Below are 287,779 nucleotides of genomic sequence, written 5' to 3'. Positions count from 1 at the left end.
TGGCAAGCAAAGGATGGGGAAAACAAAGGCATTCAGGGGTTCTGATGGCAAAATTGATCACCAGGCCACTAAATGGCTAAACTGTCTAACTCCTTACAGTGATTCAGGAAGCTCAGGAGGTTTGGGCTTTGCTTTGTAGGAAGCAGAAGTCAGGAGAGTATGAACAGATTTGACTCAAGGGGAAGAAGTTGAGTTTCTGTCCAACACGTTTTTGTTTGTGTTCCTGACAATAGTTTGGGGGTTTGCTTTATTGATAACTAATACCAAAATGATCTGCTCAAAAATCTGCAAATAAAAAGTATACCAGCATTAGAGGAGGAGTGGCAGTAGAGCCATGTGTGCCTGTTATGTCAGGGGTTTTATTTGAGTGTAAAATTTCATTGCAGTGGTTTTGCCCCTTGCACCACTACAGAAGGGGGTAAGGGATAGCAGGAAGCTGAGCAAGATTTAGAAGGATACAAACAGTCTGAGGAAAAAAATTCAAAACATTTAGTCTCTTAAACCTTGACTATAGCTTACTCTATGTGACAGCTTATCAGAGTATGGATCCTGGTTTTCCAGAGTGCACAGTGAAGACCTGCACCTCGATTAAATATATGTATATGTATCTACCAGGATAGCCACAAAACAATAAAGCATTTCTGCACAAAGATGATTCCCCCCCCCCCCATCCTTTTTGAATATTAAACTTGGTAGGTCAGATGAGCTTTGTAACTAAATTATTTGCTCCTGTTCTTTTCACACACTGGCTTTACTTACAGAGGCACTATTACAGAGCTCCAGACTCCTAAAGGCACGGATGGGATTGTAGTCACACACTGATGTTTGCTTTCTGGTGAAATGTAATTGTTCTGTTTTACTCTACTCCATTCCATGAGAAGGATTTTTCCTTTTCAGAAACTGGTGAGGGTTTCAAGGTTTCCATTCTTATTCGTCAGCAGGAACTTGTGTGGGAATCAAATCCTTTGGACTAGAAATACTAAAGTGCTGCGCTAATGTTGGCTGATAATTGTTGTGGCCTTCGCTTTAAACCAATTTCTAAGTTGTTGAATCATTCTAACTTCACTTTTTTTGCACTAACTGTTGCACTGACATGTTGAAGTAATATAATTGTAGTGTTGGGAAACACTGGTCTCAGTTTCTGACTAACTGCTTTTGGTTTGGTCTAGGTCTTCTGAGGCCTTGTCCACAAAAGGGTGTTTGTCAGAACTGCTATTCAAGTGTAATATGTGGCAATACAAAACAAATAGTGTCATGCTCTGGTGTTCACTCTTGCATTAGTGGGGACCTCTTTTTTTTAATTTGGCTTAGTTCACTTACTTGATATCATTTGCCCTAAAGCAAGACTATTTGGACATGCATTTGCAGGAATTCTATTAACCTTGTTCAAAACACATCTTAAGTGATGGGGAGGACTGGGAGCATAGACAAGCCTGCTTTCATCTTTGTCACCAGGAACAGAAACAGGATATCCACTCACTTCAGCAGGAGCTGGATTGTGTTTTACGGGATCATGAACTGGGAGTACATGGACATCCCATTTTGGTTATGTTTCTGTCACGTAAATCTAACATTGGAGTATGTGGATTGAAAAAACCATCACAGCTAATTGTCTCAAGCTCTGATTTTTCTGAATGCTGTTATTAATTTTCTGTGAATTTACTGTGTCTGCATTGTAATGTAGCAGTGGAGAATGTACACCGACAGAAGGTGTGTGTATGTGGGGACACGCTGTCACCTCCATCTGTAAGAACGAGAGCTGGTGTCTGTGTTATATGGTCTGTTTTCCTGTGCTTTCCGTAAATATCCATTATACTTACAGCTTTAAACTGCCATGAAGACTTGGCTTTGTGTCCATCCTTAGGAGACACACTTGCCTCTTGAGTCCCTCTCGTTAGTGGGAACCTGTTGGAATTAGATGGAGACTGTGAAAATGACAGAAGTGCTTACACCATGTAATGTAGCCGAATAATTTGATGACAGCCCATTTAATTATGAGTTTCATTATGGGTCAAATGATAGTCATCAGGGGTAAGCTACCGAGAGCCAGGGAAGGGAAGTGGGTGAGGAGGACTGTCAGCATTCTTTAAAGTCTTCAGCTAAGTCAACAGGCAAACTGGAAAAGAAAATGTCTAACTTTTGTTATGTTGGCCTGAATGCAGTGTATATGTGTATTCCTTTGGCAGTGTATATGTGTATTCCTTTGATTTATGCTTCTCTTTGTATCTCATGCAATATTTCATGCTTTTATAATTCAGGACTAGTAAACCAAAGGAATTAGTTGTTTGGATAAGAGGGGAAATAGCACGGAGTAGATGTGTCTGTTGGGAGAACAGGGCAGGCTGGGAGCAGGTGATGTGGCTGCAGGGTTTCCTTTTAGAAGTCACTACTTTTTCTATCTTGTTTTTACTAGGTTGGGTGAGTGTCAAAATAACTATTTATTTAAGACTTTTAGTGAATGGATTGTGTACATCCTGTTTCTTCTGCACAAGCATTTGGATTGCAAAAATCCTGACAAAAATCGGTGTGACAGCCCATTTGCTGGCAGCCTCAAAGCAGCTGGGCAGATGCAACTGTGGTATTAAGCTGAGAGTTCTGTGCTTCCAGGTGGGTTGAAAGATGGTTCCTACAGGTCAGGTTTAGTAGATGTAAAGCAAAATACATGAATAGACTGGGAGATCTAGTGTTACTCAGATTTTAAATGGTATAAGACTAGAACTGAGGCTCCCTGGCACAATTTTAGTTTATGCATTCTCTTTCCTAAAGAAAGCTGTGGGCTCTAAAGCAATCTGGATTGTCTGTAGGAACTCAGTGGAGCTCTTGTGCTCGCTGTTGTGTCCAGTTCAGATCTGAAGGGCAGCCTGGTTTCCCTCACCCAGCTGCACCTGTTGGCACAGCCCTGAGTCTGCTTCTCAGTGAATTCTAAAGCAGGGAAGGTGGGGTTAGGAAGGGGCTGTTCCTCCCATGACTGGTAGCTCATGCTGGGCTAATTGCTGTGTAATTTACTAATTGCAAATCTTAAATTTAAAAAAAACCCCAACACTGTTAAAAGTATTTTCATATAGTCCTACTTATCTTTTTAGTGATTAAAGAAAGGGTTTAGTAGTTCAGAAAACTCTGCATCTTTGATCCATGCCTGGCAAGTGTCCCAGCAGGGCTAGTGCCATCAGCAAGCAGTGGTACCACCTCTCTCTAATGAGGAGTCTGCAGCAGATGTGCTATCTGACCAAACCATGGGCCTTGGCTGTTCCCTGCCTCCTTTATTTTCAAAGTATTACAAAGTGTATAGGGCAGAAAACAAACATTGCTTATTTTCATTCTGAGGGAGAGTTGCTTTGCTAAGTGTGGTGGGTTTTCTGTTGTGTCTGTAAGCACCCTACATGGTCAGCTGAGGACCGGGATTAGTCACTGAACCTGACTTTGCTTTTGTGCTGCATTCATACAGCCTGGGTCAGGCTGACTCCCGTGGCATGTTTTTTGCTTTGGACCTTTGGGGAAAAGAAGTTTGCAGGATTGTTAATTAAATCTGTATTCCCAGGGCATCTGTTGTGCTGGTGGTGTTTGTCTCTTCAAATTTAGAAATCTGATTGTTGCAGAAGGGCTTGTAAGGTTCCCTATGTGTTTGCCTTAGTTTTCATGTAGTCTAGGTCACTTTATGCAGCTGGTGTGGCTGTATGAGCATGTCTCATGTACACTAACTTCTGAATGTGAGCATTTGTTAGTTCAGACCCTGTATAAAAGGTTTCATGTTATCTTAGCTGGATACTTGGTGGTTTTCAATAGTGCAGATGCTTGAGTGAAACAAGTCTGTAACAGGGAGTCCTGCTAAATAATTCTTGAGTTAATGTAAAACTGCCTGTTCGTGTTTTGCAAACCAATCAAAGCAGACATAGACTCCATCACATTATGTGTTTGAGATCTGCTGTGTATCCAGGAGGATGTGCACAGGCTGAACACCTTTGGGGCTGCTTTCACACAGAGGCTCTAGGGGATTTCTGCAGGTTTCAATTGCTGGTTGACGCTGGCAGTGCCTGCAGTGGAGTGCTGCAGAGTGGAGACATACCTGGGGGCTGTAGGAAGATGAGATCACTTATGGGTGTGTTGAGTGCTAATATTATGTGTGTGCTAGTGACTACACCTTCCATGGGGCAGAATCACTCACACAGTTACAGGGAAAAATTTCTGGAAACAACCTCTAAAATTGCAAAAATCATTTGTCCGGGGACAGGTTCATTCTTGTTGGACAGATTTTTTTTTTTTTCCCAGTGCTTGGCTTGAAGAGCAAGAGAACCTGAGAGGTTCAGCATTTAGAGAAACAAAAGTTTATTTCTTTCCAGATAAATGTTAATGGTCATGTGGAGATGCAAATAGCCATGAGTTTGTTAGAGCTGCAAGCAGGAATGCCAGTGAGACAATATCTTATATACGAATATAGGAACAGGATCATTGGTAGGAAAAAAAAAGGCATAGTTTTGATTTCCGTTTTGCATGGATATAATAATAAAACACAGGCAAAAAATTCAAGGTAGTTTTAAGAATTAACACTTTGGTTAAAGATGCCCTTTAACCTATTTATTCAGTGGCTTTTACCCAAGACTAAATGTACTTGGGGCCAGAAGATTGTACAGAGAGGACTGAAACCTGGGTTGAGAGATGGAAAGAATCCCTTCTGCTGCTCTTGTGCAAAGGGACTGTGGGGCAGCTGAGACACGGGGCCATGATTTCCCAAAGAGCAGCATTATCAAATACAAACCTGCATTTTAGCTCGGAAGGCATAAACTTAAACCTGGAAACACATGGAAAAGCCTAGAAAAGAAGCCAAATGACTGAGATTCATTATGTGCAGGAAGGAGATATCAAATTTGGGACTGAAATGGCAGTTTGGTGGCAGCACTGGAGGAGAAGAATGTTGATGCAGGTGAACTTGGCACACGTGCCACACTTGCCACGAGCATTCTGGTGATACAGGGCAGGCAGTGAGTGATGGACTGGACCAGCAATGTGGAACTGAAGGAAGGCTGCAGGGAAGGCATGGAAAGCTACGGCTGGAGAACAGTAATGTAGGGAGAACAGAAATGGGGGCAACAGATGTGATTGCTGAGGTGTAAAGAAGGAAGAATGAAGCCAAGGAGGTTGTTCACTGTTATCAGAAGAGAGATTTTGATGCAGAAGTACAGGCAGAAAAATCTTTCTGGATGTTTAAGTGAAAAATCTCTCAGATACTAAACTAGTAACTTTTAAATTATAGGAACAACTTTTTTATTGGCTTTACTTGAAATCAAACTGTCATAGCAGTTACAGAAACCAGTGTAGGAGATTTTTCAATACAGTTCCTCAAATCACCTTCACCTTTCAGCTGAAGTGCAGAGACTCTGCCTCTTTGGCTCCAATTAGTTTAGGTTTTAAAGCAATTTCTGAGGCATAAGCAGTAAAGGTTTCTCCTAAATGAATAGATTCCTTCTTTTTACCAGTCCTTTAATATATTTAGAGAGTTATAGGCAGTACTTTTCTGGCCTTAAATACAATTTATTGACTAGCTTGAAGAAAAAGTACAACTTGTCCCATGAAATGTGTTATTTGCTAATTGCTCTGTCATTAAATGGTCTGTCTTGTTTCATGTTAGCTCTCAGCTGCTGAGCTTTTGAAAGGTAACATGAAACATAACAGGAAGCGAGAGTTTGCCTTTTTTGTTTCTTCCCCTCAAAAGTGGAGTCTGTACTTCTGTTGCTCTAGTAAAGCAGTGTCTGTATGGGGATATTTATAATTTAACCTGTACAAGTGTCTATCCAGCTCCTTGTCCACATGCCTCATCATCCATGTGACTTAGTGACGTATATATTTCCTCAGTGACGTACCATATTTAAGGACAACAGAAAAATGAGTTGTGATTTCATAATGCCTCATCAAGTGAGCTATGTTTTTCAAAAACAAAATGTCTTTCCTTTATTCCATGATTCTCTGACTCTGTTTAGTGCAGGAAATGAAAAGGTATTCATATGGTTCAGTTGTCAAAGGTTTAGGGCTCCTCGTGTGCATTCTGCACTCATGTCTACTGGTGACAGTGAGGCTGTTGTGTCAATGCTGAACTCCAGGAGTGTGGTGAACACTGCAGGAGGAATTGGCTGCCTCCAGCATTCTGCCTGAACTCTGGGACAAGAGCTGAGATGTTCTCCTCAGCCTCAGCTGTGTGGATTCAGGGGAGAATGAAAAATCCAGACATAACTAAAGGAGCAGAAAAGAAGGTGCTTTGGGGACTGTTGATACTAAGATGTAAGCATAGTTTTTTGAAATTCTGCTCCTAGACTTGAGCCTCTAAATAATACCACAGAGGAACTTAACATCCTGAGTGTTCTTTGTGGAATTGACCCAAGTTATTCATAGAGATGTGAGGAAAACATCATACTGAAGGTATGATAATGAAGGGTGAAAGAAAAATTGGTTCAGTTCTATTCTCATGTTCCTATAGGCATATATGATTCTGTAATACTTTGAGGAAATTAGAATGAATTTCTCAGCCAGAAAATTGCTTCCAATATGGGATAGCATTTAAAATACTGTAACTGAGGTGGAGTTCCTTAGTATATACTCTGATTGACAAGGTTTGAACAAATACATCAAAGCAGAATAAAACTACTCACCTCTGAAAAGACAAAGGTCAAGCTTTGTCACTCCTGACTGTTTTTTGAAAGAGTCCCTCGTGTTACTGAGGAGGTGGCAGTGAAGAGGAACAGAGTGCACGGTTGTGGTTATTTTCACCTGAGCACACACTTTGCTGGGATACCTTGTCCCTCCTCTTAGAGAACTGCCTTCTGGCAAAATAGAACACCCTGCCTTTTGGAAATACATGAATGGTTTGATACACACTGCCAGAACCTGCTTGGGAAGAGTTTCTGCAAAGTACACTTGGCTCCCCTGTTCCCCTAGGACACATCTGTGGTTAGTGTTGGGAGCTGGAATGCAACGGCTGCAGAGGAAAGGCTCATATTTAGGTGCTTGTTTGTGCAACATACGTGCTGTGTGGGAAAGCAGCACAGAAATTTTAAGTTAAATTAAGAACAACAGGGTTTCAAACTTTTCTTCCCTTTCAAAGGCTGCAGTTGTAAATGCATGTATTAATTAGGCTGGTCTGCAGTTTGATTCAGGCTCTGTGTCACATTTGCGCTGAGAGCAGGCAAATGTGGGTTCTACTTACACACTTTTTCTTCCAAACTGAAAATTGTACAGTTCCAGTTTTCAAAGATATCCAGTTAGTTGTTTCTGGTAGCCATTGCCAGGTGAGAGACACTAAGTGAAGCCACTGTTTGAGCTGTCCCAAAAAGCGAAGGTTTTTTAGTAACTGGTTTGTACCCATTGGAACCTAGTGGCCAGAAGCTGTCAGGCAGTTCGGGATGAAGTTGCAGTATTATGTGGTATCCCCATGAGCAAAAACGAATTCATGCTCTCAGTCCTGTTCACTTACAGTTTAGAGGCAGGATATGTCATAGTTGAAAACTCACCAGGTGAAATTGTGAAGCTGAATCTGCGGAGGGGTAAAGCTTTTGCAGTTTGATTTAGTTTCCTACAAGAAAAATGTGCTTGCCCGGAGTCCTGGGCTGAGGTTTGGAAAGGAATTGCAACACGTACCTTTTGCAAGAAGCTGTTCAGAAGAAGGACAGGACAAGTGTGCTCCTTCCTTTTTAGTGCTCCCTTCGGGAAGCAAAACAGAAAGAAAATCCTATGGCAACCTTTGCAGTAGACCAGCTGATTGTAAAGCACGGATTTAGCTCAAAATTTCAATTTGGATCAGATTTATCTATATTTTATATTTTTTTAAGCATTTGTGATGATTTATTCTGTGCTGCAATTTGCATCTGCTTTCAGATGGCAAAGGAAAAACTTAGTACAGCATCTGGAGGTCCATTTGAAAAAGGAATGTCCTTACCAGTGTAATTACTGGTGCAGCATTTGGGACTAATTCATCTTCCCCCATTGTTAGTCCCAGCAGTCCTAACAGCGCCTTTGTCACTGAACAGCTGATGAGTCCAGAGCTGCTCTGGCAGTGCAGGGCTGTGTGTCACTCCATCTTATTTTACATTAATTTCCACCCTTTTCTCGTAAGAGTTCCAGGATGGAACTTCTGTGCACAGGGACACAGGAGCTCTGGTAACTGATCTTTTCCAGGGTTAGTTGGCTCTCTGCTTATGTGGAGTCTGACCTTATGTAATGGTACTTTCTTGGCACTGCTTGGTTTTAAGGCTTCCAATTAGAAAATTTTGTCTTTTTGCCTGAAAAAGTGAAGTTCATTTTGAGGTTAATTGAAGCCCATATTGCTAAGACAGATACTTCACCTATTGTTACATTAAACTGTTGCAGCTCTTGTTTGATCTGAGTACTGTGCACAACGTCCCTCTGGTGTTAATTGAGCTGTGTTACACTCTAATCAGATACAGCTTTAATACAAAGAAATTAACACAATGAAGGTTATTAAATATGGTAAAAACTCCAGTATGTCTTCTAATGTTATAGAAGAAATACTGTATTTTGGAGGAGTCTGACCTTATGTAATGGTACTTTCTTGAAAAAATACTTTATAATAAACTTCCTTTTCTCTGTTTGAAATGGCCACCTTTTGTCAGTACCAGGGTTAATACAGTTAAGGTCCATTTTTATAATGTCTGACTTTATTGCTGAAAACATTAAAGATTAGATCACAGTCTTGCAGAAGGGGAAAGGGTTTTGTTTGCTCTAGTAGTAAAATACTTTGGGAAATAAGAACAGTGTGGGCCAAAGAATTTTTGCAAACGTGGATATAAAATGTTGTTTCCTTTTTTTTCCAATTTGAAAAATAAAATTACTAAGTTTGTTTTTCTTGTCCCAGAGTAAACTTACTACTTTATGTCAGGCATGTAACTTTCTCCAAGTCTTTGATTTTAGGTCTGAGAGTTTTTTAAAACCTTTCAAGGTTTTAAGAGGTATTTTGCTTTCCAAAAAGCCATCATTTTCATCTTTAAACATTGAGAGCTCTACCTGCCCTGTCCTCGTCACCCACCTGATACACTGTCTGATACTCCAGTCTGTGGTAAATTTGTGGGAGAGGAAATGAGAGGCCTGTTCTGTGGAGCTGGAGATGCTGAGGAGTCTGTGGACACTGGATGTGCGATTGTCCCCCAGAGTCACATCCAAGTTTGTACCGAGGAGAGAACAGAATGTGGGAGAAGTTATTCTGAGTGTGTGTGCATGTGATTCCAGTTTCCAAGGAGACCACCTTCTTTGTCTGAACATGTCCAAAATGATTGCCTAATTGATCTCATCATGTGGGACACTCTCTGTCTTTCTGTCTGCTTCTCTCACACTTTCTTTCCTCCACATTGTTAACCAGAAAGTAAAAAATGCAGTTAGGTTCTGGAGGAGTCAAACAAAGCCCTTAGCCTGCCCAATGGGTGAGCTGGGGCTGTCCTTTAGTCAAACCGATGGCAGGTGTGTCACCATTGGATGTGAGGGTTGTTGCTGGTCCCTCTCCTGCTCTGCTCCAGCTCGCGCTTGGATGCTGCCGAGCGCGCCTTTCAAAGAGACAGCTGTTAATGCTCCTACTGAATTTCCACTAATTGTAAAATGAAAAGGACCGGCTCTCTTTTCCTTCCTGAACCTCAGTAGTCTAGTTTCACTGATTAAAGAACCAACAACAAAAAATCCCCCCCAACACAAAAAGCTCGGGGAAGGAGGAGATGTCAGTCAGCGCCAGTGCTGAAAAGCATGCTGATGTGCTTTTTTTGTTGCTTGTGGTTTTGTTGGTACTGATGATTTACTAATGAAAGCCAAAGCTCTTTCAAATATAGTCCCTTGACACTGGAACTGGAAATGAAGAGTTCAAGTTTAAAAACATTTCTGGTAAAGGGAGAAGATTGCAGAGGGCAGTGAGAATGAGGTGCTGCGGCAGAACTGCAGGTCACTGCACACTGCAGTTCCTATCACTCAGGAGCAGGGGGACTTTGGCCAGTCCCCACTAAGCAAAGCCTCCAATTAACCTCAATAGAAATGTAACCTGAACTATGGAAACACAATATTGTTGAGACAGAAACTGAAATTACATTGCAGCTCAATATGTAAAAAAGTGTAATGAAAACATAGTATTGAATCAATATAGTGCCTACTAAAATAGTTTTTCTTTAAACCCCTCTCTTTTTGTAGGATTCTTTTAATTTTTTAAATTTTTATTGATTTCCTTTTCCCTGTGAAGGCAATGCTTAAAAAAGGAATATCAGTTGCATAGCATGACTTTGTTTGTTTATTTGCAATAAGTATGTGAAAGTGGGGAGAGGGCTTAGTCTGTGTCAGTTTATCCACAATATGTCACACAGGGCGTAAATACCAGCTGGCACATGAAAAAGGTCTAGGCACATATAAGCCAATAGAATTAAGCATGGACAGCTTGAGAAGCAGAGTCTGAGAAAATACGTGGAGTTTGCAGCAGCCACAGCTCTCAACTTCCTGGTGGCTTTTGTTGGAGAGAGTATGATTAATCTCCTGTTTAAGAAAAAGTCCCCATGAGCATTAGAAGCCAGTCCCTCTCTACCTTTCCTACAAACTGGAAAGAAGGGAATAGTTTCACTGTCTTTGATCTCGCCAGCTACTCGTGCTTCCCTCCCTCTTCCCTCCCTCCCTCCTTCCCTCCCTCCAGCTGTGGAGCTGCTGGGTGCAATCCAACATCAGAAGCATCTCTGCAAATGGGGTACAATAAGCAGTTCGAGGACAACTTCAGTGACTGAAAAGTCCAGGACAGAGCATACATAATGTTAGAGACTGAGAGCACAAGGTGGGACAGAGCAGGATGTGATACAACAGTTGCTGTTGGCACCTGGGACTTCACTTAGTGGCCTGTTCAGGGAACTTTGTGCTAGTAGAAATGTACAGTACTGTGACTGGGAGTCCTAAATGTCCGTCACAAGCTCTGTGGTCCCCCCTCTGCAGCTAGGGGAAATTCTTGAGCTGTATTTGATTAAGCATGATAAATGCTGCATTTGAACAAATAAGTCTCTTTCCCCCTTTCTGTTGCTGCTTGAAAGTTCTGGGGCCTGAGGCCACTTCTCTCTTCAGTTCTGGAAGAGTGATATGAAGAGGAGCTAGCAGGATTCTTGACCTTTTAATTTGAATGTTTTATGTTTCAGCTAAGAGGAAAATCAAATTTGAAGATGCATTGGATGTTTTTTTAAAAATTCTGGTTTGAATCTACTCACATTCCATGCAATACTAGTGAATGGAGTTCATCTTCAAAAGGCTGGGCTGTGAGGCAGCACTTAAGAAAGTCTTCCAGAGGGGCCTGTTCACATTTGGAGCACTCCACAAACAGAATTGCTGCTCATTGACATGAGGGTAACAAAATAAACATTGAAAATAGACTTTTCTGACTCGCTTGACAAAATACCTCTTTCTGAGCAAAAGGTTGAGACCTGACAATTGGCTTTAGTGTATTATTTGAAAAAAATCCCTATGTAATCTGTGTGAGATTGAACTGGTTTTGAAACATAATATCGGGTGTTAGGCCACAAAATATCTGTGTGTGCACAACTGCCCTGTGCACAGAAACACTGAGCTCTCCAGACATACCTGCTGCCCTTGGGTAGCAGCTGCCAGAAAATACAGGCCTAAACTCCCCTTCTCCTCTGTTCCCTTGCCTCAGAAGCACTGTCTTCCTTTTTCTTACCCTCTCCTGCAGCAAACTACCCAAAGGTGTTGGACAAAGTCATGCTCTCAAAGGGTGCTCCTGACTCGCAGAAACTGTATTTACTCAGCCAGAGTCCCAAATGCTAAGTCTTTATTTGATCTGCCTCCTAGTGTTTCTACACTTCCCATCATTTAGAATCTTCACTACAATATTCCTTGCCAAATTTACGTGGATCCAGTCTGGCAAAGCCTTTCTTGTGGGAGTGGTTATTAAACTGAAGTTAATTAACAGTAAGCATGTAAGAGCTTTCACCACAGGCAAATTATTTTTTGTTATTTCTAAAGTATATTCTATAGTACTTTGACAAAATACGTTTTAGTAACTTTTTTAAACTAAACAGGTTAGAAGAGCTCCTTTTTTTTCACCTCTACATATAGCTACTGTACATGTTTTGTCTTTAGCACATACCCTTTCCAGAACATGACTTCCATTGAGATCATAATCAAAAAGAGTCAACGTACTTTTTCGGCATTAGGAAGTAACTTTGAATTGGATTAGGACAGGAGAACAGTGTTCCAGAGCATTGGGCAGGTCAGGAAATGCAAGCCCTCTCTTTGCCCATGGCCTGGCGGCCCCAGGAGCACAGCGAGCTGTGTGCAGGCCTCTGACACACCCAGGGGGAAGGCACAGGCGGCACAGTCCTTCTGCCTCGTATGCTGGGACAGAGGTTATGAGGAGGGAAACTTGAATAAGGTAGGTTTAATGTATTTTAACATTTTATTTCCCCTTTCTGAGTGTGTAATTCCTTCTGTGAAGGCATAGGGCCTTTCTGCTTTTTCCGTAACAGAAGTTGTTCTGTTTCCCCATGGGGTGCTGAGGGCCTGTGGAGTAGAGAGAACCCAGCAAATGTGTTCCTGGTTTTACTATATTGGAGTATTTCAGCAGCTCTTTCTCTCTCGCCCACCACCCTGAGTAGAACATGGCTGTTTGCTTACCTTTCAGTGTCAAAGGACTGCATTTGGGGACTGGCACAATATCACAGGTGTGCATCCAGGCCTTCTTGGCCCCTCTGAAAGCTGTTTCCCACTGTCCTGAAAGCCAAAGGACATGGGCAGGCCATGGCATGGACAGGAGTCAGTACGTTAGGGCAGGTTTTTCTCATTCAGTTCTAGTGTGTAAATGTTTCCACCCTGAGTGGAGTCACAGGGTATAACTGAGGCAAAACCAGAGCAATACAAGGTTTCATTTGGCCCCTCGAGTATAGGGGGCCGGAGATGTGTTGTCAGAGACTCACTTGCAGTGAGGATTGGCACTGTAAGATCTGCTCATCTAATAGAAAGCTACCATCCCTGGCAGTATTGATGATAATATAATTGTCACCTGTGGCATCACTTGTTAGATTGCCTTTGAAAAGCAGGTGTGAGAACAATAGTTCTTTGCGGTCAGTTAGAAAGTTAAAATTAAAAATTAATTCTTAATATTATTCCTTCTTTTTCTCATGTTTTTCTAATTTAAAAATTTCAAAAGAAAAGTAGGAAACAAAAGCATCCATAATGTTCTGTGTATTCTGGTTTTGCTACTCCCATGAAAATGCTGCTCATGTTCAGAAGCAGAACTTTCCTGCTTGGTCCGGGAGGGATTTCAGTGCTTATTCTATGGAGTGTTACTGTGCTTGCTGTGTCCCCAAGGCAAGGTGTCACTGGCAGGAGAAAGGAACACTTATTTCTTGAGCCACAGTAAGGGCACCATCCATTTTTCTCAGTAGTCCTGGAATTGCAGTTTATTCTCATGTGGACATGTAGTGTCCTCATTCCATATGCACACATCTTTGGGCAGTATCCATAAATAAGCCAGTGTTGGTCAAGGACCTCTGACTGGGTAGCTGGTTCATCAGTACATAATCTCTGAAAGAGCTCTCATAATCTCTTCTAGTAGCTTAAAGCACTCTTAACGAAACACACACATATATATGTCTGTGCCAGGGAGCTATTTAATTTTCTTCCCCTCTTGCATATATGGAATTTCTCCCCCAAATTATTTTGGCCTGGTGCCCAGGAGTCCACAACAGTCAATTGCTCAGTGGCATGTTGTAAGTTCTGCATGAAACAAGTCTTTATGCTGCTGGAAAGGAGAAACTCCCAGTTTTGGGACACATGGCACTTGTTGCAAGTTACTCTTTAGAGAAACAGTCATAGAATCCTGAGTTTTGCACATTAAGAAAAGCTATACTGGGTTATAGTTAGTGATTATTTTTTTTTTAATATATTGTTTCTGTTTTCCTTTCACTACTGAGGGTTTTAAGGTGTGAGAGCAGAGAGGAAAAATAACAAAGCTCATTATATTTTCCCTTTCCATGTAGAAGGTATGTGATGCCATGTGTGGTGTTACAGTTTTCTTGGCATTCAGTTCTGATGATCTTTATTGCTCTTGACTTCACAGTTTTGAGGTCTTGTGGATGACAGGGTAGAGATAAAATGTTATAGCACAGCATCTGCTTTCTGGGTAACCTCTGCAGGATACTCAGTGTGCAGATAGAACTTGGAGTATAAATTACATCTCTTCTATCCTTGAGCACAAAGACCAATGAAAAAGATTTACAAATAAACTGGATTAGAAGTGTGCACAACAGTTTTCATGAAGGCAGCTTTTTTTACCCACTTAATTTAAAGTCAAGGGATAAAAATGGATAATTGAAAAATGGATGACAGTCCAGTTCAGAGGGTGATTTTCCTAAATGACTTAGCTAAGAATTCACTTGTATGTGGAGTTTTATACTAAGGCAGCAGGAATGAGAAAGCTTTTCTTCTGTCTGTTGTGTAGCAACTTTTCTTCATGCTGCACAGCAGAGGATTTTGGCCTGTGCAACTCTTTAGAAATGCATCGAGAGGTATACCAAAGTGTTAACGGACAGTAAAACAGTCTGGAGTCTCTACCTTGACATTCTAATCATATGGCACAGGGGCAGCACACTGATCTGGGTGAACAGAACTGCCCCTGGAGAAGTAACAGTCTTGTCGTTCTATTTAGCAAACTTTAATCAAGGTAACTTTTCATTAAAGATAATGAAAACAGAGCTTTTCTCCCTCCTCAGATTCCTGCATTTTAAAACTGGGGGGGAAACCTAGAAGTGTAAGTGAAGCAAAGGGACACTCGGGATGCTTAGGAAGTGGCTGCTCAAGTCAAGTCAGAACACAAGTACTGGGATATAAATGTTAGTGTACATATACTGTGCCAGATTAATATTAATACTTTTTTGATTGTTTCTGAATTATGTGATAAGAGGCAATATCATAGGAATAAATATGAAAAATTGGTCTTCTCTCATAAGAGTATATCGTTGATTTTCCAAGACCCTGCAAGCACTTGTACTATCTACATTTTCTTATGTATTCTTATTGACCTCAACAGAAATTGCATATAAGTACTGAATAATTCACCATGCATCAAATGGTTTTGATGTTTGATGGTGTCTTTGACAAAGCATTTTAAATGTTATGAGTATTTCAGCAGTGAGATTTCTTTTCCGAGTCAAATTTCAGTAAGGTCCAAGGACAGTCTGGTAAATCTCTTGATGCATGTTACTTAAGGATAAGTGCAGGTGATTGCTGTGGTTGCTTTTGAAAACTGGAACTGAAGCCACAGACTAATACAGATCCTTGAAATCAGGTTTATGACTTAGGGAAAAAGTGATAAAGTTCCATAGTATGAGAGTAATAAATACAAAGAAACATGTGGCTAAGGCAGCTGCTGTTCTAGTTAAAACAGTTTTTCTCTCTGCATCGGGCAAGGCAGAAGTTGTCTTTGGGGGTTTTACAAACTCGTAAATGATTTGTACCACAACAAGCACAGTTTTGGTCTGTGTCTTTCACTGTGATATATCTGCACTGTGTAAATGAATCAGGGATGTGTAAGTTACTATATGATAGTAACAACTATGCTCTTGACACTTCAGCTCACCAAGGGCTTACTTCCTCAGGTTTTTCCACTGGTGTGTTTTGTCCCACATGATTTCCTCTCATCTACGTCACAGATTTCTGAAATTTGACAGCATTTTTGTGCTAAAGCCAAAAAGCCCAGAGCTCGATATCTGGACCTGGAACAAGAGCTGGAAAACAGATCAACACTCAGAAGCTCAGTGCTTTGGGACTTTGGTCACGGTGTGTGTGTGAGAGCAGGGTGCTTCTTCAAAGCAGGCCCTAAGATGATCTCCTTCAAAAAATGTGACTTTACCTAAAGGGCTTGGCAGAATCTATTCCACTTTGAGTGTAGAGCTCCAAATTCTTGAGTTGTCTGTTCTTGTGTTGGGAACCAGCCCCACCTACCCAAGGGAGTGTGGCCTGACAAAAAGAGCATTGAGATGATGAAAATAAAGTGCATTCTGTGATCCAAAAAAGGGCAGATAGAAATATTTCTAGCATAAATTAATGCTGGGTTTTGCTGGAAGAAATTGTGTTTTAGAAGGATGTTAGAAGTTTACATTGTTTGTGTTATTTTCATCTGGTTCGAACCAAAGAATGAAGCTCACAAGTAGCATATTTATATATATATGGAATATAGGGCTATTATAATGCCTTCGGATTGAGCCTGTAATTCATTAATAGCACACAATGAAGTCGTATTTGCCCTATGACACATATACTGCCATATTCTTACATTAGGTAAAGTTATCCATGTTTCTTTCCCTTAGAATGCTCCCTTGAGCATTCCAACACAAGCTCCTGCTATGCATGAAGGAAGGTAGAGTATTGCAGCAGTTTATCATGAACACTCTTGCCCAGTGAACAGAGTGGTTTGTTCTGTAGGCTTCCACCATGGACCTGTTTTCTGGGTGTCTGATATGCAGGCTGAATCAATGAGGGGCACAAGTCCTGGAAGTCTCTTCCCAGCATGCATGGACCAGATATCCACAGAGATATCAGTCAGTTCAGACAGAGACTAACTCAGTCTGGTTCAGAGCCCATTACAATGTTCCTGAAGCACAGCTTTGAATTCTCATATATCCACATGCTTTATAGGTTTGTGCTAGAAATGAAAATACAAGTAAACAGAAATATAGTAGCATGAAATCACCCCACAAAAAGCAGAACAGATAACTGAACTAACATAATCAAGGAGGGAGATGGCAAGGCTCTGTTGCTATTGTGTCACACAAAAGGTAAGCAAAGAAAGGATGAATAAACTTTCTATAACAGAAAGCTGTTGAAGAATGATTCCTGAGAGTACTGGATTATTTTATGTAGAAGCTCTCTGATCAGCCCTGTAGTTCTCAGATTAGGCAATGTCTTTTTTTAAAGGGTCTTAGTGCAGTTACAGAAATATTAATTTTGAAGGCAGAAGAAGTCAGCAGTTAAAGCTGTTCACAAGATTGTCTTCAGCAAGAGCACACCAGTATTTGTTTCCCAAAGAAAGGAAATATGTAGGTAGATTAATTTTGGGACTGAATAAGGGTATGAATGTCAGCAAGTCTGACATCAAGAAGGTTGTCTGGTTGTGCTTTTCCCAGAGTAGGCAGTTGCTAAATAAATTGATTCTTGGAATACAGGTGTAGCTCCATGTATTTTTGCTGGGATTCAATTTGAGACAATGTGTGAATTCTCTTACTTTTCTCTTAATTCTGTTGCTTCTAGTGTGGTCTGCCACACTCTCAGGAAAAAGTACCTTAACTTCACTCTCCATTGTGATCTGTGAGTGAAGAGCTAAAGGTGGAATCGTTCCTCCCCTGTGTGAGGCTGACGGACAGGGTTTTGCCAGTGGCAGCTCCACCAGGGCCGTCAGGCGCAGGGAGGGCCTGTTCCTGCCCCCTCCGCAGGACCAGCCCAGAACGGTGACAGCCTGTCAGCCCGTGGGGATGTGGGACTGCAGAGGTGATTTACTGCAGCCCAGAGCAGGCGTGGGAATCGCCTCCCACTTCCCAGCCCCAGTGGGAACAATCGGGGGGATTGTGTCGCTCGGAGACTTCCTAATGATCCATCCCAAATGGCTTGGCCAGGCAACCCTTTTGTGCACCTCAGCATCTCCCCTTGTGTGGCTTCCCCCTTAGTGCTGTTGCAGTGTGTGGTTGCACTGGGGCTCACGGGCTCCTAAAAATAGGAGGGAGCAGTCCTTTACCTCAATCACGAACTCACCTGTGGGAACAGTGGAAGGAGCATCGGAATGCAAGGAACAGCTTAAATTAACTGAGTGAATAATCAGAAAGACTCGTCCCCCCAGTCACATACACAGGTCTCATGCTAATTGTGCAAATCTCTTAACATTTACCCACAAGTTCCTAAAACTCTGATGTACAATTCATGGCAACAACCTGATTTACGGCAAAGACCAGAAATTAGGAGCACGGATCTTACTTTCATCCAAGGCAAGAGCAAAACTTGAACCAAGGGCCCTGTACAGGGACAACACGCTGCTCCTCAAGGTCCATTAGCTTTCTCAGCATAAACCATTTTTGTCTCTGCTCTCCCAACACCATGTGATTAAAGCAGGACCTGCAGCAGTGCTGGCACCAGTGTAATGTGAATAGCTAAATATGTTTGGGGGCATTACTATACTGGGTCTGGGGCTTGCAGGAACCCTAACTCCAGCCAGGATGCACAGTACCCAGAACTGACCTTTGGGTTCACTAATGAAGAATGCTTATGTTATATTTGGAACAGAAGAAAGTGCAGGCAGGAGGCTTTAGATCTTCTGTGACCAGGATTTCTGTGCTGCTGCCCGTGCTGTTGGGTTGAAGATAAGAGTGGGCTGTACAATTGTCCTGGGGAGATGCAGCAACTCATTTTTCCAAAGAATTATATTGTCCCCTTTGCCTTACAAAATAAGGACAAACGACCCAATGGAAATGCTGTGTATATTACTATGACGAATAAATAAGTTCTTAGAAAAATATTAGCAAATGTAACTGGGAAAAGTCTTTCCTGGAAATTAGTACATTAAACTAAACTAAAAATTGACCAATTTATTTTTTCTTCAAAGAAAACACTGTCTGTGACACAGCAAAAGCCACAGATGTTGCATCAAATGCAAAACAAAGAGAAGTCCAAAGCAAACTTTTTACTAAAATGTGTTAGAACTATCAAAGTTTAAATTTTGATGATCTGATAGGATAGTGAAAATCAATTCCCCCCGCCCCCCAGTTTTGCTGTTTAAATTAATGGGAAATTATTGCTTTTAAGTTGGCTGCAGTTGATAAGCATCTATATTTGAAATCTAGATCCATGTTTTTATGTCTGTAACCAGATGTGACTTGATCTGACAGAACTTCACTAAGACTCCTTGCTCCAAAACCCCTGCACATTCCAAATCCTGTAGCAAAAGCCTTCCATCGCACTCTTCCTGGAAGAATACCTTCTGTCCCCATCCTTTTAAAATGAACTAGTCAGTTATAGTTTTGTCAGTGCTTGGCTATAATACCCTAAGAAACGCAGTGTCCATGTGGGTTGTACCTTTTATGCAAGAGATTTACAAGGACGCTTTTGTATGGGAGGTGGCCCCACTCTCCAGGATGGGCGACTACAAATAATCCACAGTTTTTAGACTGGGGAGTGAAACCAAACCACCTCAGTAATAACAACCCAACCAAAAGCACTCTCTCCAAATTCTGGGCAATTTCTGGGGCCGAGTTTGGATGAAATCCTCTCTACAGTCCTTGCTTGTTTATTTTACTTGTTCTTTGTACCTTATGTTACCAAACCTTTCTTCACAGACTTAGATGGAGAATTCAAATCTTGAATTATTTATAATTTCAACTTCTTATCTTGGAACAAAATACTGTGTTGAGGACAAGAATTATTCTTTCTGTCCCAGTGTGGAGTATTTCTGTAGTGTATCTAATCTTTGCTGTTGATGATTTCCCCATCTGGTGTGAAGAAACTTATTCAAGGAACCTTTGTGCTGAAAGGGCCATTTAGTGTGAATTCAAAGTTAAATTGACTGAAACACCTACTCAGGTGTTATTCTTGCAGAAGGGCAAAAGGGATCACTGAAAAAATCTGCTGTTTCCAGAAGTGCTCTGAAACCCTCTCCCCCCTCTTCAGCCCCATGTAAGACACAACACATGTGAAGTGTCATGTGGGTTATTCTCTTCCTGCTGGGAGGGCACACAAGTCTGTCCAGTCGGGACAGTTCTAAATGGCTGTGTCCTGTCTGTCTTGGGCATTAGAAAGAATCTTCAGTGCTTTTTAAAAAGAACAAGGACATGAAAAATGTGGTGTTTGCAACACTTTATTAGCAGCTTTCCTTGAAATCAGCTGGCTCATGGAGCTTCTGAACGGAGCAGAACTTTGGGAAAATGTGTTTTACCCTACAGCTCATAGTAACCCATCATAAAAGGACTCAGTGGAGGAGATGATGTGAACTGGGAACTGGTGTGAGGGAGTGCCCTGACCCAAGGAAGGCTGAGACAGGCTTTTCTGTGTCATATTTGGTTGGTTTGGGTAGTCAGAGCTTGTGCATTCCCAGTAGGCCTCAAACAAATGTATGGGATGCCCTGCAGCCCTGGGTACCAGGACAGTGTCGCAGCTGGAGGCAGAGCTGGGAGCTCACCTCTCAGCTGTGCTCTGCTTGCGTTCGTGTTCTCAAAGTGGGCAAGGACAAGATGGAAGATTTGGAGAAGTTAAATGCTTTTAAAACCCATCTGACTCTTCATATTCTTGAGCTGTAGCAGATAAAGATTTAAGAAAAAAAAGTAGCAGTTGTTTTTCACATTGAACTAAGTCCATAAAATGTATGTCTGTGCGTTTTAATGCACACTTCAAAGGTAAATTCCTTTTAATCCACAGAATAATTTTTCTGCATTACATTAAATGTGAAAGAGAGTTTTAACATACGTTTGTTTTTGCAGAACTATCTGCTAGTTGTTTCTAAGCTAGAATAATGGTAATTTGGCTTCATTCTTCATCCTTGATTTCATCACCTGGCAGAATATTGTTGACCATCTGCAACATTAGCACCTTTAGCAAACATTGATAGAGAAAAGCCAAATGAAGACAGTGTCTTTCCTATTTGCCTTTCTACAGGCTGTAGCCCCCCAATGCGTGTAAATCCTGCAAATCCAGACAAACTGGAATCAGTACTAATGCTACTGAAAAAGTATTTAAAAGGAAAACAAAATTAGGGGATAAAAAATCTGTGCAAAAGTGCAATGAAGAGATGAATGTCAGTGAGTTTTAATGAAATACCTGCTTCTGTTTAACCATTTGCAATTTCAGCACAGTGGAATTTAATTTTTGGGGGGGAATGTGTTGTTACTTTATAACAAGACTTTGGATGGAAAGATTCAGCCTCTACATGTTACATATCTTGTCTTTTGGGGTCATCGGGGAACCTCTTGTGATAGCTCTGGAGGTGGAAAATGCCTTCTGTCTAAATTCAGTCATCTCGTACAAGGGTTCTGCTTTACCTTCTTCTCCCAGGTGACAGAAGTGTGAGCTCCTCTCTTTGTGCTGTCTTTCAAGCTCTCCTGGGGGCCATCTGCCTGCATGCTGTTGTGGGGGAATGTTTGTGAAATGGTTGTATGTCATACGTGCTTTAATGGAAACCTGAGACAAAGGTCCTCAGCTTCCCTTTTAACACTGTGTTCCTAAAGGCCAGATGTTGCAGAGGTTTCAGAAATGTCTGCCGTGCTCAGAATCCAAGCAGTTGCACACAATCCTTTCATCCATGCAAGGAGTTTGCTGGATGTAAGGAGACTAATGGCAGCTGCTTTAGGACTGGTGCTCTGGCCCAGATTCTTTCTGCATTAGGAAGATTAGATTTGGGGAATAAACCAAGGTACCAGAGCAGGAGTTTGCTCAGCCCAGGCTTCCAGCACAGTCAGACAATGGTCTGAGGGCTCAGCAGGAGGTGCCCCTTTTTCTTCATTCCTTATATCCGCCGCTTCAGGGATTTAGTTGACTGGATACCTGAATTGAGTGGAGTAAATGAGACCCCCAAATTTATCTGGGAGTGCTGAGATGAAGGTGCTCTGGCTCACCCAGTGAGTGTTCCAGCAATGCAGGGCCTATCCAGACTCCATCCCTGATGGCTCTGCCTGGCACAAAGCAGGAGCACTGAGGTAGCACCACGTTCCCTCTACATGCCTGTGCTCTGTTCTTCCCCTTCTTTCTGCATGGGAAGTGAGGCTGCTTTAAGTGGCCTTTCCTAGAGGCAGACCAGGAGATGGCTGCTTGGCCCCATTCAGTCAGGCACAGGGATACTGAGGGCACACGGATACTTGGACAGACCCGCTTCCCTAGTTTAGCTCCCTCATGGAAATGAATTGTTTGTTTCACTGAGTAAATGCCCTACACTGGTGCCTTGTTGCCTTTCTCTGATCAGAAAATATTTTGATGAATTACTATATGAGTTGGATCTTCCTTGCCTGTAGCTGTTTTTGGGACTGGATGGAAGCTGGAGCTGTCAATACCTTTGGTTATCTCCCTTCCCCTGAGTAAAAACACAAGAATAGTGATCACTTAGAGAAATCCAGAGGTTTGTGAAGTCAAGCAGACCTTTTACTCTGGATACACCTTTCCGAAAGTGTAATGTAGTTCAGTGTAGTATGTAATTGGTTAGCACACAATCATTTTTTAGGTTTTGTTATTTACTCTAAGTTTGCTTTTAGGGCATGAAATTTGATGGCTGAAGCTGAGATGGGACTTTAGACAATGTAGTCCCTGATTTTCTCAGCTGCCAATTCCCAGCCTGTTTTTAAAATTGTATACTCTTCTTTGAATAGTGAAATAATTTTACTCCATATTACTTTTTTATTGTGGCATTTTAGGTGAAGAAGTATGAAAAAAGATGGCTTTTTTTCTGGTGTAGTCTGCACTTTATGTCTCAGTCAAGTGCTTTTCTAAAGCTGTTTTTCCCAGACTGTGTGTTTTGCATGGGTGGGACAGTGGGTTATTGTTAGCCTGTTAGACACAACTCGGCTTGAATACCCTTCAGTAGTTTGGGAGGCAAGTCAGCTCTATTTGCATTTGTTCCAGTCACAAAGGTTTATAGGTCAGCAAAGGCTGGCTGGAAAAATTCAACATGCCAATGCACTATTCTTCTATGGTTGTCAGGAATTCAAACGTGCTGGTTTTTATATTTCTCCTTGGTCATGAATATATGATCGCACAGTCTGAAGTCGCTTTGTTTCTCCGGAGCTTGGTACCAGCTGGGACTAAGATGGAGGACGTGATTTGATGCCAGCTTCGCGCCCCCCCGCCCACACTAATCAAATGTCCGTGCGTCTGGAGGCAGTGAGAGGGCACTGCTCACCACTGAACTGTGCTGCCGCTGCTGCCTTTTTCTCTTCCCTGCAGAAGGGTCCAGCTGAATCAAAGATGACATTCGTCCTTTCACAGCAAACATTGCAGTAGCTTCACCTCCCTTCTGGTTTGGGTTTTCTTCTTTTGCTGTTTCTGTTTAGGTATGTTTGGGTTACATCCAAAAGTGTTTCTTGCTTGTCTATGTGGAGATCTTCATTTATGCATAGACTGACAATAGGCATCTCTTAGAACTCAGGACCTGGGAAGCTGTTCTTACAGCTTTAATGGTCCCTCATAAAGATACCTCCTAGAAACCTTGGGATAGCACTAATAACCTGATCTTTGACAACTTGCATGTGAAGCTTAAAATATGTACTAAAAAGAATGTCTTCCCCAAAGAAATAATTTCCTTAGCTTTGTTTTTCATCCTCCAGTTTTAGAAGAGGTTTGACCTTTTGCAGTTGTTAAGATGCAACATAGATTTATCCACTGTAATTTGATTCCTTCCAGGCTGCATTTTGAATTTTAAGTGGTGTGTCTGAATGCATTGTGTGGGATACTATTGCAGGTTTGGTAGGAGCTGACATCTCATTTCCAGCCTGGCTCACTGTGCCTCATTCCCCCAAAACCAGTAAGCCTCACTTGATTTGGACTGATTTAAACCCAGTTATGAAAACCACTTGTCTTCATAGTTGTAGCTTGAGACCTGAGATTTTTCTTATGAAGGAATAAAATATGCTAGATCTCTTTTTAATATGCTCATTGAAATGCAAACTGTGACCTTTCTTGGTGTGTTGTAAAGAGACTTTCTGCGGAGTGGGAGCTGTTTTGGGGTGTAGGGCCCGAGGGGCTGCATCTGCAGTTCCCCCTCCTCCGCTGGAGCAGCCAGGGAGCCCCCTCCTTTTGAATGCAGTCTTCGCTGCCAAGTTGGCACCATGGCCCATGTTTATAGATTGAAATTCAGCACATGGCTTTAACTCTTCAGCTGCACTGGCTGCAAACAATCCCCCCACCCCAAGCAAGTAGGTATAATCAGTTCATTGTCTTCCCTTTGCCAAGGCGAATCTAACCCCTGGAAAACCGGTGGGGAACATTATTTGAAATGCCGGCTTGGGTAAGACATGCAAAGAGCAAAAGCATGACTTACATGGAAATGTTTACAAATATCAGACCTTACTGTGAAAGAGTAGCTCCTGAAATAAGCATGGAAAAAAAAATCACGTAAAGTATTGATGGGAAGACAGTCTTTAACAGATGAATCATTGAAAAAGACTCCACAGTTAGAATACTAATAAGCACCCAAAAAAAAGAGTTGTTTATGCACCTCAGCCTCCACAACTACTAATGTGGTGGAAACAGCATAAAAATTGTCAGTAGCTGGAAATTCATTTGGGAAGGAAGAACATTTCATAATTTGGATGGAGGGATTTTTTGACCCTTAAAAAATCAGTTTTCTTGCAAGATTGTTTTAATAAATAAATACTTCAGTCAGTTTTGACTATTTTTTTAAGCAAAATATTTTGCCACACGTTTAAATTAACTTTAAAAACACAACTACGATGGATTTATTAAGAATATTTCCCGCAATTAAAGACGTATTGGTCTATGGCTTTAGTGTTTAGTAAAGCAGCAGTGATAAGCTGTCTGCAAATGTAGTCATGCTCTGAAATCTAACGTGAATCTTAGCTTCAGAATGGACAAATAAAATGAACACATTTAACACAGTAATTGGGTGAGAACCATCAACCCAGGGAGAGCACAGGCTGAACCCCACCAGCTCCAGACATTGCAAAGGTTTGGGCATGGACAAAGCAAGGAAATGCAATTGCCAAGTTTTTATCTGCAGTCTTTTATCTGAATCAAACATGATTTTCTAACTTGCTCATATGCTTCATACTTACAAGCATCTCAGGACTCTTTTGGATACACAGATATTATGGGTTTAGCAGCTGTATTTAATCATAATTACAACAGCATTTGGGTTTGTTTGGGGTTTTTTTACTTATTTTTTCCCAACAATTTTTAAGGCATAAAGCACTTTGCATGTGACAAAACAGCTCTTTCATTCACTAATTATTTCCTTTAGCATTAATTTCTGGATGCAGGCAAGTAGTGACCTATCTGTAAAGCATTCAGTGTAATCAAAGGGTAATTTGATAAGTCCAAAAGCAAGTCTGCACAGACATCCATTCTTTCTGTGATTTCAGATATTTTCATAATCATGGATGTAGTGGGGCTCATGGAAAGCTTCTTATAGGTAACTCTGAAAACAAAGAGCAACAAAGTATCTCAACTTCACTGTAAATATGTAAACATGTAAATATATTCTGATTTTAGATCACTCAAAATTTCTCGTGTATTTTTCTCTCAAACCTTCTTGAGTGTGCTGGTACAGGATGAACTCTGAGTAGCTTTCTTTTTGGAAGTTTATTCTCAAAGCTGAGTGATTCTTTCATAGTGCATCAGACTTAACAAATTAATAATTTGTTGGCATTATTCTATCAATTCCCACGTGTGTGTGTCTGTACATAAGTATGTGCTCTTTTGTTGTCTCTGGGGTTTTAAGGAGGTGAGAAGGCCACAAACTGAAGAGTTTTGTATTCTCTAGCTCTTCATTTGCTGTAGAACACAGATTTAATTTTATAAAAATACACACTACTGCCTGACCTAGTGTGAAAGATGCTTTATTTGTACAGATGCTAATGTTGGAAATGCAGCTCTTATATTAATTCATGCAAAGTGTGGGTTCTGTTAGTTCCTAAAGCTCTTGGATCACTCATGAGTGAAAGTCAATGTTGCACAATGCCCTTGGGTGTCCTGGTGTAGTGGATTTTTTGGGGGTTGTAGCCATGACTGGTAGATGGATTTTGTTAGTTGTTGGTGATATTTTGCTTTTCTTTTTTCTTTGTGGGTTTTTGTTTGTTTTGTTTTGGGTTTTTCATGTGTGTTTGGGAGGTATTGTTTTATGTTTTCATGGAATTGGTTTAGAATAGTGGAAGCAAAATACAGGAATTGCATATTTAGATTTCAATGCCCCAGAAAAGGAGCAGACCACTGATATATCAGATTAATTTTGGATGATGACAAATCCTTTAATTAGGTACATGCATTGTGAGGACTTTGCAGAGATCCCATGGATAAGGTCACTAAGAGCTTGCAGTTTTCTAGAGAGAAAAAATAAAATAATAAATCAACCTTAGAATGTTGCCTTATTTTAAAGTGGGAAAATAAGATAGGATTTTCTTATCTGTTTTTCATCTCCTTGATGTCTCTTTTTTTCTTTTTCTTTTTTTTAATATGATGTAATATGTCTCTTTTAAAATACGATTCCATCCTTGTGAGTGTCTCAGCTCATGTTCGTCAGCTCTGCCTCAGGACCTCAGGCTGGGTTCAGAGGCTGGGTTCAGACCCCAGCAATGCACACCCCATGCTCTGCAGAGGTAGATTGCATTGGATATTTCACTGTTGGAACAAATGACAAAGGGCATTTTTGAATTCTCTGGCTATGCCAGAGGTAATGGAGACGAGCACAGGAGCCCCAGGCCTGTCCCATGTAAGAAATGTCTCTTGCTAACAATTCTGTATGTATGTCACGTGAATTCCCCCTGCAGGAAGGGGGCTGTTGTGTTCTTAACAACAAAAAACTTCAGCACAATGACCTTGTGACCAAGGTGCTCCTGTCCCGGTGCACTCCTTAGTGGCACTCAGGGCTGAGTGGGGGCAAGACTTGGGGCAAGAGCTGGAACCCACTGGGATGGAAGGGATGACATCCTGGGGGCTTAAGTCAGTGGGAAGGCCTGGAGGAGAACCCAGGGTAGGAGCCTGGTGAGAAAAACCCAGGAGAAGAACTGGTGCTTTCCTTGTATCAAATCTCGATCAGGCTTGACCCCACCTTGTCCTTCCTGCTGTCCTCACAGGAACACCAGCTTTGACACTTCTAACCGAGCTGAGATGATGTAACCACACACTGAGGAAATGAAAGTGTGGCACAGAAATAGGCAAGAAAGTCAGTGAGGGGATTGCCAGCCATATAAATGTCATGGGTTTCTGAGGAAAACTTGTCATTTGCCAGACATGAAATGGAATTAGGTATTGTATGTAGTCCCTCTGGGATTTTGTGTGCCATATCCAAAGGATTTCACTTTGCAGGGAATATTGACCTGGAATGTGGCCAGTTCTGACTGCTCTGTGTAAATGTTGGATGTCTGTGAAACGGAAGGGGCCAGGCTTGGTTGTGGTCCTTCTGGCATGTCAGGTGGACAGTGCTACTCTCCATTGATGGGGTCGCAGCACTGCTGCTGCTGCGTGGAAAGCTGTACCCCGGCACTTGTTATAATGTGGAGGCGTTGTTTAAAGAATAATCGCCATTAAATATTAATACTGCATTTTAATTACTTTGAAGGATGGGGAGTCTAGTTCTGCAGCTATTTTCTTTCTGTGTGTGCATGCAACGCTAGAAAATTTTAAGTTTGTGCAAGAGATACAGGTGAACAGTTGGCTCTCAAAGCCATTTTATAAAGATTCACCTAAAAAGGGTATTTCTAACAAAGCAAAAATGAACTAAAACCCCAAACCCAAACGTAGTTGGCTCTTTTCTGCCAAACATGCTTTTTTAATACAAGTGTCCAGGTGTGGATACTGATGCTGTGTGCATGCCATGGATTTATTGTTGCCATCCTGTCTAGCAGTATGGCAACACCAGCCAGAGAAACTGCTTTTCATGCGTTTTTAGCATTAATCCAGCTCTTTCGTGACGTCCTCTAACATGCAAAAGTGTCTGTTTCCTCAGAAAGGCAGGAATCTAACAGAAAAACAATTATCTACCCAAATATGTTTTTTTTCTAAATAAAGAATCATAGTAGCTGCAGTACTCAGTCTCGGATCAGCAGCACAATTGTAGGATCTGGTAATTTGGTGGAATAGCAACAGTTTTATTCCTCCAGTGGCACTCGAGTGCGAGTTACAACTTCAAGCCTATGAAAGTCTCGAGATAGCAGACTTTGCAAAATTGCAGCATTCCATTGCAGAAAAAACATGTAAAATATTTTTAGGGAGTTTAACACTTACTAGCACTCTGATCTCTGCACAGCAAAGGCTTTGGTAACCAAAGTAACTGGTATCAGCATTTCTGTCAGCATTGCAAGACTCGAGGAGACGCGTAAATCTGGTTATGCCACCAGTTGTTGCAGTTAAATGTGCCCTGGGTTTAAGTGCCTGGAAGATCCTCTCACAGGTGTGAGTCCCCCTGATGGGGAGTGAGGGGCAGCTGCACACCTGATGTTCTGAGAATGGCAGGGGAAGGCTGTGAGGCTCTGTGATCCTGGTCCTGCAGGGCAGTTCTCCGCCTACCTCCACAGCACAGCCTTCCCACCCACCGTGGTTCCTGCCTGCAGGGAGATGCTGTGTGACTGTACAGCAGGGACTGGTGACAGATGCTCTCATACTTCACTTGAGCATGTCAGGTGTCCAAACATTTGTCTGAGTAATAGTGTTAAAGATTCTGTTGTTGTCGTAGTTTGTGTTCTGGAAAGGATTTTAAAACAGACAAAGGAATTCACTCGCTCACTGTGCTCACACCTCTGAGCACTTCTGATGGCTGCTGGCTACTTTGTTTGCATAAAGTCATATACCAGAGTTCAGGCAAAAGCACCCTAACTTTAGGAAATCTTTATGGGTTTATAAAGATGATATGTATAGAAGTGGGCTAGACTCTGCTGACAGTGGGAACCAGCCTTATCCTACTTGAGTTACTGATGTTTATGCCAGCCCAGCCAGGGATCTCCTCTGAACTCTGGAAAAAGAAGTGTGGGGAAGCTTCTTCTGTAGTTTGCTTCATACAGGTCATTTGCTTCATACTCTGTCATTTTAGTAGCTTTTCCTTTTGCAGTTGAACACAGGTTTCATTGTGTGAAATCCTGTTGTGGTTTAAGCTCAGGTGCCAACTCAGCCCCACGCAGCTGCTCGCTCACCCCTGTGGGACAGGGAAGAGAACTGGAAAAGGAAAAAGGGGGAAAACTCGTGGGATGACAGGCAGTTTAACAGGGAAAGCAAAGGCTGTGCACAAGGAAAGCCAGACAGGAAATTTATTCTCTACTTCCCATGGCAGGCAGGTGCTCAGCCATCCCAGGAAAGCCGGGCTCCATCACAGTCACAGGGACTTGGGAAGACGAACGCCATCACTTCCAACATCTCCCCTTCCGCCTTCTCCCCCAGCTCTATGTGCTGAGCATGACCTCACATGGTCTGGGATGTCCCTGTGGCCAGCTGGGATCAGCTGTCCTGGCTGTGTCCCCTCCCAACTCCTTGTGCCCCCCAGCCCCTCGCTGGTGGGGTGGGGGGGGGGAGCAGAAAAGGCCTTGGTTCTGTGCAGGCCCTGCTCAGCAATAACTAAAACATCCCTGTGCTGGCAGCACTGCTCCAGCACAAATCCAAAGTACAGCCCTTACCAGCTACTGGGAAGAAATGTAACTCTACCCCAGCACAGCCCAACACAAATCCTGAGTCCTTGTCAAGCCTGAGGAATAAGGCCTCTGACTGGGGAGGAGGTGGCACCTGTGGCCCTGTGACATTCACGTCCGGCTTTTCCCTGTATCCTGCTGGCAGCCCCGAGTATCCTGCTGAGCCTCAGCAGACAGGTGGGCAGTGCTGTGTCCCGGGAGTGGAAAATGTTTTACAGACTTAGTAGTTTTGCATTTATTTGTGCCTGGTTTTCCCCTCATACAACTTTGGAGTTTTTGTACTGAAGTGCCCATGAGGTGCAGGTCAGATGAAGTGATTCCAGCCTGCTGTAATGCTGAAAATATGCTGATTCAGCTAAACATGCTTTGAAGTACTGGCAGAGCAGCAGCCTGCAAAGTTGGGCTGCAAGCAGTTTACACGCCTTCTGAGGCTATTTCCTCTACTGTTCAATGCATCAGCAACTCAGAGTGCAACTGCTGTTCTTCTGCCGCTGAAATACACCTCAAGAACAGAAGCTGTTGTTTTAAGGAACATGGAATTGCTTATCTCCTACCCCAATATAACTGAATAACTCACCAATAACTGGAGTATTTTTTACACACAAACCTCACACTCAAATTTTTATAATCTGTATTTACAAAATGCTCAACTCAATATGGTGAGCATGACAGTACAAAATTATAGTCACCAAAGTAAAGTATTTTCTTCTTTTTTTTTATTTTTCTGCAGTTACCAATGTAAGAATACATTTTTTAAGAATTTTATCTTTGAAATGTTTTTATTGCAGACTGAGACTTGTCCATTAAAAATTATGATGTGCTAATCCAGAATTTGGGGCAAAATTTTAGATTCAACTATGATATATATATATTTTAAAAAGCAAATATTTAATTTAGTCAATAAGGTGATGAAGTGCTTCTTTTAATTAATACTTTTTAACTAGTCTGAACTGTGGAGGAGAATACCCTTAAAGTGCTATTTCTTCAACTAAAATTTGAGATTGTCTATTACAAATATGGCAGTTTTACTTATTTTGTAAAAAGGGCTGTTGTCCTAAAGGCATTAGAGTCAAAGTTCTTGTCTTTGCTGAGCACTGAACATGGTCAGGCCTAAAGTCAGAGTCCACTGCTGCCACCTGGAAGTTCAGTCATTCAGATAAGGTGGGTAAGGCATTTTTGGGTAATGCTGTGCTGTGGCTGGTGTGTTCCCTCAGACTGCGCTGTGAAAGAGCCGTAATTCTCGTTAATTTTCACTCAATGAGATTTAATCATAGAAAATTCTAAGTAGGTTTAGGTAGGTTGGCAGTTTTTGGATTAAAGATAATACAACTTAAAATAGGGAGGCGGAAGTATAAAAGCAAATCTAGAAAGGCCAATAAGGCATGAATCATTCAATAAAATGAGATCTAATGGTAGGAGTGAATTATGGTAGAGTTAGAGTAACCTTTGATGTATATTATTTCATCACCTGTTAGGTTTTGTGTATAAATTCAGTAAGTTACAGCTCCTGGAAACAGTTTTTGATTTGCTAGATTTCTATCTATCTGTGTGCAAGTGCTTTAGTCACAAGTGTGTTTGGGTTGGGAGCAGACCAATACAGATTTATTTTACAACACACACAATGCTGGGAGTCCCATACAAGCTCGTGCATGAATTCCTGACAGATGTATCTGTATCAAAACAACCAGGCAGCATGTGCTTGGCCACTTTTTCAAATGTCAGGATCCCCTTAGAAATGCAATTGAATTACCACTGATTTCATTACTCCACCTCATTTTTCAGTCTTTATTTTAAAATAATTCAAAATTTAATCTATTGAGACTAAAAGCCCTCTGGAAGGTATCTTTGAGTGCCAGCCTGCATGGTTATGGGGAAGAAACTAATGACGCACAACAAAATGCACCAACACTGCTTGTCACACAGTCCCGAGGTACAATAAGTTCATCAACCAAAAGTCACATTTCAATGGCAGGGGATATGACAGAAAGAAACTAAGGCTAGGCAGCCAGTAAGTGCACTGTCACCTTCCCCCACCACTGCCCTGACCGTGGGTTCTCCTGTCCCAGGCACTGCAGAAGGAAGGAGCATTCCCTGCAGCCTCTCAGCCATCCTTTCATGCCCAAGGATATGGAAGGCCAATGGTGCCGTGGCCTGGCGAGGAGTTTCGATGGTCACTTGGCAGGACGTACCCTCTGTTGAGAACAGCCGGGTCAGCCCATGTTGGACCCTGAGCTGTCAGGAGTTACAGCAGCTGTGAGTCACAGCCAGTGCATTCTGCATCTGCTGGGATACAAACTGGGAATGCTCAGCAGCCCATTACACCCCCAAGGCAGTACTGGAATTGGCAACTGTACAAAACAGATGAGTCAAACCTCACCTGATCTTAATATTTACCTTAAACGAAGATGTTAAAGAATAGAAAGTAGTTTTGAAATTAATTTTATATAGTGTTCCAACTCCATAACGCAGAGAAAACAAGTTTTATTAACTTGGGATAATAGGAAACGTTCCCTAACCCCTAATGCCTGGTAGTACTTGCTTTGAAACTGTCAAAGAATGAGGGGGGTGTGTTTGGCAGAAATCCATTAGGTCAGGTATTTTAGTTTTTAACACACTCAAATTTTAAGTCAATTAATTTTGGCTCCTTATATTCTCCTTGGTTGTGAATTCTGGCAAGGGTTTGCCACTACCAGTGAAATCCAGGGAAAGGTGCTTTCAGCACACAGTGCCAATGTCTGTGGCGCTTTACAGAGCTTCGGGCACCCGGAATGGAGGGGATGCTTGTGCCAAAATCCTGTCCTTAAAACGTGGGTAGTATCTCTCCTTCAGCTCACAGGATTTCTGTGAAGAGAAATTAGAGGATCTCTGAGAAGCATCTGTGGACCTCAGTGGTGAACAGTGCCACAGGAAAACCTTGTAATTCAGGCTCCAGTGGGCAGTTTGAGAAGCATCCAGTAAATAAGACATGGAGCTGCACCTTGTTAGTGAGGAGAATACAAAATAGGGTAGCTGCCAATATTGGCATTGTTTGTTCCATCCAGTTCTTAAGCTGGGCCCCCACAGAAAAGACAGAATACAGGCAGTGAGTAAGAATTGTACTGTACATACAAGGGCTGTACACAAGAAATGCTGGTTGCTGCACAGCAGATTTTATCCCGGTTTTTCTCTGCTTGATTCTCTACTCTTTAATCTCATTTGAACAAGATTAACCCTTGTTTTAATACAGTTCTGACACATGTGTGCATGTGTCTGTGTGTGAATGCACATGCTTGTGCACGTTGGTTTTTGCAAGTTGGGGGGTTAAAAGCAAGTTGCATCAACAGAGGTTTTATCCTGTAGCATGCTACTAAGATCCAGATGAGTCATCAGGAGGAGTGGAATCCTCTAAGCCATCCCATGGTGCTACGTGAGTCAACTGATAGCAATGAGAAGATAATTCTCTATTTCAAGCATGTCCATGGAGAAACAACACAGAGTTGATGGTGATTCCCTCTTTTCCCTTCACAACGTCCTGGCTTCCCAGCCCTGTCCCTTTTCCACCTGCTCCCATTTGCTTTCCTGGCCAAGAAACCCAGTTTCTTTCTGCATTTAATTTCAGCTTCCCTGATCAGACAGAGTTAATTCCCATGTTCTGCACCCAACCATCACTGTACTGATGTCCTTGCCTTTCTGGTATTCTGGTTTGATAGCTTTAGTTCTCCATGCTGAAGTCAAACACCAGGCTGTCAGGATGCCAGCCAGACAGACTGGCACCTCAGCCGGAGCTGAGGATCCCATGTTTGGTGCCCAGGTTTCAGGTGGAATGACAGAGCTCTGGTGTGGGGCAGTGGAGGTTTGTCTCCCCCTCCCCAGCCGGGACAGCTGTGTGGCTTGTGAGAGGGAGGGCTTTGGGATTTTGTCCTGTTAAACCTCAGCGAGTCCCTGGCCAGTGTACATGAACTGAGGCTTTCACACGGTGGCAGCCCGGCCAGAATTGAGTGGCAACCTCCAGTTCTTTACCAGGCCTCCCCTCCCAACCTCTGCTTCAAACATGGGGAAGCAGGAGCTTCTCAGAGAAGAGGTGCCTGTCATTTGGCAGCGAGGCCAAACAGTGGAGCCTTCCACAGGCTCCTTCTCAGAGGGGCTGGAGCTGTTTGGCTGGAGATTTTCAAATGAGTTATCCCCGAGGCACACACCTGGGCAGCCAAAGAGTTTGTTTGGCAAACTTTTTAAGCAACTGAAAATGCAGTCTTGTAACAGGAGATACCTGGCAGTCATAGCACCTGGCAGTTGTGCTAGCCCCACCTGCCATATTTTTGGATCACTTAAAGAAAGCAGTGAAGACTTTTAAGGGAGTGTCTTATCCATTAGAATTTAGTAAGATACAACTATGCAGCTTCCTTATTCTCCTTTGAGCTACAAACCACAGAGACATCATTTTAAACCAAAATGCAGAATTTGGAATCACTAGCCAATTCCCATAAGCTTCATAAGAGTGAAAAGTTTGTAACTGAACATGTAGGTAAGAAATGAGAAAAAAAAAGAACCTAAAATTATTACTGACTTCTCCAATGTTATGTGTACATTTAATTCTTTTAAAAGCATATCTTTACATGTTTGGAAAATTATTTTAGAAATGAGAAACTAGTCTTACTGCTGTGTTTCATCCTTAGTTTGACTATTTGGTGTATTAGCTCTGACAATGCCATGCTGCTTTAAACCAGAGAAAAGCAGATGAACATTTTGGTATATGCAACTTTCATTTGGACAAATTATTTGGTATTTGCTTTCGTGACAACACTGAGCAAACATCATAGGAAAGAACCAGCAAGGGTTTTTTTCATTTTGACCTGAGTATTTATTAACATTTTTATAGCTAGTAGATTATATCCTCCAAAGAATTCAGTAGCCTCTAAACACAAACAAGTATCTGAAGAGTTTGGGCCTGCCTGCCTCCCTAAGTCTTTATGTGCTGAAATTTGCTCCCTCTGCACTTTGCTTGTTTGTTGGATGCCAACTCAAGTGCAACACCTTTTGGTGTAACAAGTTGCTCTTCATATTTCACAGCAGAATATATTTTGATCTGTGAAGGGATGGAAACATTCCTAACAGTGGTAGTCACAGCATGGCTTTGATGGGTTGCCCAGTGTGGCTTTACCTATTACAAGGATAAACAAACAGTAAAAACTCTTATAGAATGTCAATAGCAGGAAGGGAAGCACAAAACTTGGTCATCCCTTATCGCCCCAGAGGTGTTTCAGCTCTCCCGTGGAGCTGTAGAGGAAATGGGGACATTCTGTGTCTGTTAATGTGTAGATGGGGAAAATTGCTGATGGGAAGCATCTAGTGGGTAGCATTAGGGTCCTAAAAGTGGTGCCCTATACGTGACTTAGTGTCAGTTTGGAGCCTGTCCTGTCTGTCCTTGCACAGAACATCAGTGGATGTGCTGAACTATTCCAATAGGATTAGAGCTGCCTGGATGAAGCTGGTACCAGGCTGCAAACTGACCACACCTCGCCTGAGCCCTGTCTGTATAAACTCCACTTGCTGGAGCTCCTGGCCGGTCACAGCCAGAATTCATACCCTGCAAAAAGGGAGTTTAATAAGTCAATTGGATGTGTGCTTAGTTTTAGTTTAGTGCACAGTCCATATAAAGGGCCTGTCTGCAGGAAAAGCTGTAAATGATGCTAACTAATAACCAAAGGAATTGAAGATTAAATGGGAATAAATGACCAAAGGGTCAGAGATGAAATTCTGGAATAGCTGGGTGTTAAAACAAGGAGAGGATCGCAAAAGGGTTGGGGCGGGGTGGGGATGGGTGAGGGATTGCAGAGAGCGCGCATGTGCTCATGTCTGTGCCCACCGGGCGCTGTAATGGGAGCAGCCCCGGAGTTCCTGGCACATGGGGTTGGAGGCTTTGGTGGCTGCTGCTCTTTGCTCCATTGCTGCCCGAGAGCCGCGACCCCGCGTGCCGGTTAATTCCAGCGCTGCAGTGGGAATGTTTGCATGGTCTGGAGCACTCAGACGGCTTTAGATTACACGTTTTACAGGATTTTAATTGCAACCATCTCTTTATATAAATAACTTTATATAATAATTATTGTTATATAAATATATGTATAACTTTATATAAATATTGTTTTACCTCGCTGCATGAAAATACATTAATGTACAGTCAAGCTAAGATTTATAAGGGGCTTTTTTTTTCCCCCAAATGATGAGCGGATTGCAGCAAATTCTGTTCAGTAGTCCGTGGTTCCCCCGAGCTTTTTCCAGAGGCCTCACGTGGTCGCCGAACGACACACAAGCAGCAGCATTAATTAATATTCCCGGCGAGTTCCTGGGCGCGAAGGGGTTAACGCGGCCGGGCCTTCGCGTTCGCCACTTGCTTTTTCTGCTCCTTAATTAATCATGCGCTGCCCCGCGATTTCAATATGGAGATGGCGAGCAATTATTGATGAGCCCGCGGGCCGTCCCGCGTGGCGGTGCGGGGCGCGCACAAAGGCTCCTCCTCGGCGCGCACACGCCCCGACCATCAATAAATAACGAGGGAGCGCTTTTGTTGCGGTGACCCCGCGGTCGGGCTGGGCCCTGGCCAGGGCTCCTCGCTAGTCCCGCCGGGCAGGAGGGGGGGTTTGCCGGGTCACTCTCGCAAATCCCCGCGGCTGCAGCGCCGTGCCCCGCGCTGACCCCGCGCACAACATGGCCGTGCTGGCGGGCCTACGCTCGCCCCTCCCGCAGCGCTCCTGCCGCACCACCCCGCGCTCCCCATGGATGTATTTCTTAGTTATTCTTCCTTCCCGCCCTCCTTCCCTACTTTTTTTTCCTTTAAATTATTATTTTTTAAATGTCCTTTCCTTCTCCCGCCGCTGTGCCCGCTATCTTCTCAGTGCAGCACACGAATGGGTAAAAAGCCACCTACGGGCAGCCAGTCTAATGAGTCGGGGTTTTGCAGAGCCTTTATAAGCGAGGAGCAGCCCAAGATGGGAGGAGGCAGCGCGGAGCGGGAATGGGGATGAGCGGTAGGGATAACAAAGAGTCAGGTGCAGGGCTGTGTCCGCCTATGGAAGGGTTTGGTTTTTAAGCATTCCTGGTACAATTAAATAAGCAAATGGGGAAGACGCGGAGGCAAAAGCCGCATTTGCTGCGGCAGCTGCAGCGCTGGGAGAGGCGAGTGCATTGTGTGGGGAGCGGGGAAGAGCCCGCGCGGTGGTGATGGAAGGACGTCCCGCCCCATCCCACGGGACATCCACAAGGAAAGGTGCGCCTGGCTCCGCTCTCCGTCCAGGACAGCCCGCAGCCCCGGCCAGGGACATCCCTCGGACGCCTCTGCAGGTTTGCCGCGGAGCGCAGGAGCGGGCTCGGAGCTCCGCATGGAGCTGCGGAGAGACACACAATCCGGGGCAGAGCCGGGGATTTCAGCTATGATGAGGGGGATAATAAAAAAAAGGGAGCAGGATGTTATAAACAGCACTAAAAAAATGGCAGGAGGATAATGTTTACTTTTGAATCCCTGGCCCGCTGCCAGACTGGCGCTGGTTTTTAGGTTAGCAGAGGTTGGAGGAAGGACCAGACTGAGGCGGGGCTTGCTGCTGTCAAGGAAAAAAAAAGGGCTGCAAATTGCTGTTCTCAGCTTTTTTTCTCTCCTCTCCTCCACTCCCGCCCTCCCCCGAAAAAAGGCAGTGCTTTTCTGAGGCTCTCAAAAATGATGCAGAATTTTAACCATCTGCTGTACCCGGAGCTCTTCGCTGGGGCTGCAAAGCTGAATTTTTGCAAAGGGAAAAAATTGCAAAGCTTTCCAAAACAGAAAGCTGTTTTTTAGGCATGTAAATATTTCAGGAAATCCTGTCTTTACAGAAAGAGTCTATTTACTTGCGGATTGAGGAGTGGGCATTAGCAGAAGTGAGCCGTTTTTAGTCTATTGTGATGAGGGTTTTGCTCAAACAGACGCAGGTGTGGTGCTACCGCGCAGCTCAGCTTTGAAACATAGCGTGAGCAACGAGAGGCTCGGAAATGCACAGCAAGGGAAGCTCATCGGGTTTGTAGCTCAGTGGGGTTTTATTTCAAGACTTGCTGTGGAAGTGCCCTAGATGTAGCTGAATGCAGCAAAGTCATTTCTTGACCAGCTGCGTGTGTACATATGGGAGTAAAATTATTTAATGAGCAACATGGGGACTGGCAAGAGAATCATGTCACTGCCACGGCCTTCTGAGCTACAGCAGCATGTCCAGTGCACAAAGGGAGACTATTTCTAAATGATAATAGACGAGGAAAATGCTTTTGAAGTGGTGCAGGTCAAAGGAGAAAATAGAAGCAGTCTTTAATGTGGGATCCTTACTTCTCATAAATTAGATAAACTGTTTAAGTGGCATGAACAGCCAATTAAATATTTCAGATATCTATAAATCAGCATTTAATGTTTGGAGTAAGAGGTAAGAAAACTGGAGGTTATTGCCTCATAATTCATCTATGTATTTAAGATCAATTAGCAAGTTATTGGAAAAGGAGATTGTGGTGAAATATTTGAGGCATTCAGTTCCTTTGAAAATGCATTTTGGGTTTTCTCTTTTAAGATCTGTCGAGACCAGATTGTTACCTCAAGGCCCTGGTTAGTATTTGTAACTGTGAGGGCTGTATTTTCTTTAAATGAAAACCTCTACAAATGAGTATTAAGAAAAGCATTTACTTTCTGATGCCAATGTAGAGGCCCAGTTAAACCTCTTCATTCAATTTTAATTTATTAAAAAAGACTGTGTTACAGTGTAGATTTCCTCTAGACTCTATGCATTTTTTTATTTTTAAAGTTGAAGGCTGGGGCTGTATTTTATCACCTGTTGCCTACACAGAAAGAAAAGGGGGGTGAAAGAAAATGCCCTGATGGTGCAAGCTTTTGCAGGGAACGTGCCGTTCATCATTTCATTACTGATTGGTGAAAAATAGCTGCTTTTTTCCCCTCTGCTTTTAGGTGCCCCAGAAAATTGTACAATATGTGTGCTTTCAGACAGTGCCAGAGGAGCATAATGAGGTGTTTAGTCACAGTTTGGATGTGGTATTGGTAGAAAACAGTGCAGGAACTGTGGGCTGGATTTTCAGGGGAATAGTCCTTGTAATCCAAGGCTGCCTAAATCCCAAGCTGGTATCCAGGCAATAGCGGCACTAAATTCTGTTTGCTTTTTGTTGGGCTGTTGTCTGCTGAATGTTTTTCTCTTCTTGCAAGGTCTGCAGCATGGCTGGGCATTTCGGTGCTGGGGTTTGTTGTTTTGGTTTTTTCCTTTGGTTAACCCTTGGATTCCTCTTTACTCCTTTATTGCAGAGCAGCTCCGTAAATAGGAATGCAGTCTGGTGTAAGTGTGCTGTTACAATATGGAATACAGGGCTGGGAGGGCTCGGAGCGGGGAATCTTAGTAGGGAGTAAAATCTGAACGTGCTGGCATTTCCCTTGCCGTGTATTTGGATTTAAAAGTCAGTGGTGTTCTGGAGCATTCCAGTCTGATGGGAGATACACGTCACACCTAATATCTGCATTTTAGGAAACAAAGATTTCTGTGAGAATAAACGTGTCTGCAAATACTTAAGGATTGGTACACACTGCAAGTTAATTCTATTTTACTGTGTGTGTGCAAATACAGCACTAGGCAGGCTTTAAGATTTCAGAATGGCTGATTGGAAACCTGTTAGGATGCAGGACTGAATGGAACTGGGAACAACACCTTGACGATTGGATCACTTGCTTATAACAGTCTTTTTTGAAGGGTATGGAATTGTACATGAATAAATATGTAGAAGGGGCTGGGCTTACAAAATTATTTTGGATTTGGCATGATTTAGTGTACTATCTGTAATATATGTTGTCATCCCCTGACAGACATCTCAGCATAGCCTCAGTGTTCCTATTTTAAGATTAATTTGGTTTTTCAGCAAGGATAATATCATAAAACTGTGGATTCAGGTTGCTTATTTAGTTCTGAATTTAAATAAGCAAACAGCTTATTTTAATATTAATTTCACAAACCTAATGATAGCAGAACAAAAATATATATGTGCAGTTATTTGCAAAAGAAAATTGAGCTTAAGTTACTGAACCCTAAATGTTGTGTTTTGAACACTAAATATTTGTATTTTGTTGAATGCTGGAGCGGGTTATTTGCAAATAAGTGGGTGGTTTTCAAGATATGGGAGGAAGTTGGTTTTATCACTTTGTTTTAGTGTGAATATTTTCTAGTTAAATAGAATAGGAAATGTATAATTACAGTGTTGTTTAGCTAATGAATTAAAGCCAGCAGATGACACAATATGCAAAACATTTTATAGCAACAATCAGTTTCCAGATAGTTCTCTGTACGGCAAAATTATCAATCAAATAAATGGTGTGAAATATTAGTAATAAAAGTAAGGACGTGTTGTGTGATACTTGCTCTCCTGTATCATTATTAACTGTGCTGCAGATACTGTGATCTGAATGATTTGATGATCTGGGAGAGTTTGAGTGGACCAGGACTTTTTTTTTTTCCTAAAAAAGTTGGAGTTAGATCTGCCCGAGTGTCGAATCCATAGAACCCCATGGGCTGAAGAGACCACCTCCAGGATGTCTCTCTCAGCTTGTCTTGCGTTGGCATCTGTTACTGCTACAAAATATATAGGCTTGTATGAAGGTGCTCTGAAAAGCCCTGACTTGTGAATTTTTCCAGTACCAATGGACAACATGTTACATAAAACTCTAAGAAGAGCCATCTGGAGGGCTTGATTCTGCCCTCAGCATACAACACCTTTTCAGTGTTCCTCACCTTTGGTTTGAATAGAGAGACAAATCAAGCCTACCGAATTTCTTTGAAATGAAACAGAAAATAAAAATATGTGTGTGAAAATACATTTATTTGTTTCTAATCTGCCTAATTAAATCAGCAATGTGATATTTGGTGTCTATTAAAAATGTGGTATTTGTTTTGGTTTTTTCAGGGCCTGGCTCCGAAAATATTTTATGATCAGTGGAAAAAAATGAGGAAGAGAAGGGTGTGGCTGCTGCTGGGAGGCTCTGGCCCTGTAGAGGATCACTGCCTTGTGGAGATGTAGCTCTTCATCAGGACAAAATGAAGCCTTCTTTTAGGTAAAACTGAATTTATTTGTTTAAATTGGAAAACAAGTGAGCATGTAATCCTGTTATTGCTTGTGCTGGTTTCTGAGGGTCGGTCAGTGGTCCTCACTTTAGTTTGGTAGCTGTATTCACACCTGGTTTTGCTCCAGACCTCTCAACTCTCTCACTAATAAGTCATGGTAAGAACAACAAAAACTAGTTTCAGCTCTACAGAATAATAAGAAAAGTGGTTTGACTTTTTGTTTATGCTGAATGACCATCGAGGGACTGATCCTGTATCTTCCAGAGTAGATCTGTACCCACTTCTGGATTTTCATTTCCATGCTGTTAGTCCTCCAGCTGGCACATGACACACAGATATTTCTGTCCATAGTTCTTTATATTATGACCACTTGTGAGAGCATTTTCAGGTCACAATTCTTGTGGGATGAGATTTTGATGGTATTTTTAGTAAAACTGGTTTTTTTTTAAGACATTGCCCTTGTAACAAGTGTTGACAGTTTGTTAATAATGCTGATTTACAATCTTAATTCCATACAATTGATAAAACTATTTTTCTGCAGTGGCATGATTGTAGCAGTCATTTTTTTTTCCCTCTGCTGCTGCAAATGTATTTTAAAAATGTGCAAGTTCTACATGAGAGAAGACAGAGGTGAAGAAACTTCTTTAGTAGTAAAACCACTCACCGGTGTGGTTACAGAATCTGCTCCCACATCTCCTGTCTTACATTTCAGCTCATCATCTCTTAATTATGTACCCTTGTCTTCCTTTGAGGAGCAGCAGCATGTGGGTTGTGGTGAGCTGTTCTCACAGCTCGGGTGAATTGTGAGCCACAAGACCAAAGGCTGAGTGTAGCAAACCAGTATGTGAGTGGCAATATCCCAGGATCTGACACACATCTTGGAATCTCTCATAATTGTTAAGTGGTTTTTGCAAATAACAATGTGCAGATGGGGAAAAAAGATAGTAAGATAAAAAAGGAAATGTATTTACTTGGTAAAACAGTGTCTTACAATTTAGGCTCTTGCTAATTATTTGTGAGGGGGGAGAGTAGGTAGCAAAGTAGCCATGCACGGTTTGAGGTGCTGTGGTGAAATGGGAGTGAGGCACTGGCATGGCTGTGTCAGCCCCTGGCTGAGGAGGGGGTGAATGGCTTCACATCAGTCCAAGGGAACTTGTCTGGTGCTTTGCCCTCTCCTTTGGCCATACAAAGTGTAAGAGTAAGTTACTGCCTTGGGTAGCTCCACAGGCTAATTAATGCCAGGTTTACCCTGACATTTTTTACAAAAGGTTGGGTGGTAAGAGAGTGGAGGATGAAGATAACTAACATGGGTTCCTTCTGGAATACCCTGTCCTTGCCAGAAAGTGGGCCAGGTGGATCCCTTGGCCAGTGGTTTCATCGTAGCTTTGTGCAAATGTCTTTATAGTCGTTCCACCCAGCAATCCCATTTAACACTGTATTTTTGTAGGCTATGTGTAGAACTCTGTTCTTTCAGATTCCTACTGATGTCCCTTAATGATGGACTGATTTTCACATGCTCAGACTGCATGTGGTAAAATAATATATTCCTATAGTATAAATTTACTAGTTTTTTTTGTTTTTGTTTTTGTTTTTATTTAACTGAGTAATTTCCCATTCAGGATTGGAAGTAGGTGAGAGTCAGGCTATAGTTCCTGACTTTCGAACTCTCTTTGCCTTCCCTGTTGCTCATGTGCTCACCACCATAAATAGTTTGACTACTTTGTCTTCATATGTGGCAGTCTCTTGGAAGTCATACTGTTTCAGTCACCTGCCCTTGCAGTCCTGTGATTGCTGTAGCTGTAGAGAGGGAAGGCAACAAGAACTGCAGACAGCATTCTCCAGGAAGGTATCTCCCTGGCAGGTGGATAGTAGAAGGGTAAGGTTTTGAATACAGGAGCCTGTTTTCCTGCTTGGCTTATCTGACATTGCTGCCTATCCTTGAAAGCTTTGGTCAACTTGTCATGATGGCACCCAGGTCTCTTCCCTTTGACAATGTTGCAATATGATCTCCTTAGCAATTATAAAAAAAACATTTACTATGTTTCATATTCACTCAACTTTGTTAAACCCCTCAGTAATCCAATACCCTCCCCTTGCCTGTCAGTTTTGCCACTCTTATTTTACAGCTGATCTTTCTAGACCACTAACTAAAGGTAAAAGTTGATTCCAGCATGACCTCTGCATGCAGCAACTAGTAACTTTTCTTGTGTCAAAGTGTCTTTTCATTCCAGCAGTTTACTTTTGGCTGCTTAGCTGGTTTTTAATCACGATTCCAACTTTGTCATGATGACTGCATTTTCTTTATGGCCTTCATGAGTCACATTGTCAAAACCCTTTTGAAAGGCCAACTAAATAATAATTTCTTCTGTGGGTGCCTCCCAGTGAAAAAAGACATATTTTCATTATGTTAGCAATGCTGTTTTTCTCTCCATTACGTAATCCCTGCTCAGGCATTAAAATTATAATCTTTTAAAGTAGCCTTCCAGACGGTTTACTAAGTCACAGAATTCATTGGCATGTAATCTGGATCATCATTTGTGGCTATTTTTGAGGACTGCTACCCTTTCATTCCTGATAGGAGAGTGCAGATTTTTGTTGGAAACCCTGCCTCCAACCTTGAGCAGCTTCCGAAAGCCTGCGTATGTCCTTGGAGTGGCTTGCCTTTTAATTTATCCAGTTATTTCAGCACTTTCTGCTTTGCTGTCTGCTGCTCTTTCACCCTTTACTTGCAAAAGAATTGATTAATGGGATTTGCTGTTTGAAGGGACCAGAGGGGGGACAATTTGATGACTTGAATATCATAGAGTTTTCCATCTGTATTAAGCCTGATAACTTCTTTTTAACCTAAAAGATACCTTTGGGTCTGTCTGGATTTCTGGACATCAGGAGATAAAGGGGTGTATCTCAGAATATGTGGTAGGGTCAAGATTGCTCCACCCCCCAAAAAAAATTGATTGTACAAGAATTCTGTGTCACAAAGTCATGTTTTCTCTGCTTTCCTGTTCAAGAGAAAGGACATCTCATTCTGTAACTCCGTAGTGGTGTTGTTGCTTCCTATCTTAGAGGGAAAGTGCTGTTGGCTGGTGAGAAGGTGAACAAGAACTGGAAAAGACTAGGAGTTTCCACTGGAAGAAGTAATTGGTATATTGTATTTTTTAATGAATACCCCAGATCAGGAACCCAGCTAACAAGAAATGTCAATATGGTCATACAGGGTGGGAAAGGGTGAGGTTCCTCTTTTGTAGGACTAAACAGCTCAAGGTCATAATCAGCCGTTACCTTTTCTGCAATGTTTTTTGTCCTCTCTCTTCACTCCCTTTGTTTCCCAGTACTATTTCAGACTTGCCAGACAACTGTTGTGCAGTCTTCCTGCTTCTAATGTATGTCAGTAAATTGTCCTTGTGTCACTGGTTTAGTACTTATGCTCCCACTCTCCACTGTCAAATATTAATTTCTAAGTATATTCTTTGTTCTAGTTGTTTCAGTCCAGTGCTTTTGCTTTCTGGACAAGGTACCTCTTTGCCTCAGCCTGTTACAAAGCTTTGCTCAATGCTTATGTTGTCCTTGCCCACCCACTCACCTCTCAGCCCTGCCCTTGCAGTCACTGCTGTACCCTGGTGCTCCAGGACCTTGTTCTTTGGCTCTGGCACTGTTGGTGCGATGATGGTGATCTCGTGCTGATTTCAGCTGCGTTTACCCCAGGTGGGCTTTGTCTCTGCTGCTGAGCTCCCTGGGCCAGAGACTTGGATCAAGAGCTTGCCCTGCCTGCCTGGCTTTATTCCTATTATTTTCTTCTGGAACCTCTAAGATAATGTTCAGCTTCATCAGAGGTGCTACTGCCTGAGGGTGGAGAAGGGAAAATATCTGTCTAGACCACTCCCTTACAAATGCTCTCTTCCTCCCAGCCTGGCCGAGTAACTGATGCTAAAATCTGCATCCCAGTGAGCCACATCCCCAGAGATGAGGAAACCAAGGTGCAAAGCAAAAGCTGGGATCATCCAGCAGGCAAGTGGATTAGAGGTGAGAATGGGAAGGAGGCACTCCTCTCTAACTGGCTGTGTTGCCTCTCATATTTTAACAAGGCAGCATTAATTTAGATGTTTCAAGAGATACTTCTGTTAATATTCATATTAATAATGATGTTCAAAGATATTATAAAAAGTTGATAAGAGGAAGCTTAATAGCCAAAAGAAGTGCTTCTGTAGCCCAATAAAGCTCAGGTATCAGCATATGTGAATTTTCTTAGGTAGCGTACTTTCAGTTTGTTTTTCTTGTTCTCCTCTTTGCTCGTGAACCATCAGGGACTTAGCAATTGTCTACAGCAACAAGCACCTTCTCTGCCCATCCACAGACTACTTTAAACCACAGGATATTTTAAGAATCTCATTTATAATAGCTACAAAAAATTGCACTTTTTAATAACCACTTTAAGACCCCAAACAATTTAATAAATCAACTCAGAAACTTTCAGCAGGAAATATAAAAGGAAAAATTGTATTGAGGTGATAGTTTTCACTTAAAATATTTTGATAACTTTAAAAATTACTTCAAAACAGCTGGCTAGCTGTGCAGAAAATAACCTGGGTTTGAAACAGGAATTTGTACAGACTTTGGCTCTGGAAATACTGTGACATTAAGCTGTGGCAGCTTAAGGTGTCTCTATTTTGAAGGAGGGGTAGTGGGAAGTCAAATGATTTAGTGACTGAAGAGAGTTGCCACTTGCATGAGCTCCATCCCTGGGGATATGACCTTTTTAATCCTCTTTAGTTAATGTATTGGTGATCTTTACTTAGGCAGAGTAAACAGTGCTGTTCTGAACAAAGGGGAGGTCATGCTTCCTGCATTACACTCTGACCTTGGGGTCGCGGCCTTTGTTCCCTTCTCAATGGGAATTGCTCTCAGAGGGCCACCACCAAATGGAGAACTAATTTTGGCACGTGCTGGCAGAGAATGGCAGAGTATCAGGTTTGCCTGTGCCGACCCTGAGCATGGAGTGTGCCGCGGTCTCAGCCAGAGGAAAAGTCAAACTATTTCAAAGAAGACGTATTAGCTCTTTAATTACCAATGGCTGTGCCAGTTAATGCCTCCTTCAACTAAATCTATTGCTTGGGTCTTCCCCCTGTAATTCAATTGCTCTATTTTCAGCCTTTAAACATTTTTTGTTTTACCCCCACTGGATTTTTTCCAAAGGAAGAAGCACATACTAGTGAAAATTAGTGATTTTTTCCTCTTAAAAGTAAGTGAGAAACCGCAATTGCAGCATCAGACTTGGGCCTCTGAGGTCCTTGTTTCTCAGCCATAAGGAAACATGATTCTGTGTCCCAGCAGATAGCATCCAGCACCTTTTCCATAACTTCTTGTGTTGCTTCAATACACATGCAGGGCCCTTTGAGGCTGAGCACAGGGTACTGAGCCAAAGAGAGCTAGGACTTCCTCATCTCTATCACTAATTTTATGCAAAAATGCCTGGGCTTTTTTCATTTTTCTTTTTTTTTTTTTTTGGCTTGTAGCTGGTGGCAGAATGTGATGCACCTCATTTTTATTTGCTGTGACTAGGGAACATATATAAACATGGAAGCTGAGATAAATTATCTGGAAGACTCACTTATAGAAAATCATCACCTTTCACCAAAGGATATTGGTTATTTTTCATCTATATATTCTTCTTTGCTCAGCAGTAAAATCTGTGAAATACAGTTTAATTATTTTATGATCAATAACTGTAAACACATATCTTTAGTCAACATACTGCTTTTTCACATTTCTTCGTTCTATCAAAAAAAAAACTCCAAACCCAAGATAGCCCTAATTGCTGGTGACAGCCAAGTTGTGTAAAACTCAGCAGGGTTGGAAATGAGCACAAGAGATGTGAGTGTACTGGGGGAGCTTATGTTGCCATCACAAAAAGAAGTAATTCTTACAATAGTGAGCTTCAAGGCTTCTGTGGCGTCAACATGAATAGGATAGAGGTAAAAATATGTCTTTGTATTCCAGTCAGTTCAAGTAAAACATTACGTCTTCAGTTTTCTTGCAGTTGTCTTATTTAAATAAACACTTGTATTAAACTACTCTTAGATTAAGAAATGAGTTCTGTAATACAGCAGAATGAGCTCTTCCAACAAGAGAAGTGGCTGAGCAACTGAGACGTGGTGCCCTCTGAATGAAAAGTGGCATTCAGAGCTGAGCCCACCGTGAGCAGCAAGTGATGCTGAGTGCAGCAGTGCTGACACAGCCCTGCTGTGGCCACGATCCCTTACTGGAAATTCCCAGACTCCACTAGCTCTAGATTTTAAGGGCAACCAGGTAGGAAAGGTACATGTACTCCACCCGTTTTCCAAGAGAAATAATATTGGCAGTTTAGATATGTCTCATCCTCATAGGTGTTACTTAGTTATAATAATGTGTTTACAAATGAAAATACGAAGTCCGCTCCCTTTCACTGTCTTCTTGAGTACTAATACTGCTTTTCTGTTATCTGCAGGATTTCAGAGACTAGAGAGAGTGTCAAGGCAGTGTCAGCTGCATTAATTTGTAATTTTTTTTCCTTAAAAAAGGATATGGTTGTGCTTTCTTTGGAGGTAATGAGCTGTAGGAGAATTTTAAAATGTGAATAGCAGCTTGGAGTTTAAAAGAAAGAAGTTAAGACAATACTCGGCCAATATTCAAATTTTAAAATACATATTTTTCCTCAGTAAGATATTGGAACCTTACAATAACTATAGCAAGTGCCTGATGGAAGGGAAAACTAATTTTTCTCAGTGTGTGGAATATTTCAGCATTCAATATGATACTCTAGGATGCCATTGTAGAAGTGCCTCTTCTGAGGCACTTCCTTAGTGAGGGAAGCCTTTTGGATTTTTTTTTTTGCTTTGAATGTTCCTGACTCAAACCTTTCGGGACTTTTTTCTTTTGCTGTTTTACTGTTAAAAAAAAAAAAAAGCTTAATCTCTGGCAAGATTGAGATTAACAGAATAGGCAGAGAATAGTGTATATATTTTACTGTGTGAATATGATTTCTCAGCATTACTATTTCCAGCACTGATTTCTCCAGCCAGTGTACCTGGTAAAGCTTCATGGTAGGTAAGACTCCTCTCATTTTCTAGACAAAGATGTTACTGAAATTAGAAATATGAGCTGCTAAATTCAGTATGAAAATTAATGGCTTTTTCTCTTAAACAACTAGTGTACACCTGACTATTCTGCTTTTAAGATTAAACGGTTTCTATTACCCTGCTGATTTCCTTGGTCCTTTGCACAATGATTGCAATATAACAGTTTAAGGAGAGAAAACATGAAAAATTAAAAAAAAATGGTGCTGTATTACATGGGTTTGGTCAGGCTTTAGGTGTGCTATGGAAATTATGGACTCTATTTTTTATATTCTGAAGATAAACATTTTTCTAAATGTTGGGCTGCTGGATAGATTCAGGCCCAGTGTAACTCACCAAAATTCACTCGAAGTGAGTGCTTATTTGTCTGATTTGTCTTATGTAAAAATCTCTTCTTCTGCATCTTTCCATGGAATACTTGAGTAAAAAGAAGTATGTGAGAGTTTAAAAAAAGCTGCATGGGTAGAGATATCTGCATGTCATACATCCATGTGTGTGTGGTTTTTAAATTAATATTCTGGTGAGCAGAAAATACAAGACAGACATCAGTTGCACCTGTAAAAATAAAAAGGCTGCTTCTCTGGGAAACTGCATTGCTCTGTTTTTCTGTGGTAAGAGGATACCATCCTTATGCTTTCCATGGCCTTAACCCCTTTGGAAAGCAAAATGCAGGAGAAGCTCAAAATGGCGTTCTCTGTTAGGGAAAGGCAAAGGCAGGGGCTGGTGTTGCGCAGTGGTTCACTCACGAAAGGGCCTTTTCCAAGAGATTGCCAATGAGTTTCTTAGCTTGCTTAAGATTTTGGCCGTTCACTGACCAGCAAAGCCTCCACAATAGCATAGTAGACCTGGTATTCCTATAAAAATGTTCCCCTGCATGTGTGGGATACACGACTCTTTGTGTAGCAATGGGTAAAGTGCCGTTTTAAAGCAAAACTGGGATTTTTCTGTTGTAATTCAAACGTAACCCTTTGTTAGTAATCTTTAGGCTATATTATAAAAATATTGTGATTTGCACTGAGCAGTATTATGTAAACTGAACTCTGAGAGTGTTCCCACTTCCTGGGCTGTGGCAGCATGAGACTGTGGCTGCACACACACACACACACACACACACGTACCTGTGTGCAGGTGTGCCAGCCTGCCCCTGCGTGCAGGAGGGACAGAGGAGCTGATTTGGTTGGAATGGTTATTGGGGGAAGTTGGAATCGGGTAATTTTATTTCAGATAAATGCTGGAAGTAATACGGGCTTTAGACATCAATTTTGATTTTGATACTTGGCTTCAAAATGGTTTGAAAAGCAGCTGTGTTTCTGACTGAGTCAGTGAGACTCTCCACGTTGAATCCAGTCTCAATGTCCTGTTGCCGAGAGGTAAAAAGTCTGGGCTTTTTTCCTGCACAGTTTTCTTACTAAGTTCCTTCTTAGGAACTTAGCATTAGAAAAAACACTGTACAGTTCTCTTGAAATTTTTGGTGGACAAAGAAAAATTCATTGTATTATATTTCTGTTGATAACTTTTTCTGGGAATATAAATTTAAGAGTTGATCTTTTAATATTTCAGTGCTTTGGTCAGCCATATTACATCTCCAATAAAATGTTTTTTTGGGCCCAAAGGAAAAAATGGTTAAATTTGCAACTTGAAACTTCCACAGATAAGTCACTGATATCCCCTGGAAATTTTTAGTATTCTGAAAAGGAAGTGTTTCTAAACAAATGAAAAATATAGTTCACTGAATAAGTCTGGAAGCAGCTTTTCCCAATTCCCCCCAATTCTTTTTTTTGTTTGTTTGTTTTTGTTTGTTTGTTTGTGATGCCAGTGTCAGCATTTATACTGCACTTTATTAGTGGTGACAATGTAGCCAAAACTTCACTGGATGTTTCTAAGACCATTTGTGTTGGTTTTGTGAGGTTGTAATAAACTGAACTGAAATCACCTTTACTAAATTACGGCATGCATTTAATCTGTGTAGATGCTGGTTCATCTTTTAAAAAGCAAAATGGAAAATTAGGAAAAAAATATTTTCTGCATTAAGCTTCAGGTTTGCTGGTAATACCAAAATTACCCACCCTTTTAAAACACATTTTTCACGCTATTTGATGCAAAGATGGTATAAATCAGGGTGTCTCCCTCTGGTCTTTCTGTCGGATGGGAGAGTGTGTAGAGAGGATGGAGTGCCTCAGTTTACCTCCAGGCATGCATCTGTCTGGCACAGGAAATACGCAGCCACATCTGTGGGGTATACCTGGCTTACTGAAACTCAAACTTTGCACAGTCCTGTTCAATTTGTAGGCATCCCTTCCAAATGCAGAAATGCATGAAACTTAATAGTGCACGTGGGGCAACTCCAGTAAGTGTAACAAGACAGACAGGAAGGAAAAAAAGCTCAGATGGTTCCCAGGAAGACAGTTAATAGAACAAAAATTCTACAAAGTATTGACCTTTTTTCCCCACCTATAAATTATACCTGCAGCTGATAGAATGTAGAAGCCTGTATTTGTCTGCCAGATAAATAAGTGAATACTTTCAGTAGATTCATTATCCTCTTGACACTATATTTTATTATAACAATAATGTATCATTAATGTTCATGTGAGAAAATTCTTTTTTCAAGGAGAGGGATTTAAATTTACCTGTGTTACCATGTAAGATTCCAGTGACACTTGGATAGCCAGGCTGGACTGATCAGTGCACCGTATGGACCATATATTGTAGCTTTAACGCACTAAAGAGAAGCGGGAACTTGAACTGCACAGCTGGAGCTGGCCACATAAAATAGACCTGATACTGATGCTCAGCTCATAGACAGATCATGCCCTGTGAATTCTGTATCCACAACCATTTTGGAGTGCGTCTGTGTGTGCTAAGGAATTGCAGCTGTGCTGTCCATGTGAGACCGTAATGGACGTCCCTTTTGATTTTCTTACAGTTTATGCAAATTTTTCAGCTTTGATAACATTTCACTACCAAAAAAACACAGAGGAATTTGTGGTTTGTCATTTTTGTTCACACTGCAGTTCACTTCGTTAGGGATTGTTGCACTATTTTGTTATTAAAAAAAAGATACTTAATATCAGAGAACTTGGGTCACTGGACAGCTCTTGAGTAGTATAAAAACCTGTAACACATTTACAATATAAAGGTATTTTAAGCCTCTTGTAGACCTGAGAAATTGTAAGTTTTCATTTTGTATACTTGTTTACTTTTTGCAGCTTATTATTATGTAAAAATCAACTTTTTTTTTTTTTTCCCACAATGTGTTCCCTTTTTCTTCCCCCTTTTTAATATTACATATATTATTTTTTTTGTAATCTCCGGCAGCTCTTTCTGTGAGGCACTGAGCAGAGGATTCTCAGCAGGAATGCCTGTAGGTGAGGGGAAGGCTGAGTTTGCAGCCCCACGGCTCGTTTTAGGGCCGTGCTCGCGGGGAGAGCAGGAGTGCCGGGACAGCATTCCCAGCGGGACAGGCAGGCACGGCAGCGGGGCCGGGAAGGGGTCGCCGCTTACCTGCGGCGGGGCCGGGAAGGAAGGAGCGGGGCCGGTGATCCGGGCTAGGGAACCCTCCAGCCCGGCATAACCACGGACGGGGACAGGGCGCTCCACCCGATCCTGCCCCGGGCTGGGACTTGCTGCTGCTGCCCTGCCTTGTCAGCAGTGGGCACAGGCAGAAAAAATAGCACTGCCCTCTCTTACAAGCTCTGTACAGCAAAAAAAAAAAGGGGGAAAATGTTGGAAGATAAACAGAATTGCGTCGGTAGCACCCTTAAAATCCTGCTGATGCAACGCCCCACTGAATGCCTCCTTTCTTAAAGAAAAAAACCTAAAAAAACACCCACTTGTCGTCCGGCCAGAGTTTCACTTATGTTGGTACCAGTTTAATGCCAAGTTTTCCATAAAACATTATTGTTAAAATACAGTGTACGGGGGGAAGTGTTTTTGCAAAATGCTTCATGATGATTTGAAGGGAAGGGTGTGGAAATATATTCAGCTTGCCTTTACAGTTCATATCTTTTCAGAATTGTCTGTTTGGGATTTCATGTTTTCCCCCCATAATTTAATACACCACTGATCCACTGGAATTAATGCAAGTTATGCAACAGTAGATAGAACTTTCCCAAGTAACCTGCCTGCTGTGTAAGTGCTGTCCTTTCTCTGATGTGCACCAGCTGTAATCCTACAGAGTGCCTGTGTTTCCTTCGGGAGCGATGGGCAAGACTGCTTTGCCTTCATAGATAGATTTTGATAATTATTATTTTTAATTCCTGGAGAGTGCCTTTAAAAAGAAGAGCTCTCTAAATGTTAAGTAAAGCTATTTTTGGCGATGAACTGGAATTATTTTAATGGTACAAAAAACCAAAAAGAATTTATACTTTTCTGGATAACTTAATCCTAAAAAATAAGTTTGATTGTATTATTTTTTTAAAAAATGTACATGATAACGTTTTATTAATTATTTATTATTTATATTTTTTATTATTTTATTAATGACTTTTTAGTTATATTTCCTGGTGGCTGCTAGATTAAAAACCACCCCATACTGAAAATTAGCTATACTGTCTGGAAAGCAAAAAAGTCTGTTCAGAGGTGACCTCATTGTGGATGTCTGTATCACATTGAACTGAGACCAAAGAACAAGAGATGCTACTCCGAGTTAAAATAGAAGCAAATGAATTAGTGTTCAGCAGGAGTATTTATAATGAGTTTCCAATAGGCAGAACTTGTGATAAAGGGAAAGAGAGAGGTTATAGAATTATGTAATAATATAAACTGTGGTGTGAAAGTACTGGCTTACTACTGTTTACATAATTTGAATTTATTCAGGCATACTGAATCTTAAAATAATTTCTCCACTTCCCTCTTTAGAATTCCATTTCTATTAAGTGAAACTTAGCAGTTGGACTTTGTGTAATTGTTTTCCTCTTTCCTGAATCCTTATTTTTTAGTACTGTGGTAACCCAAAGTTAGACAACTTTCAATCCAGTTTCCCCACTGTGGTGACATATAGAATGTGGTAAGATATCTCCTGGAGCAAGGGCAGCTTTGAATGGGAGAATAGGACTGTACTTGTGTAAAGGCGAGGCACTTTTAACTCTCCAAAAGCACCAGAATTGTCCCTGTTAGGAGTGGGCAGAAGCAGGGAGGAACCGCAGCGGTTTCCACATTTATACAAAAGTGAGAAATCAAGGGTAGTATAGAGAGTAAAGAAAAAGGAGATTGTATTTTATATAGAAAGCATACAAATAAATAAGGAGCTAAAGGTAGTGTCTGATAAAAGGGTGTAAAGTCATTCAGAAAGCTGATTAAATACAAGTGAAACACTGTGAATTAAGCTCCTTGCGTAGTTAAGTCCGATCCTTCCCTAAAAAATAGGTCTACCTGTCATTTTACATTGGCATTAAAAGTTGTTGCCTGCACTCTAGCATGTAATCTCTCTTCTTCTGTGCAGGGTTAACGTTCTCATTTGTGCATGTTCTGTTAAAATAAATACTACCGGAATGTCATGCCATTATTTTTAAACAAAAATGATAAGAGTTTTAGCTGGACATTATGGCTGTCTGCTGCTAAGGCTCTTATGCAGAAATTTTGCTTGCTTTTACTTTTTAACCACCCAGAATTTAGGCACACATATCCTCCGCATCCAGAGTCTGTATGCAACAGAGACCAAAGTTATTAGAGGGGGTCAGAATTAGTAGGTGTCATTTTACCAAAATTAAAATTTGTGGGGAAGTTACTGTTTAAATATCTTGTCAACTATATCCTGATAATCTTTACTATGCTTTTACTATAATTCCCTAAAATAAATATTAAAAACATTTAGTGGTTTCACACCATTAAAAAAAAAAAAAAGTTGGTAAGGGTAAACCATAAAACATATATTTGGCTTACAAAAGAAATGTTTCTTCTCCTCAGAATGCCAGTGGTTGAACATTTTCTGGAGACCTGAGGCTGGATGGGAATGTGTAACAAAGATTCCCTAAATGTGGCACTGCAGGAGTTATTGGAGCTGTGGCATGGCCAGCCATCTCCAGGAAAGCCACACGTGCCACCCTGTGCCTCTGGATGTGGCTGATGCTGTTCACTTTGGGAGCAGAGGGGGTAGGAGTCAGGCCTGGCAGCAGGGAGCAGGGCTTGGTGGCTGTGCTGCTCCCAGCCCAGGCAGGGCTCGCCACGCCAGAAGCTGTGCCTGCAGCTCCAACGGCTGCTTCACGACCTGGGACACCTTGGGCATGGGATGGAGCCTGTGTCACCATCCTGGCCACAGCTGGTCAGTGAAATGCTGCACTTTGAACAACCGTATGAGACTGGGGGAGAAGGAAGGGCATCTTGGAAAGAATCTGACTCTGGAGCTCTTTGCTCCATTCCTCAGGATTCGGTGTTGGAGAGCAGCCTCTTTGGGTGGGATAGAAACTCACGCTTTGAGTTCCATTGCAGTTTTTCCTATCACCTCATGACCAATATTTAGAGGAATAAAATATCAATTAATATATTCTTTTTCCTGAAGAATATTTTATAAACTCTTAGAAACACATCATATTGACTTTTCCAATCAGTTGAAGCTGCCTAGATACTATAAAAGTACATCAGGAAAGCAATGACAGCATAAGCAAAATCAATGGGAAGTAAGAGGGACAACTATGACTTTCCTTAAGTTACTGTGTAATCCCTTTTTTCTTACGGTAACATATTTTCCACAAAGAAGACTCTTCAAGGTTGAATCCAGTACAGTCTCCTCCCTCACCCTTCCTCCCCCCCACCCCGTGTAGGGCAAATCAAATGCTTGACAACATTTTTTGTTAGGAGAGCACATGAAAAAAAATTTTGAATATACCAATAACAGCAAAAGTCTCTATATTTTTATTGCAAGAAGGAGATTTCATTGGCTGGGTGAAATGGCGAGATGTGACGCAAAAGGACACTTGGACGGTGGAAATGCTGATGTATGCCAAAGCAGGCACACCAAGAAATGCTGTTGCTATGAGAGAAACAGAGGGAGAGGGAGGGAGGGAGGGACAGACCGTGAGAGAGCAACTTGTGGAGGCCTTAGTTTTCCTTTTTGGCTTAGAGCAGAGAGGCTGCAGTGCCTCCTGTTCCTAGCAGAGAGAGTTTAGGAGCTTCCAGTGGGTATTTTCATCAGGCTGAGCATTTAGAGGAAGGGAGGGAGAGGAGAGATGCAGGTCACCTTAGAGTACAAAAGCAATTGAAAAGTAGGAGGCTGTATGTACTGAGCCAATGATCTGTGCTATGATAGATATACAAATTAGTACGGCAGATGAAGCAGCTTAGCTCATTATCCACCTGATGGTACTGAGACTTACAATTCAAAATGACAAAATTAAAATGCAGACACACACAGACATATATTTATAATGACCCCACCTTTTCATCTTAGGAATTATCCAGCTGGGATACCGACGTCTCCTGTGTAACATTCTTGAAGAGCTGCAATAAATTCACCTTGTGAGTCCATTAGCCAGAAAAGGGGGAAAATAATTTGCAGGAATTTTTTTTTTGTCTCTCTTCTTCAGCGAAGGGGAAAAAAGTTTGTGCTATGAACTTAGCTGAGCAGCTTCTGGAACGTGAGCCAAAAGGGGCAGGAAGTTGTTTTACAATAGCGTTACAGTGATCTGCCACAAATGGAAAAAGCCAAATGTTGGACTCGGCAAAGAGCAAAAACATCCTTCTCCCCCTCGCTTGCCTCCTCTTGCCCCGTAAGAGAGAAAGAAGGAAAGGAACACTGAGCTAGAGGTTCTTTTTCCTTTTTTAATTACTGCTTGTAAGTAATGGAAAGATTATCTTACTTGCATATTCCATGGCAAGCACGAGGGAAAGAAGTATCAAAGGGACGTTTAAAAAAATGCACTTGGTAACTAGCAACGGGACTTTTGGCACAATTCCTTGAGTTTGCTTTAGGTTATGGAGGGGGGGATGGGAAGAAGAAAAGCAAGTCGATGCAGTATGTTTTCTTTAAAAGAGGGGGGGGGAAGAATGGAGGAGAAAATAGATAAAACTTTTTTTTTTTTTTTTTTAAGGAAATGTGTATTGATCCTCTGAAGCCGAATCCTCAGGCATTTGTGGCCCGTCCTTGCAGCCCGGTATGTTTTTTGTGAGTGTGTGCGAGTGCTCTCAATCAAACAGCAATCATGGCAGCTGTTTTTCTTCCAGCACAGCAGTTGAGCTGTCTCGCCCAAATGCTTATCAGCTTTTGACTCGGTGCCAATAGAGTTATAAGGGCCAAGCAGCCTGAGCTTGGCTGTGCAGCTGGTTTGGAAGTAAGGGCATGAGAAAACAAAATCACAAAGTTTTTTTGTCACATACAGTATTTACTTTCTTAAATAGCCATTTTCAGCTGAGTGGGTTGGGGCTGGTTTTGTGCGTGTGTGTGCTGCAGTCCGTGGTCCTTGCGGACTGCTGTGCGACACAGAGCCGTGGAGGTACGTGTGAGTGTAATGGGGAGCCTCTTCTCTCCGTATGAATCCCGGCAATACGTCCGTAGAAACCACCCCAGCTTCCCCTCCCCCCAGTTAAAAGCTTCATTAGCCGCACTGCCCTGTCAAGCATATTGCCATAGCGTGGGTACATTTACGTTCCAGCGCAGCGCCTTTGCTCCCACCGCTCCCTCCCTCCGGGTCCCCATCGCGGCCCGCGGGGGTCGCGGCGGGGCCGGGCTCGGTGCCGTCCGTCTGCCCATGGCTGCGGGGGATGGAAGGAGCCTGCCCGCGCAGGGCCGTGCCGCTTTCATCATCAGCTCCAGCCCGCTGCGTTTCGCTGGCTCATGTCCTCCTCCTCCTCCGCCAGACTGCTCCAGTCGCTCACAAGGGGGAGGCCGGACTCTGGAAAGGCGGCTGGTGCTCGCATTCCTGCTGCAAGGGCCTCCCCTTCAGACGGCCTTTGCCAGAGCAGAACTTTTAAAAATGCTGCAAAGAGGATCTTCTTTTTCCTCTGCTTGCTTGAGCCCTCCTCTCCTCTCCCAGCGTTCCCGACTGGGGCTGGTTCTCGCTTCTCCTGCGTTGTACATCCTAATGCGGCGGGCAAAGCGCCCAGGGCTCGCCCTCTGCTCGTCCCTTTCCCCTCTCTCCCTTTTCCCTCTGCTCAGGAAATGGATCCCTTTGGCTGAGCAATGACTCTTTGCTCTGGCTTTGCTGGTTCGTGTGCTCTGAGGATGAAGCCTTTTACTTGTGATTTTCCTCCCCTGACTCCCAGTGCGCAGTGCTGCTCAGGGAACGAGCCTCTCTCTCTCTGCCTTTCTCTTTTATAGAAATATATTTTTAATAGCTGTAAGTATCTGCGCCATGTGAAATAGGACGGGTGATATCCCTCCAAACCCCTTGTAACTGGACCGTGGCTGGAATGGAAATATTGGGGGGGGATAGGGGGTGCACAGGCTGTTTCGTCCTTGCAGATCTCCCCCCGCCCCCTCCTCTGCCGAGGAAGGAGAAGGGGATGTGCAGTAAAATGCCGTCTCTGGGACAGGTGCCAGCTCCTAGACAAAAGAAGTAGAATAGGCGGTAAAGAGGTGTGTGTGTGTGGGGGGGGGGTGTTGGAGATTAATAGGCAACAAAAGTAGGAATCGAAAATCTCTGAGTGCAGCGCTGGCGAAAGGGCTGGTGCCCGATCGGCCTTTTTGCTGAGTATTTTCTGTGCAATAGGTGGGAAGGAGAAAGTTGCGGCACACTTTTTATTCCCGTCTCCTCTGCAGACATTTGGGAGCGTGAAGGGAGGGTGGAGGGCGCCTTTTTTTTTTTTCCCCTCTCTTCTTCTTTTCCCTCCTTTCTGCTGAATTATTCATAGTGTCAGTGGTGAAGCCAGGACTATTAGCATGCATCAGACATGCTGTTTGTCTGTTTGCTAACATTCTTCATTCAAGACTTGTTAACTACCAGACAAGCTTAACACGCTTCTCTTTTTCCCCTCCCCTCCTCTCTCCCTCTGTCTCTCCCCCCTCCCTCTCGCCTTCCCTCCCTCCCTCCCTCCCTCCCTCCTCTCGCCTCTCCCTTCCATTCTGCCTGCCCTACTGCCTTGCCTTCTTCCCTTCTCCGCCGTCCGTGCCACCCTCGCAGCCGCCCATTGTTGCCGCGGGGCCGGTGCGGATTGCTGGGCGAGGCCCTGCCCGGCCGCGCCGCCCGGAGCCACCCGCGGGGACTGCGGAGCCACATCCAGCCCTGCCGGGTAAGCTGCTCCCGCCGGGGCGCGGGGGATGCCAGCCGGGAGAACCAAGTTTGGGAACTACGTGGGGATCGGCACATTGGCTCGCGTCTGCCTGCTCATTTATGATTAACCAGGAGTGCGGATCAGCCCGGAGAGCTCCGCGCTCGTGCGGGAGGATTGCTTTGCTGGCGATTAGGGATGTGTTAGACTTAGATTTGCTATTGTTGCTGTTTTTTAGGTTCTCTTCTCCTTCTCTATCGAGTCTACCCCTCCCTTCGCTAGGCTGTTTAAAACCAGCAAGCTTCATTTTCTTAGCAGACAAAGGTCGATCACAGCTTTTATTTCTGAATGCAAATGTTCTAGGACTTGTGCCAGTCCTGCCTTCATTGAGCACAATATATAGCTGCTTTCCTGAATGGCGCTTCCCCCTTCCCTTCGAGAAAAATAAAAATAGAAGGGAGCTTCAGAGAAGAAACAAAGTTATCCGGTGCACGTTTTTTACATTTATTTAATATTTCAGCCTGTGTGGAGCATTATTAAGCATCCCTGTGCAGAACAGCTCCAAGGCAGCCACCAGCCAGTGCGTGGGGTGTGTTTGTAGGGGCACACACGAGAGAGGGGACGCGGCCGCATTGCTCAGCTCCTGGCTCTGCAGGTAACTATGTGATGATCTTCAGGCATTGTATCTCATCACAGTTGTGCTTCCTGATTTTCCTAGCAACGTGAATTTGAACATAAGTGTTTCAGGGTTCATATTTAAATTTTGTAATACCTGGAATTGTTCGGGATCAGTTTATAATTGCTATCTTTACAATATATTGTTTAAAACTATTTTTTGAGGCCTTTAAAAGTCCGTAAGTGCCATAAGTGTATTTTCTTTTTCTCTTCTACTTGCATGCACAGGCACATGCTCACGCATACTCCCACTCTCTTCTGGTGTTAATGAAGGAATTTATTTTAAGTAGAACACTTAAATATTAGAATAATGCCATTTATAGACCAAAGAAGCATGTGGACATAGATGTTCTGAGTTAGGCACAATTTGACAGTTAAACGCTTTGGATTTATTACTACTATGAAATTGCCAGACTTAATGATAATACTTACTTTGAATTCTTTATGTAGACGAGTCCATGTGCAAATTAAAGGATCTGGAAATGAATATATTTTAAAGATACTTTACAAGGAATCTATTCTTTTTGTATATATTTCTAAAATAAAAAGCATTTTGTACACTGGAAAAAAATGGGACACTTCTGTAAAATATTTTAATCTAATTTTATTTACATTGAGGATTCAAAGTAAATAACTAAAGAAATGCAAATAAGTTTGGGGGGTTTTGTCCACAAAACAAACAAAAAACTCCCACAAAATAATTGGAAAATACCTAGTGCTTATACACAAATAGTTTTAAATTCAGGCCATTGACAGCATTGTATCAAAATCATCTCTGTATTGGCTTTGCATTAGAAGTGTTTTATGGCAACATAAACTGAAATACAACTCATAACTGTAAGTAGTAAAAGAGTATTTATTGGCCGATCACTCTAAAAGTAGCTGGAGAATGTTTTAGTGAGCTGTGTAGATTAAGAAAGGAATTTAGGAGCATATGGCTTGGTGATAGCTAAAATTAATTTCTTCGAAGGAGTTTTTAGAGGCCCGTAGTAGCTACACAGCACAATGCAGATAAAATATTAGTTGAGGGTTTTAACTTGCAGTCGTTATAAAATCATAAACTGCTGAAAACTCCTCAGTGAGAAATTTCAGAGTACTCGGTGGTATTGCTCCTAATGATACTGTTTATCTAAAGAGGATTTTTTTTTAATCCTTAAGTTGTAATACTTGGGGGGCTGTTTTGTTGCTGAGGACTAGCAGTTAAAGGAATAGAAAATTGCTTCTGGTGTATTAGTTCATTATTTTGTGGTGGCTTGCTAGAAATGATGTCTCTAAACATAAAATAAGCAGAATTGCCTGGTTCATTTTGCAGGGAGGATTTCTGTAAGCATACTGAAAATGAACATAGCAGTGCAGAAAGACCACGTGCATGTTAATTGAAGAGGGATTAAAATCTGTTCATTAGATTGGTGATTTCCAGGTTTCAAAATTAAAATTATTTTTAGTCTGTAACTTGAAATACAACTGCAGATAGAACTATTCAGCCCCTCAGATGAATGCCTTCAGGAATTATGCACGTGAACTGGAGCATTTACATTTTGAAAGTGTTTTGTGTTGGACTGCCAAAATTCTCGTACAAATTGTTTGGTGCATGGAATGAAAAATTAGAAGCATAGATAATACTTTGCTTAATTAAAATACTATTTTTTTTAATAGCTGGCTAGGATGAAGTTTTGCATATTTTCAGATAATAATTGAGGGAAACAGTGAAAATAATCTACGATGCACTGTTTTTGCTCCCAGCTCCGTCCTTCTCACTCATCCTCCAAATGGATATTTGTCCTCCAAAAGGATATTTTAGGTGTTGCTGATATGGTCCATTCTTAAGCTCCCACCTATCTTAACCAAAAATCTGTCTTTTACTGAGTGATAGTGAGGCAGGGAACACCAGGGCAAGGTCCATGTTTTTCAGGCCTGGCAGGAGTGCCGTGCTCCATGCGTGGCACGGTGGCGATGCGGGGGGAGCGGGCTGATCCCCGGGGAGCGGGTGCACAGCCCAGGCAGGAGGGCTGCCATGGCATCCTCACTATCAGAGATGACAAGTGGGGTGTCTGCCGAAACTTTTTAAAATTAACTGCGGTTCTGTCAGATGCACACTGCCAGGTCTGGCCAGGGTGAGAGAGATTTTATTATAGATGAAGGAGAGGGAAAAGGGAGGAGGTGGAGAAGAAAAAGGAAAAGGGAATGGAGCTGGAGTTAGCACTTTCAGATACACTGTGGGTGCCATCCCAGGTTCTCATCTTCTTGGAATATAGTGGATCAATAGAACTGTAAGGCTGGGTTGTATTTTGTGGGGTGTGTGGGTACAGCACTATCTTCTCCAAATATGTACCAAGTATCCATAAACATTTTGTAGGAGCTAAAGAGAGATAAAAGGTGGAGTGGAAGGAATGCTTTATTATTATCCAGTTTTGTTTTGAAAAAGAAAAAAAATATTTTTTTAGGGTGGGCTAATTCCCATCCACTCAGTGCTTCAGCAGCTCCCCTGCGAGCAGGAGGGGTTCTGTGCTGTGCTGGCCTTCGCCCAGGTGCCACATGTTCTTGTGGCCCTATGGGCCTTGGCAGGGCCTTGCATCACCGGGTCTGCCGTGCACACGGGCACATGGGGCAGGGCAGGCCTGTGACCCGACCCCTTCCCTCAGGAACATGGAAACGTGCTCTAATGAGGCATTTTCCTCCCAACTGCGTCAGTCACCCACAGCTTGAAGCAGGTGCTGTAATCAGCCCTCTCTCCTCCCCCTGTGATGGTGGTGCTCGGGCAGGTCCAGGATGCATAACAAAGCCCCACTGCCAGACAGTTCCCATTTGGATTTACGGTGCCTGTACCTGGCGGGGGGAGAGGGGATAATTTAGAGATACGATTGTATGTCTTTGTTTCCCAAATAAGACAGAGGGTAGAGCGTGTCGCTTCGTAGCTCCATGGGTGTTGGCGCAGCCTGGGTGCCCGAAAGGGCATCTGATCTTCGCAGAGATAAGTGCTCGTGTGTTCGAGGTCGTACAGCTAGCTAGACTCAGTGGTACAGCCAGGAGACAGAAAGTTGAAATCCCTGTAGCCAGCACAGTAGACATTCCTCAGCAGCGTGAGCCCAGTACGTGGAAAATGGATGGGTAGATGTTTTTCAAGTGCACACGTGCATTTTGCAAGTCCTAAGCTTATCCCACTCTAAATGTACTGGCTGTGCAAATCTGTACTTGTTCGCGTGTTGGACCCCGTACCTGATCCACAACAGGCTGAATTCTGTTGGGTTTGAGGGGCTTTGGAGCAATCCTCCTCTACCAGATACTCACTAACACAGTCCGTGTGCGCATTGTGAAATTGCTGAGAGATCTGGCCTGTAACTTCTCACTAGCGAGCAAACCAGCTTGTGATTTCCTTAGAAATGATGCAGAGATCTGTCCTCTGCACTCACACAAGATATTTTATATCTTCCGTACCAGTAGGATTTACCTATATTTGACTTATGATCTCCAAAATAATACATAATTCAGTTCAGGATGCCTTCATTTGTAGATGGATATGTAGGAATAGAATGCCCAGGATTGGGCCCTTTGCAGCCTCTTTCTAAAAAATATATACCATCAAATATAAGCTCTACTCATTTTGAGTTGCCCCTTGTAAAACCTGTCTTTTTTCACAGATTAGTGTGACCATTTATTCAGTAGTTGCATACTGTTTGTTCTTGCATACATTTAAAATTTGTTATTCCGTACCTCTGGAAACAAAGGATCTGATCCAAAGGCCTCTGAAGGTGACGGGGGTTTTTCTACTGCCTTCAAATGGGATTTGGATTCAGCCTATGTACATAATAGTTTGCAATGATGATCTGACTGCTATAGTGATTTTCAGGGTCTTTGACAAAACTTTTCCAAACTCATAAAAATTTTCTGGGCCAGATGCTCTGAAATACACATGTAAGCATGGGTCAGGTTTTGTTGTTTTGCTTTAGGAAAAAAACTGGGGAGGGGAGGAGGCTGCAAAAAGCTTCATCTCAGTGGTGCTCCCAATGTGATTTCTATGAATAAAAAAGAGGAATGTTGGGTCAATATTTGGTGTGTAGCTGATGCATTACCTTATGCATTCTTTATTTAAATTAGGGGAGCCTTTTTGGAAGAAGTCTATAGATTTGAGATGGCAATGTACCGCCTATTTATTTTTACGCACGTAAGTTTAACTTAATCTCAACCATCGTATCCTGTTATCTGCCAAGGAAAACATTTAGCTCCTGTCCAATCTCTCTGGAGTTTCAAAGTGATTTGCTCTTTTCAAACTTGTTAAAGCACAAATAGAAAAGTAAATTGCTTTGTATACCCATAGAATATTTTGCAAAGGGAGAGGAAGAGGAGTGAAGGAAAAATGAATTTATTAGTATAATAACCAATATACCTTTATCAAATATTAATTAGGTCATCATTTTCTACAGCCTTTGATTGATTGCATTTGAATTGCTGACTGATATTTTGCCACACTTTAAGTCTGAGGGACACTTAGCATTTTGCCCATGTACTGAGCTACCTGCATACAGAAGTGTTTGCTGTGGCATTCATTCAGCTCCTGAAGCTCTTTTGTCAATGTAAGCAGACATTTCCAGAAGGAGAAGGTAGCTTCAATTTTAATAATAAAAGAGTTCACATGGTTTTATAATTACAGACGCAAATATTTTTAGAGTGCCAAAACAGAAAAAAAATAGCACTATTTGAAACTAGTCTTGTTTTCTTTCTTTTTCTCTATTTTTTACCTTGTTTTAGGTAATTTCAAAAATAGGAAAATACACTGCGAACAGTTGATCTCAGGAGCTATGAAACAAGAAGCAGCACCTTCAAGTCTACGTATTTTAATGCTGGGGGGCAGGGGGAGGCACTGAGTAGCTTAGAGAAACACGTGAGTGTTCTTGTGCTTCCCAGCCCTGGTAGGCCGAGGTGATTCCTCTGACAGGAGGGGGTTTGAGGGGTCTGTAAAGGTTGTGGTGTTCCTGCTGAGCCCCTGCTCAGTGACTGCTCTGAGGGACTGTGAGGGGGAAAGGGGAGCAAGGAGGGGTTGCTCTGGGCGAGGGTTCACTCACATTGTCATCTGCAAGACGTAGGAATCATGAAGCAGCTACAAATATTGCCAGTGTTTGAGATGGACAGTTGTTCCAGTTCAGGCTGTTCTTAGTTGGTGAACACAAAGCTTTGACGTGGACTTTTAAATGCATTGTCAGTCTTTTCAGAGCTGCTCTTGCTTTTCACTGGAATGCAGTGTGCAGAAGGGTAGGAATGCTGTTTTGTTGCATCCAAGAGATTTTGATCGCTGTATTTGTTTTGCCACCCATTCACAAAGAGCTCTGGTGTATTTACTTCTACATTTATATATACAGCAAGTACTATTTTCAAAATACTTTCTTCTTTGATAAATAATTTTTTCTTAATATTTGTTTTCTCTCTGGTTGAAGATTTGTTTTTTCAAGAAAGGATAGTTCTCATGATATTTCTGTTACCTTTGGCAGATGAGATGTATTGTCTTATTTATCTATAGGAAACAAAATAGTATATCCAGTCCTGAGTTGGTGGAAAGTCTCCCACAGATAGCAGAGAGTTTTGGATTGTACTCTAAAACCAAAGTAACAGTAATTTAAAAACCTGATACAGGCAGCCTGAACTCGAATGGCTCTTAAAGTGCATTTAGAGAACACTACACCTTTGGGCTTGGGCAGTGAGCTTTGGTACCTTCTTGCTTTGTTCAGGCTAACCCCATGAGTGTCAGAGTTTTGCTTTCTGGTTTTAAGGGACACAGCATCAGAATTCTTCCTGCATCTTCCAGCATGCACTTAGGAATTGCACGGTGCACAGAAGGAATTGATCGCATTATGGCAAAATGGATGGAAACTGTTAACAGGCCCAAAGGCCTTGCACATACAAATTTTGCTGCGGGAGTTTATCGTGGGGTTTAGTTTTGGTTTTAATGCAGTGTGAAATCTAGGATTCTTTTGATTGCTTAGTTATTATGTGAATAAATAATTAACATTTAAAAATCTATTTTTATTAGTAACCATTTTCTAAAAACAGTTTTCCTACTCAGTCTGTTGTGAAGATAGTTACTAGTTTTTAATTGAAGGTTATACATTTCTCATTCTATAATTATTATAGAAGGAGGAATTAACATGATCACATGGAAATTTTGTTTCTTAAATGGAGATTTACATTGATGGATTGAAGGTTTAAGGTACAGATTTACATTTAAATTACATATTACGTGACATTTACATTTTAAATTATACTAAAACAATTATTTCTACTGTCTTGGTGCCTTCTGAATGACTCTATAAAATTATTTAATTTGAAGTATAACCCACTGTACTATATATATACATATGTTTCACATATGAGATCTGAGTATTTTTTGTATGGGTACACTCCTATTTGGTGTAAATAAAAATGTAGTTGAATATATAATATTCACATGTAGACATTTAAGATGTTATTTAGCACTTTACTTAGAGTAGCAATTATTTGCTTCTCTATAACACAAATTGCTTTTGGAGGTGGTATTTAACAGGATAAAATTGGTATCTATCAGATGCTTGTATTTTTTTCCCCCAAAATGCTTTCAGGAATCAAAACTTAACTATGTTGCTTAAGGGAAGCAGCCAAGGAATAGCACCTGGGAACAAGGTGACCTGAGTGCTGAGACGGAGAGGGCTGATGTGGGAGAGAGACAAGTGGAGGGTATTTGTACCTGCTGTGACGCGCAGGCCAGGGTGGCAGCGAGCACAGCAGAGCTGGGGCTCGGTGAGGCCGGAGCTACAGCCGTGCCTGTGGAAGGTCCTGCACATCCCTGTGCACGTGTGGCCCTGCTGGGGATGTTCCTACAGCACCGAGGGCCACATCCTGCAATCAGTTTTACCAAGTTCCAAGGAACTTGAAGTATGGGTATAATTCTCTTCCCAAAATAGATTTCTTTACACTGTCAGTTGGATATGGCTGGTTTACACCCATATAAGGTTCTGGGCTGGATACAGAAGCCCTAAAATTCCATTATTGTGGAAATAATTGCTGCAATCCTTTTAACTTCTGATGCCTGCCGAGTGGAATGGGTAGAAGGGCCCACACACGCCTGCTGGGGGGTTGGACTTCTCCTGGAGAAGGGGGGTGAGGGCACCTGAATCCAGTCCCTCAGTTTTGTAACTTTTCTTGTCACCGACCTGTTCCTCCCGAGATGCAATATAACCTAAAATGCTGCACTGAAGAGTAATTAGGGTTCAGCAGGAAGTGTTATAAAGCTCTCCTGAAGATTAATCTGTGAAAAACCAGGCCTACACCTTAGCTGTGTATATTAGTTCTAAGGTTGCAAACAGTGGAAGAACAAATAGAAAAGTCTCACAATTCAATTAATATTAAGAGGTCAAGCTTGAAAGTGAAAAATCACTTTGCCAGTGCACTTGCAGACTGTACTCCAGCTCTGTATGAGCATTTCTGCAAAGCACTCAGGATGAAAAGGCTCCTCCAGGTGACCAGTGGCTGTCTGGTGGGTGTTGCTTCTAACGGCAATTAATGAAAGTACAGCCATTCTTCACGGAGTGCAGATGACCAGTGCAAGGCCTACATGGAGTTTGTCACACTCAAACCACTTCAGACAGCCTTCAGCTTTTTTCGGTCCCTCATGTACCACGAGCCACTGGGAGAAATAATGGGCACAAAGAGTAATTTCTGTTGTGCCATCAGAATCAATGGGGTGGACACTTTTGGGATTGCAGATTATTTTGATTGGAGAGTTTTTCTAGTCATTCTTCTGTCCTTTAATATAATATCCTTTAAGTTGTAAAATATGTATCTATACATACTATTGTCCAGAAATTAGGCCTTGATGAAGCATTTGTACATAGGAGTTGTGGTGCCCTTGTCTGGAAAAGTGAATGAGAAGTCGGGAGATTCTTTTACACTCAGCTTTGGGTGTAATAGTAAGAACCTCTTCAGGTTTCCTCCTCCTTCGGTGCCTCAGCACCTCCTCTTGTAAGCTGGAGGTAACTCTGGTTATTAATCTCTCCCCCTGAGATTTCTGCTGTGAGAAATGGCTGTATGAATAATGCACAGTGGAGAATACCGAGCTGGGAGGGGAGAGGTGTGGGCTGCTCTGACATACAGTGCTTGCAGAACTGGAGGGATTCAACACTGCTTTGCACAAGGGGCATCTCATAGTCTGGGTCTGGGCTGCAGCTGCTGTTCCAGTCCTTGCCTGCCTTTGAACACAGACCTTCACTCGTAGCTGTAGGAGGTGACTCCTTGCCTCCCAGAATTTGGTAGCATTCATTCCCTGAGTGGAAAGGTTATGTGCTCTTTCTCTTACCTGCCGTGAGGTTTCTTTCATCACCACCATCTTGTAAATTTTATGCATTCAGAAGTAGTAGGAGAGATTGCAACACACGCAGCATCTACATGGATATACCCCAAATCAGAGTCCAAGTCTGATCAGAACAGCTGAAGAGAAAGATACTGTGAAATTGCCTGGTCTGTTGTCCTTCCAGTTTAGGATAGTGCTGTGCAAGTAATTAAAATCCAGTATGTTGATAGCATTTTAAGATTATGTGGGTAAATTAGCTGACTTAAAAAAACCCAAAACTGTCGTGTCCCTTTTACTGAATACTAAACAATAACCATGAAAACTAAAACTTACAAATCATAACGTTTTATGTGCTCCCTGCAGAATAGAAAGCTGTGCAGGAGCTTTAAAAATAAAGACAGAAGCATATTTTAAATATTTTGTTTGCTCGTTCCTTTTTTTTCTCTCTGACAATTCCATTCTTTTTACCTTACTGCTTGCCTTAATGTAGTTGAGTTTAGGATTTGTTTCTTTTGTCCTAGGAGCCAGGCAGGCCTGTGCCCACTGACCTTGCAGCGTGTTGCAGTGGGCTCAGGGGAGCAGGTATTCTCAGTCACACTGTGTCCAGTGTTCCTTCTCCCGGGTGCCCCAGATGCACATGTGGTGAGCAGCCTTGGGCTGAGCACATGGAACCACACTGGTTCCACCACGTGGACACTTCAGCAGGCCAGTGTGCTTAAGGAATACTGGAAAAGCTGTTTGGCTTTAGTTTTCCTTACCTTTTCAATAAGTGTGCCTGTAACAATCAAATCCTGCAGATGCTTATGCGCAGAACTGGCTTTTGCACCCACTTTGTAATCACAAACTGTGTTGCTTCCATATCCTCTCCCCCTCCTACCACTGCATCCCCTCTCCCCACAACCTCAATTGCTCAGGACTGTGTGAGAAACCAGCGCTTTGGGCCAAAAGTGGAAATACAGGACTTCTGCAGACAGTTTACTGAAATGTTTCCTGGTAATCCTCTGTCCAATTTGGCAGCTTTTTAGCCTGATTGTTAATGGTTCTGACAATCTTTGGGTGAGTGCTGCCGAACCTGAGTCAGTTCTGGTGCCTGCATTTCTTTCAGCATCTCCTGCTGGCTCAGGAGTGCTTTTGGTGGTCAGGGGTCCTGGAATCCCGGGCCCAGCTGCATGTGGATGTCCCGAGCACCAACAGGGATGTAAGCTGGCTGGGGCAGGCAGTTTCTCTCCCTGTATGCAGTACAGGCTGAGGTCAAATGGGAGAAGTGAATGTGATAAACCTGAGCAGAAAAAGAGAAGGTTCAGGTGCTCCACCTCAGACTGTGGAGCTCGGCAGGTATCTGCATGAAGTGAGTGCACCAGTTTCTTTCATGTTGTTTGCACAGGACTTCCAAACTTCTGTGTCTCATTTTTGGGTTTTCCCCAATTTTTCTTTCCTTACACTGTAGGTCAGTTCACATCCAGTTTTTCCAAAATTCCTGGTAGGCAGACCTGTGGTTGCAGGCATTGTTTTGCTGTGTGGTCAGAGGCTGCTTTTGGCTGATGAGCAGGTTGGAGGAAGCTGGACTGAGTTCCTCTGTCCTCTCGGGGAAAGGGGTGCTCAAAAGGGTGAGCAGGTTCCTGGAGCTCCTTGTACCACAGCCGGACTGACACGGTCTAAGTGTGCTTTTTGAGAAACAAAGGTGTTGATTGCTCCAGGAGTTTGTTATCACAGAGAGCAAGAGTTGTAAGTACACGAGAAATCTTCCTTAGGAGGAAAACGAATAGTAAAACAACGTTTCAATCTATAGTCTCAGTAAGTCATTTAATTTTTAAATATTTAAATTTAATTTTTAAATCTAGTTCTTCTCAGAGGTGAAAGCTTTTCCATTTGTGTTTTATTGAATCACGGTATTTGAGTAGTAAGTCAGTGTTGGGAAGGTTTTTGTTTTCTTTTTGTAGGATGCCCTTCCAGTAACTCCCCAAACTCCTCACAGCTGTTTCCTTTTTTAAAAAACGGCTTATTTTTAAAAAATGGAAATTTTTACAAGGTACATTTTAATTTTAATTTGCAATCAGTAACAGGTTCCTCTTTAACATGGAATATATAAATTTCAGACTGTGTTTTAACTGGAAGCCATTTTTTATTTTGAGCATGTCTTTTGTGAACAAGTTACTATTATCACTTGTTCTTACTGTAGATGTACTGCTGCAAATAATGCAGTGACTTGTACCTCTGTAGGATTTTTACAAAAACTGACACCATGAGGCATTAAACCTCTCCCTAAAGATATGGAAAAAATGTAATGATATAAAAAATCTTCTCTGAGAAACAGAGAGGAAAAAAAATAAAGACAGCTGGGTGAAACATGTTTCTGTTGATTTGGGAGTTCATATTTTATTTTGTCTAGCAACCAAGATGCATTCTTTCTTTTTAGAAAATAAAAATACATCATTTTGACTTCCAGTTTGAAAAAACAGAAGCCCTACATTTACATATTCCACACAGTTTCATTTTGCACTCCTCTATTTTTGCGTTTGTATGTTGTGTTTTAAATTGAAATTTTGATTTTGCTTTTGTAATTTTCTGTTAAAAGGAGAAGAACAGTGATTTCAGTTCAGACAGGTGAAGCACCAGCTGTGACTGCGTGGCTGCTCCTGGAGAAGGAGGTGGCCTCTGGAGTGGCAGTGTGGGACCCCAGCAGCTGTGTCTGCAGGAGCCCTGCAGTGGTGCTGGGCAGCTCGTGGGCTGTGCACGCTACCTACTTGGCAGGATTGGAGCTGTGCTGGGATCCCAGGCATTGCCCTGAGTTCCTGCGGCAGGCAGGGCGCTCAGGCTTTCCCTCCTCTCACTGTACCTTCAGCTAATGTATCTCGTCTGTGGCACAGCCTCTTCTAAAGAACCTGAGCTTTAGATGAAAATGGAGGCAGAAAGGAACTGCAATAAAAGTAGTTGTACTACTAGTTCGTCCTATGATTAATAGCAAGACTTGCTTAGAAGTTAGTCTTTGATTTCCTCTGTTTAATTGTAGCCCTAAGTGAAATGGGTTTTTGATTTATAGAAAATGCAAAATTGGGCACAGAAAGTTTTAAATTACAGTAACAGTAAAAAATTTCCCACAATAATCATCCCATATTGTTTCAATTCAAGAGAGCTAAGGCTTGATTTGTGTGGGAAAGAATCCATAGCAGCCAAGTTCCATTTGAAACTGGGGAGAGGGGAGGATCAGTTACCTTCTTTTGAGGATATAAAAATATGCCTGAACTTCACTATGTAATACTTTTATCATATATTCCCTCTCTGGAAGGTTGCATGATGATTAATTAATTTAGAATAGCTGTTTTCTTACATGGGTACCATGAAAAAGAAAGCTAGAAAGTTTGTGTTAGAACATACAAGAACATTGGTTTTAGAAGCAGAAGCTTTAGGAAAAGCGATGGCTCGTAATCATGATGGAAAACAAATCTGGTTTTTTTGTAATTACTTGCATTGTGCAGAACAGTTCAGTATACCGTGAAAATTTTAAAAGCCATAGTTCAATAACTGCACTAACTTTAATAATGGCAGTTTAATTCCTAAACTCCTTTTGGAAGTCCCACACGGCTGATCTCACTTTTGCTGCACCGTATTTATGTTAACTTTGTCTTTCATTAGACCACAATGCCTATGTATGTTTACAGCAGTAATCCTAGATGTTGAAATTCTGGATAGTTAAAATATATTCAGTATCATTGAAGCTATTCTGGGGGAAATGACTTGGCTTTAACAGGGTGAGACCAAATTCTGCTTTGTTTACAGGGGTAAGTGCTGAAAAACACTAATCTGACCAATGAGGGTTTGCATGTGTGTTCCTGAGAATAGAGTTTGGGTCTTTCATATTTGTTTTTTTTGTGTACCAAAACACAGTTAAAAATAATTTTGAAAATAATATTAAAAATCATATTGCAGTTGTTATTCTGTTGGCCAACTTGATGTTTTTTAAAATTCCGCTTCACAGTCCCTCCTCACATCCAGTTTTTATTTGGAACACACTGAATTTACAGTTTTAATATAAAATGCTGCTTCTATTCTATTTAATTTGGCACGACCAAGTGTAAAATCTAACCATAATGCACAGTATTGATCCATTTATAAGCATTTTTAAATTGTACTGCACTTCTTGGATAATTTATTGTAGTAGGATTTTAAAGTCAGGTAAGCGCTGCATTTGTGCTATAGCCTGACAGTTTAATCAAGATACAAATTTAGAAGCAAATCAGCACTGTCTTTTATATAGTGCCTCTAAATCCATGGTAATTGGTACCAGACCTTGGTAACAGGGAAGGATCGCAGTTTCATGCTACCAGTACCAGTGGGTGTTGCTCCACAGCTGCATCATATAAGAAGAGAAGATGCAAGAGAAATTAAAGGATCCCCACATGCATTTTTCTGTGACATACCTTTTGCAGAGTCTGAGGCTGATGGAAAATTCCCCTGAATCCAGTGTGTTAGAGGGCTGTAAATAGTACCATATGTTCTGCACACTTTAACTTCTACCTTTGGAGAGCACGGGGCACTTTTTGAGTCAGCTTTCTTTACTCTGTAGTTCTGAAACATTTAAAAGAACCCAAAATCTCAGGGAGGGGAGAATGCAAGTGCTGCCGGTGTGTTCCCTGGCTACCCTGGGCTCCCTGCACAGGTCTGTTCCGGGAGGCTCTGCCGTGCCAGGATGTCCCGCGCAGCACAGGCTCAGCGCAGGTTGGTCCTGCACACCCGGGAGCGGATCCGAGCTATAGGCTGAGCTTGTGTGCTCTGGCAGCACAGATGGAGTGTGCTGTCATTAGGACTGTTTGTTGCCTGTTGGAACACACAGCATATTTCTACCGTGGCATCAACAGTTTCTAAGAGCTGAGGTCAAAATAAACAGGTTGCAGTTGGATAGAGGAACAGTCTGGGAAACAAAGTTCCCTACTTAGGCATAACTGTGTTCCTAGATCCGTGGATAAAAAGGCATTCTTTCACCAAGGGCTGGTCTAGATTTCTGCTGGTGAGGTCAGATCCTCACGGAGTTGCAGGGGTACACTCAGTAAGTTTTCTAGAGATATTGGTGCGTGTATGCAGAAATGACCTTATTTTAAATAAAGAAGCAATTTTAAGCACAATAATTTCACACTGTTTCCCTCAGTCTTCGTAGTACTTGATCAAAGTGGAAGTGATGTCCCAGTGCCCATTTGAAATGGGCATGTTTCAGTTAGAACTCAGGCTCCACTGCAGGTGTGGGTGGCACTGAAGGCGACAGGGCTCTGCGCAGGACAGACAGCCTCTGGCAAACCTTCTGGAAGTGGCTGGAGTTGCTACTGCCCCAGCCTCCCCACTCCACCTTGTTCCTGGGCATTGGTGCTTCCTCAGCAGAGCCTGTGAGGGAAGTGTGTGCCCACACCTGAGCTGCTTCATGTTCACCCACAGGTCCAGCCGGAGCCCTTGGAAGCATGTCGCTCCCTGCCGAGCTGCTGTGGTATTCCCGAGGCCTGTGCCTGCAGATCCAGCATGGAGAGCCCCATCTCCAGCAGCCAGGTGGAGCAGACACCCAGGGAAAAGGGACTTCAGTGTATGACAGAGCTCAAATGTCAGTGCTCCTTCCACCTCGGTAAGTATTTACAGGATCGGCCCATACATAGACTCAGATTCCAGGTGATTCCTGGCCCCAGGGAGATGAGCAGAGGGATTTTAGCCAGGGATATCTGTGAAAGCAGGGTTTAATTTGTAGTGTTTAAAAAAACAGCAGACTTTAACAGGACAAATACTTGGGATGATTTTGGCTTGAGAGAGCTGTAAGTAGATTTGTTTCCTGACAGAATCAGCAACAGTCACTTGGAAAGGTTTACTCATATTTATCTGGTCACAGTTTGTTTACAGCCAATGGAACTATCTCCTGCTTGTTGGGCTGCAAACACACAAAGGCATAGCAAGCTGCTAGATGTTAGAAAATGTTCTCATGGGGTTTTCTTGGGTTTTTTTGGTGGGAGGGTTAAATGTAACTCTAGTTTCAGTGGTTAAAATTAGAAAACAAGATTATTTTTTCCTTTCCAGAAATGAAACATTATTGAGCTGTATGGCATGCTTAACAGTAAATAGTTAATACAGATATGAGTAGTGAAGTAGGGAAAAGAGGTGTCAAGAGAATTAAGAAAATTTAGAGGACTAATATGGAACGATGTGTTTAATTCTTTTACGAGTGAAAAAGAAAACCTTCCTGTATTCTTTGTTGCTTCCAGTTTGCTGATGTTACCATTCTTACTTGCCATGTCATGAAGAGTCCAGTGGTCTGTATTAAAACCAGAGTAGTAATATTATCATCCCTTCCTTTCCATATGCTGCTTCCACCACAGTGACAGGGAACAGCACTCCTAGAAAACTCCTTTTCTGAGCTGATCTTACTGTCTCCACCAGGTTTTCTTGGCTCTTGCTATGCCTCTACACACAGTCTGTGTGTAACCACGTGCCTTTCCATCGTTTGCCATGGCAGGGCTGGTGCAGCCTCATTGCCCCTGCCCCAGCACCTCTCCCCTGCGCACAGGCAGCTGCTGAGTCTGCAGCTCCTCGTGCCTATGCCTGAGTTGGGAACACTCTCCTCCCCCCCACTTTTGAGTTGGCTCTCAACGCCTGCCGCAGATGGTCTGTACCTCATACATAATAAGAATTTTTTTTTCTTCTGAGGAGTGTTTCTGTGGATGTGAGAGGCAGACAGTCTGGCAAGCTTAGACCTGTGTTTTTATATTTTTTTGTAAGTGAGCCTTGAGGGATTTGTTTGCCATAGTTTGGAACCCCTTAATAGCTAGTGGAACTCAGTAGTATTTTGGTGCCAGAAGTAGGAATCTGATTTGTCCACTTGATGCTTTCTTAGGGGAAATTATATACATAGGCAAAATGAAGTTAGGGCCCAGCTGGACAAGACAAAGAAATTAAGCAGAGGCGTTCCAGGAATTAAAGTGGTTGCTTTAGGAAGGTGGTCTTCTAATAAAAGTATGATAGGTTTGTGTGAGCTGTGTTTGGGACTTGCTCTGGGGTAGGCTGTTAGAGGTGTATATTTATTACTAGTCCTGGTAAATGTTTTCCAGTGAGTTTACTCTGCACTGCTTTGAGACTTGAGTAATAAATTCTGGGTACCAAAATGTCCCCAGGACCTCATGTAAGAGCCAGATGAGCATTTTCAAGTGTCAGATGGTTTGGGTTCTAGGTAGCTCAACACTTCCTAGTTCCTTTGTGTGGTGCTGTGTTGGTGGGGTCACACTCAGCACTCCCGGAGCCATAAAAACAGGCAGATGTGGAGAGTTCTGCTTCATGGGCCAGGCTTTGATTTTCTGTTCTGTGTGGAAGCTGCCTGCCTGCACAGGGCTGTTCTTGATCTCTGCAGTACGCTTTGGGAGCTGAAAATGTACAACATACACAGGAGGAAAATAGTGGAAATACACTTATACCAGCAGTTTTAGCAGCTGATTTGACCCCCACAAGAAAGGATATATCAAGGTCAGATATGGGGTTGTGTGTTTTAAAAGATAAGAGAAAAATGTCCTGAACAAAGTTGGATTTTGTTCATGATGAGGAAGAGTTTTTACAGGTATTTCACTCCTCTGTTTTTCATGTTAGCACAGTCCAAACCAGACTTGTGGACTGTGCAGTATTTGCTAAAGTACGTTGGGGTTTAAGTGTCTGAAACTGCCGACTCCTCTAAGAAAAAAACCTCACTGGTGTCAGATAAGACACTTTCCCAGGGCCTGAAGTGTGTCAGAGTAAGGGGCTCTAAGGAGTGAGCAGAGCAAATAAAATATTTTGAGAGGAGATGAGCTTCAGAGAAGATGATACTTAGGCAACAGTGATCGGCAACACACGATGGTCACAGACTCATCCTCCAGGCTGGAAAGGACCTCAGGAGGCATCTAGTGCAACCTCCTGCTCAAAGTGGGGTCAGCCCCAGGATCAGACCAGGCTGCTCAAGGCTTCATCCAGTTAGATCATGAAAGCCTGGGAGCGTGGAGACTGCACATCCGCTCTGTGCAGCCCCTTCCATTGCTTAGACTGACTTTTTGAGCTGCTAGGATGCATGTTTTAAGCGTAGAACATGAGGGTTAGAGATCTACTTAGTCTTAAAAATTAAATGTTGTGTAATTGCATAACTGCGAAACTGAGGCTTTAAGAACAATACTGATTATCATGAAATTTGTGCTTTGATTTTAAAATTAAGCAATATCTATAAGATCAAGAGTCTCCTGCTTTTGTAAAGCAAATGTTCATCTAAGAAGGGTTTTTTCAAATAGTGAACCATATCTGTAAAGTTCTGAAATTATAGCTCCTATTATGTGTTCCTTTGCTTGGCACAGTAATTAAAGTATACATTAATGCACTGAGACGTGTTTGGAAGTATGGATTGAAATTAATCACCCTGCCACTATAAAAATTACTTGCTGAGTCCAACAGCATATGTGTTGCTATAGAAAGTTGTTCATGTATTCTGCATGGGTACAGTTAAATCTAATATTTAACATGTTTTATTAAATATTTAAATATAAAAATACCTTTAATTATATTAAAGATATGTGGGGGTTATTTACATATTGAACTGGTCTGGGACAGATATTTTTAAAGGTAGATCTTGCACTGTAACAACCACTAAGGATTAAATTGTCATACTGCTCAGGGGATCATTGAGGTGTCTGCAAGCAACTGTGTGAGCAGGACAGCAGGAATTCCTGCCTCTGCAGGGTGTGGCTCACCCCAGCCAGGTTTGCACATCCACTCTGCCCGAGGGTGAGTCCCTTGGGAGCGCCGGGCATGGCCCTCAGCGCTGCAGGGTGGGTTTGTACCAGGCTGAGCTCTCCGGGGAGACCCGTGGCTGCTGAGGTAGTTCTGCAGCCACTGACGATTTCAGTCTTAGATTTAAGTTTGCAGTGTGGACTCTGTCTCCAGCTTCCTGAGCAGCCACAGTGTTCTCAGGAAGGCTCCGGTGTGCGTTTACGGGCTGTGTAGTTACCAGGTGGAGCCCCTGGTGGTCTAGTGGTAAAGGCGCGGCGCTATCACCGCCGAGACCCGGGTTCGATTCCCGGGCAGGGCCACTCCCGGGCAGGTGGGGCTCGTTAGCCCTTAAAGGCAACCCACCTACGTCCTAAGGACCTCGCTGCCACTGTCCAAGCTTGCTTGGCCCCGGCAGATGAACCTTAGGATTAAAGGGTGGGCTCAGTTCCGCGCACACTGTGTCTCACCTAAAAAATCCAATGCGCAGGCTGGAAGGTGGAAAGACCTTCCCCGGATCTTCACTCGTGAAGACTGGCCATTAGTTACCAGGTGAGGTACCACCACTGCTTGCGCCACCGCTACTCTGCCTACCAAAAAACCTTTGTAATAAACATTCCACAAGATGCTCTGTGGCTGTGCGGGCTCCGCACCCTGTCAGCACAGGGACAGGCGCGTGTTCTTCCCCAGCGCTGACACCGCCCAGAGCATCCGTTGTCCCAGCGCCCATGTCCCTGGGCAGGGAGCCCCGGGAAGCTGTGTGCATGCTGCTCCGTGTGCTGCTGTTCCTGGAGGGACAGTGCAGGCTCCGGACAAAGGGTGTCGCTCCTCTCAGCGCAATCTCGAGGCTCAAGGACTGGGAGAGGGGAGCATCGAGCAGCGGGATGAGGAAGAGGACACAAAAAGAACAGAGCCTCTGTCTGGGGAACAGTTTGAGAGTTGCTGCCCTTGCCAAGTTAAACTGTGTGCACAAAAAATGTCTTGTTCTTCCCTGCCTATCCTCCAACATAGGACCCAGTTAAAAAAATGGATGTTTTTGTGAAAGAAAGTCCAACTTCTAGATGCTCACTGATGTACACACCTCTTAGCATGTTCAAGATCTAAATGCAGTGTTGAGGCAGCCTTTCTTTTACAGCTAATATTGATATCCTGTCCCAGAGTTAGAAAAACAGAGAAAAGAAAACCCTGACAGATATTTTGTGCTTCAGTTGATACATATTTGCATATTTCTGCATGATGAAAGTTGGTTCTTTTAATTATTTTTGCAGCCTGTCAGGCTGGATGTAGTCACCCTGCCAGAAGGATGAAATTTACAGCAGAAGAACTAATTTAACACCGAAAAAGTTCTTCCTCATCTGAACTGTCATTCAAAATGCATAATAAAAGTCACCAAGGAGAAGTTTTCTGTCCCAGTGTTTGCAGGACTCCTGGAAGAATCTTCTGAAACTTGAGGTAAGTTTTAGAAAAAAAGAACAGTTTAGCTGTAAAGTAGAAGCTGATGTGAAAGTGTAATTCTAGGGCAGAAAAGATCCTGTGTGTGCACTGATCTCTCTGCTGAGATGTCTATAGGAGCAATGGCATGTGAGAATATTTCAATGCAATATTTGTTTAAGTAATCAAAGCAGAAAGAATAAGCCTAAGTTTACTACCAGGATTGAATAATATGTATATATTTGAAGGAATTGCTTAGAATTTAAAAATGAAAGCTTGTATTATATTTTCGGTATTCTTTTGAAAATATATGTCAGAGTACAGAAAAGTTTAACTACGAAAAATAAGTGATAGTGTAAGTAGGACAGGTAGGAACCACTGAGTAGGACAGTATATTTTGGCTTGCTTAGCTCCTGAGAAATAGCTGCAGTATTTGCACTGTGTTCAGTTAATGCCATTGTCTTGTCCTTAGTGGTTTTGTTTTGCATTCAGCAGTGCTATCCATTCTCTTACATTTGGTGAATTAAATTCTTCCAGTGTATTTCCTAATTGCTCTGTCAACATAGTACAGGTGTTTAGGGTGTCATCAGGATCCCTTCTCCATCACTGTGGTCATAGGATTTTGTGTGGAGCATTTTCCAGAGCCTATCACCGTGTTCTATTATACAGGACTCCTTTTCTCCTGCTTCTGTTTCAGGTCCTAGATATAACTAAACTTCATGCCAGAAACCTTGCTTTCTAAATGCTGGGCATAGTTACTAGTGGTGCAGGTGTTCACATTCAGGGCAGTATCAAGTGCTGCTTATGATAAATAATGGAAAGCTCACTTTACAGCTTTAGGAGTTTGGCCAGGGCATACAAACAATTATTTTTCATTTGTTTATAGTCAGACAAGTTTATAAGTAAAATGGTAATGGGCATAAGTGTTCTTGCAGCCTTTGCAGCTCCTCTTTCTTGTTAGAATCAAAGAATATTTGTGGTACAATGCATAGGAGTGAGTAATAAGTGTGGGGGAATCAACAGCATGTATATTTATTTATTTATTAAATGTGATTATCCCCTATCCCATGATCTGTGCCTTTGCAGTACAGGCAAAGCATGTGTGTTTTCATTTTTGCTCCCGCTCCAAATGCTGTAGGATAAGAGTGGTCACTGGACACTGGTACCACACTGTGCACCCCAGAGCACCAGAGTATTAATGAACACAGGCAGAACCTTATGTAAGCATGACATCAGTATGTTATTTCTGGAAATGACTAGTGTAAATGACCACTGGGCTGATGGATCCATTGTGCTGAGCTGTAGCCTGCATGGCCTGCCTGTGCATTGCATCAAGAACATGAAAAAGCTTTCCAGGAATCCTCACACAAGGTGATATTATTTTGGTTTGCATAGGAAACGTATGTGGGTGAATATATGTGTTGCATACATGTGTATAAATATGTAAAGTGTCTTAGATTGTCTGTGTCTGGGGGCAAAGCCTCATGTTTGACAGACCTTTTAACTTCAGGGGTTGTGCATCTTTTGTGTCAGCTCTGAGACAGTAGAGAACAGCTGAAATGTCAGTCCTAGGGGGTCACTGGTGGGTAAGAGAGAGTTGCCATGATCACAGTTTCTCTGAGAGCCCTTGGAGTCTATGATTTGATTCCTCTCACAACTTGGTCCAAGCCAGCACGTGTTTGTTGGCTATCAAGTCCATTTGTCTCTGCAACACCTGGGGATACCAGTCTGGGGCTGCCCATATCTGCTGAAAAGGTACTTGAGGGTTGGGAGTTTCAAGGCCTTAAATAACTATATAGAAAGATGACTTCTATTGAGGAAATGTTACCACTTTGCTCATTTCTGTCTTTTTTTTTATGACTTTCATTGTGTGCCAGTGGTGCTGAAAACCTGAGATTTGGGTGTCCGTATATTTTATACTGAATTTAAAACATAAATAGCTTACCATAAGAATCTTCTTTATAAAAAGTGAAGAGAGAGAGAAATCCATTAAGAGGTGATTGTTCTTATTAAGAAAACAGTGAGTTATTATTGCTACCTCTGACATACATAAGTCTAGTAATACATGTATCTCTTTAGGACTTGACCTCAGAATAAATTTCAAGATCAGAAACTAAATCAAAATTATCTAAAACTTGATCCTCATGTATTTTTAAGGAAGTGGTCTATTCCAAGAACTTTAATGTATGAAGTCTTGTTAAGGTTAAAGTCTCTACAGGCTGGAGTTCATTTTTTGAGGAAGAAACACAGTTAACAGTAAAATCAGGTAACACCCTATGATATTGTCACAACTTGTTAATTAAAATAAATTTGTAGTGAGAACATCTTCAATGTATACAAAAATACTAGCTTCTCTTTTTATTGTTGTTTTTATTTCTCAGTAATAATTATCTTTTTATTTCTCAGTAATAATATACTTTATTTTGGAAAAAAACTAACCTTTGTGTCTTCATTAGCAAACATTCAATACTCTTCTGACTGTTTTTTCATTCTGTTGGTTCTCATGTATTCATGTGAGAATTTTTTGGATCATACTTGAAAAGTATTTTAGTACTCAGTAAACCTTCCTTCAAATACACTTGCTCTGGATACTCTCAGAGGGAGGAAGAACTGCTCTCCCGTGCTTCTCATGTCCTGGATATGTGCAGTGACTCTGACAGCTGATGCTGCATTACTCCAGACAGAAATAGAAATCAGTAAATCTGACCTCGTATTACCTGTTGCAAAGTGAGAAATGAGGCATTTTAAAGTCAGATGCAAACACAGAATCCAATGTAGTTTTCCTATTTCTGATTTCTCAGTTCTGGCCCAAGGAGCATGGTGTTCTCAAACCCAGCTGAGGGGAAAGGCTGGCCCTGTGCCTGTTAATTTTCTGGAAAGTTATTTGGATGTGTTGAGGTAAAGAAAGAGGTTTTGGTTGTGTGCAGTTTTGTTTCTCGCTGAGCTGCAGGAAGCAGATTCCCTTGCACACAGGCAACCTTAAGTGGGTTGGTGAGCCATGAGTACAGGAAACGGACAGTGAGAGCACTCAGCTCTCTTTGGAAGAGCTTGACAAATCCCAGGCAAGGCTGGGCCTCCTGAGATGGTTGGCATTATCAGGCCATACATCTACAGAACTGGGTTCAAGCACTTATTTGGCCTCTCTGCTCTTTTTTTGTTTAGAATTTCAGTTCTCTGGAGTATTATTAGACAAGGAAATGATGTGTCCACAAAGTTCAGATTTAGCAAACTGATAACAATAACAATGAACAATTAATTACTAAAAAAGAGCATGAAAGAATAAATATTATTAAGTGTATTTTAGATTTAAATGTAGCAGCTGTGCAATTATTATTCTCAGACTCTGGAGTGAGGTGCTGGGACTGACATAACTTGCCCTGAGTATTCCCTGGATTAAAAATTCTTGCTGTTTGGATTCTGTCATGAAATGGTTGGCATCCCAACAGTCATGACAAGTGTATAAGTTGGCAAGGAATTAAAAACGGTGGTACCTCTGAAGTTTAGCAGGAGGTTTCCTGCCTGGGGATGGCAGAAATTGTAGCTGTTGCTAATGCCATTCTCTTGTTTGTGTAGCAGCTCATTTCTGAAACAAAGCAAGCTTGTGCGCATGTTCCACTTTGTAATAGGAACTGCTACATTTGGTTTTCTTTTGAGTGTTTTCAGACACTGGAGTTTTCATGTGCCCACTTCTCTTTTTTTTCCTGTTGTTTTGTTAATAAATTAAATCTGACTACAAGATCTCGCTGCCTCTGAACTGCAGTAAGGGCTGCTTGAAAAAGCATGAGCCTCCTAAAATTTTTAGTCTCAAGAGGAAATAACTAATTTTTTGTTTGTCTTTGATCCAGTCGCATCAATGCAATTTTCCTTCTTCAAACAATTGAACCTGCAGTTCATTATAGTGCAAGACCGGAACCCTTCTATTACCTAATTTTTAACAACAATTACATTAAACCTTAAAATTGCATTTGAAAAAGAAAGGCCTGCACCAGCCCCAAATCTTTGTTCCTAAAACTTGCTCTTGCTGAGGCCTCCAAGAGAGGCAGTGGCAGATTGAAGCCCAGCACCTTTGCTCTGCTGGGAGAGGACCAGCTGGCCAGGAGTGTCCTTTGCTGGTGGGACTTGATGGCTTCCCTTTGGCCAGGGGGAGGAGTGGTGCCCTCGCAGAGCGAGGCCCCTCCTGATGTCTTTGTTTGCAGGATTTTCATTTGCTCTCCTCAAGGCTTTCAAGGAGTTTGTAGTCCTCTGAAGTGACCTGAGGGTGCTTTGTGTGCTGGGCTGTCAACCCCTGGGGCTGTGTGGGACCCACTTGGAAGTGCTGTCTGTGCTGTGGGTCTCAGCGCCCTCCTGCCTCCCGCATCAGGGAGCACTGTGATGCCAGGCCAGGGCATCCGTGGAGGGGAACCTGGGGAGCTCCTCAGCCTGGAGCTCCTCAGGAGCTCTGCAGGGCTCTGCTCCCGCAGGCTTTAGCATCTTCCCAGAGCACAGCCTCAGACTCTTTCACAGCTTATGTACTCGATTAAAATGTCATTTCCCTTCAGCTTATGGAGCTTAGAAGCTCTTAGAGGCATGAATAAATGGAGAGACAGGTTCTATCTGCTATGGAGTTGAGGAGCTGTGATTCAGAGGAGAAAAATCATTCTGCCAGGTGATTTGTTAGGTTCAAGCATTGCTTCCAGAATTTTTCAAACAAGAGTGTTTATCTGCAGTTGGGACTGACTGACACCATCACTTCTTAGGAAATATGCCATTGGAGAATGTTGTTTTCTTAAACACAGCCTTTAGAAGTCTAGGAAGAGAAATGCACTGCTGAGGCAGGAGGGAGGTAAGGGAGAATACTGCATGAGATTTGGAGGTGTCTGCCAAACTGGAGAGAACAACCTCCTGTCACAGCGGCTGTGGCAACCTAGCTGGAACTTGGAAACAGGAGCGTAGTTTGAAACATTGGATATTTTACTCTCATTGTACCTGATCGAAATATCTACATATTACATGTAGTAAAGCTCTCTAAGTACCCATAATAAAGTTCACTGCAAAAATAGGGAGCCTTCATGTTACTTTCCTAACATACTGTGCACAGAAACCTGGTTAGCATCCAGCAGGCTGAGAGACCCACAGACAGAAAAAAATCTGATTAACAGCACTAAGAAATGGGCAGAGTAACCCCTGCGTTTCCCTGCAAGGAACCAGACTCCTTGGAATGCAAAACTGCCAGGCCAGGAAGATTTGAGGCGCATGTGGAAGAACTGTGTCTGTATGTGAACCTGACAAAGGGAATAAAAATAAAGGTACAGCTTAATGTTTCCACAGGACAAAATGGAAAAGTGAAATAAAATTGCCAGGAATGAATATACAAATGCTGAAAGAGCTGGAGAGAATGTGCTGGAGGCAGCAGAGGGATACTTTTCTCTAAATCCCAAAAGCAAGAAGCAGAGAAGAGGATAGATGCTTGCATCGTATTGCAGAAAGTTCTGGCATGCACGTGTACGTTAGAGACATAAAAGATCTCCTAATTAGAGACAGGATCATTTGTGGGACATGTGATTCCAGTTTATAGGAGGAATTGCTGAGAAAAAGACATCCAATCCTAGAGGAATGAATCAAAGAACAAGAGCAGCTGAACTGTCCAGGGAAAGTAGCAAAACGACAGGCAATCTTACAGGACACAGGCTGTGTTTAAAATGAGTCCAGGAGACAGGGAAGAGATGGGCTTGGGTGGGATGAGTCTGAGAGCTGGGCACAAGAGGGGAGTGACATTTGAGGCTGCTGGGAACAGGGCACAGGGGTTCATTCAGCACTGTGGTGTCTGGCTGACATCTTGCGGGCTCTCCTGTCTTGGCAGGAAGAGAGGAGGCAGAAGGAAAAACCCCCAGCCAGGTGTGGTGGGGCAGCAGCAAGATGGAAACCTGCTCTGTCTCAGCAGAACAGGAAGCAACAGGCTGTTCTGGAGCTCAACATATCTGAAGGAATATGAAATCAAGCTGCCAGCCTTTAGATGTCTCTGGGTTAGCACCTCTGCTCAGTCACGAAATGTTGCATGAAAAGCAGAACTGTCAAAAGGAAAGGTGGGGTGACCTGTCTGTGCTTCCGAGAGAGGAGAAGCAGGAAGATAATGTTTGAAAGAGGCACCAGGAAGTTAATCTGTCTGAGCATGACCTGACCATTACCCCATTTTTTTTTTTAGTTTCTCTATGCCATTCTCTAAAGAAAAGCCAATTATATTTCAGAAGAATAGGGGCCTCTCATGTTGTTATTCATCATGTGGCACATAAAACACCAACACTAACTCCAAAACTGAGAGTTAACCTTGTCCTTTCATCACATATGGTCATCTCATCACTAGGCTGGAGACGGCTCAAAGTTGCCTGAAAGTGGCTGGGCCTCAGACAACTGAACTTTTATACATCAGTACAAAAGCAGCAGAGAAGATGGGAAGGAAAACTTGATTGTCCCAAGGGACGCAGCGTAGTGGTTTGAGTAGTCCTGCCTAGAAAGTCACTTGTGGCTTTTATAATGAAGAACTTAAGGTTTGAATTTTTAGACTTATTAGCTGTACATTTGTTTGTTTTTTATTAACTTAATATACCATGTGCTGCATTTTCCTTGGGGTATTGAGTCAAGTGATGGATTCATCCAGTTTAGCTCTAAATGCATGGGCTCTCTTTTTCATAAAACTTTGAAGAGATTTGGGTCTCAAATTTCCAGAATGATTTTATTTTATGCCTCTATATTTTGGTACAGCAGCTAATGTTTTCAGTCCTGTTTCCTTTCTGAGAATATGTGCTTCTGGCTAATGTAGAGAGGGAATGTAGATTTTGTTTGTTCTCTTTCTTGACCCATGAGAATTAGAGTTGTCTTCTTATATGAGCAGACACAGTTAAACCACTTTAGTCTACAAAAGAGTCACTGGAAGTTTCCAATCCCCTATCTCTCTGCTTCAATGGAAAGAAAACCAGGTTTTAAAACGTCTGAGAAAGATATGGCTATTAAGCTAATCCAGTATACTTCATCTAGCTGCTAAAAATCTTGACTGTTAAAAGTGATTAAATGTAATTGCATCAGTAAAAGTGGTGTAAAAAAACCCCTGAGTTTCATTAGAAACTGTCGTTAGGAAACCTTGATTCCTTGACTTAAAAAGTTACATATAACGTTGCTGTTTTATTTTGGTAGTGCTTTGAAGGTCTCTTAAACCCAGGGTTATATAGAAAGAATAGATAAAACCCAACAGGACAAATACAGAATTCTGAAGTATTCTTCTAGGTTTCATTATATATTCACAGTGCATGTGGTTTATTCAAAAAGAAAATTTGGCTTAAAACTGAAAAGTTAATGGATAAATATTCAACTATCTTAAAGAACTGACCAAATAATAAAGATATTTGGAAGAAAAAAACAAATGAACAAACCAGCACCTATGTGGTGGATAAAATTGTCACAAGATGGAATGGAAGGACTCCCAGTAATTTCAGTTAAAGCTATTGAATTAATTTTTTTTACATTCTTCAGTTTGAAAATGAATTTTTTCATTATTTTAAGAGCTGAAAAACAAACTTTTTCTCATTTTCATATCTTTAAAGGTGTGTCATGTCCTAAACACTGCACAATATTTATAGAGAATTTAAAATTTCTCCATGTTATGCTGTCTAAAAAGCTCTTCTAGACAGTAAGATATTAACAAATTCATCAGTTATGGTCTAATGCAGAACAACACATGTAGTTTTATATCCTTGGAGCTGAACTGGATATTTGCACTTTTGGATTTGTTTTGTTAGATTATGAAAAATTATGGAAACAAAACCTCTGACAGTGAAATACTGAGAATTACAAAATAATCCAATTCTTACATAGCTTTGGCACTGCCAATGTTAAATGTTACTGCAAGTATTTATTGCAAGAGCCTCAGTTACTGCAAAGACAAAAGTACAACAATGAGCCTTGTTTGCTTAGAGAAACCACATACTCCCAGTGTGTTCCAGAGAATAATCACACATTTTTGTGGGTATTCGGGAGAAGTGATAATTCTGAAGCAGAGAATGCTATTGATAATGTTTCCACTGGGAAACACAGTAAAAACGCATTTAGCTGTTCCCCTACATGAAATTTAAGCAAAATTTAAGTCTAGATCATGAGTGGCCTGTGGTGAGATGTTGAACTAAACACTGATGTGTCTTCTCCACATAGAGGTACTTCCTGCTTAAAAGTTGCTGGAGATATTAAAACCATGAAAATTCATTGATATTTAGGGCATTTAATGAAATATTGAAAACATATAAGTGCATAGACACGAGGTAGACATGCACTGTGCAACAAAAAGATAGTGTGGATGATGAAAAATTAGTCCCTTCTGAATTAATTTCCATTCTTTGTAACTATCTGCCTCTTATTTTGAGAATCCCAATGTGCAAAAATATTTTTATAATCTCTTTGGCATTTTTGGCCCTCATGCAATTTTGATTCATGAGTTGAAATCCTGTTTCCATGGAAATCAACTGAATTTTTGATCGGCTTTGAATTCCTCCCACAAGCGAAGGCAACTGAGGGGCATCATCTAGGCTAATTCTCTCCATAATGTTGGTCATAGTATTCTCCCTTTTATTCCATATGAATGGGAGTGTTTCAGGGATGGCGGAAGTCAAGATTTCCAAATGTTACTGCATTGAGTTCTCTTGTATCAAGGGCAGTGAGGGTATTTGACAGATATGTTTGAGCTGAAAGGAACTGTACGTCACCCACAGAAATCCCACTGGACACAGACTTCCTCGTTCCCTTACAGACAATGAGCAGGAGGAAAAGCCAGGTGGCCTGGATTTGTCCAAGAGAATACCAGGGGTTTTCCCCCAGATTTCTAGAAGAGAAGAGGCAAGTCAGCAACTCTGAAATGTGTAGAGAGCAGGACAGTGTTTTCTGATGCCCAACGTTAAAGCTCGCAGGTGTGCTGCCGTCACTGCCAGGTGCGCATCTCAGGCTCTTGGGAGGGTACCAGGGCAGTGACAAGGAACTGTGCTGTCTCCTTGCCTGGCCTGTGGTGATCTGTTCACGGGTGCAATCCTGGCACTGTTCTCTGGGATTCTACCCACACGTGTGGGGTTGGTCGCTGGGCAGCTCTTGGCCAGTTGTCATCATCAACTGTCCACAACTTCCTCTGTCCTGTAGCAGCACCACTAGCAAGGGGTGTAGTTTTTCTCTGATGACTTTCAGAACTGCTGAAATAAAAATAAACACTGTTTTTTAGGAAGTAGAAAAAAAATTACAAAGTTTATAATATAAGCTTGATATATGGCTTGGGAGGAGAGGTTTAGATTAAACTTATTTTATTAGAATTATGAGAGGAAGTGAAACACAGAGTGCCAGTTCTGTGTTTCCTTGTCTCTACCCCGTAACTGGGAGAGAGGGATGTGGTGGGAATTGGCAGGGTGGAACGAGAATTGATGGTTTGCTGCTCTCAGAGCATCCGTTCACCAGGCCCTCGGGTAGGAGGGTGGCAGTGAAAGCAGACCCTTCCCTGTGCTGGAAATACCAGGTGTTGGACCTCAGCAATCCTCACATTCTGAGGGTATTTCTGGCTTTCCTAAGCTTTGATCCTGCCATTGAATCTGCGGGGGTGCAAAAATCCACCCACACAGATCCGATGTCAAAATCCTGACCTTAATTGTTTATGGTTTGGTTTGGACAAATTACTGTTCTCTCTACAATAACCACAGTTATTACCAGAAATACAGAACAATCTAAACCATACATATATACGTTATGTAGGTATGACGTTTGGTGTTTTTTTTTTAAGGCTGTAATTTTATTAATGAGTTTTGAGGCTTATCTGAAATTCTCATTTCTCAGTCTTGCCCTGTGCTGCTTTTTACCTGACCAGACTGGTCTGGATCTATAGCAATTAATTCTCAGAATAAAACAGCTCATAATGTTTATAACCTGAAATCCAACTTAGAACTAAAAGAACATCCAGCTTAATACACCTGGCACCAAGATCCTAGTGGTTTGTTAAACTGCAAATGGACTTTACTAGTTTCCTGCACAAAGGAGACCCCCTTTTTTAAATGTCTCTGGACTCTGTTCACGAGACTAATCCATCTCAAGTTAAATCATTTTCATCTGCATGTAAATAAAGAATGAATCTCTTATGAAAAAAACCCAAACCTTTTGATGAAGAACAGTAAATTTCATGAAACAAAAATAAAATTAGAGTTTTAAAGCAAAATCAAACATACCTCTGCCACTGGAGAGCTTGGTAATGCCAGCCAGCACCATTCTTTAATTAGAGTAAGTCAAACTTTGTGGCTTATGTGTTTCCCTAAGTCTTTTTCTTTCCTTCTTTTCACCTTACATTTTCCTACATTTTTAATCATAAATTAATGCTGATATGTTTGCTGTCCTAATGGTTACAGATAGTCTCACAGCAGTTGAATGTTGCTTTAAATTTGGATTTTTTGTCTTCATTTTTTCCCCTTAATAGAACCATGTGAAAAAATCTACTCTCTTCAGCAGTTCATAGGCAAGCTTGTATGTGCTCAGTTGGAAGTCAGCTGAAAATCAGCAGAAGCTTCCAGGTAATTCCTGTGCCTGCTTAGAATTATGTCAAACTGAGTTTTGTTTGAAGTTAAAAATGTGCACCTCAGCTTTCAATGAGGTGCCAACCTGGTACTCTAAAACATGTTCCTTATTATTTGGTTTTGATCTGATGGGAGAGTAGCACTAGTTCTGGTTTTCAAGTTGTTGTATGTTTCTGGCTCTGAGATTTCAGTCCAGTGTGTTATGGATATGTATTGCAATCCCAGTCTCAGTGTCTAAAACACTCCCTACAGTCACGGGAAGTACATGTTTTGCACTTATTATTATTGAGGAAAACCAAATGGCAGTAAAAGTACTCCAGAATGGAAAAAAGCATTCTAGTAAAAGTCAACTTGATGTGAGTGACCTGTCTGAAAATCACAGAACCTCACAAAGCACGGCAGATCAGTCTTGTCAGAAACAGTTCGCTTGCTTTTCAACAGAGAGTATTTGCAGTTTTAAAAAAATACAATACAGCATTAGTATTTGTCCAGGTTATTAAACAATGCAAAAGACTTTTCCTAGTTTAGTATGATTACTTTTTATATTCAAGTCATGGTTGTGTTTGGTACTTCCTTAAAGAATGTTCTTAAGCTTTCAGAATTGCATGTTCCAGAGCTTTGGTTCTCTGTAGGTTGTGTTGGAACTGATTGTTTTCTAAGCCTGAACTAAACCTCTTGAAGGGTTCCTCAGTCTTCTCCTGATGGAAAGCAATGATAACTTTAGTCAGAGGATCCACTTAAGGCTTTTAAACATGAGAAGCCAGTTACACAATGGGGAAGAATTTTACCCTTAATATATGTGTATTTTTTTTCCCTGAAGAATTACCAGATTCTATCATGAACTGTAAGGATATTATGACTTTTTTTTTTTTTTAAGATTGTGAGCCAAGGTTTTAAAATTGCTAGTAATTCTGGAAATGAGAGCGTCAGAGAACCAAACTTGAAGCCTTGCTCATACCCCTTTCAAAAGTTTCGTTGTTCAGCTCTGTGCAGGAGATGCGCTCATAAGGTGTGTCATGTTGGAATATAAAAGTCCAAATTTGTCACCTTTCAGCCTTTGAACTAATTCAGTTTTTATGAGAAATTACTATAAATATATACTTGCCAAGTAATACAAAGTGATAGTTTTCCACAGTAAAAAATGGTCTGGATGTGCACATCTCTATGGGAAACTTAGGGAATGCGATAGAAACAAGAAGTGTATTTCACCTTTCAAACTACAGCTAGATTGTGACTTTTCAAATTCTGCAGATTTTCTCTGTAGATCAATTTTCTAGTGTCTTTTGTTGGTGTCCTTCAGGTTCTGTCAACTTCCAGCTAGAAAGCTAATGATAAAGCATCAGAATTGCACCCTTTTAAAAGAAGAAAAGCAGGGTAGGCATCTGTAATAGTAGTGTAATGACACCAAATATGCATGTATGGTTTAGAATTATTTGCCTGAATCCTCATTCGTTGGCATGTGGACAGTTTCTCCCATGCTTTATCTCCATATGATGTTCTGCAGCACCAGTCTGGCATCAATAGGCATCCTCCCACCAGCATTTGAAAGATTTTTCCACACCGCCATAAAATTGCACCTTCCCCCTTGACCCTGAAACCCAGCACCTGTAATAACAGAGCAGTGGTATAGTGTGCATCCCTCCTGCATGTCTGACGGCAGAGCACTGGGGCTGGGGGCTCAGCGAGTGTGAGGTCGTGTCCTGAGATTGTACCTTCCTGTTTGAAAAGAGTGACTTGTAAATGTTTATCTCAGCTGGATGTGAGAATGTGGTCTACGTCTATGCTCCCCAGTTCCCCCTTGAGGAGCTGTGCAGTGGAACAGCTGCATATCCCTTCACATCCTCCTCTTGCTGTTAAACATTTACGTCTCTCCCTTCAGTTCTTTGCCAGGTTTCCCCCTGCTCTCATTTGGGTTTCTGGTTGAAGGCTGCAGGACTGGATTTAGGGTTTCTGCTGAAAAGAGCGAGAAAGGGATCAGTCCAGCACAGGACGACTGGCAGTCCATGTTCAGTGTCATGCATCATGGAGTTTCTTTGTGTTCTACCAAAATGTATTTCAGAGTAAAATGGTTGAGGCTACTTCTGTAGAGAACAGACCAAAGTATACAGAGGCTGGTTGGGGCTACTTCTGTAGAGAGCAGACCAAAGTATACAGTATATTGGCTTCCCTTTTGCTGGTTTTGGACAGCTAGGGCTGCTTTCCGTTTCCTACAGTGTTCCAATAGAACTAAGTCACATGTGCTTGGTAATGGAGGCTTCTGAGACCTGGGGCTTCTGTAAAATGGAAAAGAGCAAAGTATTATTTATACAGTATAATATTTTGATTTACTAAAGAGCTGTGAGGTGGATGTTATCATGAACTACTGTGCAGCAAGAAAAGTTCCTAAAACATGCACCAACTGACTCCATCTCCAAATCATTGCAGATAACGCAGTGTTTAGTTTCTAATTAGACCTATGTTGTGCTAATTCTCCTGAGCAGTGTAGGTGATTGCTGGAGCTCGGTGCATCCAGCATCCAGCCTCTCGGAGAGACTGATTGGCAGGATGAGCACACACTGATTGGTGTGGCCTTGCTCCAAGGGGGAAGGAAGAAATAAAGGCAGGTAATAATCTTCAATTAGACTAATGATATTCTAGTCCTAAAAGGATCAGAAGAGAAACATTTAACTGAAAATAAAACCCCAGTGTATAAAGTTCACAAATTATTTATTTACTTTGGATAGTCTTTTGCACTGTTTCGTAGGAGAGGATGGACATTATTCTTTTTTGCATGCCTCAGTCCCCTATATTAAAAATATAGATGGTTCATCCCAAGTGCTGGTTTCTTGTGAGTAATAAGTGTAACCTTCAAGGCAAAATCTTGTCAACTGTTTCTTGATGAAACATGCCAGAGCAGCATAGGCATTTTACGTTGCTAAAATTATTTCTGGATCATTTTTGCTAGCACATTTGCTTTGTGGCCAGCTCAAGTCAGTATGTTCAGTAGTGCAGTTCCACTGTGGAAATAAAAATAGCAACATGGATTTGATATAGACAGTCTCTTTGAACTAGAGTGGATTAGTGTAAGGAGCTTCTCCTAACTTTAACCTTTCAGTCAGATTCTAAACATTGTTTGGCTTTTTCAAATCATCACCACTGCACTCAGCACTAACAAAGGCTGTACCAGTGACTCTTGGAAGTCATTCATGTAAGCATTTGATTTTTTTCACAGCCTGTAAAAACCTTTTTTCTTTCAACCGTCTGAAGTCCCATGTGAGGCTGAGCTGTTCCTTTGCATTAGGGGCTGGAGCCCCTTGTAGATGTGTTAAAGGAAAGGGGCTGGCTAAGGAGTGGCATTTTCTCAGGATGATCAAGCTGTGGCTCGCTGCAAGTCCCATCTGCCCTCTCCACATGCAGTGTTTGAAGCCCTTCCTGGAACAAGCTCCTCGGGGATTTACCTGCGTGAGGTTGCTGGTACAGGGTCACTGGAAAGGCAGATGGGACACAGGATGGCAGACTTGGACCAGTTGCATTTGGCAGAGAACAGATCTATGGAGTAGCATAGTCACTGTATGGAGCAGAATTTCTATTTAACTGGTATTCCTTGATCCCCAGTCTGGTACAAATAACAGTGGTACCATGCATCTGTTGGATTTTCAGAATTGCCAGGTGGGCTCACAGGCTGCAAAGGGGGTATTTGTGCAGATCATGATACACATAAATGTATTTGCTTCTGTCTGTGTGCTTCAGCCTGCCAGTAATACTTTTTTGCAGGCTATGTGAATCAAGGTTGGATTTTGCTTTGTCAGTTGATGTCGAGGTGAATAAAGTCAGCCTTGAAAGCCTCAACCATATCCCAGGTAATAAAACTTAATCATGAAGTAAGAACCATAAATTTGTCTTCTACTTGAGAAAGGAGGAGGTAAGGTAACCCAAACTTCCATTTACTTCCCCTCTGATCCTTTTTCTATTTTGTCTATCAGAAACTGCAAAAGGAAAGTTTTGGACCTTGTGAGAGCATTAGAAAACTTGATAAAAAATCACGTGGTATAACCACTCGATCCAACTATGGGCAACGTGTTTTAACTCTATGGAACTGCCAAGTGCTCACACTTTGTAACCCTGAGAAAAAGTGTGCCTGCTGCAGATCCATGGTGCAGATTAGGTCATTTGCTCATATTTCAGTTACTGTGTTTTTCCAGTTTCTCTTTCACTACTGCTCTATTAAAGAAGTGCAGCTACCTGGAAGGCTGCAGGCATTGAAAGGGCTGCAGCATTAAAAAGAGAAGTTTGGGGTCCGTTTTCTTAGTCAAACAGGTTTTTTTGTATGCCAAGTGCAGTATTTTATGCTGTGCAAGGAAAAGGATATTGTTTGCCTCACTTTAAAATAACACAAAAGCCGTTCCAGCTTTCCTTGAAGCCAGTGACAAGATTCCACTTGCTTTCAGTGGGAATTTGCAAAAGACCTGTGATGCAGTTTCTGTCAGAGCAGAAGAAAACTGTGACTTCATGGTACCAAGCAAATGTAAAATGAATGAATTTCATGCCATATCATTTGCACAATTCAGAGAGGAACTGCTTTGAATTTGGAGGAAGTGTCCTGTAAAGCTGTTACTCAGGCTCTCATACTTTGTACAGAGAAAGAAGTGTGTGACTGCACTCAGACCTGCTACTGTTCTGTTGGAGTGTGTATTAGAGCACAGGGAAGGAGGGAGCACCTTGTCTGGGGTGTTTCCTTCAGTTTGGAAGGTGAAGTGTCCAGCTACTGTTTGAATGTGTAATAATCACCAGGAAATTTCAAAGTCCAAATATTTGTGTCAGTGAACTAAAGCATCCTTAGTATGTCTTGTGCAAAGCAGAGGTTGAAATGGAAGAACCCCAAGGAAAACATCTGTCTCTTTAAAGTGAGTTTTCCCTAGGGTGTCCCTGCCACAAGGTAGCTGGAGTTTGGCTGCCCCTGTTCTCTGTGTACTTGCTGCTCCTTGTGCCTGTGCAGCCCTGTAAAAAGGAACCCAAGAGTGAACCTGTGGCATCACTGGGACTTGTGTGAAGGGAAGTGTGTGGAGAAAATACCTTCCAGACATCCACATCAGCAGCATGGCAGGAAAAAGAAATGTCTCGTGTTCTTTCCATGTGAGATCAGACTTAAAATTCTCCAGAATAATGAAGCTTCTCTGTAGCTGTGAAGAGCCCTGGGGCCTTGTCAGGCATTCTTGCACTTCTCAGCTTATTCGTGTTGCACCTTGATAGAGATAAGAGTAATTATTAGATCCTCAGCTTTAGACTCCCTACAGTTACTCAGTGCACAGAGTTTCCTTTATCTATCATTTTCTACTCTACAGTTTACTTTACAGTTTACTTTAGGGAGATTGTATTCTTGCTGCTTCTGGAAGAATTTAGCTACCAGCAAAGGACATGGTTTTGAACTCCATGGGATGTTACTGATGTTTAAATCATCCTGTATCTTCCAAATAGTGGCCACTGCATCACTTTTCACAATATACCTTGCCTTAAGATTGAAAAACAATTAGTGATTTTGAATCATCAGCTTCAGCAATCTTCAGAGGGACCCAAAATCTTCAGAAATTGCTGTTATGGAAGATTGCATCTTCTAAAATCACATTTCCCTGAGTTTTGAAAATGTAAGGCTTGCATCAATATTCATAAGAGACCCAAGCTCAGCACTACTTAATTAAAGAATACCTTTATGGAAAGTACTTCACATGCACAGTAGATGCATTTTATAACCTGTTTGAAATGAATGTGTAGAGCCTGATGTTAGCAAAAAGGTTAAAGTTACCAAACAGAAGCATTTGAAATTGGGGATGAGTATGTTGGTCTCCTGTTCCTGGCACTGGATTTCCTTGTTCATGGTGTGAAGGATCAATACTGAAGAACTGAAGTACATTTTGGACATTCTGTAATGTTTATGTTCTCTCCAGATCTATGTGAAGTTGGAATATTTGTGCGCTTATGTTGATTTACCTCCATGTTAATGTCCATGAACTGACTCTTCCACAAAGGTAGAACACACATTTTCTTGCTGACCTGGAGAGAAAATGATTCTCTGGTGTTTATTCTGATGAATTTAAAGATATTTCACACATATTTCCCCAAATTCTCTGCTTGTATGTGCTGGCACAGCATCACTCTACTCAAAACAAGCATATACCAGTTTATGAGGCAGGTGCTTTGGTGAACTACAAATGGTTTGTTCTCAGTTCCTGAGTAATCAAGAGAGGGAAAGTTTTCATAAGGTTTGGAGTGTAGCAGTCCTATAAGGGGTACACTCTGGGTGAGGTGTGTGTATATCCTAAAGGAGATGTACTGGAGCTAATGTGCTCTTCTGGTTCAGCTGAAGAAGGGGAGGAGGAAAGGGGTTGGCAAAGAAGGAAAGCTGTGAGCACTGCCAATAGTCTTGAGGGCGGTTCAGGTCAGAAAGTTCAAAACCACTGCTTAAAGGAACAATGCAAATATTTTCCATCCTTTCCTGTGAAATGACATGGTTTGTTTGCTGTTGCTTGTTCATCTGCTCTGCATGGTATGTCACATTTATCAGTAAAACAGACTGTAGGGGGTAACAGTACTATGTTTATTTTATGATGTTTTGACTTTTGCTATGTTTATTCTGTGTTTTCTGACTAAAATCACACTCAGATAGCTTTTTCTTCTGCTGTTACAGCACATCTGTCTCAGGTTGCTCTTAAAAAGATGAAGCAGTAATCTGGCAAAACGAACTCAAAACACACAAGGAGTCGTCATAGGAGACTAATCTGCAAGGTATTCAGGTATTTACACTTTCATATCCTACACCAGCAATTGGTGCACATGTGATGTGCCCTGCGGTTCCTGCACTGAAAGGAAAATGGTCTTGTTAAGAAGTCACACAAAGTGATGAGAAAATTCTGAAAATAAATGAGAAATCAGGTGAAGGTTGAAAGTTGTTTAGTCAGAATGCCCCCTGCAACTTAAAGAGTGAGCCAGGTTTGAAAGTATTGTGGCAGAGTTGTAGCTCCAGATTCAACACAAGTTGATGCTGCTGAATGTTCCATCCCATGTGCTACTTCCCAGAGCACCAATGGCCATCTGAGGAGTGGTGGACATGCACTGGAGCAAAGGGAACAGTTTCTCTTCTGCTGATGAGCTAAGGCACTGCAAAACTTCCAGTGACCTCAAGAATTAGGTCCTCTGTTAGGCTTACAGTGAGGGCATTTTAGTTCCCAGGGATACCAGGACATCCCTTGTACTATTTGCCAGGCCTCAAGGATTTTAAAGAGCTTTAAGTTGTGTGTATGTCCTGCATACAGCTGAGGAAAGACCAGGCGTTTACAATTCCTCTCAGTGCCAAAGACTTTCTAGTTGGACAGCAAGAACAATCTAGATTATAGGGAAATAGATTTTTGGTTTAGGGGTACATACAGGAAAACGTAGGAAGGCCTGCTAAGCCTGTGTTCCGTGTCTCTGGAGGAAGGAGAACACTTGTGGGATGATTCCCTTTTCGCACTCCTCGTGAGCGGATGGTGACAGACATGCTGTGGATGTGCAAAGTGACAACTTAGCAGCAACAAGTGGTTCCGTACATGTCTGTATGACGATATAGAAGTGGAGGTTGGCTGTACACAGCTTGGTCCCCTTGCAACTGATCAACTGGAAAAGCAAACGGGCTGCTGAGGAACATAAAGGTGAGAGCTGTGCTTGCAGAGTACCTCAGTCAGTAGCAGGGGCAGAGAAAAACTTTTACTGGGACAGTCATTGCAATCTTATGTTATCTCATTGCAGTGATTAAGCTGTTGCAATTAACATTGCAAACTATTGTTCGTAAGTTAAGTATTTTAAACAAAGCCACAAAAGGTATTTCCTAAGGGTTTGTATTTCACAGCTATGTCACTGACATGTGAAAAATCACTCTCCTTAAATGTTACACCATATGTGACTGGCTGAAAAGCAAATATGAGTAAACAGCAAAGTCACTCTGAATATTATTTTAATTCACGAACTGCACAGTGTATCAGCTTCCAGATATTTATTCAAGTTGATACTTTATTATGTGTGCATTCCTGTGGTTTTGGCAGTGTGCTCATAGACAGTGTTGATGTACTCTTTCAAATTCTGCTACTGAAGTGCTTCTGTGACTTCATGCAGTTTGCTTCATCTGAGTGAACCTCAGATAAGCCATATACAAAATTGGTATTAAATCCCAGAGCACCAGGTTTTGCTGCACATAATGCAGATGTAACACGTGGGACCAGCGAATGATGGCGTAGCATTATTAGTACTTTTCCTTTCAGTGTTTTGTCTTCACTGGCGTTTGGTTTTTTTTTTCCCAGCATTGGACCTCCAGTGCAAGTCGCTCACGGTAACATTCTAAAAGTAAAGTCAGTGGTGAAAATTCTGGTTTTCGTTCTAAGTGTTTTTGAATCTTGGGTCAGATTGTTGGCCTTAAGAGACATCCTCAGTCTCACTTTGGAGCTACAGTATTCTTTGGAAGAACAGGAAATTGCTGTCAGAACCTCCTAATGTAAATTTAGGAAAGGTTTCTGTTCAACTTTGAGTGATACTGTTTTCCCGTAAGAAGATTAATTGTATCTAAAGAATTTACACTTCCAAACCTTTTGAAAATAAGTACACTCCAGATTAAGAAGTGGTTTTCTACTCGCGTAGTTCCTTCAGAAGAGTTAACACTCAAGTAGAGGAGAAATGAACCTTGCGTGAATTTTATTGACAACAGATAGGAAGAATAGTCCCTGAGAACATTCTGTAAGCTGAAATTATGGACTAATTCTATACCCAAAGATGGTGGTCAAACAAACATCCCGTATTTTAGATACGAGTTACTGACCTTACTTAATGTTCTAAAAACTCATTGTTATGGGGAAGATAGACTTTGCTTTGAATTTCAGGTTGGGATCGGTCCTCAAAATAAGAAAACTCTAAAAGTCAAATTTTCCTCTTAGAAATTTCAGACTATATGTGGTTTGAGTAACTGTGAGTAACAAGCTATTTTAGAAAGGAAGGGTTTTTTCCTTGCAAACCTTTCATGTTTCTAACTCTACCCTGTTACACTATTTTCTAAATAAATTACAGTTGTAATTTACAAAGCTGCTTACAAGTATTGCTGTATTTGAGATGCAGATTTTAATTTGGCTTGGTTTTCATAGAAAGAGTAATTCCATTTCACAAATTTTGTTTAACTTTGGGACTTGAAAAACTTGAAATCAGTGTATTATCACAGTTGGTATTTCTAGAAGATGATGGCATTTTAAAAGGAACTTTTCCTAATTAAAAAAAATTTGCAAAACTCTGAGAGTCATGGTCCTTCTCATTCCAAAACAGTCTGCATTGAGCATAGGAAGAGTTAGTATCAAAAACCTAATAGAGAATGTTATGTTTGCTGGGTCTGGTAACCAAGGCAATGGCTCCAGAAAGTGCAGGAGTGTTGGTTCCTTGATTTGAACATTGATTCTGCCCTGAGTGGTGACTGGGATGTCTGGTTAAGTTGATGGTGAAGTCTGGATGCCTTTGTTTCAAAACCACAGCTTTGCACCTATTACACAGCCCAGGTGTGAGCAGTTCCTGATGCAAAATGAACAGTGGTGGTTATTTGAGTGTCAGTTGTAAAATCTAAGTGTAATGAAGACACTGAAAAGGAATTAAAAAAATTAATGACAACCTTCATTTTAGAAGTTCCTGAACTTGTATTCTGTAAGTTTGGTTTCCTTGATAATGTTCAAAGATATGAACTGGGGTTTATTTTCCCTTGTTTTTTTCCTTCTTTTTTTTTTTTTTCAGGAGACAGGGCAGGACATTCATGGGACCTAAGTTGCATATATTGAACAGTAATGTGGAGAGGGAAGAGGGTTTCAGATGTGAATTAAGTCTGAGTTATAGTGACTCATAACTGACAACAAAACACCCAAGGAGAGACATGAGGCGCGATGAGATGAAATGAGACAAGCCATGAAAGAAGGGACAGATTTATGAGTTATTGGCCTACAGATGGAATGAGAAGATACACGAGTGGAGAATGAGATCATCACTCAGAGCTGTGCTAGGAGAAAGGAGGAGGCTCACAGGACGCGTCCTAGTAGCCTCTTGGGGATAGTAGGAAGGTTGATTTAAGCCACAGGAAAATCAGTATTAGTATGATACGAAAATTGGTTAAATCCTAAACCTCAGAGGGTCCTGATTTTTCTCCCCCTGCACTTCATAACACAAAGAAACAACAGTTAGGACAACCCTGAAACTCCAACAGTATGTGGAGACTTCACTCCATGATGGTAATCCCACCTAGCTAAAATCACATCAGCGTGCTTTCAGTTTCGGTAATGCAAGGCAGTTTTCAGCAGTTTAAAGAATTTGCTACATTGCTTAAAATAAAGACAAGAGGCAGAATTTTCACCTTAAATCTAAACAATACAGCAGTTTTCTGAAAATGTTAAAATTTGGCTCTCATCCCTGAAGCTGAAAGAACGTTTTCAGGTAACTGCATCCTCTGTGCTATGCTGCAGCCAAGGCATCACTTATGGATTATAAGTGGTGGAATTGATTGCCAAGTCTGTTTTGGTGAAATTTCAGTTGGCAAAATTATAATCCTTCTCAAGATTCAGTATCTTAAAATTTCTACCTAAATGATGAAAATAAGCCCTTCGCTGCTCACAAAGCACATACAGATCTGTGAAGTTTGTGTTACTGTAGTTGCAGCCCCTACCACTTCTCTGATTTTGTTCTCGTATCCTGTACAGAGAGATTAGGAGGATCTGCTTGGAGAAATGCATAGAAGTCTGTTGGTTAGCCGAGTCTGCAGAATCAATTGGCAACCTCATGAGAAAAACTTTTCTGGTGGAGTTTCTTCTTATATCTGCTTCTGAGAGGAATAGATAGGAATCGGGAAGAAGCATGGGAGTGTTTCTCACAGATTCAATCATTTTTGCTCTGTGACTTAACTTAGGGGGTCATCTGTGTGAGTGGTCAGATTGAATTAAAAGTCATTAAACTTGGTAACTGACTATTAGAACTGGAGGTAATCAATAGAGCAGTTTTGATTTGGTCAAGCCTCCATGTGTAATATTCTACATTTGGTTTAGCTCTTGCTGCCCTCGCTCAGCAGCAGCAGCGAGCGAGGAGTCGCAGTTTGCTTTGGGAAGGGCTGGGACCCGTGAGTGTGAGGACAACATGTGACTGAGCCCCGCAGTGGGTGGGTTTGCGGCGGCTCCCACTGGCCCTGTTCATTCCCACACGCCTGGGGAGGTGTGTGAGAACAGGGAATGGGGTACCTTGTGCTGGCTCCGTGAGCTCTCGGTGTCCCCCCGAGGCACACACAGCCAGGCTCGGTGTCCCCCCCGCTGGGAGCTGAGGGGTCTCTGTCCCTGGGCCCGACAGGCCCCAAGCGGCCCCTCACCCTGTCAGAGCAGTCCCAGCAGAGCACACACTCCTGAGGAGCCACACTGCCCTTTTGTTTGCTTTGAAACAGCCTCATGCTGCTTGGAGATGGAAGGGTGCTTTATGGAATCTGACAACTAAGCTGGAAAAGGATTATTGAGGTTGTACTTCTGAAATATAATTCATTTTTTGATGTTAGATTAGTGTGTTAGGTAGAGCATGATTAAGTAATGCAGGACCAGGCTGCGCCATGTAAATGAAATAACTACCAATCTAAAAGCTCTATGCTTCTAGAGAAATTGAGTCTTAGCAGCCATATCAGTTATAAGTGTGGGCATATTTGGTAACAGCAGAAAAACTCCTGATGGATTCCAGTTCCTGAAGCATTTAAGCATGTATTTAACTCCATTCAGACTCAGTATGTGCTGGGATTCTGAGTCTGGAGTTACTCTAGAAGTAACTCTGTTTCTAAAATGTAATGCTACTGGAACACTTACGGTGGAGGTTTTTCATTTGCTTGAAAAACACCATATGCTTTTGACTTTGCTGTTCTGTGTTGGATATTGTTCATATTAGGTAGAGCACCAATTCTAATTGGGAACTTACTGTGTCCAGTATTTTTCAGCTTTCCAGTGATAAGAGGGATGAATCGTAGACAAAAGTGGGAAGAGAGAGTAGGTGCATGAAAAACCCTGACATCTAAAGAAGATAGAAAGTCCATAAATAGTGAGACACCATATTGAGCTCCTTATGATGGGCTAATAAAAAGTGCTACTTGAATAGACAAAGGAGATTGCAAAGACTTTAAGAATTAAATTGTCAAATTTTCCACCTTCCAAGACTTTGATGGTGCCTTTTCTTTCCTGGTAAAACTAGTATTCTATAAACATCATCATCATGGCTAGGCTTCGCGAACGAAGATTTGAGAAGGGCTCTACCCACGCTTGCTACAAGCACACTGATGACTAAAAAGGCCAATGCGAGATAGACAAGTCCGGTTGCAGAAGGCAGAGCAGAAAGACTCCCCAGGTGATACAGACGAGACGCGATTCTTTCTGCGTTGTCTTTTCTCCTCGAGAGTGATCCTGCGTGTGGTCTCAAAAGCAGCAGCAGCGTTATAGATGGTGTGTCTCCAGGCCTCCCGATTGGAGGCCAGGGTAGACCAATGGTGATGATCAATATGGCCAAGGCTCTGAGGGATTGTTTCAGGTATTCTATAAACACACTTGTGGTTAAGGAGTTGGGACATTGCCGGATCACAATGTGTGTTTAAGGTGAGGCCGTTCTTAAACTCTTTCGGGCATAACAGTAGGACAGGAATCGTGTTCTAGAGATCCCAGGTTGCCTCTGCCTGTCCCAGGACCCGCAGGTCCTGGGATGGAAGGAGCGAGCAGATTTCTCTGTCCCACAGAAGGGGAACAGCCCAGAGCTGGAAATTAGTAACTTACAGTGGTCTGAACTGCTCTTTGTTCTCAGACACGGTTTCCCCTTTGTAGCATCTTCTATGAAATAAAAACACACTGAGAGCTTCAAATGGAAAACAGGAAAGAGAAAAGTATTAAAATAACTATTTACTCACCAGTTTTGTAGACTGATAAGACTATTCCTGCAAAACCAAATGACCAGTCAAACAAACATGTAAGATCATGATACTGAGGGACTGATTTTAACTCAATCACTGTAGAGTCTTGCTGCTTGTGGAAGTTTTCCCTTACTAGATTTCATTTTGAGAAGGTTTCTTAATGCAAACAGACTTTGCACATTTTAGTCCCCTGAAACTGAATTATCTTAAATGACAAATCTTATTTTTGGCAAAATATTATAGTAAATATGATGTATAACATTGCATTGCATAACAGTGGTATTCCTAAATGAGTACAGTATTTGATCCACGTATATCCTAAATTCCTTAAGGAAAGATAAAGCTTGGGAGAAGACAAATACACCTTTTTTTTCTAATATGACATAATGGGAAACTGAAAGATTAGGGTCACTGTGTCAAAAATGGTGAAGTCCTATTTAAACTGCAGGACAGAAGGCTGGACTTTGAAAAATGCTCAACTCTATTGGCCCTGAGCTGTTCCAAGTATCTGAGGCTGAGGACTGGAGCAGGAAGTAGTTGATACTGTGCTCGCTTGAAAATATGACACAGTAGTGTCACTAGCACTGGAACACAGAAAAGCTATTTGGAAAATCTGTGTCAGTGCTGGAAACAGACCTGGATGCTTGCATTTAACCCAGTGTCAAACAACACAAGTTTCTGAGCTTTCACGAGTTTTCTTAATAGGCAGACAGTAAAGGAGAAGTGTCGAGTGTATACCCAGGGTTTGGACTGATACAGGAGAAGTGTCTTAGTACAGAATACTGAAGTAATTCTGTCTGCTCCTTTTCGTTGTTGAAACTGTTTGCTGCATTTCAGACAGGTTAAAATGGAGTGGTTTTCTGACTCTTGGGACTGACATTCAACTTGCCTATTATGTCTTATTAAAGGCTCTGTCAGGTTTGAAAATCAGAAATGTTCAAATAAATAGTGTCTGGAGAGGGAGGCACAATATGGTTTCGTTTTCCAGCCTGTTAATAAATGAAGAGTGGGAGGGGAGGGACAGTTTACTACAGGACCCAGGGCTACTTTAGTCCCTTTAACTGAAAAGGGGGAAAAGTGTTTATTTGTTAGGGAACAGCCTGTATTTGTATGTACACAAAATACTGATTGATTTGCTGATGTTACTGATAGACAGGTGTGCATTTCAGGCCCTTGGATGAGAATTTGCAGTGATTCTGTTTCCCTTTGTGGAGGTAATTAAGCCACACAGCAGCTGTCTGGCAAATATTAGCTCTCCACTACCTGGTCCCAGGAGAGCAGAGGCAAGGCAGGAGTGATGTGACCAAGAGACCGGAAGGACTAGGGTGAGAATCAAATCTGAACCAAGCCCTTCATGGTAAAGTGAGGTACGTTGTGGGTGAGAAGGATGGGCTCTATGGGATTATACTTGCAATACCTCATACAGCTGCTACACAAATCATGGAATCCTTTAAGTTGGAAAGGGCCTCTAGGATCATCAAGTCCAGTGTCAAATGCAGAAGACAAAGTAGTTTTATGTGTCAAGACAAAAGATAGGGATGTGCTAAATGCTCCACAAACACATAATAAGAGGAATTCTCTTTGTGCTCCTGCTCAGTCTGTCTAAAAAAGAAGAAAGTCTTCTCTACATTTCTTTAAAACCATAAAGCAAGGTAAGCTCTGCTCCAGCTGAACAAGATTTAGGCATGTGTCTTGATTTCCTTCTTGAATCAAGGCCATATATTAGTTAAAGAGGACACCTTTCAATTAATGTCATTTCTCAAGATGTGGTGTACATTGCATTGTTTCACAGAATCATTTTGGTTAGAAGCACAAGCTCCTAAAACTACATGGTTTGTACAGTATCCTTCTGATCTGTAAATAAGCAGTCTATGACCTTTGTTCACTGGAGGCCTGGTAAAGACCCTGGCAGCACATCACACAATATCTTAATATAACTTACCAGCTATTTGTGGGAGTCTGCCTCTGTGTCACTGAGAAGTGGAGCTGGAGGTGACAGTTCAGGTTCTGCTGCCTCCATCCGGAAGCCATTTCGATGCTGCAGCCCGTTATGTATCTTACTGGGCATTTGTAGCCTAGGGAATCATTTCCAGTTGAAAATAGTCCTGGGCACAGTGCAGATGGACATAGAGTGCAGGCAAAGGTACAGCTCTGTTACTGCATTAAGGTACTGAGATTAAATGTATGTTTACCACGTTTCTGTTTCAGTGAAAATGATAATAATGAATGTGATTAGGTACAGTTCAGTAAAGATGCAGTTTAGAATGTTAAAATATTTATGTGAGCTCTAAAATGCCACCCTAAGTAGCTGTTATATTAAAATTTCGTATTAAAACAAAATACAAATTTCCCTTTCCTTCTTAATGTCAGTTACTTCATTTTGATTACTAAAAATATTTTGCACTTGTTTTTCAGTTTTCTCATTTTTCTCTCCTTAGATAAATAAACTTACAATTTTAATGAATTTATTCTTAGAACCTTCAATACTTAAACTTCTGTATGCTTTGGTAATTAAAATGAAAAGCAAAATAAAATTAAAAAGTGTAAAATTCAGGCATAGTGTTTCCACAGAGCCAGAATGTTTTCAGTTTTCTTACATGTCACACTATTCTGGAGCAGGGTATTAATATTGGAAACAAGTATACATTTAACTATAGAAAGGCTTTTTTAAGTCTTTTCCTTGGGTGTCAGGGCTCCAGTAAGCTGTTTAATCCAGGAGTATGACTCCTCTAGGGACACTTGCTGAAATAATATTTGTTAGAGTGTATGTGGTAAAGCAGCACTTGATTCAAGAAGTCTAGAAAATGCAGTGATACTTCAGGTAAAAGTGGTATATTCCACTAACAAAGATTGTGATCTTTTTGTAAAAAGAAATTCTATTAATTTTAGACAGAACTTGTGATTTTTAGGGTTATACCTACATTTATGGTATGTATTAGTACGTCATTTAGTTTACATATTTCATTTACATCCTTGTAGCTCTGCAGATCTCTCAGTGTCTTGTAAGTGTCTACTCATAGGATATTTTATCAATGATTACACAAAGGAAATTGAAACTAAAGACTTCCTCTTAGACTTTGTGGTTCATCCGCTGTTCTGCTCTTGAAATAATGAATGCTCAGTGCAAAACTGCAAATGGAAAACAAGCTGCCGTTGAAAGGGAAATTCAGGTATGTTTTATGGATCGTTTGCTTTTCTTGCTTCCTTTTGATTGCACAAGCACTGTGTTTTGGGGAGAGTGAGAGAAAGTTCTAAGGGCAACTGTCAGAACCAGGAGAGAGATTTGGTTTAGTCACTGGTCTCCATGCAAATGGGTTTCTCTTGTCTTTCCTCCTTTCCTGCTGCTCAAGGTAAAAATGGTTTTTGGAGTTCCCAGAGTTTGTGGTCCCAGTTACGTGGGTATATGTTGAGAGAATTAGTAGTGCCAGTGGAACTCAGGGTTGATAAATGCTACTATTATTTTACAATTAGATATTAAACGTTACCTGTATCACCCTCTCAGGACAACACACTGCACTTCCAGGGAAGAAACACATAATGTGACATGAAGGAAATGAGAACTTGTTTAAATAGAATGTCTCCATGATAGTCAAGGGAGAGATTAACTGGAATTCAGCTGAAGTCTTTTGTAGGTACACACACTAGTGAAGAACTAACAAAATGGGAGAGCCAAAGGGATGTGCTTAGCTTGCCACTTTCCTCCCCAGTCAAGTCTGGTGCATCGTTTCTAGTGTCATTGAAATATTGAGCCCTCTTTTGGTTTGCTTTTAGTTTATGGAAAAAAATAATCCAAGGCTTCATTTGTTTTTTTCTGCTGTTGTTGGACAAGTTTTCTTTCAGCAATGTCAAACCAGTTGACTTAGGAGAGGAAACAGTGATAAATAAACAAAACCAGATAGGCTTTTTCTGTTTTTGTTCCCCACTAACTTTTTAGTGTTCTGATATGCTCAGTGATTATTTATAACTGTATGAAAACTGTGTCTGTCTGCATGAGTATGAGGAGACACACCTGGTTTAGTTGCGCATATAAAGAAAGGGAACGGCGTAAAATATTTTTCATTCCTGTGTTAATTCTTGGTTGAAATCCATTGAACACTGTTATTCTTTTGCTGGTAATGCATAGACAAAAGAGCAGACTGTTACCAAAGGCAATTCCTTAATTGATATTTCAGAGGATAAAAATGTGGAACATGTTATTTATTTTATGGGTATGTATGTGCATAGTTAAATGTGTATCAGTTATAATGGGCCAAGGAAAGCGGAAAGGAATCCTTAGTGCACAGATAGCATGGGAAGGAGAGAACCAGGGCAGAGCTGACTTTGAGATTTGAGGAAAAGGAAGGGATTGTATGAGCAAAGGATCAGGCTTCTATTGGGTCTCAGTACTGGTGGCATAAAACTTTAATTTCCTAATAGAAGCAGAGCAGTTTTAAGTGATAGGTTTGATGGTGGGGGCTGAGTATTGATTTTATTTTTAATGTATTATTTATAATTTAAGAAGTTGTTATTTATTGTATTTTATTGTATTTTACCTTGTCTTTTAAAGCTAGTATTTACTATTTAAAATAATGGAGTGAGGTTTGGAATACAGATCTACACAAATAGGTATATAACCATTGTAGAAAAAAATGTATCAAGAGAAGAAAATAGATTAGATTAGTTCAATTTGACATTGTGTGTGTAAGAAGACTTGGGAGCCTAATCTGTACTGATGGCAAGAAAAATAATTTTGGGGAGGGAAATGTTATGACCCGCCCCTGAAGGTGAGGATAACTGAGATCCCATGGGGCAGGTGAGAGTGAAAAGACACTGAATGACCAGTGTTTTCACATATATATGTGTATATATATATACATGTATACATATATATGGCAGGTTTATTTTAGAACAATTTGGTTGCAGTAGAAGTGAGGTGTGTAACTGTTTTGGTTATTATCTGTAGAAATGCAGGAATATAAAAGGATAAAGATACTGCTTCAGGAAAAGTATAAGGAAAAGGCAGAAGGTGGAAGAAAGGATAAGCTGACTGAGGCACACACACATCTTGTGTGATTCTTTCATTCATCTGTGCGTTCTCAATGCAGTGCTTTGAGGAATACCAACTGTTGTGCCTGCTCAGTACCTGAAAGCTACATCATGAATTATACCTGAGAACTCATCTTCTTGGTTTGCTCCCTTTGACTTGAAGGATAGAACCGACCGAATTTTGAATGGTTTTAATATATTTTAAGCTATATCAGAACATGTTTTTTCTGGTGTTATGGTGTTGGCGGGGAGGCTCCGAGGCATACATACACGACCTATGAGATCTAAAATATGTTTGATTTATTAGGATAGCTTAGGGTTTTTATAGCATCTGTATACAAGGTCTCGTGACAAGAAGGACATAATTGGTTACAGGTCACTGTCCAGATGTAAACATGCATTACAAATACATTTATAATTGGTTATTAACAGGTAACAAGGCAATTATTTACTTTGTTGAACTCCACCTTCTTCTTGGCACTGATTTCCTTTTGTTCTAGCAAAGAGACCAGCAGCCATCTTGGCACTTATAACTTACAGAACTTATAAAACTATATAAAAGTTTATAAAAGTCTATAAAACTACAACACAATATAAATTACTCACACATACATCATGTTCCTCCCACATTATGGTGAGTAATTGGACCAGCTACTATTTAAAAGTATCTTACTAATACTACTTTAAGTCATTAGGAATACTGGAGTATAAGGGAAGTTACGTTTTTTTGCTCTGTTGTTAAGGAATTTTAGAATTCTTTAGGTTGGAAAAGACCTCTAAGATCATTAAGTGGAACTGTTAACCAAACACTCCCGATGCCACCACTAAAACACGCCCCCAAGTACCACATCTGCAGATCTTTTAAATCCTTCCAGAGATGGTGACTCCACCACTGCCCTGGGCAGCCTGTTCCAACGCTTGACAATCCTTTTAGTGAAGCAATTGTTCCTTACATCCAACCTGAACCTCCCCTGGCACAGCTCGAGGCCATTTGCTCTTGTCCTGTCACTTCTTGCTTGGGAGAAGAGACCAACCCCCACCATCTGACTACTAAAACCCCATCAAAACTCCTTTAGAAGGAGCTCTGCCTTGGGCAGGGTGAGAGAATATTGGAAGAGCACAGCAGCTGCTGTTGGCTGGAATGTGTTAAGAAGCTGGTACTTTCTTACTGACATGGCAGGCCCATCTCTACTCTGAGTCATGAAGCTTTAAAAGCAATAACGGACAATTCACATTCCATCATGGGTGTGCTTTCCTTCTGAATTAGAAGATATTTTGCCAGTGACAATTTACAACCTTTTTCAGGTATTGGATACTTGTGATATCAGACTTGAGGATGACAGAAAAGACCACAGTTATAATGTGTCCTGCTTAATAAGAGCAGCTCTAGTTTCTTGAAGCTAAAACTACCTTCTGAACAACTTTCTAACAGAGGAAGATGGTGTATTTTTGCTTTTGTTGCTGGGATGCTTGAAGTAATTACAGATACATTATTACATCCACAGTGACACTTTGCAGATTTTTGTTATCTCAAATGCACTGCATAACTCTGCTACAGCTTTGAACAGTCCTGAGGGGTAATTTGGGATTATTGCCAGATAACAAATCATGGTGTAATAAACCTGAAGTTTGATAGTCCTTGTGTTCATTGATGTATGGAGAATAAAAGTAATTCTGAACAAAATTTTGGTTTTTATTTCAGACTCACTAATAACATGGAAACCAGAGTCTGTTAACCACTGGCTGTTCCAGATAAGATGTCAAAGCCAACAAGGAGTCTTGAAGTAGTGTAACTCAAAAAAAGAAGTGTTTTGGTAAGTCACCTAATATGCATTAAAAAGTTGAGAGAGTGATTTTTTTTTTTTTTTACTTTGTAGCTCAAATGTGCTTTTAAGAAACATTACTAAAAACACAGTAGGCTGTTCACATTTTGGGACGTGTTTATTCCTTCGGAAGGCTAGAAGACCAAAACCACTACCTCCCTTCAGGTATGCTCATTTAGAACACCCTACCACAGCCCAAACTCATGGCAACCTCCACAGTCCCTCAACGTGGCATTCTGGCTTTGGTCAAGTGTAACACAATGCTCTTCCTATCTATGCAACTTCCACTTTCTTTCAGAGTTAATTATTCACATCTTTCTTGGTAAGCCTCAACATCAAGCTGAGCATCACCTCAGCATGTCAGGAGGAATATTCTCATGTTCAGACTCCACTGAAGAACATCATCAGTTTGAGGAGTCTGGCATTGGTTTCCATATGTATTGATTGCAGCAGAATTTAAATAGAACAAGTCCCAAAACACAAATATAAGTATTGTGTATTCACTATCTAAATACACATTACAGATTTTAATCTCCATCCTGAACCCTTAAAAGCTTGTTTTTTTAATGTGGTAACCACATGGCTGCATACTCTTATTTCTGAATTGTACTGGTGCTGTCATTCTACATGTGTGGCTCTTACATACCTTGAGGACTCTTCAGTTGGAAAGTATAGCTCACAGTGTTGCTTGACTTTGTTAGAGCCTACTAATGTGTTTACGTGGGATAGTGAGGTTACACATTTTCCACTGACACCAGTCCTAGTTCTGATCTCTTTTTGCTTTCTTACCTTAAGGTAAGATAAGAATGTTTGTGCAGGTGATTAAAATAAAAAGCTTTATAACTCTTCAGTGTCACTGGAAAGTAGGATACAGGTGTGTACCTACTGAGGTGAGGCTGCATACGAACAGGTAGATATCCCCTAAAGGTAAATTGCACATGCATCTAAAAGAAAATTTCTGGAAGAGAAAATTATAATTGCCGTGGTCTCCTGTCCCATTTTTAGAAACATATTTGAGGAACAAATCTGAGAAACGTAACTGAAACAGAAGCATATCCTCACTGCAATACCTGGGCATGAGACAGAGTGTGCCCTTTTTGAGCAAACTAACAGTCTTGGAGTAACCTGAATAAATTTTTCCATATTTTTCCACTCCTAGAACTCTTGTTTATACATCCCCATCCCCTTTTTTCTCCCCAGAGCTTCTTATAATCTGCTATTCAAGAACTGCTGCACTTCCCTTGTGTTCTTTATTCCACTTTGGCCCAAGTAATAAGTGGAGACTAGGGATGTTGCCTTAATCGTTATGTCTGTGTGCTGACATCTTCATAAGGAACAGATGGTATCCAGTGCTGTACCATGTTAAGGCATGGAGGTGTCTTCCTTCATTTTCTATCAACCTTCTTGATATTGTTCCAGTCAAACTGTTCCAATTCTCATTGACGTTACATGTCCTCTGGACTGGTGTGCACATGCCGTTCCCTGCCTGTATGTGCTTGATCTGTTTAATTAGAGCTGCAGAAGACATCTTGTGCACCTCAGAATAATGTTTCTTGGCACTACAGCTAGAGGAGCAGACATCCACCATAAGCCGGGATACAACAAGAAGAGCAGAGGCAAATTAAGGAGAGGTATTCCCAAAATCTCAGTGTATTTCTCATGGTACTTGCATGAGAAAAAGACATCTGAAAAATGGCTCCAAATGTATTTGTCTTCTGCAAAGGCAGAGCCTGGGGCAGAGTTGGAAACAGCTGTAACCCCTGCCTCAGCAAAGTACAGTGCAGCTCCATTTCTGTAGGCATGCTATCCCAGCACAGTTAACTGGGCAACTCCTGATGCAAGGTATTAGTATTTTATTATCATGATGTTCTTCTGATACCCACACATGAGCATTTACATTTCCAGTGCATCAAAAAAGGTCACAGTTGCTTAAATGAATAACATTGGTATTTTGCAAATGAGCAATTAAGTTATAGAAGCCTCTTTTCATATAGCTGCTGGCTTTGATCCTTCTCTGCATTATTTAAGAACTAAGGCTCCAAAGTGAATTCCTGGTGTCAGACACGGAGTGCAGCTCTGCTGTGCTAACATGTCACAGGACCTCCTGACCAGGGACAGGGCAGTCTTCAGGCTGGTAACAGTAGGTTCTCCTCTTCCCTAGGGTGGAATTCCTTCATTGTCTTTGCTTGTGTCTTTTCCTGCACCATCTCTTTGGCACTGGTTTCCTCTGGTTCTTGGCACAAAAGTATGTGGTTGCAGTGCAGTATGTGCCCTCTGCAGTGTGGGATTTCTGTCTTGACTGGGGTTTCCAAGGATCTCAAAACCTGCACAAAAATATTTGGCTTGACGTAGGTGGCACTGTGTGTCACCACGGACAGGGGAGAGATCAGCCTAGCCTCTGACACTGTAAAAGCCAATCCTTAAGGGAGAATGTCCCTTTATATTCCAGTTTATCAGAATGGGTTTCAGGAGTTAAAAAAGAATTCTTGTGAAATTTGGAATTATGTTCATTTTTTAAAATAACATGAGTTAACATTTACTGTGAAGTTCTTTTTTGACTACAGACTGAACAAGGAAGGAAACAAAATATTTGAGTTCTCTTTAGGACAGCTGCTTTCTCTATGCCTTTTTCTTTCCTCTGTTTAATTCCCAGTACCTCAGAGACACAGTTTCCTCCCTTTGCAGGGACTGTGACCTTAAAAATAGCCAGCTCCAAAATAAACACAGAAAAAACCCATTTTAGTTGTTTCAAATAACATTGTAAGTAGCCAAGGCCACATCCATGCTAAAGCTGAAATTCACAATCTTTTGGAGCTGCACCAAAAGGGGGCTGTTGTTGCTCCGAGGGTTAGCATTTCTTGTGTTGTGTTCACACTCCAAAGATGTTTATTACATCTCAGAATGCCATTTGTAAGTAATTTGTTGCTATTTCTACCACTTTTGCAAAATGTTTAGAGGGGACACTTTGTTTGGATGAGGGCCAAGCAGGGCACCAGACACCTAAGGAAGTGGTGATCCCAGGCTGCTTCCTTGGAAGGACATCACAGCTGCCTGGGCTAGCTGGAAGAGGTGGTTATTTATCAAACAGAAAGCTTGTTCTGTCACTTGCAGTTGTAGGAGTCCATTCTCTGACCCAGCTGCAGGAGGAAGGAGGTGGTTCAGCCAGGTCCCCTCTTCCCCAGGGCTGTGGCACAGCCCCAGCCACAGAGCTCTCACTGCCACCCCTGCCACTGCTGCCTTCACTTCTGCCCCAGGCTGGACCAGGCCTGCAGTTCCTACTGGACCTGAGTCCAGGAACAGGACTTACCGAGGTAGCGGGGCAGGGCACCGAGCCCAGCCTGTCCAGTAACCGAGGGCTGGTGTCCGTGTGCTAAAGCAGAGAACTGCTGTGCTCTGCTTTTCACTGAGGGCCTTGGTCATGTGTAACCAGGAAGGACAGAAAGACAGCAGAAAAGACAATCAAGGCTGCAAATCAAAGCCCCTCTGACAAGCAAGTATTGCAGAGGACTATTTTCTCAGTCTGACCAATGCCCTTACATGGAAAAGTTGGTCAAGTCTTACAAATACCTCTCAGCAGGCAGAAGTGTCTCCTGACCTTGCTTAGGAAGGTTTAAAACTGGCACACTTTAGAGAGTAATACTCCCCTGAGTCTTCAAACATGTTTTGAACCCTTCTTTCAAAAACAAACACCAAGTAGTACCTGTGCAGACTGGCACAAAACACAGGTATTCCTTTTGCTTTTCATCTTGCAGGGGGGAATTTTCTATCTCTGAATATGCCAGCTGTATCTGTATGGTACAGCTAATATTTAGGCACTGGAATATTTTCCTCTGAATATAGTCTGAAATTCTTCATTTATTTAGAAAGAGTATGTGTTACTCTTGTATATGTTGAAGAGTATGTTTTGAAGCCTTGTATATACGTTTTTGAAGAGTATGAGGAGTATGATTTGAAGCCTCAGAACAGGACTAACAAACTTTTTTTTTGATTAGCACAGACAGCTTGGTCCTTAGATACAGGGGAAAGAGGAACAGAAGGACATAGCAAAAGATGATTTTGTGTACTTTTCCATCTAAGATGCAGAAGGGTTTGGGAAGATTTTCTTTACCCGTTGTGTTAGCCTGATCCAGAGGAAACTCATTTTGAAATTAAATATGCCAAAGTATTTATGATTTACAGAGGGAAAAGAAAGCCTTGTGTTTGATCTATTTGTCGCTATGAAAATATTGACAAAAGCAGAAGAATGGCCTTCATTAAGCTTATTATTGTTGGCTTGTTTAAATGCTTTCTTATTAAGGCAAACTCCCATTAATATGTGAGATTTTATCCTCCATAGTTATGAAGAAATAAAAGATGGAAATTTTGAATATTAAACTGTGAACAATGGTTCTCAACTAGGTAATCTCTCCTACTCAATAATATGTAGTGTGGCAGAGGGGGAAGCTTCTCATAGTAAAAAACATACATGGAGTATTTTTGTGCAGAACTTATGCTCCAAAATATCTTTTAAAAGCAGGTTCCATGTAAAATCAGAAGCATGGTGTTAATGACACAGTTCTAAAGTATTTCAGAAAATAAATAGTACTTTAAGGGTCCAAGGCAGATGGATCAGATTCTTGCTACCTCTGTGCTGCTGCTCACACTGCCTGTGCTCGTTAGTTTGAAGCACTCTGAGGTGGCTGAAAACTCATTCCGGATGGCAGGAGAATGAATACATAGCTGGGGGTTAGAAATGCAATTCCTCATGTTGCAGTGCAGGCAAACCTGAAGTTTAAACTCTCAGTTGTCACTTCAGACAGACAGACGTTACTGTTGCCAGCCCAGAATTCCTAAAAGAAACTCTTAAGTCAAACTACTTACTCTGTTAGATTGCCCTTAAATTGGCATTGATAATGAAACTTAGTTGCACTGTTATGTCTGTAGTATCCGAGATAGCCTGTGGGCCAGAATATCGGAGGAACACGAATGTCTGTTGAGGTGTTTGATTTCATCTCCCCTGACAGTGTGCCACTGTACTCTTTTGTATATTTTCTGTTAACTCTTAGTGGTCTGGGTAAGGTTTTGGTATAGGTGGAAGCCCCCCAGGCCAGCCCTCAGTGCACAGAAGTCCCTGTCTGAAGAATGCTGATGAGCAGGGAAGCATTTCACTGCAGGGAAGCACAATGCCCACCTTTCCCTTCTCAGAATTTGCAACAGGCTCTGTTTATACCTACTATACAGTACACGTCCATGTCTCTGTAACTAGGAGTGAACTTTGGGCTTGTTACTCGCCTGATCCTCAGAGCCATCACTCCTGGAAGGCTGTTTGCTCAGAGGTGCAGGCTCTGCATCTCTCGGTCCCTCTCAGTGCTGCCTCACAACCAGTCTCACCTGGTCTCAGGAGGTGCAGAGCTCTCAACATTTAACACTGTGTCCTTGCAATACTTGCATTATGCACTGTTATGCTTATTTTATTGGAACCCAAGTAAGAGAGAGGGGTTTGGATTGGTTTGCTATAGGGACACAGAAGGAACTTAAGAGATGTAGGAGGTATGGGTAATAAAGCTTATAAAAGGCAGTAAAGTTGTGCTTGGAGTTGTGAACCAGAAATACCACTTGCCTGCAAAATTCGTTTGGTGTGCAGGGTTATCTTTTTTCCTCTTTTGGCTTCTTTTTGTGTTGTATTATTTTGTATCTTTGGAGTTGTGGTGTGGATTTCTTTTTCTCAGGAACCATCAGTATTTAAAATATAGGGGGACATTGCTTTATTAAAACAATTCTTTTACTTGTCACGGCAACTGGTCTTACAGAAATGATGAAGAAAGGAGGAGTGTATGTAGAGATATATTAGGTCACAACAGGGGATCCAGTACTTTTTAAACCAACAGAGGAGCACTCTGGGGTTTGTTGTTGCTGTGGCTCATTTTATCCAGATGATTTTTACAACTTTAGTATTCTCCAGGTTCGCAATCAGAAACTGCAGCCCTTGTATGCTCACAGCTGTATCAATCCAAATTTCTTTTGTCTGTGCAACTATTAAGTTCCTCCATTAGGATATATATTTGTCAAAAACAGACACAGAACTATATTATAAAAACCCAGATGTGATACTTAGTGATTCTCTCCAAAACATTTTTCTACTTTTCCTTTCCCAAATTTCCCTGAGTCAGACAGGCAGAAATGGCAGCATTAGGGAGAATGCTGCTGTGCGCCCAAGGTGATCTGGTTTAATACAAATGGCTACTTTCCCTACAACTTTGCTCTGGTAGAGGACAACTGGAGACTTCCAGTTCTCCAAATTTAAGTGCTAAAACCCTTTTGTTCTCTCCTAAGTATTGAAAGCTGACTTTGGTAGCTTTGGTGGCTCTGGAAAAGGGGCTGTGACAGGATGGCACTGCAGAGCTGCTGAAAATGGGGGTGAGGAACCATGGGAGCAGCAGTGTGAACAGGGACTCTGGAGAACACACACAGGTACCTCACTTGGATATGTCAGAAGCGTGACAACTGTGCCTCTGCCATCCCTCCTCGGTGTTTTTATTTAAATTGAACTGGAACTGTAGGGTGTGCAGACTTCTACTTTTTCCAGTGTCAGCAGGTGGAACGCAGTATATACTTCCCAGGAGCCCATGCAAGCATTTTTTTCTTAATCTTGGTCTTGTGTTTAAGTTTGCAACTGCTGGATTCTGCTTTGAGTTTCAAGTTCAAAGGCCTCCAGGTAGTCTTTGTGAAATATCACAGAAACCACTGAACTTCACCTGGGTTTGCAAGGAAATCTTGTCAAACCACGAGTTTCCCACACTTCCAGTGTGAAACCTTGTGCTAACTGGAAGAATTTTTTTCTCCCAGCTTAAAGTTAGCTTAACTCTGAAGGGTGATGACCCATGAAATTTTTCATGAACCTTGGACTGCTTTTAAGTTTGTAACAAAACTGAGAATTCTTTTGATTTGGGGATTTTTAACAAAACTAAAGTAGAACTGCAATCAAGGTTACCTTAGAGTTGATGGTTTTAGCTCTGGGGTGTAACCTTTGAACAGAGCATGGTAAACGTGGCAGGCGGCTGGATTTGGGCTGATCTGTTCAGTCCTGGAAGAGCCATCCCTGGGGGCTGCAGGGTGGGTGGCTGGGAACAGCGAGTCCATGCAGCAGGGCTGCCCTGGGCTGTTGGACACCACTGGGCTGCAGCCAGGCTCTGCAGGCACGGCTCCCGCGGAACCTGCACCAGCACCATCTGGAGTGGTACCCCACCAAGTGGGAACAGCAGCCCACATGTGCCTGTTTCAGGCAGGGATCATCTTCCTCCTCTCCTTTTGTACCACAGCTCTAGGTGGCCCAGACAAAACCCCTTTCACTGGCCGTGTCTCTCAGTTTCCCGTAAGGGAAGGGTCAGTGTGTAGCTTGGAAATGTCTCACAGGTAAAAGCAGAGATACAGGGTAACTGGCAAATGCCTCACAGTCCTATGTAAACTGTAGGCTAAATTCTTCTCTTTTCTGAGAACATTTTACCCTGCTCTCTGGATACTCAGAGTAGTTTTTTTTCAACAGTCAGGCTCACAGGCTTTCTTCAAAGAGATAAAGTTTCAAAATAAGCTTCTTCAGAATATTTTCCCAGATAGCTGGTTCACCTGCATGCTGCGAAGGTTTCCTAACTTTGGTTTTTGAGGGCCAGCCCTTTCTCCCCATTCGGTTGCCTGTTCTGTGATCTGGTTCATTGAGTATCAGATAGCAGCATCACACTGGAGCATGAGTCTACACAGGAACAGAGGGAACAGAAACGCTTCAGCCTAATCACTTCTAGCCTCAGTGTACCCGTGTAATGCCTTGTGTTTCCAGTATGCCTATGTCATTATTCCTTACATGTTTTGTTGGGTTTCATTCCTCTATTACAGCTCCCTCTAAATTAGAGCTGCATTAAAATTGGTAATGTTTATTTTCTTTCATTATATAAGTCCAAGGTGGTTTGGGGCTTTTTACACCTATCACCCTTTTCAAATATATCATTAGCTCAGTGGCTTTGATTGTTTTGTGTCATTAAAAAAACTGCAAGCAAAATCCCCTCAGCTATATTTTATTTATAGGAGGGTGGCAAAAGCACAGTTTTTCTGTGTTAGAAAGGTTTTGGGTATTGTTTTTTTAGGTGCTTTGTTTTTTATCTTTTCCCCCAGGAAACAGTGTAAAATCATCTGAGTTTCTAAGCCTATAATTTGGCAGGTACCTAAATCTTTAATGAATAGCACATGCTTTGCAGTTTTTTCCTGAAGATTTGCATATTTGCTTCTTATGATCCATCAGTTGCTAATACTTCTATGAGGAGGCTGGTGGGCACACAATTAAAAAAAGAAAAAGATTGTGCTTATTAATTCTTGGTGCTATTTGCTTTTATCAGCTGTGGTATTACTTTAGTCTGCTTTAGCTGTCCGTAGCTTATTGGACATGAGAGTTAAATTGGAATGAGAAGTCATATGCAGAGATGGAGGTGTAGGCTCCATTAAGTGTTCCTTTGCTGGTTCTGTTGCAAGTGCTTTTAAAGCTGTGCTGAAGACTGTGAAGTTCCTGGAACTGTAATAGAAAACATTGGTGTCTGGACTTTCAAGGGAAGAATGTGGTTAAGATTACAGTGCCTGAGTCACTGTCAGTGGGTGGTCTTGAGTCCATACGGCTCACAGTAGACGGGCACAGAAGAGTCTCTGCCCAGATGGGCGATAAGCTGCACTCGCCCAAGTGAGAGGGTTGGAAAAGGGCCGCCCTCAACTGTGTTTTGCCTATGCGGTGGTAAAACGCTCTCAGGTGGCTTTTCAGTGGAGCTTGGTTTTAACTATGCTACAAAGTAAGGTAAAGGGTTTGCTTAGAAGCTTGTTGGTTGCAGAGCCGTGTGTTCCCTTTGGCTCCTCGGGTGGCTGCTTTTCACTCGGGGCGTCTCCATTTTTCTACTGGGCTTTAATGAGGCAGTTATAAAATGTCTGCCTCACTGCAACCGCCATTTTGTAGCCTGATTGTTGGAAAATGAAGACTGTGAGAAATAGAAGATAAACAGCATGGCATGGAGGGGCTTTCAAAAGGAGCACCAAATCTGCATGTTTTATTTAGACACTTAATTGTTACCGACTGACTGCGTTTAAACAAGCAACTTTACAGTGTCTAGAAGAAAACCAGCTCCCGAATTTGAGGAGCTGACCTAGGGTTGATGCCATCAACTTTTCTTTTCTGTTGGCACGAATGTGCTGCTGGCTGTGTTACCCTGTAGCTGCAGTCACTCACCCAGCTCTCAAGCAGAACCTGCTTACACTGTATTGGGGCACCAAATGATGCTGTTGTCATGGTTTAACCCCAACCAGAAGCTCAGCCCCTCGCAGCTGCCCGCTCCCTCCCCTGCCATGGAACGGAGAGAGAACTGGAAAGGTAAAAGGGAGAAAATCCATGGGTTGAGATAAAGATAATTTAATAGGGAAAGCAAAGGCTGTGCACAAGGAAAGCCAGACAGGAAATTTATTCCCTACTTCCCATGGCAGGCAGGTGCTCAACCATCCCAGGAAAGCCGGGCTCCATCACAGTCACAGTGGCTTGGGAAGACAAATGCCATCACTCCCAACATCTCCCCTTCCTCCTTCTCCCCCAGCTCTATGTGATGAGCATGACTTCACATGGTCTGGGATGTCCCTGTGGCCAGCTGGGATCAGCTGTCCTGGCTGTGTCCCCTCCCAACTCCTTGTGCCCCCCAGCCCCTCGCTGGTGGGGTGGGTGGGGAGCAGAAAAGGCTTTGGTTCTGTGCAGGCCCTGCTCAGCAATAACTAAAACATCCCTGTGCTGGCAGCACTGCTCCAGCACAAATCCAAAGCACAGCCCCTACCAGCTACTGGGAAGAAATGTAACTCTACTCCAGCACAGCCATTTATTCCAAATATTTTTTGCAGCCCCTTTGATAACCAAGATTTGATAAAAAATATATAAGATATCTAAAAATAAGAACCTTCAAAAAAACTATAATTAAGCTTCTTCAATAGAGCAACATAATGTTTTTCGGTAAAAAAGGGGAGAGGCTACAAATTTGCTGAAAGCAAACTAAAAACGCGTGATGGGAATTGAAGGGACACTATGGAGTGGTTCCTGTGGTCCTAGGGATGTAGTACTCACCATGTGAAGAGTGAAGTTAGTGGCATTTACTTGGTTCTTTTATGAAATTATCTGGTTTGTGTGTGTAACATAGGGAAGGGTGCCTTACATTCTCAGTAGGGTGCAGCTTCAAAGCTGTTTAAAATTCTGCCATTTCTTAATGATAATAGTTAATCCCAGTATCAGAACAGTACTTCTATTTTTAAAACGCAATCAATCAATCATTTTAGTACATTGCACCCTTAGTGCCAAACACCTCAGAAAACGGTGTGTTTGGCAGTAAAAATAAAGCATCTGAAACTCCTTCTGTAGAGTCATTCTTCCTTTCTTTCTCACCCATGTAAGTACAGTAAAAGCTTAAAGCTGCAAGAAGTATCTGGAATTACATAACAAGGAGTATATCCTCCAAACAAGACCAATTGCCAGGTAGGTGTTGCTGTCATGATCTGAGCAAGGTGGAACAGAGAAATTGCCTCACCTGACTAAAGTTCTCTCTAAAAATAGAGCACATGCTGTTTGTTCTTGGGTTTTGATTTTGGCTTTTGAGGTGTGAGTTGTGTACAGATGCTAGACATCCTTTTAAGGGGATTACACTAGAAATTCATTCTTTCCGGTTATTTCTCAGGACAGCTTCCCATGCCTACCATGCTTTTTCAGAAGCTGTTTTTATCGCCTAGGGGTAATAGAAGTTGTACATAACTCAAGTTCGGTTACTGCCTCTGCTACAGTGATTCACACAAAAGCGCAGTGTCTTATACATCTGTTCTTCACCTGCAAAATAAGGATTAATGCTTGCTTATCATTAGTGCTTATAAATTACTTTGAAGATCTTCCAATATGCTCCAAATGTACCTGTCAATAAAAAGGTAAACTGCATAACTCAGTCATGTTAACAGCATATTAACTGAGAGGATTTTTAACACAACTTGAGTATAAAAGTATCAGCACAATATTCCAGCAAATAATAATAATAATATAATAATAATGGCCAGTCTTCGCAAGCGAAGATCCGGGGAAGGTCTTTCCACCTTCCAGCCTGCGCATTGGATTTTTTAGGTGAGACACAGTGTGCGCGGAACTGAGCCCACCCTTTAATCCTAAGGTTCATCTGCCGGGGCCAAGCGAGCTTGGACGGTGGCAGCGAGGTCCTTAGGACGTAGGTGGATTGCCTTTAAGGGCTAACGAGCCCCACCTGCCCGGGAGTGGCCCTGACCGGGAATTGAACCCGGGCCTCGTCGGTGACAGCGCCGCGCCCTTACCACTAGACCACCAGGGGCTCCAGCAAATAACCAGCTACAGTAAGAGCGTACCTTTATATTATCTCTGTTTTCACTTCCCTTTGGGTTTTCTCATGAGTGTGCTTTTTCTTGGGTCACTTACTTTCTGAGACTGACCTTCAGTCATTGTACTGCTGAAAGGCTTTGCTTTTTTTTAAGGGATCAGCAAGAAACAGTGGTGTTTTCCATCATGAAACTGGCAGGACCACCGCATTGGACCGAAACCACCCATCATCATCTCGTGTGAGTTACTGGTTAGTTTCCAGCATGCTTGTTGCCCCAAGATAAAAAAAGGGGGAAGTTCTGAAAGAGATTTTTGGTTTCAGTTGAACAGTAGCCTCCACAAATAAGTACTTATATAACAAAAAAGAAATGCAAAGCAAGTTTAGTTGAGGTGAACTTGGAACCAAAAGCGTAGGTGATGTGGACTCAGGTCACAGGTTACGGAGTTAGGACATCTGTATTTCTAATCAGTTCTCTGAAGGTGTACCTAGAAGTTAATAACGTTCGCTTTCGTCTTCCAGGAGAGCATTTTTTACACAGTGTCTGAAATCTGGCTTCCTTAGGGGATTAATAAGTGTGTTACCATTCATTCAGAAGTTGAAAGCGCCTTCAAAGTACCAGGCAGCTTATGATAGTCCTTCCCAGCCTTATGCATTCATAGCATTCATAGCTGTATTTCTGTGGTGTGTACATATAAGTGCATCCTTCTTAGGGACAGCTGTCCCAGCAGGCAGGATTCAAACAAGACGTTTGTGTCAAGACTTCTTTAAATTATTTGCTGCTTTGATAAGCAATATCTTAGTCAATATCTGAAAAGATTTTTTTGAAGTAGCAGTCAGGAGGGCTTGTATTTTCTGTTTGTCTGCTCCCCCAGGTCTCTTCCCATTACATGTTTCATTTTAACAGGCAGTAAGCATGTTCTTCTGCTTCCTTGAGATGTCTGCATGGCCAACATCTGGAGAGCAGCCATGTGGGGGATTCCACACGTAGTTTTTGGAAACACCATTTGCTGGCGGAACAATCCAGAGCAGACACCTCTTTTGGCAGAACTTTATTGCCATCTATTTTTAGCTAACTCTCAAACATCAGATTACTGTGTGTGAGCCACCAGAGTGGCTATCTTGCAGACAGACACTCTGAGGAGAAAGGAAGACTTCTCTGTGTGGTAGCTGAAGTGCTTGGGGTGCTTGGGGTGAGTTATCTGCAAACTGCCTTCAGCCCATTAGTGTGGTGTTCAGAGCTGACAAACTGGAAGGAATGTGGGACTTGCACTGTCCCTTCTGTTACTCTCATGGCACATGGGAGCATATAATGAACTTTGGAGGACAAGGCTGGCCAGGATTCTCTGTTCTGAAATAGCAGGCATAATGTATTCCACCAGTAGAGCACACAGCTAACAATGACTTCATTAATAACTCTCTTTTGGGATCTCTCAGCTGAGGTCTGCAGCTTTCCAAGAATTCCAAGAAAGGTTGTTGACTGTTGTTGTGCCCAAGGCCAGGGAAAGGCCTATTTTCCCTAAATGCTAGGGCAGTGGAGTGCATGGAAAACTGTATAGATTCCCTGCAGAATCCAGCCTCCATTTCTGTACTTTCACTTTTCTCAGCAGTTCATGGAAGCAGCTTGTTCTTAGTGATGTTGATACCCATGTTTTTGTAAATTATTGCCCATCTATGTGTCAGATAAACTTATAAGCATATAGGGGTTTAATTTACTATACTTAGATACCTATGGCACAAATCAAGACTTAATAGGCCTCTTAGTAGGGTTTGTGGTTAGTGTATGTTGAATTCATCCTACCGTGGCGTGTTTGAGTGGTAGAGGGCAGAGTGTCACAGTGGAGTATATCAAGTGTCTGGTCCTTTTCTAAGCCTTTTCTGAAAAGGAGATGTTAGATATAGAAAGAGCATGGCACTCAGGAAACTTGAGTTGTGTTTGAATATTTGAAGGGCCATTTGTGCAAAATATATCATATTTATACAACACAGTTGTTTTAAGCTCTAAAACACACAAAGGACCTTCATGAAAAATGTCATTTTCTTTCATGAAAATTCTAGAGGTTATTTTTTATTTGATTTTTTAAATTATTTTTTAAGCAAGACTTTTCCCCCTTTGAACATAGATTGCAAGTAGTTTGCAAGCAATTAGTTTGCCCGGTGTTTGGACCTTCCGAAGGCCATTACAGAGCAGCAGTGGGAATGTAAGTTAGTGCCAGGTGAAGGGCAGCTTTCATTCCTTTACCACAGTTAATGTCAAAGGGTCAGAAATACCAGCTTTTTAAACAGAATTTTAAAATGTACTGACCATGTTTCCAAAAGTGAAAAGCCTTGCTAACATGCAGCGTCAGCTGTGTTAGGCTTCTTGTGGTGATGACTTTTACTTGGCTATTTTGTGTCTGATTGTTGCTTCTTGACCATTACTTTACCAGAGTCATTCATATAAAAGATCTCAGGGAGAAAACCTCAAACAAATGCCAGGTCATTAAGGTCATTACCATTGTTTCTCTGTGATATTAGACACTTGTTTTCATGTAGCAGGAAGGTTTTTTGCTTCTAAGTCATTAGGTCCCAGTTGTGATAACATGGGTAGCTTCAGAAGACCTACTTAAGATCCAGTCTGGTGTTCTGCTGCAACCATAAACCTTTAAAAATGAACGTTGCATGCTATGCCAGTCTTGCTATCTCTGTGGATCACTTTGGGGTGACAGACTTTTCTGAAAGCACATGTTATTAGAGAAGATACAAATTAATTATTTGTGTATTCCTACGTGCCCTATTAAAGCAGTCCTGTTTATTCGGTTCTCCTTTTACTCTAGGTATTGCAATATACTTAGTTTACTTACTTTATCAGTTATCATGCAGTGTGAATAGCTGAAGTCATGACAATCCTGTTCATCCTTTCAACCCTAATACTCGGTAGTAGGTTATATGTATGTTAGAAAGATCATAGTTTCTCTTGCGTTAATTACCAAGTGAGTGTTATAATTGTTATGCAGAGCCTGGATGATTCATTATTGATAGAAAGTGGTATTCCTTTCTTAAAGGAATGGAGGCTGTTCATTTGGGGTGTTCAGTGTTACAGTTGTCTTTCCAATGACAATGATTTGGAGTTTGATTCCATTTCCAGCATTTAAGGATCATTCCAGCAAAAAATATTGGTGATCCACAGTGGGGCACTCTCAGTATCCAGCAAGATTTGGGTGTGTTCTGGGATTATTATATCCCCATGCATTGATGTTCTTAGAGGAAAAATTACTATACTGTGGACTTGCTATGTCCTAGGTTATCATTCATATTTTATTTGACAGTGTGTGGCTTTTTTGGTTGTTCTTGTAAACATGCTTTCTATGCAGTGTTGATGCTGCAAGACTTGGAAATCAGGGGACTTGTATATTAACATTTCCCTAGCACCATAAAAGATTGTGGAAAATGTGTATTTGCCAATATGACTAGTGTCCAAAAATGATGCATGCATAATATATGGACAAGGAAATATTTAAATGTAGTAGGGGAAGCTAAACTTTTACATTTCTTAGATGTTGTGTGTTTAAACATTCAACTGCTGTATAAATTCTGGAATATTTTCGTTGTGTTTTTTTTTTTTCCTCCTTGCTCATGTAAGTCTTTTACAGGCTCTGATTTTCTAGCCACAATAGAGCAGACAGAATTACTTGATGTTGAGAACCTTGTTAATTTTATGGCCCATTTTCACATGGAGATCAGCTTTTATTTCCCCTCTCACTCTTTATCCTTGGTTCAATTGTTAGTAAGGTTTACTGAGCAAAAACACTGGATGTATTATGGGAAGAAATCTAATCAATGCAGCACCAAGGGACAGTCCTCCAGAGTCCTCCCTAGTGGCTGTGAGCCAGACTAGAGGTTACTACGAGGTTACTCTGTCTGACTTTCACCAAAATACCCCGTACTTCTGAAAAGGCTGCTGGCCGCCCGTCCGTGTGTAACAGAAGCCTCATTAATACGAGCTCTCAGTATATAGATACACCTGTTACACAGCCCCGGCACAGAGCCTGGGTTTCCTATTTTAAACACTTTGCATGTCTGTCTGCATTCCCTCCCGTCTGCAGTTGCTGTGCTGTGGCACTGCAGGGCAACTCGCAGGCAACGCCCTCAGGGAATGCAGAAAGCTAAAGAAAGTGGTGGCAGATGTCAGCGGATGTTGCCAAATGCTATTCTGCAAGTTAGATAGTTTGAAAGATTCATTGGCTAATCCAGACTTTGTGATACAAAAGTATCCTCATTAGTCATGGCTTTAAGCATGCATTTCTTTATTGCCTGCTCCTTTTTCAGGTATTGATGCAGAGAATTGCATTGACATATGTGTGGGAAATCTTTGTTTGGCAAGACTGCTGCTCACCTTCCTCCTCAGCCTTCCTGTCTGCAGTATTTAACTCCCCTTAGAGCTTAACTCTTTGAAAGACGCAGTACTTCCCTAGGGCTTTTATCTGTTTTGGCTCTGAGTTCTAATAAATCATTTGGCAGTAAAAGATAAACCTTTCCCCTTTGATGAAATATTTGTTAAGCATATTCCAGAATATAGGTTTACCTCAAGAGTTACATGTCTTCCTTGTTAAAGACAAGGATCAAACCCAGTATCAGATACAACTGCTGACTCAGCACAGGAGCAAAACTTTTGCATACCCAGTAAGCTGTGTATTTTCTGGTCACCCAGCTTGGTTTTCTGACCAGCACGTTGGGAATTGTGTCAGTACTTCTGGGCCCTTGCCATATTCTGTGTAAAAGAGCAGTAAGTTCTCAAGAAAAGTCTGCTGTTCCCCCAAGCAGGTCCCAAGGTGCTGTGATGTCCTGGGGCTCTGTCCAGAGCCAGCACTGGGTGTTACCTGCCCACAGGTGGGGTCCCAGGAACACCCTCTGGGAGTGCTGTGGCTCCTGTTATGCTGGGAGTGCAGTGTCTGTAAGCAGCCACATGGTGCTAGTGCATTCACAGCCTTCCCAGCTGTTTTCACAAGGCACGGCTGAGAATGTCTGTGTTTTGGTTTTGTTTCTAAAGCTTTCCCTTGGAAAGTCTTGATAAGGTATGAATGCTAGCACCAGATATTGATGGCTAAGAGTAGGCAGCAGTTCTACTGATGTTATGCTGCAGTCAGAGACTCTGGAGGAACCGAGTTAGTTCTACTTCAGTTTCAGCACCTCTCTGTCTCCAGTGATGTTCTTCCTGCAATACCACATTGCACCATTTGATTGTGAATTGTAGGCTGAGAAGTATGTGGCAGTTTCAATAAATTAAACAAAACTTGGAGGAACACAGTCTCCTCAGTTAAAAATCCTAAGAACGTAAGATTTAACAGTCTAACCAGACCAAGGGTCTGTCTGGCCTACTGTCTTGGTTTTCAGCAGTGATTAGTAGTGTATTTATGGAAAAAATACAAGTGGTAAGTATATGGAATAAATGGGCCAAAGTGCTATGATTATTTAGGTCAGTCACTGCACGTGGAAAATCCCCCTGGAGTGTAGCTGTCCCAGGTCAGAGCATTCTTAGGTGAAAGCCTGGGTTTGTGTGGTTGGATCCACAATCACATCCTGGGCATATGGACCATCCTGTCAAATGCCAGACAAGTCTGGAGTGAGGTCCCTGTGTTCCAGCCTTTTACAGACCATCTGTTTGTTATGGGCATTCATCTTCGGTGACAGCAAATACAGCACTGCTGAAATGCAATTAATGACTTATTCTTAATTACTTCTCTTAACCTGCTTCTTTCAATAGTGGATTTGATTTGCCTGGATTATTTCTGTATTACTTCAGCGTAGTCTTTAGTCTTCATAGGTGTTTTGTGGACTTGGATTGTAGAAGCAATTTTCTGTTGTTAGTTCAAGTGGCATTATGTCACAAAAATATGCATTTTGCTCAAGTGGTTTAGTGAAATTGCAGTCAGGTTGTAGAGCTTATGGGCATAGCTGTAGGTACCACACCTTCAGTGTCTTTTGCAAATATAATTCCAAAAAAGTTTCATAGTCAACACTTTCATAAAATGGGATTAGTGGTGCCACTTCATAAAGATCCTACTTCAACAGGGTTCCAGTCAGTCATGTTGGGGTGGGGGGTTTTAATCAATTAGAAAGGCTAATTTCTCCTTCCATCCCACAAAGTAAACAACTTGCATTGCTATACAGTAAACTGGGGCTTTTCCACCTTAGTGAACACCAGGTGTCAGTTCTTCAGTGTTTGGCACTGCACTACTGTCATGATGTGTAAGAGTTAAACTTTAAAAATCATGAGTTAAAATAGCAATCCTGTTGTATTGAAACTTCCATGGTAAGGGGTGGCTTATCCCATTGGCCTTCAAAAATATGTACTCAGGCTAAGTAAGGTACCCTGATTCCCAGTGTCGGCAATTAATGGTTGAGGTTCTCTTTAGCACCCTCTTTTGGTGCATTGCATTAGTAAGGAACCACCAGCTCTGTGACAGACTAAAACTAGATGTAGACTTGCTAAACTCTCAGTGTGTGGATACTGAGTACTCTGCTCCAGAGCTGCATTATTGTTAGCTCTCTGACTCTCAGACTGGATCACTTTGCTGACTCAAAGACCACAGTTAATGCACTCCCATTGTTTGCCTCTCCTTTTACTTTTATTCACAATGTTAAAATACAATTCTTGCTAGAGAATATCGTATTTGTTGCTTGGGAACTGTATACCTGATGTTCAGTACTGTCTGGCAACTGCTGCTCTTCTATAACCAGTCTAAGATGGTTTTCTTCCTAACTTTCTGAATGTCATGGTTTTGCCCACCAGCCCATCCCTGAGGCTGTGGATGGTTTTGTCCAAGTGGGTTTCCGGACAAAAAAAAACCCAATAAAAACTCTCAGTAACGCCTTTGCTAATTACATCTTTAAGAAAACGGAAGAGAAGACTTGTGTCGCAGTTAAAAATTAGGGGCAGCAGCCATGTAGAAAGGCGGCAGGCTCAAAGAGGGCCAAGGCCCCTTCCTCCCCTGGCTTGGGCCAGGGTGGGCAGGTGTAGTACTGAAGTTCCCCTTCTCTTCCGTAGGAGAGTGAAGAAAAAAAAAGTTTAAAAGATGAACTGCTTGGACAGAAACCGTTGCAGAAAAATTCCAGCAAAGAAATAAGGGACTTCCAAAGTCAAAGCTAGCAGCTGGAGGAGAGAGAAGAAAGTTTGAAGGGGGGAGAGCTGCTTTTTCTCCTTTTCGCTTTGTCCCTTTAGCAGGGAAAAGACTGAAAAATAAAATCCCTGCTGCTTGTGAAAGTTTGTTGGGGTGAGGAGACCCCCCATGCAGCTCACAGAGGAGCTTGTAGCTGATGTACCAGGAAGCCGAAACTTCATGAAAAGGACTGAAAATAAGGCAGAGACCTGTCAAAAATTTGTGACTCTAAATATGACCCTAAAGGGAATGAGACTCACGCTGAAGCGAGACGGCTCGGGTGAGATACTGGAATTTGTGTGTGGGATCCATATTACTACTGAAGATTTGTGACCAAACCTCACGCTGGAGCGAGACGGCCCAGGTGGAATGTTGGGATCTGTGTGAAAGATCCATGCTGCTACTGAAGATTTGTGACTTTGAGAGAGAGAAAAAGCCTTACGCTGAAGCAGAAATGGCTCGGGTAAGGATGTTGGGATCCATGCGTGGGATCCATACTAGACTCATGCCGGAGAAAACTGTTCTCCCATGGAGAGAGACCTCCATAGGGAAACAGGGGGACTCAAAAACCATTATCCCCTGTAACTCTGTGGAAAAAGATTCATAGTAAACAAGTATCCCCTTGCAAGCCTATAGAAGACGACCCTTCAGGACCTGAGTAACCCCCAGCCTTCGACTTTAACCCAGGAAAGGGATAGGCCCAACCCTGGAGGCCTACACAGAGAAGGAGAAAGAATTCCAGCTGTGATGAGGGTGCTGCAGAGTTACTGGAGAGAGAGCTGGAACTCCGAGAATGGAAACGGAAACTGCTTCTCCTCCTTGGACTGATATAAAGAGAGGAGGGAGAAGTATTTTTCTATAAATACATAGCACTTTTACTTAAGTAGAATTATTATAGATATAGTTCTTTAATAGTTTTTATTTTACTAATAATAAATATTCATACTATTTTCCCCAAATCCAGTTTCTTTTGTCTACATAAACTTTCTCTCAACTAATTAATAATTGTGTAGGAGATGTGAAAGCAAATTGACCCAGAGCAAAACCACGACACTGGAGAAGGAATTTAAGACCCAACCATGAAAATACAAGATGTCTGAGTGAAGTTCTTCATGTCTAAACATCTGCAGGATCTTAGCCTACTGTAATAATGGAATATTCTGAAAACCATGCCTATAAAATCTCTATATGGCACTATATCAACGCAGTATATGTTCTTTATACACCCTTAAGGCGGTCAAGTTTGTAGAGTTTCTTTATCTGTAGGATTTCTATCCTATCTTGTGTCTGGATTTTCTTCTGCCTGTATTTTCCCATCGGCCACATGTTTGACTGAAGCCAAAGATTGTTTTTGTGTACATTTTTGTACAGTACCTTTATTCTGTCTTAAGGAAAAATATACACATGCATTTTTCTTCTTTATTAATAAACTGAATGACAATTTAAAATAAATTTTCAGCTGTTTAGAATGGTACCCAGATGTTCTGACACATTTCAGTTAGTTAAATACAGAGAAAAGCATTATGTCACTAAGAGAGCGGAGGAAGAGGAGCTGGTCTCTGACTACTAAAGCAAAACAAAGCAGTGCTAAGATGGTGACTTTGAGAACAATAAACCAGACTCTTCTAATGCTCAGGTGAACTATGGAAGTAGCAACAGAAAAAAGAAAAATCCTACCAAAGGGAAATTGTGGGGCGAGTATAAAGGTGTACTGTGGAGTGAAAGAGCAATACTGAAACAGGTGGGAACCCCCCCCCCCCCAAATCAGTTCAGGACATAAAGCAAAAGAAAGGGAAAAAAAACCAGCTTATGAAAGGCCAAACATCAATATGATTAATATCTTCACAGAAGGATAGGATTGGGATGAAGGGTGAATAGGCATTGGTATGAAGACCTATCTGATACCCAAGCATGGGAATACCAGTCTGAAGTCTTTACCTCTCCTTATAGATTGTGTGGGAAACTCTGATGCCTTACTGCATTTCATTCCAAGGCCAGGTGTCACCTCACAGTGGGTAACCCAGACCTAGTTTTTAGGATGCTTAAGTCTTCACAGGGCTTTGCTCTCAGACTTGGCAGTGAAGAGTATTCATTTGCATTTAGATCTAACTTAGGTGCATGTGCAGGTTGGAGAGAGAAAAGGAGAGAAGCTCCCGAGGGGTTGGTTCAGACTATGTACGTTAGAGCTGTGGGAGAGTCCCATTTGTGCTGTTAGAGTTGTTGTTTGTTACAGACCTTGAGAGTTATCTCACCTTATTCCATGCCAAGGGCATTTGCAGGTCTCAGTCCCTCTCTCCCGTTCTCTTAGTAGGGACGTGAGAGTGTTGTTTCGTATTCCCTAGGGTTCTATTGCTATCACGATACAAGAGACCAGGAACTGTTATTTCACCATGCTGTGTGTTTTTTTGTATGTAATAGTGGCTTCTATACTTGACTCTGATTACAAAGCGTGTATAAAGGTATTACTGACACAAATGCATTATCAGGAATGTTAGTGTGCCTGGCTACTGAGACTAAACTGCTGAATGCTACATGTTTGGAGTGATTTATACCACATGTATTGATGTCCATGCTTGGGTGATTAGTCTGAGCACAATTAATCTTTCTACTAGTAATTTCTATAGCAATTTTAAAGGACTGAAACAAGGATGATACTCAGGAGTAAAGGCTGAAATATTTTTATCTGGTAACTTTTCTTTAAACTTGCGTGGCTGCGTAAGTAGAGGAGACTTTTTTACTCAAAGCTTTCAAGGTTTGCTGCAGTTAAATTGAGTAGTTTCAGAAATCTTGTCATAGTGCTTCCCTGAGGGTAAAGTCATCCCTCTACAAAGTGCCATTCGTGCCCCACTTACCCTCAATTAAGGCTTTCAAAATAACTTTGCAGTGGGACACTGGCCTTCTGCTGAAACACATTCCTCACCTGAAGGAAAGGCTATATTTAGTATCTGTATGTCTGTTCCTTAGTTTTTTCCATCATAAGGATAACATATAAAAATATTACTTTTCTTCTTTCTCTTGGGAAACAGAAAGAACGACTTACAGGGGAGCCAAGTTATAAAATGTAAGAAGTGACGATTGGTCATCTCTGCAGAGGAAATGACAAGGTATATATAGCAATCACACTGGAGATTAATTTTTTGCTGATGCTTAGGTCTTCATGGCAGATTACTTCTGGCAATGAAGTTTAAAAGGAGTCCTCAGAAACCTTGGAAAAGATGTTTTGAAGAGAACTTTTTCTTCTGTGTGATTGCCAGAGTAAGCAAAGTATTTATATCTTTATAAATATCTTTGAGATACACCTTTAAATTCATTACTATGCTGAATTGTAGCTGTGTTTCTACAGGTAAATGGCAATTGCATTCATGAATTGGTTTTTTTGCAGAGATAAGTAAAAACAACCCTTCTCCCAGCTCTAAAGTGAAACCCCTCGAGATACTATCAATGGTCATTCTTGAGACTTTAAAATACTTGTTTCATGGGCTCATTTAAATCACTGTCTGCTCAGTGCAGCAGTTGTACCATTTTCTCTTCATCATTTATCACCATTACAGGGTTTGCTTAGTACCTGTTTTGCACTGCATTTAAAGAGTGTGTCCTTTCTCATTTGTCATTTTGTGGATTTGTAACTTGAGGGATGCAAAATCAACACTACTAACAACTCCTTCCTCTAAAATATTTTCAGTAAAGTGAATGTATAATATTTAGCCGTGACTGCTAAGAGACCAGACAAGGCTATATACCATGTAAGTTCTGAGGTTACATGTTACTTTGGTGATGCATAAAATCTGTATTGACCATCTCCCCAGTATTGACTCGAAGTCATTAATGAATGAGGTTTACAGTATCACTGTCATATAGGGAATTGTGATTTCAGTTTAACAGGCAGTAAAATGGAGCCCCAAAGGGCTTGTGTAACCACTGCAAGTGCTGCAGGAAGTGCATGACAGAGCCAGCAATGCAGCCCAGCTCACCCGACCTGCCATCCTGCCTATATGGCCACCTCTGCACTTGGTATCCTTTTCGAGGGGTTCTGTTATCAACAGCCATACATTCTTTGTGCACATTTTGAACCTTCACATTGTCTTGCAAAGTAACTTCAAACCCAGCTACTGTGACCTGTGACTCATTCTCGTTCTCAAAGAACTTAAGACACAACACAAACAGGCCAGCACAGACAGCACCAGACAGCCTTCAGAACTGCAGCAAGTCAGCACAAAGTGACCACAGGGAGAGCTGCTGATGTGACCACCCTTTCTGTTTATTTGTGTAACGCTGAGAGGAAAACTGTGCAAATCTTCCTGTAGTACTGAGAGGAACTGCTGGTATAGGGCCATCAGTGTTTTCCCTTTTGTAATCCTGCTAAATGTCTCTGATTTCCTTTAGTAAAAGTCAGGTCACATGTTGACTGCCTGCATTCTAAAACTGAAGTATAAATCATCTCAAGTGACAGAAACTGTCATTTTTCCTTGCAAAATATTTTTTTAACTATCTTATGTAACTGTTACAGTTGTTGACAGTTTTCTTGAAAGCCCTGTTGGTTTGACACTCAGGATTCAGTATGAAGCTTTAGACTAGGATAGAGAATTCTTTTGCCTTCACTTCTATCTCTTTACCATGAGCGGAAGAAAGGAATATTACGCATCTTTAAGTCATGCTGTAGAAAGGTATTTTATTTTTAATATCACTAGAATTTTAAAAGAAGGAGAGGGATAAACCTTAGCATAGGTGAAACCAAGAGTTAATATGCTTCAGTTAAAGAAAGTGGCTGTTAAATTTTGATGGGATGCTATGACTGATACTTCAAATAAAATGTTGATGTAGCAATGTGGGGGGTGTCAATAATGAGTTGAATACTAGAGAAAGGCTGTTGATTTTTATGGAAAATATGTATAAAAATACATGATTCTCAACCCAAGACGTTCATGTGGATATATCTATTGGAAAAAATCGGAGTATAGACTTCTTATGTCTGTCTTGGCTTATGTCTACAAGACAGCAGCCCCATATAGCTGTGTCTTGGCATAGATATGGGCTGAAAGTACTTGCTCACACCAGATGTTTTATTGTGCCTAATTCCTGCCCAGCTTAAGGGTGATACTCAAACATTAATATTCTGCTTTCCCCTTGCTCTTACATGCCTGCAGAAAACTATTAATATGTATTCCTAATGGTTGTTTCTTAGAAGAAATGGTGCAGAATGTGGAATTAGTTGGTGTGAAATTCCTTCTGGCACAACCTTTGACTTTTGGCTTCTGCTGGATCCAGCTGAGTGATGAAATACTCTTGCAGGTATTTCAGCTTTTCACCTGTGCTCATCTCACCCTCATAAGAACTAAATTGTTCTGGAAAAATAAGTTCAAGAAACACTTGTGTTCCTTCTGAGGGAATGCTACAAGGGTGATCTGGAATGCCAGGACTTAGGTCTTTAGTGAATCCGTTAATCCTATTGCGTCCAAGTCCAATGGTTTCTTTAAAATTTAAGCAAGCTAGAGACATTTATGGTAAATGCAGGGTATTTTCAGACACATTTAGGAGTCTGAAGGTGTCCGTATGGACATAGTTTTAATCTCCCAAAACCAGGATCTGAATTGTTTGGTTAAGTATCCCGTGGCTGCCAGAGAACATTGTTGAGTCTAGAAAAGGAAGGCAGATCTTGATCTAAAATATCTCTGCTTTTTTATGAGATACTGTCTAATAACCTTCACAGCAAACAACAGTTAACTCCACACAGACACATGTCAGAAGGGGCACTTTTCTCAGTTAAAAGGAGGAGTGAAGAGTGCCCTCCTCATTGACATAAGGGAATGCCAGACTCCCTGCAGAGTTTAGAGCAACCGACCTTGGCATCTGTGGCATCATGATCAAGAGTCTGGGGTTTGTGGAATCCCAATTCCCTTCTTGTCAAAGCCAGAAGTAGGAGATGGCCCCCATGAAACAGATGCCCTATGTCAGATGCCCCTTAAATGATCTTAGCACTGAAGATTCTCAAAGCTGGTTCATGGACATGATAATTTGTTCTCCTCAGCTCATGGAGGCAGGAACATAATATTTTACAGGTGTGGAAGTGAAGCACAGATGTGAATGCTTTAAGATATGCAGCCTCAACAGATGAGGGTGGATCTTTAACAGCATTTAGTGTGGGTCAACTCAACATTTTCAGGGAGACCAACAGCTTAGTTGCAGTTTGCCTTTGAAAAGTCTGATGAGTTATTTTAGCATCTAAAGAACTTAGGAGAACTGAAGTTATTTTTCTGAAAACTTGACCCAAGTATTTGCCTGAAATTTTGAAGGCAAAATATTTTTCATTGACAGACTTTTGTTATGATTGAATACACTGAGAGCTCTTATTTGCAAGAAGGCCTAGGGGAGCACACTTTGATTTTCTTCTGGAAGACTGCAGCCTTTAGCACTCTCAGTATTGAGATCATTGGAGCCTGGGTTCCCTCCTGATGTTACTAAAATGAACTTTAATCAATCTTGAAAAAGGGTTTTAATAACCTGAATTATGGTCCCCATAGATCTTTGAAAGGAGAGTGAGCCTAGCAGTATTGATTGTCTCACGCTCAGCATTTCTTCTGGTATTCTTTGACACTTTTTAGCAATGTGTATTTTAACAAAACCTCAGTTCATGAACTGCCTTTTCCTAGCAATTTTTCTGTGTTTAAGTGGAACATTTTTACATCAGTCATGTATTTTTGTCCTCATTTTGAAGAAAATGAATTTTTTGAGGAAGACTCTGGATTCCAAAACTAATCTCAAAATGGAAACTTCCTTCCGTCTCCAATTATGACACAGCATTTGTCAGTCCCACCACATGGGGAAGATGAGCCAAGAAAGTAGTATAGATAATGAACCAATTTTATTCTTTCATTTTGATTTTTTTCTGTGAGGAGGCAAATGCTTTTTTGAGTCAATATAGCCCTTTAAGTCCTGGCTTGTCTCTTTAGAAGAACTTAGAGTTAGTTTTAATAAAACAGCCTGGAGACAAGAGAATTCAGGGGCTTTCTGAGCAAACAGCAGATACCTGTAAGGAGCTGCCTTCATTTTTGGAAATCCAATGGGGAGTGCTCAGGTGTACTGATTGTACGTGAAGAAAGATGAGGGGGATGTGGAAGCTGAAAGGGATAATGTTGCTAATATTTCTCTAGGTTTGTATTCTAACTGTGTAAATTACAGTCAAGTCCACAGGTGGCATCTTGTATATGTCCTGCAGCCTCCTGACCTCCTGCTGCCAGGTGGCCTGGTGGTGTGACAGCCTTACTCTCCCTGGCTATTGAGCAGCCCACTGACGCTCCTGCCCAGCACCACTGCTGCACCTGGGCAGGGGCAGCTCAGTGGCGTGGGGAGTCCCACAGAGACCTCTGCCCAGAGCACAGTCTGTCAGGGAGAGAGAAGGGGGTCAACCACAAAGTATTTATCTTTTCAGTGTCCACGGAAAAGAACCCCATAGCTGGAAACAGGGTTTTCCTTTAGTGCTCTTTGTGCATTGTGGGTTTGTTGGCTGCAGAAAAGGTTCTGTACAGTGTCGATTCTCCAAAGCAGATGGCAAACAATGATTAACCAGTTCCTTCCAACTGCTCACTAATGAGCAGACTCTAAGTTGAACCATTTATTCATATTGAATTAAGCTTTAAAAAAAAATCATGTAGTTATGAGCATAAATGTTCTCATCTAAATAGAAACTTTCCCAGAATAGTGCACTTGGGGCTGGATGGATGTCTTCAAGCTTATTTCTAGTGGCAGAGGATATGAAAAAGTAAATGATAGCAGAATATGATTATAGTTCTTAATGTAATTTAAAATTATTCCATTGTAAGTGAAATAGTGATGCACAGGGGCAGGACCTCTGACCCACATGCATTTGCAAGCCTGTCCTATGCAGAAGTAAGTGTCTTGTATGTGTCTGTTGAGACTTACTATCTTGTCTAAAGCTTCTTTAAGATTTGAGTGGAAGCATTCCTCTAACAGTAGTATCAAGGATTTTAGATTTATGGCATTAAGAGCTAATGGGAAGCACATTTACTGTACATTCCCATTCCTAAGCTGTCTTACTCATGGCACTTCAAGGCTAAGTGAGGCCTAGGATAGATGAGCTTTCGAATAAAAAAAAGAAAAAATGTTTTAATATTGATAATTTGAGAAGTGGTGTGTGTGCTACCATCAGCGAGATCATACAGAAACAGGCTGGGGGCAACTGTGTAGGAAGCAGCTCCGTAGTGAAGGATCTGGGGGTCCTGGTGCACAAGTAATGAAGAGTTACCTCAGCATTTTTCTGTATGGCTCTGCCTAAAGGAAAATCACAGCTTCATTACATGATAGCAAAATTCTGATTGACTTCACGAGGCTCTGCATTCTTCAGCTTAAACAGGGATCACTGGAGGGTTCTTTAAAGTCAGATAATGGTTTTAAAGTGTGGAGAACTTCAGAGAATGTTTCTGAGTTCTTCTGAAAATGTATTTCAAAATATCAGATTCATCTAGCATAGCCATATTGAAGTTATGCTAGCTTTGGAAACGCAAAACCGCAGTATGTCTCTCTCAGCTTTATACCTGTGTTCCTGTAAGCACAAGTACTTAACTGAGTGGCTCAAAAAAAAAAAGGACAAACTGCAGGGAAGAAAAGCTTCCTTCCTATGATCACCAAGTAAGGAAGTATTTCCAAACTTTGGAAACTGTTGGGCAGCTCTGACATTTAGAAAGCACATCTTAAAAAGAAAGATTGTGTAAAAAATCCAAACTTGATCATGTGAGTTTGCTTTTTACAGCCAAAATAAAACACGTAACCTGAAGTGTACACATCCAGTGCTGTGGTAGGACATATGTTCCTTTATTGCATGTCTGATGAGGGGGAAGGGGTTTGACACAGCTTGGGCTGGCTGGATATAAAGGCAGTTGGCAGCAGAGCATATATAGCCCTGCTCCTGTTATGTTTGTGTGATAAAAAAACGTCATGGGTATGTTTCCTCTTTGTAAGTAACCAGGCCATTCTAGTTCATAATGTTGCATATCTTGATTACAATATTTTTAACTGTGTGCACTGTGTGTGAGTACAGATAATGATAAATTCACACTGGAGGCCACTTGGCCTGTAAAAATTTTATGCAACTCTGAGGAAAAGTTACTAAATGGTTATTAAAAAAAACCTTTTGGAAACTGAGGGGCCTGTTTCAACAGCCCAGCCTTAATCCTTTAATGCACTTAGTATTTTGGATGAGTGCAGGTGTACATGTAATTATGAATTTAAAATGGTCCAGGAATATTTAAGAACAAAAATACTGCTAGTGTAGTAGAGGCTAATTTCTGGAAAATAATGGCTACAGAACCATTTGGTAATTTTCAAGCCTACCCTTCCAAAAGAACAATCTGGATCTAAGGAGTGTCTGCCACACGTTATTGCCAGTTTCAATGTTTGGCATTTGTGGTGGATTTTATACTAATATTAATAATGTATTTTTGTTCCTCTTACATTTTAACCCTCAGAACTTGCTTTCTTTGCAGTGTTTTCCCTGTAGTTGTGATGGATTTTTATATATTTGTAGAGAATCTGACATAATACATTAGTCCAGTAGCTGGAACATTAAAAAGCAAGAAACATAAGACTTGCAGTTCTGAGAACTGTTAATATTGCTTTTAGGATTTGGGAAGACTTTTTTTCAAGGAGCACTTCCATGTGTGTATGTGAATCCAGTACATGACATGCACTGTGGTTAGTAACAGCTTTTTGTGTGTCATGGCTCAGGTTCCCATACACTCCTGACAGTTTGCATATTCATCAGATCCATGACATTTTCCTGCATCTGCTCTCATCACAGATTCCTTTTCAAAGCAGTGCTTCATTGATGTAGTACACTGACACATTTTACATATAATTGCTTTTCATCTGGTTGCATGATTATTTTGTGACACCTAGTGGATAAATTGATAGTGGTGCCCACTTAAATTGCCTCTGTTTTTTTAGATTTCTTGATAGATGTGCTGGCCTGGAAACTCAATTCCCATCTTAAACACGTAGGCTCTCTTGCTTTCTTACTTTCACAGCCTTTTTTTTTTCTTTTTAACTTTGTTCGTGGAATAACTTGCTCGTAACCAGATGAACAAATACCCAACACCAGTCTTGATGGAATTCCAAGAGTCCCAAAACAATACAAAGTAGGAAACGTTTGAAAATTTAGTTATATTGTTTAGTCAGGACCCCTCTGTGTGCAGCCTGGAATCTTCACACATCATCTTTTTCTACTGCATCAACTTTTTTTGTGATGTGCTTCAATCATGCAGTTCCATTAGGAACTAAGCATGCACTACATAAAGTTACAAAAGGTTGCAAAGAAGTACTTGTATTTACCACCCTATGAGGACTCTTAGAAAAACCTGTTCTTTAATGTTCTTAGAGAATGAAATCTGATAAATAATTAAAATATTATTTTATACACACAAGAATGTTTTCAGAATATTTACATCAAGAGACAGAGTCTAGAAATGCCTTAAATGCATGACCTACTTTCACAACTAAGATACATCTTGTGAAGTATATCTTAATTTACATGTCATGGATTCTGTGCCTGCAGCTTCTTTCCTCAACAGGAAAATATTGAAATACTGTCTGGTATGTTTGCTATAAATGCCATGTGATAGAAAAACAGGTGTTTTTGTATCACTCTATTTTTTATGTTGATAAGGGAGGGGAATCAATTATTTCAGTTTCACTAGGCCTTCTTGCTGTATTGCTGAGTTGATACTGCCACTGGGCACGTTCCTGTCTTCAGAGAATGTATAATCTGCTCCTTGCCAGGCTGATTGTAAATTTTGAAATCTTTCGCATCCCAGAGCAGGCGCAGAGAAATGGCTAAGGTAGGATTTTAGGAGTTTTTAAATAGGAGCTAAAAGGAACTGTAAGGCAGATGAATTTGGAGATGAGGGGTTATGTATTTTCCATATGTGGGGAATTGGGATGGAATTGTGCAGAGGACATGAAGAAATTGGTTCTAAAGACCATCTTCAAGATTTTAAGTTTCAGCTTGTCACTATTCCGAGAAAATGTGTTGCATATTTCAACTCCCAAGAGGCTTCACAAACAGAAAATATAATACTGAACTATGTCTTTAATACTGACTGATGAGGCACTCCTTCCCTGTGCTCTTCCTAGTTGCTCATCCTAACAGTTCTCTTGTGACTTTCACTTATGTAAAATTAGGACCTGTAGCAACAGCTCATGAATAATGGACACAGGGAGTCTAACACACCATCAGCTCTGACAAAGATCTGCTCAAGGTTTACCACCACTTTAAGTCCATTCATGAAGGTTTCACCAGTGAAAGCTTCAGCCTCAGGTACAAAGCCTAGCCCTGGAGTCAGTCTGTGGAGAGGCCTGGCCACCTGAGGGGACAGGAGGTTGTGTGGAGCGAGCCGAGACAGGCCGTGCTGTGTGTCTGGCACTAGAGCCCCTCTGAACCCTGAGGAGTACCCGCTGTGCCAGTGGTGCTGCATTGGTACCCCCACCCACCACGTGCAGCCCACACGGCAGAACAAGGTCAAATCGGGCCCTTGCGGTGGGATTGGCCATTTTCAGGGGTTCCCCCCTTGCTTTAGGATTTTGGCGCTGGTGTGGCTCGGGGGCTGGGCTCTGTGTGGGCTGGTGAGCTCATTAGCCCATGCAGGAGGCTGTGCATGAGCCCTGTGTGTGCCTGTCACCTGCAGTGTGGAGGACTCCAAATGGAAAATAACTGAGCCAAGCAGAGACAAAGCCGGCATGACAAAAGGCCTTGTGTGTACTTCTTAAATCAACACAACTTGGGACAGTATCAAAGCTGTTGCCGTGCACAGAGATCGGTGCTGGTAACCACAGAAAAACAGTCACCGAAAGGAAAAAGGGAACTCAATAGCAGTGTTGACACGGCAAATTCCTGGATGTCCCTGGGAGCTGGAGGTGTGCAAGAGGCAGGGCCCAGCTCTGGCAGCAGAGGAGGGGACTCCAGGAAGGATGCGAGCTGGGGAGGCCCTGCAGCTCTGGAGGCAGGGAGAGCAATGTGTCCCTCGGCTGGTGCGTCAGGTCCTGGCCAGGCCATTTTCTGTCAGGGACACGGAAATGTCTGACAGGACAATTGTTTGCTCTTGCAAATGGCCTTGTCTGATCAGGGCTGTGGCTTCACACCTTCCCTGCACCCCAGAAGTAACCAGAAATAAGCAGGCTGCTGCAGTTTGGGTTTGCAATGCCTATGCAAATGCTTTCTCTGGGTTAATGTATGTGAACATCAGGACTCTGCTAATGGATTGTCAGATTAAACCAAGCCCACTGGCTTGAGCCCAAATGCAGTCCAAACCCCAGAATGTTGTTCTGCAATGGAAGCGTATTTTAAGCTTGTAACAATATTTTAAAACAAACGTACTACACAGATTGGTGATTTTATGCCAGCTTTCCATATAATAGTATCCTACTTGTCAGCTGCTTGATCTCACTAAAGGCTAAAATTTAAAATGGAAACCTTATGGGGCAAAGGCCAGAAGACATTTTTGTACCAACTATAATTACTGGCACAGCTGCATTCTGCAGAATGAATTTTAGTTTCTTGTTGAGGCTTCCCCTGACAGACGTTCCTTCTTGGGGCTTAATTAAGTTAGGACTTGCACATACTAGTTTATTGCATGTCTTTTTAAAGAAAAACAATTTTCAAGGATTTAAATCCATTTCAGAATGAATATTCAGTTTTCCTCACAAAGAATTAGTGTGCTGGGATTGGGAGTGGTGTTTTTTTAAAGATGTGACTCCCAGTTTCTATAAGGAACTGAAATAAAAAACACTTCCTCAGTGGTATCATGTAGGCTAGGTGTGACACTGTAGGAATTGCATATATTAAAAAGTCAGATCTGGTTGACTTACAATTCAGATGGCTTGTTTAAGATTCTCTATGCAGTAAAGGGGGTTTCCTTTCAAAAAGAATTAAAAATGTTACTCAAACAGTGCTTGTGAGATGTCTGAGTATTTAGCTGGAGAGACTGGATGGTTGTGATCCTGTCTGCTCTCTGCATCAGGGACTGTGCCCAGTTTTTTATTTTTGAGGGATTTGAGGGGATGTGGGAAAGGTGCAGTTTGGAAAAGCTGGACATTGCATATCAAAGCAAAGATAAGGGTGCTCTGTTTAAGTGTCCAGCTTAGTGTTCCGAGATGTTGGGCAAATCTGGGTCATGTCAGCTGATTTAGGCGAGTTCAACTCTTTCAAAAATACAGGCCATTGCTCAGCATCCTAAAATGAGTGAATATTTGGGGAGGTCGTGATTAATATTTTGTTTTAGTGTGGTCTGCATTAATACAATCCTCCTGAGAGCGTGGCAATAACTGATGAATGTGTAGAAAATGCTTACTCTGAGAGGTGTTCTATGCCCCTTTTATTCTTCCTGTCTCTGACTGCCAAGAGAAAATAAAACTAACACATTCTCTTTGCTCCTTCCCTAACAAAACACAATCCTAATTGTCACAGCTTCATCTTCTCTTGCTGGGCTCATCTCCCAGGTAATCCAGCCCTTGCACTTTTGCTTTTGCACACGGAAAGATATCAAGAGTACCTGTAACATTTGTTTTTCACAAGATGCACCTCACGCTGTGGATTCTCCATTTGCACACAGGTTTCCTCTTCCCTGGACTGTGGCCTCACTCTGATTTCTGAGCATTAGGATCTGGTGGTCCTCACCTCTGCCATGGAGAGCTCAGGGATGCAGTGAGTAATAAACTTTTGAAGTTTATTTTTTAACAAGGTATTTTCGGAAATGTTTATTTTCTTAGGAACACGTGCAACCGACAGAGCAGCTAGTGCTTAGCCCTGGTGTAATTTCTGGGTTAGTGGAAGCTTTGAGGCATTGAGTGTTTCATCATCCTCTGGAATACCGGCTTTTATGGCTTTTTTAGCATTCAGAGTAGTACATAAGCAAAAAAACCCAGAAATTAATGCAATAGAAAAATAACAATTTTGTCAGTTTAGGTACTGCAGTTTGCATAAGCAGAAGACACGATCCCACATCCGAGAAAAATGAGGTGTATTTTTGATGGAAAACTGTCTTTTCCCTCATGCATTCCGTTTTGAAGCACCTGTTTAACTTTTGAGGCAATTCACAGCAGTAGGGCTGTGAAATGCCCAGCATATACATATAGAACATGTCTGTGATGGTGCAGAACACCTCTGATGTACACCCAGCCCCGAGTCAACTTGTACAAAATCCTGTGCACCTCCACAGAATGGAGAAGGAGGCTGTGGAAGCTGAGTCCTGTGAGTTTTTCCCTGTGCCTGCCTGAAGTTCTGGCAGAATCTGTCCTGTACCGTTAAATTACAGGAGAGTTTCACAACTGGGCAAAGAGCTGTTGTTTGCCATTTTAGGAACAACTGCATTTAAGTAATGGGTAAGACCTCAATACATGTTGTACTTCACAGGTGTCGCAACATCTGTGTTTGTAGAATATTTTTTACTTCTTGAAGATGCAAGGCAGTGTGTCATTTTTGTTATATTCAGATAGAAATATATTTTAAAATACTGTGTGTGGAGTTTGTCATATACAGATCGAAGGAAAGCAAATCCTTCCCTCCACCAAGAAATTTCTATCTGAAATCTCCAGGAAAGTTACCTGTATGATACTGGTCTGGCACAATCCTGCCCAGAAAGAATGATGTGGCACTTCAGTTTCCTGCCTGATCCAGGCCCTTTTGAATTTGTCAAAGCTCCCCTTGGCTGCAGCATCCACCACAGCAAATCCTCAGCCATTGACCCCACAGCGCTCTTGCCAGCAAATGTTCTTGACATTTTCAGTCTGTGGGAGCAGAGTGGTGACTGCACCTCTTGGGAAGTCAGAAGATAATTGTTACATGGAGAGGTATTGGATAGCTCTGACCTGTCCTTCATCCAGCCTTGCTGGGGAATGTCCCCACCTTGGAGGGGCTCCAGGCCCTCTTGGTGTGGAATTCCAGTGCCCTCGAGAACACATAGCTCAGGGACACTCAGCCTTTGTAAATCCTCTGGAGGTTTTGGGTGGAAGGTGCTCAGAGATCACAAAATGGTTGTTCTGTGCTGTCCCAGAGCCTGTTCATTAGTAAGGCTTTTAATTATATAACAATCCAACTTTAAACCTGTCTGCTTCCCTATAAAATCACAGAAATAGCAGACTTGATTGGCCCTGTGCCTTTTTAAAAGTGACTGCCGAGGTACTTATTAACATCAGTTCCAAGACATTTTTCAGTGAGCAGTGAGAGTTGGAATATGGAAATGTCATATTTTTCCTAGTATTAAGCACTTGTTAAACTAGAAACATAACTCTTGCCAGATAGTTATTTCTTGTGCCTGTCGTCTTCACAGAAGGAAAATGAACATGCATTTTTCTTTCATTAAGTATTTTAAAGTTCATCCTTGTTTGGTGATCTAAGTCAATTAAAATAAGTTTATGAGCAGCATGTGAGAGCAGAAGACTAATTAACTTTAGGTGTTGGATAAAACACATTCTTTTCTGGTTTTGTCTACTAATGAGTATTACTAATACCCATAATAACAGACCTTATAGAAAATAATATTACACATAATTTAGGGTACTTTACAAATAATTATCTCAATATCTTTATGAATTAACAAACTACTATTTTTGTGGGAAAATATATATTAAGGCAGCATTACATGAGCATCATTATCACAGCAAATAAGAGCATCCTTTAGAAATGGCTAATAAAAGTTTACCATTTTTCAACAGGGATGGATATTTTTCACTATCTCACCTAGCATTGCACCTGAAACTGAAGTCCAGATGCATTAAAGACAGGCAGTGAAATCCCTGGAATATACTCAGGCTTTCCAGAAGATTGCCATTGTTTGGATCAATTTTTCTGTCTCTTAGAGTCCCTGGAATCAGCTGTAAGCACAAGTTCTTCATCCAAAATTCCCTGCTGTTGGAGTTGGTTGGATCTGTGGGGTAGTTTGGGCTTTTCACTACTGTAAATCATCCTTTTTTTTCCAGACTGGTGCTTTGAACTGGTTTCGCTGTACCATCCAGCATAGAGTTGCTACTCTGAAAAGTTATGTTGTTTTTATCCTTCCACTTTAAAGTAAATGCTTACAAAAGCGTCACTTTGAAGGCAATTACATAATACACAGCTTTCCTCCAATTATATTATGTAACATGGTTCTGTTGACATAAGCATAGGGTTTATTTTACACAGAAAGCACTTTCCGAGAGGTGAGTGCACAACTCAAAGTTTGCTGAAACAGCACAGAATTTTAGCCAAAGTTCCAGTTCAAGTTCTTGGCTCTTAGGAAGAACACTGAGATCTCTGACTGCATGCACCAAGATGATGTTTATTTTTAAAATTTTATCTAAAAACCAGAGGCACAGGGTAGGATGTTTTTAGAGGCTTATTCAGAGAGCAATTGACTTTAAACTCCTTAAGTACATAGAGGAGACTATCAGGCATTCTGCTGGAGAGCTTTCCAAAAGGATTTCTTTGACAGTGATCAGGGAGCAGCTTCTGCTACCAGTTTTGCAGTTGACATTGATGAGATATTGAAATCTCTCAAGCTGTTCCTTCAGTGTGGTCTACAAAGAATATTACAATGTGTATCCTGTTTGGCCTACAGGGGCACTGAGGTTACAAGATGTGAAATATGCGGTTGAACAGTATTTCCTCCAATACAGTGATCTCAGCGTGGTCAGACTGAGATCATCAGGCCCGTCTTCTGCACAAACAGCACCATTGCAGCTCCCAGCAACCAGTGACCTCTTTCTACACATGGTCTCAGTCCACTGCAGTGAAATGATCTTTGACATTGATGGTATAGTCTTTTATAATTAGCACATTGATATCTAATTCGGTCAGACATCTGCTTCATTTAAAAGTGTTTGTTCTTTGAAGGAGCTAATACCTCTCTCTGCATGTCTCTGCAATGCTCTTAACCCTCAAGACAATCTAAAAAAATCTGTTCTTTTCACTCTACTTCTCTCTTGCCTATCTTTTTTGAGTCAGGGTCCTCCCCTGGGCCGTATTGGAATTGTGGTAGTAAAAGTGAATGGGAAAGCTGGTGTTGTGCGTGGTTCTCCTTGAGAAGGACGTTGCTCTCAGCTTTAGCGTGCGCTCTCTCCCACCTTATAATTGTTTCAGTATGCAGTGAAATGCCATTGAGATGTGTGTGTTTTGTCTTGCTCCTCTCTTTTCAGGTCCCCACATCAGTGATGCTGAAAGCCAGGGCAGATGGCTTCAGTCCCCCTGTAGTGTGACCTTCAGGGTAAGGTCTGCTTCCTAGTGAAACAGAGCTTTCTTTTCTCTGCATGGGGCTGATGGGTGCATCAGTTATGGTGTTCTTTAGTTAACTTAGCAAAAGGAAAGTTAGCTGATTGAGTTATATGATACCTTTTACTTTAAAGGTTTGCTTATTTATTTAAGCAGTATTTATATTACAATACTGACTGATTCCTCAGTTATTTCCACTTCTTTAGATCTGCCCTGAATGTGAAGTGCTGTCCATCAAACCATGTGGTGGGGAATAACAACCCCCTAAAACTGCAGCACAAGTTTGAGGTGACAGTAGTTGGTGCTGTAGTGGCAGCTCTGCTAATCCCCCTGAGCAAGGTGTGTGTGGTACAGCAGGATCTGTTGGTCTAGTGCTCAATTCAGAGCTGGATTATGCTAAGTTAGGACTAGTGCAGTGTTTGAGTAGGCTACAACAGTTCCTCACAGTCTTGAGAAATCCTTTGTTCAGTCTTAGGTATTTACTCGTGGGACTTGAAGAATTCAGTTAGAGAACCTCAGCTCTTCCCCATTAGGATAATAGAGGAATATCTAGGAGCATGCTATACAATCCCTCTAAGTCAGCATCCTCTCTCTGAGTCATAGCAGTGCTTTTCCCAAAGTGACAAACTGGTTTGATAGGTTACAGTTGTGTCAAGAGTTGGAAGTACACAAGTGCAGTTATTAAAAATGAATACTGTGTCCTCTTTCCCTTGTGTTTCTTGTCACTGACATGACTTCACAAGTTGCAAATCTATTAAACATTTCAAACATGAAACTAGAGCTCATTAAGCAGAATGTTGTCTGGTATATAGCAAACTGTTTCAAATTCAAGACTGTTAATATTTGTCTCCAGAGCTTTTTGTCTTCTAGGTTGTCACCAAGCAATCCAGCTGTCTGGGAATACAGCTTGTGCTTCATCTGATCAGAGTCTGACTGTCCTTTGGGGTGAGGTAGTAGGTTGTATAGTTTTAGGGCTATGCCCTGCCTGTCAGATAACTATACAATCTACTGTCTTTCCTGAAGTGGCTGTGATACCAGCGCTGGATGTGTCTTTGAAAGACAACACAGAGATTTTCCAATTGTAACATTCTCTGGCTCTGTCTGCTCGTTGCATTTGGCTCTTGTACATGAATGTTTTTACAGTGTTTAGGTTCCTCTAGTTCCCATTCAGGCCCAAAAGCCATTTCCCTTCTCAGAGAAGGTGGGGTGTCCCTGAGCCCTTTTCACAGTCTGCAGTGGACTTGCTCACGCCCAACATTCTCAAGCTGCCATGAGAGTGGCCGTCTGGAAGCAGCTGACCCACTTCTCCATTACCTTCTGGCATTTGTATTCATAGTTAACAGAAAATGCCACTTTGGATTCAGCAGCTGTTTAAATTCACTTCGTGTAAGCTGTTTGAGAAACTGCAAAGGGTCAAGCTGGACAAAAACCAAAGAGGATATCTTCCAGTCGCTTGTGTACCGCCCTGGAACTGCTAAATGCTTGAGCCCTAAGTAAGAGGTCTCTTTAATCAGTTTTGGGTGCTGATTTCACTTGCTTTTTATTACATATTGCTAATTTGGGAGGGACAGTGTTTGCCATTGCAGTTGTCATGTCTCTGGAGTCACCTCACCCATTCTTGACTGACTTCCAGCAGAACTGTGAAGAAAGGTCAGCAGGCCACGGTTACAGAGGTGTGTGGGATATAATGTGTGTGCAAATGGTTTACTTCAGAAGATGTGCATGATGCTCCAACAGGATGAGGTAGTAGGTTGTGTGGTTTCAGGGTAGTGATTTTGCCCCAATCAGGAGATAACTATACAACCTACTGCCTTCCCTGATAAGCAGCATAACGACACCAGTGTTTTAATTCACAGAGAAACAAGACCTAAAGTACACTCCTGATATATACTTCTGAAACAGCAAAGTAAGTCTAGATACAGTTGTTGTTATCCTGTCCCTAATTGCTCTACATTTAGATTTTAAATGTAGGTTTTTAGTAACTGCCTGCAAAATAATTATCCTTTTAAAAGTCTTTATTATGAAAAATTTAATTAAAGAATGTTTAAGTATTTCAAAGTTTGTCTGCTCTCAATCTGTTTTGTTTCTGATTCATTTGAATGGAATGAAGCTATTACGGGAAATGATTCCAAAAATGCTGCAAACTTGCATTGAGTATGTTTGTATTTTTTTGATATCTGAGTGCAACAAATTTTACTAGCAATGAATTGGTTTTTTTCAACTTCCCTCTCCCTCAGGAATCTTGCAGTGTTTTACAAATAGTACCAAATTAAGTCACATGACTTCTTCAGCAGATAGGCTTTATGTTGCAAGTAAAAAGCTGTAACAATGAAAACCAAGAAGGAGAACTAAAAAACCAAAGACCAGACTGGTCTCTCGGTTTCTTGTAAGCAGGATCATTTCATGACTTTTAATGACCCCCAAAGAGAACTCTCTGCTATCTAAGAGGCACAAATTGCACCTGGAAATCCATGGACAGAAAATGTTGGGGCCATTAAAGATATTTTGAGAACGTGAACTTACACCAAAAATCTGCGGAAGAAAAGGAACATAATGTCAAGGTGATGGGTTTGGTTGCACACATAGAAATTGTCTCCCACATGCAGAATATACCCAAAAATAGGCAAAAAGGCAGTTTAACACTTCCTTTATGCAGCAGGACAGGTCCTTTGAACATCTCACTCTCAATGACAAAAACATCTAACTTGTGGAACTGTTAAAACACAGTTTGCAGCACTGAGGGATCTGGGAGGTTTTAGTGTAATCTTGGACTTCACAGATCTTCCTGGGCAGATTATTCCCTTGTGGAAGCATACACGCTCTTCTCTCTAGCTTTAGCCTGGCTTTTTCGTACTGTCTCTCTCACATCTGGTAAAAAACTACCCTGCGAGCTTGACAAATGGTGTTGCAGTAGTTACTATGTGAAAATCAGATGGGGAATCCCATGGGTCCTATTTTTATTTAGGTTTAACTTGCTGGCTTGTTCCAGTGACCTCGGCTGAGGTTTGGCACAGGTTTCAACACAGTAACTTCTTTCCCCTGAAGTTTCAACATGTCCACAACTTTGGTTGTATTTTCTTTTTCTCTCCCTTTTTCTCCTATTTACCATGGGTAAAATGAAATGATTGATGGCCCAGGATTCAATGATTCACCTTTTATTTCTTCATCATACCAAAGCTTAGAGTCTGAGTTTGAAAGTTCAAATGGACAAATAAGTTTCCATTTCATTCCCCTTTGCAATTCAGCTTTTCCAAAGCTTACTGAGTTTTAACTGTAGCACAAATAAACCTTATAAATACATTTCAAACATTCATCATGTTCTCCTATCTGGTAGAAAAAAGAAAAAGTGATCATTCACATTTTCTATCAAAACTTGAGTAAAATGAGTAAAAGTCTACCTCAGAAAGCTTCCACTTTAGGGTTAGGCTTTTTCACACTAGAGCAAGGAAAAAGGAAATTATTTTGAATGTGATAGTATATCCCTAGCTCAAGCTCTTCCCAGATTTCCAGTGGCGGAGCTACATCTGCATGAGCTGGGTAAGTACGTGGGCACACCGTACAGCAGGGCCTTCACTCACAGGAAGCTCAGACAGCTCTGACAGGGCTGTTCCTGCTCCAGCTCCTTGTGCCAAGGCTGCAGCTGGAAGACAACACATGGTTTGGCCACATGTGCGCCAAGCAGGTGTGACTTGGTTTTTACAGATGATACCGGGGAGGCAAACATCTCGATGTGAGCAACGCTGGGGTTGTGCTCCAACCTGTGATAGACAAACCATGTAGCTCATCCCACAGGTTATTCTCCCAAAGGTGGGTAAGTGCACTTCTTCCCAAAAACTACTTAAAGTAGTTTTGTCACTGTTCAAGTCTGAAGAACTGTAAGAACTCTTTTTTGGTGGTTTTTCTGTGCTCTAGATTTGCAGCAGACCATGCTTTTGGCAGCAGCAACATGGAGGATATGTTACTCACTGGATACTTACAGTTTCTCCTTAGTTTAGGTCCCCTGATGGCTGAGGGAGGGAGAGGATTGGAGACCAGGAGGGCCAGGGCCGAGGGCATGGGCTGTGGGGCAGGGTGAGCCCCTTCCCTGTAGCATGGCAGGGGAAAGAAGGCTGTTCCCCCTCCCCATTGAGGAAGGTGGGCTCAGCCCGAGAGCGAATGGAGGGATGGAGCCAGGCTGTGGCTGCCTTCCCAGCTTCGGCACCACTTCTCCCATCTAAAGTTTCTCCACACTGATTTACAGCTCCCTCTGAGTGCCTGGGATGGAATTAGAGCCCCTTGTATTACACGGTGCCTTCCCTGTTATTCTTACTGCACGCCATGGATTTATGATGGCTTTTAAGCGAGGCAGCACATAAAGAAATATGATCTTAACAAAATATAGAAGGGACCAAAGGAGGTCGAAGTGTGGGAGCTGAACACTATACGGTGATCCAGGATTTCCTTTTATTTACTGCTCACACCTTTTCAATCTCCAGCGGATTTCTGCTGTCTCAGGCAGCCCTACCTTCCATAATCCTCTTTGCCATCAATGGGTGTCATTTATTACTGTTTAGCACATGTAGGAAATCCCCCATTGCCATTGGCGAATGAAATGAATTTTAGACAAAGTTCCAGAAAGACATACAGCATATGGGTAGGGAGGAACTCCACACTGATGCAAGCAGGCTTTCTATCTTGTGCCATCTCTTGCTGTGGCATCAACGTGGCAGAGCTCCTCTGCTTTTGGTGCTGAAGGAGAATCCTTTGTGATAGTCTTTCATGGAGACATGGAGCAAAAGTTATGCCTAATTTCATCGATAGGACTGAGGGACAAGCAAAGAAGTGCCGTAAGTAATTCTTCTTTACAGCATTATTTGCATATATTCATCAATTATTCCTAAACTGTAGAACAGAGGAAAAATACAGGCCCTGCTCTTCCTCTGCAGATGAATAAAATGAGACCTTGCAGCAGGTGCAGGATGACTGGAGCACAAGGGCAGAGCTGCACGGAGTCACCTGTGGGACCATGGCCTGCCTTAAACACTCTGTGTCCAGCTGCAGATTGAAACAGCTGCCAAGAGGGAGGGAAGCTGTAATTACAGCCAACAACTGACTGACTCCTTAGCCAGTGCCTGCTGCTGAGATCCTGGTCTTGAACCAGAAGCCAGAAACAGGATTTTTTCTCTCCTAGGTCAGGGCAGTAATGTCCTCCAGCTACAGTATCATTCTCTCCATTAATAAGACAAGGTCTGGTGTGCTCCCTTTCATTCAGATTTATTATCATTATTTCTCTACCTTGGGAAAGAAGTTTGTCTTCCCTCTTATTACAGCCTAGGGCAATAGCAAGGCTCCCATGGCCTGGGGATTTTGATGAATTTATTTGGCAGGTGGGGAGGAGAAGTGTTGTTTTTGAAAGGCACACAACAGTTCAAATAATAGTCCATCTGCTCTTCTAAGTTTCCAGAGCAACATCCTCTCCAGTTCTCCTGCTGCTTATTGCTGGTCACATTGTAAGCCCTTTCTAGAGCAAGGAAAGTTAAACCAGACCAGTCCTTAGATGCTCTTTGGGAATTTCACAGGCCACTAGTCCACATTTGAAGTATGTTTTCCTTAGAAGTCTGGACTCTTGTAAGGTAGACATCAGCACTAACAGTCAGCACAAAACTGCCTCCTCTTCTGCAGACAGATTTGCTTGACTGAGTTCAGAGGTGATTCATGTTTATGAAGTTAACAGCACCCCTTTAGTTTTCAACACAGGTTATGTTTAAAGACAAACTAGTTGCTGGAAATAATTTTCAGGAGGTTTGTTGCTTTTCTCCGTCACTTAGTGCTGCTGCCATTTCTTTCCCAGGTGACAGCTCCTGAAAGCCTAGGCTCTGCCCAAGGAGGTCACCATTGTGGGGCTTCTCCTGAGATAACCTGGTCTCCTTCAAAGTGGCATCCACAGGAGGGTGAGTGCTGTCACTTTTTCCTCCCACTAGCCTTGGGACCTTCATGTTCCCCAGCTGTTTTTCAACTGATCACTGAATTTCTCATGCTTATGTCTCCTCACAGTTTATCATGACATCAAAACCAATAGCTTTTGGAAACATTAACGCTACAGCATGTCTTTAAGTGTAACATCTAAATCAGTCAGTTCTTGTGTCTTTTAAATAAGCTGTAGCACTGATAATGTGACATATGGCAAGACCTAGTACGATATGAACATGCTACCTTCTCTTTTCCTCAATGTTGTTCTGATGACTTGCCTCATCAGGAGATTCTGTGGGTTTGCTAAGTGGTTGTTCTCAGCTTAGTCCTTCCCTACCGGTGTGGAAAAGGTGAGCAGGAACAACTGGATCCTGCCTTATGCAGGAACAGACCTAGAGGAAGGCAGATTCAAAGTGATCAAAAATAGCTGCTTTTGCCCAGGCTGTTGTGGTTAACCACTGGAGTTGCGAAATGTGCTGTGGTGTCCTTGGCAGCTCATTGAGCTGTAAGAGTGAGGGGCATACAGGGATGGGGCATATGCTACAGTATATGTAGCACTCCTATCTCAGCTAAGGATGGATCCTTGAAAGGACAGAGTCTTATTTTTTGAAAAGACTTTTCAGTTAAGTTTAGAAGTTTTTTTATGGTAGGAGCACTGATTTGAAACAGTTTTGGCAAGAAGCTGTCACAGTGCTGCACTTGCTTTCCTTTGGATGGTTTTTCTCTTTGGTATGGTTTCTTTGCACGAGTGACTTTGCTTGAGAGGAACATTGTGGACATAAATCTCCAAGGTGCTGTATTTGTGGGGGTCCCCCAGTTTGGCCAGGGTTAGACTTCCAGCTGAAAGCAGTCTGAGCTAACAGCAGACTTTGCTAGGGGTAATCAGTTAGTTTACCAGTTAGAAATTTTTTGCATTGTGTTTCCTTGCCTTTATAATAAAAAGTACTTGGCTTGTGCAAGAGTCATGAAGATGTTCCTCTGATTCTGCTTTTCCTGTCATGAGCCTCTCACCCTTGTGCTTGATTTGTGTGCTCAATTATTAACCATTCCAGTGGGACACATTACTCAGATTTTATGATAGAAAGTATAAAGTCACAGCCTAAACTGTACTGCACTTCTTGCTGGGCTGTGTAATGCATATTTAAATAAAGAAAAGCATAGAAAGGGGCACATGATGTCTTTATATGTAGAACAGGGATCCTGTGTGCTTCTCTGCCAAGGCTTTAGCACGTTAAAGGGCACAAAACCAGACGTATCTATTTAACATGGCCAGGATACATTGTAACAATGGTCAGCTACCGGACAACTGAGGGGACTGAACCTTTTGCACTTGCTGTAGCTCTGTGCCTCACAGTTCAGGGGAACACAGGCTGCTCTGTCCTATATACACAAAGACTCAAAAGACAGACCCTCCTGCTGATAACAGAATAACAGAAATGTATGGTTAGTTCGAAACGTTGAACATGTTCTGCCTTCTTTGGGTGGAAAAGTTCCAGAAACAACCAAAAACTCCGGAATATAGCTATAGTTTTCTACTTCATAGCTACAAGCAGAAAATACCCCTGAATCAATACCGAAGGCCTGCAAACAGTGCTCTGTTTCTAGAGTGTATTTCATCCCAACCAGGGACTGCAGGAAACCTTGATTGCCTGGCTGCAATAAATGCTGTAAGCTCCAGAGCCAAGAAAAAGGGCTAATCGAAGGCAAACTTTTATATATATATATATATATATATATAAATCTGGTGATACAGTTTCTCACTCTTGCATCTGAAATATATAAATAGGCCTCTTCCTGGAGACACCAAATGATTGAGACTTCAATTTCCCTTAAGAAGTCTCTCAATTCCAGTATGCAGTGCCTGTGCACACCCTACATAAAGACTTCCTGTTAACCAAGAGCACTAGTCTCCCGTTGCTTTCCATTCCCAGCGTTATCAGCTCTTCAGTTATTGGCCTCATTTAAGACCAGGTGGTGGCAGGAGAAGCTTCTGTGACTGGTCACCACAGATAATTTTTTACTCTCCCTTATATGGTGTAGAGCAACAGGTGTTGATATATTAGGTTTCATTGGAGGCATTTTGGAGAGAAATCACATTAGGCTTGAATCGAACAATGAAAAATAGCATAGTGTCTCTATGGGTCACAAGAACATGTGGAAGAAAGGACAATTTATGGAAGCAGCAGAAATGTGTCAGCTTTCTCTGAAAGGGCTACATAAACATGTAAAATGCAAACAATGAGGGCAATAATTAGCTTAATAGACGCTGTAAAGCAACATAAGACAGAGTACCAAGAGAGCCTGATGTGGTGCAAGGAGGGACATTTGACAGCCTGTGCAAGTAAGGAGTCTCTCAGATTGTGGTGGGTTTTTTTGTGAAAAGCTATGCTTGAAGGAGGTTCTCAGAAGTGGCTACATCAGAGCATTAGGAATTCAGTCTGTTAAAAGAAGTATAAATAGATTTGTGATTAGAATGGGGTTAGTAATCTGTTGCAGTGAGCCGTGAGGGCAGTAAGGCATGGATGTGCTGTGGAATCAGCCTTGCAGGAGTTGTGCCAGAGGAGCTGTATCCACGGTCTGACAGAGACGTGAAGGGAGTGCTCAAGGGAAAACCTGTGCTGTGGGTACCTGGCAGAGGGGCTGCTGACCCCTGGTCCCATTTAATGTTTTGGGACACAGGTGAGATGTCATACCTCTGTCTTTTCAGTGAGCCAAGCACACAGGTATGTGCTTTACCCACCGTACAGATGTTTGGGGCTGCTGGGGACTTGGAAGCTCAAACCCTGCTGGACTCGCATCACCCCTGTGTGCTGAGTCACCCCTCCTTCTACATCCCCTAAAAAAGAGAACCAGATACACCTACAGCTGCAAGGGTTGTTCAGTGTTACCCTGCCAGTGACACCCCGGGCACATCCTCAGCCACCATAAATCATGCTCAAACTAATATAAACATTTGTTGATCTAGGGCCCTTTTAAAGCTTTGTTACAGCTTTACCTGTGATTATCAGTAGACAACACTGCAGCTTGTATCTCCAATTGCATTTGAACCCCTTGTTTTTCAGGAACATCTGTTTTCAGGTGTGTGGGGCGGAGACACAACACTCTTACTCATATAACCATGCAGCTAAAACACACTTCTAGCTCTGAAAATCAGAGAAATGACAGTCCTCTGCCAGCCCAGAGCCTCTGGATCGGGGTGGGGGGAGGAGGGGTGGCATGGACTTTATCATGTGGAGCAGTCAGCTACAGATTAACAGGGAAAAGAATACTTTTTGTCTTGGAGCCACATTAGCCACAGAATTATGCCATTAGTTCTTCAACTGCTTTTCTGGTTCAGTTCCAGTTCTCAGAAGAATCTCAGCCAGGCTGAATATGAATTTCAGCTGAACCAAAATCTTTGCTGGTTCAGTATCCTTTTCTTGTGATACTCAAAATTAGCTAGGAATTACGATTATTTTTTTGCTCTCAGTTGTATCTGTTCCAACTTCTACGTCTTCCTGTCTATTGGAGCAACAATGAGGGATGATCAGAACATATATTCTATGTAAGCAAAGTACAACATCAGAAAGACAGTAAACAACCCCTGCAAGCACCTCTTACAAATCTGAGAGATGTACATTATCCATAACAGAGGCCTATAGAGACAAAGCAGGAGTAGACACCATCAACTTTGTAACATTTTGGCTTCAAAACACCCAATCTGGACTGAAACTCTGTGACTCAAACCTGCCTCTACTGAGGCCAGCATTTGTTTTGAAAATCTAAAATTAGCTGAACCCCAGTTTCTATTTACAAAAAATTATTTTAATTTTCCACCACCACCCTGTCATATCAAAAATACTGGGAACAAATCAATTATTAAAACATTAATTATCAATTACTGAAACACATCCAAGGTTCTAAAAGTATCTTTTTAACTGGAAATTTGACTACCAAGCCTACATTGGAGAATCTCTTCCCCAGAATTTCTTTTGGCATTTAAAGCTACTTGCAAAGTTAGTGAATAAATTCTCACGCGGTACTGTGGTGCAAAGGTAGGTATTGTTACTACTGTTAATATTAATGTGCTCTTATACAGGGAAACAAGGTCAAAGGAATTCAGATGTTACGGCACAGAGAGATTTGACCCCAGGTTGTGCCCCCTCGCTCCCGTGCTTTGGACCTTGAAACCCTTGTGCTTACAGTAATTTAGCATGTCCGTGGACACAGTCAGCCCCTCCCTGGACTGAGAACCACACAGCCAGCAGTGCCCCGGTGATTCTGGTGGAGCATCGCTGCTCCTTTGGGAGGACAGCAGAGTCATTTGGGTTTAGCTAAATTACAACCGTGAACCTTTCTTGTGCCAACTGAAACAGCCCCAAAATATCCACTCCCCCCACACCCAGCAGCGGCGAGGCTTTTACAGCCCTCCAGCACAGCCCTCTAACTATAAATAGCAACTCCACTAAAATTAGACAGAACTGGCAGCTCCCAGTCGTGAATGGGAGCACTGTTAATATGCTCATCAGGTACTGGAAGGGCTCCAAGTCTGACAAGGCATGCTATGGTACAAATGTTCTGTGCCTGGAAAAATGAGCAGGAATGGCTCATGAATAGGCCTGGCATATTTTCCTGACTGGATGATAATGTGAGAGAGTGCCTGATGATGCTGGTTATATTTGAATGAGTCCTGCAAGTAGGGATATTTCTTTCTCCATATTTCTTATTGCATGGCTTTGTTTACGCCAACAGAAAATGCTATTAAATCTAGTGAATAAAGAAAGGTGGGGAAATCATTTAGGGGAAAATTAACACCAAGATAGTCAAGTTAAACCAAATTGGGTAACAGTGTAAATTTATAGTATGTAACTGCTTTTGGATGTTTTCATTCAGAAATGGTTCAGGGCTCTCTGCATTGCTCCATGGTGATTTACTGAACAGTGAATAAAAGTATGAGTTGATGTTACACCAGGTGCTTGGTACTAACTGACCTGTTCCCCTGCTATGAAAACACCAAAATTGCTATTTGGCTTTCTCCAGTTCAAAACAGACCCTATAGCATAGAAAGTGCCATTATGGTCACAAAATGGCAGAGAAACTTCAACTGCACAGATGATATCTGCTGACCTTTTTTTCTAGGCATAGCACCATTGAAATCCAACCACCTCTGCACCTGCTATCAATCAGCCCACACTTCCATATATAGCTTTTTTTTCCCCTAAAAAATTAATTTACTTCATACAAAGGCACCTTGAGGGCACACTGCATTTCCGCAAGGGAAGTCAGAGCCCAGCAGCTGATGAATTGTGAATTTACACTGAGCTTATTGTACAATGTCTCTCGCATGTTGATAAACCATTAGTTCACTTCAGTTTAATTCACTTTGAGCGTGAATTAAGTTAAGGTAATTATGGCCAGCTGATTCCTAAATGAGTATCCATAGAGAAATTATATATGCCTGAGTTATATTCACTTTACATTCACATCTTTTTTTGTTAATTCACTTTGACATCTTGTGTAGGACAAGCCATTGGTATCTTGGTTGTGTACCAAAGCATCTTGAAGATATGGGGATTTTGAAACTAATCTCAACAGACAGAAGAAAAATCACATGCTCAGAGGCTACTAGATAAAAATATTGTAGGGGTTTTTAATATTAAATCATAGAATCATAGAATTAACTGGGTTGGAAGAGACCTCCAAGATCATCAAGTCCAACCCTTGATCCATAGAAAACATATAAATGGCTCGAACATAAAAAAATAATTAGACACAACTATGGTAATTTAAGGTTTGGGTTTTTTATGACAAACATTAAAATTAAACAGTATAGTACTGCGTCTATGCCCTTCTCAACTCAGCACTTGTGAGCCATAAGGGAAACACAAATTTACCCCTATTACGTCCCAGTGAATCTGATCATTTAAATGGGTAAGATGTTTGCTACCACGGCTTTTGTTTTCCCCCCAGAAATCGTCTCTTCATATGTCTGTATCGATTAGTTTTTAACATGCAGAATGATTTGAGTGGTACATAACTTCATTTTCGTACTGGCCTCAGGAAATAGGCAGAAGTTACTCTAACTCCAGCTCACAAAATAATGACCCCTTGAAACTGCCACTGCTCTAGTCCTCTAGCAGCTCTGCCACTGTCGCATTACAAAGACTCTATTGGTGGCCTGAAGGCCTCACAAAGCTGTGACCAAAAGTAGGTTTAAGCATAGCTTGCAGATAATGGTTTTTTACTTAGGAGAAAGTCTGTGTAAACCAGCACTTTGAAATTTAGTCCTACAGGGGCTAAAAACAAGACTCTTGTTTCTCATGGAGGGGATTTAAAATTTGGGTTAACCACTTGATTAGAAAGGTTATGACCTTTGTTTATGGAATAGCTCTGTGATTTTAGCCCAGTAGGAATGAAATCTTTGATGTCCTGTGTGCCAAGGGTGTGAAGTGTGTATTTTCACTGGAGAAATGTTATGTCAGTGAGGAGCAGGAATGAAGTCTAATGAGGACCCAAATGGGCTTGTTGAATAATTATGTGTGCATGGAGGGAAAACAACCAAAGCAACAAACTTACCAAAAACTTTCTATACAAAGATATAAAACCTGTTAGGATATTGCTGTATTTCTTTTAGAAGACAGCACACACACTTCTTGAAATTAGTAATAAACCTGAAGAAAAGTTTCAGAAACAAAAATATTCTGGATTCTGAACTGGGATTTCGGTAGAAAAGATAATTAAACAAAAGCTAACAAAGCAACTAATGAAAGTTCAGTCTCCACTTCACAATTCCATCTGACTCCATCAATCCTTTTTGCCGCCATTTCCAGTCTCTCACCTCCTCCCCCCTCAGCTGCCACTAGAGGTCAGGTGTTTCTCGTTCTCCTCACAGCCGATAGTAAATAACCCCTTGTGCTGGAGTGGAGGAAACAACCTCCCTGCACACGGCCTGGACCTGCCCGTTTATGTGCAGGTAGAAATACAAATTAGAAATCAGAGCAAAGCTGAACTGCAGATTTGTACCACGCTTACGTGCTCTTTACAAATCAGAACATTTAGTTAGGATTTCGTATGAGAAATCTGTAGGTTTCAGTGTGCTCTGTATAAAGATGGAATTTCTCAACACACAAAGAAACATTCATTGATTTGAGCTATTGCTGCACCAAAACCAATAGAGAATCTGTCAGTAATGGTGATGAAAATAATTGTTAGGTGCAGTAAGTGCAGATTTTGAATTGTATAGGGCATTTTTTTGCTGTAACTCGTACCACCCCAAAGTAGGTGATTACGCTTCTCATGTGGTGATGGAGACTCCTGTCCTTTGCATTTAGGCTGGGTCCTGTTAGGTGAACAGTGGGATGATGTGCACCCAGCAACTCCACAGTCTGACTTAAACCAAAATTGCCAGAGGGATATTAGCGTCAAAGAAATCAAGTCCTCACAAATTACGTAAAAATTGGCAAGTGAATAGTCAAGAGAAACACAGGTGGTGTTTGGCTGCTGATGTGGTCTCTTCCCACTGCAGAAGTGAGTGCCAGCTGGGAAGGCGGCACAAGCACAGGGACAAATCAGCTACTTTGCCCCAAAATGAAGGATGCTGGAGAAGTGCTCAGTGTAGGGCTGAAAACAAAGGACAAAGACCTAAGGGAACTAGGGAAGAGGAGGTGAGCAGCTGAAGTTCCCATCACACACTAAGTTCTTTCTCAAAGCTTAGTGTATCAGTCATATGCATTAGGAATAAGGGAGAAATATGTTTATTTGGGTTTGGGAGAGTGGCTTTGGGGCTCTTTTTGGTAGTAGAAATAAGTCTTTTTATGTTTGGTCAAAGGATAAATGGATACTCTGCTAAGCAGCAGTATGGAAAAGGGGAACAATTATTTTTATCTCCATTTTCTATTCTCTCCATCTTGTTTTTCACATGGCCTCACACAGTGCAATTGTCGGGACAAAAGTCCGCAGTTACTCAATGTCCGTTTACTTCATGCAAATATTTTTGTTATGACAGAATCATTATTTTAGAGGATGGTACAATGGTCCAGTTACTATTTTAAACCAGCTGCTGGTAATATGAAACTACTCCCAGAGTACTTCAGAATAATACTGTATGGTTTGCTAAAACTGGATTTAGGGCTTGCTTTAGTGGCTTTGATGACTATGTTACTCAGATCTGCTGTGCCTTAAAGCTTTGTCTGCTCAGAAGAGGGACTGCAGCATTTCTCTCCAACCAGAAAGTAATTTAAACAGAAAATATTTCATTTTTAGGTTTAAATAATTTCCAGGGGGGCATTTTTCATTTGTAGAGACAAAATTGTATTAGAACTAAAGAAAAAAAAAAGTCAGTTTATGGGAAACCACTTATTTGTGTTCTTGTAATGCCATAAGACAAATGCAAAGAGAAGTATTTTAAACAAGAGAAAATGGTTCTATCCAGTAAGTGTGAATAAATTTCAGTAGGTAGGCACTCATCTTCATTTCATGCAGATGGTGCTCACAAAAAAAGTCATGTAAATACACTGAGTGTTAAAATGTCTGTCTAAGATATCACCTGTTATATGAAACTCCCACTAATTTGTCATGAGGCCTGAAATCTCTGCAATACATCCTGTAATTGGGTTTATTGTTTGGGGGGTTTTAAATAGTACATTTTTCTAGGTTCAGAAGCACCTGGACTCTTACAGCAACAAAGGCTTATCCTCATGGACAACTTTTCCCTTTGTTTCTTAAAAGCAGCAGGGTTGGAACTAGATGATCTTTAAGGTCCCTTCCAACCTGAACCACTTGGCGATCTTCTCTGTATCCAGGCAGGAGGGCAGTAAGAGAAAGTCACTCTCCCTCCTCTGCTATGAACTCGGCAAAAAGATGCCTCATTTATGGTGCCAGGATAAGGAAAGTAGTAACACACCACAGGGAGGAATATGAAAGAACTGCACTTGTTACAGCTGTTTTCTGCAGGGCTGAATCCTTAAAAAACCCTGCTGCTGACTGTACAGTGCTGGGGGTGAGTGGGGCATGGTGTCTGTGTGTGCTGACAAGTAGGAAGAGTAGCTCTGTTCACACCAGATGACTGCATTTTGTAAAGCTAAGCCACTGCAGGTGGTTATTAGTCTTTCTTCTTTTTCTGAAAACAATGCTTTTTTAATGCATGTAATGCTAGAAGGGTTAATGTGTAGCAATGTGTTCCCTGCTTCTGCTTTCCTCTCTAAGTTTCGCCCAGTTGCTGGGAGGCACATCAGTCAGAGGTAAATATATACAAGAAATACTTGCATCCATATATGTTACTTCTGACAAAGGGATGATATATGACTGGTTTATGTGGTTTGCAGGAGAATTTACCTCCCATCAGCTGCAGTTTTGCTGCCACAGATACTTTTTGGCAGCAATAAGAGAGGACAGCAAGAATGAAAATTTGCGGGGATTTAGGGGTTTATGGTTTTATAAAATAGCTTTCTGGCTTAGTCTCTTCTACAGCAGTCAATCTGGCAAGGCAAAAATAACCTTAACACTTTTGTCTCACATAATTCCCACCAAAAGTAGGTAAAACCTGCTCCCGGGTATGGGATGGACAGGTTGCGGGGTACTGATAGACACAAAAGGGTGGAAATACTGATAGCCATCCTGCCTGCCGGCTCCCCTCGAAGTTCCTCACTGTCAAAAGAGTACAATTTGAAGGTCTCCGTTTCTTTCCTCCACAATGTCTCTGCATCTGGTACGTCTCAGCAGTCCATTATTTTCTTCTTTTAATACTGAGCCTCAGTCTGAACACCACCCATAAAAATTGCTGCAGCGTGCCAGGTCCCACACAGAGCTCAAAACATAGGTGCCACATCAAGCTTTCATCATGACCTTTACTGTGACCCTTGTGTCCCCCAGTTCCTGGGAGTTCTCTGCTGCTGGAGCATAAGCCCTTCTGGGAGGAGCTGTCCCTTTATTTGCTGTGGAGCACTCTGCTGTCCCGTGAGGAATAAAAAATAACAGCGGTGGGTTCCAGTATGCATGGCATGAACGATGTGGCTGCCAAGAATCAAGGCTTGATCCTCGTGTTCCACAAAAAGAACGGCTCAGTGTATTTAGCACATTGCTCCAAGTGATTAATCCAGCCAGTAAAGGCAGAGGTTTTTCCTAAGGTACCTGAATATCTTTTAAAACTATGTTTTCATTCTGTTGGAGCAACGAAGTCTTAGAATTGAATAACCTAATTTTTACCAGTGCTATGATGACTTGTGATCAGGAATGGAAAAAACAATATAAAATAGTAGCCTACTGTATCAAATGTATTTGCTAATAATCTTTCTGGTATCCAGGAGCTTATCAGAAACCTCATGCCAGGTACAGACTGCCCTGGGTACAACCTGCCGCTCCTGCTGGAGCGGTGTCCAGTTCAGCTGTCCCAGTTCAGAGAGCTGCACATGGGGTATGTTGCAGAAAGCATTCAGTGCTTTCATACATTTGTGTTATCAAACTTCTCTTTTAATGTAGGAGTTGTCCCTTCAACACAGAGTAATTCTACCTGCAGGCTATTTAGTGAAGAGCCTTGCTGTTTTTGGGCCCACTGGAATCTGTTTATCACTGTTTACAGAAGAGAAAAGGAGGGCCACCAGATTAGCAACCAAATCTAAAACTGATTTCAAAGTACATTCTCCGATAGAACAATACACATCTTTCCAATTCAGGGACATGAGTGGATATCTGAGTAAAACATCACTGTTGAAAGACAGCCTGACTTTCATGAACCATGGGGGCAAAAAAATGTGCATACTTTCCAGAAGAAAACACTGTAGCTAGGTCTCAAAGGTGACTCAAATCTGACTAGATTAATTTAACATCTGTCAGTTGTATTTCTAAATCAAAGCATCATTAGTGTAATATACATGCCAGCTGTAAAGTTCTTATTTCTAGAGTGAAAAGCGTAAAAGGCAGAAACAGAAAAAATGGTGAAAAACTGTTGGTTGTTCCAACTGGGCTCTTGTAGGATTTTACAGAGTTTAGGGGGGAAAAAATCAGTATTTTATTATATTTTTAAGCAGAGATTCATTGGGTCTGGACTAAGTACATTTTGATTCCAGTATTCCAGTCTGATTTTTGAATGTATGATTCACCTTTATTTATGTAATAAATCATATTTTTCTGCATATAGTTCATAGGATTGATAGTGGGATAATGACTGACTCAAATTTTTTCTCTAAGAGCAAATGAAAGTTGCAAAGCTGTCTTAGGATATTTAGCTATGCATTGGCAAACAGCACTCTAGAAATTGAGTGAAATGCTAAAATCTAGCCCCAAAGAACTGAATAGTGAGGTAAATAGGAGCAAGAATTCAAACATAATTACGTTTATAGCAGTCAATGAAGAGTTGACTAATGGGAAAAAAAAAGTTTGCAAAAGAAATAGAGCTTGAAGGACTGATAAAAAGAGAGCAGGAAAGCACAGAGGATGCTTGTTAAGAGAGACATTGCCCCAGACAAGGGGTTTAAAGGTGGGGGGAAGAAAAGAGGACTAAAACCAATATTGATGTAGTGGGAAACCAAAGGACCCAGGAGGGATTTCAACCACTCTTTGATCTGTTTTTAAATATCCAAAGTGAGTGGCCTTTACCACCTTCTTCCAAACTGTGGTTTAACAAACAGGTGAAATGAGGTAACACGTTGCAACTGCAAGGGATAAGGTCTGGGTTCCTCCTGCCCCTGTCCCTGTGTCCTCTCCTTGCCCTTGTGCCACCTCTGGTCTTCTGTGGCTCCCAGATGAGGCAACACAACTCACTAACCTACAGACAAGTGGTCAGTCTTTTTGGGGGCTTCAAATATACCAAAGCCCAAAGCCGGTAAATGGTGGAGCCTGTGCCTGAAGAAAGGATAGGAGGAGAGAGTGGGATTTTCCATTTTCAGCTGCTGCCAGAACACCTTGAAGTGCAGATCTGTAGCCTGTGACACCTCACTTTGAGGATTTCTTCCTGACTCAGTTTCCTGACGTTAGCCTGTGGCATTGCCCTTAATAAGAAAAATAGAGATGTTTTTTCAGTTCATGTTGTAATTGAAGCTTTATTGGGTCAAAAAAAAAATAAAAAAAGGCTTGGGTTTGTTTTTACTTAGAGCAAAATACTTGTCTTAGAGCACAGTCATAGGTAATAGCTAATCTAACTGTACAATCCAAAGCAGAGAGACAGCACTTGTAATTCTACCACCGAGTAATTAGGTGATGTCAGCACACTCACACCCCCAGTTAATCTGGCCTCACTTGCCCTGTAATAACAGTGCCATACCTTCACCCCTGTTTTCAGTGGCACGGGTACCTCGCTCTGGGTATGGGGCATTAGAGGCTTTTTGTGAGTGTCTGTGTGCGATGACAAACCTGACAACATGTAGAAGAGTGACGGGGCACTTTACCTTTTACACAGCTCCAACAGGCATACTCCCAGAATGTAAACATTTCAGGATGAGATAGGCAGGGTAGGTATATACTGACAAGATCTTTTTTCTTTCCAGATTAAATAGAAATAAACTGGAGGTATACTGAGATATCAGATACATTTGAAAATTCCAGTTTGGACATTAAACAAACATTTGTAATGCTGAACCCCAGGATAAACAGCAAATATTTTGTATTCTCTAACAAATATTTGGACAGTGACCCACAGACAAGTTAGGTAATCAAAGCAACTGCAATTGGTAACGTAACTCTAAAGGGATGCAAAACTCTATGATGTAGCTCTAATTAACTGCTCTTGTGTGATGCTGCTTGTACTTGGCTTCATTTGGAACAGCATCAAGTGATCTGCCTGTCCTGTCCTCAGCATTTCCCAGTGCCTTGGAAATCCTTGGGGTCTCCAGCTCTGGCTGTAGGAATGGGGAACCTAGACAACCAGTGTATGCACACCCCAAGAGGCAGTCAGCTGGCAGGAGACCAGCTTTGGAAGATTTGCCACTGTACATTCAAACCTTACGGTTTTTGTCTGCCAGTTTCTAGAGCCAAATGTACCTCAAGCCATAAACAGGAGGTAAACAGGGAGAAGGGGAGAGAATTACATTAATATATGCAAAAGCTGATAACTTTTTTAAGGTATGGGGGAAGTCCTTTAAAATAGTTAAAAACTAAACCTCTGATGACATGAGCATGCAGAAAAGCAGACTTCACATGCCTGCTGCTTAGAAAAGTTCTTGCAGTTGCCCCTTTTAAACCATATATCCAGATTTTTCTTCTGGCTCTCACTGCATTTGGAGTGACTGAAATGATCTAAGAAAAGCAGGTTTCTTCATGTATTTTTTTTTAACTGGCAAGACATTAGCTCAGGTATTACTAAGAGAACAAAAGTGGAAAATACCCTGAATATTGCAAATTTATAGGAAAGCTTTGGAAAACATGCTGGATTTTCATCTAATTCTGAACAAGACAATTTTTATTTCTTGCAGGTTCAGTATCAAGTGATTTCCATGAGGTCATGAGGTTTCCAGAAGTGAATGGAGCATCTCAGCCTTAGTTTCACTAAGGAGAGATGTGCCTAGCTGCACAAGGATCTGTCATGTGCAATTTTGTTTACTTGTGCCTGTTTGCTAACCTCCAGCTTTGGTGAGTCACGGTATTTTTACCACCATGCTGTCCATTCCATAGGCTTTAACACACTCCTCCACTTAATTATTAACACAGTCCAAAGGTATCCACCCCTCTCCCACACAGATCTTTTGGCTAAACACAGCTTTGGAACCTCTTCTTATTTAAAATTGTTCTTTACGGTTTGGATAAACACAGTGTTTGCAGTTGATGCTTTGGTGTTGCTGTAGTGACGTCCTTCCCCAGCTCTTCAAGCTCAGAAGGCTCCTGCCACTTTTTACATTCCTCATGTCCAAACAAGCAGGACTTGTCCTCGCTCCAGTCCTGCAGACATTCTCTGGCTTTGCTCCTCATGATCCAGTTGAAAATCTCCTGTTTTTCCAGGGTTCCCTATAGCCATCTTCTAACCAAAATAAGCCCTTTGCTCTCTTTCCTTATCCCTCAGATCCCCAGCTACTACAGTCACCTTCTCTGTGTCCTTGGTTGGGCTGGACTGGGGTTTGATGCCAGGCTGACTTGGGAGGTGGTACAAATGGAAGAAATTCAGCTCCACCATTCAATGTACCACCTCCAAGGTGTGGGGTGTGTGCCATGAATTAGACTGTGAAATTATTTTTATTTTCTGATGCTTTTTACTCTTATTTTTCAGTGGAACAGGTCCCCTGATCTGGTTCACAGCATGGCCCTGCCAGGAGCTGGAATTGGAAAGACTTGAGGAGTGACGCAATGTGGCACGAGGACAAAAAAGGTTGAACTGGGTGTTGGGATGTTTCTGAGGCCACAGGATCAGAAAACTCTGGCCTTTCTGCTGCCAGCCTGAGGCAAGCCTCAATTTCTAGCCACTAATGATCTTGTTAATCTGTTTTATAGCACAGTCAATCTGCATGTGTTTTCAAGTCTCATCTGACCTCCCACTTCTGTGTTATTTAACATCTTGTTGAGAAATTCTTTTATCAAACACTTTAAACAATTTTAGAAATACAGACTTGCTTTAAAAAAATTTAGGACTTAGTTATGAGCAGCTCCTATTCCCACAGCAGAGTTGGTCAGTGTAAAGAACTGTGAGAAACACTTGAATCAGAACATGGACAGTCAAAGTTTGAAGGAAAAAGTAGTACCTACAAAGCATTTATATGTGTGTTGCTTTTGTTTTAAAATTTGACTTGTAGATGTGCAGTGATTGAACCCAGAAATGGACTCCGTGGTTGTTCTTCATCCCAGGCAGTTGTGGCCAACGCTCAGTATATTGGTTGTGAACGCTGGAAAAGGCTGGGTGTGTATCACTGCAAGTATTAGTCATGGCCTGGAAACAGGGTAGGAAAACAATTGAAGCTGAATAGTTACTCAGCTAATTGCTTTGACTAAGTCTCACATTTACACACCCTAAGCACCCAAACTCAACATTTTTACTTGACAATACTTGCCCTTCCTCTGGGGGGAAGTAGTACAAGCAGTACAGTAGCGCAAGTGAGTACAAGGAAAAGAAACTGCTTGTCTTAAGAATCCTGGAGGACTGCAAAACTGACCAGATGAGCTCTGGGAAATGCACTGGTGTGGACACCTGCACCAGTGCCACATGCTACCCCTCTGGATGCCTTCAGGAGCCATCGGACTTTGCACCAGAAGGAGCACAAAAGCACTTGATTTGCACTGACTCCCTTTGGGTGCTCTGGCAGCAACACAGCATGTAACATCACTGCAATCCCCCTCCTAAACAGATGTACTCACACCTCTGGAGCATGAAGAACTTGGCCTGAGGTGTGCAGAGTACGGAGGCAAACAGAAGCTGCAACGTCAGTTTTAATTTCTGCACTTGGACTGAATTATTTACAAAGAGGTGAGATCACAGCAAGCTGACATTTTCACAGCAATTCCTTCTTGAAATCTGCATAAACAGAAACTTCTGAAACTTCAATTAAGGCTGCAACTAAGCCAGACAAGAGTAGATAAGCGTTGCTGGGAGTATGCTGGGAGGATTTACCAGTGAGGGCTTAAGCTGATCAAGCCATGTGAGGGAACACATACACACTGCAGGGAGATAGAGGACAACACTTTTAAGAGAAAACCAAGAAGTTGCTAATAATTGTATTAAGAAACATGATCCACCAAACATTCTGTCTTGCTTCCGTGTTCCACTGGGTTATGCTCACATACAAGCTCTGCAGGGAAAGGGCAGGTTTTCTACAGGATTATTAGAGGAGAGAGCACACAGGTGTTACAGGAAAGAAGGGCTCGGAATTGGAAACAGACATCAAAGGGCATAGAGCTGGCGTAAAGAGTAAAGAGACTTGAGAGGGGTCAGTGAAAGATAGCTTTGGCTGGAGAGGGGGTAGAGTGAAGACCAAAAGATATGTTGCAATAGTCAGCTCATGAGTAAGATCATGAATCACAGTTATAGTGGGGACAACAGGGACAGATTTTAAGGATGTTGCCCAAGAGAATCTCAGTTGAGACAGATAAAACACTGAATGGGAAGCTGAGACTTGGGGAAAAGGGACAATGAAGACTTCATTGAGCCAACAAAAGTAGGAAGCAGTGAGAAGCCTGGATGAGGAAAGAAACTCTTTCTTTGAAATAGAAACATTCAAATAGTATTCAGTTTGAAGAACTTGAAATACAGGGATCAATACATTGAAATGCATGAAGCAATTAAATTAAAAGTGCATCTATTTCCTCGGATAATAGAAAAAAACTTCAAAATAGGAGGCAACTGTTATTCCTTCAGTCACATTGTGGCAAGTATCATGTGCAGGAAGGAAGGAAGGAAGGAAGAAGCAATCAACCGCAGTAACAGAATAACAACATTTCTATTCAGTTCAAGATACCAAGCAGTGACTTGTTTTCTAAAAATGTGTAATTTATTATATTAAGTAAGTCTAACTGATTTTTAGCAGTTCTCAGAGACAAAAACCAAACCCCACAAATAAATCTTCTGAAACCTGCAGAATATGGTAATGTAGTGTCCAGCACAAAGGAAACATATAGAAAAGGAATCTTACACTGGAGGAAGAAATAATTCACATGAGAAGGTTAGGCAAATTTGGGGAAGAAAAGCCACAGCTGAGTTTTAAGAGTAATTGCTTATTCCCCGTGAACTGTTTTCAAGTCACTCATTTCCCCTCTGGTTCCTCCAGAAGAGCAATGAGAGGAATGCCAAGCATTCTGGCTTAGGAAGCGTTAATGAGTTTAAAGCACCATGATCTTACATGCAACTGTTCTGAAGGCTTTTTGACACAGGAAGAAATGTATGGACACCCAGAATGTTTGATCTTGACACTCTGACAAATAATGAATTATTTTAATAAGGGAAAAGTAATGAGCAAAGTAACTTTCAAATACAGATAGAAGTTATCTGAGTGACTGAGTCTATACCTTACATTGATGGGATGGCATAGTAAATATCTCTAACGAAAATTATTAAGTAACAACTTTTAATTGCTTCTTTTGTTGGGAAATATAATCTCCTATTAGGTTTAAAAAAAAAAAAAAAAAGGAATGCCTAAATAGTTTTGCAGAACACTAGACTTGTGTAAACCTGTAACTTGCATCCTGGTTCCATCCAAAACCTGTCATATTAAAATGAGGCAGGTGAACCTCATATGATTTATCTAAATGTTTTCATTTACCACTTTTAGTCTTAGAGCTTTGTTCTAATCCAGGAAAGAGAAGTGCTTCTGAAAAAAAAACAACCTCCAAATTCAGCCTGCCCTAAAACCAACAGACAAGCAAAGCAGCACAGACATTTCTGTACCCAAACTGCTCTACTGGGGCAGAGCTTCGTAAGGAAAGCTCAGGGTTGGATACATCTCACAGATCTCCTCCATCCAACAGTTTTCTTGGGTTTTTTTAAGGAGGTTTTTAAGGAGGGTTTTTTTTAAGGCTCTTTTAACGATAATTTGCATACAGTCTATATTAAATAATTCAGAAGTAACCGTCCCCTGTTCCTTATCACATGGGACTTTTGGCTTTGACATATTTTGACCAGGCACAAATGGGCAGGATTCAGTGTGCACAAAATTATATATAAAAAGACATAAATTACACTTGGATAGTTTTCTAGACTTCTGCTAGTGGCCTCTGTTCATAAAACTTGTTGCCTTGTGATGGTCCAGCCTCTTTTACTCATTTAAGAAATAAGAGTAATTCAGTGGTATTAAATTAATTTTCACTTAGCAAATGTTAGCTCTGTAAAACTTCAATAATCACTCAAGGAGAAACAGAACTGTGTATCTGCTGTTTCAGCTGATAAAGGGCTGGCTACAGTATTAGGTGCCTGCAGTGCCTGTTCAAACAAATACCCAAATGGGAAGGCTCTGTAGCTGTATCCACCTTCTTGGGAAAGTCTTTCGTGATGACTCAGCATAACCAAGGCCCCATTGTCTGCTAAAACCTTTGTCATCAAATCAGGAAGAGAAACCACAGCAAACATTTGAGCGCAGGGTCAGCCGACTTCCTGTGTTTTACCTGTAGCTGGAGGAGGTGACGAAAGCACTGAGAGTTTTTCCTGGTGTAGTCTCTCTCCCAGGCTTCTGAATGAGTCTGTGCTGACTGGATCTGCTCATCTGCTCCCACAGAATTTGTTTCCAACTGGCTACTGGAAAGACAGAAAATCAACAACTGCACAAATCTGACTGCTTGTTTCACAACTGTCGAGTTGTTAGGCAATAGTAATAAGGTGATTGATTGCATATTAATAGAATACAACACTAATTAAATCTTATTCCAGCTAAAAGCCTAGTAAGTAATCTAATTTGTAATTTCTAAAAGCTTGCACATTTAAATAGCTAATGGATATTTATGATGTTTAGTATGTTATTAAGATTCAAACTGTGATACAAATTTACACAATCCAGTCGGTAACCTAGACTTTAAAAGCTCTTTCAGGAAAAAAAGGAATCATTAGAGTCTCCTGTGTAAATATTTTAAGTGCGGAATATATTCTACTCCTTCACTATAGATGCTTTCTGCAATATCAGCCATTTTTATCAACAAACAGTATCCTAATTCTTCGGAAGAAACACTTCCAATGCAGGGATTAAGAAAGCTCTCTTCCATGTCTGGGTAACACAACCCTCCCTGCTGACCATGCTGTAGATGGAGGTTGCTACACATTTGGTGTGGGATGAGAAGCCCACAGCTCATTTTAAATTCCATTAAATATCTTGTGCTTTTACTGCCTCTGGGACGTGTTTGTGCATGAGTCAGGACAAGATGAGCTCAACAGCTAGCATAAAGCTCAGACAGCCTGGCAAGCCTCTCACTGGCAACAGTGGTGAATCCATCAAAATGTGTATATTACCGAGGCAAAAGCCTGCATCCATACCAAGATCTTACTTTGGGGAATTGTACTGCAGCGCTTGTACCATGTCTCCTCAGTAACCAGCAATACAAGCATGCTTTCAAACAGACCTCCTAAACCCAATCTCAAAGTTCAGTATGGAAATTCACACAAAATGTCCTCAGTCTCCACAGTTTTCCTTGCCCACACAAGAGGGGAAACAGGTTGGAAGGAAGGAGCCAAACTGAATGAAAAACTTGTCTTCTCAGATAATATCTTTAATGGAAATAGTCCCTGATCCTTGTTATCAGCTGATCTCTGCTACACACAGAGAAAATACGTAGGTATTAAAATTGGGAATTTATCTACTAAATCAACCGATTCTTTTGGCACTGGGTGTTGGCCTGGCTTGGAGTAGACCTTGGAGGAGCATTAGTGATTGAGAAGTTGGACTGTGACCAGAACCAGCTTGAAATAGTCTTAAAAAGGTTATAAAATAAATGTGAGGGCTTTTGTTAGCTTTGTTTTCTGGGGTGAATGTTGCCTTTTGCTAGTTGGTATGAGCCCTGCTTTTGGGGGGTTTTGAGCCTCTCTGTTACTGTTGTTCCTGCACTGAGTGCTCTGGTGTCCAGGGGCCATGTGCTTAAATTTATGAGACATTTGTGGAATTTAGTGTGGTGCTCACTGCAGAAAGGGGCCAAGCCCTCAGGACAGTGCTCTCCTTTGCCTTCTGGGCCTCAATCAACTTCCCATTGGAAACATGTGAAGCAAGTCATGTTTCATCTTCAGCACTCTACCATTGACTACTCAGGTCAGTGATAAAGTGAGTTTTCTTTTAGGTTTGTTTTTTGGGATTTTTTCCTTGAACAAAGTGCAAATGTGAAGGCAAACACGCACTTCCCATGATTTTGGAAAGCCAGCAGTGTTTTTGTGCAGCAGTGGTCCCCCCGTGCTTGCCCTCACGCAGGTGGGCACAGACTTGTTTGAAAGTCTTGGTGCCTCAGGCTTGCCTACCTTCATCCTGGATCTTTGTGAAGCTGCGGGGGCGCAGAGGGACCCAAGGCCAGTGGGATGTGAGGTGAGTGAGGAGTCTGAGGGTTCTTTTCTTCCATTTTAGGCAACAAGGGGTCTGAGGGGAGGGTGTGAGGGGAGTGAGAAGGCAGGATTGTGAGGAGGTGTGAGGGGAGTGAGGGGTCTGAGGACTGTGAGGACTAAGATGGATGTGAGGGGGCTGAGGACTGTGAAGGGGAGTGAGGACTGAGTGTGAGGGGACTAAGGACTGTGTGAGGACTGAGATGGGTGTGAGGGGGCTAAGGACTGTGTGAGGACTGAGATGGGTGTGAGGGGGCTAAGGACTGTGTGAGGACTGAGATGGGTGTGAGGGGGCTAAGGACTGTGTGAGGACTGAGATGGGTGTGAGGGGGCTAAGGACTGTGTGAGGACTGAGATGGGTGTGAGGGGGCTAAGGACTGTGTGAGGACTGAGATGGGTGTGAGGGGGCTAAGGACTGTGTGAGGACTGAGATGGGTGTGAGGGGGCTAAGGACTGTGTGAGGACTGAGATGGGTGTGAGGGGGCTAAGGACTGTGTGAGGACTGAGATGGGTGTGAGGGGGCTAAGGACTGTGTGAGGACTGAGATGGGTGTGAGGGGGCTAAGGACTGTGTGAGGACTGAGATGGGTGTGAGGGGGCTAAGGACTGTGTGAGGACTGAGCAGGGCGCGAGGAGAGCGGGGCCGTTCCCGCCCCGCCAATGGCGCGCTGCCGCGGCGGGAGGTGTGTGCTGACCTCACTTCCGGGATCTGTCACCGGCCGCTCCCCCAGTGTTCCCGATCCCGCCCCGCCGGCAACCGGGGACGCGGCTGTGCCCGCCCGGCCCCGCGCAGCGCAGTCCGCGGGCCGGCAGCGATGCACGGTACTGCCCTGGGGGCACCCCCCGCCCTGCCGTGCCCGAGTCCCGCGGGGCTCCGGGGAGGAGGCGGGAGCGCCCGCCCGGGGCTGGTGACGGTCCCGCCTCGCTAACGCAGCGGCGACTTTGCTAATGACCTGTCCTCTCTTCTCCTCCCCTCCCTCGCTATTCGCTGCTCCTTATCTCCCTCGCCCCGCGGTGCGAAGCCCTAGGCGGAGGTAGCCGGCTCGGGGAGATGCTGTAGCGGCTCCCGCTGCGCGCTCGCTCGGCGCCGGCCGCCAGCGGTGGGGACCGGGCCCAGGGGCTGCGGGACGGGCAGAGCCGGCCCAGCGCTGGAGGGCGGAGGTAAAGAGCCAGCCTGGGAACCCCGGGGGAGCGGGGAACGGGAGGAGGGGTGATGCCCCGTCACACAAGGTGCTGCTTGGCAACTGTCATGTGTCCTAAATGGGGCAATCTGGGTTGTCCTTAACCTGGAATGAACTCGGCATTGGGCACAAAGTACGAGCCTGGAGGTTCCCGCTGTTGGCTTGGCTGGGCCGGGCGGGTTGTGCTGTTCCCGGTCGGCTGCTCGGAGGGAAGCCCCTCTGTCTTGGGAGCGAGGAGTGGGGCACGGGCAGCGCCTCCGGGGCTCTGTGGTTTGGTGAGTTCTTTGTTGGCCCTCCGGGGCTGGCCACTTGCTTTTCAGAAAGCATTCCAGAAGTACTAATGGAAAAGAGTGCGAAAACGCACTCTATTTATATGAAGATTGGCACAGTCTCGGTGACACGGGTAGCTGTTCCTAAACTGTCTGAGGGAAGTAGTATGAGTACAGGATTTGTCAGACAGGATTATCTGGAATGATAATGTCTGGCACTTTGGTGGCATTGGATGTTTTAGTAGTACTGCACTAATCGAGGCGTCACACAAGTTTTGTTGCGAAGGAAAGCGGTTGTCAAACTACACTTGTGTTACAGAATATGCACAGATTTTCTCATTGGCATCTCGCACTGATCACTTTTAGATATTTGCTTTGCAGGCAGCAAAACCAATCAGCTATAAAACCTGTTTTGTTTATGAATTCTGAATCCCTGACTGAGCACTGAGGATACCTGGTCTCATGTTGGAACTGAGGGCAGTTGTGGTTCATGTGATGGGGTCACACGTCTGCTCAAAGCTAAACCAGTGTCATAACCTTTGTTAGTTGGCATGAGCTGCCAAGTGGCCATCGGCTCCTAGTTAATTTAGTGACCGGTTTGGGGATTTTGATTAACCTGATGTGGTGTTTTGGAAGGATGAGGGTGTGTAGACCTTACCAAAGGTTTGTGGAACTGTGCAGACAGCATGCACCCTCGCTTTTGCCAAGTTTGGAAGGAACTCTTCGTATAGTCCAAAAAAAAAATTCTTATCAATCTTTTGCTACTTTATATTGACTGTCATCCTCTGCAGTCAGGTGTACAGAGAGTTTTGGCTACCTACTGCAAACCTGCACATCCTAAACACCCGGTGGTTTTGTCACTTGCTTTTCAGTGGTTTTTGAGGTCTTAATTTTCTATTAATCCTATAGTCTTCAAAAAGGCTATCATAAGTTTTTAACCATGGAGAGAGGGTTACATTTCAGTTGTGATTTTGTCCAGTTATGCTTTTAATATTTCATGTGTGGAGTGTTCTAAAACTACTAAAGACAATTATGTCCTACAGGAGAGTAGATATATGACCTAAGGTATTTATCTTGTTCTAGAATATGGATTATAGTGCTCACTGTTGTCCCAAGGTGGACAAGGAGGGCAATGGAATTTTTCTTAGTATTTTTTATTTTAGAACAGCTTGTACTTTAAAATTGCAAACAGCACTATTTTTTCTTTAGTTTGTTGTAGTTCTCCTGCTGAGATTCGAGTTCTGTTTCTCTTGCAAATTTTTGCAAGGGGAAAAAAAGAGAACACCATACTTGTCTTGGAAAATAAATTAATTCATATTTATTATATGTTAAAGCATACTTTCTTAAAGAATTTTGGAATTTTAACTTTTTTTTTCCTTTAATCTGACTACTTTTTCACAATCTCCCCAAATCTTTTAACTTTTTGAATTTTAGAGGTATGTATAGTTTCTGTTGTTTTTAATGGGTCTTGTAATGTATATAAAAGCAAAGTCTGTACCTTTGGGGTGTAAATGGTACTTAAAAGGCCAATTGCAAAGGCATCTTATGCACCTTGGAAACCATAAGTTTGTCCATTGAAAGACTTGGACATTTGTGGGAATGCTCCTTATGAGTAAAAGTATTTTGCTTTATAATAGATAATTAAAGTAGCACAGAGCTTTCACTATAGTGTTCTTAGTTGAGTGGTTTTGAATTTTTCCAGTATGAACTAAAAAGATCAGAATGATATTGGGATATACAAGTCATATTCCATAGTTAGTTAGATGTCAGTGTGGTCCTGCTGTAAAACCAGTGACATATTAAAAGCCTCAGTCATTTAAAATATAATTTTAGCCCAAGTGAAATGACAGCATTTTTTTCCTGAAGAAGCATTAAGGAATATTTTTTAAAAGCTTTAAATTACATCATATCAGTATAAAATCAGAATAGTAAGCTTTGGGAAATTTTGTTGACTCTTTATTTTTATTTTTTTAAGAAAGGATGTCATCAGCTTTTTATTGATGAAGAACCACTTGTTATCACCAATGTGCACATGAAATGGAAAGGGAACAGATTCCAGAGAACAACTTCTGTTACCACCTTGCAAGATGCTGCCTGAAGTGGTGAGTACATATGTGGGCTGGGGGCTATCCTGGCATTGCTCTTGAACAACTAGGGAAGAACAAACATTTGGGGTAGAATCTCTGTCAAGAGTGATTAACACATAGTCAACTGACAAGGAGAGAAATCTGAGCAAGTAGTGCCAATAAATAATTGATAAACAGAAAGTAGTAGCACAATCAGGTGAAAGTAAAACTTCCTTATGTTCTGGTATCTACTACTGTCTTAGGCAATAGTCAGTAGAATTCTGAATTCTTAATATTTTAGAAGTAGAGTGATCAGGATTTCACTGTCAAATATTAAACAACTTGTTAAGAAGTAGAATGCTGATTTTTTCACTGAATTAAAAAGTACTTATCTGGTTGGGTTAGGCTCTAAATCATCAAAATAAAACTAAAGTCTCTCAAAGAGTGTGATATTTGGCATGTAATAAAAACATTGAATTGTTATGAGAAGATTGTTGTGTGGCCGGATTGCATGTGGCATTGAGATGTTGCCAAGTCTGACTCCACTTCCTCATACCAGTTCTCATAGTTTCTGCTTATGAAACAGTATTTATTTATAAGTGCACTGCATGTGTCTTTAAATATCTAGGAAGTGTAATTTCTGTGTCCAGTGAAGGGCTTCTTGTGCACAGATTAATACAAATTATAAAATACAACTCATTGGCATTCCAGTCCTGACTGAGGCTTGAGTTGTTACATGAGTAGTTGTGTGGGTCTTTGCTGTGTCTTAAAAGGGTTGAAATTTTTTTTGCTTTGGAAAGGCAAATTACCAAAGAGGCAGAGTTTGTTCTCTAGTATGATATTCCTCTAAATTTATTGGTTTAAGTTCAATTTGTCTCATGCCTGTGGAAACACTAAGAGTAGAGTGGCAAGCATTTGGCAAATTACGCATTCCTTTCTAGAAATGCTGATGTACTATTGTGGCTTTTAAAAAATATATAAACTGAGAAATTACTCACTTAATCTTTCCAAATAGTAAAAGAAACTTGTTCAAAAATGTGTCTGCGTTGAGGAACTCAGAGGAGTGAGCAGCTACTGAAGTTGTTTCCAGGCAGATGATATATATGTGAAAGCGAGTTCATAAAATATTTTCATATTTCGTAATTTGGTATCTCATTAGTTTGTTTTCAGTTTGTTGATAAGTACATAGAAGGAAACCAGAGATGCTGTTTGGTGTGCAAATTAAGTGCAGGTTGAGTAACACCTTACTCATCTGTGAGTGTATAATATCCTAGAGCTGAGAGAATGTATCATTATGGATAGTTTAGAGTTTGATGTATTTTACATTAAAAAATAGTACCATAATAACTTAGTGTTATTTACATTTAACAAAAAAAAGGTATAATAAAAATTGATTATTTGAAACTATTCCACAGCCTGTGATTAAGGTTTGGAGGCAGGATTACTGTTTTGTTTATATATCCATGCGTCCAGCACTGTTACACTAAATACTGTTATCTGTATATAGGCTTGTATAGCCATTCTTTTCCTTTTTTTGTTACACAAATAAGTGCTACATGCCTGTTCTGTCGTAAATAATTATTTACTGGAAATGATTGATATAACAAATCACAGGACAAACCACTGAATGTGAATGTTCAGAAGGTAAGAAGAACTTTTGTCTATTTGCAACACCTATTTGAAAGTGAAAACTTGAATTAGTGATGATATCTCCTAACCTGCTGTTAGGGTTACTGCTTCAGCAAGAATGGTATAAAGTACCTGACACTGGAGCCGTGGGGCAGAGTCCCATTAAACAAAACACCCTCCCCCACATCTTTATTCAACACGTGTGAGGGGGAGGACATGTATGAGGGAGAAGGTGGGTGTTGTGTCAAGAGACTTCTTTGGAGACTCCTGTGTTCATTAGCAGGCAGTGCCTAGTGGCTTTCTGTCCAAGGGCTGGGGAATGCTCCAGCACGGCTGTCCATTTATGCACTTACTCTGGTGTTAAAATTAATTGCAGCCCACAGACCATAGTGACTATTGTTGGCTCGTTAGCGATTTTCAGGGGAAGATTACAAGATATATCTATATAGTGAAATTTATTCTTACCCCCTTCAGGATAAAAGACTGCTGTGTGCAATTAAGCAGGCCAGTCTGATCAAATTGGGTAGCAAGCTTTGATACCTGTGTAAGTAAGAGACAAGCAGCACAGGATACTACCTTTGAAAAAAAGCAGTAGCTGTACCTGTTGTGTTCTATGCTGCCACACGGACATAACTGCACATAAACATGTCCGTGTTTTCAAACCGCTGTCAAACGTTCAACTTAAATGTATGTTTTGGGCACCTGATTTTCAGCATATTGAGCTACCATAATTCCAGGTGAACTTACAAGGAGTTGTGTTTTCTCAGGATTATAAATCCTGTAATAAATCCTGTGGAGACGTACAAGTGATTAGCCTTTAAGAATACAAATTGTTCGATTTGCAGCTTTCATTCAATTTCTCTTTTACATGGCAAGGGGGGGTGGTGTATGAATGAACACTTAAATGCAAAAAGGACAGAAAATAGGATGTCTTCTTTCTCTGTTGTGCCTGATAGCCCTGCAGATATAGGCTACAGCAAGAAATGTGGTTACAGAGCATGATGGATCAGATCTAGGCCGCTTCTTTCCTTCTGCCATCCGTGTGTTTCTGTCCATTCTTTTTGCAGCCCCTCAGTGGGTCTGTTCAGCCATCTCTGGTTGTTTATAGTTTTTCTGTGTTACACTTAGTAAACGGAATTGTTTCACCAATGCTGTGTCTGCACTGGGGAATAAGCCATGCCGGGGACTGTTCTCGAGAGCTGGAGCACCCCGATGGCTGGGACGCAGCCGTGCTCCTCCCCGGACAGAGCGGCTGCCCCCGCCTCCAAGGCCTAGCGCTGTGCTCCTGGCCTGGCGTTTTCCTGGCAGTGAGCCAGGCTGGTATGTCCAGGGTGGTGTCCCGGAGGACGCTGACACACGGCTTGGCCCTGCTCTGGGCTCCCTTACTATTGCAGGGTTGGCCAAGGGCGGGAGCCAGCACAGGCACCCGGGGGGCGGCGTGACTGGGAAGGAGGGAGTGAGAGGGAAGGTGCGGGGACTAGTGGAAGAGATATCCTTGTGATTTGAGGGAGCTATTATGTTACTTCAGCTGGTCGAAGTACCTTTATTTTGCAACCAACGGCTCAGTTTGGCTCTGCAGAGAAATGCATGCTGTGTCCCTATAACTGGTCTTTCAAAGTCTGGTTCAAGCCAGCTAAAATGCCTTACAAAGTGAAGTAAAACTGGAATATGAAAGTACATATATTGCTTTTTAAACAGGTTTTGTTATCCTGGCTGTTTCCCTGGACTCATGTTTTAGTTCCACCTTTCTGCCATTCAGATGCTTTCTCAGTTAAAGGCGTTGGGGTGGCAATGCTGGTATTGCTGTTAAATTGGTAACCAGACACCCTTTGTGTCGTGTGAAGCATGAGCCAGGAAAATAATGGCAGGAAAATAATTGCTTATATTTTAACACTTTTGGATCTCGCAGGAGCGTGAGGCTCGTGATCTCCATACTGTAGAGAGTGACCTGATATAGAGCTGTGAAGTCATGTGTCCCAAGAATATCCTCTATCTGTCGTGTCAGGAGCTTGCAAGTACAAGTACTTGATGTCCATTTGCCAAAAAATGTAGATTAATTGCATTCATGCTAGTTGCCAAGGCTCTTGTCAGTAATGCTAATTCAATGTAAACTTTGTTTTTGTGTGATACATTTATCACAAAGAAAAACTTTTTAAGGTAGGGATGTCTGGTTTATCAGACTAAAACTGAAGGCCTTTGTCATAACAAAAAAATCCCAAACAAAAAGCAAACAAAACAAAAGGTGAAAGAATTTTGTTTCTCATTCCACTTTGGGTCCTCTGAGTTGTGGCATGACATTAAATTGAAGTTAGATTATTTTTAGCAGGTTTTATTTGTGTATTTATTTAAGTGTAATAACTGAGTAACAAGAGCCTGTAAAAATAGTTTGAAGGAGTGAGTGAAATAGTAGCCTAATGAAGAATAAATAAACTACACAACTCCAGGTGCTGTTTGTAGAAGACATTAGATTTTTTTGTGCTAGTAGAAGAGTATGAAAGCTAGTCCATTGGAATTACTCTTGCAAAAAGACACTGGCAAGCAGAAGGGGCCTAAATCTGTAATACCTTGTCTGAGGGTCATTCTTTTTCATAGGATATAAATTCTTCTGTTAAGCTGAATTTAGTTTATCACATCAGTCATGTTATTATGTCTGGGCAAGGGAATAGAGTTTATCAGTGAAATAAAACCACTGAAAATACACAGTGGTGGTGTTCTCTGCTAAGAAGGCGAATTCAGGCTCCTTGAATCTCTTCCAAAAACAGATGTAAATTGCTCTGTTGCTTTTCAAATAGTGAATAATCCCGGTCTGTTATGGTGGGTGATGAATCATGCAGGGGGCTGCAGATGGTGAGGTGGGTGCAGCTGTGCAGACGCTGGAGGAGCTGGGGTGGGAGACTGCAGGGCCCGAGGGGGCGAAGGAGGTGATTTGGGGATGGGCTGATATGGCTGATGAAACAGTATTGGAAAGGAGTGTGCCAGGGCAAAGCCCAAACTGTAACCTGAGGTTTGGGATCGGGAGACAGAAAGGGGGGCACTCTTGAGGTAGAAAGATATTTTTTGTTGTTATTGGTCTTTGAAATGAAAGTTGCAACATGAAACACCAAAGTAACTGGACTTTGTTCTGAGCCAAAATAAGGAGGAGCCCGAGATTAAATGTAGAAATTTAAGCTGTAAAAAAAATAGAAAAAACTGAGAGACTTCATGTTCCTTTTAAAGGAATGCTGGTCATAAGTAGGAGAGCTGTTGCAGGAACAGGTACAGATGCAAATCTGTGTGCTTTTGTATTTCAGTTTTTCTAAGCATGACCTGTGTAATGAGATCAGGGTCGCAAAGTTTGGGAGTTTGTCAGGTGGAGAAGTTATATCTGAATAGGTAGACTAATGGGGAGTTGCAGGGCCTAAGTTATCATTAAAAGGCAGTAAGACTCAAGTGAAACTTTTCACAATCTTAAATCAATGTGCTAAACACACCAGACCTGTCTTTCAGCCTTTTGCATTAAGTAATTTTAATTTATCTTTTTCTTTTTTCCTCCCCTCCTTTTAGATTTAAAAGTTTTGTTCCAAAAAAATAGCTCTTTATTCAGGAAGAATGTTGCCATTAAGATGAGTGTTTTTGCTCATGGGTCAGAAATCTTCAGCCAAAGTGAATATTTAACCACTATTTCAAGGACAGCCAATTATCTTTTCCTTAATAAAGTATGTGATTAGGAGTCCAAGTGAGTTCCAAGTCTGAAAAATTGTAGAATAATCCAAGTACTGACATAATTTCATGCACCTATTGAGCACTTATGTGTTCTACAAAACCTAGTATAAAGTGAATACTGAAAATAAACTGGAAAAAAAGCGGGGGGGGAGAAGACAAAAGTCCAGATTTCTCTTGGAAGAGAGTTAAGCTCCAAAACCGCTTTACTGGAAGCTGTTTCCAGGGTTGTTTTCTTGTGTCTTTTGGACTAGTTACCTGTCAGGTATCTGCAGAATGGTCTGCTGTCCTCTCCCTCTACCCAATAACACTAAACCTGCAAGTCTTGTCAGATTAGAGAAAGCAGTAATGGTTGCAAAGGCATTAAAGTCCCCGAATTGTTATGGAAGTTGGTAACATGGCAGAAGAAAGGAAAACACATTATTGAGCCTCCTGAGGAAATGATGCAATAGGAATTCAGCAATTATCTGTTCTATTTGGCCTGTCTATTGCCAACCAGCACAGGAGACAAGGAGGTCCACAGCAGCACAGGCTGAACCAGCTACAGCACCTTTGTGGGGAGGGGACAACATGAGTACAGCACAGGGAAGGGAGTAGGGAGGCATCCTAGCACAGCAGGAGTGGCAGTGATATGGAAATGTTGTGTCTCTGGGAGCAAATAATAGAAATTAAAGCTTTTTTATCCTTCTCCCCAAAGTTTTAATTTAATTTAAGTTTGGGGTTTTTTATCCTTTCCCCAGTGTTTTAATGCTGGCAGTAGGTTTTTTTTTTAAAAAAAAAAAAAAAAAAAAAAAATTTGGCCAGTCTTCGCGAGCGAAGATCCGGGGAAGGTCTTTACACCTTCCAGCCTGCGCATTGGATTTTTTAGGTGAGACACAGTGTGCGTGGAACTGAGCCCACCCTTTAATCCTAAGGTTCATCTGCCGGGGCCAAGCGAGCTTGGACAGTGGCAGCGAGGTCCTTAGGATGTAGATGGTTTTGCCTTTAAGGCTAACGAGCCCCACCTGCCCGGGAGTGGCCCTGACTGGGAATCGAACCCGGGTCAGTAGTAAGTAGTAACCACCCATGAATGCTACTTTTTAAATTTGGGTACTGTCGTGATGCTCTCAAGCTTTTATCATGCTGTTTAAACAATTGCAAAATCTTCACCGCTGGTCAATAAAATGAAAACTACTTGGCATCTGTCAAATATAATATGTGGCCTTAAATTAGGTTGTATTTAGTTGAAGTATTTATTTCACAGGATCAGTCCTTTGCTCTTCTGTCAAATAAGCAAGGTTGAAATCATACCAAAATATTAAATATGCTCAGAGGACAAAAGATTAGGTAATTATTTCTTATCCTTCATTTTATTGTAATTTTCAACTGAAGACAGGTATTTTTATTTATAACATGGCACTGCCAATAAGATATTATCAACAATATATTCCAATTGCTGTCACGCATAAAGGTCTGGAGATATAAAACAAAAGGGACTCTTATCTCCTAGTTTATAAGAACTCATTATAAGTTATCCATACATTTACATGAACCCTAAAGATGGATGAAATAGTATCAAGTGTCAGAAAGTGCATTAAAGGCCTTGTTTGACTCTAAGTTAGGGACAATTGTTTTTTATGTCTTTTCATAAATTCAGTATGTCTGAAATTTCACATTTGTTAGAGTTACTAGACAGCTATGCTTATAAAAGTTATGACGTCATTCTTGATAGAACAGTCATGTAAATATTCGTGTGTTGGTTTATTTGTTTTTATTTTTTTAATCAAGCATGTGAGCAAGTAAAACTTCTGAGTGAGAGGTTTATGTAACAGCACAGTCAATATGTTTAATGGAAAACGGCCAAAAATTTTGCCTGGCACTGCCTCTGTATGTATTAGATTATAATTTTAATTGACAATCCTAGTTGCACAGATGTTTTTAATTTGTCACCCTATGAAGTTTATTTTTACCATATGTAGTGAAATGTTCTCTGCAGGAGACTTAGCAAGGGGTTTACATTTTATTTGCTTCAAAAATTGATCATATCGGAGATAATAATTTAGTTACCACACTAACATGCATTTTTTTGTTTGCCTTTTACCCTCAAATGTCTGTATCCTTCAACAAATGAGGTCTCTGTAGAATATCAGGGCATAGTTAGAAGGTTGTTGAGCAGGCACTTTTCATGATCTGAGATGCTGTAATCACATGTGTAAGGAAACAATTGTAAACATTCCAATTTAGTCTTAAGAATCTGGTTCCCAGTGAGCAGAATGTTGGGACAAATGTGTGGGCTGTTTGTAAACCCTGAATGTGTCACAGTCAGCTTTGACTTCACCACTCAAAACTTACTTTTGTGTATTATTTTTAGAAAAAAAATTATAATGATTTAGGGCATCTAATCTGTGCACAGTTTATAAGACAATTTTTGTGGGGTTTTTAGTTTGTTCCTTTTCCTTAATTCTCCTAATTCTGGCCATAGCATACAATCAGATATAGCCCTCAGTCTGAGCACTAATCTCTGAAGCTGAGGTGTCCCTGACTGTTAATCAATTCAAAATCTTGGTTAATGTAATTAGCTTGTCGGACATTTGTACAGTATTGCAAAAGAGGTGACTTTCAAATAAATGAGTGAGGAGTTTTTGGGACACACCAAACAAATGAGTAAGGATTTTTTGGGATACATGGGGAAAGTGAAAGAACTTTGAGTTCATCAGCAGGGGTAATAAAAATATAGCAAATACTCAGATGACACATTTGTGTGAACGTGACCTTGGGTCTTGGATCAAATAGCTAATACATGTATGTCATGTTTGTCTGAATGTGACCTTGCCTTGGTTCAAATATCAACCATGAATCAAATCCCAGCTTTTGATGTATGTGTACGGAGAACAGCCCTGAATGATGTACCAGATCTTTGCTTTTCAGCAGTTGTGGTCCCCACATATCAGTGTTCAGCATCTGTGTGCTGAGCAGTGTTCTTTTAGCCTCACAGCCTACAAGGTGTTGTCACAAAGGATTTAGAGTCTGTAGAAGTTTGGAGCACAAACTGCTATGGCTGATATATTAATACTTATAAACATTTGAAGCCTCAGGTATGGAATAATTTGAGTGTAATGTAACAGTGACTTGAAGAGATACTGACAAATGCACTGGATAAAGAACAAAACCTGGAGATTCTTTTGAGAGGGGAAAAGAAAAACGGAGTGTGTGCTGCAGGTATAAAGGTTTATAGAACAGTGAAGGGTTTTCATTAGAAACTCTGGTGGGCTGTGAGAAGTACTGGTGGAACTGAACTTGAAAGACAGCACATGACAGAGAATACAGACTACTCAAAAACATACTGGTTACTACGATGTTGCCATGGCTTAGTTTCTTGCAGAAAAGAAATCCTTGTTGCTTTTTTTTGTAATCTGTTGTTGATAAAATACTTTCTTCAATGGTCACGCCTCAAAAATATTGGATGTTATGAACTCCAATATAAATATTTGCTTTAAGTGTATTAACAACTAATGTAATGAATTGAAAAATCTTCCTTCATACTGTTGTCCAGGCTGATTTTTTTCTACAGCCATGTTAAAAATAGTGTCTTTTTTCTATAGATTTATAGATTAAACTTCTAGTCAATTCTGAATGATGTGTCAGAGCCCATTATTGACTATAAAAATGGAAACAGAGACACACAATTACAAATTGCCACTTTTTCAGGACTTCTATTCATCTGGACTATTAAAGTTGAAGTAAGATGAAAGACTTTAACACAATGTTTTCCTCTTAAGTCTTTGACAGTGTTTGCTTGGTTTTTGAATCATCTAAGATCAGACTGGATTATAATGTAGTTAAAGAAATACAAAAGCCCAGAAATTAAAAAAATGCAAAGCAACCAATCAAGTACAAAAAAAAACTGCAACAAAGACAGCTTCAAAAACACTTCTTGAAGAAAATAGTTAAATGAAGGAGAACATTATAAGTTGCCAATAACCCTAATGTAGTATTCTATAGTTTGTTAACTAATATTACTACTGACTTATACTGAAGTCCTGACTAGACAACTCTTTAAAGAATTCAGCAGACACAGATTTAAAAGAGATTTGAAAGCTTTACTTTGACATATAACTACTTCTGACTTTAGTTTCAGTTCAGCATTCACTAGAAAGAAAAGTCAAGTTTTCCTATTCCCAGTTGAAGAAACCCCCAAAACATTTACTCTTTGGATAAAAACTCACATTTAGAGGAGGGGGAAAATGCCAAACCAACCAAAAATCTCTAAGTCCTACTGGTGTTCTGTGCAGACTTGAACCTATTTGAGCTCGAGTTCAAGTTCTGTTATTAAAAGGACCTTGATGCAGATTTGAGCAATGCCATGTTTGATATATCTGATGTCCGTTTGTATGGAAGAGAGCAAGCATGGCTGCAGATAGGTGTAGATTTGAGGTGTTAGACCTGTAAGTCTTGTCTCGGAGCCCGGAGGCAAAGATTGCACAACCTTTCTGTCCCATTGCTGATGAAGCCAAATCTGGCTCCTGTTGTTAAAGGGGATGACAAGGGCTAATTTAAGTACAGGCTTCAGATCTCAGGGTGCCAATAACCCAGAGCTGTGGTCTTCCTTTACATCTGAAGTTGAGCTGTCTGCTAGAGGCTGACTAGTCTAATGCTGTGGATGAAATGTGATGAAATCTATTTTTCAGTCTAATATGAAGTCAGTGTAAAGGTAAAGAGTTCCTAGTTACCAGGTTCTCGAGAGCCTTGTTGAATTTAAAATTCTCTCTTAGAAAGCCATTTGCTGCTAGGATGTTGTTTTATTCTTTACAAGCAGATGAAGACTTTCTTTGAGCTAGATTCTAGTCTCAGCTTGAGTTTCCAGAATCGGATCTATTATTTTATTTTAGTTATTTATTGGAGCATGTTTTTTCAACTCAGAGTAAATGCCCATATCTTCTATTTACTGGGTTTTTGTGGGAGTTTAGTGCTGGAAGGATGATGAGTATCTGGAGGATGTGCCCATACTAGCCTGCATGATCCTGACCTCCATGGCCCTGTCAAAAGATGATAATATCACTTAATCAAATAAAGATGCTGCATGATCTGTAAAGCAGTTTCATCTCTCACAGAGACCTGAAGAGGCACTGGCTTCTTTACTTCAGGCAGTGCAAGTACCAGGGTTACAGACCCATCACTGCATTCTGCAGGGAAGGTTCAGACTGCAATTGTACATTTATTTGTTGGCCATGCAGCACGTGTATCCCTCTCCCCAGCTGCTTATTTCTGCTCCCTCCATAGAGCCAGCACTAATATTTGTAAGGCTCTGCAGTGAACTGGATCAGGAAAGGGACCTCATTGTAAAGTACCGTGTCTTTAGTATGTAATCATGGCCTCGAAGATTAGTCATGGCTCTCAAAATTCCATTGAGCTCCACTCAACCTAAACATGTTAAGTGAGCTGTCTGACACTAGGTGAGGTGAATTACCTCTCTTATTTCTGTTTGCTGAAAATTAATTTCCGCCTTGTCATTTTTGCTCCCTTAGTAACTGCATCTATGTGAAAGTGAGAGGATATGATATTTGAAATAAATAGTTTAATTATCTCCTGAATGGTTTTGTTACTATCCTGTTATTAGTTACATCTTAAACAGTAATCCTGGCAAAACAAACAATTTTGAGAACTATTTAGTGTATAATGAATGTGTTACATACGTGAAAGAAAGTATTGGAGGAAATTGTGAATATGTAATCACAAGGGTCTGGAATGCAGCGGAATAGTTAAAGCAGAAAGGCTGCATTTAAAAGGGGGATGAGTGGTCCTGTTCAGAGACACTGATCTGTAATACACACCAAGCAATGTCTTTTAAAATCCAAGGGGACAGAAAATCCTGGGACCAAAGAAACACAGCTTCCTGTCTCAGTAAGTTTTCCTTGGGTTTGGCTAAGTGATATAAAACCAAAAAAGATATATTCTTAGCTTGTTTTTAGCACTTTGTCATGGCTTTGCCTCAGGTGGCAACCGAATCCCACGGAGCCCCTTGCTCCCTGCCCTGCCATGGGACTGGGGAGAGAATCTGAATCAAAGTTGATAGAATTTTCCTTACATAGCTTTTAAGATCTTATCTTTACAGTTTTACTATCGATTTTCAAAATTTGGATATGTGAATTTTGATTTCTTTTAAAGGCAAGGGTACTTATAAGTTTCATATGCTATCCTGGAGTACAACTGCATAAAGGGAAGAAAGACAAAGTTTTCCAGTGTGAGTTCTTTCAGGAGAGGGGTGTGGAACTGGCAGTCTTGATGTAGGGGTTGCTTAGGAAAATTTTTCATCACAAGCATAGTAAATTATCTTTGTCTTAGGTTCTTAATACTTTGTAAAATATAAAATATTACTAGTATGTAAGGTTACAGAGTATGAAAAGTGAATCATCACATGATAGAGAAGAAAATGTGCATTCTTTCCCAGATAGAAGTCCGAGTTTGACATTTTAGGTGCCAAATTTTATTTTCAGTTGTTTTTTATGTGTTGAATCAAGATATTGGAAATATCCCACAGTTTACATATTCAGGGCTCTTCCTGTTCACCTAACTTTTTTAAAAGTATCTACTGCAATCACAATTTACTTGTGCTGTTTTCAGCCCCAGCATTCTCCAAGTGACCTGGAGGTAATGATTGTTTCAACTTTAACCTTGGTATTTGCAAGCAAGCCCTTTACACGATCAGTTTGTGTACGCAGTAAGTTCAGACTTTGGCACTGCTTCCCAGAGACCTTTGCATCTCAGAGACCTGTTTCCTTATAGGGATTATCCCTGCTGTGGCAAGTATTAAATGTGGAAGGGCCAGGGATTTAGTGTCCCTCCATCCCTTTCCAAAATCGAAGGAAAGAGTCGATAGCTGCACAATTAGGTACTTTTCTGGGATAAACTGACTGGGATTTTTGTGAGACCTGTTTCAGGTTTATAGGTAAGTTACTCAGTGGGTATTTGCAGTGTGGTGGTGGGAAAGACTTCTTTTGAAAAAAGACATATTTCAGAGATCACAGGATGTGAGAGAGCACCAGTAAAGCCTGTTTAACCTTAACATCATAATTATATGAAATTGTGTCCTTATTTTCCTATGTTCTATTCTCCTGTTTTCAGTTTACTTTGTGCATGTGTTATGTAGGGGTAGGAAAGGGGTTATGGAGACTAAAGTATTATATGGGAAACTAAGAAAATCCTCTGGGAATATGTTTGTGGCACAGAATTTTTGTAAAGACTTAAAAGAATCAGATCTTTGAGTGGAATCATCACGCTGCAGCTACCACATCTACTGTTGTAATATGTACAGATTTTTGTAAAGCAAAACACTCTGTGGGAATATTATTTAAATGATCTTCATACTCAGTACCCATTTTATTTTAGAAGATTTATTTTCATACAAGCAAGGATCAATGCCTATTATGTGAAACCTGCCAATGAAAGCATATGCATGTGTAAACATGCCCAAAACATAGAGAAGCCAGAAGGCAGTTTACTGCATGAATACTAGACATATTATTTAAAGTTTTTCTGTGTTTTTTAAAAAAATCAACTATAACTTTTTCAGTAATGAAAATATGAGTATATTTTGACAGTCTTCAGAGATGGTTATGCTTGCTCAGGTACCAGTTAATCATTGACAAGAGCTGTAATGATTAAGCAGCTGTAATTTACTTGTAGTGTTTGAAAGTACAAAAGGGGATGTAATAGTTAAAATAAGAAGCACTTAATTTATGTTTTACTAGCTGTTAGGTTGTTTTTATAGAAATTTAGCTCAAAAGGCTGCTGAGTTTTACATACTGGTTGTAAATGTGGAAAAGGATGGTGCACTTTGGGCGATACCAGGCAGCTGTTGCTATGTTCAGAGTTCAGCTCCCAAGCCTTTCCTTTCCTTTCCTTCCTTTTTTGTTGATGCTGCCTTAGGGAGACAAATTTGGTTGTCTCGTTTGGATTGCTGGAGAACAGTTATTCTCAGCTATCATCACAAAACCAATGTACATCAAGGTTTCTTTGCGCTTTTCCCTTGTCACAAAATAGCTACATCTCAGGGATAGCAATTTAACTTTGTTTTCACAGGTACATACAACTGATTTCTCATTTCTCAATTTAAGTGTCAGGGATTTTGATAGATAACCAGGAGCAAACAACACAGCTAGTTCCAGGTGTTACTGGGCTTATTCATGCTGCCTCAACAGAGAAATGGTACAAAGGTGTTCAAGATTGAACGTATTGGCAGAGAATAATAGATGATGTTAACCATAAGTGTTTGTAGTTGATTCTTTCTTTTTCTTTCTTTCTTTCTTTTTCTTTCTTTCTTTCTTTCTTTCTTTCTTTCTTTCTTTCTCTCTTTCTTTTTCTTTCTTTCTTTCTTTTTCTTTCTTTCTTTTTCTTTCTTTCTTTCTTTCTTTCTTTCTTTCTTTCTTTCTTTCTTTCTTTCTTTCTTTCTTCTTTCTTTCTTTCTTTTTCTTTCTTTCTTTCTTTCTTTCTTTCTTTCTTTCTTTCTTTCTTTCTTTCTTCTTTTCTTTCTTTCTTCTCTTTCTTTCTTTCTTTCTCTTTCTTTCTTTCTTTCTTTCTTTCTTTCTTTCTTTCTTTCTTTCTTTCTTTCTTTCTTTCTTTCTTTCTTTCTTTCCTTTCTTTCTTTCCTTTCTTTCCTTTCTTTCCTTTCTTTCTTTCCTTTCTTTCTTTCCTTTCTTTCTTTCCTTTCTTTCTTTCCTTTCTTTCTTTCCTTTCTTTCTTTCCTTTCTTTTCTTTCTTTTCTTTCTTTCTATCTGAAAGTAGCATTTTGGAAGGGACTCTTCATCTGCAAAGCGTCTCTGTATCTTGAGTCTTCATGAAACTACAGGCGTTGTTCTGAATGCCTGCAGAAGGCTTAGCCATAAAATCTTTGTCAGATTATCTACAGTAATGTGCCACTTTCCTTGGGTATGTGATCATACATTCCTAAAGAATCCAACCTGGCCTTGGACACTTCTAGGGATGGGGCAGCCACAGCTGGGCAACCTGTGCCAGGGCTTCCCCACCCTCATAGGGAAGAATTTCTTCTCAGTATCCCATCTATCCCTGCCCTCTGGCAGTGGGAAGCCATTTCCCCTTGTCCTGTCCCTCTGTCCCTTGTCCGAGGTCCCTCTCCAGCTCTCCTGGAGCCTCTTCAGGACCTGGAAGGGGCTCTCAGGTCTCCCTGGAGCCTTCTCTTCTCCAGGTGAACTCCCCCAGCTCTCCCAGCCTGGCTCCAGAAGAGAGGGGCTCCAGCCCTGGGAGCATCTCCATGGCCTCCTCTGGACTCGCTCCAGCAGTTCCACGTCCCTGTGCTGTTGTTCCCCAGGGCTGGAGGCAGCTCTGCAGGGAAGTCTCACCTAGGAGGGCAGAGGGGAAGGGTCCCCCCTGACTCTGCCCACGTTGTGGGATCAGCCCAGGGCCTGGGGGGGGCGGGGAGGTGGTTCAGCACACACAGCCAGGGTGCGTGGAGCTTTTCATTGACAGCACAACTGGTACAGAAACACACCTGTTGCCTGTAACTGATGATGGGAATCACAGATAAAGTCCCATAATTGGTCTTCTAGATATTCTTATTTGCTGCACTATGTGATTCAGAATAATTTTCCTTTTTTAGTTAAAACTATCCTGTTTCCAAGAAGTTGGGCAAATAGATTAGTACTAAGGTCTTTGTACTATGAGATGGAAAGTTAGTGACAGCATCTCATTTTTTTTCCTACTCACAAAGAGTGAGTGGAATATTGATGTTTGTTATTTCTCTATAAATTTTGGTGGGAAGTGCATAGTGCCTTTTGTAGAAACACAGTATGTAACTTTTCTCAGCAATGGAGAGGAAACAACAATCTACAGGTTGATCTTGTCATAACTTTCATTCATATTGAAGTCTTTTGGGGCATTTCCCCCCTCCGCTTGTGTTGTTGATTATTCATATTGCATAAAGCTTCCAGAGCAACAGAATGTTGATAATATTCCACAGTGTTGGATTGGATTTCCTGTATCCAGTGTGCTGCAACTGGTTGAAGTATTTAGAAAAAAATTAATAGTCTGATTTTTTTTTTAATTATTCTTTCACCAGTGTAAAGAAGTTTAAGTGACTGCTCTGCTTGATCAAAATGGTGGACACTGAAAACCAGCTCTATCCCCTTACTCCCTTGGAGGAGGAGGATATAGACAGCCCTTTATCTGGAGAACTCCTACAAGATATGGAGAACATTCAAGACCTCTCCCAGTCTCTAGGTGATGATAGTTCTGGTGCTTTAAGCTTAACAGAGTTCCAGTCACTGGGAAATGGCCCAGGATCTGATGGCTCAGTAATAACAGGTAAGGTTTATCACAAAACTTTCTTTTATAAATATAGTGATAGAAATTAAAAACCTATTAAATTGTTGTTTGTGATGAAGAGACACTAAAAATATATAAACTGATTATAGCATGGTCTTACAATATTTAAGTTAGTTTGTTAGACAAATGTCACTGAAAAATGACTGTAACTGAAGCTTCTCTTGTAAATTACCATTATTATCAACACCTTTTTCAAAATAATTTTTAAAAATAGTTATTACTAGCCAGTTGCAGTCTCAGTGCTCATACATTACATAGTCCTGAGTCAAAAACCTTTGTGAGAGGCTTTACTGGAGAGATCAGCATGGGAATCACTGCAGGGTGTGGGACACTGTGGTGATGTCAGTAAGGTGTTCGTGTTAAACCTGGGGGGTTGCAAACCTTTTAGCTGTAGAGCCATTTGAAGTAGTTTACAATTAACTTTCTGGTTACTTTACATTATGTTTTGGTTTTAGGGGTTTCTTACTTTAAATCGATTCCCAGCCTGTGATCCCTGTTCCACCTTACAAAGCCTGAAATAATAGAACTGTGTGAGTTTGGAAGGGAGCAGGGGGAGCTGCCTCTTGGCACTGTTGGCCTAAGGGATGTTTGTAGAACTATGATTTGGTTCCCTTTTGGTTGCAAACATTCTCATTAGAGGGATGCCTTGTACAGGAAGAGTTATGATGTGCTTTATATATGTCTATATGTGTTTATGTGGAGCCCCTGGTGGTCTAGTGGTAAAGGCGCCGCGCTATCACCGCGGAGACCCGGGTTCGATTCCCGGTCAGGGCCACTCCCGGGCAGGTGGGGCTCGTTAGCCCTTAAAGGCAACCCACCTACGTCCTAAGGACCTCGCTGCCACCGTCCAAGCTCGCTTGGCCCCGGCAGATGAACCTTAGGATTAAAGGGTGGGCTCAGTTCCGCGCACACTGTGTCTCACCTAAAAAATCCAATGCGCAGGCTGGAAGGTGGAAAGACCTTCCCCGGATCTTCGCTCGCGAAGACTGGCCATTATGTGTTTATGTCTATATGTGTTTATAACACAGTCCTTCAGACAGGAGGTTTTGCAATTATTTGTGTGTAAGTTTGTACAAGGCCTACAATGATTTAGATCACCTTCTAATGTCACCTTCTCATATGAGAATTTAGTGTTCATTGCAAAATGTTCTAATCTTGTGGTTAAAGAAGATACAGAATGTAAACTTCCAAGGCTCAAATTCCATAAGGCAAGTAGAAAGAAACCACACTTCAAAAAAAATCCTGGGGCTTAGGCTGTTCTTGATGACTCTGATGCCTGTGGGCTTGGCAGCACTGGCAATGCAGACTCTGAGTTCTATGCCAAGGTTTTTTCCAACATAATACTTGCTGACCTACATTCATGAGTGTTTCTTAATCTGTCTGTTAAAATAACACACCCATTAATTTGCTGAAGTCTTGTGGTGCAAGTTGCAAGATGGAAGATAGAAGAAATTCTGGCCTCAGAAAATATTTTTCTTAAACAAGGTGGAAATATTAATTGAAATAATTAAGGTTGGAACGTGTTAGTTTTGTAATATCATCTACTAGTAAAACATCTAGAGAGTTTATTTCACTGTACAATTCAGAAATGCTTTTCCCATTATAAGCAAAATATAAAATATCTGAGTGTGGTGTGTATTTACTGAGTCCATTATCACCCCTCTAGTTCTTGTTTCCAGAGTCACTTCAGTAAAGCTTTTTCTTGTTGACATTGTGTGTCCCATCAAAATTAGCAAGGTACACCCTGTATTTTGCACTGGTAATATGAATTATTTTTCAAAGACTTATGGTCAAACTATTAGTTCATTTAATGACTATTATTTTTTTTAAAAGCTCATTTTTATGTGGTTTTAATTTAATTTAGAAATTTTATCAACCTTCATAGTATAGTATTTATGAAGTGTTCCTTTTTCTTTTAGACACCCTTTCACCAGCATCCAGTCCTTCATCCATTAATTTTGCCACAGCTGCAGGTAGCATAGATGAATCATCCAATGGAGCATTAAACATTGAATGTAGAATATGTGGGGATAAAGCCTCAGGCTACCATTACGGAGTACATGCTTGTGAAGGCTGTAAGGTACAGTCATCATTTTCTTCTTAAGAACTTAAATCACATTGCTTTATTTACAGGGTAATGCGAGCATAAACATTTGGTACAGAAATGTCTGATTGTGACAGTACTAGCCATTACAATTATTTAAATATAAACATATCTGTGATCTTTTTCCTGAAGTAAATTGTTCAGACACCGTAACTCAATAGCAGACCTTTATCAAGCAGGAGCAATTTGCAATGATCATTTTAACACTGCTTTTCTGGATATAGTTAGTTAAGCACTAAAAAAACTTAAAACACCAAACTGTGACCAAAAATGAAAGCCTTCCTGCTCCCCTAGTGTTTTGTTTGTGTTGGGAGTATGGCTGCAAGGAGCATGCCAGTCTGCTAGAGCTCCATTGTAACAGTAACAAATCCCGAATTTCTCATCTCTGCCACATTCTGCCTGAATCACTTGGCATTGTGCCTCTTGTAGTTTTGGGGCCAGGGCACATCTCTGGAGCAAATTACTCTAATCATGAATGTATCATTTTTTGGGATGATATGGCCTATGAATTACAAGATTCTTTTCTTTTTCATCTAATTTTTTAGTTTTGGACTTTTTTTTGCATTACAACACGAGAGGAGAGAACTCTGTGTACAGTCTTCTTTCATGCACCATGTCAGAATATGCTCATGTGAATATAAATCGTACGGAATAATGCAGAGTAGCTACTAGAGGTGGGGAACCAGTCCACAGCCAGGTGTGTCCCCCAGTCTAAATGCCATGTTGTTGTGTCATGGCACAAAAGGTTGGGTTGCCTGTGGATTTGCTGCCCCCATGGTTTCAGAGTTTGTAACCAGCATCAAGACATTGTGGTGAGAGCTGTTGGGGTATAGACTGTTCTGTAACACTCAGCTTTGTGTCCTTGGCACTTCTGTGCACTGTGCTGTGTCCTCATACCCCTCGCATGCGCTGGGTGAAGAAAGCCTGTTGATTCTCTGTGTGTGTGTGACTTACACTGTAGAAGATGAAGAGTATTTCTGGCAGAGGACACTGAGAGAACAGTAACAGAAGTAATATGTGACTGTTTTGTTTCATCCCTAAGTGCAGATCTGCTAAGGTACTCTGGGTTCTTGGTTATTTACCCCAGGAGAGAGAGCTGAGAGCTGCTCCCTCCCTGTCATGTTCTCCATTCTGAACATGCCCTTGGACCACCACTCCACCATGAGTATTTGTACTTCTAGTCAGGTTATACCTTGGGAACTGTTTTGCAAGTGACATCATTAAACAATAAAAGAGAAAAAATTACCTGTATGATTGAAGCTTAATAGTCAACATTCTTTAACATTACATATTGTTTTTTCAAACTCTTTATAGGGCTTTTTTAGAAGAACAATTCGTTTAAAACTCATCTATGATAAATGTGATCGCAACTGCAAAATTCAGAAAAAAAATCGTAATAAGTGCCAGTACTGTCGTTTTCAAAAGTGCCTTTCAGTTGGAATGTCACATAATGGTAGGTAAGAGTGCCCTTAATTTGTTTGTTCCTACCCAGAGTCTGCTGCTGGTAGTAGGCTTTTGGATAGTGTTTTTACTCATACACATGGATTGAACCTCAAATTTTTTATGGGATAGATCCCAGCGGGGGACACCAGTTTCCCTGGTGGGTTCATGTAGCTGGTACAGAGCTGCCAAATGTGCCACTATGAGTTTTACACAGTTGTGCTGGATGTCAATTTGTCCATATGTTCGTTTATTTGCTTTCTTCACCCAGAACTTTGGCATCAGTACTCCAATTGAATCAAATTTCAGTACTGGAAGAATTCTGATCAAGGGCTTTGTAGAGGAGTAGGAGGAGAACAACTAGCTCATTGTGAAAGGGAATGACGTAGGATGGAAATCTGTAGGAAAGCAGACTTTGTTATTTTTCAGGTTACAGTGCAAAAGCTCTTGAGCAGATGGTTCAGAAAGTGGACGTGGGGGGAGGGTGAAGATCTGTGCTGGCTGTGGCACAGGAATCCAGTAGGTTGTTTGTTAAATAGAATGGTAAAAATTCAGAGCACTTAGATATCCAGTTTAAAAGTTATGTTGTTGTTTGTGTTAGTGATTTAAGATAAGGGTGGTAAGTCTGTGGCTTACAGACCAATTTCAACCATGAGGCAGGACACAGCTTATTGAGCAACATGGATGAAGAGGGAGAGGCCAAGCCATGAGAAAGCACATTTTGTTGGCCAGATGACAGTAGTTTGCTTTCCTTATGTAGGTCAGGTCTTGCCAGGGCTGAACTTGGGGGCAGGTGCAATTTGGAAGTGGGTGAAAATGCTGGGCTAGGTGAAAAGCTCTGGGTTAGGTGACAAACTTCCTAAGGAAACTATGCAGTCAGGATAGCTGGGGTGGGAACATAGTTGGGGAAGCTGCTTATGACATTGTAGTCAAGAGTCCCAGCAGAAGGCATCAGGAGAGTTGACTTTCTGGTTCTGCTCCCTTGTGGTGAGCCCTGACTGAGACTGAGGTCCATTGGGAGACTCTCTGCAAGACTAGTGATAACTATCCTGAAGCAGCAGACTTGGGAAAAGCGTGCCAGCCAGTGAAGTGACATCTCAGGGGCAGGAGCTGAGCGGGGAGCTGTGCTGGTTGACAGGAATTGACATCCATTTGAAGCTGTTTCACCCTACTTAAGACACTGGCAATATTTCTCTGGATAAAAGCTAGAACTAAATTTACATCAATGACCGTAAAACTGTATGTTTTGGTTTAGAGCAGGTATTCTTCCACTTTTTCATTAGATTGCTGTGATGACCCATCTGTAAGGGGAAGGAAGCACCTAAGCCAGATTCCAAACAGGCCTTCCATGTTGGACTTCCACTGAAGTCCACAGCTGTATGTCAGATCATGTCTAGCGTTACCTCTTTCATGAGAAGATCCCCTGGACACATGTAAGGGCTAATGCTGCACGTACCCTGAATGGCTCAGTCCAAGCAGCGAGGTCCCTGCTTGGGTGCTGAAATGCAGAATGAGTAACTTGCTGCAAGAGCCATCTCAAACTCTTGCACGCTTCCAATGGGCAAAGCCCTTTTTAAAGTGGAGCTGATTTAGTTTGAAACTGAGACTGAAGGAGGTGGGCTCACCTGTTTTATAGCTAAATGGCAAGACCACTTGCCCAAGAACCAGGAGACCTTTGTACCCAGGAGTGTTCAGAGCCAGCAGTGGGATCCGGGCCGGCCTCTGCTGCAGCTCTCCAGCTGGTGTGTGTGCTTTCTGCCAACTCCTGTCAGGAGTTCACTCAGTTTGTTGCAGTTCCCAGGGTAGACTTTGAGTTTCACACTGGGAGCTGTAGAACACAATAAGGACAAAACAAAATACAAGTACCTAGGTAATGTAGGAGGGAAAAGGCATGTGTTCTACCTAACTGCAGATACCAGTTTGTGTTCTGAAACATCTGATTTCCTTCAGTTTAGTGTATTAGTCACCACTAACTGTGTTGGAAAAGAGGAGATTTCTTCACCTCTACCTCAGTTTTTCTAGACAGAAAGTCTTACTACTTTAATCAGCAATGGTAAAAGCCTTTAATTTCTTTATAACTTAAGATTGTTTTACAATTATATCTTCCCATCAGCAATACGTTTTGGAAGAATGCCAAGGTCTGAGAAGGCCAAACTGAAAGCAGAAATTCTAACAGGTGAAAATTATGTAGAAGATTCAGAAATGGCAGATCTTAAATCACTTGCCAAAAGAATTCATGATGCTTACCTGAAAAACTTCAATATGAACAAGGTTAAAGCCAGAATCATCCTTGCAGGGAAAACCAATAACAATCCGGTAAGTACTTTTTCTGTTACTTTAAGATAAAGCTGGCAAGTACATAAGGTGATCATAACAATTTGTTAAACTCTTTAGCAAATCTTTTAGAAAATAAATATTACGCTCCTACAGACATGAAATATTCAAAAAGAATACCTATACTAATATGGTTGTTTTTAACCCCTATCAGAACAGTAAGAGGCTTTAGGAAAGTCAGGTAATTAACATGTAAGTGGAAACTCATAAAATTAAATTGTAACAGACACACATGGGAATGAAAATTAGTTATTAATCAAAAAACAAAGTGACATCTGAATGTGAATAGCTCTTGATATGGGGGAAATGGTTCAAAATTAATTTCCTATTATGACAGTGGAAAAAAATTATAATGTTTTTCTGTCACAAATGTCAGAATAAATACTATTATCTTGTAGGCTGTACAGGAGCTCTGCATGACTTCTTTTAAAATCAGAACAATATTAATAGCAGGAGGGGAAAGAAAAGGAGATAGTAATTTTTTACTGACAGTGCTGGCCATTTCCTCACCCAGGCTTCCTGCTCTTTACTATACAGTTACTTTGAGAGGCAGAAGTGAGGTCGTGAAGACACATATGCTGTAGAAGTTATTTTTCTTTCAGGATAATATAGCCAAGGTCTACCTAATGCTATCTAACTGCTTTTTGTTTTCTATCACAGGAGAGTGTATAATCGTTGTAAGGACTGGCTTGTTTCATTTTTTGCATATTTATTTAGGTTCAGTTGTGACTTTTGTTACTTACATGTAGAAGATAAGTATTTTATTTTACCAACAACTTCAGTTTCAGTAAAAATTTGCAGGGAAGAGGTTTTCATATGCCGTAATGAAAACCATGTAAGTGTGGGGATGAGTGTTATAAAAATTACAAGCAAGCTGTCTTCCACATTATGGAATTTGGCATATTGCAGTCTAGTCTAGCCAAGCCTACAGCTTTCTGCATTAAAAGAGAGACATATGAATTATCCCAGGTTTTTCATTGGATTAAAGAGATGTGTAAAATTAAGCACAGGCCTAAACATTTTAGGGGGTAGAAGCTGACATAAGGCTACAGTAAATACCACGTTTAACACCTCACTGGGTGGGTTTCTGCAGAAAGTCCCTTTCCTACATGTCACCACCTGTCAGAACCATAAGGCAAAACAATATGTATTCACGTAAAGGGATGGGTCCCAGAGCACTGCATTCCAGTTCTTGTGTTTGCATGTGCGTGGTCACAGCCACATGCTTGAGCAGCCCATGGTGCCTGGCGTGTCGGGGGAATTTACAAGGAAAAATTAGGGAGGAATCAGACCTAGTATGTTATGCCTCCAAATTTTTCAATGTGCAAGGAAGAGGAGAGGGTTTTTAGCCTATTTCATCATCTCTTGAGAAAAGGAACATTTTAGTTTTCTTTCGACCTTTTAGCAGTAAAACAAATTTTAAAAGAAGGGATTTGTTGCTTGTAATTAGCAACCCACCTTTTTTGAAGCTGTGCCTTAACAGCTGATTTCAGTGAATCCTAATTTATGGCACCACTGCAATTAATTTCAGAATGAAGAAGGATTTCTCATGATACTAAGGTGTCATTTTTAAAATTTAGCTCCTAAGTCTTTGGCCATACCTCTTTTCTGCATAGTGATATGATGATAAATTCCAAAACGTGTATAAGGTAGTGTACATATTTAAAAGAATTTAGAGATGTGGTGGGTTTCTTGCTGTGTCACTTTCCACTCATATCCACCTGCCAGAAAGTTCTGCTCTGTGCTAGTGAGAGGTGGAATATGTAGTTGCCATAAGCATTTAAAAAGTGGACAACCATAGGAAACTCACCTCTTTGACAGTTTTCTGAGTGAAATAAATTAATCCTATGAGTTTCTAACAGAACACCAAGTGCTTCTCATGGCATTTGATCTGAGATGAGCAAAACAGCAGAGGAAAGGAACTAGATTTCTGTTCAAAGTCAGTTGCCATGACTCTGCTAGGCTGGGAAGCTTTGGGGTTTGTTGTTTTTCTTTAGTGGATTGCCCTTTGTTTTGATTATTGCTCTGCAGATATGTATCAAAATATTTTTGAGTTCTGATTATTCTGAAGAAAGGCTGAAAGCTGCTTTTCATAGGACGTTTTAAGAGAGTGGCTTGTCAGTTTGTAATGCACATACCTTTCTAAACAAAAGGGGTTATGGAAAAGACCAAATTTTGTGTTATCTGACATTCTAGTGGTATTCTGTGTTTAGAGATGACTCAGCACCAGCTGCAGTTAGAAAGGTGGGACAGCTGGGATATGGTTTCTAAAAATCTGATAGCGAAACAGGAGTAATGCAGGGTTCACACTGCAGTCCTATATTGAAATGACTATCTGTATTCCTCCTAGGATACCTCAGGAAAGCGTCACAATGTGCATCAGGTGTAGTTAGTTTAGGAATTGATAGGAGTGTAGGCAGAATAGCCTAGGCTTCTGGAGAAGGTAATACAAGTTTTTTGTGAACCTTCTGGTACTTGCTCTGAGATGGGTATATGCATACTAAGCCCAGGACACTGTAACCATTAGATCAAATTAAATTAAAGACACTTTTACATTGGACTATTTGCAGTGGTGTTTGCAGGGAAGACTTTTTAGGTATTGCAGTTTGTAGTTCTGTCATACAGTGTTTCTCCTGATGCAGAAATAGGAAAGAGCTCAGGGTTTACAGTAGTTGGAGTCTGATTAGCATGTAAATCAAAGTTTATTAAAATTCCTATTCTTTAGGAAGCCAATGATTAATAGCCTTTATTTTATAACTACATTAGTGGTTTTTTTTTGCTCTGTAGCCATTTGTTATCCATGATATGGATACCTTATGTATGGCAGAGAAGACCCTGGTGGCAAAATTGGTAGCAAATGGGATTCAGAACAAGGAAGCAGAAGTTCGAATATTCCACTGCTGCCAGTGCACGTCTGTAGAAACCGTCACAGAACTTACTGAGTTTGCCAAATCCATCCCTGGCTTCTCCAACCTTGACTTGAATGATCAAGTGACACTATTAAAATACGGAGTTTATGAAGCCATATTTGCCATGTTGGCGTCTGTGATGAACAAGGACGGGATGCTGGTAGCCTATGGGAACGGTTTTATAACCCGGGAGTTCCTGAAAAGCCTGAGAAAGCCATTCTGTGATATAATGGAGCCAAAATTTGATTTTGCAATGAAATTCAATGCACTGGATTTGGATGATAGTGATATATCTCTTTTTGTTGCTGCAATCATTTGCTGTGGAGGTAAGCATTACATATTTGTTGTCTAAGGCAGTACATCTTAAAATTTCCCCTTAAAATTTTAATGGAAAAGCTTCAATCCTTCTTGAAGATTCAGTTCTACCTCTAACTATACTTTTACGAGTCATTATAAAATTATGACATGTGTTCTTTTGCTTGTTTTGAGAACAGATCGTCCTGGTCTTGTAAATGTAGGACACATTGAAAAAATGCAGGAGAGCATTGTGCACGTACTGAAACTTCACTTGCAAACCAACCATCCTGATGACACCTTCCTCTTCCCAAAACTTCTCCAAAAAATGGCTGACCTCCGACAGCTTGTCACAGAGCATGCTCAGCTCGTTCAGATAATCAAGAAGACTGAATCTGATGCACATTTACACCCTTTACTACAGGAAATCTACAGGGATATGTATTAAGGATTTTTAGTATTTTTTCCACAATATTTAAAGACACAGAAATACATATGGGAGCAAAACTACTTGCACAATTATGTGCTGTTCACTCAACCCAGAGCATGAAAAGTCTAAGACTGGGGAACTGGAGTGTTACACTTCTTTTGGTTTGGGATCTTTTGCCTTCTTTTGAAAGAGTTCTGCAAAAAAATTCTGGTCAGAGTGCTCAATGAAGTGTCTTACAATGGTTCTTTTATTTTGAAAATTGAAGATTGGTAAGGAATACATATTTGTGGAATAAATCAGAATATTAAGTAACAGAAATGAACAAAATTTTATTTCCTCTTGGCTTAGTCATTTTAGAATTAATATAACAAATTCAGCAATTTCCCTCCAGGTGTATGCACAATCAGAAAGATGATGCACTTTTGCCTAATGGTAATTACTAAAACCAGCTAACACTTTTTCCTAGTCCAGGTGTAGCAAATTGCTGAATATTACTGTTCATACACTTCTAAAAGATTGGAAAGACCTTTGATCCACTGCTGTTTTAATTCCATTAGATGATGTGCAGCTTCATATAGTTGGCATACCTTAGGATTAGCATGTTTAAAAGACGGTTCTTTTATGAAACAAAACAAAATCCAAATAGTTACCTAAAATACTGCAGAGCTGCTCCAACAGGTGTTTCTTGAAGAGTAAATGTGATAAAGTGATGGAATCCTTTTTTTTCAGAAGTATTTTAAGGAAATGTGGAAATGTTCCTGAGGTAAAATGTCATATGCCATATATATTTTGGAGAACTTGTTATAGCTCAAGATGCAGTTTTGAAGTAGAAATACTGTTTTGAATTAGCAAGAGTTTTGGAGAGATCAAAAAATCTGATCCCAGCCCAGAAAAAAAAAAGAATTTCACCTTCATAGCATTCTGCTGCAGTGATAGCTGACTCTGAAAGAATGATTAGATAGGAAAAGCACCTTCTCCCTTGACAAGATGTATTGTAGTTGTTTGGACCTGTTTACTCTTCTGAAGAATACACTGCTTCATTTTTTCCAATTATCCACCTGGATATATTACCTTCTTAGGCCTTGTTGATAGAAGTGTTTGCTATGTTGTTTTGTCCTCAGGGATAAGGTGACAATATTACCAAGAACAGTGATTGTAGGTGTTGGACCGTGTAATAATAGGAAAGACAGCACAGATGAGAGTAAGTCTGTCGTGTTCCTAAGATAAACTCTGATTTTTACAATGGTACCTTAGTCTTGATGCAAAATAAGCCATAAGGAAACGGCCTCACTTCTTTAAGGGCTCTGTCCTCAAAGAGTACTGCCCAGAACTGACAGCTGCATGCAAGGCACTGCTGTTTCTGTTTCTTTTTGTTTCTTTGATATGGTAACTTCACATTATTAATAACTAATTTTACTTTCTGTTTCATAGCACCAAGGTCTCAGGAGTCAATCTGAGCATTTTCACTACAGTTAAGCTTTCAGTGGCACAGGAGGACACTTTGTATTTGTTTAATTGTAGCACATTTGGAGACACAAGAGTCTTCACTGCAAGAATTGAGTGAGACTGATGAAGTAAGAACATCACACTGTGATCCTTATTTCAGTGGCAATGCTGCCAATGTTTCTGTCCAGGCCTATGGACACTGGGTAAATTACAGGTTTAAAGGCAACTTGGGGTTTATCTGGGGGAGGGTCATGAGCAGAGGCTTTAGTGTCAGGTATATTTAGTGTAAAATACTGAAGCATAGGCCTTACATTTTGTGACCATCTAGGGCAGGATAGAAACAGTAAATGCAGGTGCACAAAACTTCCTCCGCTTTGCTGTTGCCAACCGGCAGCAGGAAAAACAGGCCTCAAACGCTTCCATCGAGAGGACCGTTGGCCTTGCCAGGAACCTGTGGGTGAGAAAAGGGCTGACCTTAGTGTCTCAGAGCAGCAGGCAGAGTGCCCTCAGAAACACAGACAGGATTTCAGCTAAGCTGCTGCTTCATCCTCCTAATCAGCCCCATTGCACCGAGGAGCTGTGGGGTTTAGGCCTACAACATCCAGCATGGAAATAATTGATATGCAATATTGCTAATGCAAAAAATTGTCATTCTGGGCTGGCATACTGAAACTTTAGCAACCAGCTGTTAAGTTTATCTTCTAAAAAAATAAAAAAAAAGGTAACTTGAATTTTTTTTCCCACAAAGCTCAGATTTTTGCAAAGGGCAAACTTCAAAGTTGTGTTCCATAGTCTGGGTGTACTGAAGGTCCTCAGGAAAACCAGACACAGTCAGTGTGGCCAATAACCATTCTTTCTTCTCCTGTTCTCAAAAGTGGCTAAAACACTTTAGTGAAACCCTTGAAAAACACAGAAAATTTAATAATTTAAATGTTTAATAATAATAAAACTTAATAATTTAAGAATACTTAAATTCTCAGCAGAGCTGTAAAGAATTGAAAACAGTGTAAGACATAACATTTAGCTATCTTAGCAGCTGCTTTTTACAGGGTCCTATAATCAGCATTAGAAAAGCGAATATTTTTTTGTTGTTTGAAAACCAGCAAGCAATATTTGACTAGTTCCTTGGACACTAAAGTTTTATTTCTGTTTTAAATCAAATTGCAGACCTTTAATGAGAGGAAAAAAAAAAAAAAAAAAGAACACATCTCTGAATTACAAAAATATGAACAAGATGTTAACACAGAGTGGGTTCCAGTGCCTACACTGCTGCCCTGTGCACATTCCCACAGTCACTTGAAAGAGTGACACAAGGCTGACAGTTTCCTTCCTGAGCATTAATGGGCAAAAGAAGTTCTTCATTTCTACATTACGCTTTTCAGGAGTTGCATTTGCTCCTTCAGGAGGTGTCTGCAGCAGGCTTTGGCCAAGCAGATTTTAACATTACTCAATTTGTGTCCTTTATTAAAGTTTGGAATCTGAACTAGTCTATTTCTGATCTATTACTTCAGCATCTGCCCTGTACACAGATCATCTAGTATTTTAAAATACCCCTTCTATGGAGGGAAATAAAGTGATCAGATTTTAGGATTTAAAATGTATTAAAAGGTACAGTTTGGATCAGATTCTTACCAGCATAACTTGTTTTACTGTCGTAGCACAGAAGAACTCGGGTTAGCAACCAGGCACCACAAACAGCTTAAGCCAAGAGAGAGCAGATGGATAGAGAAATATCCTGGGAAAAAATGGTATAACATAAGTTTTCAGCAAACTTACAGCTTTTTTTTTCCCCCATTTTTGAGGGTTGTTTGGGGATTATGTATTTATTTATTGGTGTGCCCTAGGTATTTTGACAGAGGGAAAGGAAGAAAAGGAAGGGTTTGTGCCCAGTATTAAAGGAAATCTGATGTTCATTCTTCTCTCCTGAAATATTTTCTTTAAACGTGCTGTTTTAAAAAATCAGTTACTTTGTATCTTTTTAAATTTCAAATCCCACTTTTGTTTAAAACAAATTGGCACATCATAGGAAAGTTTCTGCTTACAGAAACTGCATCTTTTGTAGCATTTAAAGAAACCACATTTTGTATTTAATTGCCATTTCCATGTGCCTTTGAGCTTTGGTTCAAAGTTGAAGTGTTGCCAGAGAGCAGAGTTTTGCATTGTTTCTGTCCTGCACAGATTTCGGAAATACCAGCGGCTGCACTAAGCCCGTTCTCATGAGAGAGCTGGCACAAGGCTGCACATCAAAGAGCTTATAATAAGCATCTAAACATTTGTTTGTTTATTCAAACTGCTGAAACTTGGGGAGATTTATTCATCACGAGCGCTGGGGCACATATGATTGAATTTGAATTTCCTCTTTATTTCTAATGGAAAGCCTGGACAAACTTGGGCAACCACCTCAGGCAGAGCCCCTGAGGAAGATCCCGCTGTGGCTGCAGAGGAACAGTTTCAACTCTGTCCCTCTCTGAAAAGCTCCCCGTGACTTAGTTGAAAATCTGCAACTGCATTTGACAAATGCATTTGCAGCTGTTGTGATACTGTTCAAGCATAAGGTCTTACAAATAATGGTCCTTCCCAGAAACCCCTTGTCCTTTAGGAAATGTTGAATCTGGTGGAGTGTGGTATCTGGTGCTTGCTTATATCTGAAGTGCTTTCCTGATAATCAGTTGCATATAATTTTTGCATCTAGGTTTAATCAGCTTTATTACCCTTCTTTTACCAGAGATTTTATTTATATACGGGTTTGATCTCAGATTATTGACATTGTTATATGTTGTGGGATTTTTTTAATTTAAAGTAATATCATTTCTTCATGTTTCAGTTTGTAAAATACAAGAATATAATTGCAAGGTATAAACTTTAAATTAATTACGGAGATGCTTAAAAAAAAATTTGTAAATTATTTAATTTAAATATTTGTTACATACTTTATCTTGTGAACCCTTTTGTACAGTAAGGAAATATTTACTTCTATGGGCTAAGGATGAAGAGGGTGAAGTCAAATTGCTATTTATTCCTGTCTGGTCTTTATTGCTGTATCATTTGTAAAGTATCACAAATTCTACAAGTTATCAGTGTTTGGTGTTGACAGTTGTAACAAAAATTTACAATACATTTTCACATAGAACATAGACTTCCTTTTATTTGATTTTAATAAAAGCAAGTCTAGTTGAGGAAGAGCTGTAATCCTAAAATCAAGGTTTTAACTTGAGTTCACCAATCCAAAATGTAGTTCGTAGAACTGAATTATCTTTGCTTTGTAGCCTGGTAGCTCGTTTTCCTTTGAAGTCTGAAAAGAGCTAAAAAGCTGCATTCAGTTCATGCGCCAGCACTGGTGTTTTTGGAGGAACTGACTCAGGGCTCACTGGCAGTAACAATGTGTGCTCAGGATTATTCCCTGCCACCTGCCCTGACAGCGAGCGGCAGCTTTTATAGATGCATTTTCAAACCCATGATTTGGCAGTGCAAAACAAAATGCTGAAATGCCATTATTGGCTTTCCTATGGGAGTACAGGATTATAAATAGAAGTGAATTCAGAGTCTGCTTATGGGGATTCTGTGTCTTGTGATGCAGGTGTGACAGTCTGTGCCTACAGCATCCTGCTGAGGAAATGAAATACAGGGACAAAGGTACCTTTCAAAGGTATCTACCTTTTATCTTGCTGTAATCCAAACACAGCAGTTACCACAAGCACAAGCTGTTACAAATGCTCTAGCAATCATTTGTACTTCCTTTTATTTGTAACAGAAAATTTGATTTCCTCAAATTGCTGCAACTTGATATATTCACCTGGTTGGTGTCACCACAGAGGTGTGTTGTCTTCTGAGGTGTTTGTGTCATGTCTGTCCAAGCTCTACTGGATTCCCAGTGCTCTCCTGCAGCCACTTCCTCCCTCAATCGTGCTGGCAGTGAGAAACACCGTGTGAAAGGGACTGATGGAGCCACTACTTTACGCTGTGACACAGACCTGGTGTAACTGAGCCCTCCCGAAGGAAGGCAGGGTGTTTCCTCCTTTCTTTTCTCCAATGTACTTACAGGGGTTTTTTTAATCTTTTTTCTGCTTCTGAAGCTGGGGTGTTGTTTTTTTTCTTGATCTCCTTCACTGATTGCGTCAGCTGATCTTGTCAGATTCCATTGCAAGGATGTTTCGGTACAGAATTCCTATCGCAAGGACCTCAGTTCCAGATGAGCTGCCTCTGCCAGGGCATAGACAGCATGCATGAAAGAGACTACTCTGATTACAGGTTCAATCTTAAGGAAGGACCGCAAGATTAAGCAAAAGGTACTTGAAGTTGTTTTTCGGTATTTTGGTATATTTTCTCAGGTTGGATATGAAGGTACCATAATCCCTATCATGGTAAGGACACCAGCCTTATGCTCAGTGCATGGAGTTTCATGGCATTCTTTATACTTGAAATTAGAAACATTGGGAGGATGAAAAATCCTGACCCACCAAAATAGCAGCAGTACACAAGCAGCATGTTGCTATCCTGCTGTGTTGGAGTGCGGTGCCATCAGTCTGTCTGGATGTGCTGCAGAGCCGGGCAGAGTTCCCACACCTCAGGGGGTGACACACCCACACACCACGCAGCGCTGCCCACACTGAGTCGCCTGGCCCATTGCATGTCCCCACACAGCATCTCCCCATGCGACACAGTGCCTTGGCCCTCAGGAGAGGAGGAAGGTTTATGGATTTGGTTCCTTCTGTGGTAATAACCAATCTAATCAATGTTCCAACAGGACACATTTGCACAAGAACTCTCCCTCAGCAGCTGGACAAAATCTGTTTTAGGAGCTTCTGGGATGAGCTGCATCCTGTGTGGCTCCTGCTGTTTCCTACTTGCTCAGAATTTTCTTTAGGAATGCAGCACTACAGCTTAATTATGTCATGATGTTAAGGCCCCCTCTCACATCTTAACTGGTCTGTTAGCTGGTATGACAAAAAAAAGCAGGGTGTTTAATGCTGCCAAACCCTAATCACTAGAGCTAATGAGTGTTTCACTAAATCAAAATATCAATATTAAAGAGGAAAAAAAAACCCAACCAGCTCACTGTTTCCAGTCATTCATTTTTAGAGATTTTGGGTTACATTTAATTACAGTAAATACAGAACTTAGAAAGAGCAGACATTTCTTGCAAGGAATAGTCAAACCTAATTCTCATGGAATGCTTGTTTCCCAGCAAAACCCACTAATTCAAGCCAAGTTCCCAAGTTTCTTTCTGTCAGAACAATGCAAATGACACTTCCAAGGACAAATTAAAGCTCTGGTCTCACAGGGATTTTTAGGAACGAATATATATCTTACACTTGTGAATGTAACAGTTACATTTAGCTAAATACAATGACACTTCTCAAATGTTACCAGCCTACTGATCTAGGATGAAAAAACTTGAACTAAACATTTTTTTCTTTTTTACATTCTGATTTTTTTTGTCTTTAAAAATAAGAGGTTGAATTCACAGTGTTTGTATAGAGACTGGTAGGAACCTATGTGCTTTAAAAAAAGTAATTCTTTCAGACTGAATGTAAACCAACTTAATTTGAAATACGGTTTTGCCTTAACGGTTGTAAGAAAAATAAAGTATTTTTAAAAGTGAATTTACTGCCTTGTGCTAATCTTTTATTTCCAGGAAAGGAGCTTACTGCAAAAAGGTATCTGAAATGTTGACTTCTAACATGGATCTTTTTTTCCACAATTAGAGACATATTTTATGTCTTAAAGCACTTAGAGCTTGAAAAGGCTACTAATAGGTCCTTTATTGCTCCTCTAGTCACTGCAAGAAATTCTAGTCCTTAACAGAGGACACCAAAATACTATGCCCAGAAAAAAGAAAGATTTTAGGACACTCAGATGTCCTAATACCTAAAAATAACTCATTGAAATGATGATGATTTCTTTTAACAGAGACATGTTCATTCTACTAAAATGATCAGGTTTAGATGTTGTTCTGTGACAAGTTATATGCATGGATAAGTTGAAAAAAAAGAGATGTTAACCAATGCAGTAACAGGTTCTGAAATAATGACCAACAAAAACTTGAGTAAAAAAGGTGATTTTGTATTAGGGAGCTTTCTAAACATATCCTTAGGGTGTGTGACTGGTTTTACGTAAAAGCCACCTAAATCATCTTTTAAGACAGTCAAAACAGGTGACTGAGAAGCTAACTTTTGAGCTAAAGAAACTGCTGTTTCTGTAACAATTTTTTACTCTTTTTTAACTGAAACTGTTTCTGACATCTCTATTATAGATCCAGTTTAATTGTCCAGTTCAGAAAGAATTGAGCTTATTAATGGAATTTTTTATGTCCAGATTAACTGATGTGAAAGTGAAAAGGAAGTCACCTTTATTGTAAAGCATAAACTTGATGTGTTCAGGGTCCTCCCCAATTGCTGTACTGACATGGACTGGAAGGTTGAGTGACTGCAAGTGCAAAGGACTTGTAAGTATTTTTATTGGTATTTTATTATAGGAGCACCAATGTCCAGAAGTCTCAATGCTATGATAGTATTGAGATTATCATATTGAAAAATTCAGGTATTTCTATGGTATCAGTGACATTTTCTCGTAAAGGTTTATTTTAGACTTAAAGCTCTAAATTCCCTGTAATAACTGTAATCTTACCAGCACAGCACTGCCAGATTAAAGACTGGTGTATGGTGACTTTCTTGGATGAATTAAGCCAGTTAAATGTGTCTCAGATAACACTGTAGGCGTGTCAAGAACAACACAAAGCATTCAAGTAGCAAATGTGTAAATTTGGACATGGTTCCTCTGCTGTTTGGTTTTTTGCAACAAGCACTTTACACAATGACAGCAGGCTCCTCTGCCTTCCTTCCTGGCTCTTCCATACCTTGGAGTCGTTCCGCTGGCTCTGCAGCTGCTGCACAGTGATGTTGGAACCCAGTGTAAGGAAATGTGTTATTCTCTTCAGTGAGCTGATGAAGGTTACTACTTTAAAAGGAGCAATATGCTAGTCTCTGAACAGAGAGAGGAGAAACCCCAGCCAAAGAACTGTCACTCTTGGTCCTTCAGGATTTATGTTTTGTATGTGTTTTTTTGGAGGATTTCTGCTGGGGCTTCCTTTTATCCATGTCTTCTTGTATTTCCAAAGGAAAGGCTTTTATATTTTCCTTCACACAGGGAAGACAGAACCTTTTGGAGTAGAACAGACTACATTCCTGTAAAAAAATAACATTATTAGCAGGATACACAAAATGGAAATGCTTAAGTTCCAGTCTCATTAAACTACATTTCTATTTAGAATCCTTCTAAAATTAATTCTTCTTCTAGGCTGGAATATTTCAGCAATTTTTCTTACTCAATAATTCTAAGATCTGGTTAGAGTCAACTGGGTGAAAAATAAAACCTAGGTCTGAAATAAGCACTAACCAAATCAACTGTTCCACTGCTCCTATTAAAGTGGCCTTCACCAGCTCCCTGCTGCAGGGAACAGCAACACACCTCCTTCAGCTGCCTTGTCCTTCCAGCATCATCCATGCGTTTCCTGGCCTGATCACTGAATTCCAAATAGGATTTTTTGGGTAAGCTGGTGCTGCTGTTTCTGATAGATTACTCTTGGAGAGTTAGACATGAATAAAGATATAATGGATTCCATTATATTTTGGTTTTACCAAAACAGCAAAGTTTTGCTCTAAAGCTAAAATCCTGGTTTATGAAGATTTCTCCCTTCTGGGAGGGTCTTCCAAATTCCTGCACTGGTATGTGAGACTTGCAGTCTCAGCACACTCATCCTCACCAATCTCCACAAAAATGGCCTGGAGGCCAACACAAGTACCAAGTAGGTACGCAGGGGGCTGTGAGCTCTCAAAGACCTTAGCCGCTTTTCCTTAGCTCCCCAGAAAACGACTCTTCGTTCTATTAATCCATGCGCCTGTATTGTCCTAGGAGAATAGGATACTAAAAAGTATCACTATTATATCAATATCACAGAGGTGTCCAATACCCAGAATAGCGACATGAATTCCCCTCAGATGAGACAATTCAAATGAGATTTCATCCATTACGCACCTTTACCCTCAGTGAATGTACTCACTGGTTAAAACCTAAAAACATACCTAGTACTAAAGCTCGAGCTGATGGCTCTTCTCTGAACTCTTGATGGCAAAGCATAAAAGCTGCTGTGCACAAAGAAGATATTTTCACTGTCCTTGAAATGGAATGACACTGCAACCAGACAGACTGTTCACAGCTAGTTTGGTTGTCAGCAAGTGCTACAGACCCAGTATTTATTTTTTACCCAGGAGCTGTCACCAGATGTTAGTTACTGAATAGGGAGAAGCAAAACCTATGGAATATTTTAATCTATGTGCAGTATAGAGTTTGAACCACCAGAAGAGAAGCTTCTTAATGTATTATTCCTTTGCCCTGCAGCAAGACTGACATCCATGGTTTTCCTGATGTGCTGATCACCAAATTCCAAATAGGATTTCATGGGTAAGCTGGAGCTGGTGTTGCTGATGGATTATTCTTGGGGATTTAAGCATGAATAAAGACATCGGTTTAGATAGAACTGGACATCTTTTGGGGAGAAATGGATTCCCTGGGTCTTACCTACATAGCAAAGACCCTTGCCATGGTCATTTGTAGCTGGCTTTCTTCTGGGAGTTTGGCTTAGCTATTCTTGTGTTTCTGTCCTTGCTTTTGTTTCCTATGTCACTATCTAGGCTTTAGCAGCAGATTCAGCTGGTAATTATATCAAAATCACAATCAGCCTGGTTCCATGTGACTTGGAAGCTTGAAGAACAACTTCTTTCATCCGTTGTCCTTTTCTGCATCGACTGCAAGGCCCCTTCATAATTCAGGAACTAGTGTGAGGCCTTCATCTCTGAAAAGCCTTGAAACTGGATTTCAGTTGCACAACCTCCAGAGCCTATTGTTTTTTGTCTCTTGGTATCCTTAATACTTTAAGCTGCCAATTGAAAAGGGAGATTAGGATTTGAATTGGTTTGAGTTGTTTGCATTGCAGTCCCCCCTCCGTGTCCCCCCGGGTAAGCTCAGGGCTCCGAGTGGTGGCCCCTGGGCCATGGCAAAGAGGGACTGTTACCACATCTCCAAAATTAAGATGTAGCTCCTCCCAGGAAATATAGGGGCTCAACTTGCATTCTTTTGGCTAAAATGAGCTGCCAGCTGGTGCTGATTTTGGCCAACGGGACTTAGGCACATCATGACTATGAACCATTGCACAACTGAGTGCTGGGTCCACATATCCTTAGTCCTCCTCTTTCAGTCCTAACTCTGCCTTTAATGCCCTGCAAATTAAACTTACTATGTAGAGTCAAACCCTTCTTTTAAACCATTATCCTGATGCAGTTCTGTGTTTAATTGGATGATTCTTTAATATGTTTTCCACTTTTCATGATCAAGGCAGGAGGGAGCCATTGAAATTTCAAACTTAATAGTCCAGTGCAGGCAAAACTGAGGTGCCAAAGCATGCTGCCAGAGTTTATTTCTGTTTTGACATGAATCCTGTCTGAAAGTAATGTATACAGGGGTAGTATCTTTACCACACTATGTAAAGGAATGGTTCTGCCTGTCTGCGTCCAGGACTGACCCTGCATGACTGGAAGCTGATGGAAAGTAGCTGTAGTATTACATTTATCACTTAATACCTTACACTCATGTCCAAGGTCAGTGGTTAGTCACCCTCTGCTGAGGTGAGCAATAAGGGATGAAACTTGCTCCCTTTCCTCCTTTTTTCCCCCAAACCCACCTCTTTTCCTATGTTTAGTAAACATTGCAATAAAACAGAAATAGCTGGTTTAAATTACTAACGTGGTCAGATTATATAATTTTGTCTCCCCTTTTCTGAAAGAGGAATTTTTCCTAATGAAAGAGGAATAGAATGTGTTTACTTACTTGTAGTGTGGGTGTTTAAAGCAATAATTATCATTTCTGCAGATCTCTTTCAATGTTACCTAAGCAGTGTTGCTAAATACATTTTGAAACCATAGTCATATGTGTGATTCACTATCTGGCCTGGCCAGTTTGGTAAGAAATTTATTCTCAGTTATTTACAGTCAAGGTTTTACATCGAGTGATACCAGCAAGGGAATCTTGAAAACTCAGATAACAAGCAGTAAATGATTGACATATTTCCACAATAGGCAAAATAAGAAGGACTGTTAAATAGATTAGAAGAGGCTTCCATTGGCTCACTGCAAGTGTCTTCTATGCATTGCCATGGCCTAGGTTAACTGAAACCAAGACAAGAAAAAGGACCATCTACATTGACAAAAGCATATTGTGTGCAAAGATCCTGAGAGGCTGAAATGCTGTATTTCTGACAGATTGAACTGCCACACTTGGAAATATCTGTTGAACCCTTCATAAATTCAAGACACTTCATTTGGAAATGAAAATAGCTAAATGTGCTCAGGTTTGTCCAAAATGCGTCTGTGTTGCCTCTACTGTTAAAAAGGAAGACTAAACCTGACATTTTAAGGTTGCCTACCAGCTGCTACTCCAGTTCTTCTTCAGAGAGTGAGCATGGCATGACACAGGCAGAATCCAGAAGAACATACAATTATGTACAATTAACATACATGCAGTGGTAGGACAAGGGGGGATGGCTTGCCTTAAAAATAGGCTGTTTGGGTTTCGGCTGCTTGATCTTTCTCTAACAGGTCACCAGGACTGAAACAAAAAGAAAAGATTGAAGCAACCTGTTTTGCTTGTTACTTACTGCACCAACACATACTGATCTGCTACACAAACTGCAACGAGACCCAAGGATGAGGAATTTGTCCTTGTCAGGGGTGAAAGGATCCTTCATGACATAGGCTTCTTCCAAAAGCCTGTAAAAGAACAATATCAGGCTTTTGAGGGTAGATTTCACAGTAGGGGACAGTTAAGAGGGGAAAATTGTGGAGGCTAAAAAGTTATCAGCACTTTGTACTTGATTTGCTCGGCCTGCTGTTGTACATGAGGCAATGGAGCAGCTCTGCAGCTCCTTTTCTCTTCAATGCTGCAGCTGCCTTAAGTCCTATACTGCACTTTCTGTCTTCCAAAATTAGGGCAATTGGTAAGCCTTTCAATATCACCTTACTAAATTTTTCTGAATGCTCTACCTTAAAGTAATTGTTTCTCTTCCATTTTTTATGGCAGGCCCTCCTCTGCATGGCCAACTTCAGTACTTTGTCAAGTTACCGTTTCAACTGCATGGCTTTTAATTAGAAGTTCTCTTCCAAAGCTGCATGCACGTGAGTATGAAATGCAAAGGTTTTACTGCACTTAGGTATGCCACTGCTGTAAAGTTAAGGTTCCCACCCCTTGAAAGCAGGAGCTACTGGCAGAGAGCCTTGCAATCACCTGCAGTGTGCTTACCTTATGTCACAGAATGTACTGGTTGCTTCAGGGTATTAAGGGAGCCCATTTATTAATAATTTGGCAACCTGCTTGGGAAACACTACCGGCTTTACTCTTCCTGGGAGCTCCAGGCAAAATACTACAGAAGTCAGTTGGGTGTCTGTCTGCACAGGGCACCCAGCAAGGCTGGTTTACTCTTAGGCTTAAGTCGGACTTGGATTCTGGTAGTAATATGGATAAAAGGTATCCTGTTAACTTGTACTACCTTCTCCTGCCTATGCACACACACACACAGGTATGTGTGTGCCCATGAGTGTATTCCTCTCTCTTTTTCCTGCCCACTCAAATAAGAAATGGTATGGCCAATGCCTTCCACTGTTAGGAAAGATCAGGCATCTTAACACAGCAGATCACTTTGTCAACCAGTCTCCTGGGACACGAAGACTGGATTATGTGTGCAAAGCTCCCCTTGCAAGATTCACAGCCCTAACATAGCCCTCATCATGCAGAGCCCTGGCCATTACACAAGCCCTCAAGTCCAGCACAGGTTTCCTGCAGCACTGCATTTGGGATGTGTGAGTAAGCCAGGAAGCAAGCCAAGAGAGATGGGGTATGAAGCTTTCTCATAAGCCTGTAGAGATGTGCTATGCTTCAGTATTATTCTTTTGCTTTTGGCATCTGAGCAATCCAAATAAAGCTGAGACGTTAATGCTGAGCTTGGATAACCTAAAGTTAAGATTCACATTCAGCTTCAACTCAGACTCTTTAGGAATGGACCTGATCAAAGGTGAGCCATTGCTCTGCTGAGCAGAGGAGGGAAAACCAGTAGCACTGTGGAATTTAAAATTATAAAAATACAACTGCCCAAGGAAAACAGCCCAAGCAGGTCATCAACAGCTATTTCCATTCTGTAATACACTGAGTAGTTTTATTGGGGTGAAATGCTGAGTACATGCCTGACTTCCAGTCCCAGTGAACTCCTGACCACGTTTACCTGACAGGTTCATTGACCAAGATGGCCTCCATCAAGCTACTCATGCATTTAAAGCAAAGTGCTTTATTTTATGATGACTTTAATGTCTGCAGACAAAATTATAAGTGCATAGTTTCTGGTAAAGCTATCCTTACTTAGCAGAGGTGGAAAAGGCTTCAGTCCCTGAAAATGTAAATACATATTATATATCCACACATTTTAACGTAATTCAATGTGACAAGGGATTGTCTAATTCATGCAAAAAAGCACTGCTGTTCAAAACTTCAGGTTGTGTCAAATGGCTCTTAAAAAGTGTTTTTAGCATATGTATTTCATTCATGCTGTGTGTGTATATATTGACCAGCTGAGGGAGGCTACTGTGAGGAAAGGGCTATTCCCATAAGTACTAGGCTAGCAGTCAACAGTATTATAACAAGAAAATACTGGGATTGGTAAATAGCAGAGTGGTCAGTGGGGCCACAAAATAGGTGAAATACAAATCTTTGCATGGCATGGAAGCAGGAGGGAAAGTTGATTTTTGCCTTTGCTATCAACGCTGACAATTTTTAACATTCCTTCCCTTTGGAAAAAGATCACTTTAAGTCTCATATTCAGGGGCAATATGGCACATTGTTGGGCTCATGCAGTGCACACTTTTGCACAGTACAAGGACTCTAACGCTCTCAGCAGAAATGAAGTCTGTGACCCCAGAGTGCACTTACACAATAGAGTGTGAGTTTGGCGGCTTTGGCCCATAGTACGTGTAGGGAGCTCTTAACCCACAGAGCTGACACTCGAACTCTCCTGTAGGCTGAACTTCTTTAGGAACATCCATCTTTAGGCTACCTACAAGAAACACAAAAAATCTTTTAGCTGGCAGCATGCCTGCAAGGAGATTAAAATGACCTGAGACATCTGGCTATGCAAACTAAAATTCAGTTAAAAACTGACTATTGGAAACCTCGATTAGTAAGTCTTTTCTCCCAAATCAAGCTGGTTTCTCACATCCTAGTTGAATTTTCAATTTCATTAGACAGGTCTATAAATTGCAGCCTGGGAGTATAAATGTAAGGTTCACCTATTAACTTAGAACTTGATCCATGAAAGAATTTAGGTGAAAAAGCACAAGGCTGTAGATCTGGAATGAGATCTACACTCCCCAAGTGTTTCTCAGCACACTCCCTGTCTGCTGCTGTGCAGAATCCCAATCCAGCTCTGCAATGTCTGCCTCCTCTCTCAAACTGCAAATTGGGAGCCATGAAAGTGTTTGGGACCATGCTCAAGAGGCAGATACCAAAAGGCAGGTGTTGCAATGATTTACTATGTGTTTTTCTTTGCTTCTGGTTCACCTTTGAATAGAGTTGTGGAAGCTTACCCCTGGCTCCCTGTTCTTATCTGGCTTCCCATGGAAATGAAGCTAATGTAATCACCCTGCACCTAGATAGAGTGTTGGCCCATTCAAGCCACACAGGACAGAAGAATGGGTACCTTTAAAAATGTTTAGGTCCTACAACTTTAATGAAAATAGGCAGATAAAGAAGGAGGGGGAAAGCAGGGGAAGACTGCTTTATCCTTACGACGGATGCCCACATATTTCTATAAAGCAGAGATTCTGTACATAGGAAAGCTATAGTCCATCCTTCTGGCAGACTGCAGGCCCACCCTGCAGAGGTTATCAGTCACGAGATAGAAAACATAGGAATTCGTGCTTCATCAGCTTTGGTGCTTACAAATTACCTGTTTAAAATCTTGGCCATCGATTTACATTTGGAAGCTTACCCTTCACGAATACCACTAATATCAGTTGAGAGTCACACCCTGAGCTTTTCCAAAAGTGGGGTGTGACAAGTAGGTTTCTAGGATTGATTTTGCTCTGTATACACAATCCTGTCACACACACCTAACCATGTGCATGCCCAAAAATTGCACCAATTGATTAATGAAGTGTGGTTGCTTGTTTGCAAACTGGGTATATTCCCTCACCTGTACCACTTTCTTGTACAGATAGGCTCACCTTGCAATCATCAAGAAAACTACAGCTTTTAGCAAAAAACCCTCACACTTTGCATGGTATATAGTGTTCTGCTGCCAACTCATCAGCTTTTCTAAGTGAAGCAGAGCTAGCATCAAGCTGGAGGTGAGCACTAGGAACTCAGATTTGGGCAGTATCTCAGCAGGTAGGTTGTGTGTGCTCACAGCTGAGCACATACACAGCCTGCCAAAGGACACTACCCTTTCCAGCTGATTCAATCCACTAAGGCAAATCCACTAAGGCCACGTCTCTATTTATGCTTTAGCTCAGCTCAGGGGTTTTCTTTAGGAACAAATTGACTGACTGTCCCTCCTTACCACACTGGGTTGGCATCGCTGAGCAATCTTAGAGCACATAAACCAGACAATTTCAGGCAAAATAAAACCAAAACATGTGCTCCAGAAGCACATGTAACACACACCCACCTGAATGCCCAGCTGGTGGCCATGCAGCCTACAGATTGGAACCAGAGGTAAACTAAAACATCCCAAAACATGGAGAGTGGGCAGCTTTGGTCCATAGTTTCAATCTTACTACATCACACTAGTTCTAACGCAGTAACAAATAAAAAAAAATTTTATTTTTTCTTCTTTCAATGTCTTTTTTTTCTCCTCTTGCTTTAAGGAACTAAATTGGCTTGCAGAGGAATCCAAAAGCTGCCAAGAGGAGCACAAGGTAGGAGACAAAATTGCACCAACAGCAGAAAGGCAGGGCTCAGCTGAGGCACCTGTACATCCCTCCTTTAGTGACAGTAAGCTGCTATTTCTGCCCACCCAGCAGGGTGAAACTGAATCCTTGGAGACATATGCTGCTAAGGTGAATTAGGGGCAAGGTGAAGCAGAGTTGAGACTACTTGTCATCTAATGTTCCAGATGAGCAGGAAGACTCTCAGAGGTGACAGAGGCTTCACAACGGACACCCAGTTCAGAAAGTCCTAGCCTGTTAAACCCTGAAATTTCATTTTGGAAATCATCTCCCTTACCCCATCATTCCCTTACCACCAGCCTTTCCACTGCCATTCCTAGTATTTCAGTAATGCAGAGAGTTCTTCAAATGTAACACAAATGGGGCTGGACACTGGTTTAGTAAGTGAATCTGCCTTGCGAAAACCTTAGGAAATGATATTTTTTCACAAGTGATATGACCCTTGGATATCATGTATTTTCCCCACCTCACTGGGATGCATGAGAGAATTTTTTTAAGTGCTTGCAGATTTTTCAGTTAGTTATGAGGCATGCATATGCTACCTATTCTTCCCTGTTTATTAAATGTAGAGTCTTCAAATTATACACAAATTCAGCTTAGAAGTCTACATTTTGGAATTACCAGGTAAGTCCCCCTGACATACCTAACTTTAACTTTTCTGTAGGTAGTCAGTAGCAATACCAAGACACCCTCCCATCTGAATTAGATTCAGATCAACACTTGTATGCAATTTTTTGTAATCAGTCTTTTTTAAAAAGGGGAAATCATGAACCCCACAAAAGTAGAGTATGGAAAGTCACTTGAATCAAGTAGAGTAGACTTAGTGGTGATCTTTTCTTTAAAATAATGCAAAATGCTAAGAACTACCACAACAACCACCAAAAAGTATTTATGGCAGTGAGGATCATAGACTTTGGAATGAATGTGTCCTGATCCCAAGTCAAAATAACAGCCCTGTGTTCAGAGCTGAAGTGCGTTAGATATAGAAACACCTGCTCTCTTATAGACTATTGGCACGTAGAACAGAATTTGTTCAATGACTACCACTGGGAAGGAATGATATCTATGTACAAACAGATTTTTGGCTATGCCAGTTGAAAAGCATATGATCCTGCCTGCAAGGCACAGATGAATTTATGATGCTTTCCAGTTTGTTCCCAGCTTACAAGTCAGTGCTATCAGCTGTACCAAGTTTTATTTCACTGGGAACATCATTTGTCCTGAGAGTATGTCTACATCAGCGCTTGGGAAAGTTACAGTCACTTAAGGTATGAGGTTAATGAACGTACAGATTTAAGAGCAAATGTTCCAACTCAGAAGTTTGCTGAAGCTATTATCCTTCTGAAGATATCTAACAACAAGTGTATTAAGCTTTCAGTTTCTGCATGTGTTTCACCTTTAGTCTAACTCACCCAGCGCACAAGTCACCAAGATGCACTCTTTCACAAAGTGTCACTTCCAAAACACTCATTTGCTTTATCTTAAAGAACAGTGTCTTTATGCCATAAACCCATAGTCAAGACAGACGATGGTTTATCACAATGGCAGTTCCTTGGTTTGGCCCTACACACGTCTTAGCAAGATGCCTGATGTGACAGTTGTCATGAGGGTTCTGTGTCCCCTCCAGACACATGAAGCATGAATGAGAATTCGTTTCTCTCCAGCAAACCAGAGCAGGATAAAGGATCTCTTGAGAAGAAAGTCTACGGCACTAATCCCTTCATAACAAGGACAGGCAAATTCGTGGCCACAAGTGATCCAAATCATCACCCAATGCTACCACTGGCTTCCTATATTTTCCTTGGAAATCACAGAAGCAGCGCCATGTCCCAGTAATGTGTCAAAAGTCTGACTGGCTGACACGTACTGAACAGGTCTTTTACAACATCTTGTTTAGAAATTAATTCTGTCCCATTTTTTCCACTTTAACTGGAAGCCACAAGGTACTTGAATACATTCTTACTTTAAGCACACACCCAGCTCTTCTGGAAAGAACAGTTACCCACATGTGCTGGGTTACAAAGGAATCACTAAACTAGCATGCTCAGCAGCAATCTGCCAAGTCAAGCCCAGAATCCTGCAGGATGTCTGTGAGGTTGGCCCACATGTCATGACCAAAGGTGAAGCACACAGATTTCAGTGCCATAGTAAGGAATTAATTGCAGAAAAAGAAAGGCATGGGTTAGATAGTGCTCTATTTCTCCATGCTGTCTGCAACTAATACCTGATATGGATGTGGGGTGCAGTTCCCTTGAGACTCCTTAAGACTTCAGAGCAGTTCTGCTTGGGGCACTCCGCTAAGAGGCCAGAAATAATAAATCACCCTTAAATTGTCAGAGTCAGTGGCAAAGTAGTGGCACAGATAAGTAATCTGATTTTCTTTGCTTCAAACCTCATCAGCACAAGTCTTTACAATGCATAGCTTAAGTCCCTCTCAGGGGGAGGAGACTCGTATTTCTGAGTCACTGATAAACTAGAGAAACTACACAGGAAACAAAGTGCCTGTAAACAGAACCAGACTTCAATTTGAAAGGGTGTCAGATAAAACCAACAATGACACCTTTAATACTCTCCAATCAAACTCGTTTCTTTTACCTGCCAACCTTTTCCTGCAGTATCCATTGTTGATGGCAATAACCTATTAAAATAATCACAGTTTGATTTTCTGGAGGAAGGAGTGCTCCCTAGTAGAAGGACAGGAGCCACTGAGTTCATAGTCTGGTACATGCCAGTGTTTGGTGTGATGGAAATTTAAATATACTTCAGCACCAGGAATGCACTTGCCTTTTTCAGAAAAACGATCTGTTGCCTAATTGCTCAGGTAGTAGATGAAACAGCAAAACCTTCTTACTTGCCAGTTAATCCCCAGGTGAACAACTCTCTCCCTCCAGTTCCCTCATGCTACTGCCTGAAGGCATGTTCAGGTCACCTGTTGGCTACCTCCCTGCTCTTCCTTTGAGGTGACTTACCTTGGTTTCCTTGTAAATTAGCCCAGGAATGTAATTTCACCAAGTGTGGCCATTGGGAACTTTTATCCTTATTCCCTCTCCCAAAGATCAAATTTAACCTTGACTTATTGCAGCAACTTTTCCTTTTAGGCCAGGGGACTGTGCTGGTACTGCTGTGCTGTCTCAGCTCAGAAGGAACAGAGATCCCTGCAGGCTGATCCCTGCAGGCTTCCCTCTAGCTATGGGTCACAGAGCAGGCCCCAAGCCTCCAAGGATTCCCTGTGGCAGCAGGATAAACACTCTAGGTGGTTGCAGATGTGAAAGGGAGCATGTTTTCTGAACAATTGTAGGGAATGACTGAAGAGGGTGTGCCAGAAGAAAAAGAGGAGTGACACAGACAAGCAGCTCTACAGGCTACAGCTCTAGGTAAGGCTTAAGAACACTGATGTTTGTTACAGATTTGAGTGTGTGCTGCCTTTCTGCATGTGGCTCGAAGTGTGCCTGGTGAGTAATAACTTCACTGTTAGGAAAGTTATGACAAATCAAATGACCAGGTGGGGAAGAAGGTGTAGTGCAAAGTTACTATGGCCTGCAGTGAAAAGGAGATTTTAAAGGAGGCAGTGGTTCAGGAGTTAGATGGGCAGTAAAATGCTGGTGAAAATGCTTTCACCAGGCATTGACAAAAGAAATTTAATGAAACATCTGCTGATCCTCTCTTGCTTTATCCTGGCCTGGAGCAAAGAACAAAGAAGCCAAACCATTGCAACCACAAAGGTAACTAATTCCTTTCTTAATCCTAATCTCAAGTGTGTGCTTATCTGTTGGGAGTTTTGGGGCTCTTTACAGCTTTTTTTTTTTTAATATTGATTTTTGTGCCAGCAAGAACAGATTTAGCAAACAGACCAGTGCAAAGGCAATGTACAGGCTAGAGAGCTTGGCATCTCAACAAGCCTGTGGAGCACGTCTCCATTCCAAGTCACTTAAACAGCAGAATCCAAGTATTTTCCTACAAGTATGATCAAACTAAAACCTTCTTTGGTCTTAACAACACCAGATTGCTGTATCTGGGTGGAATAAAACTTTCAGGGGACCCTTCATCAGGTTCTTGATGTAACCTTGTCATATTTGTAGAGATCACAGAGACTGAGGCAAGTCACAAAGTAAGAGAACATATCACATAATGCTCCCGTTATGACAGCTACTTTGCCTGTCATTTATGTGGGAAATTAAGGCATGAGGGAAACATTTTTGGCATGGGATCCAGAAGCATCAAGATCTTAAATTTTGTTTATATAAAACATACATTTCAATTGCAAGGATATAGTTATATATCCTTAGTAACTACTAGTACACAGACCCAACTCTGGCTCATAGGTGCCTAGAGTTGGAAAACAGTTTAAGAGATTATTTATCTATTATACCCAAGGTACAACTGGCTTTGTTCTGAAGGCATTTTGCAATGTTTATAGAGACTCCTACCAACCCATGTCTTAGAGAGCAAATCTGGATTAAGTGTGAAAGAAAGCCACAAGACTAACCTCTCTAAGCAGAGAGACCATTTCTAGCATCATTGAAATACAGAGGTATCTATTTGGGTTCTCAGAGCAGATTTAGAGGGAGGCTGTAGTACCCCATCTCATACATCTCGCAAACTTCCTACCTCCCCCTCATTTTTCAAGATGAGTACCTGATTGTTTCCATGGCTCTATGGTCCTGTAAACCCAAAGCTGTGACTCCTACACCACTTTGTTGAAAGTGCAACCTCATACTGGAATTGTCCACATATGGCAGGAAACAAGAGTTTCCTCTAAGTTCCCCAAACTCCTTAAAGCTCCTTTGCGGATCTCCAAGGGCTGCGTCCTCAAACAGCGCTGAGCTTCCCTGGAATCCTCTCACCAGCCCCCTTTGAGGTTCTATCCTGTAGCTCAAATATCAACTTGCAAAGCTCCTCAGAAAAAGCAATCTGTGGCCGCTACACCCAATTAAACAAGCAATATACTTTATGTCAAACCCCTCACTAAGAAAGAAAAAAATACATCATATTCCAGCTTGGCCTCTGTCCCTGGAACCCTGAGTGTGTGCTCCGTTAAGCAGTGCCCTGGTCAGCACGTGGTTCGCCCCCTCCCGGCACCGTTTTCCCCACCCGGTTCCCGGGTCTCCCTCCAGCCGCTAGTTTCCCACCCCTGATTCCACACACCACCCTCCCACGACAGTTCCCAGTTCCTTCCCTGGCTCCCCCTCCCTCCTCAGTTTCCTTTCCCTCCGGCTCCAGTTCCCCGGTTCCCTCCTCGGCTCCCGCTTTCAGTTCCTCGCTGGCTCCCTTCCCGGTTCCCGTTTCCGGTTCCCGCAGCTCCCACTCCCCCCGCCGTTCCCGGTTCCTGTTCCCGGTGTTCCCCCGGCTCCGGTTATCCCCTGGTTCCCCTTCCCCTGTTCCCAGTTACTCCCTGGCTCCCTCCCGTTCCCGTTCCCGGTCTCCCCCGGCACGTGCCGGCGCGCACCAAGTCCGTTCCGGGTTCGCGCGTGGCCGCTGCGGCTCCGGGCGAGAGGCAGAGGGCGCTGGGGGGCACCGTGCGGGGGCGGAACTGTGTGCAGGGAGGTTGTGGGTGGCAGAGGGCGCTGTGCGCCCGTTCCTCGGTCCCGGCTTTCCCGTGGGAACACACCGGCACTGTCGGGTCCCGGAATATTTGCTCGGCCAAAGGACAGAGTCCTGCTTAATAAGAAAATGGGGGCGAGGGAAGATTTTTTTAAAGAAACTTCTACTCAGGGCCTGGCTGTAGTTGTTAATAGCACTGATAAAATGACAGGATGACTGATGAAAACTTGCATGAAAAGAAATGCCTTTATTTTAATTTTTGCCCTTTTCAGCATGTTTCCAGGGGCTGTACCAGGCTGCTGCCTGGTACCTCTGATTTCAGCGGGTTTAACGTGCACGTGTCTTCTCACCAGCACTCTTAGTTCCTTCAGCTGCGTTTATCTCTACGTGCTTTTCCTGGGTAACCCAGGTGATATCTTCACAAAATTTTGGGCGCATTGTACTCAGAGCCGAGAAAAGCACCGATTTCAGAATCGAATGGAGAAACACGTTCTGAAGGAAGGAGGTTCCAGATGCAATTAGCCACTCCCGTGAAGTCTGGTAGCCATAGGACAAACCGTATAATACAATGAAAAACGAGGACAGCGTAGTTATAGCCACAACCAGTGCCCACGAGACAGGCACACACCACCACCAAAGAACAGGCTCTGTGGCCGGGCACTTACGAAGTTCCCTGATGGTACTGCTTAATGATTTTCTTCGCTTCAGAAAAATGCTCCCTTCTGCATAACTGGTAGTAAAACTGGACTTTGACATCCTCCGGGAGGATGAAGCCCCTGGAGGGGATTTTGCATCAATCATCTGCTCCTCTGTTTCAATGATATTTGCAACTTTTTCAGGTAGTACACAATTATTCCAGGACTCAGGCTTGGCCTCTGGGTACATCTTAGTCACTACAGGAGTAGGCTCCTTCTGGGAATACTTAAATAAGGCAATTATTAGCATTTCCACGGGGATGGTAAGCAAAGCACATTCAATTCCTACTGCTATTGATCTCAAATACCTCAGGTATATTGGAGATTCTTCATTCTTATCAGTGTTAAAGAACATAATGTTAACAAGCAAGTTGAATAATATTACTGCTAAACATGTAGACAACCTTTGGAACCTGGTGAAAGCGCCAGTGACAGTGGGGGCAAAAATTGAGAACCACAGATGGTACTCTGTCATCCTCTTGTTAAAATTAATAAGAAAATAGTCGATTCTGGGTAGAGGTGTCCTGGGGTCTGTGACAGAAAATTTCCACTCTTCTGAGGGATTGTCCTTGGCACAAGAAAGCCATTTTCTGCACATAAAGGACCAGGCCTTCCTGTTGGACGTGTTCTCAATTTCAGCTCTGCTTAAGAACCAGCTTGGAGATGAGCCATCGTTATTAAGCCTTATCTTGAAGGAATAAATTTCTCCCAAGTCTTTCTTAGTGGTTATCAGAAAGCAATCAGTGCTTCCCCGCTGGAAAGCTGGAGAAGGGTGGTGCCATAAACAACGGAATTTACTCTTGCCATTCTGGCCAATGAGCTGCAGAGCAACATCTGCTTTGGTTCCAGCTTTCCAGCGACTGCCTGTGTACAAAGTGACCAAAAAGCTCCCTTCATCAGAGGGGCTATTGTCTGGCAGAACCATAATGTATTTGATCTCCTTCTCAGCTCTGTCTTTTATTATGGCCCAGATGCACAAAAGAAAGTAGACAGCAAAAATAGAGGCCACTGTTATGAGGGTCAGCGGGTTTCTAGGTATGTTTGCTATCAGGTTTCTTCCTAGATCTACTGTGTTGGGAAGAACTACTACTTTGGCTGCCAGGAACTTGATGTTGGTTGCAGTTTGGGCTGGCGCACTCCTGCCCTTCCGTGCCATGTCACAGACACAGTGTACCTTCTGCCAGTCAGTCTTGGAGCCAACCTTGCATGTGTCTCTGCTCCATGGACTTCCAACCCCATCCAGAAATAGGCACTGGTCATTAAAAACGTATATGCCCACCAGTCTCCGGGTTGGGTACCTTACAACATAGCGTGTCTCCAAGACAATGGAGATGTTCTGCTTGTCTGTGCCATTTGCCTGAGCTATGGCTGTCAGCAGCGACTTTGGGAGACAGATAATATAGGGACCCTTAATGCTACACTCAGGACTGGTTGTCTCATTTCCACTTGTAACTGTTGACATGTTGTGAAAAGCAGTAAACAAGGCTGTGGGCTGAGCATGAGTGACATTGGCACCTGTAAATATTTTCACCTTGAAAGTAGCTTTTAGTTTTGTTGTAATCTGGAAATATATGCTCGTGGTATTCCTGCTGACCTCAAAACGAAATCCTCCAGTTGTGTAAGATTGTGTTGTATCAGGTCCCATTATTAACTGAAAAGTTGTAGATCCATTACCTTTCCTGGCAACAAAAATGTCTGCTCTTTCAGGCACGATCGCAACTAGATCCCCATTAGCCTTAGTCTCTGCCATTTTAAACCCCAAGACCATTGTTCTGATTTGTGCTGTATAACCTAACCAAGGGAAGGGGGTCTCATCAAACTCAAAAAGGGCAGTGGAAAACACAGTATCCTGGGGAAATCCTGAAACATTTCCTTTTTTCAGTGTTGGATAAAAGCAATTCCTGCAGGTGTCACTGGTAGGGAAAGCATTTGCAGTGTTCCAGGCTTCGCCTTTCTTCAGAGTGATATTCCAGTGCTTTGTTTCCATTAGAGTTTCTATTTCTCCAGGGACTTTGCCCCGGAAAGCTACCTCTGTTACACCTTCCATGATGGACAAGACTTGTTCAATTCCATCTGCACTGACATTCTTGAGATCCGTAAGATCAGACCTCAGGATGTTGGACAAGCATCTCAGTATTCCACTGGTCTGAATTTCTGCTTCCTCAGACCAATGGATCTGATTTCTCTGTATCTTCAGAATTCCTGTTACTTCTGTCAGTTTCCTAACGGCGAGGCCTTGTGACCTAATGTTCATTTCATCAACTTCCTCTGTGACTTCAGAAAGAACAGCCACTACTTGGTTGACTCCCATAATGCTCTTAACTGAAATATTCAGGGCTGTTTTAACCAGGGTTTCCCGAAACTTAGCCTGAGGGAACTGGGGACTTGATACAGTTTTAACATAGTTTAAGATTGAAGCTGCCAGATAAGCCAAATAACCAGCTCTAAGATCATCCCCAGTCTTTGGACCAGCTGTGCTTAAACTGCTTGCTGAGGCCAGCAGTTCCCGAAACACAGCAGGGAGTAATTGAGTGTTTGCTGGGTTCCGGACGTGGGCATGCAAAGTCACTTGGGTAAACGCCCCAAGGGAATCACGGACTTGAACATAAAGTGTCAAGCTGTTCCTGTGAGAGGATACTCCAGGTGGGAGAAAAGATGGAGGAGTTTTAGGCTCAGAACCAAAGTACAGAATTGTGCCAAACGTGTTTTCCACCACAGAAGTTACTTTGGTAGTTTCGGGTACATTGGAAGCTACTATCACTTTATATGTCAGAGGTAAATTGCTGTCAGAAAATCCTTTGCATTTAACCACAAATTTTGTCAGAAAGGCTATACCCCGACGTGGATTTACGTTACACCTGCCGGCCCGAGGAGGAGTGTTTACCCTGAATGTTTTACTGTAGATTGACGTCCTACCATCCCAGGTACTTACTTTTAAGTGAAGTGTGTAGGATGGATATGCAGACCTTGTGAAAGTCAGAGCATGTATAGACAGGTAAGCCCCAGACCTCCCCGTTGATGTTTTGGAAGACCAATCAAAACTAATTTCTGTAGAGCTGCCTGACAAAAGGGACCAGTAGTAGACCGGCTTGTTGATTGGTTTACAGTTTAAGCATTTACCAGCCAAGGCAAATCTCTCAGTTGGAATTAAAGTGCCACCACAGTTTTCAAGGCATGTCACGTCCAGATAGAGAGGGGGGCCGGCCTCCACCTCTACAACTTGATCAGCATAGCTTAACCTTCTGCCCTTATGAATCACTAAGCGAAAGTAGTATATGCTTCTTCCTGGGAGGGATTCTGATGGAATTCTTTGAATGGGACCTGAGGGTGTTAACCAGCGCAAATCCTTCTGGGATGGATGGCATTTGTTTCCTGGCTTGAACTTCATGGTTTGATAATCTGTCCAATCTCTAGTGCAGTACCAAGTAAATGAGATTGATCCTTCCTGTGAATCAGGATCAGAGGATGCAGAGCCATCAAGAGTCCAGCTTTCAGAAAAACCCACCATGCGGAAATCACCTCCTGAAATATTTGCGATTAGATCAGCTCTCTCGATCTGAACATAAATTCTGTCTGAGCCCCTGAGGACTTGTGTGGTCCTAATCGGGATTACCTCAACAGTGAAATAAAACAGATACAATCCGTAATCTAAACTATTACTGGGAATAGTTAAATGTATCATTTCTATGCCAAAAAAGGCAGAAGAGTTAATTGGTTTTGACCAGTCCGGTGCAGTTTTTGTGTCCTTAACAGGATAGATGCGCCAAAATGGCTTCACATTTATACCAGTCTGGCATTCTACGAGCAATCTGACAAAGAGATAAAAAGATTCTGCCCTTTTCCGGTACAGGATTATTGCTTTGCGATCAGTTCTCTGAATCCACACCAAGGCTATCTTACACTCTTTTTGCTGGCAAACCACTGGTGCTTCTATGGTTTTTTCAGTATAGTTGTTGACTCTGACTCTTAGAAGAGCTGGTGTAGGTACACTGCCAGTACAGTTCACCTTTGCCACAAAGCCCGTGTAATTCTCTGCATCAAAGGGTAAAGCAGAGCGACGGACAAAACGTGTGGCGTTTTTTACATGATCACTGTATGTGTACGTGCTGTTCTGGACAATGTGGTCTTTTTGTGTTCCCAAGAGCTGCAGATGGAAAGTCCACTCACACTGCAGCATTGGATGTTGGGTGGGGATAAACCACACTAAATAAGTAAAGTTCTGCAGAAAAGAAGGACGGCTACTGAAAACATGTACTTCAAGGTCTCTTTCTGCCAGAGACCTAAACAAAGCCCTCTGCTGATTCATATAAAGATACATGTTGAACTTATACCACTGGAAGGCCACAAACTCTATGGTGAGTAAGTAGGAGAGCTCTTTGTGTTGGTAGAAGACAATACGTGTGTTAGGGTGATCTGTGAAAATAGGGCTGTTGTTTTCCTCATATGTGTAAAATGTTCCCTGGCTGTACCTGAAAATGTATATGCTGCTGTTGGTCTTCCTCGGGTGAAGATTGATGTGGGTGGGAGTTTGTCTGTTTGTGGTTAGGATCAGGGTACCATTGAGTAGGTGCAGTTCTCCTGACAGTTCTTCGAACCTCCTTCCATCAACATGAAAGTAAACACTGGCCACAACTATCTCGCTCTGGCTTTGAGGTGTGGATATGGCACAGAAGTTGCTCTGTGTCATAAAGGAACTGTAGGAGCAGAGCCAACCTCCTATAGCCTGTCTGTCCACCAGTCTGTAGGCAAGTGTGCTCAGGGTAAGGGGCTGAAGCCTCCAGGACAAGCTGAGGGGCTGCTGAGAAACACTAAGGAGCTTGGAGCCAACGCTGAGGACATGCAGCAAGTCGGGCTCCACCTTGAGAGAGAGGCTGAGGCTTATCTGAGGCATCTGCTTGATAGTGACCGAAGCAACATGGATCCCATGGTTTCCGTAGTGCACAGTCAAGCGGTAGCTGTGGTAGCTGGCACAGGTCTGTTGCAGCTCAGCTGTTGGGTAGACAGCAGGTGGCAGTGGGTCTTGGTACTCACTGCTGGGAAGGAGAAGGGTCGAAGGGCTGCCTCCCCTGCTGCTGAAGTGGTACTGCCAGCGGGCACTCTTGAGGCGTGCACACCAGCCCAGCTCCACTGGCTGCCACACGTGGATCAGACGTGTCTGCGGCCAAAGCACGAACAGCCGCACGTCCTGCACGGAGATCTCGATGCTCACGTTCTGATGAAAGCACACGGGTGCAGCGCAGGAAGCAGAGGAGCACTGCACCGTAAGGAGACTGGAGGCCCCGGGCGGAGGAGCGTGTCCTGCCTGCAGCACCACCTGGCCTGACCAGCGCGATGTGTTCCTCACACAGGCCGAGTTCAGGTACCAGAAGCAGCGAGGTGGGGGTGGCGGCTGCCCCTCTGTCCACTCTATCTCCGGCCTTGCTCCCGGGACGGGCCCGTAACGCAGGGTCACGGTGCTGTTCCACAGGCACGAGACCCTGTGCTCGTTGTCCTGCCGCTGAGAGACTCGGCCTTGAGGGCCCGGGCAGCTCACCCGCAGGGGGGATGGCTGGAGACGGGGAGGGGACGCCCCCGAGCTCTGGGGGCAGCAGACGAGCAGCTGCAGGAGCAGCAGGAGGTGAGAGGCCATCGCGGTGAGAGGGCACGGGGCGAGGGGACCGCGGCCTCACGGGCGCTGCCCAACAGTCGGGCTAGTGGCCCGAGAGGACGGGGCGTCCTCTGGGGCGCAGCCGGTGAGAACAGTATTTAAGGTCGGACACGGCGGGCCGGAGAAGGGTCCGGAACAAGGAACGAGGAATTTGGGCCAGTGATGGCCACGAGCTCCCTCAGCGGCGCCGTGAGAGCTCCGTTCGCGCCAACCGTCCGCACTCGCCGCCCGCGCGAGTGCTCCGCGCGCGCCCCCGCCCTCGCCAGGCCCCGCCCGCGCGCGGGGCAGCGGGGCGGGGTAGGGCCCATGACCATGGCGGCGTTGAGGGACTGCAAGGTGAGGGTAGCTCTGCAGGGCGAGGGACCGCGGGGTGAAGGCAGCTCTGAGGGGGAAGGACTGCAAGGTTGAGGGCAGCGGTGGGGTGGGAGGGACTGCGGGGTGAGGGACTGCGGGGTGAGGGACTGCGGGGTGAGGGACTGCGGGGTGAGGGACTGCAGGGTGAGGGCAGCGGTGGGGTGGGAGGGACTGCGGAGTGAGGGACTGCGGAGTGAGGGACTGCGGAGTGAGGGACTGCGGAGTGAGGGACTGCGGAGTGAGGGACTGCGGAGTGAGGGACTGCGGAGTGAGGGACTGCGGAGTGAGGGACTGCGGAGTGAGGGACTGCGGAGTGAGGGACTGCGGGGTGAGGGACTGCGGAGTGAGGGACTGCGGGGTGAGGGACTGCAGGGTGAGGGCAGCAGGGTGCCGGGGTGCTGCAGGACTGAGGAGCTGCGGGGTGAGGGCAGCGCTGGGGGACTGAGGGGCTGGGGGGTGAAGGCAGCGCTGAGGGGCAGCGCTGCGGACGCTGAGCCGTCCCAGCCACCGTCCCTTTCGCTGGGTGCAGCCGTGTCTGAACGTCTCTAAGTATTTTTTATATAAGTTTTATTATAGTTTTATTATTTTAATTTTATAAGTTTACAGCGCAGGAGTCCCACGGCAACCCACCTGCCCTTTCCGTGGGCAGCAGAAGTGGGTCAGACCTTTGCTTAACTTTTAACCAGTTTCGAGTCCGAGGGTCCGATATCGACCTGCACGTGCTGGTTACTGATTGGTCGTTTGCACGCTTTCTTCCGGATGAACTGTTATTGTTGTGTTTTGGTTAATTAGGCAGGGACGGGTAAAATAAGCCTTGATTGTTGTGTGAGACTGTGATGGGCACGTGATCGCCAGAGCCCTGGGGATCTGCCCCGCAAGGAATATAGGAGGTGCCAATGCAAAGAGCACAGTTCTCAGAGCCCGCTGTGATTCTAGCAGGGAAAAACATACAAATAAACTGTCACTAGATCTCGTGACAGAAGTCTAATCTTGGAGCGGGGAAAGCACAAGGCTTTGGTCTCGCCAAGAAGCCGTGAGAAGCTCTCTCATCCAAGAGGCATCATCAAGAAGGGTCTCTTCTGGAGTTAGAGGGGAGGGTTGTGGGAGATCAGTGTGACAGAAGTCAAAGGCAGCCTCTGTGGGAAGGAGAGCTGCTTTACAGACTCTTGAGGCTGATTTTACCTACCCACACTTCCCTCTGGATTTCTTCGGTCACAGTCTGATACCTGAGTACAGATAAGCCCCAGGACATGAGTGTCCCAAGTAGTCTGGACAGGACCCATTGTGTATGACCCAGAGGACAGGGGATGCTGGCTCTTCTGTAGTCGCAATAACTGGTTCTTGGTTGACAGTGACAGATTAGGTTTGTAGCACATCTTTTATGTCTCTTAGGAGCCAGCAGTTACTGTGGGGTGGTTCTTCCCTGCAGCCCTTTGTCCTGGTGTGCTAACAGGGAGAGGAGTGGCGTCCCTTGTGACGCAACCTTGCTACCATCGTTCTGTTGCCAGAGTGGGAGTCTTCCACAGAGGAATGAGATGTATTGGGTGTAGCCATAGCAGGACAGAGGCTCTCTAGAGCAGTTGGAAATAGCACGTACCTCAGCTAGATCAGCAATGTACTTAGGGATGGACGCAGGCCCACTTTGCACTAACCCTTGCTCTGCTGGTTTGTTCTGGTGCCCACAGACATTTCCATTCTTGTGAACGAGCATTAACAAATCTTCTCGGAACAGGACACCAATTTCTGCTGGACAGGGACTTCAAGCTGTGTAAAACAAGCAGTGGCACACAGCCTGCTCCAAATGGAGCTTGTTTTTGATGACTGGTGCTGAGGGTGGCTCCTGGCCTAATTTGCAGAGCACCATGGAAGGTAGCCTGTAAGTAGCAAGCCTAACCTTGCTACCTGCTCGACTTTTCTCTTTAGTCCTTTTCTGGATATAGTGTGAATTGTAAAGAAAATATGTAATTTTATATTCAGGTCTACTCTTTCAGGCTTGTAATTCTCTAGCTGCTGGAATGTGAGCCTTTAATACAATCACAGTGGGAAAGCTTTAAGGGTATATTAACAAAGATGTCCTTACCAGCTTACTTACAGTTTATGACAGTTGGGTCTTTATAGCCAGGAAATATGTTAAAGCGTAAAATGAGACCAGCTGAATTCTTGCAGCATCAGGAATAACTAAGGCCCCATTAGGAGAAGTCTGAATTGGCTTGCCCCAGGTCTGTGTCTGTCCTCTACATTATGTGTACTGGAGTAAAAGTAAAGCCGGAAGATGCTGTGCCTCAGTAATGTTAGCTTATTAGAAACTATGGCAACCCAATTCTGTTTAGCCTTTTTTCTCTATCTGGTGCCCACGTTCTTACTTTTGTAAGGCTTGCATACAGATCTGTGGTCCAGATTTTCTGCTAGTTACTTCAGTGACTTGATGCATTTGCTCTGCCAGGCTGTTTGGCCTGCAAGTTACTTAAGGTATTGATTTCCATTGTAAAAGAACAGGGTTTTATTTTACCTCTACTTCTTTTATTTATCTCTACTTCTCACGAGATGTACCTGCAGCAGAGGGACTGACCAACAGCTGTAATGAAGTCAGAATGGCTCTCTCATGAGATGTGTAACCCATCAAGATCATCTATTACACTTCATAATTGTTTGCTTCTTTAGTCTCACTACTAGCTCCAACTAATTGAGTCTTGTAACTGCAACAGACCAAAAGGTTTGCGTCTGCTCACACTGTCCTTCCAACTTTTCTCTTTGAAACAGCATAGTTGATGAAAACATCAAAACACCCATCAATCTGAACATCTGTTGGTGTAGCCTGGAACATGAGGTTGTAAAATGAACGGGTTTGTGTTTGTTTGTTGTGCAGGCCTGGCAGGACGCTGGACTTGTCCTGTCCACGACGAGCAATGAGGCCTGTAAGCTCTTTGATGCTGTGCTGACACAGGTATGGTGGAAAGGTGTGAGAAAATGTGATGCGAAGGGACTTGAGCATGAAACAGCCTTTGCTGTAGCTGACATTTAAATTTCTTGTCCGCTGGGAGAGCCTCAAAATCAGGCCACCACAGGAGTCCAGCTTTTAGATGGCAGCAGGAAACCCTCATAGCAGAGGGCTGTGCCACATGCTGTGGTGAAAGCCTCAGCCAACATGCTCATGCCACTTGACACTACCAAATCAGCCAGTCGACACATAGAAAGCACATAGAAATCCAGGATTCTATGGATTCCAGAAATCCATAAAGCACATAGAAATCCAGGATTCACTGTTTCTGCTGGTGGCCGGACTGTCTTAAACCCCCCTGGTTTTTCTGTTTTCCTACTGCACTAAACCTGCTGAATGCAATGTTTGTCTTTTAGTCATTTGCCTTGCTTATTTTTGAATTTTAAATGTCTGGGAGGATGAAAAGAAGCCCAGTGTCATAGAGGATTTCTCAACCCTCTCTTGGTCTGTTTCTCTTACAGTATGCAACCTGGACCAATAATGAGAGCCTTGGAGGTATTGAGGGATGCCTCGCCAAGTTAAAGGCAGCGGATCCAAATTTTAGTGAGTATAACCTTTAATTCTGAGCATAAGAAGTGCTAGGTAATACCTGGTGTCCTGGTAGTTAACTGACTTTGTTAGTGCAAGGGCAAGGTGATGGCTTATAGAATTCTGTAATGTGAAACTTCCTCAGAATCTGGAGCAGGCAGGATAGTTTTCGAGGTTGGGTTTTGTTTTTTTTTTTTTCATGAAAAGCCTCTAAGAACTTTAGGCTTGAGAGACTTTCTGCATTTCTGTGACCCCAAGTCAGTCTTGCTTAAAATTCTCAGCTCCTCTTGTGTAATGTGGAGATGAAGGTGATGCTGTACAGCTCAACTTCTGCTGTACTGTTTTCTGTAGCAATGGGACATGTCATTGCTAATGGTTTGGAGCTGGTTGGCACTGGAAGCTCCGTGCGACTTGACAAAGAGCTGGACTGTGCAGTGAGAACAATGGTGGCACTTTCCAAGTCGCAGCCACTGACTGAGCGGGAGAAGCTTCATGTGTCAGCGTTGGACATGTTTGCCAGGGGGTGAGTCCACTGTCAACCTGTGTACGGGGCTGACGGATTTTCACTACCACAGGCGGAAACAGTGGTTGGAAGTGGTGATGTGTGATACTGGCTGATATCTAGCAAAGGATCGGAGTGAGATGCCACTGGTGGTTCCTGCATTTCTCTCTTGGCTCTAAGTGCCATGTCTAGTTAGTGAGCAACACTGTAGGAGTTGTGCTCGATTGCTACCATTTCCTAGCAGTAAGCACTCCATGTTTTAAACCTGTCATAGATCCATTGGTGGAATATGTGGTTTAGAACTAGGAAACAATGTATTTGGCTACAGTAGGGTCCAGACTCAGGTGCACAGGAGCGAAGTTACAAACAGACTTTTCTTCTCTCTGTTATCTCCCTATGCCAAAACCTATTTCCTCGGCAAAATAGGGAGATACCACAGTAGCACAAGTGGTGTTGAAGCTCACTGTTTCATTCCATATGGTATGCACTGCAGAAAGTGTGGGCTGATTCGCTTTCATTATTTGTTTGCTAAACAAATGGATGAGCATGGATTTATCTCACATACTTCTCAGCAGAGGTAAAGAGGAAGCTCTTGAAGCCCTGTCACTATGGGTGAACTAGAGGAGAAGGAAGCTGTCTTTGCACATGTGAAGTAAGATTAATTATGGTAGATGTCTGTCAAAACTTTTGGGCCCTGTAGGAAAATCTTCAGGTTTATGATTTAAGCTTCTTTGATTTTCCTTGTGTGTTACAGTGACTTGGTGTAACTCAAGGACATTTCTTTCAAAAGATTTCTCACAAAGTGTGAAGATAATGCCATTATTACTTTAAAAAAGACTAAAAATTCCTTCAAGGAAAAAACAAGTAATTTGGTGTTGAATTTTCTGTTTTTCAGCATAGTGTGAGCTCAGAACTAACAGTAACAGCAGGTATGTGTACCTTCTTTCAGCAATGGAAATAATTTTTTATTTCTAGCCAGCTTCCAGAAGCTTGTGATCTGTGGGAACAGATTCTGCAGAGCCACCCAACTGACCTGCTAGCCCTCAAATTTTCCCACGATACTTATTTCTACCTGGGATATCAGGTGCAGATGCGAGATTCTGTTGCTCGAGTTTATCCTTTCTGGACACCTGATGTTCCACTGAGCAGGTGGGTCATGCTTCATTTTGAAAATTGCTCTTCACCTGGTGTGCATATACTTTGTGGTTTTTAAGTTCAGACACACCTAAATAATCAACAGGATTCTGTTGGAAACCAGCAGGATTTGTTGGAATCAGACATATAGACAAAAATCAAGGGGTTAGAAGAGAATTAAACTCGACAGCAGACAGAATGTGTCTCCAGCGTCCCTCTGACACTGTTGTTGAGGGATTTTTTCTTAAGGGAGCTTGTGTCTCACTGCTGTCAAATACAGCACATGGTGTGTAATGCGCAGGATAAAACCGTGTCCTCGCCCAGGGCAGTGGCAAAACTTCTTCAGGCTTCTGTGGATCCATTTTTTTACCCGGAGCTCACCTTGTGAATAATAGAGCACATCAGTGGAAAGGAGTTGTAACTTAGACTACCAAAGTGTAGTTCTGAAACAAAATTCTGATGTGCATCTTGTTACTGTTTCCCATGCTGGTGTCTCTGGGGCATTCATTTCCTCTGAGAACTAGGTTAGCAGTTCTGTATCCTGCAAGCTTGAACTCTCATTGTAACTTTGCACTGTAAGGATTGTTTTGAGTCAAATGCTATTTCTAGTATGTCTTTTCAGTCCTGGATTGAATCTAGTTATAAATACATGATGTGCTGGTTTTCCCCTTTTGTTAGCTACGTGAAAGGCTACTACTCTTTTGGACTTGTGGAAACAAACTTGTTTGACCGTGCTGAGGAGGTTGCCCATGAGGTAAACTGCCTGCTCTTTGTGCTAAAAGGTTTTAGAATTCCCAAACACAATCCCTCTCTCTGGGTGGTGGTTTGTGCCAATGCCTTGAACTGACTCTCTGTCATCCCAGTTGTTAGTTGAAGTAACAAGGAGATAAAGCTCAACATGGAAATGCTCACAGAGCTTCATGAGACTTGCTGGTAACTGTTCTCACATTTCTGCCGCACCACAACAGTTTCACCTGGAGTGTGTTTCCCTCACTTGCTTATGAACATACCATGTCAGATGGGGTCAGAACACCCCTATGAAATCCATGTATCAGCCCATCTGGCATTTCCCCCATGTAAGATTGGCTGTTTGCTCCTATTAAAGAATGCTGGATTGCCTTGATGTAGTCTGCTCTTGACAATCCACCCTGTTTGGGCTCCCCCTCCCTTTTTGTCCCAGGTACTTGTTCCTGAGTTATTGAACAATTATCTGTACAATGGTCCTGGGCATCACTATTAGTCAACCTGTTTCCTTTTTATGAAGATAGTAATTACACTTGACTCTCTCCAGTCCACGGGATTATCTCTGTCCTCCAGAAGTCTCAGACACAATTAATCTCTAATGGGTGTTTTTGACAAACTTTCATTAAATTGCTGGAAGTGACAACTAACACTTAACATTTACTAGGTTTATGACTAACCTTGCAAAATGCCTAGAGCCTAGTGGGAGTTGTTGGAGCAAGGAGGAAGAATTGGCTGAATAAGACTTCCATTCTGTGGTTAGTTGAAGTGGTACTTCAACTTCAAGGGATGTACTTGACATGCAGCTAGTAAAAACTAGTCTCTTGTTTGTATATAAGGGGGGATAAATTTTGGTATTTGCAAGTTTGTAAGGTTGATCATGTTCTCCTGTTTTTCACTCATAGGCTTTGGCTATAAATCAGACAGATGCGTGGTCTGTCCATACTATAGCTCATGTAAATGAAATGAAAGCAGATGTGAAGAAAGGCTTAGAATTTATGAAGGAAACAGAAACCAACTGGAAGGTAAACATTCTTGTGGCGTTTCTGAAAAAGCTCCTTCTAGGTCTTTTACTCCTGTAGTCAAGTTCTTGAGTCCTCTGCATGCAATTCCTTCCTATCTGCAAATGTGTTACAAGCAATGCAGAGTTTGCATATTAGAAGAAATCCTCACTTGAGGTGTTATTATCCAGGCAGCTTTTTAAGCAAGGGGCAGGAAAAAATGGCATGTTATGAAGAACACATACTGTGGACCACTGTAAGTCATCATTAGTATGGCAAACATGTCAGTAGGCCAGGATTCACACCAAGTCTGTCTGTCCTTTGTCTTCCTTTAGCTAGGAATAGCCTAAAAAGTACTGCTTTTTTAGTAAGTGTGGGGTTTGTACATTCACATGTTGTTTCTTTTTCCTGGTGGATCTGTGCAGATATTTTTACATCTCATAAAGACATGACCATGGTAGACAGGTGAAACATCAGATGTGAAGCTTGTGATTTATGGTGTGGTTATACAAGTAAAGGGATCACTGATACTTTCACAAGCTTTTTGCTTAGACTGAGATGAGCCCCGAGATTCAGTTGAGGGACCTGACTAAATCTCCTCACGAGACCTAAGATAAGGTGGGAAATGACACAGGCAAATGTTTCAGAAAACTCCTAAAATACTTGTTTACTTTTGGATGGGGAAGGGTTTTTAGAGATCAACTGTAAAGAGAAATTGTGCTTTTGTCTCTTTTCTAGTGTACTAATTACTTTCTTGTGTACCAGTTACCTTATATATCCAACGTGTTCGATACCATCTTTCAGTGTATTGAAGAGGTTAACTAGCCTGTCATACAGTCCTTTGTTGTAAATGAAGCTTAATTTTTGTGTTTGGACAGCATGTGTTTTCCCAGTGGTTAAGTTTGTTATATTCAGAGCAGAAGGCTGTGAGGTTTGAATTTGTTAGAACCCACGAGAGTCTATCTTAGAGTCATCTGAGCTGACCATTCCACATCACCCAGAGAGCAGGGCTGGATAATGAGACTAGAAAGACTTGGGTTTTTTCAAGTTAAGCATTGCAAGTGCAGGCAGAAAACCCTTTCTTGAAGTTCACATCTATCATTTCCAAGAAGCATTTTGTCCTCTAGTATGTTAGTTTTAATGAAACAGTGATGCAGGGGATTGACAGTTTGGTTGATACCTTAAAAACCCCAGTGACTTTTGGATTGATTTTTGAACTCTTGCTGCTTCAAATAGTTGCACATCTCTGTGACTTATACTCTTTATCCAAATAAAACCACATGCAAGATCAGTAAGTAGAACTGGCTAATATACTTTCATGCCTGATGCAGTGCAATTAAGATTTGTAACAGGTGGCACTGTCATGTCATACTGTGCATCATTGCTTCTGTTGTGCAGCCTTTCTCATCTTAAGCATTACGGACACCAAACATTGTAAATGCATGAAAATAAGCAGATCTATCTAAGTACTTTATTAAAGTTGCTTATATTTGGCCATGTGATTTGAAATTTTTATTTATTTTTTTGTAATGACCAAGTTCAGCTAACTGTACTGCCACAGTATTTGTGCTTCTTTTTCTGCTTTTAATTCATTATTCTACTTCCCAATAAAGGTTTTGTACAGGTTTTCTTTACAGAGTACTTTACTTTGTTTGTTCCTCCAGCCCACCCCCCCGGCCCAAAAATCCCAACAGATGCCATGTTTAAGTTATGTTTCAGTTAAAAAATCAAAGTATCTTACCAGAGGAGACCTCTCTGCCAGTGCTCTGTATTATAAAATGGCAGTTGTTTTTCTCCTGAGCTGTTGTGGTGAGTTCCCAAAGCCGGCTTTTATTGATTTATTTCAGTTACCTACAAGACCACTTCTCTTCAGCAGTTTAATGTTATTCAAAACTCAAAATTATGAGCAGTAAAAAGGTTTTGCTTTATTTAGTCAGGTAACCCCATGTTTAAGAAGTGAATCCTCTGTGTCTAGGGATGAAAGGCCCTTGTAAGGCCTACATATCCTCCTCTCTCAACTGTCTGTCCAGGTTACTTCAGAAAAGATGCCTAAATTTTAGATGAGACAAATCTTACTCTGTTATAAAGAAAAAAAAAGTGCTGCAGAAGGGTGAATTCTGAGGCATCTAAGTGAAAGTGATATGGGGGAAACCTTGGGTTTGAGGTGTCTCCCTGAATAACTGTAAGGACAAATGTACCCTGGCCAGCTGATTGTCTCTTTTGTCTCTCAGTAAATACTCAGTTTTGCTGAAGAAGGAAACAAAAATCTGACTACATAAATTTAAAAGGGAAGTTTATTTTGTAAATAATTTCTTTCTTTTTTTTCTTTTTTTTCTTTTTTTTTCCCCAGAACAGTGATATGCTTGCTTGCCACAATTACTGGCACTGGGCTTTATACTTCATTGAAAAGGTATGAGATATTTTCATCCAGGTGTTTAATGGTCCAGATAGATCATCTAATGCTGTTTAAAAGGCAGACCTAACATTTCCAGGGGGTTCAGCAATTTAAAAGGGATGTTTTTATAAAACAGCACAATGCCACACTAACCTAAGTTAGTCCTTTATTACAATTATTTTGAAAAGTTTTAATTGGTCAAAGTTACAGGATCTTTGTTAGAATATTGAAATATTACTGTGAAATTACTGTATGTTTGACAATCAAATAGTCTCACTAATTACATTTAGCACAGTTGTTTGATAGAAAGATAAACTTGGATCTCTAAGTTTCAGACAAAAAATAACAAAATTCTAACCAAACTGGATACTAATTATCTGGCCCAAAATTTTGCTGACTATAAAAATGAGGCAGTAAGCTCTAAATTGGGTTTGCAATGTTATTAATGTTACTAATTCTTATTATTGAAACCCTTTAAAAATGGTTGCAATTTTACCCAGCCAATCAGGATACAATGCAGAATTTCTTTGAATTTAATGCTTAGCACTTGTGGGGTTCAGCTCCATAGGGAGACAAATGTGGCATGTTTGAGAAGGCAGTGTACCTTACCCAGAGGACAGAGTAACTGGCATGTGTTGAGTGGTAGTAGCATAGAAGGAACATAATTCTTGCACTCCTTGTTTGCTTTTCCAGGGTGAATATGAAGCTGCTTTGACAATTTATGACAATCATGTGAGTAGGGGCCTTCTTTCTTTACTGAGAACGTGCTTAAGGTCATGATTTGTGTTTTCTTCCTTCTCTGTGAGATTGAATCTTATCGCAGTGTGTGATACCTGTACATATATTGTTTACATCTGTCATTACAGTTTTTTAGGGAAATAGTTTCTCAGCAATTTTGGGTGAAACGCCCAAAGGACTCATATTTTGAGAATTTGAAAGAGCTACAGTGGTACTGGTTTCCATTCTGTCCATGTTTCTTATTCATGCTTTTAAAGTGATGTAAAATAATTTTCTTATAAAGTCAAGTTACAAAAAACTGGTTTTGCCTGTTAGGTACTAAGTCCATTGCCTGGATTTCAAAACAATCTCTGTAAATAAACAGTATCAAATTAGATAACACGTTGTAAGGATTGTAAAAGTACTACAAGTATTAGGAAAGCTGCTAGGCAGATTTGTATCAACTAACCTTGACAAAGTGAAGGAATATTTGTGGCACAGTTTTGGAAAAAGTAAAATACCTTGGTGACTCTCCATATTTACTGCAAAAAACAACATGTAAAGCAATAAGAATGTTTAACATTGCAAATTCCTGTATTCAGGAAAAATGCCATTAGGACTATTACAAAACAGGTGATTTTTAATTAATAGAAGGATAAAATTAAATTTTTACTGTGAAAATAAGTTTGATAATATGAGTAAGTTTCCACTAGCATATCAGTTGGCCAGCTTATGAGCCCCTGTGATTACAGATTGCTCCGCGGTGCCTGGCAAGTGGAAGCATGCTGGATGTAGTCGATAACTGTTCGATGCTGTATAGGCTCCATCTGGAAGGTGGGATATCCCCTGACCATTCTTTTTTATAACTGTAAGGCAGTTTTCTTTCTCCTTCCCCCTGCCTTGCATGTTGAGGAAGTATTTAAATGTAATTACAAAGCAAGTTTTGTCAGTGTTTCAGAAGAAAATTCTGCTCTTGAGAAAAACATTGGTGTAAAGTTCCTACTAATGTCCATAAGCTTTGTTCTTTCCAAGAGCTTCCATTTCCCATGCCGGTATGGTACTGCAGTCAGCTCAAGCTAGATCACATATTTCTTCTTTGAGAAATTCACTTCTATTGTCCCTGGAGATATGAGGCTGAGTAATCAAGTGCATAAACCTCTAAAAAGCTGTAGCACTTCCTTGAAGTAAATTTCCAGTTAGATCCTTACCTTTCTTTTTTGATCCTGATTGAAACAGCTAGTGTGTGCATACTAGCTTCTGGCTTTATGTACTCTCCTAACTCAGTGGCATGTTCCCCTTTTTAAGACAGTGTTTATACATCAGGGTTCATGGTGGGGGACATGATGGGCAGACATAATTTTCACACTGTTCTGCTAAAACACTAAGATGCATTGTTTTTTTAATTAAATCCATCTTAACACTCTGTCTTTTGATTGCTACAGATGGCTCATGGTGAGCATCACTTCCAAGAAGACATTATGAGCAATTTCATAATAAAGTCAGAAGCTCACATAATGCAATCTAAAATCCTGGCTTTAAACTCCTGACAGTCTATAAACTCTCCTCACAAACACAGCTGCAGCTGAACATTGCTGCACATATTTTGCCATATCGGGGTATGTTTTTTTGAGTTCAGTAGGAATGGTTTTTATGCTTAGTGACTGAAAATGTATTGCAAAGTCATGCTTCTGCATGTGGCATTTTTATTGAGACAGATATTTTTTGCTGTTAGGTGTAAAGCTTGGAGACAGGTGGAAGGATGTTCTTGCGCTCACGAAGAAGCACACCAAAGATCACATTCTTCTGTTCAATGATGTGCACTTCTTGATGTCTTCACTTGGAGCCAAGGACCACAAAACTACCCAAGAGCTTTTAACAACTCTTCAGGAACTTGCCAAGTAAGCAAAGAAGTTACAGTGTTGGTTCAGTAAACAGTTTGCCCTCTGAACTTGAGGGTGATGATGTCTCTGGCTTGCTGAAGCACTACAACATGCTCTCTGGTGCTTTAGCATGTCGCTGGGACACATCTGGTTTTAGCAGGCCAACCTCCAGTTAGGAGATCCGTATAATTATTTATTTCTTGAGTTAATGTGTACAAGGGTTTCTCAGCTTGTTAAGCAGAAATCTTTTATATTTGAGGTAGTGGACATCAACTGAACAGTTGCTGTTTATTTCCTTTTAGTGGGATCACACATACAAGGAATAAAGTATATTAGTAAGGGCACTCTATACATCTATGTGGTGGTTCTTTTGTGCTCTGGTTTAAAAGGTTCTTTAACAACAGAACATTAGCTGGTAGTGATATTCTAGTGGCTACTGTTTGATGTGAAGTACATCTGCAGAAAATTAAATTTCAAGTACTACTAAAGTAATAATCTACAATATTTTGCTTCCAAACTAAATTATTTGAAAAATTTCAGTATTTAAGTATTACATCTAAAAATAAGGGGTTTTCATTCCCTTATGTATTAAGTGGCTGTAAATTGCCTTGATTTTTTGAAGGGGTTGATTTATAGATGTTTTAAATACAATTTCTTTCCCCCTCCACCCTTTTTTCCCCTTTTGTTTCAGCATCTGTTTCTTCGTCTTTAAAAAGAAGGAAGATCCTGAAACTGACACTATTTGCTCCTGACTATAAGTAGTTTTTAAGAACATTGTAATTTTTAAGAATACTTATGAAAACAAATAACTGTCAAAGCAAGCCTAAGTATGTCTGATTTGACTAAAGTAGGAAGGAAATGGCAAATATCTTTTATGTAAGTTTATATGTCAGTATATATAAAGTGTAGAAAACTGCAAATCAGGGAAGATTTAATGAACATAGATATTCATATATGCTACTTACACTTTCACCCAGTGCTTCCTTTTGCCTACATATTCAGCCTTTTGTAATAATACAGATGTATACATTTTTAGCTGTTATAAATCTTAATTTCATTATTTGAGAAAACAGGCAGCAAGATGAAGGAGTTATATTAATGATTGGATTCATTTACATTTCTCACAATTTTAGAATATATAAATGATACCCTAGATACTTTTGTCTGTGTTAAAAAAGCAGTCATGTTCTGGTAAGGTCAGCAGAAGAGAAGCTGCGGTTTTCTTATTCTTTTGGGCAAAACTTCTTATTGCAAGGGTAGGAGGGAGTTGTGCCTTTTGCGGGTATATTCAGGAGAATAAAAACAAATTGATGGCTGAGTAAGAAGGTGGGAGTAACATAACCACACCAAAGGATATGATCTAAGTCAAGGACCTGAAACATCAGGCATTGTACAGTTAAAAAAAAATAAAAACCAGTCTGCAGGCAGTGACAGACTGGCACTGAAATACAACATATTTATGCTTTGACTTATGGAAGTTACCTACTCTTTCATTCTACAGAGCACCTTGTGAAGACCACCAGCTTTCCCTGGCTCCTAGTTTGGGGTTGCCACTGTGCCATGCTTTTGTAGAGTTTGAAAATGGAAATTGTGACAAAGCTGTAGACCTGCTGTACCCAATCCGTTATCAACTAAGCCAACTAGGAGGCAGTAATGCCCAGGTAAGGGAGACAAGAAAAGACTGTTTCATATGATTTAATCCCCTTTCAATAGCCTCTGTTAGGCACTTACCTAATCAACAACATTTCATACTTAGAAAGTGAAAGCTAAACTGTGCTTGTGACTGAATCCTGTTTGCAAACACTTACTAGTAGGGTTAGCTATTTAATTTAATGTTGATATGTTTCCTCCATGTGGATTTAATAAATTGGTAAACAAAACATTGTAACCGACAATACATTATAAATTATTTATTTTGTATTTTGCTGACTCTTTTTTTCAGAGAGACGTTTTCAGCCAGTTATTGATTCATGCTGCTTTAAATTCTAAATCACAGGCCAAACGAAACCTTGCAAGGTGAGTGTTTTCCCTGAAAAATATTTATGGAAGTAGAAGTGTTACGAAAAGCAAAAAGTAATGAGTATACTCAAACCAATAAATTTAAAGCTGAAATTATATGCAACCATTTATGTGAAATGTAGAAGCATTTAACCAGGATAAAAAGTAAAATAGCTTCAAATTCCAAAAGTACAGTCTTGCAGCCTGGATTAATAATCTATATTTGTTCAAGGGTAGTTGATTTTCAAATGGTTCTGTCTTAACCTGTTCATGAGTGTACATTATGGACTGCTAAACTTGTGTGAACTGGTGGAACTCCAGTCTGTCCTGTTGCAGACATCTGCTGGATTGGGACAGATGAGGTGTGCTCTGACATGTACAGGTGTGCTCTGGCTCAGTGCAGATCACAGGAGCCTTGTGTGGTAGAACAGTCAATGTGGTTTATCACCCACACTGAGTTCTGCTGAAATGCAGTGCATGGGTCTGCCTGGGCCCTAAGGGGAATGGATCCTTGGGACAGTAGGAAGCCTTGCCTGTTCTCCTCCTGAGGTCTCTCTGAAACATTAAAATTGGGTGCAATAGCAAAATGATGCTTCTTTGCCCTCTGAGCTCTAGGTGCTTGTTTTCAGTCTGTCAGTGCTGAAAACGATGCTGTTCTGCCTAAAAGGGATTCCTGCCCAGGTCCAGTGTTTCCCGTAAGAAAAATCTGTACCTCCGGTACAGGTCTTTATGTACTGATTTCCTCTTACAAGAACACTGCTGGTGATCTTACAGGAAAACTGATGCTGTACTCACAAATGTCCTGTTTCTCTCCTACTTGTCCTTTCTCAGGTGCCTCCTGAGAGAACGTGATGTGGTGAGACCCAATTCACCAATGACAGAGCGACTTATCAGGAAGGCAGCAGCCATCCATTCCATGGCATAACGCTTTCCTCCATGCTTCAGGTGAAATAGCTATGTGCTTACCACAAAGTCTGAGTGCAAGGAGGGCAGGGGTAGCTGTGCTGGAACTGGGGGAGGTTCCTAGGGATTAGAGATGTGATAACGATTTTCTTAAAAAAAAGGACACAGCTGTTGCATTTCAGGAGGTTGTATCTTAGATGATTCCACAAAGAAAGAAGAAAACCTGCTGATAATGCACAGCTTTCTGAAGCATCCCAAGGGCACTGCTTCTCTGGTATATTTTCCTGAACATTCCCTCTGACCCTGATTGTATACAGTGCAGTAACAGTGCCTGGATTTCAGTCATTCTCTGGCCCAATTTGTTACCCAATTTGTATGGCTAATACGTTAAGTAACTAATAACTGCTCAGGTAATTCAAAGGGAGCTTTTAAACAAAGCTAAGAGGAAGGTGTGGGATCAGAGCCAATACAGGCTTGAAATGAATTCCATATTAAGCTTCTAGTTTATTCAGGAATGAGTCACAAACTAGGGCATTACAGATCTGTCTGCATTCAGGATCTCTTTCTGGGTGCACATTTCTAAACTGCCTCTCATAAAATCTTAGGTTTTTATTTTCAGTATAGCATGGCAGAGCTTTCTAAAATTATTATGTGGATGAAAACAGACAAGGGGGATAATAGTGACTGTTCTAACATGGGTACTCCCTTAGCACTTTAAAATCTTTCAGAAAAAAAGGAAAAGTCTGGACTTCATCTAAAACAGTACCATCTCTGAAAAGTACTTTGGACTGGGGTCTTTGGGCTTACCTGAGCTTATGGGAAGTCAGGCCTCACTATCATCTCGCTACAAGGCCCTGCATGTTAGCAGGTGTTTAAAATCAGTATGAAAGCACACACTTAAAGAGGTCTCTCTGAGCTGGTGAAGACTGAAAGGGAGCTTCTGCCATGGAAGGAAAGCAAAGCTCTATCCCAGCACATGTGATGTGATAAGCTCTGGTGCTGCATATGAGGCAGAATATGAGCCTCTATCAAGTTCTGGTGCCTCTAGATTCCTGCAGTGTACCAAGTTAACAGATTGCCATTGCCTTGCAATAGTATTCCAGAAATCTGTAATGATAGGAAAGATGGTATTTGGAACCAAAACTGAACCCATGCCTCTTCTTCTTCCTGAATAGAAATGTCATACTCTTCAACTGCCCAAGCTCTGGCTTTGCTACCACATCTGCAAGCTCTCCTGGCCACAGATGCCTTCCCCTCCTTCCTGCCCAGCTCAGGCTCTTCCCCATGTTCCGCAGAAGCCTCCTCCTACACACAGTTTCCTTTTGATCTAAAAAAGCACTTCCATAGCTGGCTCTGCACTGCCCCTGGAGTTCCTGCATAGAGGAACAAGAAGTGGAAGTGCCTTGCTGCCATCCTTCCCCCAGCCCTCCTTTGGGGCAGAAATTGCTTATTTTTAAAGCAATGATAATTTGTGAAACCAGGTAAGCGGTTGCATTCTCTCATGCGGTCTTGTGACTTATGATTACACTGTTCTTCAGCTTCATCACTGCTTTGTCTGTCCAGCCATGTCTGGAGGTGACTCACTCTGGACTAAAATTACACTGTATTTTTACTATTATTTTTAATCAGTGCATTTCAAGCAATGACTTTAGACAGGAACCTTTTTATTCAATGAATATAACAAATCTGATTAGGGAACAAAAGCCTGAGAAATCTCTGGCTGTCTTTGCAGGGTGTAGTTTATGTGATCCATTGCTACACAAGTTTAAGAATTACAGTTGAAGTACTTGTGATATAACGTAACTGAGAATTTTGTCTGCTTTACATCAATAAACTCAAAGATGGATTTGGTTGAGCAAGAAAGTATATGAGTTCTTTGCATGTGTGAAGTTTTAAATGTGTTACTCAGCTTAATCTCATAAACATGTAACAGTGTACATCCACTTTGCTTCCATCACTGGGACTAGAAGCTTTTTCATTCAACTAGTATTAAAAATTTTGCCCATAAATGAGAACTTCTGGTTTTCTGCCTTCCCCTTTTACCTAAAATTCTCAAACCATTCTGTCTTGCTTCACTATGTACTGCTGAATTGTTGGAAAATAATTAACAAGCAGATAGCTCAGTGGGTAGAATAGGAGAAAAAGAACTGGACCAAGGACATGCTGACTCCTAAAGGCTCTTTGTACCTAAGCGGAGCAGCTGAAAAGCAGGTGACACAAACTATATAAACATCTAATGCTCGCCAGAGAGATAGCTGTGTACAGCCACCATGCAGGCTGCCAGGACACAACACTGGGCAGCAGTGAAGGGACTTGTTCTCAGGCCCCAAGTTCTGGTCCTGGAAAAAAGCATTGCATTTGTTCTGCAGACTCCCACCTGCAGCTGCCTTGTCATGGAGCTGTCACATGGAAGCTACCTCAGACAAAAGCAGGGCCCACAAGGGCAGTGGCAATAGGCAGTGCTAGGACTGCTGGAAAAAAACCAAATATGGTTTCACTTCAGTCACTAGGAAGGAAAAAAAAATTACTTCAAAAATTCCGTTAGTTATCAGGAAAGCACGCACTGACTGGGTCTTACCTTGAAGCTGACTTGTTGCATCAACAAGTGGAACCATAACTCAGCCCAGTGCCTCCACAGGCGCCCCCTGAGGCCTCGTGCTTTGCTCTCCCACACAGGCCTGGTCCCAGGTTCACAGGGCCAGGGGTCACAGCCAGCCTTGGCAAACGTGGCATCTCCTTGGAGTCAGTTAGGAAGAGGCTGAAGTGCCAGTAGGTGGGAGAACCATTGTTTCTTTCTGCCTCATCCTCATGCATTCAGAGCATATATTTTCCAGCTTCCCTCCCTCTTCAGCTCAGCTGCCCAGACTGCAGTTCTCTTCTTCCTCCCTTCTGCGAGCAGCTCTCATCTCCAGTCTGCCCCCTCCCTGAGGAAAAAGCCAAAGCCCTGTGCACCTGAGACCTGCACCCCCTGGCAGCAGGGCAGTTTTGACAATGTGAACAGCACTGCAATTCCTATTTCTTCCCTTGTCCTTCCTCTACATGCTGTGATTTGGACTGATTTTAAGCTGTCAGCATCTCACTGGCACCCTCCATTTAGTGGCCTGCCTTGTAGCTTACAAGACTGTGGGGAGCGCTGTGTCTGAGAGGTGCCTCGTTCAGGTTCTTTTAAAGTCAATCATCTAGATATTAAAAAAGTACACCCTTAGAATAAGTCAGTATCTCACTTCTTCAAGATATTAAACCCAGTAGTTTTGATACTACTTAATTATTTCCTCTTGTTTTAGGACTTCAGCAACTGCTCAGAGCAGCTGTTCAATTACATGAAATCCAACCAAATTACCCCATCACATTAATATTAAATGCATCTTAGTTAGGAAGTTAAATGGCAGAAATATTCTCCCTGAATCAAGACTATTCTCTCCTTTGTACTTAGCTAAGCATCTGCACTATAATGCCAACTCACATCTGTGCAGTTCTGGTTTAGACAGGTGGAAGGAAGACACAGAGCACAGGCAGCAGCTGGTTCTCTGCTGTGTTTACATACAGAGGCAAACTGCACACTAATAAGCAAAAAGTGACTGAAAACACATTTTATTTGCAAATACAGCAAAGTCAGTGATTCAGGAACTCTGCAGACAAACAAGAGACATCTTAAAAAGTGGCAAAATCTTCCCCTTTTAATGCTTTACTGACACATGTTTTCATTTAGTTCTAAGACAATCATTTTAATAAGATTTCCTGGGTTTATCTCTTTCCATCCTCTTGGGAACTTGCAATCTTTGAGTGGTTAACAGATTGGTATCAAGATGCAAAAAAGTGGAAGGCTGTTGGTGTTACTGTAAAGCTTATCTGAAAGTAAAAATTACTGCTCCTCTGTCCTCACCAACAGTTTCCCTCTTAACAGCTAGACTGCCTACATCTTTGTACAGAGGGTTTTCAGTTCCATCAACTTACAGACTGCTTATTAAAATCCAGTAGAAACTCTGCACAAATTTCTGGTGGGGTTTTTCGGGAACAACAAAAAGCATGTAACTGCAAAAAAGGGCTCAGCCACTGTTGTTAGGGTTGTACATCGCTGAGAAAGTGAGTTTCTCCAAAGTAGAGCCAGGAAAGCATTATGTGGGATAACCCACAGCTACCTCAAAATACAAAGAAGAACCTCACTTGTCAGCGCGTTGCCCAGTGCAACATGGGCAACAAAATGTGTGGACAGTGTCTTAGGACAGCAGTTCTACCACTGGCCTTCAGAGAACATAACTGGTCTCTGCCAGTCATGTCCTACGTCTGGAAAAACGAAAATTGACGCAGACAAATAGGACAGAAAACCTCAATGCTCCTTAAGAAGTTTCTTCTGTCCTATCACATTCACAAAACAAGTGTTCACATTGAGAAACTATGTGGCCACATCCACTGCAAAGCCTGGCTCGTTGGGACACAGCCTTCATACCCTTACAGCCATTAGCTGCAGCCAAACCCTCAAATTTCAGTGTCTGCTTACTCATAAGTTGTGGCTTTCACAGCTTCAGTTGAGCTCTGCTTTTGTAGAGGTCAAATCAAGTTACTGCAGATCTCCATAAAGAATTTGATCCAACAACTTTCTGATCCGTCATTGTACAGACAAAAATTTTCCGCTCAAGAATTAACGACATGGATTTTAATATAGGCTTTTTTTTTTTTACCATTTGAACTCAAAACTTGTATCAGAGTTAACAAGCAGTGTTTTGAAAACAAAGTCATCATTCTCACCTACACTGAGCTGTTTACAGTAATTACAGATGAGAGGATCAAGAACAGATGAATTCTGCACTGAAAAGAATCTCTATAAAAACCTGAAAGCTTCCTTAAAAGCTACTGTACTGTTAATTTTTCTTCTAACTGTTCACAAAGAGAAATCCTCTCTATTTTTAAGACAATGCATTTACAGTTATTTGCCCACAGAATTGATAACATCCCATCCCACAATTCTGATTTTCCTGCTACGGTTTTCCAAATGCCTATGATTCATTTAAAAGAGGAAGAAGAAAAGACAGTCTCAAGTGTAATAGCTGTTTTGCCAGCCCTCCTCAATGCAAAATTTGTTTGGATTAACATTCCAAAGAACTGTATTAAGAAGAAAGAAGTCACTAAGTACGAGAACACCTGCAGTACGGAAAACAAGATGAGGGATATAAACTGCCACGATCCCTCTAAGATATAACACATCTTTTTTCATCCTCTTTATACTCTATTATGTACTCTGGGTAAATCTGGTGTTTTTCAAAGACAACAAAAACAGAAGGATTTAACTCATCATCCACACAGCTGTCATAAAACCAAAGCCCATCCACAGACTTTTTTGGAGGACGAACATAGGCTGCATTCCCTTTAATATAGTCTCCAACCAAAACACGAGCCACAAACATCATGTTTCCTTTCTCCGTAGCCTGACAGTATGCATGGGAATAGGAAGCTTCTCTAGCAAAGTAACTTCCTGGAAAACAAGATGAAAATGTGGTTGTAAGTAGTATCTACAGAGACAGCAAAAACTGAGCACCCCCTTGGTTTTCAGGAGGTATCTGACACAACTTTCAGGACACTTCTTACTCACTTTACATAATATCACCAGAATTTTTGCAAGAAAAAGGATTTCACCATATAATTTTCATTCAGAATTTGCTATTTCATGAGTAATTTTTTAAAAAGCAATAAATATAAGCTCACTAAAGGTACTGTGTGTTATGATGAGAGGGATAGACAAGAAAACATGAGGACCTTTCATGATCACACTGAGGGAATGCACACCCTTCTTGCTCCCTGCCATTAATTTTTCTTGCAAGTTCAAATTATGACCTCAAGCACCAGAAGATCTCACCTACAGCAAACCCCTATATCAGTTCTCTGGACATCTTGTGAGAAAACTTACCCCCACACAAAGCAAATCCCAGCCCTGTTCAGAAGGAAGGAAGATCGTAATACCTATTCATACCTTTTTTTTTTAACCTTCTGTAGTTAAAGACTTCAGGACTTTGATTGTTCCGCTATCAGGAGAGTCTGAGTAGACATCTAACGCACAAAGTCACTTCCTACATACCCATTCCATAGTTAGTTCCATTTTTTCCACAAATTCTCCAGTCAAAATTCTGAGCGCAGATGGTTTCCGTGAAGGAGGTGTTGGTTCCATGAAACAGGAGCTTTTCCTGCACTTCCTTTCCTCCATTCTCCCTTTTCATCTTCTCCTTTTGCCTGACAAAAAATGCAAGGGAGGAGAATGTAAGCCATGGAAGAAAAGGGAGAAAGAGATTTAAAAAAAAAAATCAAAAAAAGAAACCTCAAACAACTTTATATGTCCTTGTAAATGTCAGCTGGATGAGATTTCCAGCCTGCCTTCTCTCAGCTCGGAAGATGAGACAGACCAGCAGTGTGATGAACAAGTACAAGATAAGCACTGTATTGATACCACTGCTAAGCAATTCTAGATAATTCTGACTTTACTCAATGAATTTAAGGAAACATTGACACACGTCTCCACTGTACCAACCTTTTGCTCCTTTGTAGGGTCCTACTGATTCTGCTTTAAGGTCTCCTGTTCCTTCCCACCCTGACTTTCAGTGAAGTGGAGGCAGCAATAACCATGGAGCCTCCATGCTTCCACAGTGGCTGAAAGCTACAGGCAGCTTGTTCTTTGTGCCAACACCCTGAGCTCCTGCACCTGGGGAAGATCAGTGTTGCTGAGGAGACAGGGCCAGGAGAGAAATCGAGCCTGCTTTCACTACTGCAGACCTCACTGATGTAAGCCAAACTAAGCTATGAACAGGATCAAAAGTGGAATCACAACAAAAGGCTCAACTAGAGTATTTCCCATCACTATTCCACAGCCTCCAGATAACCCTCAGGTTTTCAGAAGCTGTTGAAGTGGACAAGACAGTAATATTCTTCAGAAAATGATCAGCTACAAAATAAGCAGGGCCAGGGTGAGGGAAGAATCCTTCCAACACGTAAATTAAGAAGTGAAAAGTTAAAAGCAGTGGACTGAAATTTGTTAATTGAGAACTTAACTGTGATGGTGGGGAGGCCCTGGTACAGGTTGCCCAGAGAAGCTGTGGCTGCCCCATCCCTGGAATTGTCCAAGGCCAGGTTGGATGGGGCTTGGAGCAACCTGGGCTAGTGGAAGGTGTCCCTGTCCATGGCAGGGGTGGAACTGGATGAGTTTTAAGGTCCTCCCAAACCAATCTACTCTATAATCCTATGGACTAAGCAATGTTAAATTCTGCCTGCTTAGCTTAATTATCTCATTGGAGTAGGATAAAAAATATGCACTATTACATGTTTTGAAGTCTCCTGTGTTTTGCTAGATGAAAAGGTTTTATGCAATCATTAGCAGATAACTTCCTGGGTTCCGTCACTTTGCAGGGGAAAGCACAAATTTCAGCAGTATTTTTACTCCATTACAATTCCATACAGTCCTTGAATACTTACTCTTGTTTTAAACTAGACAACCGTGCAATGCAACAGCTTAATCTTCTACCCAATTAATGTGAATCTGGTTGAGCCCCAGCTCACATCTATTGGTATCTAGCTTGGTATCTACCTAGAGTTCAGTATCACTGATGCAGATGTTGAAAAGCAGAAAGGAGCCTTAGAACTCAGAGATCATGAAATTCAAATGCAAGGATTCTTTCTCAGTGAGTAATGACTTCAGTCAGCAAAAGTACCTTAAATAAATGTGACTGGAACAAAAAGACCCAGGCAGCCTTTAGCTTTTTTAGCATTTCATATACTCTAAACAGACAGGGCATGTGTGCAGCAGGCAGTTACTGCTCAATCCCTCAGACAATCACTATTCCACATCCCAGTGGGTATGCTCATCCCAGTTTTGTGTCACATGTCTTTCTCTCCGTGCTCCTCTCCCCCTCTTCCAGGGAACCATGCAAAAAGAACCTCCCCACAGGAGCATGACATTATACAAAAGGCCTCAGACACTAATTTCACTCCTGAAACTGCTCCTAAGAAGGAATATGCTAAAGCACAGGTGATAACCTCCTTTCTTTCTTAGAAAGCAGATACAGGACACCTTGTTCTTGGAGACTCCCTCCCTGTAAGGATAAGGAAACAAATACTAACCACTGAAACACCTTCCAGAGGGATGGATTCTGAATCCTCTGTATTTTAAGGATGCTGTAGGTTTTCATAGTCTGATGGAACAGCTGCTTTATTGTGTTGTACTCAGGGGTCACACTACTGATCACCACTGCCTATAAAATACAAACCAAGCATAAGATGACATGAGGCTTCAGTTGGCTCGTAAAGTGCCGAAACCTTATTAAAGCAGGTACACTTCCAGAAGGGTCCCCGAACTATGCTTATAAGGGTAATGTAATGCTTTAAATAGTGACTATGTGAATAATTAAATAATAAGTAAATCATTATGTCACTCCTGCTTTGCAAGGACACCTCACCTCTCTTCAGAAAGGATGCTGAAAGTATCAGTTACAGGTTTATCATCTCCAAGAGTTGACACTTGCAATGTTAAATCTCAATGAAACAGAAATCACAAAAAAGAAAACTTGACTGATTATTCCAGATAATGTCAGTTTTATATCTAAGGCTATTAAGAACAAAAGATGTTAGATAACAGTATCGTTTGTAACCAGACATTTATGGGAGCTTCGGAAACAAAAAGCCTATACACCCTCCTGGCATTGTAATGCCTTAACTTTTCAAAGTTAGAACTTGGAAAGCTGCACTTAGAGACATAAGAAAAAAAGCTACAATTCTAGACAAATGTGACACTAAGTACCTGCTTAAGCAAATACATCTCCTTTCCTGAAGGCAGCTAAGTCTATTAATCTATTTTCTTTTATTTATCTATTTATCCCTACTTTTCATGTTTAAAGATCTGTCAAGAAATGCACGTTTTCCCAATGAAAAGTTAATGCAAAATACAATTAAAACATTATTTGAACTCTTCTGCTTGCTTATGTGATACATAAATTTTCCATTTTTTCTCCAAAGTAACCCATGTCTTTAATCTTCTGGAATTAATGTTTATCTCCATAAACTGCAAAGGCATGATGCTGGCAGACTGATGTCACCTTTCCACTTTACCACAGCCCAAGCCAAGTGGGGACTTAAGATGCTATGAAGTGAAATGCCCAACATCCCACGTTCTAAAGTGCTTTAAGCAGGAAAGCTGGAGCCATTCTAGAGGGTAACAGGAAGCCAACATCTTGACCTACCAGGCAAAACATTTGAGAAGGCTGAGTTTGGAGAGAATATAAAATAGGACTTGTATTTCACAGCTGCATAAAGAAGTGTTTTTTGGACACCACGTCGAGCTTGTGCATTAAGTACTTACTAATGAAGAGACCTGTCACAGGGAAGTCTATGAAGATTAAAGTCAGCTGCACAAGAAAGAACCATTTCTTTGAATTCATTTAAAAGCCTTAATAAGGTTGAGCGAAATTTCCCATGTCTCAATAGGGGTGTGTTTTCCAAAACTGCTTTACAACACAACACATAAAAGAATTGGGATGAGCAAAAACTGATTATCTGCACACTCTGTGGCACCACAGCTCAAGCTGCTCACCATCACCTACAGGATGAAAATTATGTCATTATACTTCAGCACTACATCTTTTATTTAGAATCAGAGAATAGTTTGGGTTGGAAGGGACTTTAAGTCTATCCAGTCCCACCCCCTGCCATGGGTAGAGACACCCAGGTTGCTCCAAGCCCCGTCCAACCCGGCCTTGGAACTCAGCCATTCCAGGGATGAGGCAGCCACAGCTTCTCTGGGCAACCTGTGCCAGGGCCTCCCCACCCTCATAGGGAAGAATTTCTTCCTAATATCCCATCTAATCCTATTCTCTGTCAGTGTGAAGCCATTCCCCCTTGTCCTGTCACTCCAGGCCCTTGTAAGTAGTCTCTCCATCTTTCTTGAGGGCTCCTTCAGGCACTGGAAGCCACAGTTAGGTCACCCTGAAGCTTCTCCAGCTGAACAATCCCAGCTCTCTCAGCCTTTCCTCCCAGCAGAGCTGCTCTGTCCCTCTGTTCATCTTGGTGTCCTACTCTGGACTCGCTCCAGCAGCTCCGTGTGGGGTTGTCCTCATTTCCCCAAGGATGCTTCCACTGCTACGAAAGGGTCATAGCACCATATTGCTGGTGCAAGCTGATACTTCATAACTACACAACTTTATCACTGTTTTTCACCTGCAGTCCTGAAAAGGAAAATCCTATTCAGTGTGAGCATTTGCTGTCCCATTATCAAGGAGAGGAGTTCCTGAGGCAGCGCAAGAATCACTGGCCTGACAGTAATTTCCATTAGTGTGTGACTGTACAAGCACAGTACTCTGTGATATCACGCCATGAGCTCTGCTTCTCTTGGAGTTTGGAGGGAACAGAGTTTGTATTTGTGACAGTGACATGACTAGAACAAGTCTAATACAAAAAAAAGCCTTTTTTCTAGCATGCTGTAGTACTTCCACAAACTGTGCTGCTTTTCCAGAATGACTGCTGGATGTAGTAAACTAAAAAACACCTACACGTTTTGGTCCTGGTAGACCAAATAGGAACATACACTTTTGGCTGACAGTGGGTTTGTTTTGTTGAAGAGATCACTTCAAATGTTCTCTCATTTTATTGCTGTAGCCCTTTATTTCTGCCAATCCTGGAGGCCAAGGTCTATGCTCAGATCTGTGACGTATGCAACAGTACTGGAGGATATACAGATTTCCTTTCCTATATTTCCAGTCCAAACTTTATCTACCAACAGCCATGACAGCATTACTGGGCAGCTGATTTAATGGTTTGTAGGGTCTAGTCTCAGTCCAACTTCTAGTGAAGGAATATACACTTCATAAAAGCCCTTTGCTTAACTGGTCCACCGAGTAACCAAGGTAAGACAATTTTTAATTTTAACAGTGAATCTTTTTTTCTCAAACTTGGCAAGTTTTGGGTTTGCATGTAGATAAATGGCTAAAATGCAGATGAAGTTCAAGGGAATTTGGCATCTTTTTCTTGGGAGATCAGCAAGATCTTCAGCACGCCCCCCAAGAAATCACTCCTGTCCCTTTTCAGCATCTACATAGTTACAATTGATTCAGTTAAGCTTTGAATCCTGCCTTTCCATCAGAATTACAAGTATAGAAAGAAAAAAGATACCTTGTATCCCAAGTCAGGCAGTGCAGATTGATCCCAGTGGCTAGGACAGGCTTGATTTGGAATAGAAGAATCCCTCTGGCTATTTGCAGAAAGAAAATTAAGTAATTATTAATTCTAGTACTGCTCTAAACATTGAAATTTGCAGCATTCCTTTTAGACAATTTCTGCATTTAAAAATTAACAAGATAAACCACAAAGAAACTGGGAAATGGCCTCAGACTGTGAGCTGGGCTTCGCATGCTGCCACTCAGTCATCACAGGCCTCTTGCACTTGCTTTTCTAAGTAGCAACTGTGGACGTAGTACCTGGAGTAACATGTACCCCAGATGCCCAGTGATGCACCAAGCCAACAGTTTGTGATACAGCCTCTGTTCGGTGCCAGGGATGTGCTTTGTGCTTTCTCCCAGCAGCAGCTGTGTTCTTTGCACCATTACTGACACCACTGACAGCCATTTTGCCCTGAACCTCTGAAATATAACAAAAACCAACATAAAGAGCATAATTTACCCTTTCTTTATCTTCTGCACATCTTCAGAAGACACAAATTTTGGTCGCCTGCAGACCTGTCTTCTAGTTTTAAAAGCAATGTTTGTCTGGGTCATTTCTTGAGGAGAAAAAGAACAGGAAAAAAAATCATGAATAAATCTACAGGATGGGGTCAGTAATTAAGGACAGGCATTCTTTAATGGAAAGTCCATATTCATTACCAATTCTACCTGATGAAGAGTAGTTGCACAAAGCCTGTGTAAGCTTCTTGTCCTTCCTGTAACTGTGAACCTGTGCCTATCTTGCTTGCTCCCTCGAGTTCCTCATGCTCTTTAAATGTTGCTCCAGCAGCACAAAGATGCTTGATTTGTACTTTTTACCATCCACAGAATTAATTCACTTTACTTAAGGTTTACTATGACTTTTTGTTTCTGGTCATATGTGAGTCTGGAAAGTGTCAAGGAATAAGGGGGAAGGTTACTTTTGTAAGGAATTTCCTCTGGGCCATCACTACCTCACTTCCCCTTCCAATAAGTAAAACTGGTAGTGTCAGGAAAGGAAGCCATAGCTTGTAAAAGCTGGGAGAGTTTGCAAGTTAAGTCTTTGTACAGCACTGCATAGTTGTACACAAGAACCTTTAAAATAAGTACCTTTAAAATTGAGGTTGTAATGATGCTGACCAGCCTGGAAAGATATGGTGGCATCTGGATCTACTTGATACAAATTCTCAAGAACAGCAGAAGATGGTGAGTCCACACTGTCCCCTTCTCCCTTTGTGGGAAGAAGAGAAAAAAAAAAAAAAAAGAGAAGGAAGAGTATCACAGTCAGGACTAAACCCTGGATAAATCACTTGGGTAGAGAAAAACGAAAGGCAAAGAGTAGGATGAAGAGAATCTACTCAGAACTATGGTGGCCTGAAGCATGAGTACAGAACATTTATAACATAGACACAAATACGTAAGTAGTAATGACAGACACAAGTGTATCCTGTAAGAAGTTGTGTTGGTTTGGGCTGGGGTAGAGTTACATTTCTTCCCAGTAGCTGGTAAGGGCTGTACTTTGGGTTTGTGCTGGAGCAGTGCTGCCAAAACAAGGATGTTTTCCTTATTGCTGAGCAGGGCCTGCACAGAACCAAGGCCTTTTCTGCTCCCCCCCCCACCCCACCAGCGAGGGGCTGGGGGGCACATGGAGTTGGGAGGGGACACAGCCAGGACAGCTGATCCCAGCTGGCCACAGGGACATCCCAGACCATGTGAGGTCATGCTCAGCACATAGAGTTGGGGGAGAAGGCAGAAGGGGAGATGTTGGAAGTGATGGCGTTCGTCTTCCCAAGTCCCTGTGACTGTGATGGAGTCCGGCTTTCCTGGGATGGCTGAGCACCTGCCTGCCATGGGAAGTAGGGAATGAATCCTTTGTTTGGCCTTGCTTGTGTGCACGGCTTTTGTTTTACCTACTAGTCTTTATCTCATCCCACCAGTTTTCTCACTTTTACCCTTCTGATTCCCTTGCCAATCCCATGGCAGAGGAGGGAGCGAGTGGCTGTAAGGGCTGAGCTGCCATCAGGGTGTGACGGCTGCACTCGGCTCCTTACCAAACTAGTGTTTGTTTGGTTCAGGCTCCAAAGGAAGTAATGGCCTAGGCCATGACAAGGCCATGAACTTTTCCAGTTCCAACCTGTTCTCTGAAAACCCACAAAGGCACAGGGTGACATGGTGAGCATTGATGCATATGAGCTTGGAAATGAACACTGACCATGTGAGTAACACATGAATAGCAGGTGGTTGTTCCAAGACTAATCGGTCAAGGAGTAAAGAAAGTTGCAGGTTTAAGGAGTTTCACATTTCTCTTTTATTTTGCATGTAATTTAATTCTGAGCCAACCACTTTATTCCACAAATAGGACAGCCTGAGTGAACTGGTTTTGAGCGCACCCTGCTAAAGAGTGAGCTGCACAGCAGTGGTCTCTCCTAGAGCTGGGACGCCTCTCAAGTTTACTCCTTGAGGCTGAGGCCTTTACCAACTGCACTATATCCAAGATCTTTCCCTGCATACTTTTCCAAGTCCCTGGATCACCTTTGTGTTCTACCATTTGCACAGATATACTGTAAAGCATATGAGGAAAACCCATTTGCCTTGGGGGAAGCTGAGATTCCTTATTTCTTTTCCTGCATTTTTCAGATAGATTAGTTTCTCATCAGAGGACCTGGCCATCCAAGGGAAAAGACTGCATTTTATCTGAGAGAGCAAAGCAACCCCTGCATGTTCAAGGAAGCAGGGCAATGATTTGAAGAGAGGGAAGTACTTTGCATATATCTTAAGGACAGTGTATACATGTTCAATCTATGCAGAAGCCATGGATAACTCCAAAACGGAGTTCCCTTCCCTCCAGCCTGTCAGCATTTTATTACATCTCTTGTGAACACCTGTAGCTTTGCTGCCTTACCTGACACTATAAAATTCAAGCACAAGGATTCACTGAATTAAACCTGCTGAGTAAAGGGGAGTGGGGGGAGAGGCTCCATATTCCTGTAGAAGTGACTCAAAGCACAGGATATAAACTCACCTGTTCTCCATATTCAATCCACTGGCCTTGGTTATTCTTCCAATACCATATCCACTGTGTGGTCAGTACGAATGTGGGTTTTGTGACTGATGATGGTGTAGAGAGGCGCCGAACTGGAGAAGAATAGCAGGTCATTGTCTGAAAGTTAATGTTCCTGCTTGCTATGCTGTAAGGAAAAATCCAGTTAATCTTTTATCCTCTAACCCTCTGTTTAGGCTTGTGCAATTTTCTTTTAATATAATGTCACTGAACTTAATGTCACTTTAATATAATGTCACTGAAATAAGAGTATTTTCCACAGCACATGGCAGCTCTGAAAACCATTTCCAAGCTTTATAAGCAAACTGAGGCCTGGGAGACATGGAATGCCATGTCAATCACTGGCCATATGTGGCAATGCCAGCTTTACAGACAGCATAGGACTACAAGTACAGCATGGCAAAAGGTACTTTGCAATAAGGAAAGTTTCCAGTTTGTCTCAGTACAAAACAAGAATTTCGTAAGTACATGCAGCTTATCAACTTTGTTCTTTTCCTGTGGTTAGTTACAAAGGATGCAATCACAACCATCACAGCTGTGAGGTCTGCAATTTGTATTCATCACTGGAGCTACATGGGCTCTTACTCCTGCGAGGCTTGAAAAATTAACTCCCAGGCAGGAAGACTTTGAAAGCAACCTCCTCTTGCGAATCTTGCTTGTGATCTGCACCATCCGGCAAGATGCAGTTCAAAATCATCTGTTGCCTTAAGAGGCATGGGCCAAAATTACTATACACTTTTCAAAGGTGAACTTGGGGTCTCCTATGAATCCAGGGGCTTTTCAGAAAGGACTTAAAATAGAAAAAAAAGCAGGAAAAAAAAGAGATGTGCTGCTTACACAAGGGCCATCTCATAAAATGTCTCTAAGCACATGACAGATATTACTATTATTATTATTATTATTTTTTGTTGTTATTTTTATTACGCATACTAGGTGTAGTAGGAAAAGAACAGCCATAGAGAAGGACCAGCTCTGATATGTTTTTAAAAGGCCTAACTTCATTACTGTAAATAAATTATGATTCATTATTTGAAATGCTGATATTCTAAACACTGTATTCCACTCTCTTTTTACTGTGCAAAGCTTTAAAAGTAAGATATAGTTATTTTTAGACATAAATGGGGTGATATTGTCGTACAATCACTTTTACTTTGCTTTTTAAAAGGAAAAATCCTCATTTGTACATCCTCCCAGATTCTGAGAGGCTCAGTAGCCAGAAGTTATGGAAGTCAGACATCTTTGGAAGAAAATGGGAGTTTTTCCACAGGGGTTCAATCACAGTACTCCAAGCAAGGAGTCCAGCATCACTATACCTGCTGGTTTTTGGGTCGCAATAGGCCTTTTCAATTTCCTCCATCATGGAAAGGTCATTCCAGGTGATCCCATCATATATCTCCCATTTATATGGCAAATGGTAATGAACAGATTTGCATTTATCTGTAATGAGATCAGACATCATAGTTGAATTCTTTAATCATAACACAGAGAGCAAAACAACAAAACCCAAAAAGGAATCAGCAGTTTTTACACCTTGAGGCTTTCTCCCTGGGCTTTGGTATGAGCAATGAAGACAGAGTGCTGAAAACAGAAGGGGGGGGTGTTTCTCCAGTGAGTGAGAAGGCACAATTGCCATTGACACTCCATATGCCACCACTAGCCCAAGCCACTGAGCAGTCGTGCTCTCCAGTGACTACATTACATTTTATAAAGCTTACCCTTATGTTTGCAGTACTTCCAGACATAGAACACACAGATCTCATCACAGTTAACTTCTTTGTTGTCCTTTGAAGCTTCAGCAGAGGAATCGTCCTTTTTATCTACGGGAAAGAACACATCAGTCCTTATTTGCTCTAAGAGAAAGACACTGCCTTTCATACTTCATCCCAGAAATAACAAAGATTTGACTGCAGTAGCCAAGTCAAGCACTTTCAGGATCTGACTGTCCCCTACACAGCTCACCACACGAGTCAGGGCTTTGTGACTGAGCGATAAACCCTGACACTGGAGGAAGTTTCAGTGGAGAAGTGCAAGGGCAGTGTCAGGAAGAGTAACATAGGGTGTGGCTGACCATGGTTCCTGGAAAGCAGCCGACTTTGTCTCCCCACCAAGGGGTCCAGAGAGTGGATAAATGGCATTGTCAGCTCAGCAGATCGATGGGGGGTAGAAATCTTTCTCCCTGAGTTGGCCAGACCAGCATGGGGGGAGCTCAGCCCAACACAGAAGTACTAAACCTAAAGAACTAACAAAAGAATTCTCAAGACAGCAACAGGCTTCAGCTGGCTTCAACCCTTCCCAGAGACTGGGGACACCCAGCTTTGAGACAATGAGCATATTATACAGACATGTAATGGGAGTGACATTAGCATTGTGATTGAACTGTGCATTGCAACTGCTACGTTTTGGTAAGTAAACATTTGTATTTTGTTTTTTGTTTCTAGTGGAAACTCTACTACATCAGAAATGTCACTGTACTGGACTTGGCTAGGATAAGATGTAATTTTCTTCATATGCTGTGTTTTAGATTTTTGACCAAAACAATGCTGGTAACACCCTGATAAGCCCTAGCTTTTACACAGCATCAAGGCCGCCTCCGTTTCTCACCCTGTCCCCAAAGTGAATAGACTTGGGGGTGCACAGTAGGTTGGGAGGGGACACAACTTGGGAGAGAACCCAAACTCACCAAATATTACATACCATATAGCATAATGCTCAGCAATAAAAGGGAACAGAGGGAGTTTTAGGAGGGTTAGCTCTCTTTTGCTCAGGAACTGGCTAAGCATCAGACTATGTGCGAGAGGTGGTGTGTGACTGCCTTTGCATCACTGCTTTTGCTTTGTTTTCTTCTTCTGCTTATCCTTCGGGGTTCTTTTCCCTCTCCCATCTTGACCCTTAAGCTTTTTTGTTTTTATTCTTTCTTTTCTCTTCCGCATCCCACTGGGGGTCGAGGGGAAGTGAGCAAGTGCCTCTGTGGTGCTCACTGAGGTTTGTCCACAACACCTGTGTACCATCGATTGTCTTCACATAAGGTCAAGACTGGATGGTTAGAAACAACCTGTACCTTCATCTTTACCTCCAGCTCCTGTTGGCATGAAAAGACTGAATGAACAGCACTGCTGGGCCAGCTCAGCGAGCTGGTAGTATCCCAATCTGTGTGGAGAATTATGTCCATCACACATAATTTTGCTCCACTGCTGATACAACAGATGAGTAATAACAGTTACAAACCCTAGCTAGTCACAATAAGCTGGCAATAAGCCAGTCACTCAATAGCTATTTTGCATGCAGTATTGTAGGTAATAATAGTGCAGTTCTCCTACATCATTCAGACATGACTTAATTCCTGAAAGTAGATAATGGCAGAGAGGAAAAACATATGTACACGTTGCAAGAAGCGAAATACAAAAGCTGATTCCACATGGAAGCAGCTGGTACTAATCGCTAGATATTTACCTTCTGGAGATGGCACGTGGAGTGTGGAGTCCACTGTTTGCAAAGGTACCTTCGGTTCTTTACTCATTGTAACTACTGTTTTTTTCAAACAATTTCCCCTTGGTTTGTAGTTGTGTACTGAAAGCACCAAAAGGATGATGGGGTTTAGCTGAGAGGTTTCTACCTCTATCAAACTCAAAATCCTATTTAAGCGCAGTGTTTCTTACAACTTACCATTTCCCTTCTTCAGTTCCCTGTTGAACTCCATGTGCTTATAATCATATATAATCTGGAGGTTCGAAGCTATTTTCCCATCAATGCCTCCAGTTTCCAACACTCTCAGTGCATGGCCATCCAAGAGGTTATGGGACCTCATGCATGGAAAAAATCTACATTCCCCCTGGAGAAAATGTCGACAAACATGAAGCTTGTTGCAGTTGTTTTGCTGCATGCAGACACCACCTTTTTTGTTGTAAAACTGGCAGGTCTAGAAGTGGGGAGGACACAAGATGAAATGGAAAAGCACATTAGAATCTTTCATTGTTCTATAGGCATGCAGCTTTAAGAGCAGAAAAATGGTGACTAAAAGGCATGTGGTCACTGTGACTTCTTCAATCTAGACAGATTCCTTGCACAGAGGAGCAGGTATTTTAAGCCGATTCATGCATTTTTGGTTTTGAAGTTGTGCAGTTTTTGTTTCAAGAAAAGCCAATCCAACAAGCATAGAAGTGCCAAAAAAGGATGCAAGACAGTTGCATAAAACTGAATTTGTACTTCCTATTTGTAAAGCTTATTCTGCATTGAAGATTTGGGCTTCCAAAAATGATCAGAAGAATGCTTTGAGATTAGAGTACCTATGGAAAAAGCAAAGCACTTCTTTATTCCTCTAGTAATCAAAAAAGAGATAAGCAATGAATCAGACCCAGGGAACAAATCACAGACCAAAAACTCCTTCATATTGTCCACCAAGCAACACAGCAACATTTTTGCTCCTGAAGCACAGGAGTAGCCTGTAAGAAGAAAGCTTCTTTGAGGAGGACACACAGCTGTCTGGCAGACACATCATACCAGGACTCTCACAGGTCCCCTCCCAACCCCTCTTCCCACCAGGAGAGTTTTTATGGTGCATTGAAGCTGAATATATATAGATGTATATATCAGTTAGGGAATTATAGATCGCTGGGATGGCAGTGCTTGGAGACTGAAAAATCAGGCCAGTTTCAGCTGCAAAACAACTATTCACTGGATTCATAGTGTCTGTCACACAGCCTGAGCTTGGACTTAAGAATTACAGAAAAAAGCATAAGATTTACATAAAACACTGGTTTCAGGGGCCAGAGCACAGGAATTGCTTTGGTGCTCAAGAGAATAGGGAAAAAAAGCAACTAAAATAGAGAATCAAGTAATAACTGAAAGAGTATTAGAAACACAAACATTTTGTATGGAGTGTCCATTACACAAAATAACACTTTAGGTTAGTGAAAATTGCAGCCACTTAAATGTCAATCTGAAGCTCTCAGAGTTTTAAGGACACTGAATCTGGCTGAGAACAATTCTACAGAGCATCAGGAGGAACATGAATTAAAAGATCTTAGTATGCAGGATGAAATTTTTACACAGGAACATCAGAATAAACTACCAAACCAGAAGCAAGTGCTGCCTCAGTGAAGTAAGTGTCCTGGTTTTGGCTGGGATAGAGTTAATTTTCTCTGTAGCAGCTGGTACAGTGCTGTGGTTTGCATTCAGGATGAGAAGAATGTTGATAACACAGAATTGTTTCAGTTGGTGCTGAGCAGGGCTTACTCCAGTCAAGGACTTCTCAGTGTCTTGTGCTGTGCCAGTGAGCAGGGGCACAAAGAGCTGGGAGAAAGTATGGCCGGAAAGCTGATGAAACTGGCCAAAGGGATATTCCACACCATAGAACGTATATACCAGTATAAAAACTGGAGGGAATTGGCCGGGAACCACCAATCGCTGCTCAGGGACAGGTTGGGCATCAGTCAGCAGGTGGTGAGAAATTGTATTGTGAATTACTTGTTTTTCTTGGGCTTTATCATCTCTCTCCTTCTCATCACAGCTATTATCAGTATATTTTATTTTCTTTCAATTATTATAGTATTCTTATCTCAATCCACAAGTTTTACCTGTTTTCCAGTTCTCTTCCCCATCCCACCAGGGTGGGGGAGAGAGCAAGTGGCTGCATGGTACTTAGTTGCCATCTGGGTTTAAACCATGACAATAGGAAATGCATTATTTAGCTACATCAAGAAAGCAGCTGTCCCTTGCATTTGCCAAGAAACAAATAAAAAACCAAAACAACAAGAAAACAAACAAACAAAAAAACCAACCAAACAATAAAACAACAAACCAACCAAAAAAAAAAAAAAAAAAAAGAAGGTGAGGAAAAGTGTGAAAAACCCCTGATGTTGTGGTGCTGTTGTGGGTTTCTTCCTTACCCTGCACCCAAGTTCAAGTCACAGAATACCAAAGTGTCCCCTTGCTTGAGAGCTCTGTACATGCCATGTCCTTAGACACACAACCAGTAGCATTTCTAAGCAGAAAACAGCCAAGTCAGTTTTTTGATCCCTCTTCCCAGCTCTCAGGTTTATGAAGGGCCTCCATCAATCGCGGTTTTCTCTTGTTTTTGCTATTTTACTGCATGATAGGAGTTAAGGTGCTCAATTAGAGGTAATTAATGATGCCTGCCAGGGGTGGGGGCTGAACAGATCCACAGTAAGAGCGTAAAGGTAATACCAACCAATGATGGTTGCTACTATATGTTCATTATTGGGAACAATCCCCCTTGCTTATCACCACCATGCTCCTTGAATCTGCCTGCACAACATACTACAAAATGCTACACACACAAACAAACAAACAAACAAAAAACCACAAACAAACAAACAAAAAAACACCACTATTTTGTCGAAGTCCTGCACTGTCACAGCAGGGAGTAAAGAAACAACAGAGCTATTATGTCAAGAGATCTGTGGAGATTATAAGCTGCAAAAGACAAGGGTAACAGGCATTACCTACCTTGAAGACAGTACTGCCCTTATACACACACATAGACCCAGAATGGAATGTTCAGCCGAATTTAACAAAATTGATGACTGGCATACAAACTGGACAAAGGTAACTCCGTAGAAAATTACTGTATGAAAACTCAGTTCAGTTTGGAAGAGGCAGACTTTACACAAAAATGACTGCAGACATTTGGTCATTTTCTGATAGATTTTTCTCACTCCCTTATACCTTCATGCACCAAAATGTGCAGGCCTAGGTAGACTGGAAAAGGAAATGGGACCTCACTTCCTAGTCTCCATCATCTCTTGGAGAAGAAGCAACAAACCGAGTTTTTGGTCAGACCTCTTAGCCTGTAAGCATTACAATTATTGTGGTCTTTCAGCTGTATCTTGCTTACCTCACCCTTTGTAAACCTATAATGAAGCTGACATTTTTGTTTGCTTGTTTTGAGGAACTTTATGGACTTTATATTGTTTCTTCTGGTGCTTTCACACATAGCCATCCCCATTCCTGATTCATTCAGACTCATCCTGTTACATTTAAACAGGTTGACATTGAGATCAGAACTCCACATTGTTATCCTCTCCCATTCCTAGTGAACAAAAAGCTTTTTTTAAGACATCAGTACTACTCACATCAGGGAGGAAGAAAGTGTCGTTTTGAAGAAGCAGGATTCGCAGCTCATTCTCACTGAGGCCAGACAAATCATGTTTTCTTAGAATTTTTTTGTTCTCAGCATTGGTGATGTCATGTGAGTACTTGCAAGAGCTGCAAGAAAACAGACAGACATATCAATGTTTATTCCATGAGTCGGGCTGATTTAAAGAAGAACCTCAGAAAACGTGCAACTTCAAAAAAGCCGTGAGGGTAAGGGGGCTTAGCAAAAGTCTTTGTAAATGTTTAGGTGGTCTCTGCAATTAGCCAGAGAACAGACCAGACAGCATAACTCCTCTGTGAAATGCAGTAGCATTATCATCCCCATTTTAAACACCAACGTGGCCACACCACTTTAAAAAAACTTAGCAGCACAAATTTGAAGCCAAGTCTGTCTATCCCACACATTCTTCACCTCCAGTAAAATACAAGTCAATGCCACATGATCAGAACAGCTGGAGGGAAAGTTAATGTTAGAGCAATACACCAGAAACACTGCAGGTTGCAACACCTTTGATTTTGTGAATGTAAAAGGTTGTTGTCCCCGGGATGGCATGCAAGGACAGATGCAAGAGTCTAGGAGAGCAAAACTAAGAGATAATGAAGCTGAAAGCAACACAAGTTGTTATCTTTGCTTGCTGGGAAGTTTGGTTTTTTAAAAACAAAACAAACAAACAAAAAACCTCCTCCCCCCAAACAAAAAAACCCAACAAACTGAAACCAAACAAGAAAATACAGCTTCATGTTCTGCTCACTAACAGGTGATTTGATGCAGCCTTAAGACTAGACATACTAATCTAGCAGAAGTACCTGTTAATTTACCAGACTCCAGATAAAAGCCTATGATCCCTTTACTCTTTCAGCCTCTACTTAACTTTTGAAACTCACCTTGTGAAAGCTTTTTTACCTCAGGCTGTGTCTGATCCAGTTCTTCTGTACAGACACTTGAGTAGATATTTCTCCCCTGACCCCTCTACCTGTTGGACACATTGCTTTGTAAGCAAATAAACAAGGATGCAAAGTCTGAAGGGCAGAAGTGTGCCTTCTTAGATCCTGAGAAACATTCTTCTAAGGCTATTAGGTGCTGTAGGCACTCAATAAATAGCTGGGAAGGTAGGTAAGCCTACAGAGTACTTGAAGTGTGAGCCATCACCAGTGTTCCTCCACAGTCAACTTCAGATTCCCCCGACAGTCACACTACATTACTTGAGTCCATATTTCTAAGTCAAAGATTAAAACACTCCACAAATACAATGATAACTGAACAACTGAGTTCAATAACACATTCAGGAAAGAAAAACAAAACAGTGGAAAGCGACTTGCGAGACATTAGTTAAAAACAAGATTAACTGGACTAAAATTGTGATTCCACTAAATAGAAGACCACAATTACTTGTAAAGATGTTTTTCTTTCCATGGATTCTAAAACAAAAAGGATGCAAAGGCTGGAAGCAAGGCTAGATTTTACCTTATCAGTTAAAAAATTCTCTCTCTCTTGATCTATGTGATTGACCTAGCAGTATTTCTGTCCCCTCATTTTAATCAACCTTCTTCCCATGAAAGGCAAACTCTTCGCTTTATTAATTTTTAACACATACCAAGGTGATTTTAAATACTTAGTGCTATTGAGAGGACAGAGCGGTTTATCATTACTAAGGGAATCACCTTATTGCACGTTTTAATTCACCGAGTCATCCAGCATGAGTACCTACAAGCGCCTGAAGGCATTTCTAACAGTGAATCCCAGGGAAGCTCATCGTTCTGTCAGTAATGCAACAAAGAGTAAGAAAATCTTATAATCCTAGTGGTTTGCTAGTACCACTCAAAGACACAGCCTTTCCCCTCTAAGCTCTTCAGCCATCTATTTTATTGGGGCAGAACAGGAAGGATCCGGTGGGATACCAGCAGGTTATTAACACTGCAACAGTACAAGACCTGGGGCTTATGGGCTTAAACTGCAAATTCTTCCATCAGAGCTCACTATTGCCACTGATTGTCACAGGAAAGCTTCTGGGTTCCTTCTTCTGCATTTGCTTTTGTTTTCCTTTATCTTAATGTTTTTAAACTAGGTACCACCTTTGCGTGCCCTGCCCTTCCCGGGAGTCCTCCGTATTCCGGAAGCCGGGACTGATGTATATGGGCGATCAAACAGTGCCTCTCACATAAAAGTCTGTAAGCGAAGCGGCTAGTTGCAGCAAAATTCAACGTTTGTAACTCTGGAGTAAAACCAGAGGGCATGCAACACTTTGCTTTTTACTTTGGATAGAAATACGTGTAAACCATTTCATCCAGATGCTGAGGGACGGGTGTGGAGGCGAGTGGATTTATAACAAAACAAAACAGTCGTAATACTGACAAAGAAAACCAGGCTTTAGAAAACTGCCACCTATCTCGGGCACTTCGGCCTTTTACCGACTCCGCGAGGGCAGGACGCGAGTCCTTGCAGAGCCAGGATCTCCCAGCCCGTGGCTGTGCCCGAGGGGGACCACTGCCCTCTGTCCCCGGGGCAAGGGGTATGCGGGGTTTTGGGGGCATCCCTCTCCCCCTCCTTCCCCTCCCCTCGGGCTGCCCGTGCCCACCGCGCTCACCTGGGCCCCAGGTGGCACTTGCCCATGAGGTTTTGCTTGCAGAGGTGCAGCCGCTCGCAGCCGCCGCCGCACTCCCTGCGGGGACAGACCCGCACGTCAGACACGGCCAGGACCTCGGCGCCGCCGCGCAACATCAGGAAGCGCCGGGGGCCCGCCGCCGCCAGCGTCTCGGCCAGCTGCGGGGCCGACAGCCCGGCGTGCTGCTGCAGCTCCGGCAGCCCCAGCCGCCCGCCCTGCGCGCACAGCGCCCTGGTGAGGAAGCAGCACACGGCCGGGTCGCTCATCCTGCCCTCCGCCTGCGCCGGCCGCCGCGGGACGGCAACGGCACCGGGAGCGCCGTGGGACCGGCAGCGGGCGGGACCGAAGGCGGGAGCGGGGCTCCGCCGCCCGGCCGCGCTCGGGAGGAATCGAAAACGAAAGCGCGGCCGCGCCTATGGCAGGAGGCGGGAAACCGCCCAGCCTGGAGGCTTCCTTGGCTGAAAATCACTCGGGAAACAAATAATGCAAGAAGTGATTGAAAGGAGTGTGGGGTTTTCGTATAATTTAGAATCACGGAGTGGTTTGAGTCGAAAGGCACCTTAAAGCTCATCTCGTTCCACCTTCCACTAGCCGAGGTTGCTCCAAGCCCCGTCCAACGTGGCCTTAAACACTTCAGGGGTGGGGCAGCCACATTTCCTCACCTCCTTGCTGACTTGGCCTCCCTCTACATAAACCTAACATGAATTTAGTGCAGATCATTAAGCGTATAATGCAGGAAAAAAAACATAGCGTACCCAAATAACTGTAGTATTTATGTAGGAATGCCATTACTTTTCTTTGTTCCCAACTAACGGTCAACTGCTGATCAGTGCTGGTTGCAGCAGCTGGTCCTGGCAGGGCTGTGAAGCTCTGCTGGTTTTGGCTGGGGTGGGGTTAATTTTCTTCACAGTGGCTGTGTTTTGGATTTGTGCTCAACACAAGGTTGATAATAGAGATGTTTTTGTTACTTCTGAGCAGGGTTTACACAGAGCCAAGGCCTTTTCAGCTCCTCATATTGCCATGCTGCCAAGGAAGTTGGAGGTGCATAGGAAGCTGGGAGGGGGCACAGTTGGGACAGGTGACCCCAAATGAGCCAAAGGGATATTTCATACCATACAACATCATGCTCAGTATATGAAGTTAGGAGCTGGGGGGAGAAGAAGGAAAGGGGTGACGTTTGGAATGATGGCCTTTGTCTTCCCAGGTCACAGCATGATGGGGCCCTGCTCTCCTGGAAATGGCTAAACACCTGCCTGCCCATGGAAAACAGTGAATTAATTCCTTGTTTTGCTTTGCTTGCGTGCATGGCTTTTGCTTTCCCTATTAAACTGCCTTATCTCAACCTATGAGTTTTCCAGTTTTTACCCTTCCGATTCTCTCCCCAGTCCTGCCAGGGAGTGAGCAAGCATGGGCTTGGCTGCTGGCTAGGTTAAACCATGACAGAAGCAGAAATGCCGTATTGCTGTTAGTGTCGAAGTAGGGCTGGGGCTGGGAACAAGCACAGCAAATACTGAATCAAAAAGATGGGGAGAGGGTTGAGGACTAAATCCGTTTGAGATGAGCTTTCACACTGCAACTCGTTGGCAATGCAAGCTTTGGGAACAGTAAGTATCTATCAACTGCTACCTCTGGATCAGGAAGTTACCCTTGAAAATAGAGTGAATAACAGCCTGTGTTGCCTGTTGCTGATGCCTGATTTAAAAGGCATGTGAAACTACACAGTCACAGTCACTGCTCAGGTCATAGAGAGAAAACCACTTCCAGGAATAAGGCCAAGGTGGGACTGCCTGTGGTTTTGCTCTTTCTTTGTTGCTGAAGGTTATATAGCGATCTTTTCATTGTGCATATTTCCTCATATCCGCCCACTTGCTATGATACTTGAACAAATTAAATAATTTTTGAAAAACAATAGAAAAACGAGAGGCAGAAGGAGAAGTTTGCCACGTTTGTCAGGTCTAGGTTTAGAAAAGTAAATTGATAATTCTGGGCTGGATTATGCTCTGGGTGTGGATACATCCATTCTCAGGTTGTCAACAGATTGTCAAGGATGATAAAACTGAGATCCAAACTCAAGGTAGTTTCAGAACTGACTGATAAGGTAGAAAATTATTCAAACATTGAGTCAGCAATGTATTGCCAACTTCAATGAGTAGATGAGTCAGGCAAACTGTACAATAATTTGCTTATATTTGTCTTTTGTTTTTCAGACAGTTCAAATGAAAACATACTTTTCTGCATTAATCTACTCAGAAATCTGAACTACTGGTCTGAGGAGCTTTACTTTAGGAAAGTAAAGCAGAAAGAAGCTGCAAATACAGTCTTGGCAAACATGTTCTATTCTCCACTTAAATACATTCAAAAAGGGTTTTGGTTCAGGCCTGAGTGAAAACAAGCAAAGAAACATTGGGAGATTTATCCTGTTTGTTGGTATGTTTTGCAAATATAAATGCACCAGTACTTGACTTCCTTAACTACTTCAAACAGAACCAGTTTATGTGAAACAACACAACTGAGTGAGGCAAAAGGCATCACTGAATGAAGGAGTCCCAAATCAGTGTTATTTTTAGAGGGCAGTGAGTAATTCCAGCCTTGAATATCAAGTCTTTGTTTAAGTTAGACCCTGCTGGAAAAGTAGCTGGATTGCTGCAACCTTTTGCTACTGTTTAAAATGCAATCCCAATCTTTCTCTTTGATGTCCTCTACTTGCAGCTGTAATATCTCCTTGTTTGCCCTGCCTCTGGTATTCAGCTGACTCCGTAGTAAGTGAAATCAGCTTTCAGAGACTTGAAACTGAAATTTTGATTCATATGAGCAAAGTATGAATGGGTGTGTGAGCAAGCACCAGAAGAAACAGCAGAACAAAGGTTAAACAAATGGCCTCGACTGATAATCAAAAACACAGCAGTAAAGGCAGTAAAATCGAGAAATGGTTTCTCTCAAACCAGGAAAATCTGCACTCTGGAGCATAGAAAACTTGTTGGAGGAAGATCCTACCATCTGACAGCTGGACATGGCAGGAAGATACAGCACACCACAAATGCCATTTATTTCCTGTTGGTCCAACTGGAAGCAAACCATAAAGAGAGGAAGCACAGAAAATGGGCAAAGAAGTTCCATGAGGTGCATGGAGGCAGAAGTATCTGCACTGTGAAGCACAAGGATGCCACCACAGTCAGTGCTGGGTCCCACTATCTTTCATACCTGTTAGTGGGCAGAAAAGACCCCTCCAAGGCAGCTTGCCACTGGCAGTGAAAACTAACACAAGAGATACCAAAAGGGTGGGATAATTGGTGCCCATCTTCCCTTATGCTGCTTGCAATGTGGGTCCTGGAAAAACCCATGGAGCACACGCACGCCTCAGGAGCTGTGAGTATAAGGTTTTGACAGCATGAACCAAGTTGAATATTGAGTTGTTTGACCACTTTCCAGGATGAAGAGCCCTGCTACACTGGCTCACCCTGATCTCTTAGGGTGATCTCAGACCCTCTCTGTGGGCTCTGGGGCTCTGCGGGGCTGGGATTAGGAGGTTAGAGTGGGAGTTGGAAAGTTTGATGGCGGCGGAGCTGCTGCTGAGAAAGCAGAGCTGGCAGTGAAATAAAGCTTATGGATCTGGGGCTGAAATCACTGAGGGGCTGGGACAGAGACTGGGGCTAGGATAGGGATGGTTGTCTTGGGATAGGGACTGTAGGGCTGGAGCTGAAATTACTGTAGGGCCTGAGCAAGCAGAATTGCTGATTTTTAATGCACAGCCTCAGAAACAGGGGGGGTTGGAGGTGCAGTGCTGCCCGCAGCTCCTTTGTGCCAAGGCACCAGTAAGCTTTAGCCCTGCCCCTGATTTCCCAGGCCATGGCAGGGAAGGAATGTTTTGAGGTAAAAATGAGGGCCTGGATCATGGACAAGTAGGAACAACCTTGGGGTAGAACTTGGGGGTAGAATGTGCAATGAAAAAGGAATATTTTGGAGGTAAAATTGGAGAGAATCTTGAGGGGCAGAATGAACTTTCTGGCAACAGGGAACAATTGGAGCCTGTGAGGACTTATCAACTGGCTTCCTGTGACGGTAAAAGAAGAGCTGCCGTGCCGGGAACAGTTTGTCCCTGGAGAGCACAGTGCTGGAATAGGGGTGAGACACAGTAAGCAGCTTTTTTTCTTATGTTGGGTCAGCAGGAGGTGGAGGTCAGAGGTCGGGAGGTGGGTGCCTGCCCGCGTCGGGGTGTGTAGTGTGAGTCTGCAGACAGAAAAAGGGGTTAAGGCCGTTGGTGCAAGTTGTGTTGGCAGAAGGCAAAAAAGTGGCAATAGTGGCCCTGTGGTGCATTTCATCTGAGGTCTGTGGTGGGTTTCATGTGCAAAGGCAAAATAGGGGGGGGGGGGTTAGGTATTGTTTAGCCAAGATTTAGCCAGTGTCCCAGGGTGGGGTTGGATCCGTATGTGAAAAAAGCAGGTGGCATTCTGGGCGAGCGCTTTCCCCGCTCGGGCGCCGCGGGGTGGGCGGAGGGGGCCTTTAAGAAGGCGGAGCCGCCGTGCTGGGGAACGGCGATGCTGGGGCGGCTCGGGTAGCGCAACTGGATCTCAGCACCGGGGAAATGGGAACGGGGGAGAGGGAAAAGGGGGAGAGGGGAATCGGGGAGAGGGGAATCGGGGAGAAGGGAACCGGGAACAGGCGCATCCCCGCCGAGCCCAGGCGGGAGAGGCAGAGGCGCTGCGGGCGCTCGGCCTCGGCAGGCAGCGCTTAGGCCGGCAATCAATTCCCTCGGCACCCCGACTCCCCATGGCCTCGCTCGGCAGGGCTCGCCAGGAGGGCTGCCAAGTTGGCGCTGGGCTCCGAACGGAAGGCATCTGAAACTGCTGCTTCTGATGATAAAGGGTGATCAAAATATAAAGCAATACAAGATTGTAGCCTTAGTTGCTTACTAGCTAATTTTTGGATAGAATTAGGATAGAGCCTTGATTGCTTATGCTAACTCACAGACAGGATATAGTTAAAAACCTTATAGTTTAGATAAGGGGCTTTGAAGCTCATGAGAAAGAGACCTTGAACGTTGATAAATAGATGCTCCTGGAGAAGATACCAGTTTTTAATTAATTGGACAGTGCCAACTCAGCAATTCTTAGCAAAGGTAGAAAGTTCAGGCTGAGGAAGACTTCTTCCTTCCTCCAAAAGACCCCCAAAAATCACCGAAAGAAAACCCCAAGGGAGTGTTCCAAGGCGGAGTTATAGGAGTGGTGTATGTTAATGATCCCACTTTTCTGGAATCTGCTAACACAGCTAATGCATATGTAACACAACTAATGTATATGTAATATTATACTGCATAAAAGGAGCTGAACAAAGGCAATGGGTGTACGTGATTGGAGGAATTATCCCGAATGCACCTGGCGCTGTGACTGAGGTGGTGGTCTGCCTCTCCTGGTGGGAGTGAAATAAATAAATAAATGAAAGAAAATTAAAAATAAAAAAAAGAAATAAATGAAATAAAAAAGGAAATATACAAAAGAAATTAAAAAAAATTAAAAGCAAGAAAACCAAAAGGAAATAAAATTAATAGTCAAATAAAAGCGAAAAAAAATTCTTGGGGACCCTGTTTACTACCCGTCCTCCTCCTTCCCCCCCGCACTCCGAACCCTAAATTGGGGGTCACGCCTCAAATGTGAGGAGGGGACCCCAAAACGTGAGTGGGGAACTCCAGGGACCCGAAGAATTGGAGGGGGAGCCGCGATATGTCAGGCCCTAGAAAAGTGGGTGAGACATGCGCAGTAAGAAAACGAAACTTTAAGGACACGTGATGAGAGGTAACAAGATGGCGACGTCGCCGCATGCGTAGTCATTTGCAAGACGTCCGGGGTCACGTGCTAACTAAGGGCACAAGGGGGGCATGGCGCATGCGCAATGACTTATGACACTGCAGCACCCCCTGGTCATCGTAAGGTCGTCACTGCAGCGAACAGACCTGCGCAGGCGCGGTGCCCGCCCCGGCTCTTCTTGGAGGTGCGGGGAAGGGCAGCGGCCCGGAGGAGGCCCGCTTCAGGGGGCGGGGCCCGCCGGGGGTGGCCGAGCCGGCGGCACCGAGCGGGGAAGGAGGGGCCGCGCTGGGGCCTGGCCGGTTCCCGAGGCACGACGGGACTTGTGGTCTCCAGCCTCTGCCCGGGGTGGGGGGGGGAGAGAATAAAACGAGCATTTTTAAGTGAAACCGCAGAACTTAGTGAGGGACAGTCTAAGGGTAAAATGGGAGACCGGAAGTGAGTGATCCCCGGGCCTGAAAGTCTTATAGTCCGCGAGAAAAATGGCCTCAGCCGGCCCGACCGGAATATTTCCAATGCCGTGCAAAAGATGGCGTCCCCCGCAAGCAGGAAGTACTGCATTGCCGTGCGGCCCTCTGACAGCAAGTCCTCCAGTGCCGTACAAGAAGATGGCAGCCCCAGACCGGAAGTTCTCCGGGCCCACCCTAAAGATGGCGCAGTCGGGACCGGAAATTGTCGTAGCCCATACTGAAGGTGGCGGACCCAGACAAAAGTCGTAGAAAGCCACACCACAAATGGCGATGTCCAGACCGGAAGTCTTCGAAAGCCACACTTAAGATGGCGGCCCCCGGCTCAGATAGGCTTGTATCCTGTTGCCTGAGCTCTACCCCGACCACACCCCTAGCCCGCCCTCAGCGCCGTCTCTCCACGGCGCTTCCTGCTGTGGGGGCAGGGCGTGGCGCTCGGCAGGTTCGTGGGCGGGGGGGGCACTGTCGTTCCGTCCCCGCGCCGTCCCTTTCCTTCCTCGTTCTGTCCCGCGGTGCCCGGGAGATGCTGCCGGGGCTGCACCGCCGCGTCCGGTGAGCAGCAGCTGGAGGTGTTTGCTCTCTGCTCGGTCCCCACCTTCCCCTCAGTTCCCTGGGACTCCAGTTAATCACAGCTCACCTTGGCTTTTGCGGGGCCCTTGCTGAAGGTTTTCTAAGTGTGGCACTGAGATTTTCTGGAGTTGGAATTGATTGCTGTTTCAGGGAACGTCTCACTGGGCAGTCTGTGTTTTAACACTTCCCAGGGCAGGATAATTGCAGCAGAAGAAAGCAAAGGAAGCCCAGAACCTGGCCTAGGCAGGCCCAGGCCTCTGGCAAGCCCAGGGCTTGCTACTTGTTGATTGTGCCGGTTCCGGTCCCGCACTGTAGGCTCAGGGCTTGTTTCTCACCGTTCAGTTCCAAATGAGAGGGGAGCCAGAGGCAGAAAATCCCTCTGCTGCTGGGGCTGAACTGTCTGTGGTACCTGGGGGCTGGGCAGGACTTGGCCCTGCTGCCTGCGTGCTCCGCAGTGGCCAGGGAGGGATCCCAGAGGTCACCCCCCTGCATGCTGTGCTGCACAGCAGGGGCTGGGCAGCCTGCTTGCCTGCCGGGGGAGGCCATGGTGCTCTCTGTGGGTCTCTGGGTTTGCCTTGGAATCCCAAAGCCTCTGCCTGCGTGGGGGGATGAAAAAAAGGTGACTCTAAATTGGTATATTTTGGAGTGTTTTGGTGCTGAGTGAATGCTTTTGGCTTGTTGTGTGTCAATTCCCAGCCTTGGTCAGAGCTTCCCGTGGAGTGTTGCTGCTGCTGCTGTTGCCGGGAGAGAGAAATCCTTTGGGAAGCTGGGATACAAACAGCAACTCTGTGAATTGCTCAGCTTGTGCTGTGTAAGAGCAGGCTTTAGGGAAGAAACGCCTGTAGTGAGTAATGGGTGAAAGCCAGGAGCCTTTGACTTCCCAGTGCACTTAATTGTCTTGGTCTCCTCTCTTTCAAGACAGGGAAATTCACTGACTTGGGTCCGGCAATGCCAAATGCCTTGGGGTGTGAGCAGCCAAAGGCAACAGGCTCCAGCCTCGCTGGCCATGCTGGGGGCTCCTGGTCCTGCCCGTGGCGTGGGGTAAGTCAGAGGGACACGTTCCTCTTCTCCTGGCTCTTCTCCTGGTTGGCATTTGGCAAGGGCAAGGGCCCTTTTTCCCACTGCAGGCTGGTCCTTGCCGTTTGTGCTGGGAAGGGTGGGGAGGAAGGGGCGAAGGACCAGGTGAACGTGGGGTCCCAGAGCTGTGGGGTTGGGCTGTGCTGAGAAGGGCAGGTGGGTCCCCATGGGTGTGCCTGAGTATTGGTTTGGGGGTTCAGGAGCCCAGGGGACCAAGCTTGGGGGGTGTTTGCAGCTCTGCCAGGGCTGGAGCTGGGCTGGGCCGTGGGACAGATGCAGGGGAACTGGAGGAGGGTTCAGGACTCCCTGGAGGGAAAGGAGGTCTGGATGGGCTGGATGGAGCCACGGGGTCGTGCTCGTGGGAACACACTTGTCCAGGGCACTGGGATCCATGTCAAACTCCAGTTCCCCTCGTGCCCAGGGATGCAGGGTGTGAGGGATTGAATTTCCCTGTGGGTTTGCAGGAGACCGGGAATGAGAGGAAAGGTGGTGCCAGAGCTGTGTCTCACCAGGCTCTGTTTCCCTCTGAGGACAGAGAGCCTGTGGGCTGAGATGAGATTGCAGTGAGTGTTGGGATGAACATTCCAGGGAATGGGGAGCTTGGAATTCCAGAGGCTGATGGAAACATCACCTTAGATGTGTTTAGTTTGTGTCTGTGAGAGCTGGGATTTGGGCTGGAGAGCTGTTGTTGGGAACAAAGGGTGGAGAAAACCTCCTCTGTGGATGTGTAAGGAAGGACAGAGTAGCAGGGAAGAGCAGTATTTCCATACGATATAAAGATTCTCCCCAGATGTGGGATGGAGCAGCAATGGAAGTGGTTGAGTTTGGCCTAGGCTGGTCAGGATCAGCCATAAACAACCCACCAGACCCTGAACCCTCAGTGAACGTGACCAACCCCTCAGCAGAAACCCAAGTCGTTAATTTTCAACAGAGGAGAAATTACTGGTACTTACTTCTGATCTGTGGAGAATTTCCCTTGGAATGATCAACCAGAGAGTGTATCAGTGTAAAGCATCTCTTTTGGGTCTTTTTTTTTGGTTTGTAATTTCCTCTCTGGCTTAAATGAGTTTTGTGCTCTCCTGTTAAGGAAACAGAGTGTTTTTATCTTGAAATTTGGAGTAGTTTGGCTTGTTTAGGGGTTTTTTTCCCACACTGACTTAGGCCTTCCGTGCACAGTCCATGTTGTCCTACAGGACTGCTTTGGTGCTGGGTCAGAGAGAGAGAAGGGAAGTGGCTTTTCCTCATCTGGCATGTTTCCAAGCAGAAGTGGAACATTGTCCTGCCCCTCCCCAAAGCTCTACAGGCACATAGGAGTGTGAGGCCAGCTCAGGGCTGGCCCAGTTCTCTGAGACAGAACCATGAGGGAGAGGTTTAAGTATTAATAACATCTCTATTGTCACTTGGTTGCAAAGATTGGGTCCTGCAGTCCCAGAGTGTTAAGGAAAACAAGGAACTCCTGTTCTTCCTGGCAAACCTTCTCTTATTGCTTGTGCAGTCTTTGAGTTCTGTTGTCTGATTTGCTGTCCAGGATCTTTCTAAGAGAAGCTGTTGGAAATTTCGAGGTAGGGTTAGAATTTGGGTCTGTTGCCTACCAAACCGCCTCCAAATCCTGATGGACTGGAGTGATGAGTGCTCTCAGCAAAGGTTATTTCTCAAGATTGTGTCTGAATTCCCTCAGCTCTGGTGAGGAATTGTGCAAGCAAGGCCTGTGTGCCCGTGGGTTTTTCCCGTGGGTGTCAGTGTGGCAGGCTGGGACAAGGACTCGTGCAGGGACCAAGCTGGCACTGGAGCTGTTGGCACTCTGAGCCATTGCCCAGGTGTGGTTAGAGAACATTTTGGAGGCTGTTTCCAGGATTCCATTGGTAGCTGGATCTCCCTGCAGCTGCAGCAGTCAGGGGAGGGTTCTTTCTTGTCCAGCCCGGTGGCTTCTGCTCATCAGCCTGGCACAGACTGGGGCTGGGGCAGGTTCTGCAGGGAACTGGAGCCAGCACTGACAGGAGGCTCTGGAAGGCAGGGAGCTGCAGGGATGGGCGTTTGCAAAGCTGAGGTGAAGTTTGTCAAAGGAGCAGAACATTCTGCATTCTTGTGGGTTTTGTGGAGTTCCGTGTGGGTGCCCAGGAGAACTGGGTCAGAGCTGCGTTTTGTGGTCAGAGAGCTGCATCTCTAAATTTGGCAGGCTCTGTGTGATGGAAATGAAGAGGTAGCCCCAGAGGCTGATGCTTTCTGTCTCCAGGTATCCCCAGGACAGCTGCTAATCCTGAGGAATCTGCTCTGGGTCCAACCTGTCCGTGCTGGAGCGCCCTGGTGGCTGCAGTCCCTGAGCCTGCAGAGACAAAGACAGCCCCGGCCCAAGTGGCCTTTGGCCCCTTGTGCGGAATGTGGGAGCATGTGGAAGATGAGAATGAGGGCTGTGCTCCAGACTGACACTGGGAAGGGCAGTGTTTCCCTGGAGGGGTGAGGTTTGGGCCCACAGGCTGAGTTTGAGGAGGGTCAGGGTGACAGACGCTGCTGCCTTTTGTTGCCTGCTGAGGTTTTCTGTTCCCCCTGGAGATTTTCTCCTGGACTGTGGCCCCACAGGGAGCAGAAGGGAAAGCTGCCCATCCCGTGGGCACTGCCAGCCTTTGTCCCTCTGTTTTCCCTCCAGCCTGGGAATTTGCTGCTGTCACTGCTGAGGCCCCCCGCACCTGGGGGACTGTGTCCTCCTTGTAGCACTTCCCAGCCCCAGCCACGAGCTCCAGTTGTGCCTCTGTGTGTCTGGCAGCATCTGCTGGGACTGTGCTTCCAGTGCATCATCCCTGGGAATATCCTGTTGTTCCAGACCACTGGGGACAGTTTGGGCTCGTCAGCTTCAGAGTTGCATTGGAGCAGTCCCTGAAAAGAATAAGGAGAGTGGAGTTCTGTCCAGGTGCTGCTTTCACAGCCCATTTGACAGTGTGTGCTTTGTGTTGGAGGTTGTCCTGTATTTGCACTGCAGATAACGTGCCCTTCTCAGTTCAGCCCAGCAGATCCCAAGGGCTCTTCCAGGAATATTTGTTCTTTACTACCCTTTGGGATACCTTAATCTCCAAACTGCCATGAACAATTCCTTAATTTCTCCTGAAGAAAACCAAGTGCCAGAGGCAGTTTGCCCAGGAGCCCAGAATTGTCTTTGGAGCAGAGAGTGCTGACAGCTGCCTGTGCCTGTCCCCAGCCTGGCCCTGTCCACAGGGACACACTGGGCAAAGACCATTAGAGGGAACAAAACCACTTCCTGCAAGAGGGTTTGTCCTGTGCAAATCAGTCCTGGGTCAGCAACTGGATGTGGGACATCCATCAGCTGCTCTTCCCCCAGAAAGCACCATCCCCATGGGCGTTAATGATGTGTCCTGTGCCCATCGCTCACTGTTCACCCAACTCAAACCAGAGCAAGTCTTGGTTTGCTTTGAAGAACTTAAAATAACTTCAAAACAAAATAAATCAGTTTTTTCCTTTTTTTTTCTTGTAGGTGATGGAGTTGCCTGTCTGGATGTGTGCTGAGCTCTGGCTGCAGGGGACTAGTTATTAATTAGATTGCAGAAATGTTTTCTGAAATCTGTCTCCTTCTTTCTGCCTTTTGCTGATAGATCTTGCCTTCTGCCTTTGAATTTATAGCCCCCTTGCAGCTCCCAGCTGGGAAAACCTGGAGTGACTCAGTGGGGACAGAGGTGACATTTTTATCTGGAAACTTAGTGTAATTTTTAGGGGATACAGCAACTGTTTTTGTAGGAAAGCGTGTTTAACCACATTGACCCAAGTTGTGTTTGCACCAGCTGAAGCCAGAGGTGCAAGGCAATCCAAAGCAAACCCTGCTCAGCCTCTGAATCCCAGGGTAGAGTTCTCCAAGCTGCTTATTGAGGGAGTAAAGATAAGTTAAAATGGAACCAAGAGCACTAATAAGGTTCCTGGGAATCCCAGTATTACTGTCCTAGAATTTTGGACAGGTTTGAAGCTGTTGATGACAATAACGGCTTTCTTCCTTTGGACGAGTCCCTCTGTAGTGGTACCTTGGAGTTTTGATGTTTTGATTTTTTTTTAATTTTTTTAGATCTTAGAAGTAGTTATGTAGTAAATGTAGATTTTAGAATAGCAGCATATTATCCCTTTACTCTTTAACATACCAGCTCAAACCCCTGTTACCCATTCCCATATCAATTCCCCTAAATTCCACTGACCTGTTTTGTCTCTTTTTCAAGGTAGAATTCTAGGGAACATCTTAACCCTACGGAAGAAGATATAACCATAGACTCAACAACCTTCAGGCCTAGAATTCTGGAAGGCCTCCAAGGACATTAAGTGCTCTGAGGAAGATGAAGATGAAGAAGAGGGGGTCCCAAAACACCCTCAGACCCAATTCCCAAGAGGTGTGGCGGGGGCAGAACCTGGGTGGTGGCCGGACGGGGATTGGGTGAAAATCATTATAAAAATTGTGAACATCTGTATTCCGAGAGCACGCGTTTGGGGGTATTCCAGAAAGCCTGGGGGCTCATTAAAGCCTTTGTATCCTTATCTTATCTCCTACCTAATTTGGCTTGGAGTCTTTTTTTCCCCACAACCATTTAGGCAACAGTAGGATTTGGGGTTTCTTTGAGTTTTGAATCCCTCCCAGCGACCCTAACACCGATCAGGAGCTGGCAGGACAAACAGACTGAGAGCTCCTGGCAGGCACAGGGGGTTTCCCCCAGAGTGGATCCAAGGGCTACCCACTAACCTGGCCAGGTGGGATCTGCTTTGGCTCCCGGCTTCTGCCAGAACCAGAATGTGTTCCATGAATTGGAATGAGAATCCGGTAGCTTCAGCTCCTGGAGATTCCCTGGGCAGCTGATCCACTCTGCCCTATGTCCTGCTCTCAGTTCCTGCCCAGGAAGAACCAACCATGCCAACGGCACGAACACTTATACCCTGGATAGGGAATGGGGGACTGACTGGTGTAGAATTCACCTAGGAAGTAAAACAAGGGGATTATTGGAGGATCTGGCTCCTTAGGGAACCTACTGGGAGTAGAGAAGCGCAACCCTAAATCTGCAGCTGTGGGTGGAGTTGTGGAATGTAAACCAGCACAAAGCGATACCCCAAAATGAACTGTGGGAGAGTAGGACCAAATGAGGGTCACCGTCACTGTGGAAAGGCAAAAGGAATTGGTTAGGACTTGGATTGTCCCCTTGGGAGGTGCTGGTTACTGGGATTTAGAGAATGCCCTATCTTAGACTGCCAAGATCTCTCAGTGCAGTGGCTTTCGCCAACACGGCAGCACAACAATTGTTCTCTATGTGGGGCCAAGGTTTGGGTTCTGGGATCAGCTTTGCGGGTTTCGATGAATTCTACCTTCAACCTGGAGTTCCATGTGGAATTCCTACTGGAATAGCCTCCCTGTGCCTCATGGAGCCCGAATCTTCCCCTGCAGAGCTGCCACTTTAATGCCAGGTTTGCCCGGAAGCAACCAAGGGTCCAGGTGTGCTCAGCGGGATCAGGACAAGGACAGGTTGATTTTCCACAGAATTTGTTGTTTATAACCCTCCTCCCCCAGCCCCACTGGTGTCCCTGGGGGGCACATGAGCGAGTTCCCTGGAACTGAACCGATTCTCCCCCCGGGTTGGGCTCCAGGGGGTGTGTTCCCCCAGCAGAAGGTGGTGGCCAGACGCGCTCCCAGCACGGCCTGAGGCAACCCCTGAGGCCGGGTGAGGACGTCTCTTGGTGCTGGAAGCCGCTGTCACTTCAAAGCCTCAAGAGCGGCCCCTGCAAGTTCTTTTAGTGCTGGTGAGGGATGATTCCCCTGGCTTTAACACTGCTACTGGCCTCAGGCTTGAAGGGCAGGGATTTGGGGAGGATGGGACACACATTTTGGGGTGGGTGGCACGTGGGAGCTCTGGGAGGTCGGCACTGGGAATTGCCGCCTGTGCTGCTCTGCAGCCACGCTGTGCCGGATTCTTTGGGTACTTTTGGGCTATCACTGGGGTGTGTCGAGAGTGAGGCATGTCAGGGTGACTGTTCAGAGCAGTCTCGGGCTGAGGAGCTGCGGGCAGCCTTTTATCCATGCCCGCTCCAGTGCCCGTGGCTGGGTTCCCAGCCCCGGGCTGTGTGTTTTGCAGACGAGCCCTGCCTGGGAGACAAATCCATCTTGTGCCCACTGGAAGTGCTGGCCTGGAGCTGCTCCATCCCTACTACCACGAGCTGTACTGGGGGTCCTGCGACTGCAGATAGGATTCCCCGAGCTCTGGACGCTCTAGAGTGCCGCAAGCCCTGGCAGGGCAGTGCAGAGCACAACTCATCCATCCCCTGGAAACTGCAAGCTCAAAGAGGGCTGGGTCGCTGCCTTTGCTCCGTCCTCCTCTTGTCCCGTGTTCCCTGTCCAGTTGGGACCGCACAGGGAGCCCCCCGAGAACATTCCTGGCAGGAAGCAGGAACCACTGAGGGCTCTGTCCAGCTCCGGGCCGAAAAGCGGCCCCGACCTGAGCTCCCCTCTTCATTTTGGGTTCCAAGCACTCACCTGGAGGAGATACCCTCCTGCAAGCGGGACCAGATGGTGACCCTCGACCAAATGCCTTTGCCTCGGACCGAGGAAACCCTGTAGATTCGTTTGACTCCTTTGTCCCTGGAAACGGCTGTTGCACGAGCACCTTGGCAGCTGTTGAGGAAATCCTGGACAGGGCAGGAAAAACTCCCTGAGCATGGCAATAATCAGATTGTGTCCGTCCCCAGCTGGGCACAGCCCAACCGGCCGTGCTCCCTCTGACCCGTGGCTGCGAAGAGCTCATACATAGGAGGGAGAGCTGCAGAGATTTAATAAACGTGGATTTCCTGACAGTATTTCCGTGAGGTCCTTCCCTCCTTTGACTGGCACAGCAGGATCTGGTTGGAGCATTTTTTGGTTTCCTCTCCTGTAACCGTTTCCTTCCCAGGCAGGACCTTCCCAGATTAAATGTTTCAACTGGATTTTTAAAAACCAGAGAGTTTTCCATGGGAGGATGTGAGTTGCAGAGTAAGTGGGGGAGAGGAAGGAAAACCTCAGGTCTCACCAGGCAGCTGTCACGTGCAAGGACCTGTAAAGAAAGGGAATGGGAAAGATGATTGACTCCTGGGAGCAGAGGCTAACAGACACTCACGATGGATGTTTGGTTGTGGTTGGGAATGAGCAGCTTGACCTCCCCAGGGTTGTCTGTGCTGGATGCGGGTTTGGGTCCTATCTTGCCACAGGTCTGTGCAGCAGCTGGAACCTGGGCAGGTTTGGGGGCTGTGGTGTTTCCAGCCTCCTAAGTTTTTTGTCACAGTTTCCTTTCAGTGGCAAAGTGTCCCTCCTTGGCTGTTTGTTGCCCTGCAGCCAGAAGAGCCCAGTCCTGAGATGGCTCAGTATTGGTGTGACCCACAGTCAGTGTCCCCTGCCCTTGGAACAGAGCTCCCTTTGGCATCCCCTGCTGCAGGGTGGGAGCTGCAGAGCCAGCAGTGTCCAGCTGGAGGATCCAGGAGGATGCAATTCTACTTTTCCGGGGGGTAAGAGGTGGGGGTGCAGGAGCTAGAAGGGGTGTTTTCCAGGCAGAGGGGGGAAAGGAGCAGGGAGAATTGCAACTCCCAGCAACTCGGTCAGTGCTGACTGGACTTGGGGCTGGGAAAGGTCACTCAGTGTGAGGGCGGGTGAGAGTCCAGAGTGGCCCTGGGGCCCCGGGATGGACACTGGTGAACTGGACAAACAGCTGGAGAAGTTTCAAGGAGAACCAGGAAAGTGGCATTTGGCTTCTGGCGTGTCTTTGTCTGGTCTTTGATCTCTAGAAGTGGAACTAGCACTTGAGCATGCCCAGAGTGAGTTGTGGGCTGTGTTAGTGGGCCCAGGAACTGCTGGAATAACAAGCTGGAGCAGCTCCTTGCGCGCGCGTGTAGAACCAGCTCTATTGCAGCCACAAGTGAGGTGGGAAATGAATCTCAGGAGGCTGGAAACAAGTTCCAGAGAGTGGTTAAAATGGGAAGGTCTTTTCTGCACAGAAAACTCCTGCTGTTCGTGCAGTGCCGAGAGCGGAGCACCAACTGCGCTTGAGAGATGGAGAGTCAGGGCTTTCCTTCCTGTGTGGAAGAGCAGTCATTTGCTTGTAGGAGAGCTGCGCTGAAGTAGACTGTCTGAATGCCCAAAATTCAATACTAATGACAACTCCTTCCAGAGCAAAGTTACCTGCACAGAAAACTCTTACTGTTGATGTAGTGCCGAGAGTGGTGCACCGAGTGCACTTGAGAGGCAGAGAGTCAGGGCTTTCTTTTCTCAGTGGAAGAGCGGTCGGGATTGTGCCGGATGGAGGTTTTGCCCTGTCTCATTTTTCTGAGTGCGTGGACAGCGGGAATATTCTGGACTCTGCCAGCTTGGAAGTGCTTCAGGGTACATGCAGCTGAGAAAAATGCACTCTGGGGGAAGTGTACCAATAGAGAAAGCTGTTGGTGACCTATCCGTGTTAATTGCAAAGTTCAAAGCAATCACAATGGAGTGGCACTCCCTTTCTGCTGAGAAGACTTTCGACTGCACACATCTGACAGTGGGCTGCAAGTTCTTCTCAGCTAGATGTACTCAGAAGCCCTTTCAGGCTGGCAGAGTCCAGAGTGTTCCCTCTGTCCCTGCACGCAGTAAAACAAGATTGGGAAAAAACAGCTGACGCATTCGCCCTTGCAGCCTTTCAATGTCTCACTGAACCCAGGAACTAGGCAGTCTCCTTCTCACATAGACACACTCTCTCCTCTCCAGCTCCTGCAGATCTTTGATAACTTGAAAGAGTCCAGCAGCTGAGCCCATGCTAAATGTCCTAGAAGGAAAACTCACAACTGATTTCACTCTTTCTCCTGAAACCAAAGCACTACACCAAGCTCGTGGCTGCATTGCACTTCTCACTTTCTCCAACCACCAAAACACTGGATCTAAGAGCCAAAATCCAAACTGAGCACTTTCAGACTACAACTCAAAAAGGCAAGTGTTACAAGAGACAAGGTTTTTGGTGCCCCACCCTTTCTGATTGCAAACTTCTAGGCACTCCTATTTGAGTGGGAGTCAGTTTCTCCTTGCATCTTTTCAAATGTACCCACTCTGCACAGTGCTTCACGTTCTTCTCAGCTACAAGGAAAAGCACGAAGGCAGCAACGTCTCTTTCCCTGGCTCGTTTTACTCATTGGGAGGTGAAGTGGACACTTGGGACTCTGCCAGCCTGAAACTGCTTCTGAGTACATCTAGCTCAGAGGAAGGTGAAATGGATTGTCAGATATGTGCAGTGGAAAGGCTTCTAATGGGGAAAACAGTCATTTGCGAATGCTTAGAAATTTGCAATTTACAGAGCTAGGTCCCCAAAAGCTTTCCCCCTTGGCCCAATGCCTTCACCCTGCGTTTTTCTCAGCTGCATGTACCCTGAAGCGCTTCCAAGCTGGCAGAGTCCAGAATATTCCCATTGTCCACGCACTCAGAAAAACAAGACAGGGCAAAACCCCCATCCAGCACAATCCCAATCGCTCTTCCACTGAGGAAAGAAAATCCTGACTCTCTGTCTCTCAAGCGCAGTTGGTGCACCGCTCTCGGCGCTACACGAAGAGCAAGAGCTTTCTATGCACACACCTTTGGTCAGGACGAATCTTTGTCCGTATGGAACTTTGTGCAATCAGATGGTCAATTTCACCACAGTGCTCCTGCAAGCCAAAGAATGCTGTTCCACCCAGAAAAAAAGCCTCAAGTGACCTCCCTTTTGGTGACAACCTTCGCCTTTTAACTGCAAACTTCTAAGCATTCGCAATGCAGTGGCAGTCCCTTTTCTGCTTACTTTTTTTTCTGCTTTGTTTGGTTCCCCAAATGGATTAAGAATAAGGATTCCTCCCAGAAAAAAAAGTTCCACCACCAGAAGCCCTTGGTGTGCAGGGAGTGCCAAGAGTGGCTCACCAATTGCACAGGAGAATTGGAGGTGAAGAGTTTTTGTCCTCACTGGAACTTCATTTGTTTGGTATCAGAAGCCCCTGACCTGAAACGGCCCATCTGAGTCCCCACATGGATTAAGAATGAAGATTCCTCCCAGACAAAAGGTGCCAGCACAAGAATCTCCAGGTGTGCATGGAGTGCCAAGAGTGGTTCATGAATTGCACATGAGAGTTGGAGGCTAAGGGTTTTCTTCCTGGGTGGAACTTTATTTGTTTGAAGTCAGAACCACCGGGGTAAAATGGCCCGAGTCCCCACATGGTCTAAGAATGAAGATTCCTCCCAGGCAATAGGTACGACAACGAGAAGCTCTTGGTGTGCAGGGAGTCCAAAGAGTGGTTCACCAATTGCACAGGAGAGATGGAGGGAAAGGGCTTTTTTTTCTGGCTGGAGCGTCATTTGTTTGGTGTCAGAACCACAGCGCTAAAATGGTCCGTCTGAGACTCCACGTGGACTAATAATGAAGATGCCTCCCAGGAAAAAGGCGCCAGCACAGGAAGCTCCATGTGTGTATACAGTGCCAAGAGTAGCTCACCGATTGCACAGGATATGTGGATGGGAAGAGCTTTCTTTTTGGGTGTAACTTCATTTGTTTAGTGTCAGAAACCCCTGACCTGAAATGGCCCGTCTGAGTCCCCACATGGACTAAGAATGAAGATGCCTCCCCGACAAAAGTGCCAGCACAGGAATCCCCAGGTGTACATGGAGTGCCAAGAGTGTCTCACCAATGTACAGGAGAGATATAGTGTAAGAGCTTTTTTCCCTGGTTGGAATTTCATTTCTTTGCTGACAGAAGCTGTGTGCTGAAATGGCGAATTTGAGTCCTTAAATGGACTAAGAATGAAGATTCCTCCCAGACAAACGGTGACAGCAGAGAAAACCCTACGTGTGTATTGAGTGCGAAGAGTGGCTGACCAATTCCACAGGAGACATGAAGGGTAAGGGCTCATTTTCCTGGCTGGAACTTCATTTGTTTGATGTCAGAACCACCGTGGTGAAATGGCCTGTCTGAGTCCCCAGATGGATTAAAAATGAAGATTCCTCCCAGAAAAAAGGTACCAGCACAGGTATCGTCAGGTGCGTATGGAGTGCCAAGAGTGGATCACCAATTGCAGAGGTGACATGGAAGGTAAGGGCTTTTTTTCCTGGTTGGAACTTCATTTGTTTGCTGACAGAAGCCGTTCACTGAAGTGGCCAATTTGAGTCCTTAAAAGGACTAGGAATGAAGATTCATCCCACACAAAAGATACCAGCACAGAAAGTTTCCTGTGTGCATGGAGTGCGAAGAGTGGCTCACCGATTGCACAGGAGAGATGAAGGATAAAGGCTTTCTTCTTGCATCCAACTTCATTATTTTGGTGTCAGAAACCCCTGACCTGAAATGACCTGTCTGAGTCCCGAAATGGATTAAGAATGAAGATGCCTCCCAGGAAGCTCTACCTGTGCATGGAGTGCCAAGAGTGGCTAAACAAGTGCACAGGAGAGATGGATGGGAAGGGCTTTCTTTTTGGGTGTAACTTCATTTGTTTTGTGTCAGAAACCCCTGACCTGAAATGACCTGCCTGAGTCCCCAACTGGACTAAGAATAAAGATTCCTCCCAGACAAAACGTACCAACACCGGAAGTTCTTGGTGTGCAGGGAGTGCCAAGAGTGGCTCACCAATTGCACAGGAGAGATTGAGGGTAAGGGCTTTTTTTCCTGGTTGGAATTTCATTTGTTTGGTGTCAGAACCACAGCGCTAAAATGGTCCGAGTCCCCAAATGGACTAAGAATGAAGATGCCTCCGAGAAAAAAGGTGCCAGCCCAGAAGGCTCCCTGTGTGCATGGAGTGCCAAGAGTGGCTCACCAGTTGCACAGGAGAGATGAATCATAACGGCTTTCTTCTTGGATCTAACTTCATTTGTTTGGTGTCTAAAAACCCTGACCTGAAATGACCTGTATGAGTCCCAAAAGGGTATATGAATGAAGATTACTCCGAGACAAAAGGTGCCAACACAGGAATCCCCAGGTGTACATGGAGTGCCAAGAGTGACTCACGAATTGCAGATGAGAGTTGAAGGTAAAAGGGTTTTTTTCCTGGCTGGAGCATTATTTGTTTGGTGTCAGAACCACAGCGGTAAAATGGCCCATCTGAGTCCCCACATGGTGAAACAATGAAGATTCCTCCCAGGCAATAGGTACGACCACAGGAATCTCGAGGTGTGCAAAGAGTACCAAGAGTGGTTCACCAATTGCGCAGGAGAGATGGAGGTTAAAAGCTTTTTTTCCTGGTCGGAACTTCATTTGTTTGGTGTTAGAACCACCGTGCAGAAATGGCCTGTCTGAGTGTCCACATGGACTAAGAATGAAGATGCCTCCCAGGAAAAATGCGCCAGCACAGGTAGTTCCATTTGTGTATGGAGTGCCAAGAGTGGCTCACCAATTGCACAGGAGAGATGGATGGGACGAGCTTTCTTTTTGGGTGTAACTTCATTTGATTGGTGTCAGAGACCCCTGACCTGAAATGACCTGTCTGAGTCACCACATGGACGAAGAATGAAGATGCCTCCCAGGAAAAAGGTGCCAGCAGTGAAAGCCCTAGCTGTGCACAGAGTGCCAAGAGTGGCTCAAAAATTACACAGGAGAGATGGAGGGTAAGAGCTTTTTTTCCTGCTTGGAACTTCATTTGTTTGGGGTCAGAACCACCGCTGTAAAATGACCCAACTGAGTCCCCATATGGACTAAGAATGAAGATGCCTCCGAGAAAAAAGGTGCCAGCACAGGGAACCCTAGCTGTGCATGGAGTGCCAAGAGTGACTCACCAATTGCACAAGAGAGATGGAGGTTAAGGCCTTTTTTCCCTGGTTGGAATTTCATTTGTTTGCTGACAGAAGCTGTGTGCTGAAATGGCGAATTTGAGCCCTTAAATGTACTAAGAATGAAAATTCGTCCCAGACAAAAGGTGCCAGCACAAGAAACTCTATCTGTGTATGGAGTGGCAAGAGTGTCTCACCAATTGCACAGGAGAGATGGAGGGTAAGGGCTTTTATTCCTGGCTGGAACTTTATTTCTTTGGTGTCAGAACCACAGCGCTAAAATGGCCTGTCTGAGTCTCCACATGGACTAAAAATGAAGATGCCTCCCAGGAAAAAGGCGCCAGCACAGGAAGCTCCATGTGTGTATACAGTGCCAAGAGTGGCTCACCAATTGCACAGGAGATGTGAATTGGAAGGGCTTTCCTTTTGAGTGTAACTTCATTTGTTTTGTGTCAGAAACCCCTGACCTGAAATGGCCCGTCTGCATCCCCAGTTGAACTAAGAATGAAGATTCCTCCCAGACAAAAGGTACCAACACCGGAAGTTCTTGGTGTGCAGGGTGTGCCAACAGTGTCTCATCAGTTGCACAAGAGAATTGGAGGTTAAGAGCATTTTTTCCTGGTTGGAACTTCATTTGTTTTTTACCAGAAGCCCCTGACCTAAAACGGCCTGTCTGAGTCCCCACATGGACTAAGAATGAAGATTCCTCTCAGACAAATGGTACCAGTACAGGAAGTCCTAGCTGTGCATGGAGTGCCAAGAGTGGCTCACCAATGCACAGGAGAGATGAAGTGTAAGACCTCTTCTCCCTGACTGGAATTTCATTTGTTTGCTGATAGAAGCTGTGTGCTGAAATGGCAAATTTGAGTCCTTAAATGGATTAAGAATGGAGATGCCTCCCAGGGAAAAGGCACCAGCACAGAAAGTTACCTGTGTGCATTGATGGAGAAGAGTGGCTCACCAATTGCACAGGAGAGATGAAGGATAATGGATTTCTTCTTGAATCTAACTTCATTTGTTTGGTGTCAGAAACCCCTGACCTGAAATGACCTGACTGAATCCCCACATGGACTAAGAATGAAGATGCCTCCCAGACAAAAGTGCCAGCACACGAAGTCCTAGCTGTGCATGGAGTGCCAAGAGTGGTTCACCGATTGCACCGGAGAATTGGAGGTTAAGAGCTTTTTTTCCTGGCTGGAACTTCATTTGTTTGCTGAAAGAAGCTGTGTGCTGAAATGGCGAATTTGAGTCATTAAATGGACTGAAGATTCCTCCCAGACAAAAGTGCCAGCACAGGAATCCCCAGGTGTGCATGGAGTGCCAAGAGTGGCTCACCAATTGCACAGGAGAGATGGAGGTTAAGAGCTTTTTTTCCTGGGTGAAACTTCCTTTGTTTTATGTCAGAAACCCCTGACCTGAAATGACCTGTCTGAGTCCTCAATTGGACTAAGAATAAAGATTCCTCCAAGACAAAAGGTACCAACACCGGAAGTTCCTGGTGTGCAGGGAGTGCCAAGAGTGGCTCACCAATTGCACAGGAGAATTGGAGGTGAAGAGCTTTTTTTCCTAGCTGGAACTTCACTTGTTTGGTGTCAGAAGCCCCTGACCTGAAACGGCCCGAGTCCCCAAATGTACTAAGAATGAAGATTCCTCCCAGACCAAAGGTGCCAACACAGGAATCTCCAGGTGTGCATGGAGTGCCAAGAGTGATTGATGAATTGCAAATGAGAGTTGGAGGCTAAGGGTTTTCTTCCTGGGTGGAACTTTATTTGTTTGGTGTCAGAACCATCACAGTAATATGGTCCATCTGAGTCCCCAAATGGATTAAGAATGAAGATTCCTCCCAGAAAAAAAGATGCCAACACAGGAATCTCAGGTGTGCATGGAGTGCCAAGAGTGGCACACCAATTGCACAGGACAGATGGAGGGTAAGGGCTTTTTTTCCTGGATGGAATTTCTTTTGTTTGATGTCCGAACCACCGTGCAGAAATGGCCCGTCTGAGTCTCCACATGGACTAATAATGAAGATGCCTCCCAGGAAAAAGGCGCCAGCACAGGAAGCTCCATGTTAGTATGGAGTGCCAAAAGTGACTCACTGATTGCACAGGAGAGATGTATGGGACGAGCTTTCTTTTTGGGTGTAACTTGCTTTGTTTGGTGTCCGAAACCCCTGACCTGAAACGGTCCATCTGAGTCTGCAAATGGACTAAGAATGAA

At 42.4% G+C, this 287,779-nt stretch overlaps 5 protein-coding genes and 1 long non-coding RNA gene across 17 annotated transcripts; 3 read left to right on the top strand and 3 right to left on the bottom strand.

The window, feature by feature from the left end:
* The first annotated feature begins 38,510 nt into the window (after positions 1 to 38,510).
* LOC126644247 (uncharacterized) lies at positions 38,511 to 128,706 on the top strand. 2 transcript variants are annotated; one of them, XR_007629890.1, is made up of 12 exons: positions 38,511 to 38,653; positions 40,266 to 40,413; positions 54,920 to 54,987; positions 55,560 to 55,622; positions 57,588 to 57,696; positions 58,196 to 58,330; positions 72,089 to 72,269; positions 76,678 to 76,861; positions 94,061 to 94,166; positions 107,067 to 107,178; positions 118,711 to 118,794; positions 125,581 to 128,706. It is a non-coding gene; the product is annotated as an uncharacterized LOC126644247 (long non-coding RNA). The 2 variants fall into 2 exon arrangements; XR_007629891.1 differs by lacking the exon at positions 118,711 to 118,794 and having other exon boundaries at positions 38,546 to 38,653.
* Positions 128,707 to 168,898: 40,192 nt separating this feature from the next.
* Positions 168,899 to 204,500, top strand: PPARA (peroxisome proliferator activated receptor alpha). 3 transcript variants are annotated; one of them, XM_050323314.1, is made up of 8 exons: positions 168,899 to 169,940; positions 172,209 to 172,331; positions 187,675 to 187,919; positions 189,860 to 190,020; positions 191,359 to 191,497; positions 193,598 to 193,800; positions 196,606 to 197,053; positions 197,222 to 204,500. In XM_050323314.1, the coding sequence occupies exons 3-8, from the start codon at positions 187,712 to 187,714 to the stop codon at positions 197,467 to 197,469; spliced, it is 1,407 nt and encodes a 468-aa protein (XP_050179271.1). In that variant the 5' UTR covers positions 168,899 to 169,940; positions 172,209 to 172,331; positions 187,675 to 187,711; the 3' UTR covers positions 197,470 to 204,500. The 3 variants fall into 3 exon arrangements, with proteins under 3 accessions (XP_050179271.1, XP_050179268.1, XP_050179272.1); XM_050323311.1 differs by having other exon boundaries at positions 172,205 to 172,331; XM_050323315.1 differs by lacking the exons at positions 168,899 to 169,940; positions 172,209 to 172,331; positions 187,675 to 187,919; positions 189,860 to 190,020; positions 193,598 to 193,800 and having other exon boundaries at positions 191,396 to 191,497.
* Positions 204,501 to 204,581: 81 nt separating this feature from the next.
* CDPF1 (cysteine rich DPF motif domain containing 1) lies at positions 204,582 to 219,467 on the bottom strand. Of its 5 annotated transcripts, none has more exons than XM_050323341.1 (4): positions 219,385 to 219,467; positions 211,924 to 212,047; positions 209,606 to 209,717; positions 204,582 to 206,081 (listed from the first exon to the last, which is right to left on the bottom strand). In XM_050323341.1, the coding sequence occupies exons 2-4, from the start codon at positions 212,034 to 212,036 to the stop codon at positions 205,932 to 205,934; spliced, it is 375 nt and encodes a 124-aa protein (XP_050179298.1). In that variant the 5' UTR covers positions 212,037 to 212,047; positions 219,385 to 219,467; the 3' UTR covers positions 204,582 to 205,931. The 5 variants fall into 5 exon arrangements, with proteins under 5 accessions (XP_050179298.1, XP_050179295.1, XP_050179296.1 ...); XM_050323338.1 differs by lacking the exon at positions 219,385 to 219,467 and adding an exon at positions 213,659 to 219,013; XM_050323339.1 differs by lacking the exon at positions 219,385 to 219,467 and adding an exon at positions 216,163 to 219,013.
* Positions 219,468 to 219,646: 179 nt separating this feature from the next.
* On the bottom strand, positions 219,647 to 225,803 carry PKDREJ (polycystin family receptor for egg jelly). The gene is given in 2 exon segments (XM_050324850.1): positions 219,647 to 219,824; positions 219,826 to 225,803. Coding segments are annotated over 2 exon segments (6,156 nt in total).
* Positions 225,804 to 226,084: 281 nt separating this feature from the next.
* Positions 226,085 to 242,981, top strand: TTC38 (tetratricopeptide repeat domain 38). 2 transcript variants are annotated; one of them, XM_050323309.1, is made up of 15 exons: positions 226,085 to 226,157; positions 229,042 to 229,119; positions 229,635 to 229,716; positions 230,053 to 230,224; positions 231,179 to 231,352; positions 232,016 to 232,091; positions 232,984 to 233,103; positions 235,430 to 235,489; positions 236,168 to 236,206; positions 236,944 to 237,025; positions 237,924 to 238,089; positions 239,573 to 239,732; positions 240,014 to 240,087; positions 240,901 to 241,014; positions 242,148 to 242,981. In XM_050323309.1, exons 1-14 carry the CDS (start codon positions 226,128 to 226,130, stop codon positions 240,992 to 240,994), a joined length of 1,407 nt encoding a protein of 468 aa, XP_050179266.1. In that variant the 5' UTR covers positions 226,085 to 226,127; the 3' UTR covers positions 240,995 to 241,014; positions 242,148 to 242,981. The 2 variants fall into 2 exon arrangements, with proteins under 2 accessions (XP_050179266.1, XP_050179267.1); XM_050323310.1 differs by lacking the exon at positions 226,085 to 226,157 and adding an exon at positions 228,033 to 228,051.
* A 1,566-nt stretch (positions 242,982 to 244,547) lies between these two features.
* On the bottom strand, positions 244,548 to 265,195 carry LOC126644232 (zinc finger CCCH-type antiviral protein 1-like). 4 transcript variants are annotated; one of them, XM_050323298.1, is made up of 13 exons: positions 264,897 to 265,195; positions 262,290 to 262,422; positions 258,862 to 259,114; positions 258,649 to 258,765; positions 256,914 to 257,015; positions 256,512 to 256,635; positions 255,160 to 255,325; positions 253,248 to 253,368; positions 252,619 to 252,715; positions 252,112 to 252,190; positions 249,073 to 249,203; positions 247,043 to 247,194; positions 244,548 to 246,442 (listed from the first exon to the last, which is right to left on the bottom strand). In XM_050323298.1, the coding sequence occupies exons 1-13, from the start codon at positions 265,178 to 265,180 to the stop codon at positions 246,159 to 246,161; spliced, it is 2,043 nt and encodes a 680-aa protein (XP_050179255.1). In that variant the 5' UTR covers positions 265,181 to 265,195; the 3' UTR covers positions 244,548 to 246,158. The 4 variants fall into 4 exon arrangements, with proteins under 4 accessions (XP_050179255.1, XP_050179256.1, XP_050179257.1 ...); XM_050323299.1 differs by having other exon boundaries at positions 258,862 to 259,027; XM_050323300.1 differs by lacking the exon at positions 258,649 to 258,765.
* Between the last annotated feature and the right edge of the window lie 22,584 nt (positions 265,196 to 287,779).

This window comes from Myiozetetes cayanensis, unplaced genomic scaffold, assembly GCF_022539395.1.
Source record: "Myiozetetes cayanensis isolate MyiCay16 unplaced genomic scaffold, myiCay2020 scf3, whole genome shotgun sequence".
Classification (NCBI taxonomy): Eukaryota; Metazoa; Chordata; class Aves; order Passeriformes; family Tyrannidae; genus Myiozetetes; species Myiozetetes cayanensis.
The sequence above is the reverse complement of the archived record's forward strand: the minus strand, read 5'-3'. Positions and strand labels throughout refer to the sequence as shown.

What these genes read in the sequence shown, in the direction of transcription:
- TTC38 (XM_050323309.1), top strand. Translation starts at nt 226,128, where the DNA reads ATGACCATGGCGGCGTTGAGGGACTGCAAG. An exon ending in GTATAGGCTCCATCTGGAAG is followed by an intron (nt 237,026 to 237,923) that starts GTGGGATATCCC and finishes TTTTGCTGTTAG; the next exon opens with GTGTAAAGCTTGGAGACAGG. An exon ending in TAGGAGGCAGTAATGCCCAG is followed by an intron (nt 239,733 to 240,013) that starts GTAAGGGAGACA and finishes TCTTTTTTTCAG; the next exon opens with AGAGACGTTTTCAGCCAGTT.
- CDPF1 (XM_050323337.1), bottom strand. Translation starts at nt 212,084, where the DNA reads ATGCTGCCAGCTAAAAGATTTTTTGTGTTTCTTGTAGGTAGCCTAAAG. An exon ending in CCAAACTCACACTCTATTGT is followed by an intron (nt 209,718 to 211,923) that starts GTAAGTGCACTC and finishes GTTCTTTTACAG; the next exon opens with GCTTTTGGAAGAAGCCTATG. An exon ending in GATCAGTATGTGTTGGTGCA is followed by an intron (nt 206,082 to 209,605) that starts GTAAGTAACAAG and finishes ATTTTTTTACAG; the next exon opens with GAATGTAGTCTGTTCTACTC.
- PPARA (XM_050323314.1), top strand. Translation starts at nt 187,712, where the DNA reads ATGGTGGACACTGAAAACCAGCTCTATCCCCTTACTCCCTTGGAGGAG. An exon ending in TGATGGCTCAGTAATAACAG is followed by an intron (nt 187,920 to 189,859) that starts GTAAGGTTTATC and finishes TTTTTCTTTTAG; the next exon opens with ACACCCTTTCACCAGCATCC. An exon ending in ATGCTTGTGAAGGCTGTAAG is followed by an intron (nt 190,021 to 191,358) that starts GTACAGTCATCA and finishes AACTCTTTATAG; the next exon opens with GGCTTTTTTAGAAGAACAAT.
- LOC126644232 (XM_050323298.1), bottom strand. Translation starts at nt 265,180, where the DNA reads ATGAGCGACCCGGCCGTGTGCTGCTTCCTCACCAGGGCGCTGTGCGCG. An exon ending in GGAACTGAAGAAGGGAAATG is followed by an intron (nt 258,766 to 258,861) that starts GTAAGTTGTAAG and finishes TGGTGCTTTCAG; the next exon opens with TACACAACTACAAACCAAGG. An exon ending in GGATTGAATATGGAGAACAG is followed by an intron (nt 253,369 to 255,159) that starts GTGAGTTTATAT and finishes CTTCCCACAAAG; the next exon opens with GGAGAAGGGGACAGTGTGGA.